The 269,611-nt window shown below is 37.6% G+C and overlaps 49 protein-coding genes, 3 long non-coding RNA genes and 1 other non-coding gene across 78 annotated transcripts in view; 27 read left to right on the forward strand and 26 right to left on the reverse strand.

Annotated features, from left to right (window-relative positions):
* LOC103320849 (Maf-like protein) overlaps window positions 1-335 on the forward strand; it is a 3,193-nt gene extending 2,858 nt beyond the window's left edge. For all 3 annotated transcript variants that reach the window (XM_089045077.1, XM_089045078.1, XM_089045079.1), the window contains one exon: window positions 155-335. In XM_089045077.1, the coding sequence (XP_088901203.1) occupies window positions 155-226 (72 nt within the window). In that variant the 3' untranslated portion in view covers window positions 227-335. The remainder of the gene's footprint in view (window positions 1-154) is intronic.
* A 1,170-nt stretch (window positions 336-1,505) lies between these two features.
* Window positions 1,506-3,919, forward strand: KCS4 (3-ketoacyl-CoA synthase 4). 2 transcript variants are annotated; one of them, XM_089045076.1, is made up of 2 exons: window positions 1,545-2,086; window positions 2,181-3,919. In XM_089045076.1, exon 2 carries the CDS (start codon window positions 2,181-2,183, stop codon window positions 3,519-3,521), a length of 1,341 nt encoding a protein of 446 aa, XP_088901202.1. In that variant the 5' UTR covers window positions 1,545-2,086; the 3' UTR covers window positions 3,522-3,919. The 2 variants fall into 2 exon arrangements, with proteins under 2 accessions (XP_088901201.1, XP_088901202.1); XM_089045075.1 differs by having other exon boundaries at window positions 1,506-3,919.
* Window positions 3,920-14,515: 10,596 nt separating this feature from the next.
* On the reverse strand, window positions 14,516-19,314 carry LOC103320852 (sugar transporter ERD6-like 6). The gene is made up of 18 exons (XM_089044352.1): window positions 19,002-19,314; window positions 18,750-18,812; window positions 18,567-18,656; window positions 18,411-18,470; window positions 18,247-18,312; window positions 18,089-18,154; window positions 17,911-17,986; window positions 17,363-17,427; window positions 17,177-17,269; window positions 16,991-17,071; window positions 16,801-16,885; window positions 16,515-16,561; window positions 16,365-16,427; window positions 16,204-16,263; window positions 16,048-16,113; window positions 15,883-15,942; window positions 15,093-15,207; window positions 14,516-14,912 (listed from the first exon to the last, which is right to left on the reverse strand). Exons 1-18 carry the CDS (start codon window positions 19,191-19,193, stop codon window positions 14,800-14,802), a joined length of 1,461 nt encoding a protein of 486 aa, XP_088900478.1. The 5' UTR covers window positions 19,194-19,314; the 3' UTR covers window positions 14,516-14,799.
* Window positions 19,315-20,967: 1,653 nt separating this feature from the next.
* LOC103320853 (alkylbase DNA glycosidase-like protein mag2) lies at window positions 20,968-25,577 on the forward strand. 3 transcript variants are annotated; one of them, XM_008222588.3, is made up of 2 exons: window positions 20,968-22,442; window positions 24,409-24,661. In XM_008222588.3, the coding sequence occupies exons 1-2, from the start codon at window positions 21,328-21,330 to the stop codon at window positions 24,497-24,499; spliced, it is 1,206 nt and encodes a 401-aa protein (XP_008220810.1). In that variant the 5' UTR covers window positions 20,968-21,327; the 3' UTR covers window positions 24,500-24,661. The 3 variants fall into 3 exon arrangements, with proteins under 3 accessions (XP_008220810.1, XP_088900479.1, XP_008220811.1); XM_089044353.1 differs by lacking the exon at window positions 24,409-24,661 and adding an exon at window positions 25,433-25,577 and having other exon boundaries at window positions 20,978-22,442; XM_008222589.3 differs by having other exon boundaries at window positions 20,978-22,442; window positions 24,462-24,661.
* On the forward strand, window positions 24,701-25,084 carry LOC148919689 (uncharacterized). The gene is made up of 2 exons (XR_016123511.1): window positions 24,701-24,838; window positions 24,950-25,084. It is a non-coding gene; the product is annotated as an uncharacterized LOC148919689 (long non-coding RNA).
* Window positions 25,578-31,403: 5,826 nt separating the features above from the next.
* On the forward strand, window positions 31,404-33,423 carry HB33 (homeobox protein 33). Of its 2 annotated transcripts, none has more exons than XM_008222593.2 (2): window positions 31,404-31,661; window positions 31,817-33,423. In XM_008222593.2, exon 2 carries the CDS (start codon window positions 32,145-32,147, stop codon window positions 33,198-33,200), a length of 1,056 nt encoding a protein of 351 aa, XP_008220815.2. In that variant the 5' UTR covers window positions 31,404-31,661; window positions 31,817-32,144; the 3' UTR covers window positions 33,201-33,423. The 2 variants fall into 2 exon arrangements, with proteins under 2 accessions (XP_008220815.2, XP_008220812.2); XM_008222590.2 differs by having other exon boundaries at window positions 31,410-31,661; window positions 32,136-33,423.
* A 696-nt stretch (window positions 33,424-34,119) lies between these two features.
* Window positions 34,120-35,066, forward strand: LOC103320855 (peroxiredoxin-2E-1, chloroplastic-like). The gene has a single exon (XM_008222595.3). It carries the CDS (start codon window positions 34,243-34,245, stop codon window positions 34,978-34,980), a length of 738 nt encoding a protein of 245 aa, XP_008220817.2. The 5' UTR covers window positions 34,120-34,242; the 3' UTR covers window positions 34,981-35,066.
* Window positions 35,067-35,163: 97 nt separating this feature from the next.
* Window positions 35,164-35,860, reverse strand: LOC148919690 (uncharacterized). The gene is made up of 2 exons (XR_016123664.1): window positions 35,548-35,860; window positions 35,164-35,463 (listed from the first exon to the last, which is right to left on the reverse strand). It is a non-coding gene; the product is annotated as an uncharacterized LOC148919690 (long non-coding RNA).
* Window positions 35,861-36,292: 432 nt separating this feature from the next.
* TRNAA-AGC (transfer RNA alanine (anticodon AGC)) lies at window positions 36,293-36,365 on the forward strand. Its single transcript has one exon. It is a non-coding gene; the product is annotated as a tRNA-Ala (tRNA).
* Window positions 36,366-36,432: 67 nt separating this feature from the next.
* On the forward strand, window positions 36,433-44,889 carry LOC148919691 (uncharacterized). Of its 5 annotated transcripts, XR_016123515.1 has the most exons (7): window positions 36,435-36,829; window positions 38,329-38,437; window positions 38,609-39,236; window positions 40,922-41,044; window positions 42,959-43,099; window positions 43,315-43,435; window positions 43,544-44,889. It is a non-coding gene; the product is annotated as an uncharacterized LOC148919691 (long non-coding RNA). The 5 variants fall into 5 exon arrangements; XR_016123513.1 differs by lacking the exon at window positions 38,329-38,437 and having other exon boundaries at window positions 36,438-36,829; window positions 42,947-43,099; XR_016123512.1 differs by lacking the exon at window positions 38,329-38,437 and having other exon boundaries at window positions 36,439-36,829.
* Window positions 37,126-38,744, reverse strand: LOC103320856 (protein RADIALIS-like 6). Its single transcript, XM_008222596.3, has 2 exons — window positions 38,476-38,744; window positions 37,126-37,329 (listed from the first exon to the last, which is right to left on the reverse strand). Exons 1-2 carry the CDS (start codon window positions 38,742-38,744, stop codon window positions 37,305-37,307), a joined length of 294 nt encoding a protein of 97 aa, XP_008220818.1. The 3' UTR covers window positions 37,126-37,304.
* On the reverse strand, window positions 42,130-43,430 carry LOC103320857 (Cystathionine beta-synthase (CBS) family protein). Its single transcript, XM_008222597.2, has 6 exons — window positions 43,317-43,430; window positions 42,970-43,232; window positions 42,800-42,881; window positions 42,623-42,696; window positions 42,463-42,523; window positions 42,130-42,374 (listed from the first exon to the last, which is right to left on the reverse strand). Exons 2-6 carry the CDS (start codon window positions 43,222-43,224, stop codon window positions 42,232-42,234), a joined length of 615 nt encoding a protein of 204 aa, XP_008220819.1. The 5' UTR covers window positions 43,225-43,232; window positions 43,317-43,430; the 3' UTR covers window positions 42,130-42,231.
* An 869-nt stretch (window positions 44,890-45,758) lies between the features above and the next one.
* On the forward strand, window positions 45,759-47,530 carry LOC103320858 (oxidoreductases, acting on NADH or NADPH). The gene is given in 2 exon segments (XM_008222598.3): window positions 45,759-47,378; window positions 47,380-47,530. Coding segments are annotated over 2 exon segments (1,509 nt in total). The 5' UTR covers window positions 45,759-45,903; the 3' UTR covers window positions 47,414-47,530.
* TLP6 (tubby like protein 6) lies at window positions 47,482-50,319 on the reverse strand. 2 transcript variants are annotated; one of them, XM_089044354.1, is made up of 6 exons: window positions 49,884-50,319; window positions 49,482-49,569; window positions 48,989-49,359; window positions 48,803-48,890; window positions 48,494-48,626; window positions 47,482-48,363 (listed from the first exon to the last, which is right to left on the reverse strand). In XM_089044354.1, the coding sequence occupies exons 3-6, from the start codon at window positions 49,346-49,348 to the stop codon at window positions 47,697-47,699; spliced, it is 1,248 nt and encodes a 415-aa protein (XP_088900480.1). In that variant the 5' UTR covers window positions 49,349-49,359; window positions 49,482-49,569; window positions 49,884-50,319; the 3' UTR covers window positions 47,482-47,696. The 2 variants fall into 2 exon arrangements, with proteins under 2 accessions (XP_088900480.1, XP_088900481.1); XM_089044355.1 differs by lacking the exon at window positions 49,884-50,319 and having other exon boundaries at window positions 49,482-49,836.
* Window positions 50,320-53,312: 2,993 nt separating this feature from the next.
* Window positions 53,313-54,727, forward strand: LOC103320940 (putative pectinesterase 11). The gene is made up of 4 exons (XM_008222679.2): window positions 53,313-53,663; window positions 53,793-53,981; window positions 54,061-54,299; window positions 54,403-54,727. Exons 1-4 carry the CDS (start codon window positions 53,313-53,315, stop codon window positions 54,725-54,727), a joined length of 1,104 nt encoding a protein of 367 aa, XP_008220901.2.
* Window positions 54,728-55,383: 656 nt separating this feature from the next.
* Window positions 55,384-56,943, forward strand: LOC103320941 (putative pectinesterase 11). Its single transcript, XM_008222680.3, has 4 exons — window positions 55,384-55,844; window positions 55,966-56,154; window positions 56,248-56,486; window positions 56,597-56,943. The coding sequence occupies exons 1-4, from the start codon at window positions 55,455-55,457 to the stop codon at window positions 56,784-56,786; spliced, it is 1,008 nt and encodes a 335-aa protein (XP_008220902.3). The 5' UTR covers window positions 55,384-55,454; the 3' UTR covers window positions 56,787-56,943.
* A 591-nt stretch (window positions 56,944-57,534) lies between these two features.
* Window positions 57,535-58,647, forward strand: LOC103320861 (DNA polymerase epsilon catalytic subunit A). The gene is made up of 4 exons (XM_008222600.2): window positions 57,535-57,717; window positions 57,828-57,919; window positions 58,028-58,152; window positions 58,255-58,647. The coding sequence occupies exons 1-4, from the start codon at window positions 57,666-57,668 to the stop codon at window positions 58,385-58,387; spliced, it is 402 nt and encodes a 133-aa protein (XP_008220822.1). The 5' UTR covers window positions 57,535-57,665; the 3' UTR covers window positions 58,388-58,647.
* Window positions 58,648-59,225: 578 nt separating this feature from the next.
* LOC103320862 (phenylcoumaran benzylic ether reductase Betv6) lies at window positions 59,226-61,061 on the forward strand. Its single transcript, XM_008222601.2, has 5 exons — window positions 59,226-59,658; window positions 59,774-59,908; window positions 60,061-60,298; window positions 60,391-60,594; window positions 60,681-61,061. The coding sequence occupies exons 1-5, from the start codon at window positions 59,476-59,478 to the stop codon at window positions 60,845-60,847; spliced, it is 927 nt and encodes a 308-aa protein (XP_008220823.2). The 5' UTR covers window positions 59,226-59,475; the 3' UTR covers window positions 60,848-61,061.
* A 6,200-nt stretch (window positions 61,062-67,261) lies between these two features.
* On the reverse strand, window positions 67,262-69,339 carry LOC103320864 (protein RER1B-like). The gene is made up of 4 exons (XM_008222604.3): window positions 69,095-69,339; window positions 68,350-68,720; window positions 67,675-67,855; window positions 67,262-67,502 (listed from the first exon to the last, which is right to left on the reverse strand). Exons 2-4 carry the CDS (start codon window positions 68,697-68,699, stop codon window positions 67,455-67,457), a joined length of 579 nt encoding a protein of 192 aa, XP_008220826.1. The 5' UTR covers window positions 68,700-68,720; window positions 69,095-69,339; the 3' UTR covers window positions 67,262-67,454.
* Window positions 69,340-69,509: 170 nt separating this feature from the next.
* LOC103320865 (gamma carbonic anhydrase 1) lies at window positions 69,510-72,764 on the forward strand. Its single transcript, XM_008222605.3, is given in 6 exon segments — window positions 69,510-69,725; window positions 70,278-70,421; window positions 71,116-71,241; window positions 71,343-71,407; window positions 71,409-71,495; window positions 72,202-72,764. Coding segments are annotated over 6 exon segments (819 nt in total). The 5' UTR covers window positions 69,510-69,610; the 3' UTR covers window positions 72,484-72,764.
* Window positions 72,765-75,124: 2,360 nt separating this feature from the next.
* Window positions 75,125-78,175, forward strand: LOC103320866 (pfkB-like carbohydrate kinase family protein). 2 transcript variants are annotated; one of them, XM_008222606.3, is made up of 8 exons: window positions 75,125-75,436; window positions 75,685-75,948; window positions 76,044-76,121; window positions 76,270-76,308; window positions 76,504-76,611; window positions 77,176-77,273; window positions 77,473-77,593; window positions 77,684-78,175. In XM_008222606.3, exons 1-8 carry the CDS (start codon window positions 75,269-75,271, stop codon window positions 77,930-77,932), a joined length of 1,125 nt encoding a protein of 374 aa, XP_008220828.2. In that variant the 5' UTR covers window positions 75,125-75,268; the 3' UTR covers window positions 77,933-78,175. The 2 variants fall into 2 exon arrangements, with proteins under 2 accessions (XP_008220828.2, XP_088902599.1); XM_089046473.1 differs by having other exon boundaries at window positions 75,171-75,436; window positions 76,255-76,308.
* A 2,039-nt stretch (window positions 78,176-80,214) lies between these two features.
* LOC103320867 (proteasome subunit alpha type-1-B) lies at window positions 80,215-83,143 on the reverse strand. The gene is made up of 2 exons (XM_008222607.2): window positions 82,632-83,143; window positions 80,215-80,982 (listed from the first exon to the last, which is right to left on the reverse strand). The coding sequence occupies exons 1-2, from the start codon at window positions 82,980-82,982 to the stop codon at window positions 80,476-80,478; spliced, it is 858 nt and encodes a 285-aa protein (XP_008220829.2). The 5' UTR covers window positions 82,983-83,143; the 3' UTR covers window positions 80,215-80,475.
* Window positions 83,144-86,788: 3,645 nt separating this feature from the next.
* On the forward strand, window positions 86,789-93,429 carry AUL1 (auxin-like 1 protein). 2 transcript variants are annotated; one of them, XM_089044918.1, is made up of 8 exons: window positions 86,789-87,390; window positions 87,854-91,574; window positions 91,669-91,735; window positions 91,856-91,953; window positions 92,040-92,105; window positions 92,187-92,276; window positions 92,723-92,899; window positions 93,077-93,429. In XM_089044918.1, exons 1-8 carry the CDS (start codon window positions 87,056-87,058, stop codon window positions 93,110-93,112), a joined length of 4,590 nt encoding a protein of 1,529 aa, XP_088901044.1. In that variant the 5' UTR covers window positions 86,789-87,055; the 3' UTR covers window positions 93,113-93,429. The 2 variants fall into 2 exon arrangements, with proteins under 2 accessions (XP_088901044.1, XP_088901045.1); XM_089044919.1 differs by having other exon boundaries at window positions 87,857-91,574.
* Window positions 93,430-93,547: 118 nt separating this feature from the next.
* On the reverse strand, window positions 93,548-96,327 carry OTC (ornithine carbamoyltransferase). Its single transcript, XM_008222608.2, is given in 6 exon segments — window positions 93,548-93,847; window positions 94,472-94,488; window positions 94,491-94,746; window positions 94,836-94,967; window positions 95,175-95,509; window positions 96,024-96,327. Coding segments are annotated over 6 exon segments (1,137 nt in total). The 5' UTR covers window positions 96,238-96,327; the 3' UTR covers window positions 93,548-93,664.
* A 6,349-nt stretch (window positions 96,328-102,676) lies between these two features.
* Window positions 102,677-104,961, reverse strand: DFR (dihydroflavonol 4-reductase). The gene is made up of 6 exons (XM_089044357.1): window positions 104,725-104,961; window positions 104,460-104,629; window positions 103,830-104,024; window positions 103,557-103,716; window positions 103,279-103,471; window positions 102,677-103,172 (listed from the first exon to the last, which is right to left on the reverse strand). Exons 1-6 carry the CDS (start codon window positions 104,840-104,842, stop codon window positions 102,968-102,970), a joined length of 1,041 nt encoding a protein of 346 aa, XP_088900483.1. The 5' UTR covers window positions 104,843-104,961; the 3' UTR covers window positions 102,677-102,967.
* A 13,366-nt stretch (window positions 104,962-118,327) lies between these two features.
* On the forward strand, window positions 118,328-121,121 carry LOC103320872 (mannan endo-1,4-beta-mannosidase 7-like). The gene is made up of 5 exons (XM_008222612.3): window positions 118,328-118,800; window positions 118,929-119,123; window positions 119,499-119,621; window positions 120,114-120,310; window positions 120,400-121,121. Exons 1-5 carry the CDS (start codon window positions 118,477-118,479, stop codon window positions 120,854-120,856), a joined length of 1,296 nt encoding a protein of 431 aa, XP_008220834.2. The 5' UTR covers window positions 118,328-118,476; the 3' UTR covers window positions 120,857-121,121.
* On the reverse strand, window positions 120,910-125,550 carry LOC103320871 (glucose-1-phosphate adenylyltransferase large subunit, chloroplastic/amyloplastic). Its single transcript, XM_008222610.2, has 14 exons — window positions 124,754-125,550; window positions 124,528-124,650; window positions 124,118-124,291; window positions 123,857-123,949; window positions 123,695-123,778; window positions 123,538-123,593; window positions 123,182-123,275; window positions 122,854-123,039; window positions 122,602-122,682; window positions 122,125-122,211; window positions 121,946-122,050; window positions 121,459-121,565; window positions 121,308-121,368; window positions 120,910-121,200 (listed from the first exon to the last, which is right to left on the reverse strand). The coding sequence occupies exons 1-14, from the start codon at window positions 124,982-124,984 to the stop codon at window positions 121,099-121,101; spliced, it is 1,584 nt and encodes a 527-aa protein (XP_008220832.1). The 5' UTR covers window positions 124,985-125,550; the 3' UTR covers window positions 120,910-121,098.
* A 2,403-nt stretch (window positions 125,551-127,953) lies between these two features.
* On the forward strand, window positions 127,954-128,666 carry EMB2184 (Ribosomal protein L31). The gene is made up of 2 exons (XM_008222614.2): window positions 127,954-128,112; window positions 128,192-128,666. The coding sequence occupies exons 1-2, from the start codon at window positions 128,044-128,046 to the stop codon at window positions 128,534-128,536; spliced, it is 414 nt and encodes a 137-aa protein (XP_008220836.2). The 5' UTR covers window positions 127,954-128,043; the 3' UTR covers window positions 128,537-128,666.
* Window positions 128,667-129,500: 834 nt separating this feature from the next.
* PDF1.4 (defensin-like protein) lies at window positions 129,501-129,902 on the reverse strand. Its single transcript, XM_016791752.2, has 2 exons — window positions 129,827-129,902; window positions 129,501-129,673 (listed from the first exon to the last, which is right to left on the reverse strand). Exons 1-2 carry the CDS (start codon window positions 129,900-129,902, stop codon window positions 129,501-129,503), a joined length of 249 nt encoding a protein of 82 aa, XP_016647238.2.
* A 3,435-nt stretch (window positions 129,903-133,337) lies between these two features.
* Window positions 133,338-134,951, forward strand: LOC148919692 (uncharacterized). Its single transcript, XM_089046568.1, has one exon. It carries the CDS (start codon window positions 133,544-133,546, stop codon window positions 134,717-134,719), a length of 1,176 nt encoding a protein of 391 aa, XP_088902694.1. The 5' UTR covers window positions 133,338-133,543; the 3' UTR covers window positions 134,720-134,951.
* Window positions 134,952-138,975: 4,024 nt separating this feature from the next.
* Window positions 138,976-141,945, reverse strand: CYP722A1 (cytochrome P450, family 722, subfamily A, polypeptide 1). 2 transcript variants are annotated; one of them, XM_089046958.1, is made up of 8 exons: window positions 141,601-141,945; window positions 141,157-141,478; window positions 140,810-140,959; window positions 140,454-140,708; window positions 140,161-140,326; window positions 139,959-140,065; window positions 139,730-139,851; window positions 138,976-139,369 (listed from the first exon to the last, which is right to left on the reverse strand). In XM_089046958.1, the coding sequence occupies exons 1-8, from the start codon at window positions 141,924-141,926 to the stop codon at window positions 139,258-139,260; spliced, it is 1,560 nt and encodes a 519-aa protein (XP_088903084.1). In that variant the 5' UTR covers window positions 141,927-141,945; the 3' UTR covers window positions 138,976-139,257. The 2 variants fall into 2 exon arrangements, with proteins under 2 accessions (XP_088903084.1, XP_008220838.2); XM_008222616.3 differs by having other exon boundaries at window positions 140,436-140,708; window positions 141,601-141,943.
* A 277-nt stretch (window positions 141,946-142,222) lies between these two features.
* Window positions 142,223-145,141, reverse strand: LOC103320944 (putative jasmonic acid carboxyl methyltransferase 2). Its single transcript, XM_008222683.3, is given in 4 exon segments — window positions 142,223-142,365; window positions 142,368-142,644; window positions 142,731-143,435; window positions 143,559-145,141. Coding segments are annotated over 4 exon segments (1,128 nt in total). The 5' UTR covers window positions 143,634-145,141; the 3' UTR covers window positions 142,223-142,294.
* A 4,510-nt stretch (window positions 145,142-149,651) lies between these two features.
* Window positions 149,652-152,542, reverse strand: LOC103320875 (putative jasmonic acid carboxyl methyltransferase 2). The gene is made up of 3 exons (XM_008222617.3): window positions 152,388-152,542; window positions 151,573-152,265; window positions 149,652-150,187 (listed from the first exon to the last, which is right to left on the reverse strand). Exons 1-3 carry the CDS (start codon window positions 152,460-152,462, stop codon window positions 149,825-149,827), a joined length of 1,131 nt encoding a protein of 376 aa, XP_008220839.2. The 5' UTR covers window positions 152,463-152,542; the 3' UTR covers window positions 149,652-149,824.
* A 3,503-nt stretch (window positions 152,543-156,045) lies between these two features.
* Window positions 156,046-160,399, forward strand: LOC103320876 (inositol-pentakisphosphate 2-kinase). Its single transcript, XM_008222619.3, has 9 exons — window positions 156,046-156,370; window positions 156,454-156,592; window positions 156,756-156,959; window positions 157,307-157,454; window positions 157,878-157,918; window positions 158,057-158,167; window positions 158,377-158,976; window positions 159,228-159,427; window positions 160,139-160,399. Exons 2-8 carry the CDS (start codon window positions 156,491-156,493, stop codon window positions 159,381-159,383), a joined length of 1,362 nt encoding a protein of 453 aa, XP_008220841.2. The 5' UTR covers window positions 156,046-156,370; window positions 156,454-156,490; the 3' UTR covers window positions 159,384-159,427; window positions 160,139-160,399.
* A 104-nt stretch (window positions 160,400-160,503) lies between these two features.
* Window positions 160,504-162,256, forward strand: LOC148919693 (heavy metal-associated isoprenylated plant protein 39-like). Of its 2 annotated transcripts, none has more exons than XM_089046901.1 (2): window positions 160,504-161,078; window positions 161,796-162,256. In XM_089046901.1, the coding sequence occupies exons 1-2, from the start codon at window positions 161,034-161,036 to the stop codon at window positions 162,132-162,134; spliced, it is 384 nt and encodes a 127-aa protein (XP_088903027.1). In that variant the 5' UTR covers window positions 160,504-161,033; the 3' UTR covers window positions 162,135-162,256. The 2 variants fall into 2 exon arrangements, with proteins under 2 accessions (XP_088903027.1, XP_088903028.1); XM_089046902.1 differs by lacking the exon at window positions 160,504-161,078 and adding an exon at window positions 161,087-161,624.
* A 12,442-nt stretch (window positions 162,257-174,698) lies between these two features.
* LOC103320879 (AAA-ATPase At3g50940-like) lies at window positions 174,699-176,476 on the forward strand. The gene is made up of 2 exons (XM_008222621.3): window positions 174,699-175,843; window positions 175,952-176,476. The coding sequence occupies exons 1-2, from the start codon at window positions 174,881-174,883 to the stop codon at window positions 176,342-176,344; spliced, it is 1,356 nt and encodes a 451-aa protein (XP_008220843.2). The 5' UTR covers window positions 174,699-174,880; the 3' UTR covers window positions 176,345-176,476.
* Window positions 176,477-176,605: 129 nt separating this feature from the next.
* Window positions 176,606-181,248, reverse strand: LOC103320880 (phosphatidylinositol/phosphatidylcholine transfer protein SFH8). Of its 2 annotated transcripts, XM_008222622.2 has the most exons (14): window positions 180,922-181,248; window positions 180,245-180,542; window positions 179,999-180,098; window positions 179,598-179,864; window positions 179,406-179,483; window positions 179,179-179,280; window positions 179,033-179,082; window positions 178,843-178,942; window positions 178,652-178,750; window positions 178,426-178,539; window positions 178,041-178,173; window positions 177,463-177,866; window positions 177,002-177,076; window positions 176,606-176,887 (listed from the first exon to the last, which is right to left on the reverse strand). In XM_008222622.2, the coding sequence occupies exons 1-14, from the start codon at window positions 180,953-180,955 to the stop codon at window positions 176,867-176,869; spliced, it is 1,875 nt and encodes a 624-aa protein (XP_008220844.2). In that variant the 5' UTR covers window positions 180,956-181,248; the 3' UTR covers window positions 176,606-176,866. The 2 variants fall into 2 exon arrangements, with proteins under 2 accessions (XP_008220844.2, XP_088901603.1); XM_089045477.1 differs by lacking the exon at window positions 179,179-179,280 and having other exon boundaries at window positions 180,922-181,247.
* Window positions 181,249-182,275: 1,027 nt separating this feature from the next.
* LOC103320881 (bifunctional nuclease 1) lies at window positions 182,276-186,955 on the reverse strand. 2 transcript variants are annotated; one of them, XM_008222623.2, is made up of 12 exons: window positions 186,828-186,955; window positions 186,500-186,641; window positions 185,810-186,127; window positions 185,390-185,560; window positions 185,224-185,273; window positions 185,006-185,062; window positions 184,837-184,902; window positions 184,587-184,661; window positions 184,269-184,387; window positions 182,983-183,074; window positions 182,678-182,733; window positions 182,276-182,500 (listed from the first exon to the last, which is right to left on the reverse strand). In XM_008222623.2, the coding sequence occupies exons 3-11, from the start codon at window positions 186,108-186,110 to the stop codon at window positions 182,681-182,683; spliced, it is 984 nt and encodes a 327-aa protein (XP_008220845.2). In that variant the 5' UTR covers window positions 186,111-186,127; window positions 186,500-186,641; window positions 186,828-186,955; the 3' UTR covers window positions 182,276-182,500; window positions 182,678-182,680. The 2 variants fall into 2 exon arrangements, with proteins under 2 accessions (XP_008220845.2, XP_088901604.1); XM_089045478.1 differs by lacking the exon at window positions 186,828-186,955 and having other exon boundaries at window positions 186,500-186,811.
* A 2,159-nt stretch (window positions 186,956-189,114) lies between these two features.
* On the reverse strand, window positions 189,115-193,161 carry LOC103320882 (basic helix-loop-helix (bHLH) DNA-binding superfamily protein). Of its 2 annotated transcripts, XM_008222626.3 has the most exons (8): window positions 193,019-193,161; window positions 192,741-192,900; window positions 191,416-192,184; window positions 190,779-190,907; window positions 190,631-190,696; window positions 190,484-190,549; window positions 189,761-189,820; window positions 189,115-189,551 (listed from the first exon to the last, which is right to left on the reverse strand). In XM_008222626.3, the coding sequence occupies exons 2-8, from the start codon at window positions 192,869-192,871 to the stop codon at window positions 189,396-189,398; spliced, it is 1,377 nt and encodes a 458-aa protein (XP_008220848.1). In that variant the 5' UTR covers window positions 192,872-192,900; window positions 193,019-193,161; the 3' UTR covers window positions 189,115-189,395. The 2 variants fall into 2 exon arrangements, with proteins under 2 accessions (XP_008220848.1, XP_008220849.1); XM_008222627.3 differs by having other exon boundaries at window positions 190,490-190,549; window positions 192,741-193,058.
* A 5,330-nt stretch (window positions 193,162-198,491) lies between these two features.
* CYCT1;3 (cyclin T 1;3) lies at window positions 198,492-201,364 on the reverse strand. Its single transcript, XM_089047437.1, is given in 8 exon segments — window positions 198,492-199,023; window positions 199,344-199,495; window positions 199,612-199,741; window positions 199,744-199,783; window positions 199,863-199,997; window positions 200,157-200,238; window positions 200,468-200,799; window positions 201,131-201,364. Coding segments are annotated over 7 exon segments (1,155 nt in total). The 5' UTR covers window positions 200,704-200,799; window positions 201,131-201,364; the 3' UTR covers window positions 198,492-198,643.
* Window positions 201,365-208,007: 6,643 nt separating this feature from the next.
* On the reverse strand, window positions 208,008-211,183 carry LOC103320884 (HXXXD-type acyl-transferase family protein). The gene is given in 3 exon segments (XM_008222630.3): window positions 208,008-208,881; window positions 208,884-208,995; window positions 210,549-211,183. Coding segments are annotated over 3 exon segments (1,407 nt in total). The 5' UTR covers window positions 210,981-211,183; the 3' UTR covers window positions 208,008-208,018.
* Window positions 211,184-215,000: 3,817 nt separating this feature from the next.
* LOC103320885 (AP-4 complex subunit mu-like) lies at window positions 215,001-218,600 on the reverse strand. 4 transcript variants are annotated; one of them, XR_016123849.1, is made up of 13 exons: window positions 218,407-218,600; window positions 218,192-218,286; window positions 217,890-218,093; window positions 217,692-217,799; window positions 217,469-217,591; window positions 217,222-217,348; window positions 216,913-217,016; window positions 216,690-216,794; window positions 216,514-216,608; window positions 216,045-216,132; window positions 215,810-215,863; window positions 215,619-215,692; window positions 215,001-215,241 (listed from the first exon to the last, which is right to left on the reverse strand). XR_016123849.1 is itself a non-coding variant. In XM_016791734.2 (13 exons), exons 1-13 carry the CDS (start codon window positions 218,462-218,464, stop codon window positions 215,143-215,145), a joined length of 1,323 nt encoding a protein of 440 aa, XP_016647220.2. In that variant the 5' UTR covers window positions 218,465-218,597; the 3' UTR covers window positions 215,001-215,142. The 4 variants fall into 4 exon arrangements, 3 of the variants coding, with proteins under 3 accessions (XP_016647220.2, XP_008220853.2, XP_088901369.1); XM_016791734.2 differs by having other exon boundaries at window positions 215,810-215,870; window positions 217,692-217,781; window positions 218,407-218,597; XM_008222631.3 differs by having other exon boundaries at window positions 215,810-215,870; window positions 218,407-218,596.
* Window positions 218,601-218,836: 236 nt separating this feature from the next.
* LOC103320886 (mitogen-activated protein kinase homolog NTF3) lies at window positions 218,837-221,671 on the forward strand. The gene is made up of 3 exons (XM_008222632.3): window positions 218,837-219,258; window positions 219,356-219,816; window positions 220,618-221,671. Exons 2-3 carry the CDS (start codon window positions 219,394-219,396, stop codon window positions 221,311-221,313), a joined length of 1,119 nt encoding a protein of 372 aa, XP_008220854.1. The 5' UTR covers window positions 218,837-219,258; window positions 219,356-219,393; the 3' UTR covers window positions 221,314-221,671.
* Window positions 221,672-228,740: 7,069 nt separating this feature from the next.
* On the forward strand, window positions 228,741-230,236 carry LOC103321334 (bZIP transcription factor 44). Its single transcript, XM_008223135.3, has one exon. It carries the CDS (start codon window positions 229,396-229,398, stop codon window positions 229,894-229,896), a length of 501 nt encoding a protein of 166 aa, XP_008221357.1. The 5' UTR covers window positions 228,741-229,395; the 3' UTR covers window positions 229,897-230,236.
* A 6,588-nt stretch (window positions 230,237-236,824) lies between these two features.
* LOC103321332 (NAD(P)-binding Rossmann-fold superfamily protein) lies at window positions 236,825-239,302 on the reverse strand. The gene is made up of 8 exons (XM_008223133.3): window positions 239,054-239,302; window positions 238,875-238,970; window positions 238,711-238,792; window positions 238,542-238,620; window positions 238,314-238,353; window positions 238,076-238,210; window positions 237,531-237,668; window positions 236,825-237,354 (listed from the first exon to the last, which is right to left on the reverse strand). Exons 1-8 carry the CDS (start codon window positions 239,224-239,226, stop codon window positions 237,078-237,080), a joined length of 1,020 nt encoding a protein of 339 aa, XP_008221355.2. The 5' UTR covers window positions 239,227-239,302; the 3' UTR covers window positions 236,825-237,077.
* Window positions 239,303-240,410: 1,108 nt separating this feature from the next.
* LOC103321330 (uncharacterized) lies at window positions 240,411-241,769 on the forward strand. Its single transcript, XM_008223131.3, is given in 6 exon segments — window positions 240,411-240,778; window positions 240,891-241,031; window positions 241,116-241,137; window positions 241,140-241,234; window positions 241,330-241,425; window positions 241,511-241,769. Coding segments are annotated over 6 exon segments (699 nt in total). The 5' UTR covers window positions 240,411-240,559; the 3' UTR covers window positions 241,637-241,769.
* A 35-nt stretch (window positions 241,770-241,804) lies between these two features.
* On the reverse strand, window positions 241,805-245,686 carry LOC103321331 (uncharacterized). The gene is made up of 7 exons (XM_008223132.2): window positions 245,229-245,686; window positions 244,876-245,018; window positions 243,717-243,988; window positions 243,444-243,598; window positions 242,624-242,886; window positions 242,464-242,526; window positions 241,805-242,290 (listed from the first exon to the last, which is right to left on the reverse strand). Exons 1-7 carry the CDS (start codon window positions 245,503-245,505, stop codon window positions 242,033-242,035), a joined length of 1,431 nt encoding a protein of 476 aa, XP_008221354.2. The 5' UTR covers window positions 245,506-245,686; the 3' UTR covers window positions 241,805-242,032.
* A 717-nt stretch (window positions 245,687-246,403) lies between these two features.
* LOC103321329 (Peroxidase superfamily protein) lies at window positions 246,404-248,040 on the reverse strand. Its single transcript, XM_008223130.2, has 4 exons — window positions 247,642-248,040; window positions 247,314-247,505; window positions 247,056-247,221; window positions 246,404-246,970 (listed from the first exon to the last, which is right to left on the reverse strand). Exons 1-4 carry the CDS (start codon window positions 247,945-247,947, stop codon window positions 246,540-246,542), a joined length of 1,095 nt encoding a protein of 364 aa, XP_008221352.2. The 5' UTR covers window positions 247,948-248,040; the 3' UTR covers window positions 246,404-246,539.
* An 800-nt stretch (window positions 248,041-248,840) lies between these two features.
* On the reverse strand, window positions 248,841-253,177 carry LOC103321401 (GTP-binding protein, HflX). Its single transcript, XM_089044687.1, has 13 exons — window positions 252,698-253,177; window positions 252,329-252,474; window positions 252,094-252,210; window positions 251,521-251,635; window positions 251,195-251,332; window positions 250,893-250,988; window positions 250,686-250,799; window positions 250,200-250,268; window positions 249,925-249,995; window positions 249,749-249,842; window positions 249,404-249,532; window positions 249,219-249,308; window positions 248,841-249,105 (listed from the first exon to the last, which is right to left on the reverse strand). Exons 1-13 carry the CDS (start codon window positions 253,082-253,084, stop codon window positions 249,013-249,015), a joined length of 1,659 nt encoding a protein of 552 aa, XP_088900813.1. The 5' UTR covers window positions 253,085-253,177; the 3' UTR covers window positions 248,841-249,012.
* A 109-nt stretch (window positions 253,178-253,286) lies between these two features.
* Window positions 253,287-256,480, forward strand: LOC103321328 (uncharacterized). 3 transcript variants are annotated; one of them, XM_008223127.3, is made up of 10 exons: window positions 253,289-253,761; window positions 253,859-254,017; window positions 254,414-254,494; window positions 254,717-254,812; window positions 255,110-255,202; window positions 255,279-255,422; window positions 255,567-255,674; window positions 255,823-255,874; window positions 255,974-256,038; window positions 256,114-256,480. In XM_008223127.3, exons 1-9 carry the CDS (start codon window positions 253,408-253,410, stop codon window positions 256,003-256,005), a joined length of 1,119 nt encoding a protein of 372 aa, XP_008221349.2. In that variant the 5' UTR covers window positions 253,289-253,407; the 3' UTR covers window positions 256,006-256,038; window positions 256,114-256,480. The 3 variants fall into 3 exon arrangements, with proteins under 3 accessions (XP_088900815.1, XP_008221350.2, XP_008221349.2); XM_089044689.1 differs by lacking the exon at window positions 254,717-254,812 and having other exon boundaries at window positions 253,287-253,761; XM_008223128.3 differs by having other exon boundaries at window positions 253,288-253,761; window positions 255,974-256,480.
* An 85-nt stretch (window positions 256,481-256,565) lies between these two features.
* BLH11 (BEL1-like homeodomain 11) lies at window positions 256,566-259,515 on the reverse strand. Of its 2 annotated transcripts, none has more exons than XM_008223126.2 (5): window positions 259,347-259,515; window positions 257,718-258,836; window positions 257,268-257,647; window positions 257,106-257,166; window positions 256,566-257,003 (listed from the first exon to the last, which is right to left on the reverse strand). In XM_008223126.2, exons 2-5 carry the CDS (start codon window positions 258,516-258,518, stop codon window positions 256,848-256,850), a joined length of 1,398 nt encoding a protein of 465 aa, XP_008221348.2. In that variant the 5' UTR covers window positions 258,519-258,836; window positions 259,347-259,515; the 3' UTR covers window positions 256,566-256,847. The 2 variants fall into 2 exon arrangements, with proteins under 2 accessions (XP_008221348.2, XP_088900814.1); XM_089044688.1 differs by lacking the exon at window positions 259,347-259,515 and adding an exon at window positions 258,991-259,325.
* A 1,039-nt stretch (window positions 259,516-260,554) lies between these two features.
* LOC103321325 (BEL1-like homeodomain protein 3) lies at window positions 260,555-263,877 on the reverse strand. Of its 2 annotated transcripts, none has more exons than XM_008223124.3 (5): window positions 263,546-263,877; window positions 262,237-263,251; window positions 261,767-262,143; window positions 261,602-261,662; window positions 260,555-261,441 (listed from the first exon to the last, which is right to left on the reverse strand). In XM_008223124.3, the coding sequence occupies exons 2-5, from the start codon at window positions 263,131-263,133 to the stop codon at window positions 260,959-260,961; spliced, it is 1,818 nt and encodes a 605-aa protein (XP_008221346.2). In that variant the 5' UTR covers window positions 263,134-263,251; window positions 263,546-263,877; the 3' UTR covers window positions 260,555-260,958. The 2 variants fall into 2 exon arrangements, with proteins under 2 accessions (XP_008221346.2, XP_008221347.2); XM_008223125.3 differs by having other exon boundaries at window positions 262,237-263,183; window positions 263,546-263,808.
* A 3,370-nt stretch (window positions 263,878-267,247) lies between these two features.
* Window positions 267,248-269,611, forward strand: part of LOC103321324 (putative ubiquitin-conjugating enzyme E2 18) — a 2,590-nt gene continuing 226 nt past the window's right edge. The window contains exons 1-5 of the mRNA XM_008223123.3: window positions 267,248-267,428; window positions 267,541-267,644; window positions 267,739-267,841; window positions 268,068-268,131; window positions 269,448-269,536. Of these exons, the coding sequence (XP_008221345.1) occupies window positions 267,399-267,428; window positions 267,541-267,644; window positions 267,739-267,841; window positions 268,068-268,131; window positions 269,448-269,536 (390 nt within the window). The 5' untranslated portion in view covers window positions 267,248-267,398. The remainder of the gene's footprint in view (window positions 267,429-267,540; window positions 267,645-267,738; window positions 267,842-268,067; window positions 268,132-269,447; window positions 269,537-269,611) is intronic.

Below are 269,611 nucleotides of genomic sequence, written 5' to 3' on the forward strand. Positions count from 1 at the left end.
TGTTTAATGAATCCTGCAAGCTTGTCCCTTCATGGTTCGGTTGGTGGGCAATTATATGATCCGTTTACTAGGAATGGGGCCCTTTACTCTCTACTGGGTAATCAGCCGTATGTCTCTTGATGGGTCGTATTTGAATTGGTGGTGCTTCTTGCAGGTAGGGACAACTGATAGCGTGATGGGACTTCCCAAAGATCTCACTAGGAGGCTGCTAAAAGAGGCCATCTAGATGCAGTGGAGCTTAACGATTTGGTTGTTCGACTTCTGATCAGCTCCTGTTCGTATCTATTGTGAACTATGGTTGTTTCTTTGATTTTCAGTGATGAGATTATTAATTATCTTTTCGGCTTTCCAAAGCCTAGGATAGGACTAATTATATATTATAAAGCAAAATTGCATCGTTACCCCAAACCCAGCAGAGGAATTGCATTTTAGGAGGCACCGAGCAAAGCGATTATGGTGCGAGAGGAAGAGCCAGCCATATAGGATAACTATTAGAGGAGAGCGTGGTAAAAGGACAATGTACAAGGTCAATCTGTTAGAGAGGGCCCTAGTGCGAATAAAAGCACATGGATCTGTCTTTTCAAAATTGCATTTTAAAATGTTAGGCGGATTCTTTAATTTTGGGCTGCACAAGTCGCGGGCCTCCCTATATTGGGCGAGTTGGCAGCACACGCCCTTTATGCATACTTGTGTTATGCAGGACCCAATCTGTACGGTACTGGAAGCTCAAATTCAAACTAGAAGCTCCTCCTCCATCCATGCCAACTCAAAAGAGGAAAAAAAAAAGAAAAGCAGGGGGATTCACTATTATACCCAATATAAACACTCAAATTATAAAAAAAAAAATTATATTAAATGGACTTTAAAAACACACTTCAAGTTCATTTACAATTTCACAAAGAGATTTTTAACTTCTTATAAATTACAAAATTGTCATCGATTTCTTAAAACAAATTCAACTAAAACCTCATAAAATAACCCAAAACACTCAATAGGGCATCAAAGTAATTTAATAATTAAAATTAAATTAAATAAGGCCAATTTTGGGGTTTGTTTATAGACATTAAATAATACATGGTTTATTTATATCATTAGTGTTAAGGGGTATATGACTAAATATCTTTAAAAAACACACACACACACCCTGATCCTTCATGAGACGCGAACCAAAATAAGAAAGCTTTAATATGATAAATTCAAGTGTTTATTATAAACCACTACTAGTTTTTATTTGGTTTGGCCGGCTCTAGGAAACAAGGAACGTTGTTGGCAGTAGGGTTAGGTAAAGCCTCCTCTTTGGGTTTGCGTAGTTTGATGTTCTGCTTTCTTCTCTAAAGCATCTTTTGCATGATGATAGATTAAGTCGGGCTTTGCCTCAAATGTTCTTTTCAAGTTTCTTTTTCTCCTGGGGTGTGCCCCGCCATGTAACGAAAAAATAAAAATAAATCAAAATTTCAATTTTTCGTGTACTTATTTAGGTACCTTGTCTAGCAAATCTTTAGCCTCTTTTTATTTAATAAATTTTTTAAAAAAATTTAGTCAAGGCTGGGCAAGGGCATCAACTGGGCACCAGCTACTCGTATATTCCAGTTTTCCCACGTAACAGTTATTTAACCGTCAAAATCAAGCACTCCATTTCTCAACTCCATCATTGAGCTGCTGAGTCTCTCTCTCTCTCTCTCTCTCTCTCATTCATGATCTAATCATCATCATCCCTCACCACACCACACCACACCACACAAAACTTTCACTCCCTCCCCCTCCTCTCCTTTTCGGAGCCTGGAAAAGTCCAACCCCTCCGGCCTCCCTCATTATTATATTATTTTCCCAATTTGACAATTCCCACATTTATATACACTATAAAATACACACTTCAAAACGCTATCTTCGCTCCTCTCTTCTCCTCTCCAATCACAACGAAAGCCACAGCCCTCTTTCCACAGAGACAAAGCCACGCCACGGCCATGGACCCAGGCGGCGCAACCCATGTCGCCACCGCCCGCAGTGGCTCGACCGCCGGTCAGGTCGGCGTTCAGATCCACCAGACCCGACGCCTCCCAGATTTCCTCCAGAGCGTCAATCTCAAGTACGTCAAATTAGGGTACCATTACCTTATCTCCAATCTCTTAACCCTCTGCTTCATCCCCTTGATTATCGTAACCCTAATCGAAGCCTCCCAGATGGACCTTTACGACATTCAGCAGCTCTGGCTTCACCTCCAGTACAATCTCGTCAGCGTCATCATCTGCTCCGCCGTCCTCGTCTTCGGTTTGACCGTTTACATCATGACCCGACCCAGACCCGTTTATTTGGTCGATTACGCTTGCTATCGCCCTCCCGATCACCTCAAGGCTCCCTACCACCGTTTCATGGAGCACTCCAGGCTCACCCAGGACTTTGACGATTCCTCCCTCGAGTTCCAGCGCAAGATTCTCGAGCGTTCAGGCCTCGGCGAAGAGACCTACGTCCCCGAAGCGATGCATTACATCCCTCCCAGGCCCTCCATGGCCGCCGCCAGAGAAGAGGCGGAGCAGGTCATGTACGGTGCTTTGGATAATCTGTTTGCCAATACCCATGTCAAGCCTAAGGACATTGGCATTCTTGTTGTGAATTGCAGCTTGTTTAATCCGACGCCGTCTCTATCCGCTATGATTGTTAATAAGTACAAATTGAGGGGTAATATTAGGAGTTTCAATTTGGGGGGAATGGGTTGTAGTGCTGGGGTCATAGCCGCTGATCTTGCTAAGGACTTGTTGCAAATTCATAGGAATACTTATGCTATTGTTGTCAGTACTGAGAACATTACTCAGAATTGGTATTTTGGGAATAAGAAATCTATGTTGATACCCAATTGCTTGTTTCGAGTTGGGTGCTCTGCAGTTTTGCTCTCTAATAAGTCTGCGGATTGGAGGCGGGCTAAGTACAAGCTTGTTCATGTTGTGAGGACCCATCGTGGTGCAGATGATAAGGCTTTTCGTTGCGTTTACCAGGAACAGGATGATAAGGGGAAGACTGGTGTTTCTTTGTCCAAAGATTTGATGGCAATTGCTGGTGGGGCGCTTAAAACCAACATCACCACTTTGGGTCCTATTGTGCTTCCAATAAGTGAGCAGCTTCTTTTCTTTTCGTCACTTGTGGTTAAGAAGCTGTTCAATGCGAATGTCAAACCTTATATCCCGGATTTCAAGCTGGCATTTGATCATTTTTGCATACACGCCGGAGGAAGGGCTGTGATTGATGAGCTGGAGAAGAACCTGCAGTTGCTACCTATACATGTGGAGGCTTCTCGAATGACTCTACACCGGTTTGGGAATACTTCATCGAGCTCCATTTGGTATGAATTGGCCTACATGGAGGCCAAGGGGAGGATCCGCAAGGGCAACCGTGTCTGGCAGATAGCCTTTGGTAGTGGCTTTAAGTGTAACAGTGCGGTCTGGGAGGCACTTCGGAATGTGAAGCCATCTCGTAATGGTCCTTGGGAAGACTGCATTGACAAGTATCCTGTGAAACTAGTTTCCTAGCTCGAGTAACATTCTTCTGGTTAGACTCTCTCCATTCCGGGTATCCATCAGTACTAGCCTAACCACTCTATCTTGCATTTGTCACTTCTTGATTTGTACTTTATTTGGTTTTGTTGTATTTGATACTTGATGTCAAATTGTGGGTTCTCTCTACTTGATGATTCTCGCATATGTTTCAGTGGTTTGTCCAAGGGGTGTTACAGTATGTAGCGTTGCTGCTCCTGTATTGAGATCAATGCTTCAGAATTACCATGTTGGATGATCCTGTATCTCTAATTTTTTTTTTTGTTAACATTTAGAGTTTAGTTTAGTTTTTTTTATTTTTAAAATTCAGTTATTCAACTTGTATCAGAAGCCTCTTGTATTCAATATCAATAAAATCAATTCATTCAGATGAACATTGTGCGGATGGTATTAGAGTTTTATATTATTGGGCCTTTCTGATCTTGTTCCCTCGTTATACAAACTCTGCTGGTCTTGAACTCTTTGGCTGTTAGGCTCAGGGTGAGAAGCAACCTTAGAAATACACACACACACACACACACACACACTTACAGTAACAGACACATGATTATAATCTCTGAAGAGTAAGAGCTGCACCTTGTATTGATTACTTGAAGTTTTATAGTTAGGGCCTGCCTACTCTTGTCTGCTTCGCATAGTTTACTGCCATTGCTAGTGGAAGAGAGTTTATGTACAAGAAATTGACTGCTTGGGAAGGATTTTGCAAGTTTCTTGCCATCCGGATTCTGAAGCTGTTCAATGTTCATTTATTTCTCTTTCTCCAATTAAGTTTCAAATAGAAGTTGTTTGGAACCTGATAAACTGTGTTGCCTGGAATAGCAATTGAGATTGTGAACCTTGTCAAGAGGAGGATGGCATTGGCATTTTGTTGGCATTAGCTGTTTTTTTACATATTTGTGTGGTACAAATTACAATACAAGTAGGTTTGGTCGCATTTTTTGACTAATTTGAGCTTTATGGTGTTTATCCTGAAAAGAGTGCAATTGTTGCACATGCTCGCTCAACCTGCTTCAAGAGGGGGCCCAGGAACATAATTGAGGAAAGCCAGAGTATGAATTTGAAACTCTTTTTTTCTTCTTTTTCAAAATATAGAGAAAGGAGACGTGTTTTTGTTTCTCGAATGGGAAAGGTGTATGGCAGGCTGCGCATGCCCTGTCCATATAGACTCTAGATTCTTCTGCTGTAGCCTGTAATGTTGTCACAAGAACTGCTTTATTTTATCAGGGTCCTCCCTGGTAGTGTATGTTTGACTGAAGCAGGATTTACTCATCTGGTTTACAAAAAGAGTGGGAATCGCGCTACGAAGAAGTTCATGTCAAAGTATTGGTCGTCGACGGGGTTTCAATTTGATTTATAAGAAGATTTTGTTTTGTCTGCGATTTCAATTGCAAAACTTCACATTCAACTTTTTTGTTTTTGATATAAGTGATATTGGAGAGTGGGAATTGAACTTAGGACCTTATGGAATAGAGATAAATGCTCTTAACCATTTGAGCAGAACTTAGGATCTTATGAAATAGAAATAAATGCTCTTAACCACTTAAGTTATAAGTTCTTTGCTTCACATTCAATCTCTAAACATACAATTGGTACCTATTTATTTCGATCCAATTCCCAGTCATTCCATCGCAACCCAAATGAAAGCAAGCATTGCACTGCTGATATATCAAATATGTGGCTGTTTACCTATGTGTGTTGGCCCCAAATGAAAGCAAGCATTGTAGTGCTGACATATGAAATATTAATTGAACATGTAGCTGTTTATCTGTGTGTGTTGGGTTGTTTTCTTTGTTTCTCTCGTCTTCATCGAAATGAATGGTCCATAGTGATGTAGAACATATGCAAAAGAAATCAAAGAGGAGCTGGAGAGACATGCATGCAAGGGTAAATTGGGCAAACTGCATATTTGGGCTCCGATCTCAAAATCGAGCCCATGATCCGTCAATTCGAAGAGAACGGAATCACGAGTAAAACTTATGGCATAGCCATGAAGTATAAGATTTTTCGGGCATCCAAGATAGCAGCCTGAAATTCAATTTTAAAGTTTTTATAGTTTTTGGAAACTTTGTAATTTTCCTATTTTAATTCATTGTTTATTCCTAGGGTTTATCGGAGTATTTAAACAAATTTTACCATGTGGTTCCAATTTATCAATAAACCTTGAGGTTTCCTCATATCTTCCTAGTGGATTTCAGAGTTACATGTTTTAGGCTAAAGTTTAGCCAATAAATTGTCATGCTGCGTCAGTTGGCATTAGAGCATGTATGGTCGGCTTGGTGAACAACCCAGATAGAGATGATAGGACCCATAGCACATGGGAAGTTGTTACTCATGCCAAGTTTGAGACCCTGTATGAGGCAGTGGAAGAGGTTTGGCATTTATTGTTAGACATGGGAAACCAAAGCTCTCCATAACCTAATGGAGGTGCCTGCATGCAACGCCCCGTTGTTGAGAGACATCCTCTTTTTGAGAGTGACGATGAGTCTGAAGAATAGCTCCGTGAACAACCCGTAATTGCACCTAATCAGAATAATTGTAACTAATGCATGGACGATTTTTGAATTAAGGCTAATATTCCATATTGTAATGGCCTACAGATTGAAGACGTTCTTGATCGGTTGGTAGAGGTGGAGCGTTTCTTCAAGATTATGGAGGTTTCATAGATGAAGATGGTGAAGATTGTTGCTTTTCGTTTGATAGGTAATGTAGTTGTATGGTGGGACCAACTTCAACAATCGCGTCACAACAGGGTAAACAAGCAGTGAGGACCCTGATAATAATTTGGAGGAAACACATGGTCACAAGGTATATCACAAGGCTGAAAAGTTCTCTGCATGAGAAAATTGGGCTTCAGACTTTATGAACAATTCATGAGGCACATAATATGACATTGAAGCCTGAATTACTAGAAAAAGAAAAGCGTAGTTATGAATCATCTGCTCCATCTATGGAGAAAAATAAGGGTGTGTAACAGGTTCCTAGGAGAGTGATGAGTAGAGGAATTTTACCCCATGCAACGAAGGTAGTAGCAAAAATTAGGGAAAAGATCGTAAACAGAGGAACAATCCTTATGTTAGGCCGACGAATCTATTACAGGTGTTCCAAACCAGGCCATCACTTCAATGAGTGCCCAACCCTTAACAAACAAGTCAATCTAGCTAAGGCGACTGAAGACGAAGATGAGAAGGATAATATTGATGATGATTACGAATGAGTAGAATTTGCGGTGATGAAATGGTAAATTTAGTGCTACAAAGAGTCCTCATATCCCCAAAACAGGAGGCGGGGCAACGCAACAAGATTTTCCGTTCACTTTACACCATTGAAAATAGAGTGTGCAATGTGATTGTTGATAGTGGTAGTTGCGAGAATCAACTATCCAAGAAATTGGTTGATTATTTACAGCTCCTAACACAGAAACATGAGGCTCCGTATGCATTGATGATAGGACCTGCCCCGAATTTCCTTGGAAACAGGGACGAACCTCAATTACAGACATCACCCGATGCGGGCCCACTTACTAAAGACCGAGACTTTCTACCAAAAATTTGGCAGAGTATCGTGGAAATTGAACATTCCCAAACTTCAACTGCTCAAAATTTACAGTTAATAAACCCAACCAGAACATGCTTTACAAGCGTTAAAAAGTTTACAATAAAGGCCTCCGGCCTCACAATTCAAACCCTAAGCGGCGATACAGAGCATATCTAAGAAATTCAAATACAACAGAAACAGAATTCCACTGGAAAAGAAAGATGAAGGAGTTCATACAAAGACTCAAGGTTTGGAAGCACTCGATCCGCTTGATCATGAGCTCACCTACTTGGGTCAAAATAGAAAATTGTGAGTGGACCAAAATAAAGTTCAGTTCAAATAAATCAACGTAATATAACCCTACCGTTAGAAAATCATGCAAGAATTCCAAATGCATCTTAAGATCGTCATAAACAAGTATATAAACATTTACTAAAATAACACCGGATACCAAGTCCGAAATCCGTGAACAACATTTCACAAACCCACCATTCAAAACTTAAAAGTCCCGAAAGAACTCTCGAAAACGTACCCATGCACGACCGCGAGGAAGTATCCTTACCGAGAAACAAGAACGAATGAATATTCATATATATATATATAATAATATATAATATAATAATAATAATAAATATATATAATTATAACCAACATTTAGTTGTACCGGGGAAACAATCCAATCAGGGGATTGTTTGACTAGTCAACATGGCAGAGCCATTCCTGAATTCACCATGTGACCAGGGAACGAGCCGTCCAACTAGGGGACTAACTCTCAACCAGCACGTACAGCCGAGATACTCAAAGCTTGTACACCTGAAAAACCAGTCCTATGCGCACAGACTACCCCAAATCCAGGGTCTCACAGAACATCCTATCAAGGATGTCCCGGGTTCCAACAATTCCAAGTATCTCAAGTATCAATAACCAAGTTCCAAATCCGGGGAGGTACATAGGGTAGTACTTTAAGCACTCCAAACAAATATTTCAATACTCAACGCTTTCCACAAACTCATTTCAAATATATCAAAACCCAAAATGCCAATACTTCATAAAAATATCAATTTCCACCATTGAAGAAATAATATATCCAAATATACCAATAAACATTATGCATAAATTTTCCCATCATAAACCATGCATATTGATTAAAAACAAAGTTCCACTCACAAGTAGTCCCACGCTGCTTGACCCTGAGAGGGCCCTGCTGCGTATGTGTGGTCGAAGTACCTATTTCAAAAAAACGAACACGTGATTAACATCAAGCGCTTCAAAACAGAATTTTGAATTAAAAACCTAGTTCCCGGGTTTCTAGTGAGTGTATGTGGAAAGAGACATTCTAAGGTCCAACTACCCAAACCGGACGATGGAAAAGCCTCGGGAGACATTCGGTCAATCGGGCAGTCAAACTTCTCAAATCGGGTCAACCGGGCCCATGACCTCTGTTTTTCAATCCGGGAGTTCCTAAAGGTTTTACAAGGTCTAAGATGAACGTCCTGTAAGTTTGGTCCGAAACGGACGGTTAGATTGCTTATAATCACACGATCGGACGGTTATCGTATAACGTAAACTTTAAGTTATTGAATCGAACATCCGGGGCTCCGATTCACGATCCAAGAATTCCTACATGATCCTAGGAAGGTCTAAAGCAACATACTTCAATTTGGAAACGATCCAACGGTCGGAACCTATCGAACTCGGATAACGCACAATATGCGAAAATCCGTTCGATAGTCAAACGACCTCCGAATCGAGATCTGCGAAATCTACGCGCTCGTGACATCCTAAGAATCTCATCATGATAAAATTCAGCTCCACCACTCTTGCCCATGCGCCGCCACACGCGCGTGGGTGGCTTGATCAATATCCGGCGGCCATAAAAACTTCAAATCGCAGGCCCAAACTCCTGTCCTAGGTAAAACACTATATTTGGAGTCACTTTTGTTCTTGAGCCTACCCCAAAAAGTGGCCAAAAATGGCTGGAATTTCGAATTGAAAATCGGCCAAAAACCTAGGTTTTCAAATCGGACTTATGCTACGAATTGATCCAATCCTATGCAACAGTCAGGTAGAACTCAGAAAATGGATGAGAAACCTCACCTCACCCGTCGAAAATGGTGGCCGGAGGAGAGAGATCGAGAGCTTGAAAATTCGTACAAAAATCGGCCTGAAATTCATATTTTTCGCGGCTTGGTGGCGGTGATAGCGGGAGGTGGACTGGGAACGTCGGCAAGGTCTGCCGGACATTTTGGGCATGGTCTCGAAGCTGGCCGTGGCTGTGACGGTGGCTGCGTAGTTGCAGTGGGGAGGAAGGGAGCTCGGTAGAGAGAGAGAGGGAAAAGATGCACGGAGGAGAGAGAGAGTGTGGGGTAAGAATGAAAAATCTGGTTTTTACCAAACTTTTGAAATAATTATGTTTCCGCCACCGAACTTATTTTGATCGCCACAACTTCGTTATAACTCCGATTCAAGCTGCCGCCTTTGTCTACGAAGTCATCTCGGAACCACCTACGCAACCAAACCACCCGCGGTCCCAAAATCATTTCGGATGAGAAAATGACCAAATTACCCTCACCTTAAGGGTAATTTCGTAAATTCACTTAATTAAATTAAAATATGGAATAATTTGGAGTCGGGGTGTTACAGTTGAGATGAGTGAAGAAATGACCAGTAGTTCAGGTGACAGGACCGTGTAGGGTTCTTATCTTCATTGGCAAGCATTACAAACAAAAAAATTTGTGTGACGTGATTGATATGAATGCTAGCCATGTGTTACTAGGGCATCATTGGCAGTATGATACAGATGCTACACATAAATGACGTGATAATGTGTACTTGTTCAATTAGGGTTCCCATAAAATCGCTATGGCTCCTATCAATGATTCTGGAAAATTGAAAAAGCCAAAAAAAAAAAAAAAAACTTGAGTTTTTTGGTGATGTCGAACAACAAGCAAGGGTTTGAGTAATATATTAAAGAAGCTAATGTCGTATACCTTATGTATGTTAAAGGGTTGTTAGCTGCCTTGTCAGAGGGTGTGTCTTGTCCTGGAGAGGTAAAGAAAATTTTAAATGATTTTCATGATATAATTTCAGATGATTTACCTAATGAGCTACCACCCATGAGAGACATATAATATCAAATTGATTTGGTGTCAGGAGCTAGTCTTCCCTAACGAGAATGAGATTCTCATAGAGAAGATAGAAGATTTGCTGCAAAAAGGGTTTATTCAAGAGAGTATGAGTCAGTGTGCAGTCTCTGGATTGTTGGTACCAAAGAATGACAGTACATGGAGCATGTGTATTAATAGCCATGCAATCAACAAAATCACCATCAAGAAGAGATTCCAATTCCATGCTTAGAGGACATGCTGGATGTTTTGAAGGGCTCTAAAGTGTTTTCCAAAATTGATTTGAGGAGTGGTTACCACCATATTCAGATCAAACTTGAAGATGAGTGGAAAAGAGCTTTTAAGAGCAAGGATCTATTGTTTGAATGGTTGGTGGTGCCATTTGGATTATCAAACGCACCGAGCACATTTATGAGGCTTATGAATAAGGTTCTGCATCCCTTTATTGGTTCATTTGTTGTAGTTTATTTTGATGATATTCTGATTTACAGCAAAACCAAGGAGGAGCATTTGATACATTTGAAGGAGGTTTTGAAGGTTATGTAAGAGAACAACCTGTATATTAACCTTTAAAAGTGTACTTTCATTACAAACAAGTTACTTTTCATGGGTTATGTCGTTAGTGTAGATGGTATCCACGTGGATGAAGATAAGGTGGGAGCCATTCGAGAGTGACCTACCCCTAAAACAACCAGTGATGTGAAGAGTTTCCATGGCCTTGTAACCTTTTAAAGGTGTTTTGTAAGACATTTCAATACCCTGATCGCACCAATTACTGAATGCCTAAAGCTTGAAAAATGTAATTAAGATGAAAAGCAAAAGCAAAGCCTTGCCCCCATTAAAGAAAAGTTAAGCACAACACCGGTTCTACCCATTCCTAACTTTGAGAAGATATTCGAGGGAAGTGGGTGTAAAAGCTGTTTTATCTCAAGAGTAGAGACCGGTTGCAATTTTCTTAGAAAAACTCAGTGAAGCACTTCAAAAATAGAGCACTTATGACAAGGAGTTTTATGGAGTGGTTTGAGCCCTTAAACAATAGGAACATTATCTAGTGTAGCGAGAGTTTGTGCTTTACACTAACTACCAAATCGTTAAATTTATCAACAGCCAGAAGAGTGTGAACAAGATGCATGTCAGGTGAGCTACTAAACTGCAGAAATTTCCTTTTGTTATTAAACATAAGTCTAGGGTTCTTAACCGTGTAGCAAATTCGATGAGCAACCTTGCTTGTTATTTTGGCTCAAGAAGTTGTGGATTTTGAATGTCTGAAGAAACTTTATGAGACTAATGAGGATTTTTAGGAAATTTAGGCTAAGTGTGTTTGCAACAAGTTGATGACAGATTATCATGTTAATTAGGGGTATTTATTTAAGGGCAATTCGGTTGTGCACCCCTATTTCTTCTTTAAGGGAGAAACTAATTCAAGACTTGCATGAAGGTGGATTGAGTGGCTATCTGGATTGTGATAAAACCATTGCTAGTATGGAAGAGCATTATTTTTTGCCACACTTGAAGCGAGATGTCAACACGATTGTGCGGAAGTACTATAATTGTCAGGTATCTAAAGACCAATCCTAATATACTAGCCTTTATATGCCTCTCCCTGTCTCTGATGATATTTGGCAAGACTTGTCTATGGATTTTGTTCTAAGACTCCCTCATACACAATGAGGAGTCGATTATGTTTTTATTGTGGTGGACAGGTTTCCAAGATGGCATACTTTATTGCTTGCAAGAAGACTGTAGACGCTTCTAACATAGCCAAATTATTTTTCATGGAGGTTGTACAGTTGCATCGTGTTCCCAAATCTATTACGTCAGGCCGTGACATCAAATTCATTAGCCACTTTTGGATCACTTTGTGGAGGATGTTTGGTACAGACTTGAATCGTAGTAACATCGCTTATCCCCAAACATATGGTCAAATTGAGGTTACCAATAGAACCCTCTGTAACATGATTAGGAGCATTTGCGAAGATAGGTCGAAGCAATGGGACTTTGTATTGCCACATGTGGAGTTCTCCTACAACAATGTTGTCCATTCTTCCACAGGAAAATCACCTTTTGTCGTGTTTACAATTTGGTGCCTAGGCATGTGGTTGACCTGATTAAACTTCCAAGAGCCTATAATACTAGTGTAGCTGTTGAAAATATGGCAATAGGTTAGACTGTGAGGAAGAAGTGAAGGAAAAACTAGAGAGGACCAATACCAAATTTAAAACCGCCGATGACAAGTGCCACAGAGTGAAGTTGTTCCAAGAATGAGACTTTGTGATGGTTTACCTAAGGAGAGAACGTTTTCCTGGTACATATAGCAAACTAAAGCCTCGGAAGTATGACCCCTACAAAGTTCTGAAAAAGATAAATGACAATGCCTATGTCTTGGATCTTCCTCCTTCCATGGGTATATCAAGCACTTTCAATGTTGTGGATCTACATGAGTTCCATAATTATGAGTCAATTTATCCTGATGATAAGGGTTTAGTACTTCAGAAGTGGAAAATACTGATGTAGAACATATGGCGAAAGCAATCAAACAAGAGCTGGAGGACGCGCACTCATGGGTAAATAGAGTAAGCTACATATTTAGGCTCCAAGCTCAGAATCGGGCCCATGACCCGTTGATTCGAAGATAACGGTATCACAAGTAAAACTCATGGCTTTTCCATGATGTATGGGATTTTTCGGGCATCCGGGATTGTTTAGACAAAATCCAATTGTAAAGTTTTCAGAGTAAACCTTGTTATTTTCTTATTTTAATTCTTGGTTTATTCCTAGGGCTTCTATGAGTATTTAAACAAATTTTACCCATGACTAGGATTATGTTTTGTTATTCCAATTTATCAATAAACATTGAGGTTTCTTCATATCTTCCTGATGGGTTTCAAAATTGCATGTTTTAAACTAAGATTTAGCCAATCAATTATCACATTGCATCACAGACTCCATTCCTAAGTGGTGGGAGACGGTCTTCATCGAAATGAATAATTGAACATGTATCAAAAAGTGACCCATTTTGATAATTTGATATATGGTTCTTCCTCCTTTTTTTTTCCAGAAGATTACCTGTTGACAAGTCGAGGGCAAGGCCTAAGGGATATAACTAGGGGTGGCATTTTAAACCCAAAAATCTAAAAACCGCAAAAACCAACCGACAATTTATCGCAATAAAATCGCAATCACGGTAAACCGAACCGCATTTTGCGGTATTAAGAACCGAACCACATTTGCGGTTGCAGTTGCGGTTGCGGTATTTGATTTTCAAAATTTGCGGTTATTGTAAACCGCAAACTGCAAAGTATAGTCGCACGGATGATGATGTTGAATTCTACAAGAAAATGGAACATATGACAACTTGTAAGTAATTAGTTTATTTATGCTAATGTTATTTATGCTTCTTCTTATAATAAAATGTATTAAACTATGTTGTTTTATTTGTAGATAACATTAGTGCTCAAACAACACAACGGGGTTCTTTAAATCCACTTACCACCAACACTTGAGTTTGTAACTTTAGTTTGTAACATTGATGCATTGCATTTTCCTTTTAGTTTGTAACTTTAATTCACTTTGAATTGGATTTTTCTTTTTGATTGTAACTTTAATTCATTTTGCTTTGCATTTTCTTTTTAGTTTGTAACTTTAAAGGATTTGGAATTGAAATGCTTGATAAGTTTAACTTTAATTGGAATGTTTGGAATTGTAACTTTAATTTTCTTAGGTTGCGAATGCTTGAGAAGTTGAGGAGATTGTGAATTTATATATGCTTGAGAAATTGAGGTTGTGTATTTATTTATTTAGGTTGTGAATTTATATTTTTGTGAATGCTTGAGAACTTGCAGTTTTAAACCGCAAAACGCGGTTGGTTTGCGGTTTCAAAAATCACTAAACCGCAAATAATAGATCGGTTTGCGGTTTGAGTAAAAATTCGCGATTACCGAACCGCAACCACCCCTAAATATAACCCACTAAAGGTCATTAGATGTATATGTAGGATTAGTAATTCATATCCACCGTTGACCAGCAAAAACAAAGGGTAATTCATATCCACCAGTCATTTGAAGGCACAGCTTCCTTTCCCCTTCACTTACAGGTTGTAAGATTGATGGATTGACTGTTTGGATGGTCCCTAACTTGTTATGAGGACCTCGTTTTCACAAATCATCCCGCCAACCCCCACACCAATCACCTGCCTGAGAAGATAAACCGTCTACTCAGGTGATGGGTATACTTGTTGGGTTTGATAAAAACTCATCGAGTTCTTACATACATAATAATATCATAGGATAAGAGGGCAAAATAGAAATCTGCTAGGTCGGAAAATTAATTTAATGAATTTAATAAACTATAAGACAATTGTTGTGAGTTTACAGCTACCTCTAGAAGATAGTGACGAGCAATGAATGTAGCAATAGAACACCAACGGCTGGCTGAAGAAGAAGAAGAAGCCTGTTCTTATGTCACGAAAAGATTACAAAACGTGCACGTTTCACGTTGCACAATTTCTCTGGGATTATCTCAAAACGGTAACTCTTGGTTTTTTCTTCTAACAGAAGGAAGAAAGCAAGTAATATGCAAGAAGGGGAAAGAAAACCTCATCTGAAGGAGAACTGAATCTCTTCCAGAGTTCTCCCTTTCGTCTCGGGAACCCAAATGGTTACAAATACGACAGTGAAAGCACTCACAAGCATGTAAATGGTGAAGGTTCCTGTTGAAAGTGGAAGCTGCCCATTAGCCCCAAATAATAACAAGAGAAAGAAAAAAACCACTAAATAATACAACCAAGGATAAAACAACATCATTCAATAAGTGGTTGCTCGACCCAATTATAAGGCAAAGTTTCTAATGTGTGTGTGTATGAGAGAGAGAGACAGAGAGAGAGGCACACCTCCGCTGCTCCATTCCAACAGCAAGTTTGCAGTCATCGTGACCACCCAGGATACGAACCAGTTGGCAAGTGTTGCTATGCTTCCGGCAAGGCCTTTAATATTAATTGGAAGAATCTGCATTACCAAATTCACATTTTATTGGATGATCCAAAAAAGATATATATATATATATATATATCTGCAGCAAGTTATTAGAACAAAATTTTGTACTCAATGCAAGACACTAAACACTACGCCTGACAAGAAATTCTAAAATCAAATGTTTTTTGGGATGGTCAGCAGCCAAAGAATAAGGCATGCACAGATGCATGATGACAAACTTAGTGAAAGTCTTATCCTTTCTTTTTTCTTTCTTGGTTAAATTCAAAATTGCAAAGCTACTTAAAAGAGTAGTTGGCGAAGGAATTTTGTATTGGCCAGAATATTATGCTAAAGTTCATGATGCCAAGTTTTCAAGCACATAGAGGTAACCAGGCAGAAGCTTCGATTGCAGAAAATTCATCTTCAGTAATATAATGAATATTTGCAATGGAGAAATCTTGGCATACAACGGATTCATCTGCTTCTCCAAGTAGAGTTTGGAGACAAAACTTGAAATATAGGAAACCAGACATGCACTAGTACACACGTCGTACTGGTATGAACAAAGGGCATGTTGCAAACATTGCAGGTGAAAGAACTTGCAGGTATTGAAATTTGAAAACATAAGGGTTATATTGCATATGAGTCTCTAGCAGACCTGCCAAGGGCAAGCAATTACCGTATCAAAAGACTATATTATTGACATACCTCGGACATTATAATCCATGGAATAGCTCCTACACCCAGAGAGAAGAAAAGTACCATGGCCTGAAAGAATAGTGTAAGACAAAGGAATTATCAGTAGAAAAGGCCAAAAATGAATATGAGAGAACCAATGTTCTTTGAATTGTAATATTAAGAACATTAACATACCACAACTCCAACCACTGTTATGATGCCCAATATGCTAAAAATATTTGAATCAGTTGCTACCAAATCCTGCGATCAGTGGAATTTCTTTTTTGAGAATATACACAAAACAAGCAAATACCCATAATATTTTTCTAGAAAACATTAAAGCTTTAATACCTTTAGAAAGAATGCTACTGCAACGACTAGGAGGCTAACTGTCATTCCAGCAGAAGAGATCTACGAGGAATTGTATAAAATTTATTCATTTCTTCTAGTCCAAAAGAATAATAAATTAATGACTCAACAGTGACAAAAAAATAATAATAATTCAATCTCACAATAAGCAGAAGTCGACGGCCTGCTTTGTCCACCAACCAAGTAGTCACCCCGGTGGCTATGACCTAAATGCATACAGATACTTGTTATGTTTACAACTTGAGAATATTGGGTGAGAGAAGAAACCAATTTTGAAGATTTTATTGATGTACCTGAACAGCACCAAGGCCACATGTGGCTACATTACTTGATGAAATCCCTATTCAAAAACTAAAACTAATAAGAGTCATTTCAAATGAACAGAAAACCGACTTAAGTCTGTTTTCCTCTATAACATACATGTAATGCCTATCTGTGTCCTACATGTAAAATAAAAAGGAAGTACATTCACACACTTCTTGGCGGTCAAAGGAAACAGGGAGCAAAGAATATGACACTGTTCCTATGTTCTGTGCAGCATCCCAACTCAATTCTTTCAGATAAGATGGGAAACCTTACCGGCAGTTGCGAAAATGGTACTGGAATAGAATAGAACGCCGTTAATTCCACTTAGCTGTTGAAGAACAAGTAAACCAATTCCAATCTGCAACACAAAAGTTAGTGAAATCAGTCAGGTTTTGACATATGCATCTTTGAGATGAAAACATAGCCAATTAGAGAACCAACTCTTCTGGACTATAATTAATACCATTAAAGGAAGCCAATATCTTTTTTGTTTGAGTTGTGCAAACCGAATTGTTGTTCTTCTGGTTGTTGATGCTACAGATCTCTGCCCAATATATATCAAGGAAATTATTTACATAGGTGAATTTCCAAGAGTGAAATGGTAATAACATAATTTAAAGGTCTTTAGCAGGAAACTGTGGCTTTGTACCTTGATCTCATTCACTTCAACCGAAATATCAGTATCAAATCCCCGGAGAACTTGCAAAGAGGCTTCGAAATCCTCGGTCATACCCATTTTTGCCTGTTGGATGTTGAAACCAAAAATGAAAAAACTGTGATATCATATCTAGCACTCTAACTGTGATTGAGAGGAAAACCTACTTTGGTGACTTACCAGCCATCGAGGAGATTCTGGAATGAAAAAGAGCCCGGGTATCAATATCGTACAAGGCAATATTCCTGAAAAGTAATAATTTGAACCATCAATATAAAAATGTTCACCAGAAATGAAATCTGCTGCTATTACAAATAATAGTACGACTTGTCTTTTCTCCTGAGTATATAGAAGCTTTTTAGAATTAAAACCAATAACACGAACTGCTCCATGAATACCAAACATTTGCCATGACAGTACTGCAAAAATTTACTGTTTGGGTTGACAATGTAAGAAGCAATGAAACCAAGTGTAAAGTGTTCTCTCAAAGATGATATAAGACTTCATTTATGTAATAAAATTTCTAATTACCATTAGCAAGAAAGCAAATTTGTAATTTGTAATTCTTTCAAGTAAATCGAGTTTAGGAAAATCCTACATCCATGACAGAAACAACTTCTATAGATATAAGATAGAAACGTGTCATCAATCTAATAGGGAGAAATATAATAGCCAGAATATTTTCCAACAAGTGATGTGGACACCACAATGAATTTTAAGAAGATTACCCAGAACTGCAAGTATCCTCCATTGAACTAAAAGTCCAAGCAGATAAGCCAGCATTATCCCAATGGTTACAGAGAGCTACAGAACAAGGATTAAAGTTTAAATCATCTGATTACAGATATATGTTAGTAACTACTAACACAAACTCATGGTAAAAATAAGCTACTAAACAAGACCAACCTGATTGATTGAACCCAAAGCACCTCTTAAGTTTTGAGGTGCTATCTCAGCTATATATACAGGCACCTAGCAATGATCAACCAAGTCAGTACTCTCACAGTTACTCACCCCACATAATTCCAACATAGAAAGACATCACTGAAACAACTCAACACTACCGTGTACGAGATTATTCCCACGCCAAATCCTTCCAACAGTCTTCCCATGTAGAGAAAAGAAGAATCCTACAAAAAGAATTAAAGTTGATGTAAGACAGCATATTCCTGACTGCATTCTGTTCATGTCTAGATTCCTATAAACCGGTACAGTCATGAAAACTCACTTTGGCAAATGATATAGCAAGCCAGCCGATAACATTAGGAATGGCAGCAATCATTAAAGACTGCAATTAATAAAACCCAGTCTTAGAATTAAACAAAAGAACGTTAGTCAAAGATGCTACGCTTAATAAGGAATAGAATTAGTGATCAAATCCTACCCCTTTGCGACCAATATACTCAGCAATCTGACCGCTGGCTATAGCTCCTACCATGGCACCCACATTCGATAAAGAACCAAAAAGAGAATACTGACCCAGATGATAATAGTTAGAAACTAAAACCAATCAAACAAACAAACCCAGTATACAAATACACATTAAAAAAAAAACTGAGATTCAAACCTCTGACACTGTGAGTCCAAGATCCTTGATGATTGCTGCTTGGGTCGGAGAAGAATATCCAGACTGCAGGAACGAAAAATGTGATTCGTAAACAGATATGAATAGAGGAAAAGTATAATCAAGCTCAATCTTCTCATTTCTTGAGCTCTCCGCAATCAAAAAGCTCAACTTGTCCAAAACTCAATCAGCTCAGGCTCTCTAATTGCGAAAAAAACAATTTGAAGAAGAAGAAGAAGAGCGAGCTATGCTTACGGTGAAGCCGAATTGGATAGGACCCAAAGCGACAATCAAAACACAAGCCACCACAGAAATGGAGCTATCTCGAATGACCTGGGACGAGCCCATCATACTGGATTGCCTGGAACCCATGCGGTACCAGCTCCCAGTGTGCAGGAAGGGCTTCCTGAGATCTCTTCCCTCTTCATTGTCGTCCCTGAAACTCATTGTGGCCTCTGCGATCAGAGAAACAGAGAAACAGACAAAGTTCACTGCGTGCAAAACGACCCACAGAGAAGAGAAGCCGTAATATAAATGGAGCCTATAGGCTTACGCTATGATTATTGTCTCCAATCGTCCGTTTATCGTGCTGGCCTGTAAGTCCAGCTCCGCACCTTGCCGTTACCAACAGATTCGTGCTGTGACTGTGCAACCGAGCTCATCTTCTGCCACGTCGGCAACACATATTATAATACGTGTTTATAGTTTATGCGCGGTCTTATCTTATGATTGTCTATCTGTAACTTTCTTTTTTAAATGAAGTCTATCTGCAACTTTCACCAATGAGTTTCATTGTCTTTTTGGTTTTTTTCAATACAAGCGGTAGTTTAAATTTTAAGTTAAATTTAGAGAACATATATATTGTTCTGATCAATTAACTTAATTTAAATATATATTTTTAATTGTTTTAAGTAGGCGTCAATTATATAGTCTTATGCTATTTAAGAAGGATTATGATTTTTATGTGCAAAGATTAGGTTTTTATATGCTAATTAAATGAATATGTTGTAAGTTACTAGTTGTGTGTGGTTGTAGGTAGGCTCGTGGGTCTCGTTAGCCACTATCACCATCCGTCCTCTGAGTTTGGACAACTTGTACATGGTGGTAGAATGATAACAAGTGATAAGTAGTACCGTCCTCCTCTTTCAAAAAAAAAAAAAAACTTACCTATAATGAGAATAACTATTTAGGCTCTTGCTTGTACCAGCTTTCAGTTCTTCTTCAATAATTATTTAGGCTCTTGTTTGTACCAGCCTTCAGTTCCTTTTGCATTATTGACCACCTACCCACCAATTAGTCCAATTCAATCAAAACGGAACAAAACAAAACCCACGTGATTTTGCACGGTTTTAGATTATCTACTAATTTCAACCTAATAGTTGTTTGTTTTTATCAGAAATCTCAACCTAATTCATTCACACATCCAACTTTTAACTTATTAACAAATAATACATCTACTATAATAAGATGCCTGCTATCCTTAATAAAAAAAAGAAAAAAAAAAGCAGTTGTATAGATATCAGTCTACCTAACAGTCCTTAATCAGTTTTAGACGCAAACACCATTTGTTCATAATCGCAATCACAAGTCCTGTTGAAAACTTTGAACTATGTCTCCTTGTCCACCGAGATCAATCAGTCGGTATCTTTTCTTTATTTTTTTATTTTTTTATTTTTTATGAATAAAAGGTATAATCACATCTGAATTAGTATTAGTGTAATCATTCATTATATGTTGCAATTTATTTATTTAGTTGGGCTTCCAATATGAAAATTAAAACCATTAAAAAGACAAATTTGGGTTAGGCGATTTGGTTTAAGCATGATGAATTGAACCCATCTTGGGTTGGGTAAGCGATGATCTAACAATTGGGAGAGGCCCAGACCGATACATATATCTGATAGAAATACAAGTTCAAATTCATCAGGCAAACTTTGGGTTTATACCGGGCTTTACAAGACCCAATCAATAACTCTATTGCTTCATGTTTTGTTCTGCCAAACACGCTATAACGGGCCTCAGCCCAAAAAAACAAAATAGAAGAAGAAGAAGAAAATAATCATAATTAATGTTGTACTGCAACTGGAGGAAGAAAACAAGGATAAGTCACGCGCTAAAATGGAGCGTGAAGCAGAAAAATCCCTAATTGGATTTCATTTATTTGTTTTTTATTCCATGAGAGGAGGATGATGAACTTTTTGGTTATCGGAGGAGGAGAAAACGGAAGCCACCTGTTACTTTATTAAAGGACTCTCGCACTCGCAGTGAGAGAGAAAGAGAGAAAAATAAAATTTATTTATTAAAAAAAAAAAAAAAACATACTAGGGATATTGAAATTAAGAATGGAGAGTGTCAATAAAACTTTTGTTTCCCAGTCAATTTCGTAAAGGAACTTCAAACTACAGTCCCTTCTTCTTCCTTCTGCACACAAACACTCCCAATTTCCGATGGCTTCAATTCAATACTTCTCGTAAACCACCTCCGCCACCGCCACCGCCACCGGCCATCCCCACAACCACCCATATTTCCACTCAAGCCACCCATTGAATTTGAAATTGATACACACTCCTCCACTCCACATATGGGCGAGCAAACCCAGGTCCAGACCCAAACCCAAACCCAAACCCAGCCCCAGACTCCGACTCCGACCCAACCGCCTCACCATGACTCCATCGACGACACCACAATCGCCGAAGTGAGCCCCACACCCACCCAACTCACCAATGCTCCCTCCCAAACCTCATCGCCCCCTTCCAAAATCCCCTTCCGCCCCCGAAAGATCCGCAAGTTATCGCCCGACACCTCCGACCCCAATTCCTCCCAACAAATCGTCGCCTTACCCGACAACCCCAAACCCCTTCCCGCCGCCGCCAAGTCCGCCAAGTCCAAGGCCGTCCAGCAACGCGCCCTTTCGGCCCCGAAAATCGCAGCGCGGCCGCTTTCCTGCGAAGGTGAGGTCGAGGCGGCAATCCGCCATCTCCGAAACGCCGATCCGCTCCTTGCTCCGTTGATCGACCTCCACCAGCGGCCGACCTTTGACACCTTCCAGACCCCCTTCCTTGCCCTAACCCGTAGCATTCTCTACCAGCAACTCGCATACAAGGCCGGCAATTCGATCTACACGCGCTTCGTCAGCCTGTGCGGCGGCGAGGCCTGTGTCGTCCCCGAGACGGTCCTCGCCCAAACGCCTCAGCAGCTCCGCCAAATCGGGGTTTCGGGCCGAAAAGCCAGCTACCTCCACGACTTGGCCAGAAAGTACCAGAACGGGATTCTATCGGACGCGGCGATTGTAAATATGGACGACAAGTCGCTGTTCACAATGCTGACGATGGTCAATGGGATCGGCTCTTGGTCTGTGCACATGTTCATGATTTTCTCGCTTCACAGGCCCGACGTGCTTCCGATCAACGACCTCAGCATGCGCAAAGGCGTTCAGCTTCTCTACAATCTTGACGAGTTGCCTCGGCCGTCTCAGATGGAGCATTTGTGTGAGAAGTGGCGGCCGTACCGGTCCGTCGCGGCTTGTTATATGTGGAGATTTAGTGAATCCAAGGGAGCTCCTTCGAGTGCGGCGGCCGTGGCGGCTGGTGCGACTCTACCGCCACAGCAGCAGCAGGAGGAGCAGCAACAACAGCATCCTCAGCACCCTCAGCAACAGCAGCTTATGGATTCACTCAGCAGTCTTATTAATATTGGGTATAAATTTCAATCCTTTTCACTTAAATTCAATTATTGGTTTTGGGCAATTCCATTGAGTATCCGTTTGTAGTTTAATTGCAAATGCCGCTACAAGATGATAGCTTTGTGAATATTTCTTTTGTTTATTTGAATTTTGGTTTTGCTATATTAGAAGCAGTCTATCTGTGCCTGAATGTTTAAACCCTTGTAGTTTGCTTAGTTCCTTTCTTTTTTTGGTCGTTTATGTATACACTCTTGTTAAGTGTTTAGAATGGCATTTCAAATGCCCTCTGACTGTTATTCTTCTTATTGAAAGCTGGGTTTGTTTGCTTGAGATGCTGTTCTTACTGAAATTGATATCCCCTTTGTTGACATTTGTGCTTCCTTTCTCTGATGTGTGTCGTCCTGTGTGGAAGGATGCTCTGTGCATGTTTTTTCCTTAACGTGTTTTTATACTTGCATGTTATTCTTTCTAACTTTGTGCTGAATCACAGAGTTAAAGGAAAATTTCTTCCATTGAAATAGAAGATAAACATGCCCTGTTACATCATGATAAATATAAGAAGAAACTAAACACTCTTAAACCTTTTCCTATCAAGGCCCTGAACCTTTTCCTCCACCATTAGTCTCTTAATATGTTGTCTCTTCTTCGTCATCTTAGAACACCCAGAGAGCACACATGGGTTGTTTCCCAATCTGTCCATGTCTGCTTAGTTGCTCAGTATTCTTCCCAAGCTATGTAATTATGAAATATGTTTGTAATTTCCAATCAGAGCTTTAGTCATCCAAAGCAGTAAGTGTATAGGAGTAGTAGGCTAGGTGGTGTTCCATGACACTTCCAGTTTTCTTCTGTACTATTGGTTTGTTTCTGAAGAAATTTTTGAGACCCCAAAGAGTTTTTTGTGTTCTTTTAATCTCCTTACCATTAAAGGCCACACGGTGAACACGAAAGTTGCTCTAGCATAGGTTTAGGTAATGGTGAGGAAGCTGGATGATACCAGCCTCCAGGCACAATAGAAAACACTATGTTTACCATTGGTGGAGAGTGTGGACCACCTCCTCCTTCATTGCCCTTTCTCTCTAAAGTTGTGGGAGACGTTACTGAAGGAAGTTAACACTGTGTGGGTAATACCGAAAGGCTGTTTCGAACTTTTTTCCATCAAATTTGATACTTTGGGAAGGGGAAAGAAAGCTAAAAACCTTTGGGGCAGTCTGATGCAGGCAGTGATCTGGAACCTTTGGCTGGAACGTAACAGGAGAATCTTCGAGGATTATAAGGGAGTGGGAGTGGTAGAGTTATGGGATAGAGTGAAGTTTTGGGCTGCCCTTTGGGCATCAATTTCCCTTGCTTTTAAGGATACATCCTATCCTACAATTATGCGCAATCTGCTGACTGTAGTATCTTAAGGGGTTGTCTTTTGATTGGCTGTTTTGTTTTCTGTGTTGAGTGGCCTTGTGTTTGTTTCACTGGCTAGTGCTTCTTTCTTTTTGTCTGTGTTCTAAATGCCTCCCTTTTTGATCCTTTCAAATTTTGAATAAAAAATGTTTCTATTTAAATAAAATAAAATAAAAAAGGTTTACCATTGATTGTTGGGGTCTTGTTTTATTCAAATTTATGTCTAAGCAAAAAAATTTTGTTTATCCCCTTATCAGCGGTAGATTTATCTTGAATCAGTATTTCATAATACACCATATATTTGCAGTTTTTCACTGGGTATGAAGAGATGAGCTTTTTTGTTGCTTACTGGATATTTGATTGTACTGACCATCAATTTCTGTCATTGTTGGAGTTATGGAATATGTTATTTTGAGTATGAGCTTTGGGTTAGTTTAGTAGTAGATCCGGGCGAGAACTAAATAATTAATTTGTGGTCTTATTTCAGCAAATCTTGGGAGCTCATATATCATAAATTAATAGTATTTAACTTTTTAATAAAATGAATGTTATATGTAAGAGTTTAATGGTTTTGGCTTTTTATGGAAGGAATGGTGCCTGCATTCATGGTGAACTATCCTTTTCCATGTCATGTGATACAGGGCCTGTACCTGGGGACCTTGATCGGGAATGGAATTGAGAAGTTAGTCCTTCAGTCATGTTTATTCGACTTAGCTTGAGCAAGTTCAAGAATGGTTCATGTGTGGAAATCTTGCTGCTAAAAGCTCTGGCATGCAAGCTTTCAAGGATGAGACTGTATTGAACCCTATTCAGTAATTATTATGCTTTGGGATTAAATAAACACTGTCTATGCAATGCTCTAGTTTTATTGTCTTCAATTTAGAAAACATCAATAAGTTGGCGACGAGATTTCTTATAGGACTTGAGAGAATGCAATGCTTCAATGCCTTTACCCGTAGATTGAGCAACCGTAGAGTAGAGGGAAGCCCTTCACCGTCGGATGTGGTTAGCACTCTTGGTGAGTGTGATTCTAATATTTGAAACCATATTTAGCTGATTTAGATTGCCCTAGTACCAGACATTATGTACAATTAAATTTCAAATCATAAGCTTAAAGGGGGTTTTGCAGGCTGCTTCTTTGTTTCATATGATCTTCAGTTAGGAGTCTTTTTGGCCAGTTTCAAAATTGGAGGATGATCTCAATGAGCATTTTGACCGGTTTTTTTATTTTTATTTATTCGATTTTTGATGATATCTTTGGTTATTTTCCTTAAACTGCCACTGTGCCCAACTGTCAGCACTCAGCAGCAGGGACCTAATCGCTAAATCAGCCAAGTTTAAATGGTGATGAAATCCCGGACTAGATATAGGAAGTTTATTTGGGCCACCCTTCTCAGAAAAAGGTTCTTGTTGTAAGGGTTGCTGGGCTTACACTGCGATTTTTTTATAATTTCTACTCAACATCTCCCATAATCCCTCTTCTTTTTTTTTTCTATATATAAAAATTAATTAATTTTTTTAAAACCTAATATAAAATGTCCGTTACCTTGTCTCTACTTCTTTTTCATTTTTCGAATGTGAAGATCCTCGAGGGTTTTTTTTTAATCTGCAGATAACGTGGAAGTACTTTCTGTATTTACGTTGGGATTTTAGAAGCTGAGGTACATTGGAGCAAGAAGAGGCCGTCCGTCGAGAGTATTATTGTAAGGGAAAAATACGTATGTATTGTTGCTAAAAATAAAAATACACATGTATCATATTGTGGTGTTATTAGATTAGTGATTGATCCGCATGTAAAGTATAAAGTGGAAGCTATTGTACATTACGTGAAAATTTGAGGCATATTTGCCAAATTTCATTCAATAATACTTCCGAGTATCAGCCTGCTATAATCATCATCACAGCAAATGACAAATCTAGCCTTTTCAATTTTATTTGTCAACAATAAATGATTTCCTCGTCTTTATGACATGATCAATGGATAAAGCCAGAATCTTTGCAATCATCGGCAACCAACCAGCAGTGTCTTGTAGCCGCAACATATATATACACATGGGAAACAAAATATCTGTCACTCTCATGCATGCATGGCTTTTTTTTGCTTTTTTCTTTCTAATCCTTTTAGGAATTTATTATATCATGGATCAAGCCAGGCATCAAAACGTTAATCCAAATGTATATTCCTCCTCCGATGGGATATTCATTTAGGCCGGCAGATTATATGCTTGTTTAATTCAGAAACCACAGTTCACAGACAGCACCATGAAATACAAAACAAAAACATGAACTTCCACATCAACTATGGGATCGGCGAGCCTTTTCTTATTACAGTTGTAGCTCCAGAATGTGGGATATCCTAACGAATATCTCTTATTCTCTATTTAATTTCGTCGTTTTATGCACCACGCCCAACATCAAATGTCTTATCTCTAAACCATTATACCAACTTTGTCAACTATAAAATGGTCTCAAAATGCAGACACTTGGTAAGACAACACAAACCCAAAACCGGAAACACACCACCATGATGAACTACGAGAACTATGATCCTTCCTATCCCGACCAGCCTGTGGTGGACCTCTACCTACAAGTCTGGGCTAATCTCCCGGCCTTCCGATCCAAGCCAGCCTTCGTTTGGGTCGAAGACGGCTCCGCCATTGATGCTAAGTCAACCCTCACGTATGCTCAGCTCAATGACTCGGTGCAGTGCATTGCTTCTCAATTGCTCATCCCACTTCAACGAGGTGACACTGTCGTTATCCTATGCTCACCGGGGCTCGAACTAGTCGAGACCATTTTCGGGTGCCAAAGGGCTGGCCTTTTGAGCGTGCCCATTTCCCCCCCCGACCCTTCTTTCACTAATCAAAACTTCCACCACCTTATAAGAGCCCTCTCCCAAACAAAGCCTAAAGCTGCCATAGCTCACCCCACCTACATCACAAGCATTAACCACTACATATCCTCCTCATCCTCCAGCAAAAAGCTTGTTCATATGTTGCAAAGTCTCCACTGGATTTCCACTGTTGACATTAAAGCTAAAGATAGAAAGTTACAACATTCCCAATTGGGTCCTAAATTTTCACCATACAAAGGCTGCAGAGCAGAGGATGTGTATCTGGTTCAGTACACTTCAGGAGCAACTGGGATCCCAAAGCCAGTGCTTGTCACAGCAGGTTCAGCTGCTCACAATGTTAGGACAGCCAGGAAGGCCTACGATCTTCACCCGAATAGCGTGATTGTTTCGTGGTTGCCTCAGTACCATGATTGTGGCCTCATGTTTCTGCTGTTAACAATTGTGTCTGGTGCAACAAGCGTCTTGACATCACCAACTGCGTTTGTTAACAGGCCAAGGCTGTGGCTCGAGCTAATAACACAGTTCAGAGCTACTTGCACTCCTGTTCCATCGTTCGCGCTGCCGCTAGTTGTCAAGCGAGGTGGGATTGACAAAGGCACCTCGCCTATACATCTATGGAGTTTACAGAATCTCGTTATTATAAACGAGCCGATTTACAGGGACGCGGTTGAGCAGTTTGTAAATGTGTTTAGGACTTTTGGGTTGAACCCATCGTCCATTTCTCCTTCTTATGGCTTGGCAGAGAACTGCACGTTTGTTTCAACAGCTTGGAGAGCATGCAGCAATGACGTTCCCAACATGCCATCATACAACAAGCTCTTGCCAAGTGCAAGGCTCGGCGAAAACGACGACGAACTGGTGGACATGGATATCATTGTCGTGAACGAAGAGACGCATGAAGCAGTTGAGGATGGGATTGAAGGAGAGATTTGGGTTTCGTCTCCCAGCAATGCCTCTGGTTACTTAGCCCACCCTACAATGACTCGTGAGGTGTATTACGCAAGGCTTAAGAACAAGGTGAGTCGGTGCTTTTTACGGACAGGTGATAGGGGTGTTGTGAAAGGAGACGAAAGGTATCTTTTTGTGATGGGTCGATGTGCAGACGTGATCAAACGTAAAAACCATGAAGAAATCCATCCACATTATATAGAAACAGCTGCTCATAATAGCAGTCCGGGGTTTCTGAGAGCGGGGTGTTCGGCTGCGTTTGAGATTTCAAACACAGTTGTGGTGGTTGTGGAGATGCAGAGGAGTGAGAAAGAGATTGGGGTTTTGAGGAAGATATGTGAAGGAGTGAGAAAAGGTGTGGCTGAGGAGGAGAGAGTTGAAGTTGGGATGGTGGTCCTGGTTAGAAGTGGGAGTGTGCCTAAAACTACTTCGGGTAAAATACAAAGATGGGCAGCTAAAGACAAGCTCATTGGAGGCAAAATGAGCGTTTTGATGGAGATGCGGTTTGGTGATTATGGTGACTCTTTTTCAAGTTTTGGGACAATAATTGGTGAAAGTGAGGGGAAAGTTGATTACGGGGGAGGAAGAGGAGGGAAGACAAAAGTGGGGGTAGGTGAGGAGAGAGAGGACATCTTGCTCTCATTCTCATCAAACGGTCCACTTCGTCCCTCGTTGCTCTCTTTTTTGTGAGAAAGTGAAAGCCATTTGCATCCGAATGATAAAGTTTGATGAACCAACTAGCTCTTGATTTAAACTTAACGTTTGAAGAGATTCAAAGTTTGATGAACCAACTAAGAGGTTGATGATGAGTTTGAATAAGTTCAAAGTAGTATATATATAATTACAACAATTGTAACGTATTTATCTTGTATAATTATATATACACCATGTCAATATGCTACTTAAGTGTCATAAATAAATTTCTCTTTCCAAATGAGAGTAAAAGGTCAGTAATCCTAATATTAGCAGTGCGTCTGTAACTCAAATGGTTAGTAAAATTTACTCATAAATTTATATTTTGTGTTTTTCTTATATATAAAACATTCTCATATTATTTTCTCACATATATATATATATATATCACTTGGAATCTTGAGTGTGATGTGATTAAGGAAGCCCTTTTTAAAAATACATCATTATCAAATGGAAAGGCTGTAGCCTATAACGAGGAGTTTATAGAGTGAGGATCTTATTTGAAGGGTTCAATCCGACCGTTAACAAATGTGAAGAAATCAAAGGACTTAAACATTTTAAATGGTTTGATAGTGGGATTGAACTCCTCGTGCCTTGTTTGGTGCGTTGAACTAGATGAGATATCTCCAATTAAAATAAACATGGATCCTAACCATTGTTTGGTGAGTTTAAATGTGTCTTATACTGGATATGATACTTGGATTCAAGTCCCAAATAACTAGGGCTTCGAAATCCAACCCCAGACGTGGGTTAAGAATGAAGGCTATTATGTCGTCACTTTCAGCCACCTTCCCATTCCATCCCATCTGGTTTGACTTTGACCTGAGATTAATTTATTTATTTTCCCTGTTTTTAAAATCTTAATATGAGTTTGATTTTGGGTTTAATGTTGTTTGATGTTATGAGTTCTCTTCTCCATTTGATTTTGTGAGTTTATGAGTTCTCTTCTCACTGAGAGAGGACGCTACAATTTTGCAACAATGGTGGCTCTTTTTATTATTGTTCGTTGTTTGGTGCAAAAATAAACGGGACTGGACTCAAAATCTAGTCAGTTCAAGCCAACTCAACTCAATACTTCAAAGCCCATCTTATTCAGTTCAAGCCAACCCACCAAACGAGACCTCATTGGGCTTAGTTGATGTTGTATTCCCAGGTTGATGGGATGGGTATTTATAAAAGGAGTGGGCCACATTTACCATTTTTAAATATACAAATTTATAAATAAACCCAATCTTAGACATGTATTTAAAAAAAAATCTAAGCACTATTTAAACATAGAAACACACCCAAAATAACCCCAAAGTCAACATTTTGGGTGTGTTTATATATGAGTTTTGAGTGTGTGTAATGATAAGTTTTGGGTGTGTTTATATGTTTAAATAGTGTTTGAGTTTTTTTATAATTTCAACCCTCATTTTGAGTGTTTTAGTGAAACTCCCTTTTAAATATCGCTGGCCACAGTTGTAGGACCCCTACCCTACCCATTCAGTGTCAAAACTACGAGGCCCAAAAACGTTCGTATTGCGCAACTCCCATTTGAACTTGAAGACGTAGCTGACCTGTAATGTAACCTACATATATTTATTCTCACAATTCTCGTTTCTGACCCAACCGGAACCACCAAATAAATTGATGGAGTTATATATTCACGGACTCTCGTGCTTGCAACTTGCAAGTACGCTATTATTAGGGTTTTTTTTTCATGTCCTTCTTTTTTGGTATTTAAATAATCACAATTCTGACATGCCTAGCATAATTGGATAAGCTTCTCTTATCTTAATTTTTTTTTATAAAAACATTGACTTCTGGTTCTGGACACCTGGAGGTAACCCACTGATAAAAGAGTGAGACAAAAAAAAAAAAACCCTTAGAATTAATATAGTCATGCAAATGTTTCAAAAATGTTGAATTTCGGAAATAAATGTGACACTCATATAGCAGATTATTTTTGGGGGGATTGAATTAATATAGTTCTGAAAATTTAAAATGCCATGTGCTAGAATGTTATTGGCTATACGAAGTTATTCATTTATTCCGGAGCAGGTGCATACATGCAGGATTAATTTTATTGAAGAGTAAGTTATTACCGTTTTTATTATTAATTACTTGTTACTTACCCTCCTTTATTTCTGTACGTTTGGGTAAAAATGAAATGAAAATAAGCAGAAATTGGTTGAAGGTGGAATATAATTGGTGGAAAGAAGCTGTAGACTGTACAAAGAAAGTGATGAAGAAGAAAAGTGTTTATAGAGTCAAGGCAAGAGAGAGAGAGAGAAAGGCCATCGATTGCATGACACAGAAAGGTACCAAGCAAGCAAAGACTCTTTGATTTGGTTGGGGCAAGCAAGCAAAGCAAGCAAGCAAGCGTGATTTGTCTCAGAGGGTGTGCAGAACCCGCACGTTAGCCCTTTCCTTTCCTTTCGTTTCTTTTCCCTCTGATGCAGCAGCAGCATCAGCACAGCAGCATCATATATATGAAATTAAATCAATGAATTAGATGAGATGAGAGACACAGACAGAAGAAAAAAAGAAGTAAAAAAAAAGAAGCAACACGACAAGGCCACTACTGTGGACCATCAACTTTTCACTTTTACCCATCTTTGTTTAGTCATTTTTGCATGGATTCGAATTAAGAATAGTAAACTTAAATTACCCTTAATTAATTAATTAATTAAATTGCGTGAATCTCCTCACTTGGAGATTACGGGTACGTAAGTTTAGTTTGTTGGTATATGCGTAGGATTAAGGAAGCAAAAGCGCTATAGCTAGCTAGCTACGTCGCATCAAAGGAGTAGCAGTACTGAAAATGGGGTATGTATGTATGTGTTGGGTGGTTTATGGGGAGAAGGGTGTTGAGATAAGAAATGGAAAGGGGCAATAATGAAGGGTGAGGGGGATGGGACCCACTTGGCAGGGCGTGGGAGAGGTCTGAACATGACGTTGTCGGTTGTTTTGTAATCTGCAAACTTGCAATTGCATAGAAAAGCAGATAGAGAGAGAGAGAGAGAGAGAGAGAGAGAGAGAGTTAATAGTGTGTGTGCAGTGTAGTGTACTGCGAACCCACCCTCTTCCTAATTAACCCCTCTCTCTCTCTCTCTCTCTCTCTCTCTCTCTGCACTACTTACTTACTTGGTTGGACTCTTATCCTTCCCGCTGGCCTCACCACAAGCAACCAACCTGTCTCTTGTTGGAAGCACAGAGGCACAGAAAGCACCAATATCCCAAAGGACCCAACCCAACTCATTTCTCTCTCTCTCTCTCTCTCTCTCTCTCTCTCTCTGCTTATTATGCTTTTGATTTTACCTGTCTGGAGGCCATTAGAGACGTTCAGGCAGTGATGTTTAAGGTGCTCTTTCAGCTGCTTTAGTCTTTCTCTCTCTGTCTCTTTCTTACAACTGTGAGTTAATTGGTTTCATTGTAGTTTTAATCTGTCCTTTGTTTTGTATTTTGAGACTCATATGCAATTTCGTCTCTCTCTCTCTCTCTCTCTCTCTCTCATAGCTTGGGTTTTTAACAGCAACTGTTGAAGATTACGATATGGGGTTTTGGTGGGATTAGCACCCTAATATATGTATATGTTCGAATCAGATATTTGAAACTGGTTGGGGACAATACTAGGAATACGATATTAAAAGTTTAGCTCTACCTTCTTTTGTCATCTATATTATTTAAACATTTTATTTCCTTTTTTTTTTTGGGAAATTAATTTGAGGAGAGCTTAGCTAGAGAGAAGCCTCAGAACCCCAAGAAAGTACAAGACTGGGTTGAGATAAATGAGATGCTTTTTGCCAGCTTTCCATATTAAATAACATTTTTGTAGGCATCAGTTATGGATTTTAGAGCACAACCCCAAGATAACGAAATGAGGACGTCAGGCTCTTTGAGCTACGCCTCTTCTGCTCATCATTTAAGTACCAAAGAATCATCACCCGCAGCAGCAGCAGCAGCAGCAGCAGCAGATCATCAAAAGAGAAGGGTCGGGATTCACAATGGCAACAACACTTACGCTACCAGCCCCCATCAAACCCTAGACCACCACATTCAACACCCACACCCACCTTTGCAACCCCTCATCCGAGACCCAGATCCAGATCGAGCCCTAGCCGGAACCCCAGTTCCGCCAACTGTACTTGCCAGTGGTGGGCCCAAGTCGACTTCAAAGATCATCCGCTACAGAGAGTGCCTCAAGAACCATGCGGCCAACATAGGCGGCAATGTGTTTGATGGGTGCGGCGAGTTCATGCCGAGCGGTGAGGAAGGAACACTGGAAGCTCTGAAATGCGCCGCATGTGATTGCCACCGCAACTTCCACCGAAAGGAGGTGGACGGGGAAACGACGGCGTTCAGCCCCGGGTCCAGACGCTCAAGCATAATGCTGAGCCCTCTCCAACTCCCCCCGCCACTGCCGTCTCCTTCGTCTGCTCTCCACCATCACCACCACCACCATCAGAAATTTTCAATGGCTCCTATTATCCAGCCGATGAATGTGGCGTTCGGGAGCGGTGGAGGAGGGACGGAGTCTTCGAGCGAGGATCTGAACGTGTTCCAGTCGAACAATGCGGAGGGGGGATTGCCAATGCCGCCGTTTGCGATGTCGAAGAAGCGGTTTCGGACAAAGTTCACGCAGGAGCAGAAGGAGAGGATGACGGAGTTTGCAGAGAAGGTGGGGTGGAGGATTCAGAAGCAAGATGAGGAGGAGGTGGAGAGGTTCTGCTCGGAGGTGGGCGTGAAGAGGCAGGTGCTGAGGGTTTGGATGCATAACAACAAGAACAGTGCCAAGAAGCAGAGTGATATTCTGACCACCCCCGCAACAACAAGTCTGTCTTTTGAGAATGTTGAAGCTGAAGAAGAAGGAGGAGGGGAGGGAGGGAGGGACAACAGCTGAAGATACAGATCAATGGATGATTTGATGATAAATTAATGGTTTGATTGGCACTTAATTGGTAGGGGATGAAGAGTAAGTGAGATTTTGTATAAATTAAATGAAGAGGCCTAGCTTAGCTAGATCAGATCAGATATTTGCATGATGATTATTATTATTATTCTTCAGTGAAGAAGAGACACCTTCAGTTATTGTTTTGAATATCCAGCTTTATTTTCTTCTTTAACAGGAATGTCCTGTGCTAGTTTTCCCATGCCATGGAATTGTGTTGAAACCTTGAAATGGTGATTATGAGTGTGCATTGCCAGAAGCTTGGTAGGGCCCAGTCTTCTGAGTTTTTTGTAATACCTGGCGTGTTGGCGTTAGACCTGGTTTTATTGGTCCCTTCATTGAATGTTGCAGGTCCAATATGAGTTTAGAGATACATGACCGAATCAGGCCCGGCCTTCTTTTATTTGTTGGGCTATTTCCTCCTCCTCTGCATAGTATTTGTTACATTTCCAACTTTGCCCTCTACACTTAAACACTGAAACAAGATTAGATTTGGGGGGGGGGGAAACTAAACATCCGTTAATATTTTTCTTGTAAATACCTTGAGGTGTCTACACACCCAAATAGTGGAATTAATCCCTATTCTGAATTCAGTTTAATTCTGATCACAAAATGCTTCTAACGAGTTATTCATTAATATTTTTCTCTATGTAGCATCATACTTAAATAACTAATTTAAGTGGATTAAACTAGTTGGTCAGAAAGACTGAATCTGTGTCCCTTCACACCTAAGGTCGAATCGAATCCCCATTATCTGATTTACTGTTCTCTGTGGCATTTTTTTTAGTTTTTAAATATCATTTGATTGCTGCCCAAGGAAAATGTGGAAAATGTTAAACGGATGGGAAAACCAAGAAAAGGGAAAAAGGTAATGTCATTTTCTAGATTTTTCCTTTCTCAACCAAACCATCCTTAAGTTAAACCCAACAAATCCCATTTTCGCCTTGTGAACCCATCATCTATCCACCACTACCATCGCAGCCGCTCAATCTTTATGTCTCTTTTCATGGCTGCCTCTGTTAACAACATTGCAGCTACATTTGCTACAGTACCAAAAACATCCTCTCCGAGTTCATCGTCTTCTTCTTCAAATCCTCACCAAACAAAGTTCTCTCTTTCACTATCCCACAAATCCATCTCAACCTCTTGGAACCTACACAAAACCATCCCTAGGTCCCAAAGATCCTCTCTTCTCAACCTCTATGGCCCACCGGGCCCACCCCCGAATGGCTCCATCTCCATCGTCCATCCTCGCCCCCTGATGATCCCCCCAAAACGAAGCAAACCCTTATCAGTTTGCATAGGCGTTAAGCTCCCAAACATAACCCTCTCTTACCTCGACCCAAACGACGGGGCCAAGCTCATCTCTCTCTCAACCCTCTGCAAAGGCAAGAGAGTCGTTTTGGTGGGTGTTTCGGCGCCGTTCTCTCCGCGTTGCACTCGGTTCGTGAAACGGGTTGCATCGGCGAGAGGTAAGAGCTCGGACTTGATCGCCTGCGTCGCGGCCAGCGACGTGTTTGTGATGAGGGCGTGGGGTGAGAATCTGGCCGTTGGGGATAGGGTCATGATGTTATCCGACGGACGTGGAGAGTTGGGCAATGCACTTGGCGTCTCCCTCGATCTCAACACGGCCACTAACGCTTGTTTGGTTACCTTTAACGGTGTGATCAAAAGCGTTGAGTTTGACAAAGAAGAAGGTAGTCTCGTTGCTATCAAATCCATTGCCCACTGAGAGCTTGTGGGCCTGAGCCCAAAAAGGCAAAATTTTGTGGCAGCGTTAATCTTTGGGTCCGTTGCGCCACGTTTTTCGGGGATTCAGCAATTGTTATTGTCTAGATTTTAATTTTGACGCATTAATCCGAATTGCGGAGAGAAAAAACTTGAATTATTGGACAGCAAATTTAGAACCTCGTGATTCGTGAATTGCATATGTGCATTCTTTGATTACAAAATTATTCAATCTTTTATTTTACAGAGAATAATACATGGAATCCACTTTCTCTAGCCTCAACCCATCTCATGTGAGGCCCATTTAAATTTAATATTTCACCCCGTGTCAAGCAACGTTAAACGAGGTTTATATTGGTCCAAATTTAAAAAGAAAAAGAAAAAAAAAGTAGTAATTACAGGTTAAAAAATATTTGTAGATTATTCTGATTCGGGTGCGTTTGCGTCATCTGTGTCGTCTGAATCATCATCCTTGATACCCATATCCCTAAAACGACAAGCACCGGCAATTAGTACCCATTAAATGCTTTGTATAAATAAATAAATAATAAAAAAGACGCCAGAATCTTACTTGAGTTTGCCGTTAAACCATTCAGTCCATGTTGATGTGGTCTCCCTAGCTTCCTTGAAGGCATCAGAAGTAGATTCTGATAAGCCTTCTGCTGCGCCCTTTGCCGCTGAAGCAGCATCGGTGATACGATCCTTGGCATTTTCCACGAAGTTGTCATCACCCAACACCGTATGGATTGACAGAAGCACCACCAATGCAAAAATCAACACAAACGCGGTCTTCTTTCCCATGTTTTTCTGTTTTCTTTTTGTTTTCTGTTTTTTGATTCTTTTTTGGGTTTTTTTTACTAGTTCCTCCAAACAAAAAGTTGTATGAAGATTAGGGTAGAAATGATTCTTTTTTTATAGACTCTAAGGTGACGGATCCTGAGGCTTATCTTCAGTCAATGTTTACGGAGAAAGTGATCAGAAATGCTGAATTTAGACTGGCACCAAACGGAAAAGCTCCCATTTTAGAAGTGAATTGTATGAAAACCGATAAACTCTAGTGTGGTGTGGTTGGAGAAAACTTACCTATACTAAAGATACTACTATGTGATATCCCAAGACAATTACGGTATTTTAATTTTCCGACATGACAACGAGATACACTTGGTATGGCATCACGTATTTTTTTGCTCTGGGTTACGTTAAACAAGCATTGGTGGGCCTGGTCGACCTAGCCCAAAATGATGTGGTAAGGATGGCCCATTAACTTTTTTTGCTTTTGTATTTTTAGAACTTTGTTTTCACACTATTCAGCATCTGGGGATGTAGCTCAGATGGTAGAGCGCTCGCTTAGCATGCGAGAGGTACGGGGATCGATACCCCGCATCTCCATTTTTCCTTTTTAATGAATAAAAGCGAAGTAGAACGACAGTAGTAATGCTGTCCCTTTTTTTTAATTTATGAATCCCTCAACTCCCTTTTCTTGAATTTCATCGTTTCAAAATTTCAAGCCAAAATAGACGGCCTCGATCGCTGTATTTAATAAGCAACAATTAAATCGATGGTTCGTATTTCAGACATCGTAGTGCCAGATTTTTTAATATCCAAACCCAAAACGAATTGTTTTCCCGCCTTTCCTTTGAACCAATCTGATCGTACATCTCTTAAAAGGAAACCGGATCGAGCTGGCGATTCAAACCTAATTGCTCTCTTTCTGGCCGTTCCTCTCCGAAATTTCAAAATTATTTTGCTTTCCTCTCCAGATCGCCGATTATCTCAGTCACCACTTCTTACATGCGATTGGAAGAATTGGACTTTCTTGATAGCATGCGGTGCAGTCTTCCAAAGGACTAGAGGTCAGTGGACGAAGCTCCCAATTTGATATTATTGCCGATTATGCATTTGATTATGATACATTGCAGCTAATCTTATCTTATTATTTGCTTCATCATATTTAATCCATTAGTTAAATCGAATTTTTTAAATTTCCTACAATGAGTACACAATCTTATCGAGGAATTGCTTGACCGATGCATTGTCTGCGGATGTGTTAATTAATAATTTGTTGCTTTACTTCTCTCTCTCTCTCTCTCTCTCTCTCTCTCTCTGTGGTCAGATTGTTGTTTTTAGAGACAGGAAATCAAGCATAGCATACCAAACAAAATACATAATATATATATATATATATTTTTTTCTTGCAGAAAATCATTACAATAAGTAGACGACATTTGAAGTAGGAGCAGAGAAACACATCCAAACTTGGTATAGGTAGGAAGGCGGAATGACAGGGCAATCCGTTTTGTCTTTTTACAAGTCTTCTGGGCCGTCGCATCAGATCTTTAGGTTTTTCATAAGCCTGAATGGGTTACAAGGAATTAGCATTAGAAATTTAGAAAATTCCCAATTACCAAGTGAGCATAGAAAATCGTAGTTGCTTTTGCAACAATTAGCATCTTTTAAGTTTGAACTGGTCAATTAGATTATCCCAAGACACCATTATCTTGCTAATCTCACCCATTTAGACATAATTAGCCTCTTTATGGTGGGGAGCTTCGTTTTGAAGGAAGATGCCCTATTTTTGAAATTATCTGCCGACGTAATACATTGGTTACTGCAGTGTGTAATTGTGTGTGATATAAAATTATAAATATATGATGAACTACAAAAGCTGCCAAGAGGTTTAGCTAGATCCAACTGTCACTGTCGACTGCGAGCAAGCCCTTGGGATTAATGTAAGAATGTGATAAGTAATTAAAAACGAGAGTTCGGCGTCACACAATGATCCTCATCTACATTTAGGAAGAACCGGGTGACTATAATCAATTACTTTAATCATAGGTCCATGTGCATATGAGATCCAAAACAAGTAAGGATTAGATTCCATGTGGGCTTTTTCTTAGGAATTGAAGTTGAATATGGTATGGGATAGTGGATAGATATACAAAAGAATTAGAGAAAACATATAAAATTTCTTGGGGAGGAGACTCAAGTCACTGTCTTTATTTAGAACTGTCGATCCCAAAAGAGGAAAAGCTGGTTAATGATATTATGGAAAGGATACGGTGGGACTTGTTACCAGCCGTTTAGGTATTTCAGCTAATAGTGCTAGAATTTGACTTAATATTCTGCTCTTCTTTGGCTTTTTAGCAGCTCCTATCAGTACCATTGGTTTTAAGCTTTTCATGCATTGCCATTTTTTGCCATTTTTGCCATTTCCATCACTACATGCAATTGTACCTGTCTCTAATATTCATATAAGTTTGTAAAACAGATTCATACTTGGACATCTCTTCTGGGTTCCTAATTTATTTATTTATTTATAAGTCTTGGACCTTACTGATTGATAACTTGGTAGATGACAATGTGACCGTGAAGAGTCCCCCAACACATTTTCTAAACTAGGATGTCCTAGATACCACTGAAGGAAGAATAGACAGCATGGATTAACTTCGAATGCTTAGAAAGTAAGGATAATTGCTAAACATGAAAGCATTGTTCTTACCTCTGCTCATCACCAATTCCTCTGCTGCCGCTGCTTCCAGTGCCCTTATAATTGGGTATTGGGACTTGGCCAGATTCTATATGCATGAGATCCTGCACCAGAATCTCATAGTGCCTCTTTACTTCCTCTACAGATTTTCCACCCACAGCCTTGGCCACATTATGCCAGCGGTCTTGTGTGTCCTTGTCATACACAGCCAGAGCCTTCTCAAATAATTTGTTCTGCTTTGGTGTCCAGGAGGAGTTCCTTGAGGAAGAGAGAGATGCCATTATTCAATCTACTCTTAGGTGAAGATATGAACCAAAATTTTGAACTGGTAAGGTCACTGAGCCGCTCTCAGAGGAGCTAAGTCAGAAGATGAAGAGGAAAAAGTATGGTGAGAGTGGATAACGTGTATGGCGTTTGGAGTCAAGTTAGAAGACTGAAGTCAAGGCGATGATGGTATGGGCAAGAGGTTGCCATGCTCCTTATAAGCAGGAGGAGAGACTCGTGGGGCTGTGCAAGTTGGCGAATATTATAGGGACAAAACAGGATGTGATTCGCTTCCTTGATCAACGCTAAGAAGGACAATAAGCGAAAGGAGCTTATATATTTTACAAGGTCTGTGTCTACTCATTATAATATCTCATCATCAGAAAGTGGAATTATTTGAGAATTTACAGCCTGGTGGGGATTAGATCCCAATTCTAAGTCTACCCATTAACGTAGATGCGCTTACAATCTGAACCTCCACCTTTCGTTTGAAACCCGCAACAAAACAGGTACGTAAGAAGATACTCTGTCTTCTCTTGGACTTAGTTAATATAGTGATATTATTATTTATTTGCTAGAAATAAATAGACATGGAAAGATGGTATGTAGGCATGGCATCTAGAAATGTGCTGCGAGTTTAGCTTTCATCTCATAAGAAGTAGACAACAAAGATGACGAATATGATTTGAATGAAAACAAGAAGAAGAACATCATCGTCATGTGCATGAAGGAAATTGTTGAATTTTTTTTCTTTGTCAATTGCTTGTTACATTTACTCTTCCATATCCTTTAACATGTCAGAATCGAAGGACAAGTTTCAAAAAAGCAGTAGTGCCTCGCGGGAGGTGGGGCCTCCTATTAGGTAACGTAGAAAATAAAGGAGAGTGAGATTTGTACGTAATTGAATATTGGAACTTGGAAAATGTTGTTTCAAAACACCTTCTTAGCAACATTCCAAAATTTTATTTTGCGGGATGGACAGCTGAGAATCACCACCAGGGTCAACCAAGTGTTGCTCTTTAGATCCTGTGTCAGTTTTGTGTAGGAGGGGCAGTTTACTTCCTGCAATAGTCAATGTCAATGATCCATGCAATCTTTAATTTTTTTCCCTGGACAAGTTTTCTTGCCTTTACTATACGCATTTAATAGTAGGGGTCTTAGAAACAAGTGGTCTGGTGTGGTCCACATTTATCTCTCATTGTTGAAGGAAGTCAAAACTAATTGGTAATGGAAGAGTAGTCTAACTCTTTATAAATTCAGGTTAGTTTTCTTAACTTTTTAATGTGAGACAAATACTTTTAACATGATCATGCATGTGTGGTGAACTTTGAAGCTTAACACATGGACAACACATATTAAGCGGCGTGGGAGCATGTATAGCCGTTGAGCCCAACACGTGAAGTCTTGCTCTGATATCATGAAAGAAGTTGAGGTTTCATCCTGAAACCAATTGGCAGTGGGAAGAGTAACTCAACTCTTTACAAACTCAGATTAAGTCCCTTAATTTTTCAATGTGGGACAAATACTCTCAACAATTGCCGCATCTCATATATCAAATACCCAATCCACCCTCAAGTGTTAGCAAAACAAAATATAGAAAAGGGTACTTTTCTTCTCAGCCAACACCAAAACAGCATCTCCTCTAAATTTCTCAGCCTTTTTCTAACAATTTTATGTGTTAATTAATAATTAGTTACAATTATTGATGTAACTAATACACTTTAAAAGTCACACATTCCAATGAAAAATGTGATTCCTCTGACATTACTTATTTTCAATTACTTCTTCAACTTCTTCACCTACTTTCTCCTAACTCCTTGCATAAACACCAATCTAATGTAAGTTATAATTGAGATTTTAGTTATTCCTACTTCACTTTCTTTTGATTTTAGCACCTAATGTTGTGTTTGTCAAAAAGAGGTAGACATCCAATCACCACCGATCTAAATTCAACGTGCGTGCGCTTTTTGGGGTTCAAACTCTTCAACATGAGGGAGTTTTGTTTTTTTTTCTTTTCTTAGCCGCATAAACATAGTGGACTCTAATCAATGTTAGGCACAGGCCCGTAATCATTGTTGGAGTTGGAAAAGTTGCAACAAATCAATCCAATGACATGCATGTTTTTCTGCTAATGGTTATGGGGCTTCTGTATTTTGTGTTTGACTTGGTTTGCATTATGAACATTGTGCAACAGGTTATTAATCAGCAGCAGGAGTCTAATGGGGTTTCTTCCATTTAGACAACTTGCTCGGATTATTGGCTTGAGATGCTGCAAGCATTAAGGCGGGGCCCGGCCAAGGGATAACAACATATTCAGGTAAATGTGCTTGAAATCTTTATAGTAAAAAAACCACCAAATCTTGATACTTTGAATTTTTATTATCTCAAGTCCACTTCAGCGAAAGTTGTGATTCTTCTTAATTCTTGTGGAATCTCTATTCTTAGTTTTCTCCCCACCTCACCAAATTGTTTGACTAATACAGTAGGGTCTCCCCCCTAGCTCCAAGAAATGTGCAAAAATAGATAGTTGCTTTTTCACTCTCTAATTTTTTATGTTACACTTCAAAATCAATATATTATCATGTTAAAGAACTCACAAAAAGGATGAAGGATTAAAAATTACACTTGAATTGTCATCTTACACTTCAAAATCATATAATTCGCGGAAAGAATGAAAGATGACAAAGTGAGAGTGGGAATAGCATTCGCTATAAATATAGAGAAAGCAGATGTTCCTTTCACAGTCCATGACTTTTGAGGACCAAACTTTTGACATCTTAATGTCTTTAGCCATAGAAATAGGGTATTTTGTCTGAGGACTAGGACTAGCCGAACAAGAACCAATGACTTTTCAGGAATTGGAGCCCAGCTTCCCCACACAAGGTCCAATCATCTACCACCCAAAAGCTTTGAGCATGGAGGACCACTCTAAGAGGGGAATTTTTGAATAAAATCGAGAGGTCTTTTGATTGCTGAATCTACTTGGAGAAAGAATCCCGTTGTTGATAGAAAGTTCGAAAAGATAAGGAGTGGACGCTAGGTTCATTTGCCAGCCAATAGGAATTGTGCAATCTTGTGATTGATAGAGAGGTGATGATATATGCTTTATGGCATGCCGAACATAATCAGTCTGACCCTAAGGAATTGAAATTGAATCTACAACTTATCTATGGTTTTATACCAGATAGAGTATATAATGAAATGTTGCTTTCGAAATTGGAGGCAAATGGGATCATGAATATTTGTATTTGTGCACTTATATTCACTGTTTTTATTCCGTGGCCCGACTTCTTGTCGAAGACCATGTTGTGGCACTTCTTGTTTTTGGTCTGCTGGCCTAGTGACTGCGACTTACTAGCAGGTTCTTCAAAACCATTGGGCTCATTGATATTGAACTTGGGCTTCGCTTTGAAGTCTGGCCACTGGCCAGTGATTTTTCAAATTTGTATTGATGTTGTGTTACAATAATTTGATGAACATAAAAACTTAGATGGATCATAGGTTCTAATAGTATTTTCCTCTTATGTACTCGTTCAGTTGCTTTAATTCCCCACTTTGCTGCTCCACTACTGCTCGAACTACATCTTTGATTGAAATCATGCCAACTATCTTCCCATCTATAACTGGAACATGCCTTATTTGATTCTCTGTGACATAAAAAGTCATCATTTATTTTCACTTTAATTTCTATTGGTAGTTCTTACAGAATAGAAATTGCGGCCTTGGCTGCTTTACCTGTCATAAGTTGCATTGCTTGAAGAATGTTTGTGTCAGATGTCACTGTTATTAATTTGTTCTGTTAAAAGGTAAACAGTTTGGTTGAATTTAGAATGAAAATGGTTGGTCAAGGCGTCCAAGTAGAGTAATTAGTCTGTAAGTTAAACTTAAAACTGACCTCATTAGTCATAATTTCGCCAACTCTAGTGTGGTTGGGCGACCTTTCCTGTGCAATTATCTTCCTCAAATAGTCTGCTTGGTTATGCCACCATCAATAGAATAGAAGAATCAGATTTAACTTTTATTTTATTGTTGAATCAGAGAATTTGATCCAAGTTTTTGTAAATAATTTTACCTCTTTCTGTGATGATCCCCGCAATGTATTGTTGCTCTCCTGGCTTCAGTACCACTAATGACCCGACATTGTTTTTAGCCATCTGCAATTTCACTCTCATATTTAGTTTACTTTAAAATGAGTATTAGTATGAAATTCATATTACAGATACATTGTCAGGGAGGGCGTACATTTTTGACGGCATCAATTACAATGTCGTTTGTGTGGCACCAGAGCCAAGGTCCAGTTTGTTCACCTTTTGTCATCAGAACATCTGCCACAGTCACATTCTCTAATCCTTTCTGCTGTGCAGGTGGAGAGGTAACCCATTTTAAACTTGAAACTATCTTTTCAATTCCAGCAATTTCTCTCCCCTGCGCATGCTGTAAAATTGCAGCCTTGAGTATTTCCTGGCATGATCGAACGGCCCTGGAAATTCCTTGCATTATAATTCCTGTTTAAGGAAAATTTATACTTTAAAAAGAATAATAATTTCATGAAAACTTCTAAGTATATGCGGAAAATTATTGATACAGACCTTGGTGGGCAGATGAGAAAGCTAGCTCAGAATTGATTGGAAGCTCTGCTTATGATGGAGCAAAGGGAATGGAGCTGCCTCATGTATAGGAATTCACTGTAGCAGCAGAAGATGTTGATGTACGTAATCTCTTCCTTGAAAATGTGTTTTCATCGTATTCTTTTCTTGAATGGCCGCATGAAGGAAACTTTGTTTTATTTTTTAAAATGATTTTACTTCATTTTCAGGTTACTTGTCCAGGTTATTTGGAAAGCCAGCTCCCTCAGCAATGCCTATAGTAAGAATTCTTCATCTCAATTTTATCAAGGCACCGATAGTTTTTTGTGTTTTGTTTTTACATTCCAACTTGAGTTTAAAAAGACGAACTCACTGCCTTTGCTGACTGGTCTAACTCACATTTGCTAGTTATGATTCAATTAAAAGAAGAAAAAAAACCGGGGAAATATTCAAAGAGTAGCAGCTCTTTTTAAGTATCACGTGGACTGCGACTTTGCTCTTTAAAACGGCAAGTATATATACTTTGCATTCCCTTTTGGGGAGATCTGCCCAAAAGTGGAGTGAGATTCCAGTCCTACTAGAGGAGGAAAATCTGTCTAGGGAAATTGCATATAGGAATGTTAGCAACTTTCTTTCTAATTTTTTCTTTTGGATTTTCTCATTTCTTCTCATGACAAGTGTCAATTTCTTTACACTTAAAACAATGTCATTAATGTATTACACAAACTAATTTTTGTTTTCCAAGTTTATCCTTATTGAACATATTAACTCTTTATAATAACAAGCTAGTTTTTCATCCCAAAAAAAATTAAAATTAACAAGCTAGTTTTTTTTACAACTTTCTTACTACCTTGTTAAAAAATTAAATAAGAAAATAAAAACTGAAGTTTTTTTATTTTTTATTATCCAAAGAGGACATATGTTTTGTTAAACACAAAATATTGATGATATTACTTTCATGATAACAATGTCATGAAAGAAACTTTATTATTATTTTTTTAAAATGATGTTTTTTCTTATTTAATTTTTAACAATGTGCTAAGAGCATTTATAATCATACTTTCTATTTTTTAGTAAAAATTTAGCTAAAAACACACAAGTTATTTTAGGAGCTTTTTATAAAATTTCAACTTCAATCATACTCTCTAGTTTAGGGAGTCATAAATGCTAGAATTATATTTTAATTCAACATAAATGATCAATCTCTATGAAAAAATAATATAAAAATAGACAATATTGATTAAGGGTTTTAAAATATTCATTAAATATGGTAGCATTAGAATATAGGGAGCCATTAAGAGTTCATTATTTCTCCTCAGATTTAGGAGCTCCTAGAGGTCTCTCTATTTTAGGAGCTGGATAGGGAGCATGGTTGGAGGTGGGTTTTCTTACTTCCTCCCTAAATTTTATCTAGGTGATTTAGGGAGTCTATTGTGGATTATCTAAGAGCATCCACAATGACGCTCTCTATTTCTTAGCTAAAATTTGGCTAAGAATATAAGAGCATCCACAATGGGCTCCCTAAACCACCTCAGACAAATTTTAGGGAGGAATTGTAAAAATGCAACTCCAACCACGCTCCTATCACCTCCTAAAATAGGGAGTCCTCTAGAGCTTCTAAATCGAGGAGAGAGAAATGCTCCCTATAATTTAATGCTGCTTTATTTAATGAATATTTCAAACCTTTATTTAATGCTAACTATTTTTTATTTTATTTTTTAATAGAGATGGATCAATCAAAAAAGAGTTATAGCATTTATGACTCTCCAAATTAGGGAGTATGGTTGGAGTTGAAATTTTTTAGAGAGCTCCTAAAATAGCTTTCTTATATTCTTAGCCAAATTTTAGCTAAGAAATAGAGAGCATCATTGTGGATACTCTAAGAAAGCTATTTTAGAGTTCTCTACAAAATTTCAACTCCAACCATACTCCCTAATTTGGAGAGTCATAAATGCTATAACTCTTTTTTGATTGGTCCATCTCTATTAAAAAATAAAATAAAAAATGGTTATCATTAAATAAAGGTTTGAAATACTCATTAAATAAAGCAGTATTAAATTATATAGAGCCACTAGGAGTTATTTTTCTCTCCTCAGATTTAGGAGCTCCTGGAGGACTCCCTATTTTAGGAAGTGGATAGAGAGCGTGATTGGAGTTGCATTTTTATCATTTCTCCCTAAAATTTGTCTAAGGAGGTGGTTTAGGAGCCTATTGTGAATGCTCTAAAGAAGTTGTAACAAAATTTAAGGATATATAAAAGCTAATACATTTAATAAGGATAAACTTGTAAAACAAAAACTAACTTGTGTGAGGCATTAATGATATTGTTTTAAGTGTAAGGAAAGTGACACTTGTCATGAGGAGAATGGAGAATGTCCAAAAGAGAAGGTTGCTAGCATTCCTATTTTCCAATAAATCATAACTAAATATTTGTGAGAGGTAAGGTAAAGCAGCAGAAAATTGGAGAAGGCATAAACCAAAATTAAACAAGTCCCAGAAAGTTTCCAAGGTATCAGATACAATTTCAATATATACCAGTCCCTGCCTTCATCTTCTTCAACAAAGCCAATCCTCTCCTTCCAAACCATACATGGCAGACAAAAGCAAACCGTTTCGCTTTAGGTTCTCTTGGCGTAAGCGTGGTTCTCAGCGTGGTTCTCAAGTAGAACCAGAGCCACGTCCAGTGGCTAAAGCCCAAAACCCTGCCCAGACAACCACCAATGGCCCTGTTGAGCGACCGCCATTTCGGCCTGCAGGAATTGCCCCTGTGAAGCCCTCTCCTTCCCAAGCTCAGGCACCATCAAGAACTGAGCATCCTCCACCATCACCATCTCCATCTCGTGCAAATGAGTCCCGAAAACCATCTGGTTCAACAACTGAAACTCAAATTGACGTTGAATCTTCTCCACCATCACCATCTCGTGTAGCTTCTCAACCCTCCCAAGCAGCATCACAGGTATCATCCCCTCAAACTCAACCACAGCCCACCGTTCCAGAGAGCTCTTGGCTTCCTTCCTTTTCTGCTCAACCCCCATCACCTGCCTCTCAACCAGAACCAAAGGAAGCAATACCTCAACCAAATGCAGAAATCGTTACGTCTGAAACTATTTCCAATGCTCCAAGAGAAATCACCGTTCAAACTCATCCAGCTTTGGCAGAAGCAGAAACAATTCCTTCACCTAAGAAGGTTGATCCTGATACCATTGGTGGAGATCAAAAGCAGCTTCCAGAACCAGAGACAGAAAAGACCAACGATCCAGGTTATGGAGAACCAATGCAAGAAACAGTCATTCAACTTCATGCTGCAGTAACAGGCTCAGATGAGCACACTCAAGGGCCAGTTGGAGTTGCATCGCAAGCAGAGGAACAGCACGAGAAGCAAGAAACTTCAGACAGAACGGAGACTTTTACCACCACCAGCTCCAGTTCGAAACCGATCAAAACTCCAAAAGACAGAAGCACCTCAAGGATGTCTTTTCAAAATATAGTTTCGTCAACTGCAGAACAAGCTCCCCCACATAAACAAATCAGAGAAGATGCTCGCAAACCTCATAAGCAGGCCACTGGGAACCAAATGCTTGAAAATTTAGTTAGCGTCATCACCCTAACTGGTGAAAACAGAGGAGCATCAATGCACTCAAGCTCAGAACCAGCAAAAGAAGAAGAATCCGTTCACATACACCGCAGATATAAGAGCAATCCAGATGACAGCCTTGAATCCACTACTGATGAAGAGGTAAACAACAAGGATAGAAGTTTCGAGGACGGGACGAGTCAAGATGATCAACAAACGAGTGCATATATCAACAGCAATGTACAGAGCATCAATAACGCTATTGTGTTCAATAGTTTTGTCACAGAAGGGAACTCTGGTGTTGAGGCGGTTTTTCCTCAAAACCCTGCAGGATCCATCAAGTCCAATGGTAAATCAGAGCCCCTTAAAACACACAATGCTCAATTCACCATCAGACGGCGATGCCTTAGAGGGCTCTTCTTGGAACCGAGTGACTCAGACCCAGATAACCCTGAAAAGCCTCGACGTCATGGCTGCCGCTATAGTTGCGGGGGAAAGAGAACAGACTGAGATTGGGATTCTCTAACCATGTAATATCACCTTTATAAGATCTATATTTTAAGATGAGAGTGATGTTTACATACTTGGAGAAAGTTGCAAAAAAGTGCTTTTGTGCATATAAATAAATTGGCAACTTACATTATGCTTTATGGGTTACTGCCATTACACAAACTAGTGCGACTTCAATGAAGGCACTTTCTGATGGACCAAAAGGCACAACCTGAAGTGCTTTGTTTCACGAAGTGTATTTACAGTTAAATCTAAGGGAAGACGAACATGATAATCACATGATTTGAATAGACAGTAAATCATTCACAGGCTGGTTTCGTGTCAAAGCTGCTCAAGCAAATTGCGAAGGCTTGGAAAGCAGAGAGAGGGTAGCGATAATCCATAGTGAAAATGTCTTTACCGATCTTCCCGAATTGCAGGATTACTTTCTCTTGTTCAGCCAATGAAACATTATGGCAAGGCTCTGCAGAAGCCACCAGCTGGAAATTCTTCACGGATGCCACTGTAACACGACCCTTAAAGTTTAGACACCAACACTGCAGCTGTTCATGCCATCGAGGGGATTTATTTTTCAAAATGAGTGGATCCTTCATGCCATGTTCCAAATCCAGTGTGGGACTACTAGAGCCCAAGTTAGCAAGTGGCTTCTTCCCTTGCGAAATGGACAATGGAGAGCATTTCTGGTTTAAGCAAGTTGATAACTCTGTTGGAGTTGGAGCAAAGCCCCCTTCTTGAACTGCTGTTATGGGGATTGATTGCATGGTGCATTGCATTCTCCTTGGGCCCCTTGTTCGGAGGATATTGAGTTCATAAGATACAGAAGCAACACTAAAACAGCTGGCAGGTACCCTTGGGGATACCTGCTTTGAATTGATTCTGCGATGTGACCTACAATTTGTTTGGATTGCTGGGTTTTGTGGAGGCTGACTGTCATAAATGGTAAACTTGGACCCCAGAAAATTAGACCTGTTCAGCATTTGCCAATAAATTGAATGAAGAAAGAATGAGCCATGGCTGTAACAACCAAGACCGAAAAAAAAAGGAAGAAAAAGAATGAATCATGGCAATGATAAAGATCCATTTAGGTAAAGCTTGCCTTAGTTTTCCAACATAGGTATTGCTTGCTCGAGAAAATTCATCTGCAACCAAGGATATCACAAAACCTGTACTAGTTGCCCGTCTGATCTTTCTCGCTGCCAGCAATAGCTTACTCATATCCCCAGACAGAGCTGTAGATTCATAAGAGATCATTAGTAACCGGTCTACAAAATTCAAGGATACCCTCATGGTGGAATTAGTATAACTGAACTATTAAAATCATAGTTCAGGAACCAAATTCATTTAGAAAGAATTTGAACACTAATTTCTAACACACAACTAAGGGGAGAAGCATCCAAACATTTACCAGGGCTTAGACCAAGATACAGTCTATATGTCGAGGTTTCTCTTTCCCTCTTAATAAAGCACTGGATCGGAGCATCTCTTGGACCCGGCTAGTAGATATATGCAAGTAATGCGGAAAGTAAATCATCTTCAGTCAGTTCGTGATAGAATGTAAGAACCTGAAAATCTAGTTTTATGAGAAAAATACCTGCTTCAGTGAGATGGGGAAGGTAAGCCAGCCACATTGCTCTGGAGTCTTGACTATCTCTTTTGTAATCTCCCTCCATGACCTGCAAACCGAAGCACAGGCAACGACATCTCTCCGAGCAGGCCAGGAGGTCTCGCTCGCTTCCAAGCGTTGAATTATGTCAAGAAGCAACTCGGGGGGCAAGTTTGCCCATTGGCTCTGTGGAACCAATTCAGGTGATGGCAATGAAGATAATGACTGTTCAGGGGCAATGTGTGATTTTGCTCGGCGACGCGTATGCTTTTTCTCTGCCCTTCTTGATTTTTTCCCCATGTCATCTCTGAGCTCCAGTAGCTCGTGAAATATTTTTTTGAGCGACATCACTGACCGGACTAATAGTAACACCACAAGGAAAAATTTGGTTTGAAAAATGTCACTACAATTATGACCAGAATTCAAATGTTGAAGCTGATATATTGTTTGTAAGTTTGGCAGATCTAAGTATAGAAATTACCTGGAAGATCGGCTTCAAAGTTTAATATGTAGTGGAACGTTGTCTTCTTCAAAAATCACAATGGAAGCACTGTAAGTTTGAAACTTTACTGTTGCAGCACAACAATCACTCGTTTAGAAGGGGGGGGAAAAAGGAATTTGATCGATGGCAATGCTAGCAATTAAAGTCGACATGTTCTAAGCGTGAGGAATGCAAACACTGCACATCAGAAACCCAATGAAAATCAATGGCGACAGCGCCAGTAGCAAATGTTTCACAATCCTAGCCTCAAATCACAAGAAGAATGCTGGTAAAAACACCGAAACTGCGAACATTCGAGATCCGAAAAAGCACGAAAAATCCCTTGATCTCAACAAAACTCAAAATGAGAGAGAGAGAGAGAGAGAGAGAGATGGTACGTACCAAAAGTGGGGGCAAATGCGCGTGGAATTTTTGGAGGCTTCTAGGAAATCACCAATGTCTCGGACAAAAAACAAACACCGAGAGAGAGAGAGAGAGAGAGAGAGAGAGAGAGAGAGAGCATATGCTATATACTAAATGGCCATATGGGCAAGGCCAAAGAAGCACAATGCTAAAGAAGCTGATTGTGATTTAGGAATTTTATATTGATTAAATCCAAGGAAAAGAAACGAAACGAAAGCCTCTCTTTTTAATTGCATTGAATTGAATTGTGGTGGATTTGGCGATCGGAAACAGAGTTGGTTGCAGCAGCAAGCGCGCCCTTGCCACTACAACCATCACCACCTGAGCCACCGCTGTCCGGCCACTCCACTCGCCCCTGCCTCTCCAACGCAACAACAACAAAAGCTCTCTTTTCCTCTTACTTGGATTAGGAGGCCTTCCTCGTCTTTAAAACGCCTCTTTTTTTCTGTTTTCTTTTTTCTTTTCTTTTTTCTTTTGCCGCTTAAACTACTGGGCCCATTTCCGTGGATGCGCTCCAAAAAAGATTATTTGGAGAGCATAATGTATTCTCTATTTTTTTCGACCAAAAAAAAAATGTATTCTCTATTATATATATATATATATATATATATATATTTTAAGACATTTCTTATTGAAAGTGATAATAATATATTAAATTTAGAATTTCTGAATGTTAATTTTTTTTATTGAAAACCAATGTGAGTTTCTCTAATCTTAAAAACAAGAAATTGAGTTTTTTTTCCCTTTAGAAAAAAAGAGAGTGAAGTTAAGATATCCTAAATCATTTTTAAGACATGAAGTGAAAGTAAACCTTACGTCGAGAATAAATAAACTGTTCACTATCAATTCAGGTTGTTAAATTGTCATAAGCAAAAGTGATTATGTTTTTTCTTTTTTGATGGAAGCAAAAGTGATTATGTTAAAGTCAGGATAAGAACCGCAAGCAAACCTTATTATTATTTCATTTATCTTTTTTAAAGAAGAAGAAGAATAGTACTCAATTGAAATAGCCAAGAAGAAGAACCGGGCCTCAAAGGTTGCGACAGAGAGCCGAAAGTACACCTGTCCCCCACACGTGTGAGCAGTGCCCGTGGTGAAGTGAGGACCAGGAAGACCATGTCATCTTAGATTTATAGTCATAACAATAAAAAATAAAAGATAGATCTTAGGCTTATTTTTTAAATTTTTTTTCTTTGTGCCTATTTAGCATTACTTATTTGGAGTGACAAATGATTTTTAAAAAATTTTGGGAAGTCTAACCTGTTTGGTAGATTATGAGAAAATCACTTATTGATGAAAATTGTTGTGAAAGAAAGTTAAACGGGAAAACAAATAGTAAGATGTTTTTATTTTCTGATTATGCTAGAATCAGTTTCGAAGATGCGCTAGGTCTAATAATTATACGGGAATTAGCACTAACAACACTTTTAACAAAAAGTTTATCAAATGTCAAATTGTTTTCTATCACAAAATCGACAGCGATTATATTCAGCACAACAATATCAAACTGGCCCTTAGTTAAATAAGATGAGTTTGAAGCACAAGCTTTATGTGGTCTTGATAGTACTCAATTTAAATTTTTGCTCCACGAGAATAACTTGTATTGTGTATTATAGGATATCACTGTTTTTGTTATTCTCGCTGATTATATTCCGTCATACGTAATAATTTTTCGATATAATAAAACATGATTGGATAAAAATAATACTATGCTATACCCGTGACATGAAACTCGTCCTCATCCGCCCAACCCCAAGTGTGAGTTTGACGGAGACTAATCAATAGCAAGCAACAAGCAGCAATACTGGGAATTTGTGAAATTTGTGAAGCGAGCGGGAAACCCAGAAATTGTTGAGAGGCGAGTCGGTGTCAGGCTGTCAGCAAGTCACACTTGCACGTGCTTATGCCTGAATCTCTTCGCCTTTTTTCCTTGATTCTAGACTTTCATTTCATGCCTCAATTTTCTAAATACACTTAATGCTTCACATCAAACCGACTCACTAAGCTTTCAACTTCGAGTAGGCAAATTAAATAAAAAAAAAAAAATAATTAATTACTTAAAGAGCAACAGGTCTTGTCTTTCACTTTCAGATAAGATAGTCCTAATAGAATGTTAATGAGATCTAATCTAATCTAATCTAACCTCTTGTTTTGCTTGCTGGTGGAACGCATAATTGGGCATTGAGCATGGTCCACTCACCTAACTAATTTATTAATTTCAGTTTAAGCAGTGCAATTATGATAACATGTATTATTAAGCTTGTTAATCAAACATTTGTAATTAGTAAAGTAGAAATGAGTCTTTCCGGATCTCAAAGTGGAAAACAAGGAGATATGACCAAAACGTTTTTGAGTCGTACCTAAAAGGCCTCCAACTATATGACCAAATTTGTTTTGATTAACGTGAAATAAGATCAGACCAGTGACCACAATTATATACGATCACATGGATTTGAAATGTGTGGAGCCCTTATGCATGCCTATATGTTCATTATTTTTTAATGCTAGCCATGATTGTTGGACTTTGACAAGCCCAAGCTGGTTCATATCTGGACCCATTTTAAATGAATTGATTGGCATCTTTCGACATGGATAAGGTTTGGCCATGCACCGATGCCCCCCCTCCCCTTCCCTGTGTTCCATTACATCTAGTACCACATTTGAAACATCAAGGAGCAATGCCAGCTAAATGTGTTGTAAAGTTTTTTCGTTTCTCTTTGGACACGAGTGATATTAGAAGAGGGAGAATCCAAATCATGTGCATGAATAATTGTTTTTAATAACTTGAGTTACAAGCCACTCGAGTTCATCTAAATAATAAATTGAACTCAGCTTTTGTGTTCTTAGTCCAGATGATGAATTAGACATGGTCATCGTCTCAAATATTTGTTTCTTCATACTCCTAGCTTTGTTATGGCCCAAAAGACAAGAAGAAGCGAGGTCGACCTAATATAAATATAGTCAGAAAACGGCTCACCTGACCTGAGCACCAATATTTAAGCGCCTCTAAGCGACAAAGTTATTGGAGCCATCAGATTGATCCAATGGGTGAGAATCTTAATAATAGATTCTAACCCATAAGACCCGTTTTAGTAATCTTCAATTCTTTTCAGACCAAAAAAACAAAATAAAAGCAAATAGGCTTTGAGCCAATTCTTTCCTTGCAGCAGAAGGCACAAATCGATGAGTGAGAAGTCAAAGCAAACAGGTGCTCATTGGTCTTCAAAAAAGGAAAGTTTCCATGGAGAGGCTGAATCCCAATTAAATGGGGGAAAACATAATGTTTTAACTTTTCCTAAATCCAGAAAGTTTTAGCTACTCGAACTCCTAGCTCCGCATGGATAGCAACCCTATATATACCTTAACTATTACATGCAAAATTCAACGAAATCTTATTATTGGACATATATGGCCATGCTCTTCTTCTATGCTTTCATGGCGGTGGGTGTGCTCTCTCAAGCACACCGAACCCCACCAATTTCTTTCACCGTCGATCAGTCCGGCAAAGGCGACTATACTAAAATACAAGACGCTATTGACGCCGTGCCATCTAACAACGTCGCGCCTGTGTCGATTTGGGTTAGACATGGTGTCTACCGAGAAAAAGTTTTTGTGCCCGTAGACAAACCCTTTATAACAATGAGTGGCACAAACGCAGAGCAGACCATAGTAACATGGAACCAAGCAGGATGGATAAATCAAACTGCAGTCTTTGCTGTGTGGGCTTCTGATTTTACAGGACGCCAACTCACAATTCAGGTATATATACATTACGCTTCTATTGAGGAAACCAAACCTTATTGTTTTTAAGTTTATGCATAATTTTCATATAGAAGATGAATTATATATATTATTTTAACATTACTTAATTTGAATTGGTGAGTGCAGAATGCATATGGAACCGGTGACAAAACAGTGGCACTAAGAGTATCAGGAGACAGAGCAGCATTCTATGGGTGCAAAATTTTGTCCCATCAAGATGCCTTATTTGACGAGATTGGCAAGCACTACTACAAAGACTGCTACATTCAAGGAGACACTGATTTTATATTTGGAAGTGCTGATTCTTTATATGAGGTATATATCTACGTAACAGTTACTTAATTAAATATTAATTAGTATATATATATAGAATAACTAGCTTATTAATTTGCAGAATTGTCACTTGCATACACTTTCGGATCAAAACGGAGCTATAACGGCCCAACGACGAACTTCTCCTTCAGAGGAATCTGGGTTCACCTTTTTGTGGTGCAACATCACCGGCGTCAAAACGGCACTCCTGGGAAGGCCATGGGGGCCATATGCCAGAGTCGTATTTGCCTACACTCAAATGTCAAATGTGATTCTGCCACAAGGTTGGGACAGTTGGGGGCTATCACCCTACAACTTAAGGTATATATTTTTGAGTACTTAATTTTTCAATTACTCTATTTTATTTTAATTTTTGATATGTTTTGTAATTTGGTTTTAATTAAATGTGTACATGCGCATGCAGTAACGTTTTCTATGGGGAATACAACTGTTTTGGACCGGGAGCCGTGACAACACAAAGAGTTAATTGGGCACACAAGCTTACCATCAGACAATTTGTACCCTTCATGGCTCAGGCTAGAGCCCTTCGGCGTACGATTATTGGTAGCGACGGAGGAGGAGGGCAACGTGGAGCTTCACTCCCAGTGGAGAAGAAGGAAACAAAGCCAAGGAGAATGAGAGAAATAGACAAGGTGCTCCAACTGCAGGGCTCACCATTGAGTAGGGGTTCTCGAGTGGGTGCGGCGCCTATAGGTCTTCTGGGACCTTTTCTTTTCTTCTTTTTATAGTTTTACGAAGATTCTTATATTCTAGATTATTTGTACGAACTTTTTTTGTAAAGCCTTTTTTTTTTTTAATAAACTCAACAGGTTTAGGAACTGACTTGGTCAAGTTTCATTCGTTGCGATTATGAGAATTATGAATTGGACCAGTTCCATATAGCTCTAATATTTTTCGACGGCGGCAGCCATGGTCAAACCCCAAATACAAGCAACTGAGCCGCCTGCTCGCTCAATAACGTAATGTGCCATTAACAATACAATTTCACACAAATGACCTACTTAATCTACTTCTTAAGCTACCTCGAGACTTGTGTAACATCAATAATTCAATACGCCGCCCTTATAAGATTTTCTTATTACTGTTTATATATATATAATATCTGATCAGCTTCACCACCTCACTCCTTTTCGTTTTCAAACATTTGTTTCTTCAGTCTCAAGTAAAAATCTCCTGCTGCCGGCTTACTTCTTCTATCACTGGAGGTGGAAATTCCTTGTAATTATCTACCTCCTCCTGGCCTCCACTCGTTCCTTGTAAAAGTGGTTCTAATTCATCAGACTTAATTGCCAAGAAAACGGCCCCACCTTCCTTGGCATTCACCTATATAATCAGGAGCACCCATATTCTTCAATTCATCCATTCATCCATTTATTCTATAATTAATTATCGACCTACCTACGCAGAGATAATTAATTTTCATACACCTTTTGATCAAAGCAGATATAGTCTCTAATGGCGACCACGATGATGATCAAGTGCTTCTTTGCCATGGCCATAATATTGCATGCTTTTCTGGCCTTTTCTCAAGCGGAAGCAGACACAACGCAGGGGTCAACAGCCGTTCTCATCACGGTTGACCAGTCGGGCAAAGGGGATTACAAGAAAATACAAGATGCCATTGATGCGGTGCCGTCTAATAACGTGGATCTTGTGTTTATTAGGGTTAGGCCTGGAGTGTACGAAGAAAAAATTAGTGTGCCCGCTGACAAACCCTTCATTACAATAAGTGGCACAAAGGCAAACGACACCATAATAACATGGAACGACGGTGGGGAGATATTTGAATCTCCAACTTTCTCTGTTTTGGCTTCTGATTTTATAGGCCGGTATCTCACAATTCAGGTATATTTAAAACGCATGAAATTATATCAGATAGTCTGTTTTTTTCCTTGGTAACATCGACGAAACGAAGGAATTTTTTATATTTAATCTAATAATGTTTAATTGTTCAATATTCATTCAGAACACTTATGGAGCGGGTGGCAAAGCAGTGGCGCTAAGGGTGTCGGGAGATAGAGCAGCATTTTATGGGTGCAGAATATTGTCTTATCAGGACACCCTACTTGATGACACCGGCAGGCACTACTACAACAACTGTTATATTGAAGGAGCTACTGATTTTATATGTGGAAATGCTGCTTCTTTTTTTGAGGTAATTAACAAAATATATATATATATATATATATTTTTTTGAGTTAATTTGGTAAAGGATTAGTATATAATTGGGTTTTAATTAAATTTGCAGAGGTGTCATTTGCATTCAATTTCGGGAGGAGCAGGAGCCATAACAGCTCAACGAAGGATGTCACCTTCAGAGGACACAGGGTTCACCTTCTTCAGCTGCAAAATCAGTGGCGTCAAAACAGCAATGTTAGGAAGACCGTGGGGTGGCTATTCAAGAGTCGTCTTTGCCTTCACTTACATGTCCAGTGCCATACTTCCACAAGGTTGGGACGACTGGGGAAACTCACCCGACCAATTAAGGTATTTTTGTTTTTGTTTTTAGTTACGGTTTTAATTAATCCTTAATTTCTTACTCAAACGAACGAACTCTTCCTAATTTGGTTTTAATTTGATGATGTGTACATACATAGTACTGTTTACTATGGGCAATATAGATGTTCTGGAGCCGGAGCTGCAACATCAAAAAGAGTTGAATGGGCACGTAACCTTACGAGTGAAGAAGCTGCACCCTTCTTAACCAAGGACTCCATCAATGGCAAAGCTTGGATAAGATCAGCCCCAACCAGCTTCAAGAAGAAAGCATTTTCTACTAAGACTTAATTCAATTCTCAATACTCAATTGTGTGGAAATGTGTGTTTAGTTTTATAAACAAATTATTTATTTGTAAAGTTATCTTATTATATCATGTATGTATATTGAAATTCATTCATTCATTTGTTGACTCAACACGTTATAGTGAAAATTCGTTAATTATATGGGGACACTGGAGGCATCTCTACTTCCTGCAAATTACATCTTGACATATATATGAAAATAATTCATCTACACACGTATCAAACTGTGGTTAACAAAAAAAATAGGAATTCCTACTTCCAAGAAAGGAGGAAAGGAGGAAAATATTTTATTTTCATAGATGTCTTGCTTGTTTTATTGAAAGAAATAAAAAATTGCCAACTTTTCTTTTTTCTTTTTCTGTTTTTTTTCCTTGGATTGGATTGGATTGGAATGGAATTTGAATGGATATACATGCTGTTCCATCCAAACTCGGAAATTAGAAATGACCATACCGACATATACCGAAAAGAAAGAAAGGGAAATAGGATTAATCTTGCTCAAGCTTCCAAAAAAAGTGACGGGACGCCTTTATTTTATTATATGCAAACCTGTGGGCTGATGCTTGTATATTAATTGGCGTGTAGCTAGGCTGATACCAAAATATTCATTTTCTTGGGGATAAGAACAAAGTAAAGGATATGCATGGTCCCAGCCATGAGCCAGCCAGCCAGCTCCAAAGTCTCAAGTCACACACACAATTGTTCCTGTGTATATAAAGACTAATTTGTGAATAAATTAATTTACAGCAAGTGAGGAAGTGTAGATTATTCACAGGATCAGGAAGAAGAGTAGAAAGTCATTTGTGTTCAGTTTCAAAGCAATCGGAGGAAATACATATATATATATATATATATATATCATACATGGGTTCACTCATGGCAGGATGGGACTCACCCGTTCTAAATTCCAAACCAGGTAAGGTAATCTCAATTTCTAATTAACTTAATTTTGAATTAATCCGTGGTATATGTATTGTGTTTGTCAATTCATTCACTCAAGCTTTATTTCTATTTCTATTTCTTCAGATGTTTGCAAGAGGAATCAATCACTCACCAAGGACGAGATTGAAGCTTACTGGAGAGCCAACAATGAATCTCATCATACCACCACTACTCAGGTTTGTGAAAATCCTTGTCAAGTTTCGCTTCTTTTTTCCTTTTCTTTTTTGTGGTAAAATGAAAAGAAAAAGAAAAGAAAAAGTTGGGTGCTTACTTATGCATGACAGGAAATCAAAGCTGATGATGAATCGGGAAGAAAATTACAGAAATCAAGCTCTTTTCCTGTAGCCAAAACTAAGGAGACAGATATTGATAAAACAAACGCTCACAAAATCAGAAACAACAAGGGCTGGTAAGCTCATCAACTTCTTAACCCACCCAATTAATTAATTAATTAAAGAACAATTAGTAATTTTATGCCTCCTTCCTTCCTTCCATGGCGATGGTGGTACAGGTGGACTTTAAGCAATTGGGCATTTCTGAATGAACCCCCTCTGTGGGAAGGCGCTTCCAACACGTACGCATCACAGTTCCACGTACCCAACTGGGCCCCCAAATCAGACACTCCTGACCAAATTACTACTTGATCTGTTCCTACCAGGCCCAAATCTGCAAGCCCATATTATTCATGGGCTCCTATGCCACTCACCTTTTTCCTTTTTCTTTTTTCGTATATGAGTTATGAGTTTGTTTGTTGTCAACTTGTCACGGTTGGTCGGTTGAGTGTTTCTCTGACTTGTACAAATTATGAGATGATACTTTCATGTAAGCTGTGTTTTCTTTAGTGCTTTATTGTTGTGTTTTTCTGTTAAAAATTTCATATTTATGCAAGGTGTTATTAGAGCTCCGTGTTCGAATCTCTCTCTCGTTATATTTATTATGCTGAATTGCAGTGTTGGAAATGATTTTGAGGACTAATAGACATTTTGTCTGAACTAGGCTGCTGGTTGAAAATGCTCTTACAATATTTGGTTGGAGTGAGTGAGCTTGAAGGTCGTTTTGAGTGAGCTTGAAGGTCGTTTTTTTATCGAAGAAATGATTCTTTTGTAAGTAGTTGAATGCAAACAAACATGATCATCAAGGCATTCTTAGCCTTCACACTATAATCATGTTGCCTTTTCTAAATCCGTATTATTTGCAAGTGGTATGATAAAAATTGTGATCTTTATTGAATAAAAATATCACTCCAAAAAAGGAGCTGGGCCCTATTTTACACAATGATAATTTAATTCAATCCCTATTAATAAAAAATTATGAACGTCTACCATGTTACCGGCACTGCAGGATTCATTCTAGAATGATAAAATGGACAGAGTCCAGATCTTGCCCCTTCACCAACCTCCCCTTTTAGAACATATAAGAGGGTAATGATGACTTTTCATGCAGCATTGTTGGCTTTTAAATGAAGCAAAATTATAGAGGACATGGATATCTCAACCAAAGTTAGTTGATGGTGGTGGGGGAGGATAATATTCTCCCAAAGTCGAATTAAAAAAGGTGGTGAACAGTCACAGCCACCATACGACTTCCACCTAGAAAGCATGATAGGTTATTATATAATTTCCTCCATAAATTCTGCTCATGCGCAACCTCTCTGTTTATTTCATAACTTGAAAACACAAAATTTTATAAAAGAAGAAGAAGAAGAAGAAGAATTTGATCATTCTAATTTGCAATGGCTGAGAGGAGCAAGGTTTTGATCATTGGAGGCACAGGCTACATTGGCAAGTTCATTGTTGAAGCCAGCGCAAAGGCTGGCCATCCAACCTTTGCTCTTGTCAGAGAGGCCACGGCCAACGACCCTGCCAAGTCCACCCTCATTCGCAATTTCAACAACTTGGGTGTCACTCTGCTCTACGTACGTTTATATTATTTAATACATCACTCTATGTTTGTGCTTAATTATGTTTACTCACTTAATTATACATGGTAGTTAATTTCATAGCCGAGTTTGTTGTGCAATGTTTGTGCAGGGGGATCTTTATGACCATGAGAGCTTGGTGAAGGCGATCAAACAGGTGGACGTGGTGATATCAACTGTAGGTCACTTGGTACTTGCTGACCAGACCAAGATCATTGCTGCCATTAAAGAAGCTGGAAATGTCAAGGTTGGTTGGTGCCTGCCTCTAAATTCTAATTGCAACTACTCAAACTCTCGTATATGCGTTGCACTAGTTAGTCAACACAGTGAGTCCGTCCATTTGCATTTAATTTAATTAATTAGTATTTAATTGATGAATATATACGTTTTTTTATGCAGAGATTTTTTCCGTCGGAGTTTGGAAACGATGTGGATCGTGTGCATGCAGTGGAGCCAGCTAAGTCTGCATTCGCAATCAAAGTCCAAATCCGGCGCGCCATAGAGGCGGAGGGCATCCCCTACACTTACGTGTCCAGCAACTGCTTTGCTGGCTATTTTCTGCCCACTTTGGCACAGCCCGGCGTCAGTTCTCCACCCAGAGACAAAGTCATTATCTTAGGGGATGGAAATCCAAAGGGTGATTATCTCAGATTCCAATTGCATTCACAAATTTTGGCACTCTTTTCTCTCTTCTTTTTTTCTTTCTAATTTTTGTTTTTGTTGCTGCAGCTGTCTTCAACAAGGAAGAGGACATTGGAACTTATACCATCAGGGCCGTTGATGACCCAAGAACATTGAACAAGATTGTCTACATCAAGCCACCCGGAAACATTTACTCATTCAATGAGCTTGTTGCCTTGTGGGAGAAGAAGATTGGCAAAGTCCTTGAAAAGGTCTATGTTCCAGAGGACAAGCTTCTCCAGGACATTCAAGGTCAGTAATTTAAGGCAATGTTTGAAAACAATGAAAAGTTTGCTTGCCATTGGTGTTAGTTAATCTGTGACTAAATATTGTTGCAGAGGCCCCAATTCCAATCAATGTGATATTAGCAATCAACCACTCAGTGTTCGTGAAGGGAGATCATACCAACTTCGAGATCGAGCCATCGTTCGGAGTGGAGGCTTCTGAGCTGTACCCTGATGTCAAGTACACCCCCGTGGAAGACTACCTCGACCAATTTGTTTAGAAACTACTAAGACACTGCTGCTAAGCTGTTTACTGAATTATCTCAGAACAAAAATAATTTAATTTTAAGTACGTAATTGTTGTTTGAGCGAAATGGAAAGTGTTTGTGCAGTACGAGTTTCCTGTCTTCTTAATATCAACACGAACCTGGATGGAGTTTGTTTGTGATGAAACATAAATCTACTTCTACATCAACAAAGTGTTTTATGCATTTACATTTGTGGTTGGTTCTGGTTTTTTGAGAGATGCCAAGCACTGTCGTCGCAATTTTTAGATGAAACCGTGACACCGTCACTTGGACACAGAACAGAACACCCATCACAAGCACAGAGATGGTTGTGGCATGGGTGGTCACATTTTTATTACTGCACTATCCCTTATATTAGAAGCCTATTTACATTTGGTGGTTCGAATTGCAGCAAATTATGATACCAAAGTATCAACACAATTAATTGAGCCTTTTGTCTTGCTTAGGAGACAGCCCCAGTGTCAGCAACTCCCAACTTAGACAATGACAAAAACATCCATTATTCAATGTCTTTGCTCACATCACCAATGTTGTTTGGTCAGCTAAATTATGCTTTAATTTTCCTTGTACAACCTAACATCCCAGTAAACGAAATAAACAACAGTATACTTGAAAAACCAGTGCACTTGTTTTCCTTGCATTGACATGTCACATTTACATTGTTTCTCCGGGAGATAACCGGAGAGCCTCAAACCGAAAAGTCATGAGCTCTGTCTCGGAAGTAGCTTTCATGCATCAAGAAAAATCTAAACTAAAAATACTCTGGTCTTGAATTTTGTATAGTTTGGACATTTAGTCTGATGCACTCACGTTAACTTGAACTTGGTATTTTTGATCATCAATCTCAAAGATTCTAACAAGCCCTTTCCAATATTGGTTTCTCTAGCCTCCAGAATCTGGTTTCAGGTCTGAAGTTGGAGTTGGTGCAGGTGCTTCTGTGGTTGCTCTGCTTCTTTGATATCTCATGATTTCTATCATTCTTCTAGCCTTGATTCCTTCAATTTTCTCACCTGCCAAACATGAAGCAGAAGAGAAAGAGGTTACAAAAATCATTTCAAAGTGTCAAGATTTCAGAGCACAACTACAACAGTAAAACAAAATTTTCCATATCTCTCACTATTTCTTACCATTTGAATCCAAGTAGGGTTTTGAAGTCTCTGAGAGGAGAATGAGTGTGGGCGTGATGAGAGTGAGGGCAGCCCAGAAGAAGAATATCACGACGTAGGTTCTCCCACTCATTTGTTGCCCGTTTGGGGTGGAGGAAAAGCTGGTGGTTTAGTGGGAGGAAAATATTATGTTTTGAGGGTTTTAATGGAATGATCGGAAGTCAGAAAGAGGAAGAGAGAGGGAGAGAGAGAGAGAGAGGAGGAGAGAAGACTGAAATCATTAGCTGGCCATGCCCAAATAATTTTGAGATTATAAAATACAAAACTTATTTTCACATGAATTGTTTGATAAAACAAAGTCAAGTAATAACAAATTAACAACTACTTTGCACTTGTGATTTCGTTGTTCAGTTGTTGGAGGGTTGTTATACCAATTAGGTGTATGAATTGGACATCTATCTGGCATCTCAAAGCCTAAGTAGTCAGAATCTCCCACAACCCACCTGGAAATGATTTTCCTAATCACAAGCACAACCCCCTTGCTTACGACCTCCATTTAATACCATGATAATAATAATATAATGCTCAGAATCGCCATTCACTATAGCTCATGTAAATTTCTCAATTGCAAACATTTTTCTGTAATAAAAAGAGGGGTCTGCTAGAATAGGTCACCCGAATTTTATTTCGTCAGCAAGCAAAGCAGAAGAAGAATGAAAATACAGGAAAATATTACACAACACATTAAATCCTAATAGTAAGCAAAATTCAACATGTCAACGAACTTTGCTGAGTGTTAACTGTTAGTATGAAATTGTGTTCGTATTTCCTAAAACTTAGTATAGGTTTGAAAGTGTCATTTAGTTAGATGGTTGAAGCAAAATTGCTGTATCTGATTTTCCAAAAACTGTAGGATTGAAACAGCTCAGCAATTCCTGAATTCTAGAATTGTGACTTAACACGTATGAGACATTTGATATGAAGGGTAAAACACATCATTTTTTATGCACTAACGTATTTTGGAATCTAATATGATTTTATTTCCCTGATATTTCTTGATTTTAATCAATTATAATCTATTTAGGAGTGCATCTCATTTAGGCATATTTTGCAATATCTTTTATTTATTATTTCTTTCTTTCATGAATAAATCATTACTTATATTTTAAGTAAAATCATGTTTTTAATCATATCGCATTATTAAAGGTGGTGTTATATTCTTGGTAACATGGAAAGTGTTCATAAAAACTAAAAACATTTGAACACTGCACTTTTCCTAAAATCTGGTACCGCCTAGTTTCAGTCTCTGTCATCACCACTTGTAAGTTGCAGCAGGCTTCTTCCGTGTACACGTACAAGCGCACTTTAGTTCATATACGCATCTGCACACTGCACAACAAACAATGTGTTTGTGACTGACTATTCTCAAATCAACAAAGAACCATCTTCACTACTCAAGTTATTTTCCATTCAGCTCTATCAAGAGCCAGTTAGTTACCCCATTATCCACCATGCGGCCATGCCTTTCCCCACACAGTATATTTGGTCACTCTGTTCCTACTTTAGATCATACCCAATGAATAAAAAACGGAGAGCAGAAAAGGAAGTAAAACAATTCCTATATAATATACGACTAGCTTTGCCAAAAGACGATCAAACATTTTGCTAATCACAAAAGACGATTTTTGTTATGGAAAATAAAACAGATTACAATGGTGGTTTCATATCTAAATTCTAAGCGGATCTGTGCAAATTTCTAAACTTATTTACTAGTTGAGGTCGAAGTGATTTGTTCGTGTGTTATCTGTTTCTGAATCCCAATTAAAAGAGGATAAATATTTATTGTTTAAACTCTTGGCTCTGTGTGGAAACTTTTCCTAAATCCGTAAGGGAGTTGAAAGGAGTAACCTGGCCAAAGCTTTAGCTACTTGAACTCCTAGCTCTGCATGGATAGCAACTCTATATATTCCTTACCTAGGACGTGCAAAATCCTACGTATTGTTATATTATTCGACATACATGACTAGTGGTATCAAGCTCTCTTTTGCCATGCTCTTCTTCTTGTTCTATGCTTTTATGGTGACGGGTGTGCTCTCTCAAGCACCCCCAACCCCACCAATTTCTCTAACCGTCGATCAGTCCGGCAATGGTGACTACACTAAAATACAAGACGCCATTGATGCCGTGCCGTCTAACAACGCCGCGCGTGTGTCTATTTTGGTTCGACCTGGTGTCTACCAAGAAAAAATTTATGTGCCTATAGACAAACCCTTTATAACAATGAGTGGCACAAACACAGAGCATACCATAATAACATGGAACCAAGCAGGATGGATAAATCAAACCTCAGTCTTCACTGTGTGGGCTTCTGATTTTATAGGGCGCCAACTCACAATTCAGGTATATATAGTCTTGTTTTTCTAGACTACGAATTGAGAAATTTTTATATGTTCACCACGTGGTGGTGTCATCCAATAAATATAGGGACATGTGAGTTATTATCTAACTTACTGCATTTCTTTTATAACATGTGACGCATTACAAATATTTCATATGTCTTAGTTTATTGGATGGTACACGTGGTGTAAAAACCCAAAAATTACTCGTACGAATTATATATATATATATATTGTTTGAACACATATTTAATTTTACTTAATTTGAATGGGTGAGTGTAGAATACATATGGAACCGGTGACAAAACAGTGGCACTAAGAGTATCAGGAGACAGAGCAGCATTCTATGGGTGCAGAATTTTGTCTCATCAAGATGCCTTATTTGACGAGATTGGCAAGCACTACTACAAAGACTGCTACATTCAAGGAGACACTGATTTTATATTTGGAAGCGCTGATTCTTTATATGAGGTATACATCTACGTACCATTTAATTACTTCATTGTTAATTAAATATTAATTAGTATATACTGGAGATTAACTAAGTGATTAATTTGCAGAATTGTCACTTGCATACACTTTCGGGTCAAAACGGCGCTATAACGGCCCAACGGAGGACTTCTCCTTTAGAGGAATCTGGGTTCACCTTTTTGTGGTGCAACATAACCGGCGTCAAAACGGCACTCCTGGGAAGGCCATGGGGGCCATATGCCAGAGTCATATTTGCCTACACTCAAATGTCAAATGTAATTCTGCCACAAGGCTGGGACAGTTGGAGGCTATCACCCTACAACTTGAAGGTATATATTTTTGAGTGCTTAATTTTTTAATTACTCTATTTTATTTTAATCTTTGATCGGTTTTGTACTTTGGTTTTAATTTGATGTGTACGTGCTCATGCAGTAAGGTTTTCTATGGGGAATACAACTGTTTTGGACCGGGAGCCGTGACAACACGAAGAGTTAATTGGGCACACAAGCTTACCACCAGAGAATTTGTACCCTTCATGGCTCAGGCTAGTGCCCTTCGGCGTACGATAATTGGTCTTGACGGAGGAAGAGGGCAACATGTAGCTCCAACTATGGTTCGTCCCGGCAGCGGAGGAGGAGGTGGAGGAGAGCAACATGGAGCTTCCACTCCCATTGGAAGAGAAGGAAACAAAGGGAAGGAGAATGAGAGAAATAGACAAGGCGCTCCACCTCGAGCTCTCACTGCCACGCCCGCTCCCATTGGAGGAGAAGCCGCTCCACCTCGAGCTCTCACTGCCCCGCCCCCTCCCATTGGAGTAGAAGGCACTCCACCTCTAGTTCTCACTGCCCCACCCCCTCTCATTGGAGGAGAAGGCACTCCACCTCCATCTCTCACTGCCACGCCTCCACCTCGAGCTCTCACTGCCCCGCCCCCTCCCATTGGAGGAGAAGGCACTCCACCTCTAGTTCTCACTGCCCCACCCCCTCTCATTGGAGGAGAAGGCACTCCACCTCCACTCTCTCATTGGAGGAGAAGGCACTGCCACGCCTCCACCTCGAACTCTCACTGCCCTGCCCCCTCCCATTGGAGGAGAAGGCACTCCACCTCTAGTTCTCACTGCCCCACCCCCTTTCATTGGAGGAGAAGGCACTCCACCTCTAGTTCTCACTGCCCCACCCCCTCTCATTGGAGGAGAAGGCACCCCACCTCCATCTCTCACTGCCACGCCTCCACCTCGAGCTCTCACTGCCCCGCCCCCTCCCATTGGAGGAGAAGGCACTCCACCTCCATGCCCCACCCCCTCTCATTGGAGGAGAAGGCTGCCACGCCCCCTCCCATTGGAGAAGGAGAAGGAGAGGGAAACAAAGAGAAGGAGAATGGGAGAAATAGCCCAGAGCAGGCTCCCGCTTCCGCTGCATGGCTCATCATTGAGGGGTCGAATAATGATGTGGAACGGAGTAGTGGTTCTCCTCGAGTGGGTGCAGCCCCTCTAGGTCTTCTGGGGTCTTTTCTCTTTATATTTTTATAAGATTCTAATATTCTAGATTTGTACAAACTTGTTTGTAAAGCCTTTTTTTAATAAACTCGACAGGTTTAGAAATTGAGTTTTTTTTTTTTTTTTTCAGTTTTCTCTTCCATTGACCGAAGAAAAATCTTGTAATTTCTTGGACCACTTTGTGTTTTATATGGTGCCTGTGTGTTGTTCATACTAGTAGTTTCATTCGTTGTGATGATTTCTATCGTTCTTCTAGCCTTGATTCCTTCAGTTTTCTCACCTGCCAAACATAGCAGCAAAGAAGAGGTTACAATAATTTCAAAGTGTCAAGAAATCACAGTACAACTACACGGTGAAACAAAAATTTCATATCTCGCTATTTTCTTACCATTTGAATCCAAGTAGGGTTTTGAAGTCTCTGAGAGGAAAATGAGTGTTGGGGTGATGACAGTGAGGACAGTCAGAAGAAGAATATCTCCCACTCATTTGTTGCCCGTTTGGTGGGAGGCAAATATTATGTTTTGAGGGTTTTAATGGAATGATTGAAAGACAGAAAGAGGAAGAGAGAGAGAGAGAGGAGGGGAGAAGACCTGAACTCATTAGCTGGCCATGCCCAAATAATTTTGAGATTATAAAATACAAAACTTATTTTCACATAAATTGTTCTCATTGTTTTCATAAAACAAAGTCAAGTAATAACAACTTAGCAACTACACTTGCACTTGTGATTTCGTTGTTCAGTTGTTGGAGGGTTGTTCTACCAATTAGGTGTATGATTTGGACATCTAGACTATCTGGCATCTCAAAGTCTAAGTCAGAATCTCCCACATCCCAACTGGAAATTTTTTATTAAGTGGTTTCGTCAGCAAGTAAAGCAGAAGAAGAACGAAAATACAGGAAAATATCACGAAAACACAGATTCATGAAGAGTGAGAATATATATTTATGCAAGATAAGTTGCCACTGCACATTAAATCCTAATTGTATGCAAAATTCAACATATCTACGGATTTTCCAGAGTGTTAACATAGAAAGTGTTCAGAAAAACTAGAAACACTTGAACACTGCACTTCTCTCGTTCACTTTTCCTAAAAGCTGGTACCACCAAAGTTTCAGTCTGAACCACCACTACTTGTAGCTGGCTTCTTCCCTGTATACCTCTGTAAGAACCACCAAACGGAACAAGTAAATATGTTGCACTTACAGAAACTCTCAAATAAAAAATAAAAATTTCGACCACAAATTTCGTTTCAAAAGGCGTCAGTGGAGGGGAGGAGATGGTTTAAGAGATCAAAGGGTAATGGTGGCTGTTCAACATTCTAGAGCTCTCACCTGCTTCCCAATGCTGAATGGTATATATTTGTACTTAATCATGTGCAGAATTTGGCGCTTCATTGTAAGAACAAAAAGAACAATCCAATAACAGAGGAGAATGGGCCAGAAAACAGGGACATCAAATATGGAAAAGAAGGTCATCAGAAATGCCACACAGAAAGCCTTTGTAATGGAATACCTGAAACCACATAATCAAAAGAATAAATCATCGATTCTCAATTAGTAGTCGTAAAAGCCCACCAAACACATACCAACAAACACATACACGCACGCTTTAGTTGCATACATGTATGAGCCCACTGCACAGCAAACAATGTGTTTGTACAATGACTATCCTCAAATCAACAAAGAACCATCTTCACTACTTAAGTCATTCCATGCCTTAACCCACAAAATATATTTGGTCATTCTGTTGTTCCTGAGGTGCAATCAGCTGAATGTAAATGATAAACGATCACGTTGACTTATCAGGCTTCCTACTAAGTTCACACTTCTTCCATTCTATATAAGTAAACACCTTTTAAATACGTACACATAAGTAACCAAACATTTTAAATTAGCTATAAACCTAAAGTTCATACAACCGAAAAAAAAAAAAACCAGTGCAAAAAAGGAAGTAAAACAATTCCTATATAATATGACTAGATTTGACAAGGGAAGTTCTTCAATTACCAGAACTTGAACTCGGGTAGCCGGCGGATGAATGGCTTAAACTCATCTGAACCTCTTGTTGGCAGTGAAGCCCCATCCAAGGCTTCAAGCTCTGGATCAACCTTTGGTGAGAGAAACCCAATCAATAGATTCAAGATATAGATTCCCAGACCATACGACACAATATAAAACCCTTGAACATAGTAAACTCGGAGCACATAAATGGCTGCTACAGCAAGAGTCCCCAGCCACCTATAGACAGGGTTAGGGGTCGAACGGTCCAAATAGTACTGAAATGTTCTTGAAAACTCGTCTCTCCACTTGGCAAACGGCGCCACAGCAGAGCCAGCATCAGCCCCCACTCCTTCCATGAGATATTACCCCCTAATTTCCTGAGAATCCAAACGAAGCAATAGTTTAATTTAAAAGATTACACTTGGTCTGGTTTCCAAAAATCATTTAAGTATGCAAAAACCAGATTGAATGCATGGCCAAACAGTTCAACTCACGCATATATTAATGGAAAATCTCACCTAGCTCCCAAGTAAATAAATAATTTCTGGAACATAATTAATTCGGAAAACAAAACCCTAACTAATCTCTCAAACCCATTCTGTGTTCAAACGTTTTTCTAATCACAAAAGACGATTTCTTCCTAGAAAATAAAAGAGATTACAAAGGTAGGTTTGATTATTATGCCAACAAATCCAACAATTTAGTCTAATTTAGAAAAATCGAGGGAGGGAGAGATAGAAGACAGCTTTACCTCGAATAAAAGCGAAGTACCAGATGAGAGAATCTATTTTTATATCTAAATTCTAAGCGGATCTGTGTAAATTTCTAAACTTATTTACTAGTTGAGGACGAAGCGATTTGTTCGTGTTTATCTGTTTCTGTTTTTCCAGAAACGGAGGAAAACCAGGAAGGGGAAGAACCTCGCACGCAGTCTCCAATTGCGCCCGCGCGGTTAAAGGCGCCGAAACGCACCGCATAGTGCCCGACTCATTAACTGCTTCGTGCCTGACTCATTAACCGCGTCTTTGAAAGGCCATTTGGTTTAGCGGCTAATTAAATGGAAACGAGGGGATGTTTTAGTAATTTCAAAACCGGGAGTATGAAAATCCTATTCTACCCTCCCAATGCTTCGGGATATTCTACCCTACCCCTTCCAATTTGGGCCATTTCCTTGTTTCTCCGGTCTGCTTCACATCAGACATACACAGAGACTCAGAGGAAGTGGCAGTGAGTGGAGCTGTTGGTAGCTGGTGGAAGTGACAAGAAGATGGGGACTTTAGGAAGAGTAATATACACCGTCGGATTCTGGATTAGGGAGACAGGTCAGGCAGTTGATCGCCTCGGCAGCCGCCTCCAAGGCAGCTACTACTTCAAAGAGCAGCGTACTTCTCGCCTTTTCCTAACCCTAGATCCATCTTTATATTAACCTTTGAATTTCGGATTGAATTTTTCTTTACTAATTTATGGTCTGTTTGGTTCTCTTTTCGGGTTGATTTAAACATCGCAGCTGTAGAATTAGTATAAAGTCTATGGCTTTGCTTTCAGTTTTACCTGATTGTTTTACATTGCCAATTTCCTTCTAGTTCCTGGACTATTGTTGGTCGGTTACGGATATTGTCTTAAATGTAAGAATGTGTATCACTGCCCACTAGTGGATTACTATCAAGCTAGTATTAATTTAAAAATTAGTTAATGGGCATTCGTGGAATCGTGAAATATTTATCATTTTTGTAAAATCAAGAAAGAGGAGGAACTAAAAGAATGAAAATGGACAAATTTATAATCTGCATCCGTAGTTTAGCTCACCTATTTTGAAAAGCTAATATGTTGTAGCATAACATGTCCTTCGTTTGTTTACATGTAAGATTCAGGGTTCTCTGGTTTTGCTTTCTTTTTTCCATGCAAGAGGGTAGTTATTATGTTCTTTCCTGTAGTGTCTCGGCATCGGACTCTGATGAACATATTCGATAAAGCTCCTGTGGTTGACAAGGATGTATTTGTGGCCCCAAGTGCCTCTGTCATTGGCGATGTTCAAGTGGGAAGAGGGTCTTCTATTTGGTATGGATGTGTTTTGAGAGGTAAGAACTCCTTTTGAGGCACAGTAATAAACGACATATACATGATTTTCTAATTACTGTGGGACTTTTGGAAAACGAAAGTACATTCTCCCTATGCTGCTTCTTTTTTGTCGATGAGCTGATGATCTGGGCATCATATGTAGAACCTCTTTATTCTTTTTCATTTGTTAGGTTATACATACATATGTTGCTGATAACCTCTTTGCATGTTCGTTTAAATTGTTACTGATGCACTTTGCATAATCCGTAGAGTTTTATATCAAATGATCTTCAGGCAAGACAATCAATTTGGAGATGAAACTAGAAATAGGCTTCAGCTTATTACTTACCTTTTATTGGGGGAATATGCAGTGTCGGCTGTTCTTGTTTGTCTTTCTCGTAGTTTAAACTTTGTACATTTGTGTCCTGTTTCTCATTTTATATGGAGGTTAGCAATGATAAGAGTAGTGCCTGCCTTTGAAATTGTCTACTTAAAGTTATTGAACTAGTTTACCATGTAGTTTGGTAGTTTTATAGTGTGGTAACTGGTTAGATATAGGACTTCACCAACATGTAGTCCATTTATTGTCCGTGGAAAATTCTGGTTTGTTGTCCATTTAGGTATATGGATATAAGTTGTTTTGGTCTATGGAAAATTTTGGGGAATATTTATAGTGGATTTTGGTGGTAATTTGTAAAATTTATTTGCACGCAGGTGATGTGAACAACATCGTTGTTGGATCTGGAACTAACATACAGGACAACTCCCTAGTCCATGTGGCTAAGTCTAATTTAAGTGGGAAGGTGTTACCAACCATTATTGGGGACAATGTTACTGTAGGTGAGTTATTATGCTGTCAGAGATATGTTTTATGTGAATTAGCTTGATGGTAGTCTGATTAATTTTCTATAAATTGTGAAACAAAAATTTGCATTGAGCAGGCCACAGTGCTGTTATACATGGCTGTACTGTTGAGGATGAGGCCTTTGTTGGTATGGGAGCCACACTTGCTTGATGGTGTTGTTGTTGAGAAACATGCCATGGTCGCTGCTGGAGCCCTGGTGAGACAGAATACAAGGATCCCCAGTGGAGAGGTATGTTTAAAATCCCTTCTACTGACCCTCTTTATCTATGTATTTGCAAAGAATATTGGAAGTAGTAGCTGAGAATTTGGATCTATTGCTGTTATCACTATCCAGATCACTGACCCTTAACGTGTTTTGCTTTGTTTTCAAAAGAATAAACAAAAAAATGTGAAATTCTATGAGTTATGATTGTGCCTGGACAAAGTTAAGAATTCCATACGGCCTTACTTCTATCAAAACGGCCTTGTTATATTCTAACATCTAGTTAAGAACTCTATTGAATGCACAAGCTTAACCCAATTATACCATGTTCAAGGAGGGTGACATAAAGTGACACAGGGATGAATGGTGTGGGAGTCTATGTTCTTTTTTTAACCATTCTCATGACCTGCCGCCAGTGATCAAAATTTCAAAATTTACAGATTCTGGTTAAAGAAGTTGAGTTATACTAGCAAAATTTTGTTCTTTGATGTCCATTTTAGAAATAAATGGGGAGGTATATAAATTATTTTGAAATCTGGCGGTTGAGCAATCCTGTTACAATTAAAACATTGGTACTGTGTAAAAACAAAACCCTTATTAATGTTTTTACCGAGCTGGAAATGGTATGTTACGATTTCAGATTCAGCTTTATCCAGCCAGGCTAAAGTTGGGGCTTTCCTTTCTGGCAGCTAATAGAAAGCAATAAAATACATTTGTGAAATATATATTGCAGGTATGGGGAGGTAATCCAGCAAAATTCTTGAGGAAGCTCACAGATGAGGAAAAAGCCTTCATCTCCCAGTCAGCCACCAATTATACCAACCTTGCACAAGTCCATGCAGCTGAGAATGGGAAGTCCTTTGATGAAATCGAGTTTGAGAAGGTCCTCCGCAAGAAGTTTGCTCGACAGGATGAGGAGTATGACTCAATGCTGGGTGTTGTTCGTGAAATTCCCCCAGAACTTATTCTTCCAGATAATGTATTACCAGATAAAGCACCAAAGGACCAAAAATGATTTCGTTAGTTGTTTTGTTTTTCCTCTTTCAACTCAAATCTTGAGAGATTTGGCGTCAAGGAATATTTGTTGTTAGGTGCAAATACACGGAAAAGGTATCATTTCCTTTCCCAATAATACCCGACATGTTTTAGGGGCAGAACTATGAGTCTTTTCTAGCCATTGGATCTACTCTTTTCGCGTTTTTTTGTTCGGAAACAATATTTTCTGCTTTGGCAGTTTGTATGTTGATGATGTTTTTTACTTCTTTCTTGTATCCAAGGTACCTAGGTTCTCGATGACTTGGTTGATTTGCACATCCATCTATCTAGTAATGACTCATATTAAGGCATAACATGACACATCTCTTCCTGCAAGCGAACGTTTGGCACTGCTATTTTGTTTCTTGGTCATTCTAATGTCCCCTCGCATGAAATGAAAGATTATACTCAAATAGACGACACGTGAGAAGATGAAATAACAGAGTTGTGGTTGAGCCTCTTGTAAAAGCAAGTTATTCCATACAACAGTAACCTCTCAGATGCATAAGCTGACCAGCTAAAACCCTAATCCCAAGCCTACTAGCCTAGGCACTAAGGCAGCCACACACATGCATGATTATATTATTTTTTTTGGGTTCTTGCAGGAAGGAATGGTGTCGAAGCAAAACTTCCGCCATTAATTTTGCATAAAAATTTACGGATAAAGACATGTAGATGACACGGTAATAATGCAGATTGCAGATAAAGTTCTGGGTATATTGTATTGTTTATGCTCCATTGTCGAATCTTTTTGGAAACAATTATTGGCTGATCGGATCTTAGAAAGCTGAAATCCGTGATTTCAGTTCAAAGTGAAAGAAAAAGCTGTCTCAGCAATCATTCAATTGAATTAAGGGCGCCCGAGATGAAGGAGGAATTCGTCCAAACTGCTGTTTGTTTCTTCGTTTTCATTTTGGAAGAAGAAAATTTCCATTGGATCTGGCCATTTGCTTCAAGCCTCACCATTAGCTAATTTAGCTTATACCTCCTAGCTAGCCTCCTGTGCCCACGGGTTGAAAGTTTGTTTGCGTGTACGCACAAACACACAAATTCAAACCATACACCTTTTCTCCTTAAAACACGGAGAAATGTGTATAAAACATGTTGCATGGAAATTTTATCCACCTCGGACGCTAAACCGGATTTATGATGTGATGGAACATCTGTCATTTGGATGGGTGGTGGTGTAGGGAAGCCCCGCGCCTATTAAAACAAAACAACACAACCAGTACATGTGATTTGATTCTTCACTATTTTTAGTTTCGTTCTGGATTCTTTTTGAATGATACGTTGCTATTCTAGTCTAGTATTAGAGAAACCCAGTTCTTTCTGAAAATGTGGTACATCTCTTTTCAACTCTAGTTCATGAATTATGAACATTATTACCATATACAGAGTAGAAACTTGGAATATATAATGCTTTTGGCTTCCAGACTTTCATTACAGGAACATCATTATCAGAAGGACTTCAAATCTTTTAGTTAAGAACAATATAATACAGAATCTCTGCCATAATGATAGACCCTACCCTCCGTATAAAAAAACAGATAGACCCTATCCTACTCTTTCCGTCCAGGGAATAATAAAGGGCCCACTTTGTATAGAAATAAAATCTAATAATATTTTAGAATTAAAAAAAAAATAGGGTAGTTATATTTCATAAAAATAGGATTCATTATCTGATTTTTATTTTTTTAATATAAAAATTATGAATTTACAATATTATCCTCATTTAATTAATAATTTTAATTCTTAATGTTTGTATTAACTAAGAGTATTTTCTAGTATTTTGAATGTTTTACTATTCTTAGCTTTTTGCTTTATATATATATATATATATGAAAAATTAGGATATGTTAATGAAAAATTAGCATGCGTTGTAATAAAAGAGAGTTAAACAACTTTAATTTTATAGATCTCTGTTATAATTAAGGAGTGCTGCTATTTCCACCTATCTGTCTTATTTTCCTATTCGTTTTATTTTCAAATTTTTAATTTACCCTTTTTATAAAATGACTTATAAGGACTTCAACCCAACCCCTCCCTCCCTCGCACTTTTCTGCATTCATGGCGCCACTTGAGGACGGGGTATATGTAAATTATAGCTTCTGAAGTATCTCTACTATTGGAACATCGTGTTAAAAGATGATCATTCTAAATTCTAATATGACGTCGGTTTCTTTTAGGTGTATCTCTCAGGTGGTCATTTGGAAACTAAAAGTGATGGAGGGAACATCATTTTATCGTAAAGGTACAAATTGCATTGGATTATTTCTATTTATTATCAGGAAGTGGAATTCCTGGATGAAAGAAATAATGTTACTTGGGTTTAATTTTTTGCTTTAATTTTTAGTTTTGTTTGAATTAATAATTAAATAGTATTTTAGGAATAATATAGTGTTGAAATATAAAATTATATTTTTTCAAATTTACATAATGAATGGAAATAACAGCACTGTAATTAAAAAAGATAACAACAAAATATGAAAAACAAAAATTCGTCAATATATATAAATTTGTAAAAATAATAAAAGAAGTCCTGAATTTGAGGGCAATTTAGGGAGTTAACAAAAAAAACAAGAACAAGAATAAGGGTGTAGGCCCCGCTCAGGCTTTGGACTGGACCTGTAACCTTACAATTTGCAAACGGCGCCTCCCCTGCTTTGGTTGCAGAGTCTATAAATGCATGACATCGACAAACTTAGTGTGAAGAGAGAGCGAGAGCAAAGTCCCAATTCCCAAAGACCAGAGCCAGAGGGCCGAAAATGGGAGCAGAAGCCTTGCCCGTCACCGCCAACCTCAACAATAACTGCAGCGGAGGCGAGGCTCCTCTGGTATTGGGACTACAGGCATCCGCCCTCGTCGACCATGTGGCCCGCGTCGATTGGTCCTTGCTCGATCAACTCACAGGCGAGCGCGGTGGCTCCATTCCTGTAACCCCTTTATGACTTTATAGCTTCTGCCTTCTTTTTTCTTGTTTTTAGCTACTTGGGTTTTGCCAATTTTGGATGGTTTATTGCTTTTATGCCCAATTTGGAATTCACGGGTTTGTTAGTTAGCTAGTACATAGCATTCATTGATATCAAATGAGTTTGGTTGTGGGTATTTAATGTTGCTCTGTATTCTCTGTGCAAGCAAAAAGTTAAAGACTTTAGCTTTTGTCACATACTGTATGGTGTAGGTTGCAATTGAAGAGCTTGAGCACATACTGGGTGAGGTGAAGACCCATATTATCTCATCCCCTGATGATTCCTTGCCCATGAAAACAATAGCCGGGGGCAGTGTAGCCAATACTATCAGAGGGCTGAGTGCTGGGTTTGGAATCTCCTGTGGAATAATTGGTGCCTGTGGGGATGATGAGCAAGGCCAGTTATTTGTCAGTAACATGAGCTCTCATGCTGTGAGCCTCTCAAGATTGAGGATGAAGAAGGGACCCACAGCTCAGGTTTAGCTAAATATCGTTTTTTTTTTTTGGGCATTTGAACATTTAGCTTATAGATGTTAGGTGCTGAAGCATTGTAAGTAATTGATGTCATACAGTGCGTTTGCTTGGTTGATGCCTTGGGCAATCGTACAATGCGTCCCTGTCTCTCAAGTGCTGTGAAACTTCACCCTCAGGTGCATGACTCTTTCTATGTCCATATATGCATGCATATCTGCATGTCTGTGTGCATGCTTGTGTGTGTGCGTGTGTGGTGTGTGCCTGAGCTCTTTGACAATTTCTTCGAATGAGCTTACAAAGAATTATTAGAATTATGTTATTCAGGCAGATGACTTGACAAGAGCGGATTTTAAGGGGTGTAAGGTTAGTTTCTTCTCTACTTGCTAAAATTTAAGTTTTACTCCAACAAAGTGTAATACCATAATGCGCTTTAGACACACAATCATGTATGAAACTTTGACCTCGGATTCAGTAATAGAGTTCATGCCATAAACTTGAAATGTTTGGAAAATTTGTAGCCCCGTAGATACAACTGTTGATATCTCTTTTTTCTTGCAGTGGCTGTTGTTGAGGTATGGTATTATCAATTTGGAAGTGATTCAAGCTGCTATACGGATTGCCAAACAAGAGGGTCTTTTCGTGTCCATGGACTTGGCCAGCTTTGAGGTACGAGTTTTTCTTTTCTTTGGTTGAGATTCTTTCATTTGGAACAATGGACTTCTCCAAATTTGCTTTTGAAACTAGTTAAGTTTGAGAATGAATAATTTAAACTTGTATGATAAGAGTATATTTTCATGCTACATTCTTTTTTTTCTTTTTTGGGATAAAGCCCAATCAACCAACAAACAAGAGACTAACGGAGAATACCAGTCTAGAAAACCCTATATAAATGGGGCTATCTAAGATAGTACAGCCAAGATCGAAGTCCATTCCAGAGCTAGCTAAAGCATCTGCTATGATAGTTATCTCCCTGTAAATATACTTAAGGCCACACGACCAATCCCTTTAAAGAAACTCCTGCTACATTTGATGTGATATCAAACTTGTTTCTTAAATCTCAATCCTGCTGCAACCGCATTGATGTAGAATCTTGTGTTTGCTAGCAAAGTGAAAACGCACTTTTCTGTTTGGCCTTTAACCTTTCTTTCTTTTTTTTTCCTTCTTGCGGCTGTTTAATATCAAATTTTAGGTCTCTGTCTATTATCTTATATAGTCTTTAACATTACCCAGATGGTTCGCAACTTTAGATCACCTCTTCTGCAGTTGCTGGAGTCAGGGGGCATAGACCTCTGCTTTGCTAATGAGGATGAAGCAACAGAGTTGCTAAGGTGGCTTTCATTTGGTTGGAATTGTAACATGTTGAACTGTTCACCCAGTTTTGATGAAATAAAGTTGACTCTACTAATACTTGAGGAAAAATGTTTTACTTTTCTTCTACCATTAGGCACCAATTTGGCAGATGTTCTCTTTTCTATTTTTCTCTTTTGGGAGCCGAAGTTGTAATATGGTGTTTAATTTCTCTTATAGATGCACTGAGGGTGAACAAAAAGCTGATCCTGAGGCTGCACTTGAATTTCTGGCAAAACATTGCCGGTGGGCAGTGGTGACGTTAGGCCCCAATGGATGCATTGCAAAGCAGGGAAAAGAGGTCAGTAACTTAGTAACAATTTTCTCAGTGTTATATTTATAAAGTTGATTAACAAGGGTATGTTATAAAAATTTTGGTTTAATATGTCAGATTGTGAGAGTTCCAGCCATAGGGAAAGCCAATGCAGTGGATGCCACAGGAGCAGGAGACCTGTTTGCAAGTGGATTTTTGTATGGATTGGTGAAGGGATTATCTCTGGAGGAATGCTGCAAAGTGGGATCATGCAGTGGCGGATCTGTTATTCGCTCACTCGGGGGCGAGGTCACCCCTGAGAATTGGCAATGGATGTACAAGCAGATGCAGACCAAGGGCCTCACTCTTCCTGATATCCCCAAATGATTTTTAAAAATTTTGTTATTTTATCAGAGAAGTGATTATTTTGATTTCCATGGCTACTAGCCCTCTATATATCTTTTAAAAACAAGGGGCAGCTATGGTTGCGTTCTGAGGCTGACTGGACTACCGCATACAATAGAGAATATGAGGAGTGGATCCTGAATAGTTCGAGGCTTTATGCGCTTGAATGGTTTGTGTCGGTTTGCTATGTTTAGTGATTTTGCAAATTTTTAACCGTTATCATAATGTTGCCTTCTCTTTCATCTTTTTTCTGTTTTTCTCTCCCCGGGGTTGAACAAGTGCCGAACGACCATTTAAAATTTCAATAATGGAATTTGAAATTGTTGAGGCCTCGGTCCAATGCAATGCCTTATTAAGAAAAAGACCCGATTCGAAGCATGCAGAATTCGTCATGCACGCTTTCACGAGCCACGACCACGTACCATGCCAAATAAATATGCAATTTATCACGTTAAGAATTAAAATGAGCCTATAAAAGGCATTGGCTCTACAAACTCATGCTAATTATTTCGTCAAGCATTATGTCTCTTTTCAAAGACTATAAAATTCAAGCACACCAATTGACATGTCATGCCAAGCAGAAAATCATTATTTCACACATAGCCACGCTACAAGCTTAAGTGGGCCCAAGCCACGCAAATGCCCGGACTTGCTTGAGTGGGTTGTGGTATGAACGAGCTTTCATGGGCCCGTTGATAAGCCAAGAAATGGAAGTTTTGGGCTGCTTAGCCCCAAAACTCAAGCTCATTTCTTGAACCCAAACATATGGGTTAACATGAGATAGGGGAGAAAATGATCCAATGCCTTATGAGGATATCTTATAGTCTGCCATAGCACTTAGACAAAGCCAACATCAATAGAATGCCTAAAATCAACAAAGCCTTTTCCAGCAGTTTGACGAAAACCCATCGCACACTGGAAATAATAGGCCAACGACCCAATATTGCACACGAGCCCAACCTAGCGACTTGTAGAAAAGCTGGCGCCGTACTCCATCCTTGTTAGGACTCCAAGATGGTCAAATATGAAGCCATGACAGAGACCAATAGAAATCTATGAGTGTAGGAAGAAGACCCAGTGGACAAAAGCTCCACCTATCTCCTTTTCCGTTGCAAGCTCTGTTTTGCACTCTACCCCTACAGAGAAAAACCAGCTGTGCCAAAACCTTGGAACCACAAAGAACTCCTTACATATGCGCCTTGGATGAGAGAATTTTACCAAATAGAATTGAGTGGAAAGAAGCAACGAAAAAGGGAGGAAAATGTTAGATGAAATTAGGGTTCTTCAAGCCTATAAAATGGAGCTTCTTCTACTCAGCAAAATCAACCATTCAGAGCCTGACCAAGCTTTGTCAAGCATCTGAGAATTTACTCAAGCCACCCAATCTTCTTCTTCGTTTGTTTTCTTCTTCCCTTAAGGTAGAAATCGTTCTAATCTTCCTCTGCCCACTGCAAACCTTTGTTCTTTGTAAGAAATTCATGCTTCTATCTCTCTCTAAAATTGCTAAACTTGTGAAAGCTTAGCTCCCATGCCACAAGCTCCTCATGCTAAACATTAATCAATCTATCATGTTTATTTGACTATTGATGAAAAGAACCTGAGAGTGTTTTTTCTAGAGTCGCATCAAGCTCTTCAAAAACTCTTTTGGGAGCCTGGTTTCTGAACTCAGACACTTGGGGAATCTTGGTTCATTTTCCTCTTACGGCAACCCAAGCCATTCGTCAGGCTGCTGGAACAAAAAGACCCCCAAAGAAATCAATTGTAATAGCATTATAATTAATTGGTTAAATTTAAAATTGAAAGTAAAGCAAAGAGCGTTTACCTCTACACCGGACTTTATATGTTTGACTCTCTCACCCTATACTGCTTGTATAAAAAATAAAAATAAAAATTATTGAAAAAAAGAAATTGAAAAGTGATGGCAATGCCACATTTCTTAAGCAAACCACATTTTTCCTCTTAAAATCTGTCACAAATAATGCTAACGAGTAAACTACCACTACTTGGTGAAGCGAGAAGCAGTTACTTGAGAACGGAACTTCACTAGTGTGACCAATGCTTCGTAGATCGAGTCAAATGTTTTTGTGTAGCTCGAAAACCTTGTGGATGCACGAAAGATAAATTGTTTGCGGATGATCTTAAGTTGCAGAGCTCGCAAGATTTTTATCTGTTATAACATTAAGATACCCCAGGCATCAGTTTTACGTTTGCCCATACACGGGTGCATCCAGAAATAAACCATTCCATAACAATGTATAACAAGGTTGGGCATAATCAATAAGTTCAATATATCTCAACGGTAGCTATTGAATGTAAAGTTCATCTAACCAGAGGCCACCGTCAAAATGTTCTTGCTAATGAGGCAGGTAACTTGCATAACCTTGTAAAGTTGTAAGAGAAAAGAAAAAGAAAGGGCAAAGGTTCAACAATAAATTGTTATCTTATACAATACCATCCATACTCTTAAGAAACACATGCTAGAAAACCTCAATGAAAAGGTGGAAAGACAACTGATTCTAGCATCCTCAAATATCCATTGGAGCTACATCTGGTTCAGCAACAGCACCCTGGCCGGCACCATCACCATCACCAGCACCAGCTCCCTCTTCTGCAGCTGCTCCAGGCTCAGTAGCAACATCGGGTTCAGCAGCAGGAGGCTCGTCCTGCCCCACGATCTCAAATGCATCAATCAACTTCTGAACAGTATCCTGATCCAATATATGGAAAGGCTCCTCGACTCCTACCACAGCAATTGTGCATATGGAACTTCTCAGTTTTTCTCCCTGCAAGGTTTCCCTCGTCGCAATGAGGGCATCCTTGATCAGATCCTCCCGTGAAGAGTTCGTGAAGTTCTCAAACCTGCGTTCCAAGTATGTCTTAGCAGCTTGTGAGCGAGATCCTATTGCAAAAGCCTGGTATTCAAAGTAGTTTCCACTCGGGCAGTTATAATATAGGTGTGCTCCAGACTCATCCAAACCACCTACTAGTAGTCCAACACCGTATGGCCGTTTCCATGAGCGTTGAGTACAGACCTGAGATGAAGAAACATCTCTAAATGGACATACAAATAAACAGTGGTATAGATGTAGAAGATAATTGATTAGAAAGACCAAACGTAAATATTGAAGAGACATCAACCAAACATTAAGATTGAAGAGACATAACCAAATGATAAAATTGAAGAGACATCAAAAAGATTGGTTGCTCTTTTTGTGGCGGTTCTGCACAGTTTTGTTTCAAATCAGTAGGATTAAAGGGACAAATAGATTCAGCGTATAATAATACCAAAAGACCAATCCTCAAGCTAACATGACTGATTTCAAAACACAGCAAAATTAAAATTTGTCAATTCCTGAAGAATCTCAGGGTTCAACTTCAACTTATTAAGAGGTCACTGAAATGCAAATTGTGATGAACTTGACATTCTATTATCATTTAATAAGCAAAATATGCCAACTAATATGATCTTACCACCATTCTACTGAATTCATCAATTTGTACTCTTGTGGACCATCCACATTAGAATGCCACAAAGTTAAAGCTTAGGGGATTTGAGCTGAAGTCACGTATTGTATGTTTCATAAAGCTGTGTGATGAAGGCAGAAAATCTAACTACAAAATTCAAAAATTGTAATATAGAAGATACATGTGCCCACGTGAGTATATGCACCACAGACAGAGAAAGAGAGAGTGTGAGATAGAGAGAGAGTTCTTGTCTCAGTATACAGTGTGCAACGCAAATAAAATACACCTTTTTGATAAGTCGTATTAATGCACAATACACAGAAATAAAACTTCAAAAGTTCACCAAGTCTACTAACCTACAAACAATAGCTATATCTCTAAAAAAACAAGCCTACTTATTAATTATTGGCGAAATGGGATCCAGAAACAAATAAGACAATATGGAACCCTTAATGTATATTAACTATTCAATCCAAACTCTTCCACACATACATGTCCCAGGCAAGTCCATTCTACACCTTTCCAGTAAATCCTCAATTTCATTTTCCTTTCTCGCTCAAGTTAATTTACTTTGCTTGGGTAATTTACTGACAGAACCAACTAGTGTGTGTCAATTATTTCCTAAAGGTTCTGAAATACCAGCACTCAATGAAAGAAAAGAAAACAATTTGAAGTCACATTAACAACACAATCTAAACCCCAAAACCCTTATCCTATCCACCCCTCCTCCAAAAAAAACCTTACTTCAACATATGCTACTCAAAGAAATTTGATCTTTAACTTCGCATGATTGATACCCAAGGAGACCTATGACACAAGGGAACCGTAAGTAGCTAACTATATTGTTAAAACCCTAGCCCAACCACTCATTTCCTTTGTTAGCAATCCTAGGGTTCTAAATCTTTGGTTTCCCAGTAAACCGATCCCTCAACTTGGACTAAGGCGCCATACTTGATTGAGTTGAAAGGAAGTCTACAATTCTACTGGAAAAAAATGAAACACCAAATTCATATACCAATTTTCCTTCTTTGAGTCTCAATTTCCCAGAAACCCTGAGAAAAGGAATAAATTTCCCACAGCCCCACCTCCAGCAAAGCCCTAACCCCCAATTTCCCAATCCAACAACCCACACAAAACCCACTCAAACAAAACCATAAATTTACAGAAATGAGCAACAGAAACAGATTCAAAATTAGGGCTTGAGTACGCAACACACCTGAGCCTTATCGGCAAGCTGAACGACCAGTCGTCCGACAGGGAGCGGAGATTCATAAGTGTAGTTGTAGTTTATGCACTCCGATCGCATATATCGAGAGAGAACACGACCGTCGGCGGTGAGGCCGGCAATGGCGACGCCGATGTGGTCGTCGACCTTGAAAATCTTCTTCTGATGAGAAGAAAGCTCGGAGTTGGCCTTGTTGACGCAGGCAAGCACCACGTGGGACTTGGATCGGAGCCCAATGGCCGCCGAGCCTTGCTTCACGGCCTCCATCGCGTACTCCACCTGGAAAAGCCGCCCGGCTGGGCTCCATGTCGTCACATCTGTGTCGTACTGGTTTCTGAACATCTTTACGGCGTCGTTTCTTCTCTCTTGGCACAAAAACAGAGACTGCCCTTAACTTGCTGAAAACCTCTGGGTTTTTTATCGAGCTTTTCTTTTTGTTCAAGGCAAGTGAGACTGTGACTCTCCTCTGGTTGGGCAAAAGCGAACGAGGGGTTTTTGTGTTTTCTTTTCTCTTGCTCGTACTTGGTTAAAACATAATAAATAATAATGAAAATGAAATATGAAAACAATAATGTCTAGTCCAGTTAAGCCCAAAGTGTAAAGTAAGTCCATGGGCTACCAGTCCCGTTAGGCCTTGTTTGGTGGCCCATCTTGAATTTGATTGGAATTGAGTCCAAGCTATTCTTTATGTGTCTCAAAGAATTCAATAGTAAGAGCCTTATATATGGCTCTTAAGTGAGATCCTATTTCTTAATCGTTTGATCAAGTTAGTTAGCTTAATCCAACAGTCAAGAGATATGATCTTACCTAAGAGCCATATATAAGGCCCTCACTATAGAATGATTCGTTGAGTTTCACCTCTTTGTGTAGGACTTGTAAAAACAATATGTTAGATTTTTTTTTTTTTTTTTTTTTGAAAGGGGAACAGCTGGTGGCAAGCCACGCCATCCACCCCTTCCGGGACCCGGAGAGGCTACAGGGAATTTCACCCCGTCCCTAGCATACCAAATAACGGCCACATTTTTGTTATATTTTAATTGAAATAGTACAGTCTCATTCACCAAACATGACTTTAATGAATTAGGAGGGCATGGTTTTGGTTTCATTACATTTCCTCCAGGATAGGGGATTTTGTTTTTGATTTGTGAAATTCCATCAACAAAGCCTGCTGTACTGAGTTGGGGGTCACTAAGCTAAAAGCAAAAGCGAAAGGGTAAAAGGCACAAAATATCTAAGCTAATACTGATGGAGAGCCTTATGATAATCACATGCTTTATGCTTTTGTGTGTCCGGCTGCATTATTCAAGTTATGACTGATCTAAGATTTTCATAAGATTCTTCCCCAAAAACTTGTCTCCTCAGTCCAAAGCGGGCAATTGCATATAATACATGGTTGTTTACTAGTTGTCAGCAAGATATTGCTTGAAACTTTTGCACATGGACGTGCATGTTGGGCATATATGATGCGCTTTTATACAAAGTAAAAGGTGAGTAGAATCGTTAAATGTAGGGTTTTAAGTAATTGAAAATTTTAATCAATTTACGTTTTCATCTGCGTAAATTAAGATAATTATTCATAGGCGTAATCATTCACAAACTTAACACATATTTGTGAAAAACGATTCACATCATGGAATTACTCAAAGTAAATGGTACAACTCAATTTTTTAAGCCAACAAAGGAGAGAATGAATTTGTGGATCACGCACTTAACATCCCCCATTAACATCCCCCATTGGCATTGCTTGGCTTGTAGACATGACCGTTAGATTCCAGTCATATTCAAATGATTGCTTGTACTACTGGTACGCAAATAACCGTTGGATTTTATAATCACATTCAAATGAATAATGAAAACCAATTAGAAGGAAAATGTGCTTTTGTATCCATCATTTCATTCGTGTTTATAAATCAACAAAAAAGTCCGAGTTTCATTGATTACTGAATTATAAGGCATCCTACAGCTATTCACTTTTAGAATAACTAGTGTGGTATTCTCTGCCTGCAACAATGACTTCTTTCTTTATGGGATATGCTTAGTTGTTGATAACTTGTGGACCTAAAATGCTAAAAAGTTATTTAAATATTTGAATTATTGGGAGTTTCTTTGCCCTTTTTCATTCTTTTCCCTTGATATTATTGGTTTTGGGAGATGCATCGAATGTTCTACATGGATCATCCAACTCCCCAAGTTGCCTCTTAATTTAATAAGTCACAATTGAATGTTTACACAATATATATTTCTTAGTGTGGGCATCTTCTAATTTCATTATCAAAACGAGGTCAGCCTTCAATTGAAATATTATTTTATTTTTTCCTTTTGTTTTCTCCCTTTAAAAAAAGGAAAATATTAGGAAATCATCTTTAAAGGGATCTCGAGTCTCTGCATTTAGAAAGTACACATTTACCCTTATTTCATAAAATCTCAAACATTCAAATCATCTAACGACTTAAAACAAGCCAAATCAGCTAAATGTGTTTTTGCCTTTATTAATGATAACGGTATTCGTTACTCCTTGTCTTATCCTCAAAACCAACTTCATCGCCACTCTCAATCTTTTCCATTTCTTTTTTTGATGAATAATCAGAAATTCCCAACCCGATCTTGTGAAACACCAACCCATTTCAAATTACCAAGCCTGCTTCTCAACCGACTCTGTAATTTACACAAACAGAAGGCCACTTCCACAATACCAAATTTATAATAATCTTCCCATATCTCAAATTGGAAGTTCTGTTATGGAATAAGGTGAGGGGATCTACCATCATTATTTTTAAAAAAATATATGAGTGAAATTAAAAATAAATAAATCGTTTATAATGAAATAAAATTGAGGATATGGAGGAGGATAGAAATATAAGGTGGTGGCTCTGGAAGCTAATGACAAGCAGTCATGAGGAGGATGAACAGGAATAGGAATTAAATAGCTTGAAATGAGGAAATCTGATAAGTGTTGGAAGATGGATGCGTAGTCCTTAATGGAGTTATAGTAATGATGAGGATTATGGATACTATAGTTGAGAGACGGAGGGATTGTTACCGTCAATTTTTAAAGAAAATTACAAATCTATCCTCTAGCTGATGCGGCTTGCTTTAAGTCGTTAGATGATTTGAATGATTGAGATTTTATGAAATATGGATAAATGCGTATTCTCTAAATGCAAATACTCGAGATACCAACTGGTGTACCATTTTTCTAATAGAGGTATGAACCATTGTATTGATGGGCACCACCTTTATTAGAGAGATGATACACAAATTGGTCTCTATAGATACAGAAAAACTTATATGAAACGGGGATAACATTGTTTTGCTATCCACGTCCAATCACAGAATGTCACGTGGAAAAGTTATCACAAGTGATATACTGTAATTGGCCAAGATAGCGAAATAATGATATCCCCGTTTCATATAAGTGTTTCTCTTAAAGATGATCTCCCTAGCATGAGAAATTATAGAATACTACGATAGTATGGAGAAACACTTATATAAAACGGGGATATCACTATTTTGTTATCCCAGTCAATTATGGTATGCCATGCGTGATAATTTGTTCTCATGACAAATCAGTGATTGATGGAATAGCACTGTTGCTATCCCCTTTCATACAAGTTTTTATGGATAGTATGACTATATAGTACATTTTGTACACGTGTTATAATATATGTGGACAACATGGTTTATTTTCTCATTTTTAAAAAATAATATCAATAAATATCCACTTATATTATACGTGTATAAGATGTAATACATAACTATACTACTGTAGTATTCTATAATTACTCTCCAAACATGAAGCTTTAAAAAAACCATATACAAGTAAAATTCAGTGTATTTTTCGCTGGGAATGTTTCTTCGTGTTAAAGAGGCTTATCTGCTTAATTTTGTGTGCACATACATGTTCCCTTAAATTTTTGATAAGCTACTAAACGGACCCTGCCATGATGCCATCAAAGATTATCACACATTTGTTCGACCGATCTTCCAAAAACACCCCCAATTTCTGTTATAATACCAAATATAACCCCCGTGTCGGTGTCGAAGATTTCGTAGTGACGCGTTGGACTGGAAACAGCTTTCTCCCACGCAACAGTAAAGAGAGCCAATCAGTTTTTCGACATTAGGGAGTCTTAAAGCTCACTGTTTTCATCACACTAACCGGCTACGCCGGTCACCTAGCCGATCTTTTTATCTAAATCGCCGATTAATTTGAGTTCCGTACTCTGACAGTTAGACCGCATATTTTACCTCATTTTCCCGGAAAATTCACTCATTTCATTTCTCTCATCCAGTATTCTCTCTTCTTCTCCGTGCTCGTGCTCGACTCTTTAGATTTTGCTCTGCAGAGAAAGAACACAGAGAGGAGAGGAGGAAGAAGAAAACACGGTGCGTGCTTCTCACCTGCCAGTCAATCAATGGAGTACCAAGCTTCGTCCGTGGCTCTCTCTCAGAAGCTCTCCAACGGTCACTCCATGTACGACGGCGTTTTCTCTTCCCCTGCATCTAAGTTTAAAGTCTCGGCTTTCTCGTCCCGAGTCGAAGACTACACCGAGATTTTCGGCGGTTCTGGTGCTTCGCGAGGTTCGTCGATCCCAGTTCTTGAAGTTCCGGAACTCCATGAACGAAAGGCTTCAGTCGATGTTCGGAGCTCGAAGCTCAATTACTCAAATGTTTTCAGTGGCTTCGGAGATTCGGATTTCGGAGTGCCTTATGAAGAACTCTTTGCGGAGCCAAAGAAAAGGGGAACAAGGTACATTTACTCTCACTAAGTTGGATTTGAGTCTGCAAGCTCGTTTCTTCTTTTATTCAATATTTTATCCGGCATGGAAATGAGTGATTTTTTTTTTTACAATTAAGAGGGCTCGTTCTTTGAATTTTGATTCTTTTTTAGTATTTATGTTGCTGTCATTTAGGAATGCCTTGCATTTAAATGTGGAGGAGGATTCAACAAGAAGGTTGCAGTTGAAATTGAACAATTAAGAATTTCATGCTCTATTTAGTTTAGGAGTAATTGTCCAGAAAATAGTCCAGAGCAAGAATCAAGAGCTGTTCTTTTAGATATTGCGCTGTTTAATCAACTTTATTCCCCCTCCCCGTATTGATATCGATTATTACATCCACTGGAAATAACCAGCAGATCTCATCAAAAAATAAAAACAACTTTTACAGCTGCAAAAATTCACCTTTCTGGTGTGTTTCTTCCTTTATTTTAGCAGGACACCAGCTGAAAGAAGGGCCCCTTCAGAAGTGACAAATCCTTCTAGTTGCGAGGGGAATGGTGTTTTATCTCATGAAGCATCTTATCCATCATTTGATGGTGCCAAGAAGTTCAACATGTCATACCATAAAAGCAACCATAGAAGCAAAAGTTTTACAGGTGGAACAATGCTCCATGCTGTTCCAGCATATACGTGTTTAGTTGATGAAGTCACTCCTGTACGTGTGACTGAAGCTGATAAACCAGTACCCAACAAAGAAAATGTTGCTTGCACTGACAATAGTTTAGGTGAGAGAATAATGGACGGCAACCATTCCATGAAGGCCACGAGAGACCACCTAGCTGGTGATGCTAGCAAACAAACTTCTTGGGGAGGTGCCAAGGTGCAAAACAATTATGATCAGGAAAGATCCAGTTCAAACGATGAGGTATTTAATGCATGTGAAATTGGGGAAGGACGAACTTGTCTTTCAAACAGATCACCAATTTCAAGTTTGGTGTCTGAGGACAAGGTTAAATTTGAGAAACCAATGGCTTCTACCTTTGGGATTTCTAAAAGTGATTATTTTGAAGGTTCTGACAGTGTTCATTCACCACCGTACTTCGATGAGGAAGTAGACACAAATTCTATTGCTGCTGCCTCTGCAGCTGCTTTGACAAAGGCAATACAGGAGGCTCAAGCGAGGATTAAAATGGCGAAAAATTTGAAGGAAAGAAACAAGGCTGGTCTGCAAAATCATGTCAAACTGCGGTTTAACAATGATACAAAACTTGAGGTGAGAAAGGGTGATAAATTTGTAGACAAAGCAAGCATACCCAAAGAGAGGAAGACTCAGGCGTTACATGAAGAAGTGGCTGTTCCTGTCCATGTTTCTACTGGGCCAGAACAATTAACTGCAGCATTTGAAGATGTGGATAAGATTTCTGGTGCTAAGGAAGCTGGAGAGGAAACACAAGAGAAGGAATCTAAATTAAGTCAATCAGGTCAGAGGCAGGAAGAAGCTGATGTATCAGAAGCAACAGAACAGTTTTATGAATTTGATGATGCAGCTGAACCTGATGTCTCAGAAGCAGCAGAACAGTTCTATGAATTTGCTGACACAGGTGAACCTGATTTATCAGAAGCAGTAGAACAGTTTTATGAATTCTCTGACTCAAGTGAAACCCAGGCTATGACATTAGAGCATGAAGAAGCGAACACTGCAATAAAAATGATGCAATTTGTGGATAAAGATGAACAGGAGAAGAAGAAAACAACCATGGAAGCTTTTGAAACCCCACAACTAGGTGGTGAGAGTTCACAAGCAGCTGAAGAAGAAGAAAACAGAGAAGTAGAAAAAATATTTGATGCAGATGGAGGGCAATCTAAGTATGAAGAACATTGCAGTGAATTTGCAACAGCTCAAAAGGCTTTTGATGAGGAAGAAAATGAGAAGATACAGGAAGCTGCCATAGATCATGAAGAGTTAGGGAAGCTTAAAGCTTCCCATGTAATGGAAGAATATAAAGAGAAACCAGGAGAGCTTGAGAAACAAAAAGGAGACAACAAAAGGCTTGAAACTCAGGAGTTACAGGATACTAGACATGTGAAAAGGAAATTGATGGCTCAGGAGCAGGTTGAATTTGAGAAGATGGGCAAGGAGGCTTGCAAGCAGGAAGAACATGAGAGGGAACAAAGAGATGTCCACGGGGAAGAAGACACTGAGAGGAGCTTCAACAAAGATAGTGGCCAAGAAATCATTAAGGAGACACCTAATGACTTTAAGGATGAGGAAGATTTTGAGAATGAGAGGAAGTCTGAAGGAAATGAGAAGGTTCAAGACACCAGAGAAAATGAGAAGATACTTGAAGGGGCTCCTTGTCAGAAGAAAGAGGATTTAAAGAACCAAGATTGCAAGTTTGAGACAATTAAGATCCTATGTGAGCAGGGTGAAAGTGAGGACCTAAACAAAAAAGAGGGGCCCATCAGTCATGTAGAATACGATAGAGAGGTAGAAGCAACTCCGAAGGTACCTGCACATGAAAATGATGGAGGTAGAATAGAAGTTACTGAAACTTTAATTGAACTCAAAGAGAATGGGAGCCAGTCAGAATTGGTTGAAGAGGATAACGGCGTGGTAGAGAAAGAGATACATGAAACAGAGGGATTGGCTCCAGGTGTTAAACTTCCTGAGATCCTAAAGCAAATGGAAGATGCAACAGAGATCCATTCTTCTGACAGAAATGGAATATCTGCAAAGAGAAATGACATGGGATTTGGCGAAAATCAAGATTACCAGTTTGCCAGAGAGCCCGAAATAGTATTGAATTTAGGAAAGCATGTTGAAGAATCTGGAGATTTGGATAAGGATATGATGGAAGCTGAAGTTTCTGCGAATCATGAAAAGAACAAGATTAATTCCAAGTCTTCACATAGGAAAAGATGGTCTGATATAATAGACGTTTCTGAAACTCTGATTAAACTCAAGGAGAATGGAAACCTATCAGAGTCAGTTGAAGAGGAGAATGCCGTGGAGGAGAAAGAGATATGTGAAACAGATGGCTTGGCCCTGGGTGTCAAACTTGCTGAGATACTTAAGGAAATGGAAGATTCAATAGAGACCCATCCTTCTGATGAGAATGATATAAATATAAATAGAAATGCCATGAACTATTGGCAAAAGCAAAATGACCAGCTTGCCAGAGAGCCTGTAGTATTGTACAATTTAGAAGAGCATGTTGAAGATTCGGAAGAAATCAATAAAGATACGATGGAAGCGGAAGTTGCTGTGAATCAGGAAGAGAGCAAGAATAATTCCAGGTCTTCTCAGAGGAAAAGGTGGTTTGGTGATGGGAAAAATACAGAAGTAGCTCAGCTTTCTCACATGTTCAGAAGAAAAGGGGGAAATGTGCTACTGGACCATGAAATGCGGGCAAGCCTATGTACAAAGGGAAATAAGGAGAAGCATGAAAAACTGGGGACAAACCAAAGGTTAGAAGAAAATGAGGAGAATCAACAAGCAACCCTGACAAAAGAGAGTGAAACCATTGATACTTCACTGAAAGAAGTTGAACAAGAAAAAAGTGAGAATTGTCAGACAACCTTCACTGCGGAAGAGAGCGAAACCGAGCATAGTTCACAGAAAGATGTGAGAGAAGGAAAAAACGAGAATCAAGTGACCCTAACAACACAAGAGAGTGAAAACAATTACACTTCGCAGAAAGAAGTGGAACGAGAAAGAAAGGAGAATCAACAAGAAACCCTGACTGCAGAAGAGTGTGAAACTAGTGACTGTTTGCAAAAGGAAGTGGAAATAGAGAAAGAGCACCAGATACAAAAAGCAAATGCAAAAGGGAGGGAAAGGGAAAGAGTAAAGGAGAGGAAAGCTGTTGAAAGAGTAATCCGTGAAGCTCGTGAAAGGGCATTTGCTGAAGCCCGAGAAAGAGCTGCTGAAACTCGTCAAAGGGTAATGGCTGAGGCCCAAGAAAAGTTAGGGAAGACTTCTGGACAGGTTAATGATATTTCCTTAGCTGAGAAGGCTTCAAAGGAAGCCAAACTGAAAGCTGAACGTGCTGCTGTGGAAAGAGCAACTGTAGAGGCTCGAGAGCGTGCCTTAGAAAAAGCATTATCCGGGAAGGCTGCCTGCGAGGCAGGAAAGCAGACTAAAAGGTCTTTGTCTGAGAAATTTTCTGGTGCTTCTAGAGATGATGGACTGAAGCCTGGTGTTTCTCCCTTTGTGAGTATTTGTTCTATTATGCTGTATTCTTACCAGGTATCAAGAAGCTTGTCCTGTGGCATCACAAATTAATGGATATTAAAAATTCTTGCAGGATCCAGAGTCTAAAGGTTCATTCCCTTCAAGCACGTCAAGAAACCCAAATTCTTCAAATCACAGTGGTATGTGATATCGCACAGTGCTGTCATAGATTTCAATTATATTCCTTGATTTCATAGTTATAGATATTTTACTACGTAATTCTCTGCAACTTCTGAAAAATTATGTTTTCCTTAATGAAGATCCTTACTCTGCTGAGAGGTCTGGTGGAACTAATGGTGAATCAGCTCAAAGGAGTAAAGCTAGGTTGGAGAGGAATCAAAGGACGGCAGAACGTGCGGTATGCTTCCTGGTCTTGCTCGGGTTTTGAATATACATTGCTGACCTGTAATGAGCTTGCTTAATGTTTTTTCCAATCTCCTTCAGGCTAAAGCTCTTGCGGAGAAGAATATGCGTGATCTTCTTGTACAGAAAGAGCAAGCAGAGAGAAATGTAACTTTTTTTGTTTATATGTAATTTTTTTGCTAACACACGAAGTGCTTTCTCACTCTTGTGAATACAATTTTATGTCAGAGATTAGCAGAAGCGCTTGATGCTGATGTCAAAAGGTGGTCAAGTGGGAAGGAGAGGAATTTGCGGGCACTGCTTTCAACACTACAATATGTATGTGCCAGCCTTTTTTCTATTCATGTTTGGTATTAATACCTCCTGCTTCTACAACTTTAGATTGTTTTGGGATATATATTAAATAGCATTTGGATTGTATGTAAAAGTCCTTTCCTCTGCGGAAATTTCGAGTTTTATATTAGCCCTCTCCTAATTTGATTATCTTGTGGAGCATGCTAGTAAAAGCATGAAGGTATCACTCTCTGCCTACTCACCACTTTAGTTTTGTCTAATTTGGAAAGTGCTATGATAACCACGTAGGGAAAACTCAAGGATGTTCAAATGATGCTATGTTATATGGTTGAATGACATTATTATTTGATTTCTCATGATGAGAAGTTGAATGTCATTGGCATTGCTTTTAGGTTCTTTTGAGTTCATCTACATTGAAGATTCAGTTGTATCATTAGCTGGTTTTAACTTGATGTTTATATAACTGGCAGATCCTCGGCCCGGATAGTGGTTGGCAGCCAATTCCCCTGACAGATGTCGTTACAGCTGTGGCTGTAAAGAAAGCTTACCGTAAAGCTGCTCTCTTCGTTCACCCAGACAAGTTACAGCAACGGGGTGCAAGCATCCAGCAGAAGTACACTTGTGAGAAGGTGTTTGATCTTCTAAAGGTGCGTTGCTGATCTTATTCTGTCCTTGAATGTGAATATGTATGAAATTTAAGGAAACATGCGTTCAAGCTGAGCGATGAGACTTGAAGCTGGATTTAATACATGTAGTAAATCTTTCTCTTCTCCTTTGAAATGATATTCTTATGTTCTTTATGGTTTGTGTTGTCTTGTTTCCAGGAGGCGTGGAATAGATTCAATGTGGAAGAGCGGTAGGCTGCTGCGGTCGTTTCATCTCGGAATAAATAACATTATTAGGAAACCCATTGTAGGCTGCAACTCAATCAAACAGTTGCGCTCCGCAGGGCTCTTTCGAGATTACAAGCTGCCGGCCGGAGTCAAGCTTATCTTAATTCTCAAAAGAAAATAAAGATATATCCTCTTTTGGGCTTGTCTTTTCTTTTGTGGGTCAGTAAGTATTTGCTTTGTCTTATACGAAGGAGAGAAGGAAATAAGCAAATATCTGACCAACTCTTGCAAGAACAAAATGGCATTCATAATCGTTCCTTCCAAGTACTTAAAACTAAACACAATGCGTTTAAGTTTGCATCCGACTGGTTCCGACCACGCCACAGAGAAAACAACAGACGAACAACAGTGTACAAACCCGAATGAACAAAACTCTGCACCTATTTAAGCTAAAAGTATCTCTAAACTTAAAACCTCCTTATATTGTTTAAAAAAAGTTAAGGAACCTTCTTATATTGTTGTGAATACAACTGGTACACAAGGCACTTTCTGACTTCCATTACTGGGGCTCATATGCAATTAAACCCCAAGAAGATGAAGCATGACAGCATTCTGTGCATGCATGCGATTCTCAGCTTGTGGAAACACAATTGAATTTGGGGCCTCAACCACTCCGTCAGTCACTTCCACTCCTCTTTCTGCTGGTAGACAATGCATGAAATAGGCTTTTGGCCCTGCTATCTTCATAAGATTTTCATCCACCTGTAGTAACAGCACCAAATATAAGTCACATACATAATCAAAATTGGCTACCGACTGAACGAATATGATAAAACCTATTCCATGACACATCCCCTCAGAAACATATAGGTCATGCAAAAACAATCAGTGCCATTTTATTATTATTATTATTTCTGCCAAACGTTAAGTAGAATGATGCATCACTACGCAAGTTTTTATTTGTAGATCAAACCAATCCAAACTGAGATCTCAAGACGGCCCCAAACTCAGGCCAAAGCACTGCATGTGCGAGCTCAACAACAAAGGACTCCTGACATGGTAGATTTGAACTATATAACTTCAAGTGTCAGTGACAGACTTTCTGTTTACATCAGCTACAGATTTCACTTTCTCCTAATACAAGATAGTTTTCCCTTATTTTGGATTTAAGGATCTGACCTCAAATCTGAAGTATAGAGTTTGAATTGTTTATCAAACTTGATTCTAACCAAATTAGAATCTCTGCTATTCTTCCTCATTCTACTACTTCAAACATACAAACCCCTTTATATGGAAGCATGCATTTTCTTGCGATGATAACAGATTCATACAAAGTTCACTATGTTGGCATACAATCCATTGAAAAGGTTTTGAAAAGCAATATACCTGAAATCCTTGGAAACTTGATGGCGATATGCAGCCTCCTCCTTTTGCCCCATGCTGGCCCACACATCTGAGTACACAACATCAGCTCCTTTGACTGCTTCCTTTGGATCATTTGTGATCTCAATCTTGCTGATGCCTGCCTGTTGCGCCTTCTCAACTGTTTTCTTATCTGGTTCAAAACCTTTGGGGCAGGCACAAACAAAGTGGAAAGGAATAACCGAAGCCATCAACAACCAAGAGTGAACAATGTTGTTTCCATCTCCAACATAGACAACCTGAATTTGTATAGAATTTTCAATCAGAAACTATAGAATTCTAGGATAACAAATAAAACAGTATTTAGCAAGCACAACAGTGGACCGACCTTAGTTCCTTCTAACTGACCAACGTGTTCGATGATAGTGAGGACATCAGCCATAATTTGGCAGGGATGATTGTAGTCTGTCAAGCCATTGACAACAGGTACAGTTGCATATTTAGCCAAGTCAAGGATATCCTGCAACAAACAGGTAACATAAAAGCCTCTTTTATGTACATTAATATCAAGGGGAAACATTCACAAGTTTCCATGATAAAACTTGAACACATGGACACAACATTCGCCATAAAAAATACTCTAACCTGTCCGAAACAGAACTCTAACTAATTTACGTAATATTATAACCTTTTAACAAATTACAAACATAAAAACTCACCACAATACCTGATGAGCAAAGACACGTGCCATAATAATGTCATTATAGCGAGACAAAACACGTGCCACATCCCGAGTTTCCTCCCGCTTACCCATCTGAATATCATTAGGTCCTAAGTATATTGCATGACCTCCTAGCAAGAAAAACCCAGTCTCAAATGAAACACGTGTTCTCATAGATGGCTTTGCAAAGATCATAGCCATAGTCTTCCCCTTAAACGGGAGATATGTCCTCTCTCCTGATTTTAGAAGTGCCTTGACCTCCACAGCTCGATCTAAGATCTTTAAAATGGTAGATTTGTCAAAATCACTTATGTGCAGAAAATCCTTCAGTTCTGCTTTTGCTGGAAAATAAATAAACAGGGAAAGGGGGAGTCAGAAGACAACTGATATTACTGAGCCATATGATCATGCTATAATTTGTTTTGAAGTATCATTCTGGCACCAAGTCACCGCAGTCATCCCTTCATCTCAAATGTGGCTCTTATTAATACAAATGTGGCTACACAATCTCTCACATAATATTGGAAAATTTCTTATCAGCCACGCAGTTCCAGTTGCCTCATGTCTAATTTTCAACCAAAAACCCTAATTTCTAACCAATTTGATATTCACTCACCGGGTACACTTAAATGCCTACATTATCCAAGAACACCACCATTTCATTATCTTCGAGTATGAATAAATCCCAAATCATAATTCAATCACTGTACTATTGCTATTTGTATCACATTTTTACAAATTTGTTTCAACACAGTGTCTAAACCCTTAATTTAAGTGTATCAAGCGAAAGCACAGCGATTATCTTTTACTTAAGCTAGTAAACAGTCAAATTAAGAACCAGAGACGAGCAATGACCTGTTCCATTGTCTAGGGACGAAGGTGGAGAAGTAGCAGAGGAGGTCTGGCACGAAATTTTTGGGAGTGTCGCCGGAGAAGATACGGAAATGCTGGTGAACTCGCCGGAAAATCGAGGCGATCGCCGGAGATTTTGCCCAGAGAAAGAAGAAAACGGAGAGGAAAGAGAGAGTTTGTCTGATCGGACCAAAAGGTGCGAAGAAATCGCCGCCATTTGCTTTTGGTGGGAACAATCGAGCTTAGCGTATGTGCTTTTTTTCAATTTCAGGGATTTTTCTTATAACCACCACGGCAAGAGACCCAAAACAATCACGGGGCTTTATACCAAAATACTTTTTAAACTGAAATTACATATACACCCTCCAAACAAACAAAATTCTCACCATAAGAAAGATCCACAGTGTGTAAATTCGGGGGTGTAAACCACTTTTACATCTCCTTTACATCTCCGGGGGTGTAAATACTTTTTTTGCTCCAATGGAAAAGATGTAAATTTAATATGTATAATTGTTTTGTTTGTCTTAATTAGTTTTTGTGTTAAATTTGTATTTTATGTTTACTTTATAATTTTATTTTATTTTTTTTTGTATTAGGTTAATTTTAATTTTTCAAACAAATAGACCTAAAAATATTTAAATTCGGAGAAGATATGATTTCATCCAAAAACATTTGGGGGAGCATGAAAACCACAAATGAGCAAACAACATGTGATTTTTTTCCAGTAATTACTGTGTGGTCTCACCTTTTATGTTGACTTTTCTTCATTTTTCTTCTATTTTCTAGGGTGGCCCCGCCTACAAAAGATGTAAAAATAGATGTAAATGTACATTTTATTTTACATCTACATGGTGGTGATATATATTTACAACCCTTTACATCTCCCCATTGGAGACGATTTTGGTGACAAAGGATATATATTTAACATACACCCTCCCATTGTAGATGCTCTAACCATAACCAGCACCATCAACATGATATTATCATAGCATTTCCATCTATTTGCCATGGCAAAAGGCAAGAAGATGCAAGGGTTGTTATTACAGTGTCTGCCCTAAGCAATTTTGTTTGTTTGTTTTCCACCCATTGTCATGGCAACTCAAAGACAACCATTATTCACATGAGATATGAGGAGAAGAATTTGGATAGTGTTTGGGTGTGGAAAGTAAAGAATATAGCTAGGTATTTATAAATAATAAAATATCTGAAAATTTTGCTATTTTTTCAAAAAAAAATTATTTAACTAAAAAATTCGTTGTTAACGTCACAGCCCTCAGGACAACACTTGTTTTTGCCTCGTGGAACCCACACCTTGCATGGGCTGTTTTGTACCACTAGAAACGGCTTGAAGGGCTTAGGCCCCCTCTTGCTAGGGTGAGGGGTGCAGTGAAAATGCTCTCATGCCACATCCTATGTGACTAACAAAGTATTTAAGAGCAATGATTTTGCAATCTAAAATCACCTCTAAATTACCTTACCTTGTGCACTTCTTGCTTATTTGTTAATTGAAAATCAACAAAACTTAATTGACCTTATGAATCTAATCACTTCGACAACATATGATTCCCTTATAATTTATAGCTTAATTTTTCATTCTTCCTCATCCCAAAAGAAAGGATAGTCTCATAATTATAGTGTCATTTTGCAAAATTCTTAGACTCGTTTGGTTCGTGGATTGAATTTTTTGGGAATAAATTTCCTATGTCTAATCCCACAGGATGATAATGAATATTCATTCCCATATTTGGGAACACTTGGAAATGAGGACCAGAAAATATCATTTTCTCTCATTACCATGTTAGGTTAGTACAGTATTAGAAATGAAAAGTGGTTCAATTTTTCCAACAATACTTTTGTTTTATTATTATTAAGTTATTAATATGAAGAGTTTTGTAATGCTCAAAAATGGTATTTAAAAATAATAACATGGGCGAGTGAGTCCAAAAAAATTGCATTAAATGTCTTTCTAAGTGGGGGGAAAAAGTTTCCCAAAGTGAGCCAAAATTCCCTATATATTGGTTGTTCATGGTCCATGAGTTTAGGATTGCATTCCTAAGAGTGCACTAACCAAACATCGAAATGCAATTTGAAATATATTCTCAAGCTCCTAAACCTTGAATCAAACGGGCATAAATTTAGAGGTTGATATAGGGCTGTGCATCTAAAACCAAAATACCGAAACCACACACTAACCATATCGTACCAAACTGGTTTCATACCGTTTCAATTGGGATGATGAGATATTAGATACGATACCGTAGCGTATCAAGGGAGTATGGTACGGTAGCGGTACCAGGTATTTGGTACCGGTCAGATCTGCACCGTACCAAAGTTGTATAATTTTTTCATTCTTTCGCCTCAAATGCCAAACCTCAATCTCTCATAAACAGAAACGCTCTCTCACTCTCAGACACTCAGCTCCGTTCGAACTCTCTTCCATACCCAGCTCTCTGTCTCTCTCTCAATCTCACTTGATTCAAGCTCTCTCCAAGCCAAATCCTTCTCTTCTCATCTCATCTCTATCTCTCGCTCGATTCAAGCTCTCTCTGTCTCTCACTCTCTCGAACTCAATCTCTGTCTCACTTTCACTCTCTGGATTTCTCTATCTCACTCTCTTAATCTTTCGATTTCTCCATCTTTCTGATCTGTCCCAGGCTCCTAGCCCTAGTTCCAACCCATCCCTCTCTCAGCTTTCTGGAATAACGAGCAGCCCCAAATCGACAAATGGACAAATGGTAAGTTTGTTGTGATTTTTGTTAATTTGTTTAGGGTTAATTAAATACGAATGAAGTTGAGGGAATTCCTTGTCTAGAAAGTTGATAGTGTGCGAGGAATGTTGATATAGTTAGAGGCTAGTTCATATTAAGTACTTGAAATTCTGAAATTATATCCTCATTTTCTGAAATTATGTATAAAATTAAACATAACCAATTTCAACTAAATTTCTTTATTAGATGTCAACAATTCTAACTGAGGCATAATAAGATCAACACACACAACACAAGCATTAGTTTCCTCTCCGTCAACTTCTTTTTTGGATTGTGCACAAATCACCATCATCAAAACCACATTTGTTTCAAAGATAACCAACTATATCAAACCTGCAGCATATCAAATTTTCTGGCAAACATGAAAATGAGGCCTAAAAAAAGTTCTTTTTGTTTTTCCTTCCCCCTCACCCCTCCCCGCATTTCCCCCTTAGGTTTCATAATAAAAAGAAGACAATTTTAGAACTAAAAACCATTAAAACTTGACTCAGCTTTGTTATTGGGTATGGAGCTACATAGCAAGAAAATTCTCATTCACATACAAAATCTACATTTCTTTTTGTTAATTACATCATGAATTGGTGCCTGATGTTTTTATTGATTGATGCTCTGTTTTTATCCATCCCAATGGCCACCTGAGCTAAATTGGTTGCTACTCTATTTTTATTTTTATAAATTGGTGCATGATGTTTTTATTTATTTTTATAAATTGTTGTGGTATATGCTGGTGAAGCAGAAACTTTATCTTGGGGTTTATTCTGATTTTTGTTAATTTAGGGTTTAGGGTTAATTGTTGTCTACATTTGGTTTGAGAATGAGAGATTGACAAAGTTATGTTGGGGTTTATTCTTGTCATGCAGTCTTGATCAAGGAAGCATCAAGGGCATAGTGGGCTTGCTTTTTCTTTAACGGCAACATCACCAGCACTACCACAGTGTCTGTGCAACCGAAAGCCCAACCTTCTGAAGCTTATGTGCCCGAGCCAATGCAAGCCCAAGCTGTTGAGAGTAAAGATACAAAAATGGTTAGTGAACTGAACTCATATAACAAAGGTAGAGATAATAAGAGAAGTTGGGCTTGGGATCATTTTACACCATATGATGATTAAAAAAAATTGTCAAATGAAAGGATGAGGCCACAAGGAAGATGGTAAATGTATAAGTTGTGAATAAAAGAGCTAAATACAGATATTGTCCTAAATCTAAAGTTGGTCTTGGAGATTATGCATGTGATAGTGGGAAAAATGGGACTTTGGAAATGATAAGCCACATTAGAAAATACTACAAATACTACCCACCTAACCAAGATAAAACATAAAAGATCATTACTAGTGATAAGGGTCAGAGTAACAAATTGGTTGGTAAGGGGTTTATGCAGAGTGATGTTATGGATGCATGTGTTGAAATGATTGTGATTGATGAGTTGTCATTTTCTTTTGTAGAAAAAGAAAGGTTTTAGGAGGTTTTGTAGTGTTGTTTACTCAATGTTTGAAGTGCTTAGTAGGAGAAAAACAGTGAGGCGGTTTCTTAAAATGTATGATGCACAAAAAGAATAGCTGAAGAAAGATTTGAGTGGACATAGGATCAATCTCACGACTGACACTTGGACAAGTGTCCAAAACACCAATTACATGGTGCTCACTACACACTTTATATATTTTGATTGGAAGATGCACAAAAGGGTTTTAAACTTTTGTGTTATTCCTAATCACCAAGGCAACACCATATGAGACCACATTGAGAGTTGTTTGTTACAGTGGGGTATATAGAAGGTTTTAACCATCACTATGGACAATGCCTTTGCAAATAAAGTGGCAATTGATTGGGTGAGATATAAAATGAACAAATGGAATAATTCACAGGTTGTTTTGGGTGGGAAGTACTTAAATATGAGATGATGTGTTCACATTACTAATTTAATTGTGTATAGTGGGTTAAGGAAGCTGCAAAAATCTATTTTGGCAATTAGGAATGCTGTGAGGTATGTTCGGTCATCTCCACAGAGATTGGATTGTTTTAAAACCTCTATTGAGAAGGAGAAACTGACCTGCAATGGTCTTGTATGCATGGATGTCCCCACAAGATGAAATTCAACATACATGATGTTGGATGCAGCCTTGAAATTGAAAAAGGTTTTTATTAGAATGGTAGAGGATTTGAACAGCCCATTCATGACTTATTTCCAAAGAGCCAAATAAGCTAGTTGATGAGGATGGTGTAGTTCAGACTAATAATAGGCAATGTCGGGTTGGACCACTAACTGATGCTGATTGGGACAATGCAATAGTGTTTGTGAGGTTTTTGAAGGTGTTTTATGAGGTGACCTTAAAGGTAAGTGCATTTTTGCGCCCCCACAATTCATAAAACATTTCACGCAGTTATTGTCATGAAAAAGAAGATTGACAAGTTGTTTGTGGCACCTAAATTTGCCACTGGTTTAGATGCAAAGAAAGTGTTGACTGACATGGCTGAAATTGTGAGAACCAAATACAATAAGTATTTTGTCAAATATTAGGATTTGAACATGTTGGTGTTGATTGCACTTATTTTGGATCCAAGGTTCAAGTTGAGGCATATCACCCATCGCTTTAAAAAGGAAAAATTTGATAAGGATGATGTGCAAATAAAGACAAGAGAAGTGAAACATGTGTTAATGACCCTCTATGATGAGTTTGTACCAAATGTAGATGGTGGAATTCACATGAGACAGAATTCTACCACATAAAATGTAGGATCTGCAAGTGGTAGTAATAATATAGTTGAAGAAAGTGTTGCTAGTGATGATTTTTTAGATAATTGGATTAAGGAGGTGGAAGAGAGAGATGAGGTTGTGGTGTCACATGAAGTTGATTCTTACTTGACAGATCCTTTCGCTTTTGTTTCCAAAAATTCATTTTTTGACATATTGATGTGGTGGAAATTCAATAGGCCAAAGTATCATGTCTTAGCAGCAATTGCGAAGGATATCCTTTCAATTCAAACTTCCACAGTGGCATATGAGAGTTGTTTTAGCACTAGTGGCAAAGTCACAAATGCATTTAGGAGTTCATTAACTCCTAGATCAGTGGAGGCTTTGATATGCATGCAAAATTGGTTGAGAAGGGATGAAATTTCAAGCTTGGAAATACATATTCGTTGAAGAATTTGAATTTTATGAAACCATTGAATCAGGTAAATTATTTTAAATACTGTTTGTAATTTGTATTAGTTTGCATTGAATTCTTTCTAATAGTTGTTTGGGTAATTTGCAGAATATGCAAATGATGGGGGCTACTTGAATTCAAATTGTGAGCTGCAAATGAAGCTCGGATTGTGTTTGTAACTTTGTAAGCCATAAGACATAATTTTAACCATTTTAATTTGTAAGCCATAATGCATGAGTTTTAACCATTTTGATTTGATGAATATGTTCAATCTGTGTTGATGGATATTAATTTGATTGATTTGAATTTGGTTGATTTGGATATTGAATATGTTGATGAATATTGATTTGATTGATTTGGATTTTGTTGATTTGGATATTGAATCTGTTGAATCTATTATAAGGCATCACTTATTTGGTGAACGAATTTGTTGAATATTTAATTGGTTGATTTTTGAGTTGTGTAATTTTGGTACCGAAATGGTATTGTTTCACACCGATACCGATTTGGTAAAATATGGTACGATACCAACTTTAACAAACAATAATCTCATACCGTACCATACGAGGGGGGCCAGCATTTATAGCAATTTTACTTTTGCCCCGGGTGTTATATAGCAATAGACGTTCGTTTGGCTCGTACATTTACACAAAGTACCTTTGGTCCCACAAATCAAATCAAATCATACACATATTTGGTTACCAAAAAAGCAAGGCAAACATTTCACACTCGTTCAACCAAGCAACTGAATACAAAATATCCTCAATATCATTTCATTCTGGATAATGAGTAGCATACTTTTTAATCAATATATAGCCAGATTGGATCATAGTTAATTGCAGATTAACTTTTCTACATAGCCACATTCTCATACACAACCCCAACAGAATTTTATTTGAAGCCTTTTAACAGCAGACATCAAGTCCAACCAGAAAAAGGCCACCAACCCTAAAAACGCCACCAACAAAAAAAGAACCCAACAGACACTAGTCCATGACACAAAATGTAAACCTCAACTATGGATCAATATTTTTTCCTTAACCGGAGACTTTGACATCGACGACGGTGTTGTCGTCAGCCTCATGTTTCTCAGCAGGAATTGGGATCAAACCCTTTGCTCTGCAGGTATCAACAGCCCCTACGAACATGTTCTCCAAGCTGTATTTGAACTCAAACCCTTGGTCCGTCAACTTCTTTGAAGAAAAATGGATGTTCGTCAAGTTCTCTTCAATGTTATCGAACCTGCACGTGCAAACCAATTGGTCCAACTCTCAATTTAGTCAAATTCAATTATATATGTAATTAACAATAATTAAATCAATTGATGTTGAAGGGTTTAGTTAATTACTTTGTGGGAATATTGTACTCGGGGTATTTTTCTCTCAGCAAATTTGCAATGTCGTAAATTGTAGCATCATGGGAAGAACAAATGTAGCGGCCCTCTGCTTTAGGGTGCTCGTACAAGTATATGTGAGAGAGGCAGAGGTCGTCCAAGTGAACAAACTGCCCCCGCTTTATAATTGAATAATGAGATGTATTTCCTGTAATAATTAAGCAATATTTGATTAGTTTTGAACACTGATAATTAAAAAAATTGCAAAATATATATATATATATTTTGGGTACCAGTGAGTGGGGAAAGTCCAGTGATGAGGCTTGGTGGCATGGATGGCATGAGAAATGGACCAATCACAAGAGTTGGGATAATGGTAATGAAATCAATGTTGTTTTCTTTGGCAAACTTCCATGCAGCTTGCTCAGCTAGAGTCTTGGAGACGAAGTACATCTGAGGAGAAGACCACCATTACATCAAATCCAGAATTAACAATTTGATTAACATGTTTTTGAAGTTAAACAGAGTACATGGATGTAATTATATTCACGTGTTTAATTGCTTACCCAACCAGTCATTTTGACAGAGCGGCAAAATTCAACATCGCTCCAGTTGGTTTCGTCGTAGAATGACTTCTGGTGCTCTTCGATATTCACGGTTCCTGCTGAGGATGTAAACACCAGCCTTCGAACTGTTTTTGCCTTGAGGCATGCCTTGAGGATGTCTAGCACCCCATTTATTGTTGGCTTGATCACTTCGTTCTGCCAAAACACAACATGTTTTAACTTGGTTTAATTTTCTCTTCATTTTAGTACACGGGTAAAAAGCCCAAAAGAAACAAAAAAAATCTACTGGTGCTCTGCTCAACCAAAGCACCAAACTTGTCCTAATGGATTTTCTAATCGGCATTCTTGTTTGGGAAAATGACCCATAATTGTTTTTTAATGTGTATGATGTGCTCTTTCAAACAATGGGGTACCATTACTCTGTCATCTATGGCCATCAAGCGCAAAATAGTAAATTTAAATTATATAATATAACCATGGGGTACCACTGACTTGTCCTGTCTGAAACAAATGAAAGAAAAATGCTAAGAAAAGACTTGGTCTGCTGCCTAATTGCATTATTTAATTGAAATTATGATGAGACATAAGAAATAAGGCTAATGTAAATATAATGGTAAGGCTACTGCATACCTCGGGGTCTTTGGACTCAAAATCCATAGGAGTGGCGACATGGAACACTCCGGTGCAGCCTTGAATGGCTTCATCAAAGCTTCCCTCGTCGGCCAGGTCAGCCTTCCACAGCGTCAAGTGCGTCTCGGCCTTTGGCAAGTCCAGCAGATGCTTCACCTTCTTCTGATTCGCTGTTACGAAAAATATTAACCACGAATCATTAAGTCGAAAGTAATATTAATAATAAACTGAAGAAATAATGACTTGTGGGGAAAGGAAGACGGACCAGGATCCCTCACGGTGGCTCGAACAGTGTAACCGCGCTCTAAGAGTCTCATGATGAGCCATGAGCCGATGAAACCCGAAGCGCCCGTCACACAAACAGATTCGGACTCTGGTCCCATATTTGAATCAAATCAAGTATGTACTGCTTGCTTGTTCAATTTATATATGACAAAAGGAACAAAAGTGGATGCTCAACATTCCCAAACGTTTACCTTATAAATACTGACTAATGGGGGTACTGACTAGTTGGAGTTTCCTACGACCCCAGCTAACAATTCGCAGCCTAACACCCCCTCACACCCGCTTTTTCTGTTTCAGCTCAGCTTCCGGGCCATCACGTGGTTTCCTGGTAGGTGCACGTGCGTGGTAGTTGATTAATTTCTCGTTTTGTTTTAGCTAATCACCCCTAGTGCCTGCGTGGAATGGTGCAAGTGGCGCCATGAAATTTTTTACTTTATATTATCTATTAACATTATAAAAGTGTATTTGGTGGCACATCACTTGGTACAAGGCCCAAGTTCGAATCTTAGTGATGTCATTCTATTTATATTTTTCTTCGTTTTTCATTATAACAACAAAATTTAAAATAGTTTTAAAAAAATATATAAGCACGTGAAAAGGGAAAAAAAGGGGGGGGAGGGGGGGGGAGATCCACCTAAACTAACAACATTCTATATCACACCCAAAAGCTTTCTCCTTTAAAATTTAAAAAAAAGTACTTTCTTCCATTCAAAACAAAACCAAAACAAAAATTCATGTCATTCTCCTTTCTCTTGAACTCTTATTTTTCATCGTACATACTAATATTTAACTTTATCATATGAAAATATTAAAAAAATTATGAATCAGATTTGTGATTGTTATTACATGCTAATTAATGAATTTTAGTTATAAATTTTATTTTATTTTTAATGATATTAAGTTATGGCAAATTTGTTTTTTAGTATTTTCATATTAGACTATGTGAGGGCTTTAGTTTAAATTTCGCACATGACCCTCAAAATCTCAGGACTGGCCTTGCTCAACTCTCCTCCCTGTCACACTCTTACTGGTATTCGATTGACTCACATTTTATGTGAACTAAACAAGGATTAAAATCCCTTTATTTTTAAATCACTTATATGCATAAAAATAAAAGTACACCTAGATTTATATGCTACCAAAATCAAGAAACATAAGAGCAAGTGCAGCGCAGCCCCTCAGCCATTGCAACAGGCCCCCCCAGGCCCATTTTGGACCTCCAATGGGCAAAAGGCAGCCTGGGCAAGGAATGGGACCCACCAGTTCGGGCAAGCCCATGAGCAATTCTGGATTGGGCCATTGCCCAAAACGTCAGTGCTGACATTAGCGGCTATTTTTCAATTATTTTTTTGTTGTTTGTGCGTGGAATCCAACGACTGTCCAATTTTGCTGTTTCAAATCTTGCCTAATCCAACAGTTGTCCAATTTTTGGCTTAAAAAAATATCAAAAAATTCTAGAAATTTTTCTATAAATACCTACCAATATTATTCACTTTCCACACCAAATCTTCATACAAATTCATACCATTCCAATATTTTTTACTTTCCACACCAAATTTTCTACTACAAAATTTCATTTGTGCAAAAATACAAATGACCTCTTCCATCGAAGCCTGAGAGTCGTGGATAAACATTTGAATAGGTCAAAATTTTGGAGACGAGGTAAAAAAAAAAAAAGTCGTTTTATTCAATTTAATGTCTTTATATATATATATATATATATATTTCTTGCATTTTCAATTTCATTTTTTAAAATAGATTATTCAACGCAAAACAAAAAAGAGGAAAACCATTACATATGGCTCCTCAAGTGAACAATGCCGGCAGTCGGTCCCAATGGTGCGTTCCGTGTCCAAAATAATGGCACTATTACTTCCTCCAAAAGAAAATACTTCCTCACGTTGTGATCCGGTGGAACCGCCTCCGCCAATGATTGAGTCGACTTTGTACTTGATTGTGTCAGACTATGAGGACCGGAAGTATTTCAATTGTATGATGAGTGAGATGTGAATTTTTAATAAATATGGACATGTGGCAATCGAAAATCTTATCTGAAAATTTAATTTGAAAATTTTATCCGGAAATGTTATCTGAATGTTTAAGTGAGAATTTTATAATAAATATTGACATGTGACAACCAAAAATCTTATCTAAAAAACTTATCAAAATTAATGGTTTAAGTATAAAAAATAGAAAAATAAATTAAAGTGAATAGTAATTGTCATTGCCCTTGCCTTTTGGGGTGGAACAAAAAAAGGTAAGGTTGCCACTATTCACATGAACAGTGACAAACCTTGCCTTGCCCTTGCCCTTTGGGGTGGAGGTGCTCCAATCCCATAATTTATGGACAAAACTATATCAAGAAATAAAAATACACTAATTTTAATATGCTTTGTATTTGTGTTATAAAACTGTCACACTTATAAATGGAAACTGTTATTTATACTGTAAAAATAAATCAACATACACTTTGCATAGTATAGTTTTTATATAATTCTGTATAAGTTCAATTCTTATGATAGAATTTGGGTGCAATCCACACAACGTATTGTTAGTAATTCAAGTCCTCTGACTTCAATGCCACATAAGATTACATTCCTTTTCTAATTTTATGATGTAATCATATATATTTTTTCTTTTTAAATTTATTTTCATGTACCAATTATGCCCTTATGATTTAAATTGGGAAAGACTGATTTATATCATAATAATTAGCTAATTAATACAACTATTGATTATGATTGCAATTCATAAACGGGTAAGAATTTAATTTTAGGCCAATAATTACTATATTTGACCTTTTAGTTAATTTTGATTTGAATTTATAAAATATTTTCTTGTCTATCTATTTTAATTTTGAAAATCCCATAAACATGCTCTAATACAAAAAATAAAATAATAAATTTCCTATAATCTTTCTTCTTCATCTTGTTCATCTTCTTCTTTCTTCTTCCTTCTTTTTCTTCTTACAATCCTATGGAGGAGGTATAATTATCTATGGACTAGGAATATACATGAATATTAATTAGGTATGGATAGGTAAATTACCTATGGAGGAGGTATACATATGAATGCTATTTATCTATGGAGGAGGTATACATATGAATGTTAATTACCTATGAATGATGTATACATAAACCTGCAATGCAGGTAAATCAAACTACCCAAGACATATATACTTCACCATAAGGTATTCACTAGTTGAAAGCGTTTGATAAATTGAGATTAAGTGTAGAAATGTGATATTAATTTATTGATTGCAGTAATTAATAAAATTTAGAAAATTGACTGTACAATGGCAATATGTGTAAATGTGTTAAAAACAGTGGCCAAGGCTTTGCATACTTGGCTAGCCTATTGAGTAGCCAGACTCAATTTTATGTCAAAAGAGAGGTGAACTGCATTCATAGTGCAAACTCACCACACTGTATTATATATATATATATATATATATGAAAAAATGCAAGAAAAGAAGGGAAAAAAAAAGAAAAAGAAAAAGAAAAAGGAACTAAACAGACGCTCAATATTAAGTCATACGTTGGAAACCAAAACCAATTATCCTCATTTCCAATAAAAAATCAAGTGAACAGAATAATAATTTAAGAATTGATAACCTGTTGGGCAAAATCAAAGTTAGGGGTGGGCACTCAAACCGCGACTGGAAATTCAAACCGAACTGCGTATCGAATTAAACCGTAAAAAACCAAGTTGATCCGGTTTTATCTCCTTTAAAACTGTAATGAACCGAACCAGACCGAATTAAATATATATAATTATTTAATTTTATATATATATATATATATATACTTGAGCCATCTCCAAGCCCAACGTCAGCTAACTCTAGCCCAACTTTTGTTATTTACTTTATACCATTAAAAACACAAAACAAATATTATTTATTTATTGTCCAAAAACTAACGACAAGAACACATGCTTTCATCTTTTCAATGTTTACTTTTTCTTCTCCCTGTCAGATTCATCTTTTCAATGTTTACTTTTTCTTCTCCTGTCTCATCTTTTCAATGCTCACTGTCAGATTCATCTTTTCAATCTTCCTTTTCTCTTTTTTTCCCTCTCTTCGTCTCTTCTTCCTTTTTTTATCTTCTATTTTTCCTCTCTCTTTCTTTTTGTCCCTCTTTCTCCGTCTCTTTCTTCCTCTTTTTTTTTTTTTTTTTTTTTTCTCCCTCTCTCTCTCCCCTTCTCTTCTTCCTTTTTTTTCTTCTCTTTTCTGGTGCGATTTTCTTCTCTTTCTCTGGTGCGATTTTCTTCTCCTTCTCTCTCTCTCTCTCTCTCTCTCTCTTCTTGTAGATCTAAAATTAGATATGTGGGCATTTGTTTGTTGAATATGTTTAGCAGTTTAGATCTGTTATTGTTGAATATATTTTTAGCTTGGTTTATTTGCATTCATTTGTTTATATTTGAGATTATTCTTATATCGTTTGGGTTGCAGAGAAATTTATTAGATATGAGGAAAAAACAAGACCAACTTGAGACCGGGAACCGGAAGAACTGAACTGGTCTTTAGAGGTCCGGATTGGTTCGGTTTTACCATTCATTTTAGTTGAAAACCGGTTCAAATCGGACCGGATGAATAGTACGGTTTCGTTCAAACCGGACCGTGTCTAGACCTAACCAAAGTGATTAATTCATCAATCTGTGGGTTTTAACCAGCAGTCAAAGCCAAAGTAAAAAAGTACTTTTAAAAAGGAACTGGTGTGTCTTCTATCTTTTCTTTGGTCGAAATGGTATTTTCTTATGTGGGTCTTTGGCCATCTTGAAGAGAGCATAATTGAATGAAGAGGTATCAAAACTTTCGTTTGTTTTTTTTCCTCATTCTTTTCCTTTTGAGTTGGTTTGGTTTGTTTTTGACTCAGCAATTTTATTCACTCACTATCTTCTTCATATTAATCAATTAACCACCATGTTCTGTCAATATGTTTTGTTAGTTTTCTTTCTTAACTTTTTTATATTTTAAGTTGATTTGATTTTTTTTATTTATTAAATTTTATACGAGCATTGAATGTTTAGAAGAATGTTTAGTTTAGTTTTATGTGATTATATTTGAAGGGAAAAAAATGCTTAAAACCCAGATGTTATATTGTTCTCTATTTATTAGTTAAATTATTAGAGTTGAACATTTCATGCTTGAGTGTGATTGATCATATTTTTAGTTTCTTTATTGCTATTGCCTCTAACTTGTTTAGATTTTTATTGTCATTTCTTCTGCTTAATATAAAATTTAAACTCTGGAAATCTTAAAAAGAAAAAAAAAGAAAAAAAAGACATAGCTCAAAGTCTAAAAAAGATCTTTTGAAAAATATTTTCTTAAAAAAATCAATGCTTAGTTTATTAAAAAAAAAAAAACTATAGTTTAAGTTATTAATGCGTGTGCATGAGCACACTTTAAATTTTTGCCTAGGTAGCTCAGAACCGGCTCTGGTGGTGACAGAGAGTGGTTGTTGTGGTCAATATTCTTTTTGGGTCAGTGGTAGTACACGCGAACCAATCAATCTCATAGTCATACTCATTATCACTCCTATCCTACCATCGAAATCAAAGTCAAGGCCATCTGTTCAACAACCAGTTTGGGCAGTTTTCCCCTAACATGCCAAGCCAAAGCAGATAAATAGTAATAAATTATGATATCACTCTCATGACTTATGGTTGTGGTTGTGGAGGAAAGGATAATAGCAATAATAAGATGATTATTTACTCCTAAAATTGAAAATTATGTGGCCCATGGCCCATGAAATTGGTCGTTGGGCTTGGACTGTGCACTCGATAGCTGAACGCGGGGTGACTTCCGATTTGTGCAGTCTGATTTTGAAGTTTGACAAGAAAAATTCCTGCAAAAGTCTATATTATAGTGGGTTTTAAATTTGTGTAAACTAAAACATATAAATTCACAAGAGGTTTGTAACTTAAGTAATCCTGGACCCAAGGTCATGAGTTCGACTCTTCTATCACACAATATTACATGTATTAAAGGAAAAGCCAAAACAGGAGGGTTTATTGTTTTGTTTGTGATTTAGATGGCTGGGCCCAAACAAAGCTAAACTAATAAAACAAAACTGGGCCTAGCAAGGCACATAGGTTTTATCTAGAGGGCTGACTCTCAGTCCATAGAGTTAGAATTGGCCCAAAAATTGTGTCCAGTGGACAATCAATAGTCATAGCAAAAGAAGCTTTTTTTCTTTTTTCTTTTTTCTTTTAAAAAAAATTTATGGCTAACATCAAAAGACCCCTTTTAGGTTTGGTGTCATTTTCAATATGGACCTTGGGGTATTAATTTCATCAATTTACACTCTAATATTTTCAAACTTGTCCAATTTTATCCTTCCTTCAAGTGTTTTTGACTTAAAAAATCATTTAAAATATTATAAATTAATTTTACAACATAACCAAAAAAACATAAAATAAACCCTACCTAACCTCCACTTTCCCCAGCCACACCAACCCTTACTTACTTTCAGTGGCGGACTTATTAAGGCGTAAGAAGGTGCAATTGCACCTCATTTAGTCGGAAAAACCATTGTAGGTGCTTCAAATTACCCATTTGCTCAGCTGTGGTGATGCTCCAAGTGTAAAGATTACCTTATTTCCATTTTCAGCATTAAGTAAATGTCTTAGTCCTTTTACATTCATTTATTTGTATATTATTCCATTTACTTAAGTTTACAATGTAAATAAGGAAGTATCTCCCATTTGGATTCAAATAAATTACTAGAAAATCAATATCCCATCAAATCAAAATATGAAAAATCGATTTTAGTGCAAAATACGATTTAGGCTAAAAATAATGGCTCATTAAGTCAATATATACTTAATAATAAAATTCCATAAAATCAAGTTTTCTTATTTGATGTGTAAGGAATAAAAGCCGCAAAAAATTATCTTGAGAAAATGATTATTCCAAAAAACCATTTTTCATACTTAGTCAATATTTTTACATAAAACAATTTTTCATGTATGATATAAATGCATGAAGGGACTTAAGGTCAATCTAGGTAAAAAGCCTTAGATGTTCAATCCACAAAGAGTTTTTAGCTTTTCAAAATTGCACATCCGCTAAAAATTTATGGGTCAGCCAGTGCTCACTGCCACTCCATACCCAGCCCAACCCACCCCTACAAGCCACCTTCCATCCCTACCCGCAACCCACACCCCCGCCCAGGACCTAGCCCCCACAATCCACTCTCTCTGTCTCTGTTTCTCTCTCACTTTGTGTCACACAAATTTTATTCAAGGTAGAAAATTCTTAAAGCATAACTTAATTGATTTAGAAAACCCTAGAAGAATCATTGCATGAAGTCAATCCCAAAATCAAATTTCAAAGGGATTTTCAAAGTAAAAGATAGATACCCAAGAAGGGAAAGCAGTGCAACTTTTCTAATTAAGCAAACAATGGTAGAGAAGAGAACCATAAAAAATTCAACATAACAACATAACATTGGCAAAGGCGTGAAGGAAAGAAAAGAAAGGGAAAAGTGGCAATTGTGGGGGTGGCTGGGTACAAAAAGAGGGCTACCATATTTTGAGGTGGAAAAGAGCTTTTAGATATCTATGGCATTAAGGTCTCGCCCAATGCCTTCAATTGCATAGCTATAGCCCATAGTCATAGCAAGGTTGTGGCTCGAACCGCCACAATTTCAATCGTGTCCTAAAAATCACCAAACCTTTTAGCTTTTCGTCTTAAATGCTCTAATTCATAAAAGTCTTCAACTTTTCTGCCACATCCCGGAATCGCTCCGCCGTAGCATAATATTGTCTGTTTTGGGCATCTTCCATCTCTACCTCACGATTTTGTTTCTGGGAGCTCACGAGCAACTTCCTAGTGAGTCACCCATCCTGGGATTGCTCTAGCCCCAACTCGCTTAACTTCGAGTTCCTATGACCGAAGCGTGAGCTCCTAAAAGGCCTCATGCTAAATGGAGGCAAGCATGTACATATAAGGTACATCACCCCCTATCCGTTGGTCGATGTGAGATGTTATAATCCACCCCTTAGGGGCTCGACGTCCTCGTTGGCACACTCGCACCACATGGCAAAATGACTCGATACCAAATTGTCACATTCGGGATCGGCTCCATCGTAGCATGATATTGTCCGCTTTGGACCTCCCCTTTCTGCCATCACGGTTTTGTTTCTAGGAGCTCAAGAGCAACTTCTAGTGGGTCACCCATCCCGGGATTGCTCTAACCCCAACTCGCTTAACTCGAATTCCCATGACTCGAAGCCGTGAGCTCCCAAAAGACCTCGTGCTAGATGGAGGTGGGTATGTACATATAAGATACATTACCCCCTCTCCGTTGGTTGATGTGGGATGTTACATTTTCAACTTCAATCCCTTCAGCAATCAAACTCTTAAACACTTCAGCTTTGATGCCTAGGATCATTATTATTAAACGACTTTTCTTTCTTCACCTTTTGATGCTAGGCTGGCTAGGTGGTTACAATCGAGGGAGATGAGAACGGAGCAATGAGCTGGGCTAGGAGGGAGGGAAGGATGGTGTTGCCGCTACTCGATGAGAAGATTGCGACTATTGTTGGTGTTGGGGGAGGCTGTGGTTAGAATGGGTGGCAGTGGGTATGGAGGTTGGTAAGGTTGGTGAAGCTGGGGAAAGTAGGGCAAGGTTTGTTTTTATTTTATTTTATTCAATTTTACGTTTTTTTTTTGTTAGGTTGTATAATTAATTTCTAAACTTTTAAATTATTTTTTAAGTAAAAAAAAAACTTAAATTGTTGGGTCTCACAGTGGCCACGTTAATAGTTAACGATTGACCACATAGTCAACTTAACAGAATGATAAAATTGAACAAGTTTGAAAATATTGGGGGTGTTGTAAATTGATGAAATTGACACCCCAAGGCTCGTATTGAGAATGACTCCAAATCTAAAAGGGGTGTTTTGATGTTAGTTCAAAAATTTAATAGGTGGTCCCATTGGCGTTTCCAGCTATGGGTTGGCTGGGCTCATGCCCGCCCAAAATTTTGACCAAAAAAAAAAAGTAAGTAACTAGCCCAACTCTCAGCAAAACAGCCAAAAATTAGAAAGCAACTAGCCCACTTAAAAATATATGCAGTGCAGTAGCTAAAATTAAAAGGGATATCATGCAGCCTTCAGCCACCATCAAAACAGAAACTTCACTCTCTCTGTGCAAAATATCAACACTTCCAACTTCTCTCCGTCTCAACCTTCAGCCATCATCAATTCAACTCTCAACTTCTTTGCAGGAGCAACTTCTCTTCTTGGCAACAAGTACTCTTCTCTCATTCTCTCATTTTTAATTATCTCATGCTCTTTAATTTGAATAGAAAATATTCTAGGGTTTAATTAGGAATGAATTCTAATTGGGAGATTTTGTTGAAATTAATTAGGGCTTTGATTTTAGGAATTTTGTTGATATATTTAATTTGTTGTTGGTATTGTTGAGATGTTTAATTTGTTGTTGGTATATTTGATTGAGATGACATCAAGTTATCTTTTATTATATCAATTATCTTGAACATCATCTAATACGATCCAGCACTTCTTTATCTACTCTAATTTGATTACAAAATCTTCCCCGAGTCTCCCATCTAATATCAAAGAGTTAATGCAAATATTCGGATCCAGGATGAATATGCAAATATTCGAACAAGATAATGTGCGAAGAGCATATATTCTTTTAGGGCCATGTCAACCCGAGTTAGAAGATTATCCAAGCCACTTAGAAGGGAAAATCTTACGTCAATTTAATAAAAAGTGGTTTGGCCAATTCTCTTGGCTTGAGTATTTAGTTGCTAAGAACAAGGAATTTTGTTTTCCTTGTTTCCTGTTTGATAAAACTCAATCATTTTCAGCCTTTACTGTTGATGGGTTTCAAAATTGGAAGAGAATTGGTGGGAATAATTGTGCGTTTCAACATCATGTAGGCAAACTAAATTCACCACGTCATCTTTCTATGCAAAAGTGGATTAGCTTAAAAAAAATCCTTATGTTCATATTGAAGAAGTGGTAGAAAAGTAATCAAATCAACAAGTGATGGACAATCGGTTACGACTTACAACCACAATAGAGGGTATTAGGTATCCAGCAAATCAAGCATTGACTTTTCGAGGTCATGATGATCCATTGGCTCATCTAATCGAGGCAATTTCATTGAAACCATAAAGTGTTTTGCAAGAATGAATATGGAAGTTGAGAAAGTTGTCCTAGATAAGGCTCCTCAAAATGCTCAGTATATTTCCAATGACATACAAAAACAAATCTTGCATATTTTTGCTACCAAGGTGATGTAGATAATTTGTAGAGAACTTGGGATGAACAAATTTTATATTCTTGTTGATGAATCATTTGATGAATCGAGTAAAGAATAAATTGCTATTATTCTAAGATTTGTTGATGGTCAAGGATTTATTCGTGAGCGTTTTTTCGACATTGTGAGTGTTGCAGAAACTAATGCCTTGACTCTTAAAAAAGAGATATGCAAGTGCTTGGTAATAATGACATTCTAGTGGAAAACATGTGTGATCAAGGGTATGATGGTGTTAGTAATATGCGTAGTTCATGGAATGGATTACAAGCATTGCTTCTTGAAGATTGTCCATATGTATATTATGTGCATTGTTTTGCTCATCGTTTACAATTAACATTAAATGACGCAGCTAAAGATGTGAAAGTTGTATGGAGATTTTTTTTAATGCTGACTAACATTGTGAATTTTGTTAGTGCTTCTGTAAGCGCCGTAATGAATTAAACTTAATTCGAAAAATTGAACTTATGGAGTTGTTGCATTCTGGGGAACTTGAGATAGGTAAAGGACTTAATCAAACTCGTACTTTGAAACGAGTTGGAGCAACTTGTTGGGGATCTCATTTTGCCTATATTACAAGTTTGATGAGTTTATTTAAAGAGATTAAATTACTTCTTTTGGAAATCAGTGATCATGGACCTAACCAACAGTTTTGTAGCGATGCAGAGAGTAACTATATTGCTATGATGTCTTTTGAGTTTGTGTTTTCATTGGTTTTGATGGAAAAAATTATGGGATTGACCAATTTTATTTGTCAAGCATTTCAGACGAAAACTCAAGACATTGTAAGTGCTTTAAATTTTGTTGAGAACACAAAAATGCAACTTGAAGATATGAGGGAAAATGGTTGGGTTGATTTTTTCATGGGTGTGGTATCATTTTGTGAACTACATTGTGTTGATATTCATGATATGGGTGGTCGTTATATGACGGGCACACGTCGTTTTTGTCAACAAAAAGATTTTATTACAATTAAGCATGCCAGCGCATTGATGTATTTAATGATGTTATAGATTGCATGATGAGGGAGTTAAATGATAGATTTCTAGAGCAAGAGTTGAACTTCTTACTCTTAGCTCAGAATTGGATCCGCGTAATTCTTTCATGTCATTCAATATTGAGCATCTATGTAAACTTGCTGAGAAATTATATCCTGCTGATTTCCTTCCTCATGAGTTGAAAGTTTTAGAAGTAGAGCTCAAGTATTTTCAGAATGATATAAAACGCCTTCCATGCTTTAAGGAAATCACTACTCTTCCTCAATTATGTTAACAATTGGTGGAAACAACTTTGGGGGAAAACTACTATTTGATTGATAGGTTGGTTCAGTTGGTGTTGACTCTTCCTATTTCTACAATAACAACGGAACGAGCTTTCTCATGTATGAGAATTATTAAAATCGACTTCGAAGCACCATAAGTGATGAATTTCTTACTGATTGTATGATCCTCCACATTGAAAGAGAGTTTGCTAATACTATTGACAATGCATCCATAATTGAGGAATTTAAGAGTTCTAAGCCTGATGGGGTTAAATTTTAGATTTAAATAATGTTGTTTTGTATTGCATTGCATTGTATTTACTTTCTGTTTTTATTTTAGTTTTTGTATTTGTAGATCTAGATGCTTTTAAGGGTAAGGCTCATTACGTCCCCCCTCACTAGGTGTATCTTTTTTGTTTATTAATGAAATTCACTCGTACCTTCGAGTTTATTATATAAATTTTGCCCGGTCGACTTTCGAATCCTAGAACCGCCATTGGGTGGCCCAGTTTGTATTGACTTGAAAGGATATCTCTGGTGGCGTACATAAAATTGGGTTGTTGGTTGGGGTACATGATATTGCAGGATAGATAGCCTGTTCTTCACCTTCACCTGAGTTGCAGAATCCCAAAATCAGAAATGGGTCCTTAAAATCTGAGGCAGGCACCACGTGTGAGTGCCTGTTTTGTTTTTCTCTCTCTAAATGTTTCGAAGCAAGCATGCATGCATGCATGAGTAATAGTATCTATGTAAAGGGCGCATGTTATTTGTCTATGGATCTCGCATCGCATTCGCCCATAAATGAAGCCACCCAGCGTTTCGGCCATTTATAATTTTATCAAACCATACTGTTTTTATTATCGCAAAAGAATAAAACAAAAAAAGTTAAAAGGGATAAAAACACAGTAATCTGTCTGTCTAATCTCTAATTAAGGTTCACATGCGTTGCTTTGCTGCTAACAAAATGGATGGGTATGTTTCAACACTCTTACCGACGTAACGCTGCAGCTTTGTCAGTTCCTATCCTATGCAAACTGCAAACTGATTTTTTTATAAATAAAAAATATTTTTTATTTTTTATTTTTTATTTGGTAATATTATTTTGTACATGATTTGGTAATATTAGTGCATGCTGCATGCAGATATCATCACATAAGATGTAACGGTTGTCCGCTGAATAGTAAGATCCTAGCAAAAGGGAAAGCAAGCAAGCAAGCAACGGACCAAATTTCCTTTTTTTATATTCTTTGCTTTGCATGCAATGAAATCAAATTAAAACTCACTCAGATATCAAAACAACAAAAATATGTGATCTGATTAGAAGCTTCATCGTATGGGGACCCTCAGTCCTTGTGGCATATTAGTATCCGTTAGATCATTTTCACGCGTCATTTGTCGTCATATCCATCCTCCTTGAGCCACGGTACTAACCCGCCGTGATGTCTGCTAACTGATTTTCGCTTTTACTTTCGGCAGGGCACCTTTGGTCCTCCTTCGCCCATCAATTCTGAGGTTTACTAAAGTCTTTATCTTTGTTTTTATCTACCTCGTCATCTGCCAATCGAATCACATCATGCAATGTATCACGGTCCGACTTTGCAGTGCAGCTGAATTTAAACAGTGCTCTAAAGTCGGATCGTGACACAATGAATGCATCATTATTAAACAGAAAAGTGCTGGCATCACTATAAGAGCAACATGTCAGTGTGTCTCAAGTTTTACCAAAGTTGGGTTTGTTTACAAATCTACTTCTGCTTGTTTTAGAACATTCACAGCAACTTCAAATAATCATGAACCTATTGGTTTTTATAATGTCGGGGACTGGACGTACTTATTCCACTCGGAACTGGAAATCCAGTCCAATCACACCAGTCAGACGTTACTGCCCTTTATCGTTTTAACTTTTACTAGATAGATTACGACACAAAGAAAGGGCATGATCGGGTTTTCACTTTTTTTGTTGTTGTTGCTGCAACAGCAAATGAAGAGAGGAATTAACTGCAGCAGCAAATAATAATCCAACTGGGAAACTTTTAGCAAAATACAGCTACACCACAGTGCACTTACCTTTCTAAACCGCCACGAGTTTATTATAAATTTCCTTCTTTTCATTTTCTTGTTTTCTGAATTTATTAGAGACAGAGCAAACAGAGGAAGCGAAACAGGAAGAAAGAAAAATGAAGCGTTGGGGTGTGGTTTTCTTTGTTCTTCTGCTTATCCAAAATCAGGGAATTTTGAAACCAGTAGAAGCAGAAGATGGGTTTGTGAAAACCAGAGGACTTCAACTTGTCTTGAATGGAATCCCTTACTATGCGAATGGGTTCAATGCCTACTGGTTGATGTACGTGGCCACTGACCCATCCCAGAGAGACAAAATTTCATCAGCCTTTCAAGAGGCTACACAACATGGCCTCTCCATAGCAAGAACTTGGGCTTTCAGCGATGGCGGTTACAGGCCTTTACAGTCTTCTCCCGGCTCCTACAATGAGCAAACTTTCCAGGTTAATTAGCCATGAATTCAATTCTCCTTGCATTTTGTTTTATAATTTGTTTGGTTTCATTATTAAAAATCAAGTCTTTTTATTTTGTTTCAATTTGGGTCTGAAAGCTTTCCGTTTTTGGCTCACAGGGTTTGGATTTTGCGATATCTGAGGCGAAGAAGCATGGGATTAAGCTGATATTGAGTTTGGTGAATAACTATGAGAACTTTGGAGGCAGAAAACAGTATGTGGAATGGGCTAGAAGCCAAGGGCAGTCCATAAAATCAGAGGACGATTTCTATACCAATTCTGTAGTGAAGGATTTTTACAGAAATCATATCAAGGTGAATCATAATCAGATTCTCTCTCTCACTCATGATCATGAATATATTTTTTGATTTATTTGTTTTAGTTTTTTCATTACTATTAGTATTTGCTTTTGGGAAAGCAGTGGTTGGGTTGAATATAAAATTGAATGGAAATAAAGATTAATAATTTATTTGGCAGTTGTAGATGAAATGTTCTCATGTTCTCAGTTTTAGTTGGTTGGTTTTCCTCTTCTAGTATAATTAATTTGATAATGAGAAATAATTTATATTAATTGATTACCAATTTGGCAAAGAGTAGGTGTGAAAGGTTGAAAATCGTGGTAGTAGTTTCAGATTGATCATCTCAGACTAATTTTTACTAACATGGCGTTTTCTGATCCTGTGTAATAGACTGTACTTACGAGGACAAACAGTCTGACTGGAGTTGCTTACAAAGATGAACCAACCATAATGGCTTGGGAGCTGATGAATGAGCCAAGATGCACTTCAGACTCATCAGGAAAAACCATTCAGGTCTGGTCCGGGAAACCATCTCTTTCTTTCAATTTTTGTTTTATAAATTTTGTTCCTTTCATTTAATCTCATCAGTTAATACTTGATTATGTTCCACAAGTCTTGAAAAGCGATGTTAGGCGTTTTCTTGTCCAAGAATTTGTATCATGGTCATTGGTGCGCCTCACTATTATTTATTTATTTTTTTTTAATGCAAGCGACATTAGGGAATAGGGTATTCGGACACAGGACATCGAGGGTGCCCCACCTTTATTTCTTGAGTTGGTTGCTTACCCATCCCGCTAAGCAGGCCCAACTTTTGGCTAAATTGAAGAGAAGCCTAGTGCGTACTGCTCCTCATGCTTGCATAGGCATGAGTTCACCAATTTGACAAGCTTAACATACCACAAGGAATTGTACCTAAATCTTACACTGGAAATTTATAGAAACAAATAAATTAATTAAAAGAAGAAAAAAGGAAATGTTTGAGCTTTGCGTTTGTTTGTTTGACAGGCTTGGATAACCGAGATGGCATCTTACTTGAAATCTATAGACGGAAATCACTTGCTAGAAGTTGGTCTTGAAGGGTTTTATGGAGCATCAAAGCAGCAAACTAATCCAAAATACTTTCAAGTGGGAACAGATTTTATTGCAAATAATCAGATCCCCGGCATTGACTTTGCTACTGTTCACTCATATCCTGACCAATGGTAAACGTTTCATGGAGTAAGTTTCCTTTACAACTTAATTTAAAAAGATAACGAGTTTTCTGAATTGGGTTCTTTTAAATGATGCGCAGGTTATCTGGGTCAAGTTATGAAGACCAAGTCTCTTTCTTGAACAATTGGGTGAATGATCATATCCAAGATGCACAAAACATACTCAAGAAGCCAATTCTCTTTGCTGAGTTTGGAAGGTCTTTGAAAGAGTCAGGTTACACCACTAACCAACGGGACCAAATTTTCACCACAGTCTACTCAGCCATCTACTCGTCGGCTAGGGGTGGAGGTGCAGCTGTTGGTGGCTTATTCTGGCAACTTCTGGCTGAAGGAATGGATTCTTTCCAAGACGGGTACGGCATTGTGTTGAGTGAGAGCTCCTCAACAGTTAGTTTGATTTCTGAGCAGTCTCAGAGGCTTATTAAGATTCGGAAGATGCATGCCAGGCTGAGAAATATTGAGAAGTGGAAGCGAGCAAGGGAGATTAGAAGGGCTCAATGGTGGTCTGGAAACAAGGTCAATGATACAGGAAACTGAGAAAGGAGAATTGTATTTAAGCAACAATCCCAAAATGTATTTCACTAGATATATAGATGAAAGATACAACTTTATTGATATTATTAAGTAACATGCAGGTTTAGTTACACACATCAAAGCAAGTTGTTAATTTACATAAATAAGTGTTCTGGCTACATTAAGTTAAAGCCACGAGCGAGCTTCATCAAGGTACTGTCACCGTGGCTCAATCTGAACAATTACCCTCTGTAAAATTTATGGATTTAAACGACAGTTCCATCTTTAATGGTTGCATTCTTCAGTACGACTGTGATTCCAGACCGAATGTAAAATCCTTCCTCTGCCCTGTCTGCTTCTTCAACTCCCTGGCAAGTCAAAGCAGCCAGCAATGTTTTAAGTAAGAAATAATTCAGGGTTCTTTTTAAGTTTCATGAAATTTGAAGTCTTAACTTTCAAAAAAAGGAGCACTTACATCAGCATTTGTGATCATTACGTTTCTTCCTATCTTAGCATTCTTGTCGATTATGCAATTCCTTCAAGACAGATGACATGCAAAATCAGCATAAAGAGCAAGAATTCTTTTCAGAACTTAATAGGCATATCTATAGCTGATAGTATCTCACCAGATTTTGGTATTTGATCCAACACCAACTGGAACCTTTCCTAGAGCTACAAGAGATGCGATCTCAGATTCAGTTTGGTAGTAGTCCGCACCCATCATCATAGTATCCTGAAAATCGATTTTTCATAACCAAATATAATCAGTGCTTCAAACCGTTATTTGCCCACTAAAAGTTGGTAAAACTTGTGCAATTGTGCACAAAGCAAGGGGTGAAATTGCAATCCCTTGGAAGTAGTTTTAGAAAGCAGTCATTTGCCTAATACGTTCGAAGGCAGGTATGGGGATCATTAAAAACCATTTTCACATGAATTTGCATCATAGAAACACCAATATGCTTTTGTCGCCAGCGAATTCCCCAGGGTACAATATTATCCAATAAAATCAATGAATCTAACTGTCACTTGAAATATAACATAAAAAATGACTTCAAAATTGACATATTGGCATCTAGAAGCATGTTACCAAAGCATGTCTAGAAGGTAGCTCACCTTAAGTTCTACACCAGACTCTAAACGTGAGCGCACACCCACAATAGAGTGTTGAACACTACATTCTCGCAAGAAGCAACCATGGGAAACTATTGCATCAATAATCTGCACAATTCAATTTGCCCTGAGATACAAAAGTACAGCCTAAGCAACAAAGTAATTTAAGCTTACAATCATACCCTGCATTTTTCAACTTTTGTAGGTGGCAAGAATCTAGGAGATGTGTAGAAAGGTGTCTTTGGATCATTGAATTCAAACTTTGGAGGCTGCATGAAAGAAACTATGTAATCAGTTTGCCAAACCATTTACTCATTTTCAAGTAATAAAAGAAAAAAAAATCCCATGGAGTTTTAACATACTCCTAAATACATTTATAGTTACCAAAAGCAACTTCAGTCCAAATTATATGACAATATTTCCTGAATGAAGAGAGAGTTCTAACTCCTATTGCGAACAATGTCAATTCATCCCTACTCATATACATTCTTAATTCTTCCTTTTTCCTACAAATTATCACAATAGCTAACCAAAATAAATTGTTAGCTCTGGCTTCCTTCAGTTTGCACATATAACTCCAAATGGCTCAGGGGATGACAGGTGCCTTAAGGATTGAAATAATCATACAGTAAAATCGATTGAGTAGAGGTATTACCAACCTGTTCTGTGAGGGCCAAGTTTGCATCAAAAAAAGACTTCACAGTTCCAATATCCTCCCAGTAGTCATTGAATAGATATGCCTGATCATGTAAGAGCATGTAACTTAGTGACTCAATTGCCAAATTAGTGGCCAATAAAATTAACATATCAAAACCAGACTCTGAGAAAATATTTCCATATTAATATTGGACGAGAAAAACTAAAAGGAAAAATAAAGATGAAAAAAACTATAGTCTGAAGGGCTATCTCACCTGGACATTGTGTTCCCTCACAGCTGATGGAATAATCTCAGAGCCAAAATCATTACAAGAAGGGTAGCTCCATCTTAATAACTTTAGTAGGACATCAGTTCTAAACACATAAACACCCATTGATGCAATATAAGGAGATTTCATAGCCTCCAGCTCAGAAAGCCCTAGAATACTGGTGTCAACTTGCTGCAGTGTGTAAAAAACAATATTTAGGGGAACGCTGTGGTAAATAAGCTGGAATGAAAATAGATATTAAGTCCTTTGATAACATAAATCTGGGAAAGGGAGGAAAACACTGAATACGAACAAAATAAGCATTTTTAATTACCATTGCTTCTAGGTCAGGGCCTTTTGGTTTCTCAGCAAATTGGATTATACGTCCTGATTGGTCAATTTTCATGAGTCCGTAATCTGATGCCCGGCTGCATGACAAGATCAATCCACAACAAAGACAAGCATCTGTCAGTGATTTTTCCAACGTGGAACTAAAGAAGCAGAGTTTATTTGTAGTGTTATACAAGTGAAAAACATGCAAGAAGTTAAAAGGTCAGGAATCTGGTGCCAAATGCAAACATAAAATAGGTCATAATAGGAGGTAGGTAGTCAGCACATTACATATTGAGCATGTACCAATGCTCAAGAGACCCTTGAAACAGTAGCATACGAATATGGAAAGATGTGTACCTTTCATCCATGGGAATGCATGAAACTGTGATGTCAGCATTTGTATCAATATGCTTCTGTAAGAATGATGGCCATCAGTTAGATGGATTTTAGAGAGTTGTAAACTGTAGTATAAAATTAAAAAAAATTATTCCACCATTAAGTATCAAACAAGCACCTGCACAAAATCCAGATAGTCCATCCGATAAAGATGATCACCAGATAAGATCAGTATATGCTCAACATTTTTGTTCTTTGCATCCTGCATGGATCATCCAAAAGCCACTTTAGTTATTTCCATCCCATTCTTGAAAAATAGTTGTAAAATCAAAGCACCCACCTCAAAGACCCATATAAATTGTCTCACAGCATCAGCTGTTCCTTGAAACCATTTCTTCCCAGCTTCTCCTGGCGTTTGAGTTGCAGCCAATACCTATTGCTTCCATATATTAGTCTTTGAATTATTAAACTTTTTCATTGTTAGTTGCAACAAGAAAGCAATATGGTTCAATGTACAAATCGTGAACTACACAAGAACATAACCAATCATATGTACAGTACGCTGGTCTAACATAATTTGTGTATACAGAAATAATCTTACCTCCACAAATCCATCTCCGAAATTCATACCATCTCCAAAATTATAAGTACGAGCAAGGTGACGATTGAGGGAAAAAGAGTTAAATTGTGTTAAGATGAATATCTTTTTTATGCCACTGTTAATGCAATTGCTCATCGGGATATCAATCAGCCTGTAACACCCTCCAATTGGAACCTACAAATCAGAAAACATCACTGTCAAATTCAACTCCAAATCTTATGCAGTTCCTTATATTTGTGCCTTAATATTGGATAGCCTGATTCTGTTGTAATCATAAACTTTCTTAGGCACAAGTTGTAATTATAAATCCAACTCAACCAAATGCATAAATTTTCCATTTTTCTTTTCCAAGGAACCATTTTGCAATGTGAATAACTTTGATGAAACAGGAACCAACGGTGATCTCTTACCGCTGGCTTGGCCCTTTGGCTGGTGAGAGGAAACAGGCGAGTTCCAGCACCTCCACCCAAAATGATAGAAGCCACATTCTTGGGGTCTGCTTTTGGAGTCTCAAAAAGTGGTGACTGAAATGTCTGAAATCAAAGCGCAAATGCAAGAGTGTTACTCAATACCAACATCAAACTCCCAAGGTTTTGGGTACTCAAATATGAACAATTGCACACCGGATCAACTTACCACACTGTCTTGGTTGATATCTGTAAGAATAGAGTGAGCCACACCAGGCTTAAGCTTTCTAGCTCCGCTTTCAAATTTAGAGCTTTTCAACAACTGAGCACTCAAATCTCTGCTCTTGAGACCCACCCTGACACTCTCACCCCAGAACCCACTACCTTGGTTCCTAAGACCCCCTTTTCCGACTTTAAGCTGTTGGGTATTGGCCCTCATGGTCGCACAGCAAGAATCCATAGTTAAAAAAAACACACTGCTTTCCAGAGATTCTATATCCTCTAATGCAAAAATGAGGAATCTTATATGAAAATGGTTTCCCTTATGCCTTTATGTAACAGAAAAGCAAAGCAAAGCACTTTCACAAAAAGCCCACCCAAACATTCAGCGTCACAAAAACAAAGAGGCACCCACCAGATCAGAGGCAAAATCAGCAATTCCCGGATCAGAAAATTGTATAAATAGAAAGAACCAGAAGTACCCCAGATGCCCAAAAGATGAAAACTTTAATACAACCCTGGTCTAACGTTTGGTTTATGACCACCAAGACCTGAAATGGGAGGTGATCAAAAGTGCTTGTGGTGGAGCCAAAAATGGCAAGTGGAAGAGAGTGAATGCCGGATTAAGGAGGGTGACTAATGATGGAGGTGGTGATTTTGGTGAATGAATGCGTGAGCGGTCACGGAAAAAAAAAATCTTAATATTTATGACATATATAATAGTGTGCACTTCTTGTTGCCAACTAGTAATTCTCTCTTCTCAGTAAATGCCACTGTGATCGAGTGTTTAGGCTTTCCAGCTCGATCGGGTTTTCGGAAGAGTCCTTCCTTAAGCAAAGGTCTTTCCATTTCAAACCCATTTGCGTTTATTTCATTTTTCTAAATTACATTTTGGGTTGTCTAAAATCTTATTTAGTATGTCAACGGTCTAACTCAATAAAAAAGAGCGTTAATTTGCAAACCAATGACTTATATATAATAGTGTCTGAAGAATTCCTTCCCCTTCATAGACTATCGCTTATATTCCAAAATAATAATAAAATTCTTATTTAGTATTCAAAGCCTACATCATTTATATGTCAAGGTGGCTTTTATTATTTGATACAGAATTGCATTTCTTTAATTTAATTGTACTGTTTTCTATGTAGGAAAAAAATTTAAACTTTAAATCATTATAAAAAATAGAATGCGGCATTTTTCGTTTTTCACCAGGAAAAAAAAAAATACCCCAGTTTGCTGGATGACAATTTATTTAGTAGTAGCACCATTGTTAATCATTTTGAACAATACGTTTGGCCATTCTCTTTCTCATCATCTTCTAAAAATATATGTTGCCAGGTTTTGTCTGTCCCGCCACGTTTTTCCTAATAAGAGGGAAAAAAAAACAGAAATTAGTATATAGGTACTGTACTATTGTTTATACTTTATAGGAGGGATATGTCAAATGTTAAATGTAAAATATGAATTCGATGACTTATGTGGCAATTTGATACTTTGAAAAAAATTTAAAAATTTAACTTCGCCCTAAATGCAAAATATTATTTTATTTTATTTTATTTTTTAAAAATAAATGGAGTCCATATAATGCATAGAATTTTGAAAGAAAGTAAATAACAGTGAGGTCTATGACTAACAAAATACTAAAATAATATTTGATATCAAACTTTTAAATATGTTATTTTTAACATATCGCTTCTAGTCTTCAAATATATATGAGCAATTTTAAACTTTAATTTTTGTCGTTGAAAGGGACGGTACATATTACATATGGGGGATTGTGTACCACGGAGAGATACACGGCTCTTGTTTTGTGTGACGAGGACCCAACTAGCATATGACTACATGTGCATGTCATTTTTACACAGTATCTCCTTCTTGTCACTTAGGCCCCTCTCACCGAATCCAACGGTGGATATGCTGTGATATATCTCATAATAATATTATATTATAAGATCAAATATCTTTCTTTTGTCAGTCAAATCAAATATATGAAACCAAAAGTGAACATGATCATGCGTACCTTTGAATGGAAAAAGACATAACGTAAATTACTTTATTATTATTATTTTTTTAGTCACAAAAACAGTATAAATTACGTAGGAATTCGAACCTAAAATCTTATTGCTTTCTAAGGAGACATAAGTACTTAATTTTTGTCATTAACACACACTCAACTCAATTATGTTTTATCTTAAATTTTAATTATTTACAAAGAAGAGGAAGGGTAAGCTCTTTTTCTAGAAAAGTTCCCTATGGGCAAGTATAACGTAAAGTTGGTATAGAACTGCGTGGGGTAATGAAATCGAGACACCTGCCTTTGCCTGCTTACGCTGGCCATGACGTTATTGCCTCACGAGGCATTTTCAGGCATTTGTTTTGGATTTCAAGTTTGTCAGTCAATTCAATTGTGAACACGCCTTCTAATCGAAGCCTTTAATCAGACGGTGGCACGTAATATCATTAGATAAGCGCTCATTCACTACCAAGTAGCTTTTAGCTACTGGCAAATTGACATCAAATAAATATCAATTAATGAGGTCTTAACTCACTGGTAGAGTGGTTGGTATGCATGATAGTAGGTTGCGGTTTGACTACGACATTGTGTGTGTCTTCTTCATTTCTAAATGTGACAAAAACGACATTAATTTGCAAACTAATAGCCTTAAATTCGAGACTGCATAACATCGTACTCGTGTTGTGTTTGTGAAAAACCTCATTTCATCTATATTTTAGACATACTAAAAAAAATCAATTAAAGGCTGCAATGCACAACAAACATTCAATTTCCCGTAAGGAATCATTCATCACTGAATATTGGAAACAAGTGCGCGACAAATTTCGCATGAGATGGGACTGCTTGTTGTCTTATCATGTCCACAAAGCATTTGATTGAAAGTTGAATTAAAGAGTGTAGAGCAGACCCAACCCACCAACATAAACATATATAAATCTCTCCTATTGGGTTTGACGGCCCAATTCTAATCAAGTTCCCCTCCAATGACGAGTTAAAGTGAGAGGTTATTTAAGGAGACCGAATCCCAAAACATTTAAAATATTTAAATCTTTTCTTTACATTTGTTGACCTCCAAAGGCCCAATCCTTACTTCCCCTCTATAAACCAGAAAATGACAAGCCTATAATGATGTTGGCCCAAGCCCAATACATTATCCACCCGAAAATTGTAGGGGTAATTCAGTAACTTAATTGGGTGGAACCACATAAACCTCATCTTCAATTCATCAGTCATCACACTGCATCATCCGCTCCGTCGTTTCTCTTCTCTTCCAAAAACGCACAGAAATGGCGCTCAATCTAACCAACACATTCCTCCAAGGAAGACCCTGCCCCCCAGTCCTTCCTCCCAAGAAGGTAAAATTACCCAATTACCCAGATTGAATTCATTTCATTCAGCAACCTCGGCTTTACGAATTTAATTTTGTATTTCCAGGTTTGTGGTGGTGGTGGGCTGGGGAATTGCCGGCCTGTGGTGACGTGCAGGAAGAAGGAGATACACCCGCAGTTCTACGAGGACGCGAAGGTGTACTGCAAAGGTGAGCTGGTGATGACGACTGGTGGGACCCAGAAGGAGTACGTGGTGGACGTGTGGTCGGGCAACCACCCCTTCTACCTCGGAAACCGGTCGGGCATGCTCGTCGACGACGACCAGGTAGAGAAGTTCAGGAAGAAGTACGGAGAGCTCACTCAGATCATGGATATCCCCGTGCTCAAGGGAGAGATTATTCTGCCCTCTAGGCGCAAAGCCGCAGCTGGTAAAGGGGGCAAGAAGAAGTAGAAAGAAGCTATGCTTTGATTGCTTCTTCCATGTAAGCTTGTAGGTAAATTTTACAAATTGAAGCTTGAAAGCGTGTGTTTTTATGAAAATGGAGTAAAATTCAATTCCTATTCTGTGCTTGTTATGTTAATATCCGTCTTATTTTACTAATAACTTGCATTGTGGAGTAGTGTATTGATGAGAATATAATTCATTGTTTTGGGGTCTCACGCACCATTTCCAAGTTGAAAGCTAAACTAAGCTTGAATCTGTGTAAAGAATGCTAGTTTCCCCTGTGTGTAGTGTATGTATGACTTAAGTTCAGAAAAGGAAAATATTTAGCAAGGTCTTTTTAATCAGAGTATACAGTATAGATATAACTGGTACATTGATGGGACTTTGAGATGGTGCTGAGGTTAAGCTTAGAATACATTAGGGCCCTTGATGAATATCAGAATATTTGATTCCAGGGCTGTTTTAGTGACGTCTGTTGATGGTTTTTTTTGGTTCAACGGGGAAGAGAAATCTTGTACCCGTGAATTTTGTTAAGAAGATGATGATATTGGCCTCTTAATTAAAACTGGGAACCCGATTTCTTCGATTCGGGAGCTCATGTTGTACTGGAGATCTCACAGCAGTGCTGTTTTTTCTTCTCCTTTTCATGTCATTGTTGGATTCAAAGCATTGATGTTTTTTTGTTCCCCCTTTCTTTTCCGCCATGAATTCCTTTACGTTACAGGTTATCTACAATTAAAGCAGGGAACCAAACAGAAGAAGAAGTAGCAGCAGCAGTGCTGTGCGTATTTTTTTAACATAGTGCGGCAAAAAGTTACATTGAGGATGTTGTTTTCAGCTGACCAGTGTCGTGGCTGACTTATTTAGTGGATACTAGGCTCACTCTAGCGTTTCTTTGTATATATAACCGGATATATAAGAAAGCTTGAGGTTCGAGATGCTGCTGACTGCTGCTGTGGTTGATCACGAATCAACATCTAAAGTAGCAGAAGCATGCAAACCCTGGGAATTGAGCGTGACAAGCTCCACGCAAAGCACCTTCCCAGTTCCTGCATTGACGGTTGCAGTTTCTAGTGTTCCCACAAAACCCTGACCATGTTTTACTACGCCTTTGACAGATTCTTGCTTCCACCATTGCTACTTCTGCATCTCACGAGTCATGAACAAATGCCAACATAGTAAGAATTTGAGCATGAATCATATCACACAACCCCCCCAAAACAGACACAAGTTTACGAAAGAAAGGAATAATATATCCACGGAGAATTTTTTTGGAATAAGATGATTATGGCATACCGGTTGATGCAAGAAAGATAAAGAGGAAGAGAAAGAGGATGGGATAAAACAGTAGATGACTGAGTAGCTTAGCCATTTTTGCCTATCCTATTCTGAAAGTGAAAGATGGGGTTTGGGTTGCTGGTGAGCTGATTTGATGTTATTTATAGGCTGACAGGTGGATCAATTCCTTTAAGCCCTGTTTGGTGGGCTGGCTTGGATTGGTTAGGATGGACTTTGAAGCATTGGATTGGACTGGCTTGGACTGGCTAGGCTTTGAGTCCAGTCATATTCATTTTTGCACCAAACAATAGACTAAAATTAACTTTTTTTTTTAATAAATCAATATTTTATTTTATTTTTATTAACAATAAAATGCAAAATTCCAACTTTTTGCATGAATGCCGTACTTGTTTTTTTTCTTCAAAATCTTTCTTCCTCTTCTTTCAGTATCTTTTTTTTTCCTAGTCTAAAATTCCTCTTTATCTGATAAACTTCAACTTTTCTTTTTGGCGAGGAAAAAGGTAAACCCCAACAACAGATCATCCTCCAGCATAAAGGAATCAAACCACACTGGAGCAATATCAAAATAGTAAACCACCCAAAATTCATATTTTAAAAAAAGATATAAAGAACAAACAGAGAAATCAGTTTTTAAAAAAGAAAAATCAAAAGAGAGAAGAGATGAGAGATGAGAGATGAGAGAGGAGAGGGGGGAGAGAGTAGAGACGACCAGAAGTGGCTGAGGGAGACGACATTGAGGAGAGGACGCTGGAGACGACACGGAGGAGATGAAGCGAATGAAGAAGACGACGAGAGGTAGTTTTCGAAACCCATGTCTCTACGTGGGTTTTGATATCCAGCGTATGCTGGATTCATATCCTAAACAAAAATCCTTTTAAGTCCAAGCCAGTGTGTGATGCAATTAAGCTCACCAAACAACAGACTAGACCTATGTCCATTTTAATTGAAAAAGTCTTATCCAGTCCAGGCTACCAAACAGGGCCTTAGGTTATAGTAATGTGATGTGAACTAGAATCATAGATTTACACTAGATCAGCTTGAACATGTCATAGAAGTCCATATGCAATCTGATAGGCATGAACAGGCATGCGTGACAAATTCGGCTGTAATACTGTTCGTCATTGTTTTTGCGATGTATCTAATCCAAGGGACTTGCCTTGATTTTTGACAACTTAGCCACTCCAGACTTCGAATAATCACGACATGATATGTGAAAGAGTACCAGCAGCATTGTGATATAAAATGGCAACTAAAAGATTTTAGTTAGTCGAGGAATGGCAACATAACAACCCCAACTATAGGCTTGGTGGGTGTATTGCCCTCTGTTTAGGGTTTTGAGAGTTCATCATTGGGAAAGATATGAGCCTTAGGCGATCTTAAGTAGTGGGCTAAACTCACATATTTTGTCATTTGATATCCAAAAGTTATCTTCATTAAGTGGGCTAAACCTGACATGTCACTGAGTCAAACCTAGTCAGCAAGTTGAAGAGACCAAATGCTAAGCCAAACTTAACATAATTCATGGGTAGGCTATTTTCGGCATGCTGACATCAACTAGCCGTTATTATTAATTATTTTCAAAAACATCAAAATTTTAAATTTTTTTTAAAAATTCTACCTCAATTCTACATAATTTCCCACATTCTTTTCATCCTCCCTTCTACATACTATCTTTACTCTTTTTATCATTCTACATAATTTCCCACAATTTTTTCATCCTTTGCATATTATCATTCCCTTCTTTTATGCAAAAATTGTCCTCCTCATCTAAAATGTAATTTAAATAGGGTCTAAGTAGTAGTTTAATTAAATTAACCAATATATTTAAAGAATACATTTAAAAAAATTAATAAAATATTGAAGGGATTATGATATAGCCATGCACTACTAGATACGGTAAAAATATAGCCCATCATTATTCTTTAAAAATCTATAAATAGTGGGTTAAATTTTATGAATGGGATATGTTTAGCCGTCCTCGGCTGGGGATGTCCTTTTACCCACTCTGTCGCTTATCTTGAGACCCATTACAAACTTACAGCCGAATTCACTATACTTGGAATTTTTTTTTGGGTCGACAAATACGTGTATTTAAAAAAAGGCCACTGACCAAAGCAACAAAAAGAAGACACATCACCCATGAATGAAGAGACATATGAGTCCCAACCGGAAAAAGAAAAAGATCAAGAGAAATTGCTTCCCACTTCTCGAGTGCCTCTTTTTATCCAGGCCTTTTTTGTGAAAGTTCATGTGCCAATATTTAATCACGGAAAATTTCATAAAGCATAGCAACCATTTTGCCAAGGAGTGTTGCGTCCCGTGGAATTTGGTTAAAGTGCGCTAATTCAACCAAGTCTTCAACCAACCAACCAACTGAATTGCACATTATTCATGATAGTCTAAACTAAAGTGATGGTATAAATTAATTAACTAATTAGACCAACCATCATGTGATTTCTAAGTTCTCCTTTCTAATTTTCTAGGGTACAGGAAAGATGACCATGCATCAGATAATGATCGGTGGCTTAGGTTACTGGGACACAGGGGAGGTCGGAATTTCGATATCAAATTGGAGAGTTATATATAGCCAATGGGTCTATACCTTAATCCCTTACCTAATTTACAGAAAGATGAATTTGAACTTGAATGCAAAAGAGTACGCAATTTGACGTAACCCATAAACGTAAAAAAGGGAATTAGAATCATGGGAGAGGGTCACGTGAAATGGCTACAATTACTTGGGCTAAAGTTAACTCTGGTCTGGAGTCCGGAGTAGTTGTTCTTTTATTTGTATCCGTCAATGTTTCATGGGCTTCTTACCAAAAACAAAATTAAAAACTCTTTCATGAGTTTCTTCGTCTCCCCCCACCTACCCTACCGGTTTGTCTTGTCCCCCAACTTTGTTTACTCTTTTTGGTTGTGGATGGTGAATGAATGAATAAAAATATTCTGTTATTATTCTCAAAAACTAAAGACAAGTAAATGTTCGTACAAGTTCATAATGTATATTTTTCCAAGTCGGTAGTTGTTTTTTATTTTATTTTATTATTTATAACATAACATTATAGTTACTTCTTTTTATCAAGTTAGACTACTATATTAATTAATTAATATTAGCGAGGGAACACAAGACGTATTGACCAATGCATCGTCGTTCTTTTTGGAAAAAAATGCTACGTGGGAAGCTCCACTGGGCCATGGGCCATGAATGCTTCCGCTGGGTCCCAGTCGTGGTTGGGTTGGGTTGGGTCTCTACGAGTCTACTTACCCCTTACTCTTCACATAAAGCAGGCTAGGCTAGAAAATACTACGTTGGGTCCGCAGTACTTAATTATTCTTATTCTATACACAAAACAGTATTAACTTAACTTGCTCTCCCTGTTTTTATATCCACAAAAGCAGAGTTTGGGAATTTTTGAACCCAAAATAAAATAGGAAAAAGCGTATGAAATGATTATAATTAAGAGGAGGAGCTTTATAAAAACGGCAACATATCAGCCTCAATGTCTAAGTTTCCCTCTCACAATTTTTACACAGTCCAATAGAAAAACACAAGCACACATCATGCAGAATATTTGATTCTCTGACACTCCAATTCTTTCTTCTTCTTGCTCTGATTTCCCGGAAAATCTTCCATTCTCTCCGTCCCTTAATTCCTTGCCTGAATTATTTCTCAACCCACCCCCGAAACTCCCCTATAAATACAACATCTCTATGCGATTTATTTTCGTCGCATCCGTTCACAAAACACCCACAAACTCCACACTCCAATTTCCTTTCTCGTCTGGAAGCCAAGCCATGGATTCACACCACCAAACTTTTTACGACGTGACGGCGGAGAAAGCCATTGCCTTGAAGAAGTACCGCCGCCACCAAAACGTCAAGTCGGTTCTGACGGCGTGCGTCGCTCTTGCGCCTCTCTTCTTCACCCTATCCCGCTCCTCCGTGCTGCTTCCGGCCGCCGCACATTTATTCGGCGGCGTTTCCCGCGAACTCCATGTGGTCTTCTATAACCGCTTCTATGTTTTATCGTTCGTCTTGGTGCTACTTGTCGCAATTTCATCTTTGTACCGCCGAAACGACGCCGACGATGACGACGACTATGCTCGATCACTCGATTTCTACAACGAGTTCGGCGTCAACAGCGTGTATTGCCAGAGTATCGTCCTCGGTGAGGGAGTGTATCCGGAAACAGAGACGGAGAATTGCCGGAGCACCTTCGTCGGTGAAGGAGTTCATCCGGAAACAGAGACGAAGGCGACTTGCCGGAGCATCGTCGTTGACTCAGGGGAGTGTCCAGAAACAGAGACGACGGTGGAGGAGGTGTTGTTGGAGGTTGAGAAACAAATGGCATCGTCTGATGAGAATGCTGTAGCGCTATCTCCTTCAGTTGATAGCCAGGAACCGGTTACTGAAAGGAAAAGCAGTTGTGTCCCTCCGGTTGCTGCAATTACTTTGGTGGAGAAGGAGAAGCGGTACCGGAGGACTCAATCGGGGAGTTTCGAGAAGAAGAGAATGTGCGGGTCTGAGAGTAGTAAAAGAGTTATGCAGCGATCGGAGACAGAGATTCACCGGAAAACGATGAGTTGCAGGGAAGAGTCGGCAAGGCGATGGAGCTCTGTGGAGGTGTTGAACGACGAGGAATTCAACCTTAGAATACAGAAGTTCATTGATGAAAACAAGAGAAATCAGCGCGAGGAAGAGATGGAGAGCGAAAAGCGTAGGAAAGAAGAAGAAGAAGAACGAAGAAAAACAGAGTATATCAATAGTTTATCAGAAGAATTCATTAATAACATGAAGAAGAGTCAGATGGAAGAGAGCAGGAGAGAGGCAGAAGAACGAAGAAGAAGAAGAGAGGGCAAAATCAACATGGCTGTTTTATCTGGTTAAATTATTCATCATCAGTAATTAATTAACTGATGCTCCTTTGTTAAGTAGGATGAGGTGATTTGAGTACGAATTAGTATTTCACTACTCTGCACATTATTATTATTGTCTCCAATCTCAACGATTTACAAGTAAATAAAATCTGATCGAGTTTGGCTTTTTGACATACAAACACTCATGTGCAGTTCTGTATTCATTTGCAATTTCAGAATTTATCTTTTTGTTTTCTTTTCCATTATATAATTACAGTATGAATGAATTATTCCATAAAGAATTTGTAGTTCAAGTGATTAAAAAATATCTATTTATCAATGCACTCGTGCTCCTAAGTTTGCTCCCCTTTTTCGATATCGATTGTATCAACAACAAAATATGAATGAATAGTTCCAAACACCTTTTTGCCAAAGGATGCTTTGAATATGTGTTGATACCTATTTGCGTTTTCTTCTATTTCAGATTCTAACTTTTGTAGGACAAAGAATTGGTAATCCAGGTTTTGCTATATGTGCGCTACATGGGTCAAATTTGGTCAGTTTTGATTAGCCAAGTTGACACACAGATTTGTTTTGATCAGAAACAGAGCACCTAATAATATTATTAAGAAACAAAAATGGGGCACTTGGAGATCCCTTTGGATTGGGTGGTGTGATGATCTACTTGTGTTGTGTTGGTATTTGGCATTTGCTTGATGTGCATGGTCGGGTGTCGAAGTTATGCTAAAAGCTAGCAATTATCCTGAGGGAGGTTTTGTCATTTATTCCCGCATGCTTGGAATGTACGATTGGTATTTGCTTCACCAAAACTAAGGGAACAGTCGACTCTTCTGCATGCCTTGTGGCTTCTTGTCCACAATCTTTGTCTTACGTTTTTTTTTTAAAGTTATATATATATATATATATATATATATGTATTTTGACAAAGCAATCTAATCACTCTATCTAGGGGAGGAAGTGTAAGGAGGCAGACACATTATCTTTAGCAGCACGTCTAATTAAAAAAACACCAAAACGATTGTATTTGCTTACCAATTAATGGCAATGATTTAAGGGAAACACTGTGCATAATTGGTTTAACGATCATACATACATGGTTGAAGTCCCAATTCCACGGCTTTTCCAAGAGCATGATGGCATCAATCAATCAATAATCAGCCAATAATAGAGAAGATGATTTACCATTCAATTCTTAAGGGGACCTCAAATTCGAAAGGATGAGATCTTCTTCTGGAAGAAAAAGCCGCTTTTCGTGTCTACTTTTATGCTTTGTGTAGAATTAAACTATTGATGGGTAATTGCCCCATGTCTTCCATTTGGGTCTCTCATGGAAGAAAATAAGAAAAGGGAGGAGGAGGACTTTGTTATTTAGTGGTGGTTTGGTTGCACAAAATGATTAAACTTGGATGTGGAGTTGTGTGCGTACAAGTTCTCGTATTTGTTAGGACTTGGGAGGAGGCCTTCTTTACAATGAAGCAGGTTGCTCTCATCCACTCGATACTTGCATTCTGGCCAACAACAAAAAAGCCAAAAGCTATGCTATGAACACCTTTTCTTGTTTATTAGCACACATATACTACCAATTTTACTTCTCTTTTGAGACTTTCTTTTAACTACTTCTTGTTTATTATTCGTTGGGCACTAGCAGTCTAGCCTCTACCACCACCCCCTACACTCGTGGTGCTATACCCTTTGTTTTTCTCTCTCTCTCTCTCTCTCTCTCTCTAAATAAAAACATTTCAATTATTTTGTTTGGCCAACCCAACCCACTCCATCCGTACAGATGTTGGCATCAGGCCTTGTGAGCCTATCTATCCATGAACTAAATTCGACAAGAAGAAATCCGTGAAATCAAGACCATAGGATTGCACACAGGGCACGTCCACGTATGATTGCACACAGGGTTCATCTTCAACACTCTCAACACGCTTACACATGTGGTCGTTGGGTCAAACATGTGAAGCCTTACTCTCATACCGTGAAGGAAATTGAAATTTCACTCAAAAACCAATTGGCAATGAGAGGAGAAGTCCAACTCCATATAAACCCAAGCTAAGTCCCTTAACTTTTCAATGTGGGACAAACACTCTCAACAATAAATAGTTAGTCTCCCAAAAAAATTGAGGGCTTTAATTAGAAGAAGAGCACAACACTAGATTGCGTTAAGTTGGTGACAACTGACAATTGAAGGTTGCTTTATTCTTTAAACAAATGGAGAGGTAGAGCCGCAGAGGCATTGGATTGGCCTTTAAGTCAACATCATAAACACTGGAATGCGTCCTAAAGAAAGAAATATAATCCATGTTGCAACCTGAAAATGCAACAATTCATACTTAAAACAACGAATTTTGCCCCACCTAATTAACAATTGGGTTTTTTGGAAAAATAAAATAAAATATAACAATTAGGTTTAAGAAATATACCCGAATGCCAAGTTGTGTCAATGTTACAGATCATCAATATAAATTGTTTTTATTAGCTTATGCTTAGTTTAATGACAAATAATTAGTTTAATGACTTTCAATGTCATTGTCTGAAATTTAAATAAATTTGTATTCTTTTATTAAAGCTGAGCAAGGAGAAAAGGAATAAGATGTAACATATAATCCATGAAGAGGTATACTCCCACCATTCATGGCGGGCCCCATTTAATCACCCAACCCTAGGGCAGGGGAAGGAGAGAGGGAACAACAATATAATAATTTTCTTTTCTTTTTTCCTTTTGCCCTTGTTATTATTTGACCAATACGTACACCTGAAACTAGAGCTGGGCATATGGGACTGAAAACCGGCCAAACCGGTCGAATCAAACCGATCGGTCCTGTTTGGTTTGGCTTTTTTCCTTCTCTTTTTGGTCAACGGTGCATGAATCGGACCGAACCGGTGGTCATGATTCGGCGCTCGATTTCTAATTTTAAAAATCCATTGGTTAACCGAACCAAACCGAATATGTTAAATTATATGTAATTAAATAATTATAATACATGTGAATGGTGAATGATGCATATAGTTTACTTTGAAACTTTGGATGAATGTGAATGATGAATGATGCATATGTTTTAGTTTGAAAGGATTGATTGAATGAATGAATTTGAATATGTTGTGATGTGAATGGTGAATGAATTTCAAGTAGGTTTTGAATGAATGTTTAGTTTGAATGAATTTTAGAGTCTACATGTTTTCAAGCAGGTTTTGAACCAAACTAAACCAAACCAAACCGAGTAACCGGTTAACCGAGATGATTAGTTTCCCACCTCATTGGTTCGGCGCACGGTTTGGATTTTCTCCAAACCGAGGTTCACGGTTCGGCGCACAGTTTAGCCTCATAACCGAACCAAACCAAACCGAGCCCACCCCTATATGAAACTATTGAAAACTACTTGGAGAGAGAGAGAGAGAGAGAGAGAGAGAGAGAGAGAGAGAGAGAGATAACTGAGAAGAAAGTTGATTTGTTAGTGGGAAGTGGATTGTCTCTATCCAAGGATTTTAAAACTAAAATAATACGTAATAATTAAACTGTTTCTATAACTTTTCCATTGTGTTTGAAATGACCTACAATTCATGTTATTTTATTTTATAGAATAATATTTTTTAAAATCTCATGAGGGAAAGGAACAATAAAAAATTTCTGAAAGGGCAATGAGTGAAATAGAAAGAAAGAGAAAATATACAACAAAAGGTATATGGTATACCAAAATATCATGCCTTTATAGCCCACAAAATGATTTTTGTTATAAGGCACATTGGCTTTTACTATTGGAACAAAATGAAAATGGGATGTACAATATCAGAAGGGGCCTCAGGGCTTTCAAGACTCAGAGTTTCGCTACCATGTGTAGTGTTTTAATTTTATTTTTAGTTTAAGCGATAGTTTAAATTACAAGAGAGAGAGAGAGAGAGAGAGAGAGAGATTTCTCTTACGCACACACAATTATGATGTTGTAGGGATTCAAACCTAAGACCTATGATCTGCAAACTAAGACCCTTTTTCATTGAGTTAAACGTTGACATGTACTTGTAGTCTTTTAGTTGAATGATATCAACCATGGCCAGTTTGTTTTTATCAAAAAAATCCCAAAATGGAAGACAGATAAGAGATTCTACCAATAGTCAATTTTTTGGGTACAAGTTCTAGAGTCAAATTTGGTGGTCCTTGTCCTTTGCCCTATATTAGAGGGTTTTCCTTCTGTCCAATTCGAAAGGGTGTGAGCTTTTGTTCCATGAATTAAGTTGAAAAATAAGATATATTGAAACTTTGCCTTCATCTGATCCAAAACCAGAGTTTATTTAGTCTGTTTCTTTCAATAAACAAAACATTTGGTCTTAGATTATTTGAAATTTTTCCCAGAGATCATGGGACTAGCAGACAAGGTGGATGTTACATTACATCTATATCATTTGGCAATTACACTTTTATGAACCTAATTGCGACTGCCCTTATCATCACTACTTCTATTACCCAATATTTAACTAAGGAGAAATTCTGTAACTTGTATGCTGAGTATATTGTTTGAATATTGATAACAGATACTAAACAATAGCATCATATTAAGGGATAACATTCTCGGTAATACACGTTACGGTCACTGGACAACCACTTCTTAGTTTTGAGAAAAGTCCCCATTTTTCAATGCTGACATCTGGGTTAATCACCTTCCACCTGAATGATTTCAAATTTCGTCAATCAACAACTATCAATTATTCGTTTGTATGAAAGAACAAGCCAATTTAGATAAATCTTTTGCTAGATATGCATTTTGGCATGCCACATTCGTTAGTAGTACTGATGATTACTAGCCTTAAATCACTATCATTTAAAAAAAAAAAAAAAAAAAAAAACGCTTTCTAGACCAAATCTCTCCCAACCAATGAATTTTTTTTGGACGACCTTTCCGACGAATTTCGTGTTTGACTCTCCCGACGAATTTTGTTCTGTGCGACAAATGTTTTTGCCGCAAAAGACATATTTTTCTTAGTGTAATTCAATGAGACAGAAGAGAAGAAAATGAGATCATGTGACCTGTAAGTAGTGATGAGACGGTGGAGAAAGACTAGCATCATGGCCTTGGCCATATTCATCCCCAGGCATGTCCTCCCTCCCATCCCAAAAGCCAAGAAGCTGTATGGAACTTTCGATTCGTCCTGCAGTTTGTGACAGACAAAGTCGAATTATGCAACTTCTCTTTAGACATGTACTTTTAACAAGAATTGAGGTGAATGAATTTGAGGCCAGCTGCATTCATGCTCACGTCAAATCTTGACGGATTGAACTTGTTGGGATCATTGTAAACCGTAGGATCAAGGTGTACTGATTTGGCATCAACGTTCACATTCCACCCTCTCTTGATCTTAAATCCTTTGCAGCAACAGAAACACAAACCAATCATCAAGTTTAATTTTGTGAGCTATAGAATAATTGAAACGCATAAACTATGTTTCAATGAATCGAACCTTCCATCTCGCAATCCTCGAGAGCTAGTCTTGGAAACCATGGCACGATGGATGCCAACCTTAGGGATTCTTTTACCACCTTAGAAGCATACGGCATGTCGTTAATACTTTCCAGTGTCAGAAATGACTTGGACGAAACTTTTCTAGCCAAGTCAAGTTGTTCTCTCTGTTACAATAAACAAGCATACAAGATTACCAGTCTACAAGCGTTTTCAAACCAAAAGAATTAAAAGAAGAAAATACAGAACAAAAAACTTCCATGCTTTTTCCCTTACTAGAAGAGTGTCAAGGACCTCTGGGTTTTCATCTAAGAATTTGACCATCCATGTCATTGCACTGGCTGTTGTATCCTGACCTGCAATAATCATGGTTAATATATTATCTTGGATCTCCTCATCTGTTAGCCCACCGCCATTAGTGGTTGCTCCGTTGCATGCTTTATCATCCTCATCCACAAGCCGTTGTAGAAAATCTTCACCATTTGCGTGTAACCCTCTTCTCCTTTCATTCATTGCCTTCCCAACTATGGCCATGATTTTCTTTCTGGCCTGAATGAAATGATCATACTTGACAAAGGTTACTTCTTGACAATTTGAGTCTACAATCCCATCTATGAGCTCTTGTGCTTTAATTTTGAAGAGTTATTTACCTGAAGGCCTTTGTAAAACCGAGTCCCGGGTAACCTCAGAGGTAATGCAAGCATTGCTTCACAAACATGAGCCACCTCCTTCTCTAACACCTCTAATTCATATCCGCTTTCCACGCTTATCAACATCTTGCACATAGCTTTGCAAGTTATCTGCTCAAAATGAAATTTACATCAAACACCTTATTAAATAAGATTCACAAACAGAACAAATTTTGAATGTTTGCTTTGGCTCAATAATCTTACTGAGCCCATGATATAGTTATAAAAGCTGATTGCTGGGTGATTTTTACAATTAATTAAAGTTTTGGGCTTCTATCCAGAACTTGCAGTCCTGAATGTTTGTTTACCTTAAGTGCTTCATCTTGTATAACCACAGTGCTTCTGTGTTCCCAGCCTCTGAGAGCATCAACAATGAGTTGATCAAACTGTTTGATGAAAACTGATAAAGAGCTCGTGGAGAACAAATTGGATAGTTGGCTACGAATTAGTTTGTGGTGTTGGTGAGAAGCACAGAGCAGGCTTTGATTTCCCACTAGCTCACCAATTGACCTTATGTATCTTTTACTGAATTTCCCCGAGTCATTGTTTAAGATGGCCTTGGCTGACTCTGTGCTCGAAACAAAGACGTCTGTCTCTCCAAATATGTTGGTCCGGAAGCAATTTCCGTGCCTGTTTTCACAGCAAACAGAGTAACAAACTAGCCGTGTTACATTGAGGAGACTTTACTCAAGGGTTTATGGGTAGGTCATGAACAGAGAGAGGAGAGAGAGAGAGAGAGAGAAAGGTGTTACCGGAGACGGCGAAGTCGGACAAACTCATAAAACCCTTTGCCACTGTTGATGGCAGCCATGAACTGTAGGGTCTCTCCAATCAACGGCAATCCTTGACTGCCTGGAGGAATATCAGCCGTTGATTCTTGATTATTAGACTTGATAATATGATAAATCAGACATGACAAGGCTCCTAATACTATTATTACAGCGTAACAACCAAAACTATAAGCTTCGTGATAACGCAACATGGAAGGCATATTTTTCCTGCAGCTACAATTTTGCTCTGCAGCTTGGGTTGGTAGTAGAATGATATGAAAATTTTGTTGTGCAATTTTAAAGAACATTGAAAGAGAGACGTCTACGGTGGAGGAAAATTGGGTTGGTGTTTTGGCCGACCAGCCTTTATGGCTATCTTTGTAATTATTAATTTTTGAAAAGCTTTTGAGTTGAGCTTCAATGCTCCATTCATTGAAATTGAACTAAGAAGCCTTGGCCATCATTACCATCACTTTGGCACTAAAACGTTATCATGGTGTGGTGCGCTGCCATAGAAAGCGCCCGAGTAGTTGATGCTGACAAAAGTAACCCCACCATGCCTTGGATGGAAGGGCACAAAATGTCTCTAGAGACTTGCCAAGGGTAACGCAAAATGACCGTGAACTGAATAAAAAGAAAATTAAACTTCCCATTATCTTATATTACATGAATAAGATCATTGCTTTCTGATGACTGAAATGACCAAACTGGTATAATTGGTTCTAAACTTTGACAAGTGATCCCCAGGAGCTCTGCGTACTTTCGAAACAGATGATCCATTATGTCTTTTCCGAAATGATATTCTAGCATTGACTCCGCCACGACTCTTATGCTCTTGGCCATTCGCTGCCCACTAGCCACCATGTCATCAGATTCACCACCACCAGCATCCCGATCAATTTCAAACGCCTCCACACGGTCCATTACGAACGACCCTTCTTTCTGTACCTCCAATTTCAATTCCTCTGCACATGGGGCATAATAGGGAATGTTGAAGGCATCAACCTTTCCCTCTTCAATAAGACCCTGCACCCATATGCATATAAATATATAACATATTATGTTAATCAAGTAAAATAGCCATGATGAAACTAAATTATTAAGATATATACCTCAGTAACCAGGGTCATTAATGCATGGGCTAAGAGCTCCCACTGGTCGCAACTCTCTCGAGTTGTGGGATCAGAGGAAGGCCTGCCAATGAGTGACAACACCATTCGTCCTCCGCCAACTACTTCTTCAGCGCGGGACTTAAGAAACGATGAAAAGTCTTCGTGAAACTGAAGTGAATATGCGTCCAAAACGCATTGAGGGCTGGTCTTAGAAATGTAGATCTTTCCCTTGTTCAAGGCCGAGCCAGCTGCCTCCGCCGGGGTGTTGCTGAGGGCAGGGGGGACCCGAGAGAGCCAGTGGATACTACAAGAAGAGTGCACAAAATGCAAAGTCTTGGCCGGAAACAACCTACCGTGAAACGAACCGGGCACGGCAGAAACAAAGACCGACCCAAATTCAGGACCTTTCTCTTGTTTCAAGTTGTTGTAGAATGCAGGGAGTGACATAAAAATCGCGTTGAAGTCGTTGCTGAAGAGGTCATTGAGGTACACTCTGAACTCTGTTGTTGATGATGGGGACAGCTGGAGGCCGAGGCTGCTGCGCTTCGCATGTATGGCATCCATGATGTAGGAGATGGGCAGTAAGGTGTTGGGTCCAGATGAGCAACCCAAATCGGCAATCCCCATGCTCTCTATATTATATGAGCTCAATATTTCTAGCACGGCTTCGTGAATGATTGGCTTTGCAACCGATAATATTTTGCCCTACAAAAATAAAATTTAATTATGAATGAAATGATCATAATAATATGGATTGAGGAGCTAAGAAGTTAATGAATTAAAGATGGAAAGCCAATAATATAATAATTCTGTTTAATTAATTTGTACCTGCACTTGGGAGTTTTGAGAATAACTAGTCTTGCCATCTCCTTTGTTCATGTGAAGTATTTGGTTCAACTCCATCTCTCTCTCTTCTCTCTATCCTCACCAGTACCCACCTTCTCATCAGTAATTAAAACCTTCACGTCTGCTGCTGCTGCTGCTTATTTATATAAGCAACTCGTCCATGTTGTCGGTTGTCATGTGTTTCATTTTCAAAACCAATGGCTTAACAATGGGAAATGTAACCAATTGCATGTAGCGCCTGTGTGTGTGTTTATACACGCACATCAGTAGCACTATGTACCTGGGCGCTTCTCCGTTGCGAAGTTCAACAATGCAGATTTGTTATGGAGTTGAATTTTTAACCATATGTTCAACAATGAGAATCGTAAGGTCAAAAATTCAGTTACGTAACAAATTCGTATTGTTGGACTTCGCAAAGAAAAAGCGAGGAGATTTGCAGATCTGGAGTTGGTTTTGGATTGGGGGCGCGAAGAAGAGTCAGAGAAGAAACGAGAGGAGCTTATATAAGAAAATAAGAGTCGTTCATGCATTTCCAACCATGCATTTACCATCTACTATACTAGTACTGACGCAGAATTCCAACCTTCAATTATTGAAGCCCATTGTGCATTGTGCACCTTTTATTTGATGAAAGAAAAGGCTCTTTCTCAGTCAGTTTTGCAAAGTTTCAACTATGTCCGTATCTATCTCTTCTTACATGAAATAATAGTACAACAATAATTAACAACTAATTTAAGAAAACAAAAATCAAATTGAATTCACCCAATATACTATCTTTTCCTTCTTCTTTTTCTCCTCCTATTTCTCCATGTTATAGATTTCAAAGTTGACAAATATAGGTAGAATATTTCATATATATTATATTAAACCATAGGAAAGTTTATTATAAGCGAATAGAAAGGTTTATATCTTTAGCCAAGACATCAAAGAGCCACTCTGCCCATAAAAGGCCCCAAAAGTAGGTACCCCTAACTCGACTCACAAAAGCTGCAACCAAGTGAGCAGCTTCATTACATTTCCGAAGTATAAAAGCAAAGCTCACCGACCCAAACTGTGAGACAAGTTTTTGATGTCAATGTTAAAAAGTAATGCACATTGTAATTTGAATAATAAAGAAAAATTGAGTGAAAGAGATAAGTCATCTTTGAGCTCTACACTAGAAACATCCTATTAATTATATAATGTATTGTAATAACCGACTTCACTAGATATTTGGCATCCTTTGAGTCAGTTCAGCTACTCTCTATATATATAGCTATAGCAGCCCAATTATGTATCCAAGTTAGGAAGAGCTGAAAAACTACAGCTGTTTAAACTCCCATCACCTAACTCTTGTATCCAACCAACTCTAAAGCCCTTGTACTCTTGTTATAACAATCAATAAAATAAAATTATCTTGTTACTCTTTCAAACGTTTTCTATTCATCACTAAGCTATTATCCTAAGCCTCTCTTCTCCCTAGAACTAACAGTCAAAAATAACTCCTACTATCTTGACATCAACAAACCCACTTCTTGTTTATGCCCATAATCAAAATTCTACCAACACTATGAACTATTTTGAGAGAAGAGGAAGATATCTGTATTAACATTAATAATGAGTAGAGAGCACCTTCTTCAAAGAGAAAGATAGATGTAGATTTCATCTAATCTTCCACATAGTAACAAACAAATTTTTAAAGAATCTGTAATTGTAAACCTAGATGGATAAATGTTAAAATGCAATATGCATGATTGATATGTGATTCAATCCTTGTACTACAAAGCAAAAATCAAAACACAACAAATTGAGAAAATAAACGAAGACAAAGTATTTGTATGAAATCTCGCACGAGGAAAAAACCCTTCACACAGAGAGAAAAACCTCAAGGCACACAGCTAATTTCACTAAAAACTTAAGGACATATACAAGACTCAATTGATACTTTCTTACACCACAAAAGAAGATTGATCAAATACTCTTGTCTTGTACGAACACGTCCTCTTCACTTTTTCTTGGATGAACACCAATTCACGCAGGTTGATCTTCCTCACAAGCAAAGCTTCCACAACATTCCATGATGAATGAATGATATGTTATGCTCTCAGACTATCACGTAGATAAATCTAAGAACCTAACAGCCTTTTATCTATCTCCCTTGATTTTATAAAACAATATCACGATTTTGATTAGAGTGCAAAAAGGAGGTATGAGAAGAAAGACTTCTAGCCCAACCCTTTATATACTAGGTTAACTCTTTTACCTAATAAACAAAGAGATTGGCCTTATTTAAACATCTTCCTTATTTAAGACTCTATGCAAATTTGTATAGACTTTACACTTCTTCCTTATTTAAACCTCTTCCTTATCTAGGAATAACCAACTTACAGACTCTTTACATTTGCTAGGAAATAGCCAACTAAAAATACACTTTCAGAATCACTACACTTTTATGGAAGAATTCTCAAACCTTTCTTTCTGAGAATCGACCTCAAGAAGCTTTAAAAATGGAGATGGAGGAGGCATGAACTATAGGGGAGTGGAAATTGTGGCAAAAACATGTAATTTTTTAAAAACATATGAGGGTAGTATATGGATTATGAAAGTTTCATTAAAAGCTCCGCATGCATAAAAAAGAAGCATATTTTAAAAGCACTCGCCACCCGCTTCTCAAATATGCTTCCATTGACCCGTGATTTTGAAGAAAAAAAAAGGGCTTTCATTTGTTTTACCAAACACCTAAAGTCGAAAATTTTAAAAATAAGCTGCTTTTTTTAAAAGCACAGCAACCCCAAACTAAGCTTGAATTTGATCACTGGAGAGTAATTTTGAAGCTAGAAAGCCTTTTGCCATGGCAAGTCCAATGAGTGTAAATTCTCTAATAATAAGAGTACTTCCACCCATTTGCCATGACAAAGGGCAAGGGATGGCAAAGACTATTACTATTTATGTTAATAGTGGCAGCCCTTGCAAAAGGTTTGTGGTGTTTCCACCTATTGCCATGTCAACTATTATTCACATGAGATATGATGAGAGAAATTTGTATAGAGTTTTGGTGTGGAAAATGAAAAATATAACTAAATATTTATTTTAAAAAAATTCTAAATTTTTTAGTATTTATTTAAAATATATATATATTTAAAAATTTGGTTGTTGACGTGAACAAATCCAGACTAAAGTAAGGGCTGGTTTTGCTTGAGGGCCAAGCCACCAACAGCCCTGGCAGCATTTGTCCGCTGGAAGCCCTTTTTGGGCCTAGGCCCCCCCTTACTAGGGGCCACTGGCATCACTCTGATAGTGGCTGCTTCAAACATGCTGCACCATGCTCTCTAAAAAAGCCATTGACAGTGCATGACAAGGCACCTATCACTTCGTAACATAAAAAAACGACATCACGGTGCTGCCATTGCCATCAAAAGCTCGCGTGCAATGCAAGTGATGGATGTTTGTTTTAATATGATTAGATAACAAACAAAAGTATATTCCGCATGTCTTTGTACAACTTTGTTTATTTTTGCAAACATAATAGGAAGACTATTTGTTGGGGATATTTTTGGGATAAAAAAATCTATTTAAGCAGAAGATAATTACTTATAAATTTTTTTAAAGGATATCTATAATCAAGATTTTTTCTTATGGATTTTAAAGATTTCTATTACAAGATTTATAAGATTTGAAGATAACATAAATTTCTTTCGGGGTCGACATAAGATTTTTTAGAAAAAATAGACCCTTAAAAATGAAACTAATCCGATTTTTCTATCTTTCATCATCCCGGACAAAAAGCCAAGCGTTCATTTTGACCACACACTCAGATCGGACACCAGGGACATAAGGGTCAATTGACCCCTTGGGATGCCGGCATTTAGCTGTCGAGGTCTCAGGCGAGCAGCCCTTGAGACCAGCAGCTTGTTGACCTTAGGTGCACTGAATGTGCTTGATGAAAGTCCCAAAGAGAGAGAGAGAGAGAGAGAGAGAGAGGTTGGATTTTAATTTTGGATAGAGATTGAGAAAAGGAAAGATCGTGGGTGGGTTACATCGATGGTAATGGGTGGGTGAGTTTTAATTTTGTACAGAGATTGAGGGAAAGGTAATGGGTGGGCCCAACCTTGCCCTGGCAGCATTGTGTTGCAGAGATGAGAAACAGCAAGAGCCTGCTTGCAGATGGAAATGCTCTGATAGTGGCTGCTTCAAACATGCTGCACCATGGTCTCTAAAAGTTTTAAGCCATTTTGACAGAGCATGACAAGGCACCAGATCAAAGGGAATTCGTGTTGTAAACATTGATAAAAAACGACATCACGGTGCTGGACCATAGCCATCAAAAGCTGCGTGCAATGCAAGTGATGGATGTTTGTTTTAGGAAATATGTTGCATTAAATGGTAGTTAAAACAAAAGTATATTAGATATTAAAAGCCTTAAGTGGCAATGTCTTGGAAGAGGAATACGTAGTGACTGCCAAGTCCATGTTAATTATATGTAGTATTTTTTTATTTTTAAAAAGAAGGTATCGGAGAGAGTTTAGACTATGTGGGGATAAAAGACTATTTTGGGATAAAAAAATGCGGAGGTTTGTTTTTGTTTTTTTTTTTAATTTTCTTTTTCAAAGATAGGGGTTACTTGTTTCATATAATTTTTTTAAAGGATAAGTCTCTATAATCAAGATTTTATTACTTATGGATTTTAAAAAAATGATTTCTATTACAAGATTTATAAGATTTGAAGGGATTAACATAAAGGGGTCGCCTAAAAGATTATTAAAAAAATAAATGATTTATGAAGCTACAATAAAAAAGAAAATTCATCGACAACGTAATATTTTTCTGTTTCTATGTTATTTTCTTCATCATCCCGACACCCACAAAGCCAACCTTCATTCTCGGCAGCCCACCCTCCCACAGCCACCACACACACTCTCTCATTTGTGTATTGTGGTCTATGGAGTGCATTCCACTTTTGTATGGATTTTGCAAGTAAACTATTTATCAGTACATCACATCGATCAATGCCAACAATTTCAATGCTTTTGGTTCTCACCTCTTTCAAAATCATTTATTTGTATCAAAATCTATTTTTGTTGTTGATAAAAGATGAAATTTCATTGAAACTCAAATAGGGGTACAATCTTGAAACAAAATATCATGAATCAAAGCATGGGGTTCCTCGAACCAAACATAATCTTGACCACAGGTCAAAGCATATCTTGCAAGTATGTGGGCTACTTCATTATAGCTCCTTGACACATGGTCAATTGAGGCCTTCTGAAAACCAAAAAGGAGCTCTCCACAATCCTCATAAAGCCTGCCCAAGACAGCTCCATTTGAGTCACTTTGGTTAACAACAAGTACAATTGTGAGAGAGTCACTTTTATTAATGATTTTCTAGTAACTAATCTTAAACTAAAGCTGCGCCATTTGGGGGCTTGTGTCGAACAGATGGTGAGCAATTTTTGCCCAGCCATCCAGCTTTGTCAAATAGATGTGTGGAGGTCCACATGTTAGAAGCTTATACCCCAACAGCATATAGCTCTAGTTTTAAAGGTGGTTTGGTCTTCATGTGAGGAAAGGTGAGGAAATAACATTACTTATACCCAGTAGTCGTTAATGGTGGTTTGGTCGCCATGGTTTGTACCCAGTGCACAACTGCTTGGGCGGAGGTCAAGGTGAGGAAAGAATTTTAAAAAAAATCTCGTGAAAAGTTTGATGGGTTAGGATGGGATTTGAGATAGGGGTTAATATTTATACTACCTACTAAAAAATCTCACACAATCTCACATTTTAAAAAAATCCTTTGAAATTAGCAAGGTTATGAATATCATAAGACTTTTTGTTACTTATTTAATGTCTTGATTGAATACTACAAGATTTCGGCACCCTCATTTAAAAATCCTAATAGTTTTAATGAAATACCACTAGACGGTTTAGATTATTTAAAATTCTTAATTGAATATCACATGACTTATTTATCCCAAAATAATATTTTAAAATCCCAATTGAAATACACCCCCATAATTTTCAATCAATAATGCCTTGGATATAATGGAAATTTCTTATTTGCTTTGAATTGACAAAATTCGCAGAAAACAAATGAAATACTGTTACAAACATAAACATCTCTAATATCACTCATTTTAATACATTATATATATAATTTGTCAAATAAACACAACTAGAAGTATTGGTTACAACCAAAATAATTCAACCAACCTGAAAAAAAAAAAGATGGGGAGACATAAAGGAAATTATTCAATCTTTTTTTTTTTTTGGAATCAATTCTTTTTAATGATCACAAGGACCAAATTGATGTATTTAGTTCTAGATTTTGATAAGTGATTACTGACGAGCCCTGCGTAGCATTGAAACAGATGATCCATTATATCTTTTCCAAAATGAGATTCGAGCATTGACTCAACCACGGCTCTTACTGTCTTGGCCACTTTCTGGCCACTACCTACCACGTCAAATGTGTGATGCAATTCTTGATACCCATCGCCATCCCAATCAATTTCAAACGCCTCCAGGCTGTCCATTAAGAATGACCCTTCTTTTTTAAGCGCCAAGCTCAATTCCTCTTCACATGGGGCATAGTAGGGAGCGTTGAAGGAATCAACCTTTTCCTCTGCAATAAGACCCTGCACACATAGAACAAGTTAGTAACTAAACTAATGCATTAATGGGATAATGCAATGGAAAAAAGAAGAAGAATGGGTGTTGCTATTTAATATATGTGGTTCTCACATACAGCGCATCTCTATTAGAGAGGTGGTCAACAAATTTAATGACCATCTTAAGGGAGATGTTTTTTTTTCCTACTCTTCTGGCAACATTAAAAGCTTAAATTGCCATTCTTCATTACATACTTGTATCTGGTTTGATATTTTTCATTGAAATTTAATATGTTTGGTTTACATATCCCTCAAGGATCTTTTCCTTGTAATATTTATTCGGGCTTATCCAATATAGGTCTCTACATTTTCTATTTCTTAGACATATACTCATCACTCTATAAATCTATGTGTAAAATCTAATTTCAAATTTAAATGACCAGTAGGATATAAGAGGTCATAGTATTCCTATGTTTTTATATCGTTGCCACCATACTTCATTTTTTTTTATTTCAAGCATTTCATTAACTGTCATAATTGTAATTAATACTCCTTATTAATAGCATATCAATTAATCACCCCATTTCATTTGATTGCCATTCCCTCTAACATATCTCCCCTAAAATTGCAAACCAAAAAAAATAAAAATAAAAAAATAAATATGTAAATTACATAATGTACCTATGAAAAATATAAATATATATGTATAAAAATATAGGTATATTATTTACCAAAAACATAGGTAGACAATAAGCTATAGAAAATATAGATACAAAATAATTTATTTAAAAAAAGGTAGATTATTACAGAAAAATAGGTACAAAATAATTTATAGAAAATATAGATACACAATAATTTATATATATATATATATATATATATATATAATAGGTAGATTATTATCCATGAAAAAACTGGGTACAATAAATGAAATCCAAGTTCTAAAATAGGTAAATTATTATTCGGGAAAGATGAAACAAAATTTCAAAAAGGTAATAAGGAAGACTGCCTTTTTCGGCCAACACATTGTTGACTGTATTAATGAATTTTAATAATAAAAGGGATAATTAATTGCGGACAAAATTTTTAGAGGGAATCACCACAATAAATTGGGGAACCAAAAATTAAAACACCACCCCATTACACTTTGAAATATAAATAGGGGTATTTTGGCAATAAAAAAATTAGAATAAATCAGATATTGAGCTTAATAAGGTAAGTTGATGAGTTGGATCCTAGTCATGAGTTTTTACTTATAAAAATTGGGTATTATTTATAGAAACAAAAAGTGAAGGGTTGCAAGTAAAGTATGTTGAATTTGAAAGGTGTAAGCCAAATTTACTATATTTCTTTTGTTTCAAAACAAAAACAAAAAAGCTTAAATTGCTATATATGCTAAATATTGTAGATACCTCTGAAACCAAGGTCATCAATGCGTGGGCTAAAAGCTCCCACTGGTAGCAACTGGCTGGAGTTGTGGGGTCATAGGATGGCCTGCCCATGAGCGACAACACCATTCGTCCTCCAGCAACCATTTCTTCAGCGCGGGACTTGAGAAACAATGAAAAATCGTTATGAAACTGAAGCGCATATGCGTCCAAAACGCATTGTGGGCTGGTCTTGGATATGTAGATCTTTCCTTTGTTCAAAGCTTCGCCAGCTGCCTTGCTGTCGAGACCAGGAGGGACCTGAGACAGCCAGTGAAGGCTAGAAGAAGCGTGCACAAAATGTAAACTCCTGGCCGGAAACAACCGCCCATAAAACGAACCAGGCGTGGCAGAAATGAATAAAGATCCAAGCTCAGGACCCTTCTCTTGTTTGAGTTTGTTGTAGAATGCAGGAAGTGACATAAAAATGGTGTTGAAGTCATTGCTGAAGAGGTCATTGAGGAACACTCTGAGCTCTGTTGTTGCTGACAGGTGGAGGCCGAGGCTGCAGCTTTTGGCGCGTATGATGACATCTATGATCTCGGAGATGAGCAATAAGGTGTTGGGTCCAGATGAGCAGCCCAAATCTGCTATTCCCATGCTCTCTATATTATTTGAGCGCAAGATTTCTTGTACGGCGTCATGAATAATTGGCTTTGCAGTGGAAATTATTTTGTGCTACAAAATAATAAAAATATTATATATATATATATATATGTATACATGAAATTAATTAACATGTTGAATTAGAATATAATTATTAATTGAAGAAAATCATGATGAATAATATTAATTTGGACCTGAACTTTGGAGTTTTGAGCATAACTAGTCTCGCCAACCCCTTTGTTCATGTGAAGCATTTGCATCACCTCCATGTCTGTCTGTCTGTCTGTCTGTCTGATACAAAATCTTGGGGTAATTGTGCTCTATATATAGACCCCACTCTGCCATTCATTGCCAGTCATTCCTTGGAGATACATATAAATGGAACCGTGCACCACAACCACACGTTATAGTAACTACGTACTGTGTTCTGTCGTGCGTGGGGAGGATCAGATCCACATATCTAAGTCAAACGGTAACCTAGGCCAAAATAAAACAGACAAAAACCTTCCTGCATCTCTTTTCATTTCAAACCACAAAAGAGTGAATGGTCGGTCTATCTATGCCTATATGTAGCATGAATAGCTAGCTTGTCCTTATACAATCCATATACGTTTGAAAACCAATTAAATAAGGCTGCATTTAGATGGAGCTAGTTAAAATATTAAAAAGAAAACTATTAAAAATAAAATAAAATTAGATTGATATATGCAATCAATGATTTGGAATCCATTTATTTCCCTCATTTCAAACCCATTTTCCTTTAGTTTTGGCATACATGGATTATAATGTCAATCATTTCATCCAAATGGTCCGAAGAGCAATTCTGACAAGCATTATAAAAAGCAACAAATCGATACTTAATTAGAATACATATATGAAGATCTTAATGAGAGTGATCAAACTAATATCAAATTGATTTTTTTTTTTCCTTTCTTTTGAAAGCAATGTCAAATTGATTTCGAAATGAGTGGAGGTTTTGGAAAAAGAATCGCACCATATGTACCATGCACATGATATTTTATACCTAATTAATTCCCCCGGTTTGGTTTGTTTGCAAATAATACATTAGATTAGAAGCACATGGTACATGTGATATTCAGTCGTTTTGCAATTTGTATGTGACTCATTTATTCTCAAACGTGTTATTCTTCTACTGTGCAAGAAAGTACCCACTATACATATATAACGACGTTCATGGAAGTTTTGAAATATCACGCAACCAATGCCGGAGAGCCACTCCTAGGCCTAGAGTGGTCCTGGCCTTCTTTAGATTTTTATCTCTCTTATATTATATTACATATAACATATAAAATTTGTAATAATCATAATCATCTTATAATTTAAGTAAAAATTTCATCTAAAATAAATTAGACATGACTCAATTAGAAATATTTAGCTCTAAACATATAATTATTGAATACTGAAGTGTTTTATATACTTGTATTTTCTACTTTGGCCCTCCCAACTTTACAATTCTAACTCCGCACGCAACAACAATATATTCACCATTTGTTGAAAAAAAAAGGGTGGCACCGGCCAGGCCAGTACTTAGTCGGGCCGTATTATTTATATACATGATTATGATTTGAGAGTTTTGATTAATTTATCATAGGGATTCATATGGACTTATTGAATTCCGAAACAACTTAACCTCTTTTATTTGAAATATAGAAGAGTCATAATCTGTGAGATGTCGGCAAGAATGTAGTTACAACTTAGATGTAATGTACCATGTTTCATGTTTCACATAAAGGGGACCATGATGGTTGTACGCGTAGTCTTTAAAAAATAAGAAAATAAGAGTTGTTCATGCATTTCCAACCATGCATTTGCCATCCACTAGCATACAGACGCAGAACTCCAACCTTTAATTATTGAAGCCCATTGTGCATTGTGCACCTTTTATTTGATGAAAGAAAAGGCTCTTTCTCAGTCAGTTTTGCAAAGTTTCAACTATGTCCGTATCTATCTCTTCTTACATGAAATAATAGTACAACAATAATTAACAACTAATTTAAGAAAACAAAAATCAAATTGAATTCACCCATGTTTTTTCACCCAATATACTATCTTTTCCTTCTTCTTTTTCTCCTCCTATTTCTCCATGTTATAGATTTCAAAGTTGACAAATATAGGTAGAATATTTCATATATATTATATTAAACCATAGGAAAGTTTATTATAAGCGAATAGAAAGGTTTATATCTTTAGCCAAGACATCAAAGAGCCACTCTGCCCATAAAAGGCCCCAAACGTAGATACCCCTAACTCGACTCACAAAAGCTGCAACCAAGTGAGCAGCTTCATTACATTTCCGAAGTATAAAAGCAAAGCTCACCGACCCAAACTGTGAGACAAGGTTTTGATGTAAAAAATAATTCCTTCTATCTTAACATCAACAGGAATAACTCCTTGAAGCATTTATATTAGTTGCTGTGAATCGGATTCCACAATAGCTTGATCAAAATCCGCATTCAAGGCATATGTCCAAGCATCACGAGTAGCTTCGGCTTCCATCATAAGAGTTGACTGACAAAACAGACTTCCAATACCTCCTGTCTTGAGCATCCACCCTACTCTACCTCGAATTGCCCAACCTATACCTCCTTTCATGGTTTGTCGTAACCATGCCCCATCACAATTCAATTTCACATACCCATTAGACGTGTTTATATCATATCTGATCAAGTAATTAGAAATAAATCTAAGCAAGGCAAAAGTCCTATACTGAAATATGACAAGATGTATAAACGACTCCTCACCTATAAAAGAGACCACTCTTCTCTTAAGAAAGGAATCACTAGGTTAGACTTGATCTTTAGTCTTTGGCTTCTCCCTTCTTCTATTTATATGTGGGCCAAACTCCTTGTACAAATGTAAATGCATATTATTATAAGAATGAGAATGGAGTTCTCTATAGACGTAGCTTATTCGTTAAGTGTGAACTACATATATCTTGTATTCTATATATTTATCACTTATCCAAATCTTCACATACATGCTGAAGGTCCACCACACCTTCACTCATCATTCATCATACTTCATCACTAAGTTGGACTCAATATTGGTCATCAATTTTGAGCATCAACAAGGTGCATAAAACCTTACATGTAACGAGGATAACATTGTTTTGCTATCCCCAACTAATAACACAATGACACGTAAAAAAGTTATCTCACATGTTATTATATTATTAGCCAAGAATAGCAAAACGTTGCATGAAAGTCTTTCTCCATCTTGTGGCTTTTTCCAAGCTGGAATGGAAATGTTGCCTTGACTTAATAGGCCAGGTAGCTCGCTGTCAACATTTCCTTTGTAATCTGGGCTTCAATAAATTCAGAAACCTGTGATTGCATCAGCAACATGGTCTCATATACTTTCTTTACTCGCTCAAAGAAAAAAGTAGAGACTGATTTGATAACCATTGCGTGACCAAAAATTAGAACAAAATAATAAAGCTAAATAGAGCATATAAGAATCTCAACTAAACCCAACAATTCAATGAACATTCATCTCCAATTTGTCCATGATATCTCAACTTCAAATCGGAATCGGTTCATCATTTAAATTTAAAGAATACGGGCTCCGGTATAATCTTTGTATGGGTGAAATTTAAGAAACAAAAGGTAATTAAAGTCAGTAGGCCTTCTGGGTGCCTGCCCAATGGGCCAAGAACCATTAATTAAATCGGATGACAAGTGGATCGAACTGCAATTTCTTATGTGTGTAACCCGAACGACCCAATATCTTGTCGCCATCGACCTGTTCTTATGAACTTTAATTATTATTATTATTTATAAAAATTAAAAAAATTAGTTTTAATTTTGTTAATTTCCCGGAGTGGGTTTTGGGTTTAGGTTGCTTGTCTCATGCTTGTGCTAGAATTGTGGTATAATTAATAAGATTACGCAGAAAGGAATTAGCATCCAGAAAGTGAAGCTGCAAAGGTAAAGGGTAAAGGTGAAGCCACTGACAGAGTGATAAGCCATTAAAAATTGTTCGAGCCCAAACAAAGATTCCCACTAGGAACGACTTTCTTTGGTCTGCGTTCTCAGCCTCAGGTCTTTTCTATAAAATTATCATCTTTCTGCGACTTCGGTATTTGGTGTGTCACCTGATTCTTGCAATGTGTTTGTTTGATCAAGCTGATTCTTGCAAATCTTATCTCCTCAATTGGGTACTTGCAAATTTCGATCTTGCTTTGAGAATTTTTGTTTTTGGATAGAAGAAAAAAAAAACTGAAAATGTTCATTTGTGCAGTAACTGTGAGGAGCTGAATCTCAATCAACACCAAGACATGGAAGTCATTTTAGAGAAAAAAGACGCTGGTGATTGGATTTACAGAGGCGAAGGCGCTGCCAATCTTGTTCTCGGTTACAACGGATCCACCCCCGCTTTTGTATGTTTCATACTTTGTTTGATTGTTTCCAAAACACACACACACCACCTGAGCTTCAATTATGCACTTATCTAAAAGAATGTGTTAGTAGTTCACGAGGTGTGGTCCTTATTATGATCGGTCATGTTTGAAGCTTATAATGATTGTACCTTGCTCTCTGTAGATTGGGAAAGTAATGCGTCTACAGAAAGCTCCAGTTAATGGGTCAAAGTCCATGAACAGTCCCACTGCATTAACCGTGCATGAACGTCTTCTGTGGAAGGACACGGAGGACATTGTAGCTACCTCTAACAAAGAACTCGCTTGTCAACTGTTTGTGAAGCACATCATGAGCCCTCTATTGGGTTCCACATACGTTGATTCCGGGGTATGTAGCTATCCACACTTGTACTAATGCATGATGCTTGCTGAATGGAACCATGTCCACGTTGTATGTATCATTTTAAAATAGTTACGGTGGGCTTTAAGGCATTTTTTTAGTTGAGCTGTATTTGTGTATCTATGTCTGGAACCAAGACAGTGATTATGGATTTCATATGCCGAGTCACACGGTAAGCTTTCTCTTATTAGGGAAAGCTACAATAGTGTTGATTGAAAGATCCTCATACTCAGCAATATAGTGTATGCATTCGGTTTTCCCGTGAAGTCATGCATGCATGTGGTAAGATGTACAAAATGGTTTAGTTCTTTAACCTTCAGTTTGAATTTTGGCAGATGCGTGTCCCTGCTTCCAAGGAATTCTTGGAGTCGGTTGAGAAGAACATAATTTCTCAGCGTCCTGCTTCTCGAGTTGACGCCGCTAAAGTTGACACACAATGTGATTCTGTCCTTCTTATGTCTGATCATTCTCTTTTTCCTCGTGGTAATTAGTGTCTCTCTGTTAGTTACAATTTTAATTAGTGCTGCACTTAAAGACTTAGAACTGTCTTTTCTGCACTTGTAGTTCGAAAGTCAGATGGCTTATTTAATCTAGCCTATGATCCCGGTTTCTTTTTTTGCATGCCTTTTACTTTTCTAGTAAAAGATATGAGGTAATATCCACACACCTACATAAAAACTCAGAGGAGCAGGGAGAGAAACCTGGACTTAGCAGCATTCTGCTTAGAATCATAGGAACTTTGCATCTTATTAAATTTAGGTGCACCTATTTCTCTAAATATTGTCTTGTGATAGATATGATCAGAAGTATTATTTTTTGTTTTGTTCTGTTTTGTTTTTGAGACCTTAGGAAAAAGCTCTGATAAATTTCAAAGAGTGATGGTTTATTCTTCTTTATTCATTTCAGGTACTCATGAAGTTGAACCCTGTATATCTGTGGAGATAAAGGTGCTTTTCCATGTTTGTGTTCTTCGTTTCTATTTTATGCTTGTCATGTAAACTTTTTTCTTGTTGTCTTCACATGAGTAATACCCTTGAAATATATTTAGTTATTCCTTTTTTCTTTTCAATTGTTTCCAAAAATAGCCAAAATGTGGATTTCTGCCATCTTCAAAGTTCATTGATGAAGGAAATGCCATTAAACGGAGCATTACTCGTTTTCAGATGCATCAAGCTCTGAAGTTGCATCAAGGAGAGGTGTGCTTTTACTATGTTCTTCTCTTGGTCAAATTATTTACTACCCGGAAATCAGGCAAATGAGTTCCATATGTTCAATGGGAATTCCATCTCATCTAATTCTTCTTAGAACTTCTGCGCACAAATTTCAGCAAAGAGAGTCCTATTTTGTAGTAATACTAAATGTCAATGTTAAATCTGGCTTGGATTTGTCTAAACCTGTGTTACAGGTATCAGAATATAGTGAATATAATCCACTTGATATGTTCTCTGGATCCAAGGACAGAATACATAAAGCTATCAGGGATCTCTTCTCAACCCCGCAGAATAACTTCCGTGTGTTCTTGAATGGTTCTCAAATATTTGGGGGTTTAGGTGGTGGTGCAGACAGTACCAATTTTGTGACTCGAGGAAAATTTGAAGATGCACTCAAGTGTGTCATTCAGGGAGGTGATGGCTTGCGCACAATGAGTTTTCTACAGCTTGTTGCTGAAACAGTTCATAATTCTGGAGTGTTGGATCGGCTCCTTGAGGTCCAGAAACTTGATAACCTTGACATTGATGGGGCTATCCATGCGTATTATGACATTGTTTCAGAGCCTTGCATGGTATGCAGAGCATTCGGTAAAGAAAAAATGTCACAGAGATATCTTTCATTGCATTCCATCTCTTTGGATGAAAGCTTGAAGATTGTGAAGGACTTTTTGATAGCTGCTACTGCGAAGGACTGCAGTTTGATGATTAGTTTTAGACCAAGGAAAGATGGGAATACAGGATCTCCATATAATAATTTGTATCTAGAATCAAGCAACCAATTTTTTGATTACAAGGTACAGATCTCCTTATCATTTCATTCTGACTGATACCATAGCATCTTTCAATCACAGCATTTGGATGCTCAATTCCCTTAAGTGTTTATATTTTCATTCTTTACAGATTTTCTTCTCGTAATCTAATACCATTTCTTAACAGCTGGAGCATGAATATATCTTATTTGAGTTGCATTTTCCTAGGTGAAATTCCCTGTGGGGGAAATCCTTCCTTATGACATTAATATCTTATTTGAGTTGCATTTTCCTAGGTGAATTTCATTGACCTGGATTTGAAACAATTGAAGAAAATGGAAGAATATTATGAGTTGGACAAAAAAATAGTAACCTACTACAATCGAATGGTGGAAACTGAGGAAAGACAAAAGAAAAATACAAGCACAATGGCTCTTAAAACTGCAAATTGAGATTTGTTACAGTGCCATGGGGGATACTTTACTTCAAATTATGAGTAAGTGCAAGTGGGTTGATATATAGTATTTTCTGTAAATTGTTGTTGTTAATAGCTGTATTTGTTTGTATACTTCTTGGCTTTTAGCTATTATTTCTTTGTTTCCTTTGTTTCTATGAAGTTTTTGATTTGTAAGGTTAGTAACATAAGCAAGTTATTCCCATCCCTCTTCCCCTTCTCTTCTTTGTGCCTATGATTTATCATATATAAGCTTTATCTTAGTGTATGCATGTGGTGTTTGGTTCTTCGTTTGTTTTGAAGAATGATGAAATTCTTTTCTTTGTTATTTTTTTCTTTTTTAATAACTGTTTTGAAATATATCCTGGACTGCCGCTGCATGCATCATCAGTCCATGAAAATTTTCTTTTGTAGAATAGATTAAGCTATGGTAATTTTTATTCTGTAAGTCTGCAAATGTTCGTGGGCATCTCATAATTTTGTATGAATTTACCCATTCATTAGGAGGCAAATTTAGATTGAGTTATGCATATTTACTGCCACTTTCTAATTGTATTAGCATAAACACGGCATGCTGCTTTAGTCCTTACATAGTTTTGTAGAGGCACGTAAATCAGTGTTTCATGTTGTTAATAAAGTTAATGAAGACTAACGAGGGAAGTAGGGAGTGCGACAAAACTCCTCCTTATAAGTTTGAGAAGTTTAATTGGAAATGAGGAGAAACTGATGAAACATAATTTCTGGGCTCTGCAGGGAAAGTGATGTATCAACTAACTTCAGTGTGATTCCATCAAAGCCCACATGGCCTATTAATTCAGACAGTTGGATTTTCACATTGTGGTATTAGTACTACTATAGAAAAGAAGAAAAAAAGACCAGGGCATCCTTGGTATTTTCTAATTGAAAATGCGTCTGCTTTAGCAACGGTATTTTAGGGAAGCAATGAATTATCTTAGTTTGAAGAAACGATTTCTTGCATAGGCATTAATCTAAATTTCAGTTTTCTCATCAAAATTCTTTTTGCGCTTACTTTATGCTTCCTTATGGTTCTTCATATTTTTCAAGTTTTCCATTATTGGTGCAGATTTATATTTTGATATCCTTTAATAAATTGTCAGGTAAACATAAGGTTCTTACAGTTTTGAACAATGGAACCAAACACATTTAGTTTTGAGCAGTAACTTATGACATTTTCCACTTCTGTCTGATGTACAAAGTGTGATTTGGAGTTCTTTTTTGAAACTACATTGCTAAACCACGAACATTCAAAAGAAATGATTTGGAAGAATCAATGAGCCTGATGCTGAAACATGTTTCTAGACCAGCGGTAAGACTAATATGGAAGGCTCTGTGAACTCTGGTAGTTCAGCTTTGGTATTTTGATCAGCTTTATATGTGGAATATAAAGGCCGTGGGTTGGCTACATCATGTGCTGAACAATGACCTCCTGAGCTCTCTCTCTCTCTCTCTCTCTCTCTCTCTCTGTGTTTGTGTGTGTGGATCTAATCCTGTTAAAGTTGATGATTCAAGTACGGAGAAGAAAGAATTAATACGTTCCAGAAGTGGGTCAATTTTGCCCATTCAACTGACCCCGCTAGAGCTGCATTGATAAAGTGATTGCCATTACTATATCCCAACACATTGCGTAATGTTATTTTCTTGGAGACATGCTGAGCTAAAACCTCATTTGTTGGTTTGTTCAAAATCCTTGTTTTATTCAGTCAATCAGCATATTTACTCCTAGTAAAATTTGCTATAAGCTGACACGCCTGTGTGTACAAACAGGCGAATGGGCAAGCTTGTTAGATTGTTCTCTGTTTTTTTTCTTTTTCCAAAAAATTGTAGTACATTCAGAATCAGGCAGGCCAGCATCATTTTAACTTTGCTATAAACGGTTTCATTTCTTTCAAGATAAAGAGGATGTAGAAAGGTGTGTTTTAGCCTAGTATGGGATGCGTGTGTGCCCGCACATGGTAAATTCTGCATTTATTGCATATCGGAGGGCATAGGTGACCCAATTAAAAACCCTTCCGACTGGCATTTACTTCTAGCCAACTACTGACACTGTCATTTTGTACTCAACCAGCTTCTTTGCCAAGAAAGTTCTGTGCTGAAAACATAATCAAACTAAATAGAGAGAGAGAGAGCATTTTATATATAGCATCTTTGGATCCATTCTTTCTTTTTTATTAGCTTGTTCCAGTTTGCTTTCTATCATTATTGCTTTATTATGTCTAAGGTTCCATCTCTCTCTGTTTTATTTTTCCTGCTATGTAATTAGTTATTGACATACCATTTTCTCTGGAGTCTTTCACTGACACGCACTGCAATACTTCAGATGGAATTTATTATTTTTCTGAGCGCACAAGTACGGACAAAATCTGACCTTTGCTTTTGTCTTGTGTTGCAGAGAACTGTAGTGTCAGTGGAACTGCTGTGTTCAAAGTGCAGGAAGAAGGTGATGAAGTTAATAGCAACGGTAGAAGGGATAACTTCCATTGTCCTGGACCCGTCAAAAAATACGGTGACAGTAACTGGGGATGCCGATCCAGTACAGGTTATCAAGAAGGTAAGAAAATACAGAAGATCTGCTTCCGTTGTGAGTATAGGTCCTCCAAAGTGTGAGAAGAAGGATGAGAAGGGGGATGAGAAGAAAGACCTTGTCCCTTACCCACCAAAGACATGTCAGAGATGCGATGTCTGGTATGTGATTGCTGAAGATCGTTACAATTATTGTTCCATAATGTAATTACTGTTCCATAATGTATCATCCTGAAACTTGTATGAATAATACCCAGTTGTATTTCATGTTAAACTCACTCATTTCTGAGTTAATAATAGAGAAAAAGAGGCTTTGGTTGTCAATGAAAACCTGTCTTTCAGCTGATGGTGTTATGGTGAATTTTCCAGTCGTATATATTCTGCAGTATTTGGTCAGATTGCGATAGTTGTTGGTTTATTTAGTGAGTTGGACAACAGATCTTCAGGCATATGAAAAGCCATGGCTGGTAATTTTGTTCTGTGTTTAGATGGATTAACAAAAGCGACCATATTTCTGCAGCATTTTGCTGCATACAGTAAATTACAATAGCAAGTACTAAATATTCATTGTAGTAGCCACCGTTACAGCTGAAACATGGAATTAATTGGATGTGTTCAGATGTTTCGTTGAAAAGTATTTTTGTTTTTGTATTTTTTTTTAAAGAGAAACAGATAATATATTTCTCTCGTGTAATACAAATTAAAAACCAAGGAGTTTTAATTAATATTTCAACAAACAAAGACACTTTTTTTTTCTCTCTCTCTATCTAGGCTTACGAGCATTAGGGTTGTGAATGGTCAACAACTAAGTCTTTGTCAAGTGATGGATGAATTAAACTGACGTTAACTCAGCAAAACACATATTTGTGTGAAGATTTCCGACAAAATGATGATTGGTGTTTTGGTATATGGACTGCTGGGCACTTGATTTGATGTATACAAATGAAGTATGGGGGTATACCTCAAAATAATAATCAAAGGTAAGCATCCGTCTTGTTCACAAAATCAATGCCAAGCTCTTCCCTTCCAATTCCAGGGGTTGTTTTCGTTTTGGAGGAAAATGACTATGGAACATTACGTTCTAGATTTTGTTCACTTTCAGACAGCTAATAAAAACCTTTTACATTGAAATAAATCAATTTCCTTTATTCACAAATTTAAATTCCATATACATCCCTCGTAATTGACATAATTCCAATAAATAAATAAAAACTCGACAACGCATTCATGGGCCCTAAGATCCAACTGCCAGGCTTGAAGCCCAACATCATTTTCCTCCATCAACTACAAAAGTGCAAACCGTGCATTTTGCAGAGCCAACCACATTTCTTATTCTCCGTCCACGGAAAACAAAATAAAGCGCCAAAGCCAACCACATTTCTTATTTATTTCTTAATTTTAAGCAACTCATCATTCTCCGAATCTCTAACCCTAGAAAATGTCTGATGATCAGATCCAACCAGATCGTTGTGTATGGCCATTCTTTCGTAAAAGAGATTGTCGTCTCTCCAACCTTATCACCAATGCCAAGAGAGAAAGAAACCAGTATTTGCTTCGATTCGCAGTCACAGGAACTATATCAAATTGCCGATCAACAATCACTAATTTCTTCGGTTCGTGGGGCGATAACCAACTCGCCCTCGACAACCTAATTAGGGTTTCCAAATTTGGTGAAGGTCGCGATGGACTCGCTGCGGTCCAGTGGCGGAGCCACAGTAGGGTTAGTGGGGTTGCACGACCTCTTAGAAGCCAAGTAAAAAGCTTAGAGCTTCCTTAGAGCTGCTGGTGCTACCTCTTGGAGCCGAACACCAAGTGCTCGACTAAAGAAGAAGGTCACGACCTGAAGAAGAAGGTTGTGTGTGCGAGTCTTTTTTTTATTTTTTATTTTATAAACAACTTGGGCAAAACAACGTCGTTTTGGGCCAGGTCTAAAATTAAAAAAAAAAAATTAAAAATGCCCAGCATATCCTTTCTCTCCAGCAGCACCATTACCTTCATTCTAAAACCCCCACATTTTTTTGTTTTCTCCACCAACCCTAAGTTCCCAACTCAGTCCCCCTTCCCCTAAACCCTCAACTCCAACTCCAACTTCATCTACGAAGATAAGGTTATGATGGTACTAGCAATATGAGAGGTGAGTTGAATGACCTTAAAATAAAGATATTGTTATAAAGATATTGAGAAAACAACTTTGTGCATATTATGTTTATTGCTTTGCTCATCAACTTCAACTAGCTATTGTTGCTGTGACAAGGAAAAATGTAGACATTGCTTCTCTTTTTTGCAACGGCTAATAGTATGGTTAATCATGTTGGAGCATCTTATAAGCGACGTGATTTACTTAAAGGGCAACTCCAAGAAGAGCTTGTGATAGCTTTTATAAATGATTGATGATTGTCTTATAACGAGGCGAAGCTTAAATCAAGAAACAAGTGTCAAATGCGTCGGTGACACACGATGAAACTCACACTATGACACATTGATTAGCATCACTTCTATGTTTTCATCCGTGGTTCATGTGCTTCAAATGGTTATTAATGATAATCCTAATGACAGTGCGGGTGAAGCAAATAATTTAATGAGAGAAATACATACTTTTGAGTTTGTGTTTCATGTCACAAGCATTGCAAAGGAAAGATAAATAAATTCTGAATACAATGGCTTTAGTGAAATCATGCAAGGAAAAAGCTACATTGGATGAGGAATAATGGGTTCGATGCATTGGTTAATGAAGTATCTTCTTTTTATGAGAAACATCATATTGATGTTCCTAACATAGAAGAGGCATTTATACTTCCAGGGAAGTCAAGGCATAATGCTCCAATAAAGACAAATCGTCATCATTAGCGTGTGAAGCTCTTTATTTATGTCATTGATGAGCAAATTACAGAGTTAGATAATCGCTTTAATGAGGTAAATACCTAGTTGCTTATTTGTTTGGCATGTTTGAGTCTGAAAGATTCATTTATAGCTTTTGATAAACTAAAGCTACTTCGTCTTGCTCAATTTTATCCTCAAGACTTTTCGGATGAAGATCGTTTAGCACTTGAAGATCAACTTGAGATTTATATTCATTACGTGCGTTCGAGTAGTGATTTCTCTCAATTGGAAGGGATTAGTGATCTTGCAAAGAAAATGGTGGAGATAAGGATGCATCAAGTATTCAATTATGTGCATTTGTTTATTACATTGTCTTTAGTTTTACCGGTTGCAACTGCTTCAATGGAAATGACATTTTCCGTCATAAATATTATTAAGGGACCACTTCGGAACAAAACGGGAGATCAATAGTTGAGTGATAACTTGATTGTTTATATTGAGAGAGATATTTTTTCTTGTATTGAAAATGAAGCTACAAAGTTACGTTTTCAAAATACGAAACCTCGTCGTGGACAATTGTAGCTTGTAATGCTGTTTCCGATATGAATTATGAATGAAAGTACTATGATTTCAGTTTCAATTTTTTTCCATCCTAAATTTTTATTGGGACTTTTACACTAAGACCCCTTGTGGTAAGATTCCTGGCTCCCCCACTGCTGCGGTCGCTTGTTTCAGGAGTTTTCTTCCAATAGAGTGAGGTGACTGACGGGGTTTAAGTTAGGGTTTCGATCTCGACTTCATCTTGAAGAAGCGAAACGTGTTGATGTCGAAGTCAGTGATTTTTCCGGTAGAGTTTCAGACGAGGACCACGGCATTTCTGAGTGCATATGCAGTCATGCCGGTGGCCTAGGGATGGGGCATTGTCAAGGGCACATATTATCATGTAGGTTTTAATTATTGAACTGGCCTTTATTATCATGTAGGTTTCACTTGGTACTGTTGCCTGCTTATTTGACATTTCTTACTTTCACTATGACTGTGATCTGCTTTTTTATATGAGAAGCTTTCCTTGGGCCTAAATTTTTTAGAGTTCAAATTTGTTAAGCATTAGCCATTTTTCAATAGAGTTCTTAATAGGAGAAGTGAACGATAAAAATTGTCATATGTTAGGACTGATGAATATGCATTAGAAATTTGACTGTGATGCAGTATTTGTCTTGATTTCATCAATTGCAAGAGAATTGTTGATGCTTGCTTTACAAACATCTCTGTTATTTTAATTTTTATGGTGATGCGTATCTGAAGCAAACATTGGCAACAGCGAAGCCATTACTTGTTCAAACTTTTTTAAAAATCCATTAGTGTTATTGGACTTTACTTGATTAATTATATAGAACATACTATGCATTTTGTAAAGAATAGTGTGCTGGATAGCAGAATCCTTTAACTAGAGATTCATTAGTGTTTCGGACCAAAAAAGAATTGAATCGAACAGTGGTGATTGAATCGAATGAACACCTTGATTCACCAATTTAAAGGTATATCTTATGAATGATCTGTCTCATTCCCCTTCCCCCATGTCACAAGCATAATTATTTTCAGCCGTTCAAGATAATGGAACTGCTGTGGAACATCTTTTCTGTCCCTTGTTCCCTTTATGATCGTTATTTATAAACGTGCCTACATTGACCTTCTCAAATAGCCTCTTCATTTTAAACTTCTCATTATAGCATCTCATATTAACTAGGGTCAGCATACAGTGTGGCCCATTAGAGATAAACTCAGCTCGTCTATTAATAACAAAATTGGTCCATTGAATGGTCAAAATCGATCCATAATGGGCCCCTAAAGGCCCATAGATGACAAAATAGGGCCACTAAAGCCCCAAGAATGACAAAATAAGCCCATGGCCTAGAAACCACAAAATAGTCTATCACAGGCCCGTAAACGACAAAATAGGCCCGCTGAAGGGACAGTAAACGACAAAATATGACAAATGAAGAGTTCATAAACGACAAAATAGATCCATAAAGGCTTCATAAACTACAAAATAGGCCCAATCAATGGTTCAAAACGACAAAATAGGCCACTTAAGGGCTCATAAATTACAAAATAAATCCACTAGTGATCCAAAAATGACAAAATATACCCAATTAAGGGTTCATAAAAGACAAAAAAGCCCAATCTGAACCAGTAAACGATATAAGCCCAAAGAAATTTCCATAGAAGAAAATAAGCCCAATATAGGCTATAAACGACAAAATAGGCCCAACATAAGGCCATAAACGACAAAATAAGTCCACAAAAGAGTCCAAAAAAGACAAAGTGGGCCCACGTAGGAGCAATAAGCGACACAATTGGCCCATTTAAAGGCGCATGAGTACATCCAAATGGAATTTGTAAATAAATTGTGGCGTCCAATTATTAACTTTTTCGAATTCATGGATGGTCTAAACTAGTCGCAATTTTTTTTTATATATTACGAGTTGATAAAAATGGGTTTAAGCAACTAAAATATAAGAAAATTCATATTTATTCTTCTGGCAAGCATTTCATTGATCTGCTAGAAAAATCTAATCACATTTAATTACCTAACGTTCTTGCTTCTTATACTATACAAGTCCTGTAATATGTATTACGGGTGCTTGGAACTAACCGAACATCACGGGTGCTTCAGCCTATTTAAAGGCTTCACCTCTTCATTGCTAGACAGTGAGAAGTGATAACACACTGAGCTGAGAGAGGAAAAGAGAGTGAGAAATCTGAGAGTTAGTGAATTCTAACTGAGAGAAAATTCTGTCAGTGCAAACACCACAAGAGTAAATACAATTCTCCTCACAATATTCAGTGGTACTTTTCATACTCCGATTATTTTTATAACCCACTTGGGGGTTTCCAAATGAATAATAATATTATTGTTTTCATGCAATTATTGAAGCTATCAATCTGGTATATGGTGATTTATGAATATCAAAACAAAGCAATTAGCCATGTGGAGTTCAAATATCTCAAACCGCATGTGTATAATCATAAGAATAATACCCAATTTCCTTTATGCGCCAGTAAAGTACAACATAAAACCATTGAAAACTCCACAACATCCAATTCCATTAAATCACATTTCAAACTCAACCAAAACATAGTTATGCACGCACTTGACAATACGAAAATAATGTACATATGAAAACAAAGTACACTCACAACTAATCCGAAGCAAACTCAACCCTTTAAGGGTCCTTCCGACTGAGTACCTATTAAAAGAATACAATCATAATATTAACATATGAATCAAATCGAAACTTAACTTCTCGGAATTCAAAGTGCGTGCAAAAACATAGGGCAACGTCCCTAATATTGTTGCAAATGACAAAATTGAATTAGGGAAATGATCCTACAACCTGAACCTATCGAACCCAGATATCACATAATAGGCGTAATATCCGTTCAATAGTCAAACAGTAATCAATTTCAAATATGAGTATGCAGTCGTGCTCGGGACAATGGGAGAAATAGTTTAGGACTAAAATGGGCCATCACGATGGGTCCTCGTGGTGGGTAGCTTGAGTAATTTTCGACGACCAAAAATCTCAACAATAACAGGCAATACTTATACCAAAACATTCAGACTAACAATGGGACTAACTTCAGAACCGATCTATACCACTTACATAAACAGATACAACACGGAAAAAGGATGAAAACCCATACATCACGCGACGAAAACGACGACTAGAGTAGCAGGAAAAAGCACAAACACTACAAGAAAAACGTAAGTTCTTCTCGTTGTCGAATCCAGCTCATCAGAAGCGAATCCGATCAAGCCTTGGCTAGGTTTTGTAAAGGACGACGAAAGGAAGAGTTTTCATGAAGGTTACGACGGCAATAGAGGTCAAACTACTCCAAAATTTGAATGGTAAGCAGTGGGGTTACTATTTACGCGTGGGGAGAAAGAGACGAGAAAAAAATTGCGAGGAGGGAGAGAAATTTCAGAAAAAGAATCTGATCTGCTAGTTTTTTTGGGTCAAGCTGCTACTTAAATTGTGACCTCGCAAAAATTACGGTTATGCCATTACACATCCGTAAATTGTAACTTCTTTTTTTAATCAAAATTGAGCATGTCGCCTGCTTACGAACTCGTATCAATGAGCTCTACGCAATGGTGCTACTCAATTTCCCATATTCATTTCCGAACAAAAAGTTACTAAAGTATCCTTACTCTCGAGGGCAAAAACATAATTTCACAAATAAATAAGTAAATGAATTATTTGGGACCATTGGGGGTAAGGGCACTTTAGTCACTTTTTTGTTCCGAAAGGATTTTGGAGAATTAAATAGCTCAATTATGTAGAGCTTATTGATATAAGTTCATAGACAGGCGGCATGCTCAATTCTGATTTAAAACAATGAAGTTATGATCTACATAAATGCAATTGCACAACCGTAATTTTTGCTAAGTCCCAATTTAGTACCAGATCATTTTTTTTTCCTGGTGGTTTCTCATTTCCTCACCAATTCTCACTCTCTTTCTTCACGCGTGAACAATGGCACTGCCACTTCCAACGCAATTTCCAGCACCATCCGACCTCGGTTGAGTCAGAAAGATGCTTCACATAAGTGCTTTTGTGATCATCCGGCCATGCCTTGTCCCACGCTACTGATAATGCATCAAGTTGTTGCGAGTGAAGAATAAATAACTGGCAAGAGATCAAAAGAACAAAACAACACCAATAAGAACACCAAGATTTATACTGGTTCGGCAATGCCTACATCCAGTTTGAAGACGACAGAGTATTCCATTATAATCAATGAGAACATACAATAGTGTTTATCACTCAATTTTCCAAAGACCCAAATAGCCCAAGCTCACACACTCATAATAGGAAGAGAAAACCAAAAATACAAAGCAAAGAACAATTTAAGAATTTTCTTCTCTCTACCGAATGGCTTCTTGCTCTTTTTCTCTCACACTTTTGGTGCAACAACTTCTTTTCTCCATCTCTTTCAACTACTGTCATGCTTCTCCTTTCATAGAGAAGCCAACGGGTGAAGGCCAACTACTTCTGTTTTGAGGCCAGCTATGAAGTCAAAACAGCCAACCATATTTGCATGGATTTGTCTCCTACATGCAGCTGGCCAATTAATGCATTCTCATTGCAATTTGTTTGCCGATCAACCAACTACTAATTTAAGTAGTCAACAGCAACTCTGCACATGGGTGCAATCTTGAGTCAAATAGTCAACAAGTGGTATCAGAGCACCAGTTTTTTGACTGGGATTTTGTATGAGTGAAAAATTCACTGGAGCTACAGTGGCGTGAATAATGTTGTGCAACAATTCGCTATGAAGAGATTTTATCTCCCCATCCATAGATTTCTTCCACTTCACGCTCTCTGAACTTCTAACAACTTCTTTGTAGGTATCATTTTCAATAACGGGAAGTGCATATACCATAATATCGTAAACCGAGCAGGCTTTCGAATTTCCCTTCTTGATCTTCTGGTTGCAATAGAATCTTGTTGCTATGAAGGCTCTTGGGTGGATGCCTCATCTTCATGATCCTCGTTGTCATCATTAGAATCAACTATAGGAGTAGTGTATGTAACATCAGACCTTACTGGAACAATTGGAGTCTTTAGTACTTTCATCTGCTTTGAACTACTCATGGTTTTGGTCGCTTCAGTTTCACCTCCATGCTTGTTTTGATTTACCATAGTAGCCTCATCAAAAGTCACATCTCTGCTTACAACAAATTTCTTCTCATCTAGACACCAGAGTCGGTATCCCCTTCACGCCAGTGTTAAATCCCATAAATAAAGCTTTCTTTGCTCTTGGATCCAACTTACTTTCCCTGACATGATAGTAAGCAGGATAACCAAATATGTGTAAATTCTTGTAATCAGTCCAAGGTTTACCAGACCATACCTCCATGGGCATTTTGCCCTCATTCACAGCAGCATGTAATCAATTAATGAGATGACTTACATAAGTAATCGCCTCATCCCAAAACGCCTTACCTAAACCAACATTAGACAACATACACTAGACAAAGTACAGTTCATGCGCTCCGCCACCCCCTTCTATTGCGGTGTCTCCCTAACCGTGAAGTGCCTCACAATACCCTCATCTTGCCAAATTTTCATGAAAGGATCAGACTTATATTCACCACCATTGTCTGATCTGAGAGTCTTGATTTTTCAACCTCTTTGCATTTCAATCATCCTTTTCCACTTCAAGAATATCTTTAAGACTTCATCTTTATGCTTCATGGTGTACACCCATATTCTTCTAGAGAAGTCATCAACAAAGGTGACAAAATAATGGCTACCTCCCCAAGATGCATTCTTAGAAGATCCCCAAATATCAGTGTGAACATAATCTAAAATGCCTTTAGTGTGGTGAATACTAGTGCCAAATTTCACTCTAGTTTGCTTACCCAGCACACAGTGTTCACAGAATTCCAATTTGCATGCCTTTGCACATTTCAATAAGCCTTGTTTCACCAATCCTTGCAACGCTTTTTCACCAGCATGCCCAAGACGCATATGTCATAACCTTATGGTGTCTGTTATATGCATCAGCAGCTTCCGTGACAGCGGCTCCACCGATAATTGTACTCCCCGGCAAAAAATACAAGTTATTTTGCATTGTACCTTTTATCACCACCAGTGTCTCGTACACAACTTTAAGAACTCCACCCTCCATGGTGATCTTGAGACCCTTGGATTCCAAAAGGCCCAATGAGATGAGATTCTTCTTCATATCCGGTACGTACTAACATCACTCAATTCTCTTACTGTTCCATCATGCATCTTCAAATGGATTTTGCTTATCCCTTGTGTTTTGCATGCATTATTATTGCCCATCAAAACAACTCTACCATCCAGCTCCTGGAAGCTAGAAAACCATTCCCGAATGGGACACATATGATAGGTGCAATCTGAATCCTAAATCCACTTATTGGAGTGATCATCAACAAATGAACTAGCCAAAGCAAACTCAAAATCATCATCCTCATATTTTACAATATTTGCTTCAGAACCCGCTTTCTCTCTCTCTCTCTTTGTTCTTCAATTTGGGATAGTCTTTCTTCCAATGACCTTTCTGGCGATAAAAGGCACATTCGTCTTTAGCAAGAAACTTCCTTCGTGACTTTGAACGAGATTTTCCCCGCTTCCCAGATTTTCTTTCCTCTGTTCGACCTCTTGCATCGAGTGCCTCAATTTGTGAATTTGAGTCTTCTGTTCCTTCTTGCGACACTCATGATTCACCAATGCCGTAGACACCTCATCAAGTTTCACCTCGGATTTTCCATACAGCAAAGTAGTTGTCAAATGATCATAATCATCAGGCAATGAATTTAACAAACATAGTGCCTTATCCTCATCAGGAATTTCCACATCAATGTTTGCTAAATCAGCAAGTATTTTATTATAATAATGGAGGTGTTAGTGCATAAAAATACTTGAACGATACTGAAAATCAGAAGAGTATTTCAACTCTATAACAATGATTTTCTGCTCTCTTGGTCATATACTTATCCTCCAATTTCATCCATAACTTCTTAGCATAAATTTCCTTCATATATGAGTATTTCAACTCTTTAATAATGAACGATTGAATAGAGGCACAAGCATGAAGATTAATTCGTGTCCACTGCTTGTCATCAATATCTTCGAGTTTATCCTCCAAAATCATATCCAGCTCTTGTTGATACAACATCCATAACTTCACATTACTACATACAAAAATTATTAGAGCCACTGAATTTATCAACTTCTAACCTTGTAGTAGCAATTGGATGTCTACTAGGTGCCGACAAAGACGATGCCGACTCCTTCTCCTTCACATATTCATCTTTATCTCCAGCCATCAAATTCACTTGACACTATTCACGGCTACTGTAGCACAACTATTATTCACAGTGATTGTAGCAGTTCACTGTTCACGGGGAACTGTAACGCCGACACTAGTCATGAACTGTAGCACAATACTATTCATGCCACTGTAGCTCCAGTGAATTTGTCACTCATATGAAACCCCAATCGAAAAACTAATGCTCTGATACCATTTGTTGACTATTTGACTCAAGATTGCACTTACGTGCAAAGTTGCTGTCGCCTACTTAAATTAGTAGTTGGTTGATTGGCAAACAAATTGCAATGGAAATGCATTAATTGGCCAGCTGCATGTGGGAGACAAAGCCATGCAAATATGGTTGGCTGTTTTGACTTCATAGCTAGCCTCATAACTGAAGTAGTTGGCCTTCATCCGTTGGCTTCTCTATAAAAGGAGAAGCATGGCAACAACTGAAAGAGATTGAGAAGAGAAGTTGCTGCACCAAAAGTGAGGGGGAGAAAAATAGCAAGAAGCCATTCGACAAAGAAGAAAATTCTCAAATTGTTCTTTGCTTTGTATTTTTGGTTTTCTCTTCCTATTGTGAATGTGTGAGCTTGGGCTATTTGAGTCTTTGAGAAATTGAGTAACAAACACTATTGTATGTTCTCATTGATTATAGTGGAATACTCCGTCGTCTCCAAACTAGATGTAGGCATTGTTGAACCAGTATAAATCTTAATATTCTTGTTAGTGTTATTTTGTTGTTTTTATCTCTTGCTAGTTGTTTATTTTTCACTCACCGTTGGTTGACGCTTCCGCACAACACAAGCGTCACATAAGCAATTATGTGAAGCATCTGGCCACTTCTCCCACACTACTGATAATGAATCAAGCATGCCTATTCCCATGAAATAAGATCGAATGGGTCATGCCAACTATGGATTACAAGGTACATAAAATAAAAAAATAAAAAATTGTCCACACATATTTAGTCAGAAAAGATAAATGTCCAGAAATTTTACCAATGTGCACTGCACCCTGCCAATTGTCTCGATCCGCCGCAGTCAACTGAGGAATTGCACACGAACAAAACCACATCGCCAACCTAGCAAATGATAGATAACCTTTTGAGTCGCAGTAAGAAGTTGAAATAACAAAGGAAGAGAAAGCCAATCAATTCAAAAGCCTCAAATTCAGACTTTCACCTGTAGATATTCGGATTCCCTGGCAGCTACGTAATGAATAAGCATGTGCTTCTCATCATGCGAAGGTCGTTCTCTGAGCACGACTTTTCATCTCCCAAGTCTTCGTTGTCTTCTTTCTTGCATCCAAGAACGAATTAACGACTAAAAGCATAAAGGTTATTCTGAACTCCGTTTTAGATTGGTGAGTTAGGGTTAGGATTGGAGATTTTCTAGAGGTTGAAGAACTCACAAAATTTCAATAAATAGGAATCGATCCTGTGGCTGTTCGGCGACGAAATTGAAACCCTAGCGAGAAGAGTAGAGGATAGTGCGAGGACGACGAACGAACTGGAGACCAAACGCATCAATGATGTAGAGGACTGAACTCCAAGTCAGATTGGTGGCTTAGGGCTAGGGTTCGTATTTGAGATTTTCTTCAGGTTGAAGAGAGTAATCGAGTCGGGTTTTGTTTTGGAAATGGGAGCTGCGGTCGAATCTGAGAAATATACCAAGCGGGATCTAATTGTTTTTGGGGGGTTTCTAACTTTCTATACTCGTCTATCCTTGTATATACTAATCTCAGCCGTCCATTTCTTTAAAAAAAAAATATTTGATGGTTAAAAGTAGGCCACGTCATTTTTTTTTTCTTAAGCATGGTATGGCTTTTGTTTTGTTCTTCGTGTTGTTAATAGATTTTGAGCGAGGATGGCAAAAGCAAAAAAATAGATTTCGAGCGAGATTTCTAAACTTAATTTCAAAAGATAATTTAAATTGTTTAAAATTAATTTCTTAAATGACAAATGTCTACCAGCAACCAAAGTTGTTAAACTAATTACAATTTGGATTAAGTTGGATTGGATTGAATTTCGTAGAAGATAATTTCACTTAAAAAACCAGGTGTCAATAGAGAAAAGAAAAAAGTAATAAAATAAAGTCGCAAGACATTCGTGGAGAAACGACCGACCTAAACTTGAATCTTTCCTCAAGTAGTTGCATCAAAACTTTCTTGTTATCGATTGTCTTTCTCACCAAGCAAACCCGAAGATAAAACCCTACAAAAACCATCGCATCATCGTTATCAGCCGCATCTCAATATCATCACTAAATTAGAAGAATGTGGTATTCACAGGAAAATCTACCCTCCCCGAAAACCATTCTATCAGCGGCGGCATCACTCGCCGCATCGGCTATTCTATTCCGAACGATTGCAAACGACCTCATCCCCGATGTCGTCCAAAATTCCTTCTACTCGCGCCTCCAAAAGCTGTCGTCCCAAATCACCGTCGTCGTGGAAGAGCTGGACGGCCTGACGCCGAACGAAATGTTCGAGGCGGCCAACCTCTATCTGGGCACCCTGCTCTCTACCTCTACGCGACGAATCAAAGTCAACAAGCCCGAAAAGGAGAAGCAGTTGCTGGTCACTATAGACAAGAACCAAGGGCTCGTTGATTGTTTCAAAGGCGTCAACTTCAAGTGGGTTTTGGTCAGCAGCCAAAAACCAGCCTCCAATGGCAAACGTGAGGATCATTCACAGTCCGAGGTTCGACAGTTGGAGCTCAGCTTCCATAAGAAGCACAGGGACATGGTGCTCTGCTCTTACTTGCCCTACATTCTGAACAAGTCCAAAGAAATCAAAGAGGAGAGAAAAGTGGTGAAGCTCCACACAGTCGACTATAACGGCACTGACTATTGGGGTTCCATAAACCTCGATCATCCGGCGACTTTCGATACCATGGCGATGGACCCGGAGATTAAGAAGGCGTTGATTGAGGACCTTGATCGGTTCAGAGAGAGGAAGGAGTATTATAGGAGAGTAGGCAAGGCTTGGAAACGCGGGTACTTGCTGTTTGGACCGCCCGGCACTGGTAAATCAAGCTTGGTTGCAGCCATGGCTAATTATCTGAAATTTGATATTTTTGACTTGGATTTGAAGGAAGTTCAATGCAATTCTGATTTGAGAAGGTTGTTGATTGGCACCAAGAGCCGATCCATATTGGTCATCGAGGATATAGATTGTTCAGTTGAGTTGCAAAACAGGGATGCTGAGAATGAACCCAAAACTGTTGAAGACGACAAGGTAATATAAGCTCACTACTCCCCTGTTTCACCCCCTCCCCTAACATTGCCTGTATAGAAAATATATATCATATAATTCACCTTAATGTCTTTCTTTCTTAATTTACAGATTACCCTCTCTGGTCTATTGAACTTCATTGACGGATTGTGGTCAACCTGTGGAGAGGAGAGAATCATTGTGTTCACCACAAATCGCAAGGACCGACTTGATCCAGCGTTGCTGCGACCTGGTCGGATGGACCTGCACATCCACATGTCCTACTGCACCTTCAGTGGTTTCAAGACAATGGCATACAATTACTTGCGGATTCAAGAGCACTCACTTTTTGGAGATATTGAGAAGTTGCTGGATTATTACAAGGCGCAAGCAACACCTGCTGAAGTTGCTGGAGAGCTGCTGAAGAGTGATGATGCTCAAGTTTCCCTTCAAGGTCTTATCACATTCCTCCAAAGCAAGAACAAGATGGAAACTGCGTGGCAGGATATTACGGTAGGCAAATGAATATGGACGAAGTAGTATCTGAATGCTCTTTACCTTTTTCAATTGATACGATGAGTTCCCTAGAGATAGAATTGTTTTCTAAAACATTCAATTTATATGAAATCGTGTTCACTAACCATGAAAATAATTTAATTACCGAGCCTGCATTTTAGTATAATCACTCCTGTTATATCCAAACGAGGTGAGTAGAGTATATCAATGTTGCAGATGACGAGAGCCTTACCCTATAAGAGATGTTATAAACATTAAGGTTCTAACATATTTCGTGGTGAATTTCTCCATATTATAACTACAGTATCAAAATAAATTAGAGAGTCATTGCGCATGCGCAGGCAGAAGACCTTGAGGAGTGTTGTACAATACTCTTCATTATTTACAACATTATAACGCGTACAAGGAAGCTTATAAACAGAAACAGCAGCACCTCTGGAAGACAAACTTGGTATATCGAAAATATATTTTAAACATAACAAGCAAAGATAGCCACCATATCACCACGCAAGTCCTCTTGAAACAGACTCTTCACCAGCAACACCCTTTTTTCTGTTTCATACCAACGGAGACGGGCAAAATTTCAGTTTCATTCGCAAAATATAGAAAAGCCTGCATTGATTAAATCTTTCAACTACAGTTGAAGGAGCAAAATCTTTAACTAACCCGAAGCTTGGCCTGTTCTTGCCTGTCTATATATGCAAGAAGTTCTTCCTGCTTCATTAGAGCTTCATGCAGAGCCTAGTCAGGAAGAAGCATGAAATCACAATTAAATCATCAAAATGATCGAAAAATGCAAGAAATAACAAAGATGAATATATAAACTGACCAAAATATGCAAATATCAAAAGATAGGCATATATAACCCTTGTTAACATATAATGCCAAATGTATACTTGACAAAAAATCTAGATTGATTCATAAGAAAAAAAAAAGGATTCAGGAAATGGAGAGAACTAGTGAAATCATATTTAGACCTGTAGTTGTAACTAGTGAATATTGTATATCTACATTTCAGTCAACCATGTTGGTACACCAGTTATTTTCAGAGGTAAAAACAAGCAATGAATCACAACTGTTGATAAATCGGCACAAACAAACGATTATCAAATGAGAGACAAAATTACCTTTTTTGTGGCAATCAACTCTGCTTCTAACGCATCTACACGACAAACAGCAGCATTCAATAGCTCCACTTTCTCATAAGGCATCTCAAAAGGCTTTGCTTGCAGCATGCCTACCTTCTCCTCAAGTTCATCAAGCTTCTGCAAAGCAGATGAGAGAAGGTTTGCCTTGCTAAACCCTGGAGCAGGTGATGGAGGCCGGAGTTCCTCCATGGGAACTGTGTCAGCAGTCAGGTCAGGAATGTTGTGGGCAGAATCCAAAACAGAGTTTGGAAGTTTCTTAGTCGCCCGTAATGCAACAGATCGGATTAGCATAACAAGGGCTACAAAGAATGCCACAAGCATAGTCCAGACATGAGCCAAGATTCCATCTGGTTTTTTTCCCACAGATCTTGGTGAAGATGCCCCTGCAATGTATTCCAATGTGAGAGAGAGAGAGAGAGAGAGATTATTGCCAATAAAGAGCATAACTCTTATAGTAGCAGGGTGTTTGTAAATATAAGAAGTGTTTTAAATTACTGGCAAGAAAGAAATAACGCTATATTACAGGGTACAGTGAAAGCATAACTAAGATTCCAAACCTCTAGAAGTAAGTGGATTTTGTTGCAAGACTGGTTTCTTCCATCCAATATCCACAGCCTTGTCAACCATGGGAACGTATTCATCGTACTCCGACAAACCAGCAGAGCTACTTGCTTTACCAACAACCCTAGCCTAAACAAGCATTGAAGCATACCATCAATGAGCTCAAAATTCAGATGACATGATATGAACATTTACAGCAGAAGATTCCTGTGTTTAGCAAAGCCAAACACACGTGTAATTGCTAATAAAGCACGTGATGCTAAAACCTTTCATGACATTTATTAGATTGGTTCTACATGTTTTTCCTGCTAAGGATTCTCAAATGACGTATGTTCCTGAACATTCTCAAATGACAGATATTGTTTGAATAGAGACACTTACTTCTTCACAAACAGGAGTCAACTTAGGTTGTATGTAGCTCCTAGTTGCTTTAGGTGAAGCAATTTCTTCCACTTCAGATCCCGACTCTGCCGTAGATGTATCACTACTTCTTATCTGAATTAACAATATAAACATAGCATCAGAAGGAAGAATTTTTTTGGATCAATTCTAAAATAATACATGTAGATCCATTATAGACAGAGTAGGATGGTCTAATAATCTGTACCATTGGAATACGTGGCTTATCAGAAGCAATTATCCTTCCCTCACTGTTAGAAACTGTAACTATTTGTCTGAAACATTGTGCTTCGCCACTAAGTACCATCTGCAAGCAAAAATCATTACATGTAAGCCATACAAAGCACAGTTTCAAGAAGAAAAAAAGTGACACAAATATAATAATTCATCTAACAGAACCTTTAATATGTTTGGGTCATTCCATGGCCCCTTATCAGACCTCATACAACTTCCCTGATTGGAACAGGTACAGCTACCACCCAGAAATTCTGGCAACTCACTAAAAAGAGCCAAAATATTTCAACATCTAATAGTTAAGACAACTGAACAATAAATAACCCGCATACCCACAAAGAAAAGCATCAATCACCTTGCATCGATTATTTCAAGTAATTTGCTCTGGTACTTGTTACCCAGAACCTGAAAAAAAGAAGAATGAAAAAAAATATCAGCTGACCCTGTTGAGAACTTCAGTCCATAGAAACATCTAATGGTCTGATGTATCATCAACCATACATGAATTTTTGCAGTTGTTCTAGCATCAAGAAATGCTTTAACTGTAGGCCAGAGCATCCTAAAACCAGGACCAGCATTAATTATAAACATTCGGCAAAGTGTCTGCAAATACGGAATTGATAAATTAGAAGATATGCTTCATTGGATTTAATAAAAATTACCACATATATTGAAAAAGGCATCAATTATTGAAAGCTAAAATGGCATTAGTTATCAAGTCTGCATACCTCAGGATAGTTGTCACTATCAATCTTCTGCAGCCGTACCATGAGATCTCGGGCAGACTTGGTAAAGTTTTTCCAACCCTGAAAAGTACACAATTTGAGGGAGCAAACCAAAACGTTAATGTAGTCTATTATGCCAACATTGAAAATTCCAAGCACAATTCAAAATAAATATCATGTCAATTGAAAGCATACCACGCCTTGAACATCTAAAATTGTTGTGCTCGAATCTATATGCCTCTTCGCAGCAATAGAACAGGCAGGAAACTTAATGGCAAAACTCCTTTCAAACTCCTGCACATGGTATCTCACATACCGTTCCAAAGAACTCACTTGCATGAGCTTACTGGGATCAACTTTCCCCAATCTTTCGATATAAACAGGTCTTCCCTCTTTGTCAACACCATGATAACATTGAGGGTAGTACTTTAGAACTTCATTCAGCTCACTGAACTCAAAATCCTAGAAGAAAAAGTAAGAATGTGAGTACTATTTCTGCTGACGGGTGGCATACCAACGTCATTAAAGAAACAAAGAGTCAAGTATGCACTGCAGAGCAAGAAAATCTAAGTTACATGAAACTGTTGAAAATTTACCTCCAAAATTGTGTCAGTGCCAAATTCTTTCCTCCATTGAATCATGCTGGCCCACATATGCTTTGCTTTCTCGATATCAAACTTTCTTGCTACCAAAAATCTGCAACAGAATAACTCCTCAGGAAGAACCCACACAAGGAAACAGAAAAACCGAACTTCCCATATTGAATATTTTTTTGCAGGAAAAAACTTCTGTTTCTTTTTCGTTACTCTTATGTTTTTGAAGAAAAAAGGGAAAATGAATACCTCAACAACATATGATAGTCATCAAGTCTTGGAGGTAGCAATTCTTCCAAGATAAGTGCCTGCCGAAATGCATCAACAGCCCGTAGCTCCTCAACGTCCCGTACATCCTCAATTGAAACAGAAGTGAGCCGACTGCTACTTTTCCTCCTTTTCTTCTTGAGAGAATGTCTGAATTTACTAGACGCATCGATTGCTTTCTTCTTCAGGTTCCCAATTCTAGTCCTCCTATCGTCCTCTGAATTCTCATAATCTGACTTCCTTTCTTTTCTCTCGTCATGGCTAGAGAACCCCTCAAAACCTAAAGAGCGTTAACAAAGTTACCATCATCAAGTCCTAATGCTACCATCAACATCGTTTATCTTAGCATAAATCTTGTTACCAAGCAATGTAACAATCCAATTCTAGTCGAAGATATAAAAAAATTTAAGTATCTCTCCCAAAGCATGTAAGAACAAACGAGGGCCACACCCAAAACCCTAGAGACTAGTACGCAAAATTCAAAACACCGCCCCCCCCCCCCCAAAAAAACACAATTCAAAACCCTAGAACTCGCAAAAGAGATCCCGGATGACTAAACCACACGGAAAATTTCATAAAAGTCTTAAGAATAGAAAGCGAGAATTGAAAACAATTAACGAACAGAAAATATAGGAATGGGTCAAAGAAAGTGAACTCACAAGGCCTGGCAAATCGATCGAGTGGTCCGGACATGGTGGTGACGTTCTGAGAGCTGAGACGCAAAAGCAAGAGTTCCTATTTCTAAATTTCTAATTCTAAGCGATAAAACAAGACCAGAATTGGGGATTTGACGTCGAAGACAGTCAGAGACTCTTCATGTTGTTCGGGGCCTCAGGATTCTGAGCTCGACAAAGTTCAGACTGAGACAGAAAAATTTGTAGCCACAGAAAGCCAATTTATGATGAAATTGCTAGTATCACGTAACCAACGTACGATTTAAATCGAATTTAATTGATAATGGCCAAAGCCGAAGCCAAAAGGGTGTAACACGGGAAATGACGGTGACGTATTATATCCCGTTTATATATGCGCCACATGCCCTTGCTTTGCGTCAGACTTGGCGGGAATTTCACAACGGCGTTACGGCGGTTGGTCTCTTCTTTTTCCTTCTTTTCAAGAGATCAATAGAATTTATGAAATTAATTAAGGGGCCCATTAATTAATTATGTTAACGTCTGATGTCTGCTCATCAACGGAAGCTATTATTAGTGCTAAAATTTATGTTGCGAGGAGCCTTAATAATTTTATTAGCGGACGGCATAATTATAATTTGAGAGATTGCGTTATGATGAAACCTATAAGCACTCTGATTAATTATCTCAGAACAGCAAAATCATGACGCGTGTAGCTAAATAAAGAGCAGCGTGAATTATCCCCTTTTTCCTTCTTTTTCACGTTTCTTCTTTTTATCATAACGTTGGTACGTTAGGGCACTGAACGCCAAAAATGCCATGGTTGGTTGGTGACAGTGCGATATGATATCCCCACCCCATGTATTAATTATTTGATAAATCCAAAAATATCCTGTGGATGAGGAGAAGAACTTGCATTGCATGTCAAGAATACAGAATTGTTTTGCCATCCTCACCCAAATACATTTTGCAATGTGATGCAAATTCTTATTATGCATGATATTGCAATGTGAAATTCTTATTATGCATGACGGAGACGGAGCATTATTAGTTGCAAAATAATGTCATCTCTGTCATATACAAATTTTTTTGGCGGAGGGATTGATTTCCTCAGTGAGCCATCTGTTAACTTAAAATCCAAACTTCTACATATGGAGCCTTTGTGAGATTTGCATACATTGAAAGAAACAATGGAGAGACTTTTGGCACTGTAGAACCAGCCATTGCCATTTGCAGGACGTCAATACATCACATCAGTTTGAACTTGAATGAAAACATTATGCTTGCGAAAAAATTAAAGCATCCGATCCAGCAATCATGCTATAACTTGGTTGGCATGGATCGCCCATGCCATGCCATGCAATAAATCAGACGACAACAATTCAATTAAGTAACCGGATAATTAGCTGAAAACTGACAAGTGCCATTACATTTCCAATAAAGTTTATCAATACTATACATATATATATCATATTATATTCACAGACTTTTTACATTATACATAAGGAGCAGAGCAGGGATGCACGGTGAGTGACTGCTGTAGGCGAGCTTATCAACTTTCGAAGAATGGTGTCTATGTACAATTTTTAAACCTCTAGAACAGAAGCTGAAAAAGGAATAAAACATAACAGTATTTTCTTCAGAAAAATTGAAAATAATAAACTGATAATCCACAATGAATATTTTTTTTCTTCTCTCACTAGTCACTAGGGAGGGTAGAGAGTCTTGCAGTTATGTTTCAAAGTTTTAACTAATAATTTGGTAATGATAGCGAGCTTCTTACCCGTTACGCCAAGTTCCTTCTAGCACGAAGTTGGAGGAGTTTGTCCCTCCACTGAGCTGCAAGTGAAGATGAAAAACAAATGAGATTGAAAAGCTCCAACAACTTTGGCACAAATACACAAACAAACAACTAACGACTTGCAACAATAATGAGCACCCAACCATACTGACACAGAAAAATGGTGACTTTAACTGGCTAAGGGCTACCTAATAGTCCCATGACTAGCAGGCAACAAAATAAAGTAACATCACAGAACATTTCCCCTCACAAAAGATATTTACCCTCGATAGGTAAAACATACTTACCAGCATCTCTATAGCGTTCCTCAACTGCAGCAATTAGCATGTTGCGCACAAGATTAAACTCCTTTGTTTCAACACATGGTTGACCACTCGGCCTGAAACCATATAAAGTTTCAATTAGCATCCTCTATTTCATTGAAAGATGAATTTAGAGGACAGTTCTATCTTGCTCAGATTATAATGCAATGCAGACACTAATCTTAACCATCAATCAACCTCTTCTAGCAAATTGGAATATGCATAGATTTCAAACACCTTTCTACGTGAATTTCAAAAAGACTGAACAAGCATTTAAGTATACCATAGGCAACTGTTACATCATCTGATCACAGTCAGATTGCATTCCCTTAACAGCTCATTCAAGCCCAAATAAATGCACTTTATAAAGTCAAATGAACCTTGGGATCCAAACCACATTCCAAGACGGAGAATGCTAGCAACCTTCTCTCTAACCTTCTCTTTTGCACCTTCTTCCTTCTTGTCATAACATGTCACCTTATTTACACTTAAAATTATGTCATTAATAATCAAATAAGCTAGTTTTTATTTTCCAAATTTACCCTTATTAAATGAAATAGTTAATTTAAATATATTGACTTCCCTAATTTCTTCAATTTAAAATATATTCTCTCTCAATCACACTCTCAATCCTTTCTCTATCCTTTGCAGCGCCCAACAACCCTTCTTCTACCTCCCCACTTCTCCCCAAAACAAACACTATACCCAGCAATGACCCATGACCAGTACCCAAACAAGCACATGAAAGAAACCCACTTCCTCTCCCCGTCATTACCACCAAACAACATCTCCCTCATCCTTAACCAACAGCCCCCCACAGTCCAAAGATTCCCCCCACCTTCCCACCACCTCTTTCCCAGTTGTTTGTAATTGAACAATTTTTATTTTATTTCTCAAATCTCACCATCAAAGCAATATTTTCTATTTTTATTTGGCTTTGTTTATTTAAAAAAAAAAAGTGTTTGAACTTTCATGATTTTGGAAGCAAAGGGTCTGTTCGGGCTGTGAAAACTCAAAGGATTTTTGACTTTTTAGTTTCTGTCAAGGGTATATATGGAAATACAATTTAACGTTTTTTTAAAATTGAAAATATTGTTTTGAGTGAGAGAGAAGTGTCACATGTCATTAGGAAAAAAGAGAATGCCCAAAGGAAAATGTTAGAGAGAAAGTTGTTAGCATTCCCCTTCCAAGACAAGCTTCACAAATTCAACTCCAGAATAATCCCTTCGAGATAGAAAAAAAGATACATATCTAGGACATTCAAAACTCACCGATCCAGCTCAGTAAATAATAAACCATCTGAAGCAGGGGCATGACTTGAGACCTTTCCAGATTCGATAACTCTCATTCCATCACTATATGCCAGGTACTTGTTGACTTGTATGGGAACCTGCACAGAATGTGAAAAGGATACTGTTTATCACTAAACTGTTACCAACTATTTGGGGCCTTAATACACTTGTAAATTACTACATTCCCAGATTTCTGAACATTCTAAAGGTTCAAAGAAATTAGTAGGTAATTTATTATAAGCAAGCTCACATCTAAGATTCAGAAAGTAGATATCTTAAGCAGCACAATCAGTGTACCTTGCATCTTACAGCAATGTTGATCGCATCTGAAGGCCGAAGGTCGAAGCTGACACACTCTGTCTCACTACCAGCCTGTAATCACTTCTAACAGAGTGTCACCATACCACTAACCACTTAAAATTTGATGCTCCAGAAGTAATGCAGCCCCCCCCCCCCAAACAAAAAAAATGATGACAATAATATAATAGGAATATTAATAATAAACTATGACAATAAAAAATAATCCAAATGAAGAGTAGGTATATGCCTTTCTGAGGTATAACTGAGCAAAATACGCCTCATGTACTCTCTTGGTGACTCTGACAAGTCGGACCTGCAGATATGGAAAACACAAAATTACAATACAAGATCATGAAGAATGCATGTGTAACAGACAAGACTTATTATATTGTAACAGAAGAAAATATCGCACATACCTCATAACCCATCTTGTCAATCATCTCCCTGACCACTTGATACATTGTTGGCCTAGCCTGGAAACCAAATACCAAGAATTATAGATTTTTAGAATTCCTCTCGTATGCAAATCCAATATGCTGACGAAATCTAATTTTGCCAGCTCAACAAACCCAGAAAGAAAAACAAAAACAAAATCTTAATTCAAATGGAAGGACGAGAGGAAGAGCAACCATACAATTGGAACATTGCGCACTGCTGCCATGAGCAACACACTGGGCATCTCCACTGCAATCAAAGGTAAACCCAACTTCAAATTGACATAAAGTTACAGAGATTTTGGGTGTAAATTCCAAAATACAAAATTCGTAATATTAGAGAGTAGTCGTTCACTATTAACATACAAACAATTATTGGGAGAAGAAGACCAGTCCCATCTTCCATCTTCAATACAATTGCAGGATGTGGAGCATAATCAGGAAGATGGCCCCCCTGAGGGTTGTTATGGACACACCTCATGTGCCTACCATCCCTCATTTTGATCATGAATCCATCAATTCCACTCTTCACCTCAACTACACCAAAAACGAAAGGCAAAACACTTATCATTCAACGGTTCATAGGAAATAACAGTACACAAAATCAGGAAACAAAATTATAGTAATATCACGACCACTGTTGCCACCATATTTATGCCACAAGAAACAGACTGCTAAGAATTTTTTATGTTATGGCATTAAGCGCTAAATTCTAACGATTCATGATTACAATTCTAAGCTGGAATTAGCGGTTACAAAAAATGAGGTGCCGATGGCATAGCGTACCGGCTTCAAGTACACTGGAGTTGACATAATCTTCATCATTTTCATTGAAATTCTCGGCCATACTTCCATTACCATTTGATGAAGAACTGAAAGTGCAATGCACTCTTGTGCATTTTCGTGCATTTTGAGGGCGAGAAACAAAACCCGCCTTTGTCATGCAACCGCTGACCCCTCTGAATCTACATAATTCACTTCTAAGAAGCCTAGCCTTCACCAAAGGGCCTACCACTGGCACAGTGTCATACCCCGATTGCTTAGCGCGAACAGTGGGGCAAATTACTGGCCCTTGCAAAGAAACCATCGTACCTTCTCCAAAATCTACCACAAAATAAATAAAATAAAGATGAAGTGCTGTTTGGTTACCGAGAAAATATATGAAATTGAAAGAGTGATTCTCTTTTCAGCATATTTCGATAAATTCCCCATGTTTGATTACCATGAAACGAGGATATGTTAGCTATTGATATGTTAATCTATGATTTGATAATTAAATCATGATTTAGTGTAGTTAAAATGATACAATTAACAATAAAAATTAAAATCCACTCTCACTCACTCACTCTCTCTCTCTCTCTCTCTTTTAAGTTTCAATCACCAAATAGTCAGCTGGAAGTGTTAGAGAGCATCAATCACAGATATGAAACCAGATCAGAACCAAAATCAGACCTTAAGGCCTTGAAAAGCCTCTACCTTTCAAAAAAAAGATCGATGGTCAGAAGTCTTTAATCACCGATCAAAGCTTTCTCACCCTTCCGTTTTCCGGAGCTTTTGTCTCACCGATGCTGCATAAATTTTCACGGATTCCGGAATCCGATTCCGATAAATTAATTTCCTGAAGGAAAGCGATTGACGATGAGTATGAAATTAACGCAAAATCCTCAAAGATCTGAATCGAATAAAGCTTGCGATCGAATGATCGGAAGAAAAAAAAAATAAGGAAAAAAAAGGGGAAGTGAGAGAAAGCTTATAGATGAAGCAATTGAAGCTTGTTTGGATTGAAGAAAATTGGAGAAATTACCGACAAGGAGGATCACATATAAGAGACTGAGAGATGGGGGAGAAGATAAGAGATTCTTCCTTCGTATAATTGTATTGTACAAAGATAAATATAAATTTAAAATGCTTGAAGTGCAACATGATGAATCAACTACGTTTTCAAAATTACGGTTCTATCCCCTTCGGAAAAGAAGCTGATTGGTCAAATGAAGGAGGGTATTTGTGACCTTTGACCGAAGTGGATAATACCGGTCTGAGTGAAAGTAGCGGCTGCGAGCGTAGAATGACAGGTGCAACAGTGCCGGCGGTCGACGAGATCAATATTACTCACCTGACTGCCACGTGTGTTCCTGCTCCAGGAGGGATCTGGATAAGGCTCCTCTCTCTCTCTCAAAAATATCAAAATTCTGTTTTCTTCCTCAAAATATCAGTGTGTGGATTTCACTCGGAACCCTTTGTTTTTACTCCTCTTTTTTCCTTTTGTTTACACTCGGGCCGCAATATGATTTTTCCTTTGTGAATCGTGATTGCAGTTCGATTCTCTTCTTTTTGGGCTATACAAATGGCAGCTTCGCCAGTAAAAAGTAACTTGTTGGAGCCCAAAGCCAGACAAACATCATGTGTATTTGTGGGGTAAGAAAAAAGTGGCAGTTAGATTCTTATGTGGGATTCCGACCAAAAAATATTCTTATGTGGGATGTATTGATTAGATTCGTGTTTTTTGCTACTCTTGATTTATTGAAATTTACTAAATAATTTATTACGAGTAATTTTTCATTTTAAAATTTTAGGGAAAAAAAAACACTGAGAATAGTCAAAAAGCAGCTGGCAATTTGTTTTGACGTGGCTTGAGATGGTGATCTGGCAATTACCATTCAATTACAGTGTGCTGATTCAAAACACGAAGACAATGGCTCTTCTTGTCACATACTACATGAAAATCATGTCCGTGTCAATGGCTTCCAGCTTCAAAACAAAGCGACCTACAATAAATCCCATTATAATATTTGCATAATGCCAGAATCAGCCACTATTTACAGCTATATATGAAGATCCTGTTCCAATAGATTATCATTCTGTAACTGTTCACGCTGATCAAGTGAGTGGCTGAAACGTGGAAACGTCACCGAGTTGTTTTTTAGACGTTGTTGTAACTATTGTTAGTTTCAAAAAGTAAACGATTAATTAAGAGACAACTCACAATAATATAATTAATCTGCTACATAAATGAATGAAAGCAACTTGCCCCTAATTTATGCGAACTTTTACTTGGGGTTAGCCTACCAAATGACGTTACCCGAAACATATGATAGACGTTTCATCTTAAAATTATGTGACTTTATTACCAATATATATTTTAATATAAGTTATAGTCTAAACTAGAATAGAGATGAGAGTTGGTGATTCTACATGTAGCCTTAAGTGTGGGATATTCTTACTAATATTCCATTATGTCATCAGAGGTAGTCTAACACTTAATTAAAATTTCAAATATAAGACATTTTTGTTAATGCTTTAATTTATAATTAAATTTTTGAATAAAATGTAGGATAAAGAGATGATTCTACTGGAGATATAAAGGTTAAGGGTAAATTTCATACTCATTAAAGCCCAAGGCATCCTTCTCTCCACCCTCAAAATAGAGGCAAACACAAAACGCAAAAGAAAATAGATCAAAGATGGTCCCCAGAAGCCAATATTGTCATCTTCCTGAGTAAACCATGATAGAAGTTAGAACCTTTGACAAAAATATGGAGGTAGAGAGTAGTTGGAATTGTATGCAGGGAGGCCTTCCACAAGTCGACAAACTATTGGCCTCTCATTGGAAAGTAGATATGCAACTTCTTCACGTTCAAACAAGGCATGGCACCTATGGTCCCTAGTCCTACCGGACTCTTTACTCTCAATCTATTTTTTATCAACCTCAAAATACGTTTTGTTATTATTAATTTTGAAAAATACAAAAAATTTCAACGGCGGTGACAAAACACCAAACAGTGGAAGGCATCTAAAACGAAAAAGACATGGTCCCGCCGGACGTCTTTGAGGGGCAAAATTGGGCCTGAAACCTAAATGGAGCTCTGGGTGTAAGTTGACTTTATCAAATAGACCTTTCCCCCACAGGGCCAGGCGGGTTGGAGCATATCATGTACAATTACATTATAACAAGAATTCTATAACAAGGGACTGGGACATGTGCAAAATAGTGTCCAAATTTTTGCCCGGCTTTCTTTGCATCGTCATCTGTTCCTGAAGGGGTTTGCAATGAATTGAAACTTCGAAAAGAAAAAAAAAAAGTGTCCAAAATCAATCGAAATGCTTAGTTAAACTTTTATTGATCGAAAAATTGAGTACATAAATTACGTGAAAGAAGATCCCCTAAATGCCAGAATATCTATAAATGATACACATGAATTGTTAATGGATCAAACTTGGTCCATTCTGGAATTGTTGGCAGGATGACCAAATTTGCTCCATTAAACTTTGGAGGGGACGAAGATTTCACTAGCATGGACTTAGAAGAATAAGCCAATATTTAATTTGCCCAATACTCTTAACTTATATGATCAAGTAAAATATAACATTAATGTTAAGTCCCTCCCCCAAAGTTAGGCGCTGGCCAAATGCTTCCACCCTCACCAATGTCACTTGTCACATAAGACATGCACGACAAAGGGACGAGGCACAATCCTCTACTTCTGAGATCTCGTTTTGTTTCGTCATTTCCATTGATCTCTGTCACACCCTGAAATCATGGTTAGCAATGCGTCATTTAAACTAATTAAGAAAATCAATTTAGCCATGAAATACAACAACATTTTTCACAAGCAAGACGTATGTAGGGTGAACAAAACAAAATACTATTTTGCAACAATATTCAGGCATGTAAATCATATGATTAGACTGATGAAATCACGACATTATTGTTGGTACGGATATCTCAATAATTCTTACCCCTTGCATTGTTTTACAGGATTTGTTGCGTGATGACTTCATATATGGGACGCTTAGGGTCTGCACACAAAACGTGTAAAATGAATATAAAAAAACTATATCCTTATAAAGCACAAGCAGAAAATTGAATTTGCTTCAATAATTGAAAGTAGTCTTCCCCTTTCTATCAAGCATCCTATCATAGTATCAATCGAGCGGGAGATGTTCTTGTTGAAATAGTGATTTAGATCCCAAGTTCAAATTAAGATAAGACCAGAGGCCAGACAAGAATGAATGTCGTGAGTGACGAAAGTTGTTTCCTTTTTGTTCCTTTAGGAGATTGATGAGACTAATTTATCTTCTTCTTCATCTCTCGTTATTTATCTTCCTAGTTCAATCCAAACGAGCCACATGGGCATGACAAGACCAGACCAGAGACATGATCATTTGTATATGCTTCAGTACGTCCCGGACTATATATAAGATACGTCTTGGGAAAGTTCACTTCAAGAAATTGATAGTGGAGATAAGGTCAAAACTTGAAAAGCATGCCAAAGGAAAACCCTAGCGGCTAGCGCCATACACATGTTGATCAACGTACGTACGAAATGCTTCAAAGTAGGACAGTTGGGTTTCTATTGTAGAAAGCATCTCCGTACCTTAATTCGTCACGTGTGGTGTGGTCTCGACATTATTATTTGATCTCTAAATTAAAGCATGATTAAGATTAAAACACGGAAATACCTCGACCTGGTTTTGAAGGAATTTGATGTATCCGATAGCCTCCATCAGAACGGATGCTGTGTCTGTCTGCAATATAAAATTAGTAATTAAATTGAACTGAAACACATTAAAAAGAGAAAATGCAAGTGTTCTTTTTTCAATATTTACCTTTCCAAAGGGTGCCACCAATTGCTGAAGAGCTGCGATTCTATCTCCCAATTTCTCCTTCCTAACCTGCACAAATGCCAAAAACTGTTACGGTACACATCAAAGAAATTAATTTTCAGCTTAATTTATCACAAGGTTAATTTGGCACCTTAAAGGGTGGGCATGCAGTGCGCGACTCCAATCGCGATTTCTTTGGTGCAGTTGCTTGATTTACCTTTGGCTCGATCGAACTGCCGGGTCGCTTCACCTCTGTTATTTCATTGTCGAAAGATGATATCTTTGAATTCCAAAAGACCAAAATTCAGTACTTGAAAGAAAGAAAGAAAAGAAAAGAAAAGCCTTCTGAAAAAAGGAGATGCACACAACACACATTGTATAAAGTTGAAGCTACCCCCAATGTTGCAAAAAGGGAAGGCTCTACATTTTCTTTTGATGCTATATAAGCAAATAAAGATTTTAGAATAAAGTGTATTAACTTTTGAATTTTGGATTTATTTTTCCTAAACCTAAATAGAAAAGTAACTTCTGATTATTAATAATTTTGTTTAGCAAATTGCCACAATGATATATGCTTTATTAATAATTTAGCAATTGCATAAGACTCTCGCATATCCATTTCAATTAAGCTATTTTACATGATTATTAGGGTTCAAATTTATATGTATACCATGAATTATTAACTACACATAATTAATTAGTGGAATGTGCAGAGTAAAAACTATTATTTAAAATAAAATGTATGCAGCTGGTTTGACTAGCTAGGTTAAGAAGAGAGGAAAACATACCTTATTATTATTGCCGCACGATAGCCTCTGAGGGTCAGTTGATTGATGCATCTGTTGAAGAGTAGCAAACGAATCATGCGTTTCCTTGTATAAGCCAAGGGTATCATGTGAATTAGGCTGAGTGCTAAAACTACTACTAGTCCCGGTACTAAATCTTGCAGAAGCGCCTAAGAGATCCATGGCCTGCAAGTTCATGTCCAAGCTAGAGCTTGAGATTGACGACGAAGACAACGACCGGTTCAAGTTGGAAACATTTATGCTTGGATAAATTTGGCTGAAGTGGCCTCCTGATCTGCTAGGCATCCCCGGCGGCACGCCTCCAATTAGATTAGAATTGTGGAGTAGATGATGATGATGATCATTTGAGTAAAACTCTCCAGCTGATGAAATTTGGTGGTGATGAGGATTGATAATACTGTTGATTTGACAGCCAGAAGACAAAGTCTTGAGCAAGAGCTTCTCACTGAGGTCATTCATGATCAATTGGTCTTTTTCCTCGTTCTTCATAAATTGGTAATACTGATCGTGATCTATACTAGTCGACGCGGGGGCGCTGGTCAGCATTTCTGTTAATTTTGGGAAGGAATTATGATGATGGTGATGATGATCTGAGGAGGATGATGAAGTGAGCTCTTCCTTAATTTTAGCAAGGTCATGGGGAGACTGATGCTCACTAGTAATATTGGTGAGCCAGTGAAAGCCCAAGTCAGGTACCATGGAACTGTTGAGGGGATCCAAGCCTGAATTTGATGAGTTACCACTACTGCTCCTGCACAATTTAAATGTAATGAACACTATTCATGAGAAAATAAAAATACATAAATATTAATTCCAAATTAAAAGGGGGGTCAGCTACTAGTGCCCCCTTTTCTCATTAATTTTTTTTTGTTTCATTCAATTCAACAACAAAATTGTTGATAAATATTTAAGTTTTTATTCTTCATTAATTATTTATGGCGTGCATGAAGTTTATATTATATATATATATATATATATATATACACACACTGGTGCAAGTATATATTTGTACATTTCATCGTGAACTTTAATGATTTAAATTCCAAAGCAATATTCCAACTGGAAACAGCTTGAACCTATTTGAAACATTTTCATAATTAACAAGAAGCTAACAGAGAAGCAAATTTCTGGTTGTCATCTCAGCATGCAGTTCCTGACTGATATGAACATCAAATCAAAATAGAAAAAAGATTAAAGAAACAATAAAAAAAAATTCCAAATTTTCTAAAGCACTGCATTTATGAACAGCCAAATGTTCATTAATTATTGAATGCTCAGAGAGAGAGAGAGAGAGGAGTGAGACTTACAGAGTGGCAGAAGGGGTCCAAGCATGCTTGGTTCCAACTGCATAGCAAGATGGGGTAGCTGCTAAAGAAGAAGACCCAACAAGATTCTCTTGGAGCTGGTGATGTTGGTGATGGAGATTTGCAGACTCCATATACAATGATATAAATGTTTTCGAAAAAGCTTGAAAATCCCAAGATAAGCAATAAATTAAGATTAATTAAGTAAGTAACTAGCTTTGCTCCAGGAATCTCTCACACAATTCAAAGAAAACCCAGTTCAGGTTGTGACACCCGCATACCTTTGGTGGTTGCTTTTAGCTAAGCCAGCCACTTTTCTCAGTTTCCTCTTTACTCTTTCAAGCTTACAAATCCTTATGTATTGATTAAAGTAGCCTTGAAAAGAAAGAAAGAAAGAAAGAGAGAGCGTGAGTACTTATTATTCATCTCCATACCTCTCTCTCTCTGACTTTAATTTGTTTTTTATTTTCTTTTCAGGCTTTCTCTCTTTCTTTTTCTCTCCTCTACCTAGCTATATATATATATATATATATATATATATATATATATTTCTTTTTGCACTCTCTCTGCAATTACAGGCGGATGATTATATACTTCCTCTACGCATGATTAAAATCCCTGCCTTCAATCCCAAGGCTGTCAACCAGGTCTCAGAAGAGAAATGATGGTAACCACACGCTTTACCCTCTCTCTCTCTCTCAACCCCACATGTCCAAGGATGTTTATGTATATATCCCATTTGCAATGGTGGGGTATAAGTAGCAAACAGGAGATTTCTCTCATTTGGAATGGTGGGTATAAGTAGCAAATAGAACTTCTCTGCAGTGAACTACTCTCCAGTTCTATCGAGTGAATGCGATCAATCCAATTCTATCCAATGAAATGCTAATTAAGCTCAAGTTTTGTATCATAAAATAAATATATAGAAAATTATTAATTATTAGGACACCACTATGGATGGTTTAGTTCTATAAAAAGAGATTAAATATGATTAAACATTAATTAACAAACATATTCCAGACCGGTATGCTTAACTTTTTCACCTAGGCACGTTGATTAACAAGCATATTCCAGACCACTATGGATGGTTTAGTTCTGAAAATGCATTCAATATTAATGCAAATTTGCTAAGAAAATCTGTATGCGAGTGGATGATGTACTCTTCTCTAAATCGCTTATGAGTTTGTGTATGCTGTCAGTATTGTCGTGGCAATCAGTATTGCTTATCATGAATTATTTGCTTTTTGGTAAAATCTCTCCTTGGGTTTTCGGTGGTGAACATCACTTCCGTCCATTAATTAAAGTGCACGTACATGTTGGGCATGGTAATCTTCAAGAGGGACAATAGAGGACGATGATTGCAACCCTTTCTTTTCGGTGTTTCAGATGCACACGCAGACACAAATTAAGCATTTGATGTGAACCCTTGTGCCATCAGCAAGCATATCTACGTTGAACGCAGACTTCTATCATTCATCACAAATAGAAATAGTACTCCTAGCTACCAAAAGCCACAAACATATCTAGCCAAGCTTTACTTGTGTGAATTTTTGAATGAAGCAGGCTATCTTTTTATCTTGACAATATCTATATATAGTAATGCATGTGCGCTTGTGGCCCTTGTGTTCATACCCGAACGACATCAAATTAATCTCCTTGGAGGAATTAGGAGTAGTTCAAGTAATCAAAGATCGGTCATCAGAATAACCGAGAAATAATAATAATAATAATAATAATTTAATTATACTTTACTGAGTGAGGAATGGCTGGTCCCAAAAAGAGATGGGGAGATTTTCATTTATGTGTAGGTTCAACGACAGTACAGTTGCTTGTTATAGTTGGTTGGTCAATATGACTGGTCTCTACTTTTTAGCTTTTGGTTTTAGATTTTTTAAAGCAACTTTGCGAGACATGGAATTGGAAGCTGAGTAGGTTATACGAAAATTGAAGATCACATCATTCGAAATCAAAGACTCGCTGTTATATCTGTACACAAGACTGATAACAAAGTTTGCATGCTTACTTAGCTGCATCATCTATCTTCGTAGGCCTACCTCCTTCCTTCCTTGATGATGACCATCAACACGCACGTCGGTCGGTCTTCTTTAGTAGGATCCACTTATTTTATATATGTGACAGAGTTAGAGGATTAAATAAACAAGAAAATTAGTTGAATTCAAGATCATCGCACTCAAAAACCTTATATTAAATAACCTCACGTACGTACGACAGACATTCTGGATGGCATAATATAAGTAGTATTGTTGCCATGCCCCGGCCCGGATCTTGAGGTGAGGAAGCAAAAATGAGAGAACCAGGGGCGGCAGGCATTCATTCCTTATTCAAGGGTAGAATAATATGACGGTTGGTTGCGATGAGGATTTATAAATAAATAAATCTGAGATCTTGATTATTGTTCAATCATATCTCCTAGCCAGTGGCAAACAATTACTCTTGCCCAGACAAAATATAATTTTTATTTATTTATGAACACCCTGTAATTACATGACTTATTGTCTGCTACTTCTAAAGATATTTTGTGAATTTGCAAGTGCATCATTGTGCATGTATGTGCAATGGGGAGAGAGACTGGCTCGAGAGCTAATTCAACTGCAAAATGGGAGCTAATTGCGTTAGATTAGATTAGCCTCACTAATTAATCATAATTATAAGTCTAGGAAATAATATATTTTTTTTTTGTGAATTTGGACTCTCCATTCAAATTATTTGTGTGAGAGAGAGAGAGAGAGAGAGAGAGAGCGCGCTTAAGATTAAGAATGAAATAAAAATAAAATTATGATTAAGTTGTCATTCTCCATCAAAGAAGGGGTTATAATTAATAATTTGATTAGCCCCACAAAAGTTCACATCAGACGAAAAAAGGGGAATGTGAGATCAGATGATCAGAGCATGGGCAAAGCTCCACTTTTCTTTTAGCATACCCACCCATCTTACAAACTACATTAATTTATTTCTTCCAACTATTTTTTTCTTTAAAGCTTTTCTTCTTTATCGAGAGCTTTTTCTTTCTCTCCTTCTTTCCCTTTGCTTGTCACCTTTTCCATATTTCCTAGTCTCACTATCTTCCAAGATTCATTTCATTAAAGCTGCTTCTACATCTGGTTTACAAAAGAAATTTCAATTATTATTTTCACTTTCATGATTCTTCAAAGATTCGTACATCTTAAGAATTCTTTTCCTTTTCTATATTTTTTTTTAAATTTCAAAAGCCTTGAATTAATGTGTAATTAATCAATCCCCATTTTATATGTTTATGATATTAGGATTGATTTGCAATACACTTAAGGCGGATCTAGCCAGTTTTTGGCTAGGTGGCCGCCCAGTCCAGAATTTTCAACAAAAACAAGGCAGATATATGTTCTCCCAACCAAAAAAAGAAAAATAAAGGATACCATATCTTTAGCTGCTAAGCCAACCATCAACATATTCTCTTCTCTGTTGGCTTCAACCAAAAAAAAATATCTTATAGACTTTTTTGTTTTGTTAATAGGTTAGTTGTCAATGATTTTATTTATCAAGTTGTTAATAGGTCTTTTAGTGTGTTAATGAGTTGTACTTAACATGCGTGAAAGTTTTACTGCAAAATTCTTTGTTTTAAAGCAAATATTTGTTTATTAATTAAATTCACTTGTATTGTCGAATTTAGTATGTAAATTTCGCCAAGCCAGCTTTCAAATCCTCAACAACTTTTTGGTGAGAGAATGTATAAAATATATAGACATACATAAAATTGTTTGTTTAGCGATTTAATAATTTTGTTTTGTAATCATTTTCTCATCAACCTTCGAATCATTCTCCAATATATCACGAAGATAATGACACGTGGGAAAAGAAAGCCCATCACGAGCTCTAGTAAAACAAATTAACCAAACTAGTGATCTTCGGTTGAAAGGTCAATTCTCTACCTTCTTTAATGCATGTGCAAAGGAGAGAAGCTAATTATAACTTGGTCTGAAAATGACCAAGACGAAGAAGAAGAAGAAGAAGAAGAAGAAGAAGAAGAAGAAGAAGAAGAAGAAGAAGAAGAAGAAGAGAAATGTTGTGAGTGGGTAAGGATGTGGACTTCAATTTGAAACCAATTAACAAGCATCTCCTTACAAGTCACATATATGGATGGATGATGGATCCGTACATTATACATCCATATAATAATTCTAATAAACCATGAGCATTAATTATTAATTTAATCTTAATTTTCTTACAAAAAAAAGGTCCCATAACCCACTATAAAGCAAGTTGTTATCATTAATGACTTTAGGGTCCATCACCATCATTAAACTAAATAGAAATAACAGGTCTTTTTGTAGTCTTTGCCAGTCAACGCCATGGTCATCTGTGGCACTTACAGGTTACAAATTGCAATATAATATAATATAGACTTTATTGTAAACTTTTTCAAACATATGAATAATGTTTTTGTCTAATTACTTTAGTATAATTGTTACGTACATAACATAATGTTGAATTAGTTTCATTGTCTTGTAATTGATGTTTAAGAAGCGCATTAGAACCTTCGTAATTCACATCCTAATCACTTACCAAGGCCGTCAGCTTTACGTTTAGTGAAACTAATGCCAAACCCAAAAAGCTTCGATCTGCAATCTCTTCGAGTATCTTAGTCTAGTTGATCAGTAGCTGGTGGAGAGATTCCAATCCAAGGTCATATATATATATATGTGTGTGTGTGTGTGTGTGTAAGGTCTAGCTAATCATACTTAGAAGATGCTAACACAACTTTAGTCGCTGCAAATAAGAGCACATTATCTTTGGCAAGTAAAGTTTGTCTTGACGTTGAGGTAAACATCAAAATTTATATGTTGATATTATTTATACAGATAAAAAAAGAGAGCACTAGTTCTCTTTTCCAGTCATAAAAGAAGAAGATTATTATTTACAATTATACAACTCTCGTGTTAAACACTTTATAGCTAGGTACTAATTAAGAAGTTGTTAATTAAGATACTATTTAATTTCCTTCAATTGTTTAACATGGATCATTATTTTGGTGATGCTTTCCTCCACTTGAGTATAAGATGAACTTTTAGGTCAAATACATGGCAAAACCCTTAAAAGGAGGTCTTAAAGTTGCAGGATTTAAAGGTTGTCTCGAGAAGAAGACAAATCACAGGAACAGGAGAATATATGCTTGTCAAGCTTAGGGGCTTGAAATCCAACACCAAGGGGCCATACACTTTTTTTATGTTTCATTGCTTTCTATGCCCACTGAACCATGGATAATAATAATTCCTTATTCTGTGCGATTCCTTCATCTTCCTAGCTAGCTATTTTAATCAGTCATCGATGTGAGTTTTTGGTTTTCAGCCACAAATCTATTGGTATGGTATCAGAGCACACTAGCACTATAAAATATTTCCTCTTTTGCACCCACTAAACCTCGCGACGTTCAAAATGGTTTTAACTTCATTTGGGGCATGGTAGCGACATGTTTCTGCATTTTCTACATTCAATTTCCTTCTAAGACCATACCACAAATTCATCAGTGTGCCCCCAATACTTTTCCAAAGGCTTCAAAGAAATCAAGAAAACTCTGTCGCACGTGTATACTTGAATCTTAACATATGTATATGCAAGAGAAGATGCTGTTGTAATATGAGAGAGAGAGAGAGAGAGTGATCACTAAGATGATGAACTTGAATTTCATACAGCAGATGAAGCAGAAATACATAGAACCTACCAATGCAGATACGAGCATCAAATTTTGCTATATTTAGATTTATACGCAGGATAGTAATGATATTTATTTAAAAATTAATTAAAAGAATATACATTCTATTTGAATACTTACAAAATTAGGGGAACCAATTGCCAACTTAAGTACTCTCTGAAAATACACAAAGGAGGGTGCCTGTAATGGCATGAAAAACTCACAACCTTTGTTTCTTCTTTGCGGATGTATCTTCTAGCTCTACTCCATTTTCGAGCTCACTTTCTATCCAGGCTTCAGTATCTATCTCATCATCTGTGGCGTGCACCACCTTCTTATTAACACTTCTTTCACATCTTTTCCTCTTTATAGCATCTCTAATCCGGTTAATATCAATCTTAACACAGTTATTATGAACAGAATCAGTCTTGCATCTTGAGTTCCGATCATCCAATTCTCCTTTGATTTGTTTAATCTGAGCACTACCATCCTCATCAATACCACTTTGCTTTCTCGGTATAGTTTCAGATTCAATGACTCTCCCATTTTCAGGTGCTAGAGATTGTTTTCTGTCTGGCCTCATCATCCGCTGAATGACCTCTGAAAGAAATTACACAGAAGTTATAGACAATTTCCATAAAGCAAACAATCCAAGTGCGATTGTATAAATAGAAAGGAGACACTGACAAGGGAATCTGTTCAGAATAAACTCATCCAAATCTGACACTATACTCCAACCAATAGGACCAATAGGTATACTAGTTGAGGAATACAATAAAACTCATCACTCCAAATATGAACCATACGCAAAGCATACTAAGTGAGGAAAAATACATTAAGACAACACCAACCATGCTTCTTATCACAGATCATGATTTATAAATCATGAAGCAGAAATAAAGAAAGGACTTCAAATCAACCATTTAACTGCTTCGGCGAAACATCAAACTCAAGCCACCAAACTTTTCCCTGCTGTGTAGGTAATTTCACTTTCTGAATTTTGGCAGCAAGAGCCACTGAACCAGCTGCAATATAATGGGGCTTGTACTGCAAGCACAGTGATGTTCGGACACTGCACATTCATTCATATGAAAGACCAGTTATGGAAAAGACAAGCGTGAGATCAAATTTTACATCACCACTAGGATACATACAGAAAGCTCTGATAAGTAATAGTACAATCCTCACCAATCATTAACAAAATTCAACGCCATCTGAGCAAGGTCAGGAAGAATATTTAAACTCTTTAAAGCTGCAACAAGTGATGCGTATGGAAGCTGGATGTCAAGATCAAAACCAATTGTGGACAAAAGAAGTCCTCCCCAACTATAATCAATTCCTTTTGCTTATTGAAAACTTCCTACATCCAGAAGGTGGAAGATAAGCAACCATCATTAGAAGGATACATGTAATGCCATAAAATGGGTGTGTCTACATACTCTTTGTCTGATGCTTTGTAAGGCAGAAGGATCCAATTTGTGCACCATCTCATATGCCACAACAACAACATCCTTCAGAAAGCATGGTGTGTCTCGTACTTTGCAGGCAAGAAAGAAGCTTGCAGTTGCAATTACCTGTGAAATGTTTAAAACCATATTTGTTTAGATGAAAAAGGCATATCCTACTAGAGCTAAATATATGCAAGCTAGCCGGGAATCTCTATGCTTCTAAGCGCTCACCTTAGGTATGTCAAGAAAAGTTTCATTCATTATTATTCACACACAAAATTTTACCTGCCAACCATTCTTAGCATGAGACTGACGCATGTAAAACCGGTGGCACAACATCATTGCACATGCTATAGTCGTTTGAGATCTGAAAGATATGTAATAGCAATCACTTTAACTAGAGTAGCTCAAGCTAGCACACATCTTTAACAAAGATATACCAGTCGGTATAAAAAACTGAAAAGAGATGCAGAGAATAGATGACTATTCTATAGGACGGAACCAGCCAAAACATGCCATACAGTAAGAGAAACATCACATCTTCAGCACTACTAAACATCTGATACCATCAAAACACACGAATCACTTGGACTTACACTTTAAGCTTCATCCCAATGGCTTGAAGAAATGAGCAATAGGAATCCCGCAATTGTGACTCTTTCTTCAGGCTGATGCCATCCTTCCGAGATGGAGAATGATCTTCTATTTCCTGTCTCGTAAAATACCACTTACGCATAGAGGACTGAGGTTCTTCTGGTTCCGGAATGCACATGCTAGTTGAAGCCTCAGCAATCCCTTGCTCAGAAGGATTCTCGGGCACCCCTCTAGCCATTGTCACCTTTTCATCATAAATTCATAATGGTATAGAAGAGATGAAATTAGACTCGCATTGATTGTTAGTATCTCTTTCTCAAGATTAATCAACAACCTATAAAATAACAGTAAGGCGAATTTTACGTTATCATTCAATCTTTACCTAATTATAAAATAAATTAGTTTTTAAGAGCATGTACAAGTAATCATAATACTTTCCAGCGGAAAAGGTTAAAATTATTCCACAACCTAGACAAGCACAAAATTCAAAAGTAAACCAACATGCAATTCCAATGTTTTGGTTCACCTAAAAAACAAATCAAAATTGAAGATTCTCATGCCCTAAACGGTGATTATAGCAAGTCCAAGATTACAATTAAAAGGAACAAAATCTTCAGAAACAATGCGAATTCAAAATATCGAGAATTTGTAAGAGCAACACTCACCTCAAAACCACGATTCAAATGAAAAATTACAAAATTCGAGAGACCAGAGTGCAGAGATAGGCAAATTCGTAGCCCGCAGTTACGGAATTCCCAGGCTTTTTAGGAAACCTGAACAGTAAGTGGAAAGATTTGGAAGACGGCTGAAAGCTCACTGTAAAATATTGGTGTGTTCCCCAGCCCAGGACGAAATCGGAAACAAACCCAACCCTAGCCTAGCCTCGCTACCGTCAGCTAATTCGGTCCACGTTGACTCTCTTTCTTCGCAAGCACGCATGGCGCGTACTTCCCACGCGCTAAACTGCCACGTGGTCAGAACATCAAGTGTTCGGCTGAACAAAAGCAATCCGCATCATGTCTCGTGTGAACAAAACAACAAAGCTGTCCCTCGTTTCCTCAAACGACATGTCGATTGTAGGGTTCTATCCAATGGATCAGCCCACTGTTTGAAAGACCTACTCCTCCAGTCCAGGCCCAAAAAAAAAGGCACGTTAAGTGTCCAGTTTTGTGAATAATTAAGTCTGATTATGAATTAATTATGGTGGGTGACATAGTTTTTTTTATTATAAAGAAAAGCGATAATTGTATTCATAAATTAAGCACAAAAATCATTAATTACAAGGGCAAATACAAATGCACACAAAGGGGTAATACAAATATGAAATATAAAAACCACATAGGGTTAATCCATATACATGCCACAAAATGCCAGATAAATTTCAGATAAAAGCGCATGCCTTAACAAACCAGATATGAATCACAGTGCCCAAATCTACCAATACGACTACAACTTTTAACTCTCACCGGTACAAAATATAAGTAGAGACTAAAAAACAATCAAACACTCAACTCACAAGAAGTTGATACAATTATTACAAAATAAGAAAACTACAAACGAACAACCAAAAACCAACACATCAACTATTGTTGTTGTTGCCATCGCAAACACATACGTTGTAGCCGTCTTTGAAAACAAAGAACACCATTGAAATTACAGCCACCAACTAACAAAACCACAAATTCAAGCAGATCTATACAAAAGTAGCCTCCCCACAATTAAAACCCCAAATCCAATAAATGAGGAAGGAAAAAAATAAGTGGCGGTGAGGTAAGGAAAAGATAGTGAGGGAGGAGGCTCCTCCCCGCTCCCCAGACAGAGCAAAAGAGGTTTTGGTAGGTGACATAGTTTTGTTGAGTATGAATTATCAAATTTGTAAAAATGAACTGACCAGCACCTTAATTAATATGGAATTTTGTGGTGTTGTTGTTATTATTATATTATATGTCACTTCACAACTAACATTGCCTACTCATTACTCCCACTCACACTCACCTCCACTTATGTCTGAAAAGTTTTGAATTAAGACTTGAAATTTTTGGTTTACCAAACATGTTGACAGTTATCAAACTTTATAACTTTTTATAGATCCATCCATTCCCAGCTTTATGCATAATTGGGTCATAAGTTAACTCTTTAATTACAACAAACGAAAGTGCACCTAATAACTCTCTCTCTCTCTCTCTCTCTCTCTCTCATGCAAGCAAGTTGAAGTGACGCTCAGTGACCGATTGTCAATGACTCAATGAGCTAACTAAGGAAAGAAAATGACTTCTTCACCCACAGGAGTCGGGAAATATTGCCTTTCGTCGTCATCTAGCTCAATATTGCCCTAATAAATATTCTCATTTTTATTTTATGAACTTGTCAACTCGCATGCACAAACACAGTTACACATGGTCACATACATGTAAGAAATTGGAAAATATGCAAATGATCATGTAAATTGTGTTACTTTGGAATATCTCTCTAAACATCAATAGGCTTGTTGTAGGCAAGCAAACAAATCTATTTATACACGTCATCACGCTTAACACACAATCCCTAATTAACACCAATGCATAAAATCCATTTGCCATAATTGTTTAGTTTAGTGCAGCATCGATCGATGTCATCAATATTCAAGTGGAAATAGTTTATTGTTAATTATTCTATTAATTGTAGTACTCCTTGATAAGCCTATAATAATATTGACTTGTTGTACAAGGTTTTTTTTTTTTTTTCCAAGTTGTACAAGGTCTTAAATATCGATAGTTTCGGAAATATCGGTAGTTCAAAAACACGAAAATATCGAATGGAAATATCGGGAAAATATCGATATCGATACAAATTGGATAAAAACCACGAAATTGTGATAAATACATAGAAATTTTTAATGAAACTTTAGAAGAAGTTTATTTAGTCAATCATCTATTATTTTGACACAAAAAATTGGAAGGAAATGCATTGCATAGTGGGTTTGAGTGATTTAAGTTGATTATATTGCGAGCTAACAAACTCTGTGACTTAGAAAATATGGAGTAATTAATAAAGAGAATTAAACACCCCACAGTAATTTATTTATCAATTTTTAGTACAATATTTTATACTTTATAAATTGCATGGTAAGATACATGTGTAATCTTATTTCACATTATTCATTGGACATGGTACACGTTCTTATATTTATTATTTATCAAAAATTGAAAAATAATTAAACCAACTTGACTTTTCATGAAAATTAGGCACTTCACCATACTTAAAAAATAATAGTGAAGATTGAAAATTAACTAAGAACATAAATTAATTTATCAAAGGAATAATTAAGTAGTAAACAAAGAAAATAATTATAGAGATTTAAGTAATTAAGCAACAATTTGAAGGGGAATTTAGTAATATAAGTACTTATAATGAATAATAAAATAATCAATAACATTAAATGGATTAAATAGAAAAGAAATAAATTATATTAAGTAATTAAGTAACTGATCAACAATATAAAACAATAAGTAATTATGTTAATTTCTATTTTGAGAAACAGCTTGCATATATTATAAATACATATTCTATAGCTTATTATCACAAAGTGAATGCCAGCGTGGTAGTTAAAGTGGCTACAGGTTTCGGAATTGAGAGGCGTTTGAATCCCCTTAGGGGTGTAAGTTGGATTTGGAAAATCCGATTCGACCGGATAGTTGGATTGTAAACTTTTAATCCATTATGTTATTTTTAAAATTTCCATCATGTACACAACTCAACCTCCCATTCATATTTCCACCACTTTAGATATGTGTTATATGTACACCCTCTTGTAAGACTTCATTTGGATGAAGAGATTCTAAATCCATGTATGTCAAAATTAGCACAATAATGAAAAAAATTAAATAAAAAGAATTCAAAAGTCCGACTTAAGCTTCCTTGCACACATTCTCTGTCTTTTATATATATGATATATTAAAATTAAAAACCTTTTGTTTATCAGAAATTAAAAAACAAAAGTAAAAAGCTAAATAAATAAAATTAAAAGTAAAAAAAACAAAACGTTCCATCTCCCACTTATCTATCCCTCTTTCTTTTCTTTATTTAATTTCTCAACTTCCCACTTACTCTCATTCATTTCATTTGTTTATTTTCCCCCTCTCTCTTCCAATACTCACGTTCTTAACCCTAAGTAACACATCTTCTTTCTTCTTCTTTTTTCCATTGCAGCCGCCGCACCCTTTTTTTTTTTTCTTTCTTCCCTTTCTCTCTTCCATGTCTCCTCTATCTCTTCTTCTTCCTCCTCTCTCCTTATTCTTGTTTGGGTTAGATTGGTTGGTCGAGTGATTGGGTTTAATTGTGTTATGTTTGACAATGATACTTGTGCTCTGTCTTTGGAGATGTTGAATTCATGTTGTGTGAAAATGCTGAGTTATTAGGTGGAGGGATGGTGGATGGAGGGTGTAGTGGGTTTGACTGTGGTGGAGGCTATGGCGTTGGCGTCGGAGTGGGTCTCACAGAAGAAGGCAAAAAGAGAAAGGAAGAAGCAGCGGGGTGTTCCATTTTTGGGTCTGGGTTTGAGAAAGTTCATATCGCGATAATATCGATAATATCGCGATATATTGACCATTTGCACTACCAATTGAACGAAAATATCGTAACCGAAATATCGGCGAAATTATCGATAAATTGACGATATATATATGGAAAGGTGCTAAAATATCGCTGTCCCAAAAAAACGATATTTTCACCCAAATATCGGTGAAAATATCAATTTTTCATACTGTAGTTGTACCATTAAAATAACGGAACCCAACAGTTGACAATACCAATTGGGTTTATTTATAAATTTGTATTAAAATAACCAAAGCAAACCAACCATACAACATGCCTCAAATTGACAACATATATGCACGCTTTTAAAGTGTGAACCAACAGAGTGTCACATTCGGATCCTAGATTGGTTTTCATGTGGGTCTATAAAGCAACTTTGCTAGCTAGCTAGTAGTGCCCTAGTGGCCTCCATATATATATATATATCACTCATAAGCATATATATCAGTCTCGTTCATCTGGTCATCATGGATCATAGAACATATACAAATTATTTTTTAAACTCTTCAATTAGGCCTTTAATTTCCTTATTCTCTCTTCCTTTAATCACTTCATTGAAGAGTTCACAATATTTGAAGTATGAGGTTTTTATTCTTGGTTACGGCCGAGCCTCTCTCTCTGTCCTCAATTTCTAGTTTTGTAGAGAGAGAAACAAAAAGAGGGAAAAAAAAACGTCAATTATCAATTTGCTTTTAGGATTGCCCTTGGCTAATTTGGTTTTTATCAATTATCTAACTTTTTTCGACCAACAAAAGAATTATCAAACAGTAGTTGACCAAGGTAGTCCTTGGGATCGTGGACCAGAAACGGGACTGATATAACAGGACTGATATATATATATATATATATATATATAAGTTTTTGGTGGACAATATGTTATCTTCCAAGAGTGCACTTGAAAACGTGGAATTGTAATCTTAAATCATATATATAAATTATAATGTCTCCAAATAAGGCGAAGTATACACTTGAGATTCCTCCAAAGATCACACCGACCTCACCTCAACCTCACCTCACTCATGATGTAGATCGATCGTCCGAGCACTCAGACAAAAGATTACGATCACAGCACCATCATTTACTTTATGAATAAATTTTGGGAAATGTTGTTTTCTTGTTTGGAATCGAAATTATTATTTTGATTTTTCAAATCTTTAGCTAATTTCATTTATAAAGTCACACTACTGCTGTGAAGCTTTTTATTTCCTTCAAAACCCACTGGCTCGATCGTTTGTGAAAAGAATAATGGAGGGAACCCACTGGCTCGATCATAGGTCTTTTCAGAGAGAGAGATATATATATATATATATATATGTACACGTTTGGCATACCAATTTCTATTTGGTTTTGATGGAGCAAGTCATGAAGCGAACCAGGTTCTTTGCCTACATTATATTTAGAAGAAAGTCAAAATGCATAATTTCTTCAAGGGGGATGCCTAAAACAAACATTTTTCATCGCTTTAATTTGGAATAAAGTCGATGCAATGAAGGGGCAAATCATATGAGTTGGACGGCTTGGATTCTTATTTTAGCAGATATACCTAATTATATGATATCCTACTTTATTAATAACACTGCTTCTCAATGTTATATAATATATTAACTTATCTCTAGACCACGCATGATAAAGACTAATAAGGAGGATCTATGATAAAGACTAATAAGGAGGATCTATATATGCTTGCTATATAATATAATAGTAAGGGATTTTTGTAGATATGTCACCTCAACTTATACTTCAGTTTTAATTTATCGTCTTAAAGAAAAATTTAAGAGAAATGTCACCTTAATTTTTCAAAGTCCATGATTTGTCATTTGACTTTAACACCATCCAATTTCCATTCATTTTTAAGAGTATTTTCAATGGTATTTTAAAAATAGAAACTGAGATATAAGTTCATGTGACATTTAAACAATTATCACTAATAGTAATTACTAAACCCCGTCACGAATTAATCGATGAGAAAGAAAGGATATTGGAGAGAATGGGCCAGAAAGCTACTGGAGGAGAGAGGAGAGAGAGATGATTAAATTCTCAACGTCCTTTTAACCCAAATTTGTGATCGGAACATAATGACATGACTTATGTGGATCTAATTATGACTTTCCCAAAATGCACAAGCATAGTCTTGTATGCTTTAGCTTCTTTAAGAGCGATAATATTGTATTGATAAAATAAACAAAAACAAGTACAAACACAATTAACGTGCGAATATAGATATAACTTCTCTAATAACCAGAAATATATGTACTCAAATATGCAATAAAGATTTGTCACGCAATGACAGAAAATACAAATTCGTAAATATCCAAAGCCAAAAGGAAATAAAATATCATAAACATAAAACAAACCACATCAAACTACTCTACATCCTCTCAAGCAACTGAAGATAGCTATAGCACCATATCAACTAAACTCATCCTATCGCACCAACTAAATCCAAATGCAACACAACCCGACATTATCCCCGTTTTATAGCTCCAAATATGTATGGAATCCTGTTATCAAATGATAAGACTTTTTATTTATTTATTATCAAATCAAATGATAAGACTTTGATTTGCCTTTACACATTGTCTCACATGGAATTTTGAAATGGCCATTATTACCTTTCCACTACCCAATTAATATCTTATTGTTGACTTTAATGTTCGACTTAAGATACGTAAAGGAAATAAATAGTAGGTTAACAGCGTTTGGGATGTTTCATGTGTGTGTGTGTGTGTGTTGCGGGGGGATAGCCCACGTTTGGGACAAAAACACACTTAACTGTATTCTATTTTCTTAGCTTAAAAGGCTAATTTGAAATCTAAGGCTTTGCATATACAACTTTTTAGTCAGTCAGATTACAATTAAAATTATAAATACTCATGTTACAGTGAGCTGCTCCCTCTCCCGTTATGAAACTTACACACATGATGCAGTGGCTGAGAGTGAAAGACTTAAAAACCAAAAAACCGAAGCTCATTGATAAAATATTAATTTTCTATATTTCCATTGTGATCTTCCACATGATATCCATAACCATTACCATTAGCATGATGATGATCTCCATTATTGTTTTCTTCTACACTCAAAAACTCTGTCATGTAATATTCAAACTTGTCAGCCATGCTTTCGGGCACCGACACGAGCACTCTCACAGCATCCAAATCGCCAACGACTGGTAAAAACAAGCAGTAAACGTCGCTTGTTAGAGGACCCATATGCAATGCCTTCCCTTCTCCAAAATCCAAGTCCTCTAACCCTAACTTAGCCCATTGCGATATAACCAAACTCCTACTCAAATCTGTCTTCAGCGTTTTGTCCTCCAATAAGTCAACCATTGACCTCACATAATCATCATTATTAACATCGGATTTAGCCTGTCGGACCAACTTAACCCCGTGGCGCAGGTTAGCACCAACCAAGTCCTTCACAGTGGTCTCGGCGCATCCTAGCACGAACCCGTTGCCGTAATAACCCTGTGGGATTTGTGGGTTCAATCTCGTCCGTACGCTCACGGAGAAAAGCAGCTTCACGCTGAGCAAGGGCGACAGATCCAATGATCTAACCCAGGAGCGCCACGTGTGAGCTGCCAGGGCTTCGAAGGTGGTGCATTTTAGTGACGGTACGCACTGTCTCTTGAGGTGAAGGGTATGAGACTGGGTGAAGGTTAAGGAAGTGGGGACGAGCGGCTGAGATTGAAGCAGTCTCAAGATGTCCACGCGCGTGCTGTTGTCCTCGGCGTTGTTGTTGCTTGTTATGGTAAATTGAGGATGAGGGAAGGTTACTTGTGGAGGACACCGGGATTTTAACACGTGGCGGACGTGTACGGGTGAGATTGGTGGATCGAGGTCCGCTTGGCTGTTATGTGGGCCCACGCATGTAAGAACTGAGATGTGCCGATCCCGTCGCATAAACAATGATTGATTGCTGTACACATGATCATGCCACCACAGCGGAGACTTGTAACCTGCAAAGTGGAAAAAAAATTTAGGTTTTAGCTAAAAAAAAATTATCACTTTTGAAAAAAGCTAAATTTTTTTTTTAAAAAGACAAAAAAATCTCTCAACTTTCAAATCAAAGACATGCAAATGTAAAAGATTCCTTATGAAATCTAAAAATAAATAAGGGTAATTTTGTCCATTTTGGCTTATTTTACAAAATTTCTCTTTCCTTTGTGTTTTTCCAAAATCTCCATATTTTTTTATATTTAATTTTCTTTTCTTTAGGAAACTACAGCTAATTTGAGTCCCAAAGAGAAGGACACATTAGTCATTACAATTCTATTTACAGGAAGCATTTTGCTCATCACACCCATAAAAATTTGTACCCATAATTTAATTATTTTAAATTAATATAATTTACGAGCTACGGGTTATAAGGAAATTCAAATTTGAGTGAAAGGGGGTGAGCTCAATTATCCCGCCAATTAATATAGATCACGTTTAAAAAATTTAAAAGAAAGAAAAAAAGGAGTGAGGATGAAAAATAGAACGTTATGAATATGCTTTAAAAAGAGGTGGTGATGATGATGAATATGAATATGAATTGGATGATATGGATGCAAATGAATAAAAGCACTCTCAAAAGATAAAGAGAGATACGATGAGAGATGAGGAGTAGGGGTAGGCGTCAGTTGGCACTTGGGGTCATTTTCTTGGAGCAACATGGATGAAGGATATAGGCTCTCTCTCACTCACACCTTTTTAACGTTTGCCTAATAACAAAAGGACCAAGGCTATTGGCTACAATTGCTACCCCAATTTATTTCACTTTAATTTAATTCCTAAAGATTCTTTAATATTATTTAGAAATTACAATAAGAAACAAGAAAATTGAAGTAGCTAGCTAGGTACTACAATAAATGATACAAAAGATATATATATATATATAGAGTTTGAAAATTTGAAAAAGGTTTGGCGTCACCTTAACTGAAAAGACAAAAGTAGCCATGTGTTTTGGTGGACCAAGGGTAGATGTTGTCCACATTTCTTTTTCCCATATTTTTGTTAGTTGGGTTGGGTGAAGATGTCCTGCGGACTGTGTTGAGCTAATGCAGTGAAAATTGGTTTTATCTTGTCCCTCAGATAAAATGATTGAAAAGGAAAGTGCATGTAGAACAGAAGAACTTGGAAGTGTATAATATGTATGAATAATATTTTACCTATAATTGGTAATGTCAGAAGATATCGAAGCATCATCATCATCAAGTTAATTGAGAAAATGCCAAATTTCCCTATATTCAAATCGATAATAAATCTTTGAAGGAAACAGGTGAGAGAAACTTTCAAGTTTATTTATTTGTATAAATCGCATTACCCTATGACTAACTGTAGATGATGTTGAGGAAAGAAATATATGAACTCTCTCTCTCTCTCTCTTCCTCTGCCTCTGGGTTTAAAACAAAACTTCAAACCTTTTTTCTGTTTTTTTGTATCAGAAAATATATTTGTTTCATGGGAAAGTTTATAATTAAGAAAAGAAAGAAAGGAGCAAAATTGTTGCATCTGAAATGGAACTGACCTGAACAACAAGAGGAGGAATATCCAAGAAACTCTGAGCTTCCACCCTGTACAGGAGTTTCCTCCAAGACCTGTTTGGTTTCCGGGAAAGCTCAAGAAACTCCTCAGCAGTTATATCCATGAAGGCCTCAGCAAAGAGAGCACCTTCTCCATTGCAGTCAACCTCAAGCTTTTGATCCTGGTCAGCACTGGTCCTCAACCTCCCAGCCAATGGGTAGTAGTCAACAAGGACTTTAGAGAGGGCATATTTGAGGCCATCTAAGTTGACAGATTTTTTGAAAAGGTAGAGATATTTGATGGAGAATCTGAGAAACTTCTGGTCATCAAGATTGGAGAGGGAGAGGCAATGCTTGGGGGTTGGTGTGTTTGGGTGGATTAGTACTGGTTGAGTTGGATAAAAGCAATCTGGTAGTTGTTCTTGAGATTTTAACATCTTTTGCTAATTTTTGTAGTAATTTATTGTGTATACTTGCTGATGGTTGATGGCTGAGGGTGGTGTTAAAAAGGCTTGAAGCAGACACAGAGAGAGAGGGAGAGAGAGAGAGAGAGAGATGCAGAATTGATTGAAAGACAAGGTAATTAAGTGAGGGGGGAGGTGGCTAGCTAAGTAGAGTGGAGAAAACAATCTCTACGGTTGGATATGAGGGACGGTACGATGAGATTCCTTCAGGGGTGAAGCTAGGAAGAGAGCATGTGCATTAGGCTTACTATATGCCCACACTTCTCAGTTACTCCTCCTAATTAATTAGTCATTAGCACACCTGTAATTTGCAAATTAGTGCCTAAACTTCGAAAAGTTGTAACTTTAAAAAACAGGGTACCAGTTTTCTTCCCTCTCTTTATTATTGTTATTTGAAACTCATAATTAAGTAAACTCAGTGAGTGTTTAGCCAACATGTTAGCGCAGTTCAAATGATTGAGGTCATAAATATCATCTTCACATACATGTTTATCATTTCTCCTCCTCCTTTTTTCCTGATAAAAATAAATAAATTTGGCATTAAAAACTGGTAACTTGCATCCAGCATTTCTTTGCTGCAACAACACTCACCGACGCCGGTAAAATCACGGAGAAAATCACAAGCTTGTGCAGCAGCAATATGGTCCAACAATTAAGTTGGACTCTGTAGGCACAACAACAAAACGACATGATAAAAGTCATAAATAGATATGAAACAGAATATATACTTGCAATTTTTATCTTCTTCTTGTTTTTATTTTATTTTATTTATTAATAGAAGCGATACTTATGGGATGGGGGATTTGAACATAGGACCTCGAGTATAGGGATAACTTGTTACAACAGCTTAAGCTACAAACACTTTGCCTTTTATTTAATTTACAATTAATAGTAAGCCAAAGCTTAGAATATTTGATGTTTAGCGTTGGATTGATGGCCGTGAGAAAAAGGAAAAGGGAGGAAAAGAGAGATGACACATCTATTCCATTTGTCCCAAAGCCAAGACTCTCTCAACCCAAGGAAGAAGAGAAGCCGCTATTTAAATGTCTGGCTATTATTAGGCTATAAGCTAATGCATGCATGCATGCATGATGGTGATGATGAGGTAAAACGACATTTTCCAGTTCAGTGAACTGACCAGAAAGCATATACACAATACACGAATGAATTTGTATGCGAAGAGATTAAACAAATCTTTAGTATTACTTGGGTTTGGGAAATAGACAAGCTGCACATTGTGCTTCCTGTTTGGAGGTTGGGGCGCTACATCATCATCAGTTACAGTTGCCGGGTGGAGTCACATGTCAATCACTTGCATACCCCACGTGTTTCAGAGAATCAAAAGATTCCCATCACCTACACTTTTCTTCTTCTTCTTCTTCTTCTTGTTAAATAAATAAATAAATAAATAAATAAATCTTAATTTTTACTTGTATTACTTGTACCTTGAGTACGGATCTCTTTTAATTTGACGATAAACAATTTTTGCTCCAATTCCACACTTATCTTTAAGAAAGAAAAAAGAAATTTCGATTGAGAGTGGGAGTCTCAGACTGAGCGAGGTGTTTAATTGTTCTATCAGAAATTTCTATTTTCGTAAGAAGAAGGAAAACCTACGTGTAAAAGTGGTAGGTAGTAGGTAGGTACAAACTGGAGCTCATTTTGCCGCCAATGGTTGCAGTTGGCAGTTGCAGATGAGGTCAAATCCACAAGAAGATAAAACGCAAAAGTCTACGGGCATGAGCAGTCCTCTTATACCTGGTGGCATGGCAGAGAATTCTGACTATGACGGAATCCCAACAGGAATCATGTCTAAACTATTTTGTAAATTTTTCCAAATCCGTTCTCATATACTCGATTTTTGTTTTTCATACCCAACTCATTAGCCCCTAATTTGCAGGGAAAATTACCATCTTTTACATTAAATTATCTTCTTTTTTTCATTAATCAAAATTTGAACTCCTTTTCATTTTCATTTTATTTTAAAATTGTGATATTTCTTGATTATGGCAATAACGGTGGCGAAATTGCCATTCTAAAAATGTATAAAATTACAAAAAATAAAATATACAACGAGTTTGAGTTCATTCGGTGAATTAAAGAACTAAACACCTATATAAGTCTGCCAGTACGAGTACAAGTACATTCCAGTAACATGAAGCAAGTCCTTCACAAAAAAAAAAAGAGATAAAATTTAGTTCATATTTGAATGGAAATGGAACTCTGAAAGTCCCGGAATGAAATTTAAATGATGTGGCAGGAGAAGAAGTCAAGATATAATGGCAGTGAAAATCCAAGTAGAGGATTTGGATCCATTCGAGTAACGTGAGGCTATCAAAGCTGTGCCATTCAGATGTACTTTCTTCAAAATCATCACCAATTTAACGAAGGATCAATGGGATAAGATTTGCCACTGCCTACAACCGGCAGCAGGCACGGGCTAGAATACAAATTCACGGGGTTAATTTATTTCAAGCTATTCTCATTGAAGATGACTTGGAAAATGTTGATGATGGGCAGGCATGCAGGAGGTTAGAATTTCACAAATTTCATTTGCTATTTATTCCACGACAAGATATAATGCAAAGGTCTACCGGCATGAGCAGTCCGTATACCTGGCTGGGCTGGCAGGGAATTCTGCATATGACAGAATCCCAGCGAAGATGGTTGCACCAAATATTCTTTTTTATAATAAATAAATACATTGCACACGATTCTCTAAAGTAACACTCATTTGGATGGGAATTATTCTTATACAAATTTATAAATAAATCCAATTCTAGACATGTATTTATAAAAAAAACTCAAGAACTATTTAAATATAGAAACACACCCAAAATCAACTCCAAAGTCAACTTTTTATGTGTGTTTATAAATGAATTTTGAGTGTGTGTAATAATGGGTTTTGGGTGTGTTTATATGTTTAAATAGTGCTTGAGTTTTTTTATAATTTCAACTCCTATTTTGGGTGTTTTAGTGAAACTCCCTTCTTCTTAATCTTTTCATCAATCAATATTGAATAATCATAAGTATCTCTTTCTCCACTTCCCGTTTTACGAACATATATGGTTTTTCTTTTGGCTTTTGGCCAAAGCTTTATCTGATTTTACAGTCATAATCATATATAATCACACTCATAAAAATAGAAAATAAAATTTTAAGCTAGACCACCTGTATGCTCAAAAATATTGTCGGCATGGATTTAATAAAATTACGTCTGCTTGCTGCGTTGAACTAACTAAAGTATCAACCAGCTTTTTATGCTACCAACTAAAGGAAAGGCTTCATATTTTATGCTAAAGATGAGTTTGATTTTTCCAGTTCCTTCGCTAACCTTCCGTGATGGAAATGATTAGACATGATTCCTGTCGTTGATAACAACTAGTCAATCACTAGGGAAAGGGAAAAAAGGCGAGTTTGGACAACAAAAGTAATGGAAATGGTATCGAATTCCTAAAGCAATATTAGTAGAAAATTGCCCATGCCAAAGATAATCAACAATTTGAAAATCAAGGGAGCTAAAAACTTTTCTTTTGGGTGTCTTTAGGTCTAGATTGGATGAATCTATGTATGGCATCTGGTGACTTTCTTTAAGATTGGCCATTTGGAATTAGCACTTGATCTTAAGGGCATTTGGATATCGGCTATTCCAAGGATAATCTAAAGATAAGACCATCCAGTTCTTTTCACCACTTCTATTCAGAATTTCAGAGATGATGAAATGGAATCAAGTTCCCCTGAAAGCCATCAATTGGCACTATATAATATATACCCTAATCTCCAGCAGACAAACTATAAAAAGAATTTAACTCCGAGTTATATCGTCAATCCGAACTTTCCCTAAAAGAACAGGTAACAATAATAACCAGCTGTCAAACACAAAGAACTCCAGTCAGTTTTACTAGTCTGGTATTCTCTCAAGCATCATGGGCAAGTCTGTGTTCCCCTTTAGTGAGTCATCATGATGGTACACAGGACAAAGATAAAATCTGATTTAGTAATAAGAAACTAACTCCATTTTTTTTAACTGCATTCATTCTGGGTAAAGGTAAAAAAGAAGCAAGAAACACGCATAGAGGGGGAGAGAGAGAGAGAGAGAAGGAAAAACGGAAAAACAAAATAAGGTGATGAGGTATTACAACCGGGCAACATAGGAATTTGAGTGTGTGACATATCTCACCCATCGATATGGATTGTAGCTCTTCGACTTCTTTGTTATATGCAAGTATTTCACCTGCATCAAAACAAATGGAGAAAATAGCATCTTAAAATCACTGAAAACACATGATTATAAATGTATGTAAAACAGAAACAGGAAAAAAAAAAAAAAAAAAAAAAAAAGGAAGGAAGAAGAAGGAAGTATTCTCAAACAAAGGTTAACTAACTCAACTACGATGCTAATTTGGCAGAATTTGCACAGCACATTCACTAGTAGGACTCCAGTTACTTTTTATTAGGTGGCAGCAATTTGATGGGATCTAAAGGCAAGGGAATTCGGGGCCTACACAATCTCATAGCATTGAAGAGAACTTGGAGCTCTGAGTTTGTACCATAGGTCCACAGAAATTGGCTGAATTTAGGTCCTTACAAGGTCAAAGATAAAATCTTTACCTGAAGTCTTGAAGCGTTAAACATGGGTATTGTGAAGGTCATGCTAACAGGTCCAGCTTCCTTGGTAATATTTCCTGCATTAATACAAGTGCATAACAAAGTAGCATTCACACACCAGTTTCTTTATTTTTCTTCTGACAGGGAAACGACATTATAAACAAAGAAAAAAGAAAAACAGAACAGTATATTACCATGTGATTCCTGTGAAAATGTCAGCTTTGCATGTAATGTATGTTCAGATCCACCTACAATCTACAACGTAAGGCACCTGTTACTAATTTTGGACATTGAAGAAACTCCTATTGAAAGTAATATGCAAACAAGGGGAGAACGCTTGCTACAAATTAGATAGATCAATATACTAAATCCTCAAGGTAGAAATAGAGAATGAGAAGGAATATTATAGAGAGGAGAAGAAATCCTTGCCTTCTTTAAACCCCACTCCATTCTCTTGTTTGCTTCAGTAAAATTGGTTGTGTTTCCAACTGTTCCAGGTTCCAACTCAAAACTAACTCTGAAATTATTTCAGAGCAAATAAGGTAACCAGTAACGCAGATATGGATGCGTAGTATGAAAAGAAAAGTTTATTTTTTCCTTTCCCTCCCATATGTGCTTACAAAAAGAATTCTTGCTGAGTAAAATAACACAACAAATACCTAAAACCTAGCTACTTTATCAAAAGTTCATCTAAATTTTTTCGAAGCTTTCACCAAGTACAAATTGAAATATAATAAATAGCGAGTAATATATGATACAATGAATAAAGGGAGAGAAGGAGGAAAAAATAAAAATTCAGGAAAATGATTGATCTGCCCATCTAGAATTTTGTCTGCAAATGCACCATATCTTGCTTATTCACAAACAGAAGGAAGTGAGAAGGCAAAATTCACATTACCTAGTTGTATACGTTGGCAGCGGAATCTGCACAAGAATTTTATCTGCAATAATGCTCGAGGGGAAATCAGCACGCACTTTAATAGTAACTTCGGCCTAATAGAACATAACATTCTTTAGATGGAATCAGATTTTACTATATTTAAGATAGGAAGAAATTTTTAACTTTTTATTCACCTTAAATGGTCCTGCTTCTTCAATTAACGCATTAATACAAAAGGGAGGCTTGAATTCCTGAGTGATGCGGTAATTCATGACAGGAAAGTCACCATCTGTTGGCACCTATTAAACAGTACTGTGATCTATTAACTTCGACACTAACAGAAAAATAGTTATAGCGTCTCCACTCTAAGAAAGTGCTAAATGTGATTATATAGTAAAATGTCTCAACCACACTCACCAATGTCAGTGTTCTGTCAACATCGAAACTATCAAGATGAACAGATTCATGGAAATTACAATCGTCCAGTATAACAGCTCCTGATCCAAGTGAACTACCATAATCTATTGGAAAAGGCAGCATGGTCAGATTAAGTGGAAAATGCTACTAAAAGTACATTATGTAAAAAGAAAGAAGAAAGAAATCGAAAGGTAAGGATCAGCACCAAAGGCGCAGATCACACTCAACAATACCAGCAGACCATACAAGAAGGACAGTTAAAGAAGACTACTGACATCCGAAAAGCATTTTCTATGGTGTAAAGATTACCATAGATTGATTCTCCACCTCTTCCAATACCCACTTCCTCATTAAGAGCAAGTCGAATTTCTGGGTTGCCTGTAAGATAACTTTTCAATTGGATGGTACCATCAATCTCAGAAGTAAGTATATATCCCTGCAAAAACAACACAATAGTAATCAAAACTGCTCAAAACTGATTACCATCTGAGAGCTCTGTGACCCAAGAAGAAAAAAAGAAATTAAAAATGTTGAGCCAAACACTAGCGGTACTTACACTGGAACTGAATGTAACACTCATTTTCTCGATTACGTCAACAAAAATTTCCTCTCTTTTCCTTCCCCCACGCTCATTTGCTACAACAGATTTTGTGATTGTTGTCACTGGCATTCTTTTGGCCTGATGTAGACATGCAAGTTTAAGAAGTCAATCAAATCACAAAGTTAACGTGAACAACAAAAGGCTACCACTAAACTCAAATCTATCATATAAAGAATACCATAAATATTCCAGCAGGGCCCAACTGTGAAGAATCAACCACAACAGGCTCATTGAACACATATGACTTCAAAACCTCAGTCGAAGTTGTCTGCACATAACCAAAGTCCTGGAATTTATAGATAACGGGTTAGCCAGAGATTAGATACACACAAAAGTCTCATACTTGAGAATGCTGCTACATTCTTAGGACACTTACAATAATTTGGTCGAGCAACTCATACACAAGCACAAAGTTTTTTCGCAATGCATCTTCACTAAGAACCCCAAGGTAATCTTTAACGACTCTTGCAATCCTTCGCAGAAGTTCCAAAACAAGAGAAGGTGACACATTCACTCTTGTTGTCGCAACAAATAGCAACCCAGCATCCTTCACGTGAAAGTAGTTTACACCATCCGCATTCTAAAACGAATTAAGGACAATTAGCCATGCCAATTGATTAATACTATGCCATTAATACGTTAATCTCATTATTCGAATAAAGAAAGAAAATACCCTACAAAGACAGGTGGCGCATCCCCTTCCCCATCGTCCTTCCAAAATTTCACTTTGCGGAAGAAAATCTCAGCGCTCCCCTTCGGTACTTCACCGCGATCTGAAACCATTTGCAAAATTCACAATTTGAACCCTAAAAACCTATATATAAAAAAATCACAGATTTTCAAATTCGGAATCAGATGAAATACGACCGAGCGAGAGAGATAGAGAAACTAACAGTCGCGGAAGACGATGCTGTCGCCTCTCTGCGATAGAATGAAGAACTGAGAGATCATCGCTCCTCAGCTCAAAACCTCTTCCCGTTTTCCAACTCGTGAGTTTTGATCGTTTCGATCAGACGATTTCAGATTGTTCCTTCTCAGAGTCCTTCAGTGCCCTTTGCGTCTGTCTCTGGCCCCATCTCCGCGTGGAAAACGGGAACCAACATTTGGCGGTACGGCGACCGAATTTGCGCCACGTTTTGAAAGTCACGAGTCAAGCACGTGAATGGACTTTTTATTGTTTATGTCGTTTTGGTCGTTGCAAGTCTCGTAATCTGACTAAACGACGATGTAAGCAAAGTCGTTGAAGACTGCCCTGCCCCGCGTCCAAAATGGGTGGGTCCCTCTGATTAAAAATATCCGTTGGTGCTCGCTAGCGTTACAAGAGCGAAAACCGGTGAGAGATGCTGCGATCCATCATCCATTCCATTAGACAGAAACAAGAAAAATAAAGATAAAATAATAAATCCACATAATTGTCAGTAGCTTCCTTCTGGTCTGATCGCGATGAGATAACGAATCTTGCTCTGCTCGTCAAACACCCTATTTTTCACGACACAGATCGGAATTCGAAATCCAATTTCAGAGCCTTCCATGACTTGATTCGTTAGCACCGCGGCAAATTCTGGCGCGAAATTGAGGCCATAAATGGTTTGGAGTTGAAACTAGGGCTTGCGTCTGTGAATTCGGCGAGGAACGATCTTCGGAGGTTCTGAAGCTTTGTTTATGGAGAATTGCAAAAATTTCGCATTTTTCCGGTGTATTAGATGAGAATTTGGATTGGTTTGACAAACACAGAAGTTAAAGAGGTAAGCTTTGTGGTTATGTGATTTGAAAGCATGGTACTTTGCTGTAATAGTTGTGTTTCTTTTCTGAATCTTTGATGATTTTGATGACATTTTGCAGAGAAAGAAAATATATGAATAGAATTTAATGTGAAGGAAATGGCGACTCAAGTTGAGCCTCCAAATGGGATTAGATCGCAAGGAAAGCATTACTATTCCATGTGGCAGACCCTGTTCGAGATCGATACCAAATACGTGCCGATCAAACCGATCGGTCGAGGAGCGTACGGCATCGTTTGCTCTTCCGTGAACCGGGAAACGAACGAGAAAGTTGCGATTAAGAAGATCAACAATGCGTTTGAGAACAGAATTGATGCACTGAGGACGCTGCGGGAACTGAAGCTGCTGCAGCATCTTCGGCATGAAAATGTGATTGCTTTGAAGGATGTGATGGTGCCAGTTCAAAGGAAGAGCTTCAAGGATGTCTACTTGGTGTATGAGCTCATGGATACGGATCTGCACCAGATTATTAAGTCCTCCCAACCACTTTCTAACGATCACTGTCAGTATTTCCTCTTCCAGGTACTCAACTCATCATGACCATGCCCTGTTGTGTTTCTATAATTGTGGAAAATGCATTTTCTGAGTTGACATAAATTAAATACTTGTCAGATTATTTTAACTTTGTTTTGCTAGTGAAACTGTTCAATTCTGGTAATTTAGTCCAGCATATGCTCTTTTGTACTATATTGTTGATTCAGTTCACTTTCTTAGCTACTTTTCGTTACTTGGAAAATGAAACATCATACATTTTAGAATGACTTATAAATTTTATTACCTTTGAGAGAGGGCATATGAAGTTTCATAAAAACTGGTAATGCATAATTTTGTTTACAACTTTATGGAACTTATGAGGCTAGGCCTCTGTGCTAACGTTTTTATATGCGAACACCAGACTAATGCATGGACCTTCCCCTTGGAAGTTTCAAATAATGGTTCTGCTGTAGAATAACATAACCAGACTACGGTAGTGAAATAGGTGCAATCGTCTAGTATCCTTGAACCGTCCTAATGAACAAACGTGTGCTCATTCATCTGTATGAATTTCGACTTTCGATTGGTTTGGACTAAGGTTTTTAAGAGCAGAATGGGATAGATGGATTGCATCACTGCGTCTGCATTTACTGTGCTACCCTATGCCTTTCCTTCTTTTTTCTTTTTCGGGAAAGATTCTTTTGTGTTCGCTCTTATTAATTTTTTTTTTCCTTCTATAGAATTAAAATTGTCTTCCACTGTTTTGATTTTAAAAGCCCTAAAAGATACATAACTGTTGTCTTTGCTTTAATCTTTTATCACTTGTACTAAAGAGAATGTTTGATGCAGCTGCTTCGAGGCCTAAAGTATCTCCATTCTGCAAACATTCTCCATCGTGACTTGAAGCCTGGCAACCTTCTTATCAATGCGAACTGTGAGTTGAAGATATGTGATTTTGGACTAGCACGTACTAGCACAGGAAAAGGCCAGTTCATGACTGAGTATGTTGTCACTCGTTGGTACCGTGCCCCTGAGCTCCTCCTCTGCTGTGACAACTATGGAACATCCATTGATGTGTGGTCCGTTGGATGCATCTTTGCTGAGCTTCTTGGCCGGAAACCTATCTTCCCTGGCACAGAGTGTCTAAACCAGCTCAAACTCATAATCAACATCCTTGGCAGCCAGAGGGAGGAGGATCTCCAATTTATAGACAACCATAAGGCGAAGAAGTACATAAGATCACTGCCATATTCTCTTGGGACACCCTTCTCCCGTCTCTATCCTGATGCCCATCCTTTGGCAATCGATCTACTGCAAAAGATGCTTGTTTTCGACCCATCAAAGAGGATAAGTGTCCTTGAAGCACTCCAACACCCTTACATGTCCGCGTTATATGATCCCAGTAATAACCCTCCAGCTGAGGTACCAATTGATCTTGACATAGACGAGGATTTAGGAGAAGAGACGATAAGGGAGATGATGTGGAAGGAAATGCTTCATTACCACCCTGAAGCTGCTGCAGGCAATGCGGAACTGTTTTCCTGATCATCTTCTTTGTAGCTCTGGCATATAGGCCTTTGAAATGTGTTTTTGGTGTGAATAGAGACTAGGAAGGTTCTCTTTGTTATGGTGCCAGCCTAGCTTTTTATTTATCTCTCCCCTCTTCCACTCCAATAATCTTGAAGCAGCAGCATGCATCAGCGGGTTTCGCCTTCAATAGCTTGCTTATGAGTTATGAGCTATGAGGGGCTGCTGAGACCTGCATATGATAGGCGGCGTCTTTGAGTTTGTATATACGTGTGTTTGTAAGTCTCTGGAACTTGTTTCCGTTTGTAATTAAAGAAGGACGAAGTTCCTATTTTATGTCTACAAGATTTTGTATGATATGATGGAACTTTTACCATTGAGGTGAAGTGTGCTATGCTATCAATCAAACAAAAAGCAAACTTGATTTTGTCTGTAAAATAAAATTCTGTAAAATAAAATTAACACTATTGCTGCAGCCTGCAGGCAGGCAGGGCATATGGCATTTGCTATTATTCTCTGTTTCTATCAGCCATTACGCCTGATTTTATCACAACTAATCAGGCGGCGGATAATGGAGCTGGGTTCAAGGTTGGACTGAGCCTTATCTGAACAAGGCCTATTAGTTCAACATGATCTCCCTCTGAGAGTGATTAGGGTTTCAGGCGACGCTGCACAGCTAAAAGCCCAATAGGAGGATCAGTTAATAACTCTGTTAGAAGCTTGTTGGGCTCTCGTTAAACGCAGCGTAGCCCCCAAAACGTGGAAACGTGCGTATTAAAACGGATGGTCTACAACATCCCTCCCTCAGATTAATGAAGACCAGCAAAGTCGTCATGGTCGTTCACGTGGTGATGTTCCCACGAAGCCACCAAGAAAATATAAATACCCTGTGTGTGCAGGGAAGAAAAAGCAAAAATATTACGAGATCTTTCTTCTTCTTTTTCTTTTTTTTCTTTTTGGTGGATGGAACTCTTCTTTTCCTTTTCTCTTTTCAGGGAACTGAGAGTTTAATGATCTGTTAAAAAGTGTAGTTTGATGAGATGGGCAATGGGCATGCATACACGTACATGTATAATTGGATGAGAGTCGTCCTTTTTCAAGTCTCATAACACCAGTGCAATTTGCAAATGCAAATTAAATTAGGCAGCACCGACATATTTAACCCTAATTATCTGGCTCGCTCCAACAACAAAAATTTGCGCCACTGCTTTTCGGCTTGACGCCCAACCAACTAATTTGTTGGCACCTTTCAAGTTTCAACCATGGAAATAACCTTAGCTAGCTAATCTAGTGCATGAAATATTTTTGTTCACCACTTTAATTTAAGGTATATCTTACTAACCTTCTCAACACTTGATACGTGTTCATTGACACAACCATAGTTAACTCTTTACTTTAATATATTTATGGAACTATGGTTAGAAGTGCAATGAGAATACACTTTAGGTTAAAGTGGTGAGCAAAAATGCTCTATCTAGCATGCCCTTTCTTTCATTATATTAAATTTAAAGCTTATATATAATAAGAGCAACCAGCAAACATATATATATATATATATGCTTTGAATGAATATATACTAATACTACTTATAATTAACATCTAAAGTAGTCATGAGTTTCGATCCTTATATAGATATCTTTATCCAGACCAGACATTCAAATTTAATGGAAGAACCCCACTTGTTATGGGCTGTGATGTGCGTGCGCATATAAGAAGAAGAGAATAGGATAATGATATTGGCAGCAGACTTTGGAAGAATGGGAATGTTCTTGCGCATTACATTCATGCGTGTGTGTATATATACAGATTAAAGTAGCGAAAGTTCAATGGATGCTTTTGTCAATCTGTGGAGCTTTTATAGTTTTTGTTTCCACGTGCCCCTATCTCTTCTTATTAATTTAGGTCTGGCCTTAAAGTGACATCCGTTGACCGCTTTGATCGACTCACTGCACGTAATGGGGTGAATGTACGAACCCTTCATTACTGTTTGCAGAACCAGAATATTAATCTTAATCTAAATATACATATACATATATGTACATGATTGCTTGCAAGCAAAAGCATATACTACACTACATACATATGATGAATTGCCTTCACAACGAAGGCAGATATTGCAAGAATATTTTAAAGGACAAGTAACTGAGTAAGTAACCCTCGTTTAAGAGGATTGAGAAAGGTGAGACGACAGCACTATATTATACAGGTTATCTTACCTTTTACTGTTCTTCCATCCCATGCTTGATCACATCGTTTTGTATATGTGGGGAAAACTAGCACGTGGCTTCTCAGATACAAGGAAACAGCCTTAATTAAAGTTGTCACTTTTTGTTGTTGTTGGAACTCGGAGCTCGGAACTCGGAACACACATCTGTTTAATCCAAAAATAATTATTGTTACTAAATATATATTTCCTCGGAAGATTATGTGCCAGATTTAATTTGACATCTGGTTGGGGGAGGAGGGATTGGGGTAGTACAACAAAATTGACCATAAACTTAACCCTAGAAAAGAACTCATCATACCATTTCAAGAGATATATATTTATTATAAGCAAGCTATCGCATTTAATAAGTCTTGAGAGTAGGCGTCGCAAATGAAATGGAGAGAAAAAAGAAAAGGATGTGTCAGATGGTTGAGTGTTTGATCTGTCCAACGAAAAAAGCACCAACTACCTCAAATGCAAGGAAATAGGAAGATGGACGAACCAAAAGTTTTGCCATGTTTTATTTTAATTTCTAATTTTTTGAAAAGAGCAAAAGCAACAAAAGAAAAGGCAAGAATGTGAAAATCATGGCAACTATAACGATGATAAAGAAAACGAAATAAAATTTATTTTTGGGGACCCCTTGGCAAAAAGCTGACCTTCTGTCCCTACGAACCAACTACCACTTTCTCTGTCTCTCAAGATCTCTCTCGATATCTCTTTTGTTTTTTGTTTTGGATATTCTCTCTCGATCACGATTCACGACGAACAGGGTACGTACAAGAATTAAAGAGGTATGGCTAGACCGGTTGTATGTATATACTTATACTTGTGGTTTTTTTTAGGTGATTGAAATCATAACAAATTGAAACAAAACAAAAAAAGTAGAATCATTGCAGTTGGAGTGTAATGTTGTTGTTTTGAAGCAAAGTCTTGGGGAATCACGGATCAAATGATGCTGATTGAGCATTTAGTTTTCTATTGGCATATCTCCAAAGCCTTTTCCCTACTGTAGTACTGTGCTCCATCCTACTGTTGTTTTAGGGTAAACGACAGTTCTATTATTATTGTTTTTTTCTTGTTAGTCGTAATTGTTATTGTTTTAATTTTGGCAATGGAAACCCATATTTAGATCCACTCAAACCCAAAGTAGTAGATGACACAGGAAAAAGATGAAACACACAAGGCAATTTTGCTGGAGTTTTTTGCTTTATCTTGATTATATATCTACAAGTTTGGAATATTTAAGAGGTATGTGGCGCGAAACTATTTGTACAGACAACGGTAATGTTTCTTTTCAAATTTCTATGTACAAAACTAGAAATTATACAGAAGGCTGCCTTCATCATTCATTTTATTTAAATAAAAAAATTAACATTATGCATGTATATACGCATGAATTACTGACTGCATATGTATATAATGCCGTGAAACCATGACATTGACATACGTATATACAGAGGAATATACTTTTGTGGGCACCGCAAGATTCCAGAGATGTGTCTAGAAAATAAGTAATTGACAACAGAGGGCCCCCTTGAGAGATCGAGAGAGAATTGAATTGAATCTTCTGGAATTAAGACCATGAAAATTAAGTTTCTTTCTGCGGCATGAAAATAATCCACGTGATCAAATGTGTCATAAGGAAGGATGCATAATTAATAACATTCTTTCTTGATCATCGGTTGCTAGTCATCATCAGAATCTGTTTAATTAGTATCTCAATCTCATTGCAGACTTGCAGTTGAGTGAGAATAACCAATTAAGAAGGGTAATTATTTCCCCACTCTAATTTTATCCACTTACACTTTTTTTTAAATTATAAAATAGAGTGTAAGTAGATAAAATTAGAGTGGAAAAATCACCACTTATTAAGAAAAGTAACTGCTACCAAAAGAATCGAAGAAGATAGATGGACAGAAAAAAAAGTATATTTCGTGATCATAATGCATAAGAAAACAGACAAGTAGCTGGGTACGATTTGCAACATTGAACCAGGCACCAAATGGTTCTGGTTCTTGTGTTGTCCCCGCCACGGCCCACGTGTCATGTCCCGTGCCTCCTCAGCTATTAACAAAACCTCTTTAACGCACACCTACCTCGGCGCCTCAAGTACACCTACCCTATTTTGCTCTATTTCCAATTACCAATTGTGTATCTTGTCTGTCTGCCTCTAAAATATTTTCATTTTTTTGTCTTCACCAATTCTTTTTTAAGGGAGTTTTACTATTATGTCCAATATATGAGTCCAAATTATATAAAAACCTACATGAAATAGATTTTAAAAACACATCCAAAGTCCATTTACAACATAACAAAAAAGTTTCGAACTTTTTATAAATTTCTTAAAACAAATCTAGCCCCAAAACCTAAATAAATAAATAAATACAAAAAACTCAAAACACTCAACAGGGTATTAAAGTAATTTAATAAACAAAATTAAATTCAATAGCTGACCTTTTTTGGGTTTGTTTATTAAATTGAAATGATGTAGGATTTATCTATATCAATAATGCTAAAAATGGGTTTATTTTTGAACGGTAGGAGCTTTCTCATAGAGACCACCTGTCATTTCAAAATAACAATGAACATTACAGAAACTAGTAGTAACACACTCACAGAACTTTACACTCCAACAACAATAATTGAGGTCAAGTATGATATTTATGGTAAATTTATTTTCATCCACAAGACCTTTTGAATATGAATTGCATTCACTTAAACCGGTGCGTACAAGTGGGATCTTCACATCACTTTCATATCAAATTGGGGCCTTCTTCTATATATATATATATATGGTCACTGTCAGGAAATACACAAGTTGCTAGCCTTATAATTAGTGTACATCACAAAAGAGGGATCATTGTAAGATCAGAAGAAGAAAATTGCCATGATCTTATTCATATTGGATGTCTCTCTCACCCAATGGGAGCTCTCTCTCTGTGACTTGGTGTACATATAATATTATTACCCTGGCAATTTTGTTATGTTGCAATGCAACTTGCAATGCAAGTGAAGAAGAGGAAAGAAATATATCCAATAAGTTAAAAAGTTAGGTCCTCACTCTGTTTCAGAAAAAGCATGAAGGTCGACGTCAACATAAGCCAATAAGATTATTTGGTGCTCTCTTTGCCCCCAAAGGCCATTCCCATTAGTACCACGTTAACTTTTTCCCAGAAACCATCTATATATCTGGCTCTGGTGCACCGTGGATCCCCACCCAACCCAACCCATCCCAAGTTGTTCTTTTCCTTTTCCATGTCTCAAAAACTTACACTAGCTCCTCTACCAGTCTACCGCTGCACAATTATTTTTACTGTTATTAGGTGCCCACCGTAAAATAGTACATCATTATTGCTCATTTGCCCTGCAATCTCAACCTCACTCACTCACCCTTTCTTTGTAATTATTATTATTATTATTATTTTATATCTGTTGTTTCTGATGTTTGGAACCTGATCACAAGTAATTGGTTATAATTCATATCATTAACCTCATTGGACTCACATGTATTGGATTGGCAAATGGAAACATGAATATCTGTCATTCCATCCAATCCAATCCAATCCAAGGGTCTGATATGTAATTACCACTTTAAAAAGTTTTACCACGCATGATCGATAATGGTGTTTGGTTTGGTCCATAGCTACAAGTAGAGTGGATCCAGTTGAAGTCCACATATGGCCGTCTGGGATTTAAACAAAGTCAAAGGGAATATTTTGATTATTGTACAGAAAGCATTGAGGTTACTGTATATCATCTGTAGATCTGTATCTTCATATGCAGCACAATCTCGATTTAATATATGACCTCTGCAGAAAGCAGTAGAAGTATCTACGAATATAAACATTGAACCGACTTTTCTTTTATAATTAAAACGGGCGGCTTCAATGTAGAAATTATTGGCCTCGTGATCTAGTAAAATTGTAAAAAATTCAAACTGCATGCCTTCTTTACCGGAGACTTCCATTAACAATGAATTAGTGAAGGATCTACTCCTAACTGCCCGCGTAAAGTAATAAGCTATGATCTATTAATTAAGCAATTAGCTAGCCCCTACCACTCCATTGGCTGGGAAATGAAGTAAAGCAGGCGCTGTCCAAGGCTGGTTATCATTTCAGACTCTGGGATTAACTGAAGCTTCCAAACTCTGTAACCAAGTCATACAAAAAATGCATGCATGCGGCATGCCCGACTTATTGGAAAGATTTTGTAGCCAAAACAATATCCATTCAATCTTGGACCTCCAATTACTTTTTGCCTGTCTACTTTTTTATTTATTTTAATTTTTGCTACATTCCATTCCATGGCAGTCCCCTCTTAAAATAATTAAGGTGATTTGGTTTCTTTACAAACTATAATATTCACTTATCAGATAATTTCATGTCCACATTTGATTAATTATAATTAAATATCGAACACGCGGAAAATATTTAATTTTTTTTTGGTATTCATGTGAATAGAACTTTGGGTTTCCTCTAAGCAAGTGAAGACAATTACCCTTAAATCAAAGACTAGTTAATGGTCTAATTTGTTTTCTATGTTGAACAAACTTGAATTTACATTTGTAATTTTACTTTCCTCCTTTTTTTATTTTATAATTTATATTTGGGTTAACCTACTTTTTGCGCTTGTAAATATACAAAAGCAGATGGGTTGGTACGTGCCCAAAAAAAAAAAGAGCGATGGGCTGAGAATTTCCGATTGGCACCCGAACAGAAAACATACCGTAATGACAGAATTGTCCTCGCTTTAGTACTTTTATACCACCTCTATCCCTGAGATTCCTTCTGCTACATTCAGGTGCCACTTGTGTCTTCGCTTTATCATTAAAAGAGGCACAACATATCAGACTGAATAACTGTACCAAAACGGTTAAATCTGGTAATTGGCGGTGAAAGAGAGGTAAAAAGAGTAGAAAAAAAAGAAACGGAAAGACCGGTAATTAAAATTTTATAAATGTTATGGTGTTTGCTCACCAGCTGGCATTGGACGGTTGTGGAAATTTCGTCTACCCCTCACATGACTAATCAACGTCTCCCCCAACAAACTCCCCTTCTTTGAGAAATTGAGAGAGAGAGAGAGAGAGAGAGAGATTGGAGGAGATTCCAAAGCTCTTTACTTTTAACCTTTTTTTCATTTTTAAACAATTTTTTAATTTCTCGCATTTTCTTTAATTTTCTTGTTTAGCACTTTTTCCTTCTATAAAATGGGCCCTCTACACCATCAAAAACCTCTTCCTCTTCTCTTCTCTTCCCCTTGTATAGTTTACAGGTCTTATTAGGCTCTCTTGCTCTTCTTGCTCTTGTTGGTCTTCTTGATTTGAGGGCTGAGGCTCTGTTTGTTTGGTTTTCTCTTTTTAGCTCAAGGGCTCTGCTGCTGTTGGGTTGGTTTCAGGAAATTCAGGCTGATTTTTGGCTGCTGGTTTTTCTGATACTCTTGTTGGGTTAGGTTCCTCTTTGGGGCTTTCATTTCTGGGTATTTTGTTTTCTGTTCAAGAATTTTGGGTAGTTGGATTCTGTACCAAAAACCCATATCATGTTCAATTAATTCTTTGAAATTGAAGCCAAATTTAGTTTTGTCTTTGATGCGGTTTTAGAAAAACCTCAAAAAATTGATCTTGATGCTGAACATTTTGTTCTTAATGTTTGACATTCATGTCTCCAGTTCTTAGTGAAATCCTCCGTTCCGGGTTTATGGTCGATTCCTCCCTCAGGCGCAGGACCCATTTAGTTCAATCCTTCTCTGTTGTCTTCCTCTACTGGTTTTATGTGTTTTCATAAATCAGCTCCCATCACTCCCTCATATATATGATATATCTATCTAATATAATATAATATTATATATATAAAGTTTCTGTTAATCTTAATAGTTTGGTCCTCTGTTTCTCTGTTATGGCTTCCTCTAGTGGGAATTCCTCTGGTTCCACTCAGCTTCAGAACTCTGGTTCTGAAGGGGACTTGCAGCATCTGATGGATCAGAGAAAAAGGAAAAGAATGCAATCAAACCGCGAATCGGCGAGGCGGTCCCGGATGCGAAAGCAGCAGCACTTGGATGATCTGATGGGCCAAGTGACGCAGCTGAGGAAGGAAAACAACCAAATCTTGACCAGCATAAACATCACGACCCAGCACTTGATGAATGTTGAGGCTGAAAATTCAGTCTTGAAGGCTCAGATGGAAGAGCTCAGCCAAAGACTGGAGTCTCTGACTGAGATCCTCAACTACATCAACAGCAGCAATGGGGTCTTTGAAACCCATGAACCCAACAACACCCTTCTTCATCATCATCAGGCCTCTGCTTCTGCTGATCACAACAGTTTCATCAACCCATGGAATTTGCTTTATGTGAACCAACCCATCATGGCCACTGCAGACATGCTCCATCAATACTAATGAATCAATTAAACAATTCAATCATCATCATCAAAGTCTGTGATTGGGGTGTTTCTTGTTGTCATGTTCTTGGATTGGTGGTGTTTGTGTCATGGTATTTCAATGAGTGGAGGAGAGGAAAAGAACAGGGTGTTCTTTTTTTATTTTTGTCTGTTATCAGTTTGCGATGATCAGATGTAATATGTTATTAGTTTTATCAGGTGTATTAGGTTTAGGTTGTAGGTGAAGAAATATGATCACTAAAGGTGCCAATTGAGTGGGACCCACATGATTTGTAATGAGTACAGTGTGAAAGGGCTCTTATATGTATATTTTCTATCTATGTAGCTCATTTTCATCACTTTGCCACTTGTCTTGTGTTTGCTTTGCGTAGTATTTTTCTCCTCCTCTTCCTCTTTTTTCTTCTGCTTTTTCATATGTTGTTTTAGAACTTATACTTTTGACTTCATTATCGACTAAATGTTTCTATGACCACTCTTTTAAGGTTTGACCCTATCTAAATGGAAAATATCACAGCCGAAGGTTTTGGATGCTTTGGATATGCTTTCTATTTTTTAGTTAAATTTTAGCTAAAAATGTATAAAAATTATTTTAAGAGTTCTTTATAAAATTTAAACTTCAATCATACTCTCTAGTTTACGGAGTCATAATTGCTATAACTTTTTTTAATTGATCCATCTCTATTAAAAAATAATTAGCATTAATTAAAGGTTTGAAATACTCATTAAATAAATAAACAGGAAATTATATGGAGCTATTAAGAGTCTTTTCTCTCTCCTCATATTTAGGTTCTCCTAAGAGCACTTCCACCCATTTGTCATGGCAAAAGACAAGGACAAGGCAAGGGCTATTACTATTCATATGAATAGTGGCAGCCATTACAAAAAGTTGTGGTGTTTGCACCTATTGTCATGACAACTACTATTCATATAAGATATTATGAGAGGAATTTGTATAGAGTTTTGGTGCAGGAAGTGAAGAATATGACTAAGTGTTTATTAAAAAATATTCTAAAATTCTTAGTATTTTTTTTTAAAATATTTGGTTCCTGACGTCATCACTGATGTCAATAAACCCAAGTTAGAAGTCATGTTGCTTTGGCCTGCTGGCTGGTCCAGTCTCGTGGGACCCACGGCTTGCTAGGGAAAGTTTGGCTCGTTAGAAGGACTAGCCTAGGCTTGGGCTCTGTCCTGCCCAGGCTGGAGTCTATTGCTAGAGTTGCTCTAAGGTCTCCTTATTTTAGAAGGTGGATATGGAGTATGGTTAGAATTGTATTTTTGGGAGTTTCACTAAAACACCCAAAATGGGGGTTGAAATTATAAAAAAACTCAAGCACTATTTAAACATATAAACACACCCAAAACCCATCATTACACACACTCAAAACCCATTTATAAACACACCCAAAAGTTGACTTTGTGGTTGATTTTGGGTGTGTTTCTATGTTTAAATAGTGCTTGGGTTTTTTTATAAATACATGTCTAGGATTGGGTTTATTTATAAATTTGTATTTTTCTAATTCCTCTCTAAAATTTGTCTAAGGAGCCTATTATGAATGCTCTTAGTTATTACCAACTTTTTTTTTTCTTCTTAATACACGCTATTGGTTTCCGCAATTACCAATCTTATTTTAGTTGATATTTATATAATAGTTTGATTGTGAAGCATTTTTAAACAGTGTGATAATCAAGTTCAAGTTGGGAAAGCTACGAAGTCAATGCTATAGATAACCAAAGGTTCTCTTTGACAAGACAACGCATTAAAAACATATGAAATCGATGTTCCATAATTTATTAGTTCCCCTACCTTATTGATGTAAAAAAAAACGTCCTATAGCTAATCATTGTATTTATATTGTTTCTTGTGGCTGATAATTTTTGTGCTTGAATTATAAATGCCATCTATCCTCTTTATTTATATATATATATAAAAAGTCCTACAGTAGTAAAATTGATGAGGTTTTGTTTTTTCATATTAAAGCTAAACTAATCAAATTATGTAAATAAAACTCCAAAGGCTTCTTTTCTCTTGAGTCCTAAGAAAAAAAATCGAGAAAAGGGAACAAAAATTCCTGACCTTCTGGTCCCTGCCTGCCTGCCCCCACGCCACCATGTTCTCTTCCTCAACGCAACAAGAAAGAGATGCTTACTGCTTGCTTCAGGTTAAATGAAATTGCTAAGTCAAGTTATTAATTTGTTTGCCCCTCATTCATTGGTACCATATGTATATATTAATGAGTTTTCTAAACCATCAAATTCACTGGACATTAAAATACCCTGCGGTGGAGGAGATTGTATCGTGTGTATACAAATAAAGAGTTTCCTTTTGGCCGGCTGGGATTATTTTATTATTAGGTCGAGGGTTCTGTGATGTGATGTGAATGTAATCAGAAAACATGTATGAGTTTAAATAATTTTCCATGCAGGAGACACAGATAATATTATTTAGATGTTCCTTCTTCCGTCTATATCTCTTCTTTTCCATATTTTTAGGTTGTTGCGCCAAATGATTTTGCCTTATTAGTTCAATGTATATATGTATTGTGCTAATAAAACATCTCCACCATTGCATTTGCATGTGAATATTGCAACCATCCGATACCCCCAAAAAAAATAATCATAATAAAAAAGAGAGGGTGCAGAGTTTAATTAGAAAAATATAAAAGAGTGATTAATTTAATTACCAATTACCATGTGGGTTAGGCAGTCATATCCCCTTCAGATGGATAGGTGATCTCATGATGCACCTACAACCTCTAACCAAAGCTTTGATTGATTGGTTCTTAAGATTTTGTTTATTTCAATTATGTTAATCTCTCACTCTCAATCGATCTACATTTTTTTAGCTTAATTCTTGTTTGTTTCAAATTAAAGTTTTAATAGGAACTTACTGTTGTAAGAAAAAGAAAAAAAAAAAGGAGGAATGGGAATGGTATATCTGTACACCCGTGGAAAAATGAAATGAAGCTCATGGTCATGGTGTGCTGTCAAAAACTCAAAATCACGTCAGGCTTTGAAGAACCACGAAGTCGCTGATTTTATTTTCTTCTCTTAAAAATAAAAAATAAAATCCCCCGCACAGCTTTGTTTCTGATATTAATTAGAGACGATCAAGTATAAGTTATGATGTACTTGGTTGACTCTTTTGCTCCATTAACATGGGTTGACATGGAATATTCCCCCTTTTTTTTTTGTTTTTTAAAATTTATTTCAAACTTACTCATGAAAAATCAACCCCACCAAAATCAAGAAGAAGAATGAACCTTTACTGGAAAAGAAGGAAAGTGGAAAATACTTCTTTCGTTATCATGTAAGTAGGAGCTTATACATTCATACTAATAGCATTGTAACATTTGTGCATATATTTTCTTTTTTGAGTTTTTGACAAATTATTTTTACATATGTGTCAAATTATGATTTATAAAAAATAGTATATTCTTATAAAGAAGGAGGCAAGCAATATTTAAAAAAAGCATGTATAAACAGCATATGGGAATGGGATGATTGCCTACAACAACTTGGTCCTTTCCGGAATTATACAAGTAAATAACAAGAGAAGTAAAGACAACATGAGGGAAGGGTTTTCTCTTTCTTTTCTTTTTTTTTTCTTTTTTGGGTGAATAAAAGTTTAGGGAGATTACTCTCACCACCAAATGGACTCAGAAATTTTTAGCAGAGGTGCAATATTGACTAAGTATGAAAAATGGTTTTTCGGAATAATCATTTTCTCAAGATAATTTTTGGCGGCTTTTATTCCTTACACATCAAATAAGAAAACTTGATTTTATGAGATTTTAGTATGAAGTATATATTGACTTAATGAGCCATCATTTTTAGCCTAAATCATATTTTGCACTAAAATCGAATTTTCATATTTTGATTTGGTGGGAATTTAATTTTTTAGTATTTTTATTTGAATCCAAATGGGGAGTACTTCCTTATTTACATTGTAAACTTAAGTAAATAGAGTAATATAAAAATAAATAAAAGTAAGATGAAAATAAGGTAATCTGTACAACAGTTAAGCAAATGGGCAATTTGAAGCATTTACAATGGTTTTTCCGGGTAAGGAAGGTGCAGTTGCACCTCCTTGCGCTTTACTAGATCCGCCACCAGAGTTAGGGCAGACTCACAACTTCTAGCCGAATGGACTTATGTGTGACAGTGATTGCCACCGCATCAACAAAGATTACTAGAACGAGACTCGAACACTAACAGGGACCTTACCAACTAAACCAACCTTCGTTGACAAGGGTTTCCTCGTTTCAATTTAACCAAAGATAACCTAAATTTAAGTTCTAAAGGCTGCAATTTTGTAGGCATATGTCAAGAAAAGAAAAACATTAATTAAAAAAAATGGATGTATCATGTCATATATATATATATATACAGTCTCATTCTATTGAGGGATCCCTCAAATAATTTTATTTAAGGGAAGCCCTTTAGTGTACCATACAATTATTTTTTTTCCAATGATCCAAACCATCTATTTTTTAGGTCTTCATTCATAGATCATTCTTACAAAAAATTAGACAAATTAGAAGCCGTTTCGACATCCAATTATGTCATACAAAATCAATGAACACGGTGCTTCAAGAAAATACTAAAATTTCAATAACTCAATTGAATGGTCAAATGATATTGGATTCAAGTGATTTTTTGTAGAGATGATTTTTGAATGAGTATCTACAAAATAGACTGTTTGGATTAGTGAAATACAATCCGGAGTGGGTCCTACAAGAAGTGTCCTTGAAATAAACTTATTTGAGGGATCCCTCAATGGAAATTTTATATATATATATATATATATTATTTTTTAAATCCCATGAAAATGAATGGGGGAAGGTGGGTTAATTAGGTAGGCAGTATCTTTAATAATGGTATTTGAATATCTAAAAGAGGAAGGTGAGGATGCTGAAATCATTTGTCACGCCTTTTTATTAATATATGCTGTAAAAGTTGAGATTAAACAATGAATTATAAGGAGATGATGAAAGAAGGCATCTTCTGAGCCATTAGTAAAAAGCCAGGCAGTGAGTTGAGAAAATATTGTCATTTTCTCCATCTTAGACTTTTGGTGTAGTGGGGAGCTACTAATTTTTAGGATATAATAATGGCTTTATGTTTCCAGCAAAGGTTGCGGTGAACTAGTGATGATGATCTTACACTTGCAAGAAAGGCTTTTGGGTCGTTGTTCCCTTTTTTTTTTTAAAAAAAAAAAAAAAAGAAGAAAGTTAATTACAATAAAGCAGACTATAATTAATTCTCAGTTTAATTAAATTGTGTGGTGGTGCTGGAGTTTTCATGGTATGCATGCAATTAAAATATTAAGCATCATTAGAGAGAGAGAGAGAGAGAGAGAGAGGACTGAGGAAGGGAGTAAGGAGGCGCCTCATATCCTTAAAAAAAAAAAAAAAAATTCCTGAAGAATTGGATGGGGAAGGAAGGCACCATTGGAGTTGCATAAATTTCCTTTAGGAAACTTTTGTGGGGTATTTAAAATAACATATTATTCACGTCACGAGATGAGTAAATGTGAATTTTTGTTAACATAAAAATTAAGGGAGATATACTATTATACCCAATATAGGGGCTCAAATAAATAAATAAAATCCTATATGAAATGGACTTTAGAAACACACCAAAGTCCATTTACAACATAACAAAAAGACTTTTAAAATTAAATGGTGTAGAATTTATCTATATCATTAGTACTAAGAATATGTATATTAATAAATATCTCAAAAATTAATGATGCATGCTAAGACCCCTGGCAATGGCGGCCATAATCCATTTCAAACATTCATAATCAGATTCTTTTGATAATGTGCAGAGTGATTGAACTATTAGAATGCCGCAGTTAAAATTAAAAGATGTAACAGTTACTTTTTCACTGAACCTTTTAGGCCAATAAATTATGCTAATAACAAAGACGTGGGACCACCTCAATGGACGTAAGATGACCAAACACTTGATTAGATTGGTTTGTTGTGAGTTTATATATGATATGCTTTTGAAATGGATTGCAGCTTGAAAGGCAACACAAGAAGAGAGTATGATGTGAGACTAAAAATGACATGCCCACCTAACCAAGTTGGATGAAAATAAAAGTCTAAAAGAGAAAGCAAGCATCTTATGTTATACTGTTTAAGTAGGTTGTGTTTACATCATTCAAGTAGTCATGGACGTTTCCTCCACTTGTAGATGGTGCTTTCCTTCCTTCCTAGCAAGAAACTTTGTTTAGGTTGGAACATCATCCCACATCATTCATATCAATAATGGTTTTTCCAATCTCGTGCACGATATTATTGTTTGTTCTTTGTTGGGGAAGAGGACGACACATTAGACAGACACTTTAGCATCCAATAGCAAAGGCCACAAAGGCCAGGCCTCACAAGAGAAAATGGCTTAGGTATGAATTTGATCTCTGCCATGACACCTGTTGACGTAGAAAAATGGTTCGGCACTTTCTTGCGCAACTAAGTGATATTGGGCCTTCGGTATGCACTGGACCTCGGTAGGGCGTTCGATCGCAAGATAATCGGTAAGACCTTTAAGATTGAACTATAGATCAATAGGCAGTATGACGTAAGTTCTAGTTGATTACCTCCTAGTTGGGATAGTTGTCCTCTTTTATAGGCCTTGGGAGGTGTGTAAGTTGTTTAGAATTTCAATGTGGGACTGTGGACTCCAATTGTGGGACTGCCACGTGCCCCTCGGGGTGGAGTTGCCCTAATCGTGCGATCGGTAGGAACGGAACTGTAGCTAGGTGCCGAAGGCTTCCATAGCTCCAATTTGGTCCACGTGTCCAATGCTTATTGGCTGTTCATTTTGGTATAAACAACACCCATTCACAACTAACTTGGAAAAGCCACCTACAACACAACACAAACCCAACTGATCCCTATTAAAACATTTACACAAGCCTATTTTCGAAGATAACTATTTCCGCTAACGAGTTTCACCAAAATACAACAAAAATCCAAACAGATTACATGGGATGGGATGGGAAGGCAAACAAACTCTTCTTTCTTTCCCTTAATCACAGGGAATTTGATTATACGCAGCATCACAGACGAAGGGGATATCAGCATGCATGCCTCCAAGAGCACAACAGGCCTTCATAATTATCTCACATTACTTGACTTGACTTGTGGGAACCCAAGCTAGAAGTTTCCAGTATTACTCTGCTAAAAAGGGTTTATCCATTTGGTCAACAATGCTTTGCAATCCTGACCTATAACTTGGATGAAGAAGCCTCACACCTAGCTCTTTCTTCATACGAGCATTTGAGACTCTCTTCTCACCTGATAAACCCTCCTTAACAATAACCGAAGACTCTTTTTCCTCAGAAGAATGTTTGATCCAGCCAGGCCACTTTTTCTCAACCAAGTCCCTTGCATACTCAAATACTTCTTCCCTTGGGGCTGGCTCATCATCAACAATATTATAAACTCGCCTGAAAAATGAAAAACAAGCCGATGAATAAGAAAGAAAGCAAAAAAAACAAGAGAGAGCTCTGAAGATTCTGGGGTTTTCTCCTCAGTTATCAGTTTTGGATCTACCACTTAGGTGTAGCTCACTATATTTCACAACTAGGATAAATAATTTACAAAACTGAAAGTCGAGACCTACCTGGAGGAAGATGTGCATATACTGGCCTTCAGGGCTTGACAAATGTCCTGAACATTAACTCTTGATGTGAACCGCCTATATCCTCTCATTCTCTGACTTTCCGATAAAGCTCCTTGCTTGATTATTGTATCAACAGCACTGTAGTATAGTGGAAAATAGTTTATAACTAACCAAACTTTTTGCATGAGAAAGAAGCGAAAATATTCTCTATAGAGCAGATAGTTCAAAATGATGTTTCAAATAGTATGCACTTTTATTGACTTGGAAACTGAAAAAATTTGTTACACAGTTTGAAATAACCTTTTATTACTGATTTTCTACAAGAAATGATGTTTCAAATAGTTGATTTGCTACAAGAAATGTTTCAAATAGTTGATTCTCTACTGGCAGATACTAATTCTTATAAAAACGAATGCATGAAAGTTTCAAACAAGAATGTATGCAATTGTATTGATTTCAACCAGAAAATGGGAAACGTTTCCTATTAATTAAAGATTGAAAAGAAAATATAGCATTTTATGAACATGCTTAGAATTCATCACAACCTTCTACCAGGACCATAGATGCCTCCAAGCCGAAAAACTTTTGTTGAGATGCCCATACTCTGGCCCAAATTTAACCATCCCTCCTCAGCAGCTAACCTTAATCTACCCACATCACTTGTGGGGTTAGGGGGATAACTGACACATGATAGATAAAGTATTTTAGAGACAATTAATATCAAAATATAATGAAGAAGCAGGTTGCACATCGAAATCGTTAAATTTAGATGCACTCACTTACTCCTCATCCACCCACGCACCGCCTGAGTCTCCATATACACCTAGCAGAAGCAATTCCACCATAGTCAAAACTAACATAGAAGAGCATTAGAAAAATGAAATGACACACAATAATTTCAACCAAAGGAAGAGTGTGGATGCATGCATATATCAGGTTCTGAGAAAACATAAAATGTGAAGGAAGGATATGAAAGCTTGGCCACCACCAGTAGACATTAGACATACATACTAGTTGATGACAAATAACAAATGCATTGAAGACTTCCACCCATAAGTGCTCTCCTCAGACGAAGTTCATTATGCAGTATCTACAAAACAAGCGTCAACGTTAATATTTTCAGACAATCGTCAGCTTTTTCAAATAACAGAGCAAAAGTAGGTTTCTTTAAGAATCATACCGGGTCACCGATACCAGGAACTGGAGGGATGGAGACAAGCAGGTGGGTATGGTCCTTGATAATTTCTAGGGTGCTGGTCACGCTGAACAATCAACAATATTGGCTGCCCAAAATAAGCAAAAAGAAAATGCCCAATATCTATTTAAAGATGGAGCATTACTTACTCTGGCTGGTTTGCATCAAAAAGGTAGATATCAAAGCCCCTTTCTTCCTCAAGCTTCTTCTTCTTGACACTGCTCGTACAAGTCCCAGAGACAGCCCTAACAATGGAGGAAATAAGCTTGAGTTTCTGCAGATGAAATTAAATGTTATGACTCGGAGGATCCAAAGCATTAAGATTTACCATCCTTGGTTCTTGAGGTCTTGCGCCAACACCTGGCCGACGAAACCCATCCCCGCAATAAACATCCGGTTCCGAGAATTGAACTCCGGTGTACCGGTCATTCGAATGACGGCATGTCTCGGGGCATGACCGAATTTGAAGGCGATGGAACCCGATATTTGAAGCAACTCCATCACGAAATATCGGAACTTTGAACCGCAGAAAGTTAACAGAGATTCAGTTACAGGACACCACTCGGAATCTGCCTGACTTTTCCAGTTGCTAAAAGCTCACTGGCACTGAGGGCTGCTTGCATAGGGAAGCCCACAGTTGTTATTTCAATGGGCTGGCGGGTTCAGTTAAGCCCACAAGTACCTGACGGATCATCAAACTTATAAACCCTAAAGCCCAACCTACCCAAATCCGAATGTGTAGGTTTTTCTTTATTTTTAAATACAAACGATAGTCTAAATTATTTTAAATTAATATAATTTCTTAAGTCAAAGTCGGCAAACTCACTGCTCAGACCAACTAACCTAACCCGACTCTGAGCACTTTTTTATTTTTTGTTTTCGAGGTCAAATGAAAAATCCCAAAAAGAGAGAATAGAATGTCATATACTCAAATGTGTTTCGATTAAATTAAGTTGATGCCTTTGTAGAATAAGAACAAAAGAGGAAAAGCCATTTATTCGAAGGAATTCTTAAAATATAGATTAGAGACTAACCACCAGACCATCATTCTTTTCCTTATTTCCTTGAGCAAGAACAAAGAAGAAAAATTAAACTCCCCCCAAAGGTAAGAGTATATATTGTGCACTTCTGAAAACACAAGCATCCTCCACCTCACACACATGCATTGCATTATTGATGTAATGATATTGATAAAGAGAGTAGTTAGCTGATTAGATTAGTCTGTCATTAGTTACTCTTGTAAATAATTAGTTAGAGCTGTTGTAACAGCTTGTACTTGTACATGTGGCTTTATCTATTGTATAGAGTAGACATGTGTTAAATATTCTTCTGCAATCTTTTCTCAATTAATTAATGAGAATCACAATTTCCTTTAATTGAATCATCAACTAGCAATTAATTATTTAAGATGTGGCTACAAACAAATGGTTGACAATAACTTAATGTTTTTAGTGTAAGCAAATTTGCATGGTTCAAAATAAATTTCCTACTTATTTTGGTCTGCGGCTGATGATGATGCTACAACTTTTATCAGCAACCTACTTTCGTTCCATCACCGATCCATATATGTACGTACCCAACCCAACTACTAAAATAAATGAGGTTCAACAAAAATAAATGAATTGATGCTCAAAGCGTTTGAGAATCACTTTCATTTGACATTTTCTGCAGGCTGCAACAGCTAGCTAGCATACATGACCTGTCTTTTCATTTTGAATCTCCTTATTACTTCCCTTCTCCTCTCTGATTTGAAAGAAAACAATTAGATCACTGCCTTGGCTTCTGAACAACTTGGAAGAAAAACCCAAAGAACACAAAGAAGGAAGGGAAAAGAATGGAAGAGCATATTGCGAGTCTTGTACTGTTGGGGGTAATTTCATGGACAACAGCCTTTCTGTTCATAAGAAAGATGTTTCCAAAGCGGTCCTTTGACTTCTGCAACCGCCTTGTTTCTACAATTCATGCAACTGTAGCTGTAACTTTAGCTTCCTTGTCCGTTGAAGATTGGAAGTGCCCAGTTTGTCCTCAGGCTTCAACGTCGTCTCCTCAGCAGGTCTACTTTTTTCATCTTCTCCTCTGCATTTTCTTAGCTTTTATTTGATTTCTTCTTCTTAAAACATATTCTAATTCTATGGTGATTTTCATTTTGAATGGTGAGTGAGCAGATGAAAGCACTCGCCGTGAGCCTTTCGTATCTCATCTATGATCTGGTGTGTTGCCTCTTTGACAAGAAATTCAATCTTGACAACTGCGTCCACCATTTGGTCAGCATTGTTGGGATTGGAGCAGGCCTTGCCTACCAAAAGGTAAACAAAACAAATTAGTCAATCTATCTAGATGACATTTCCTTGTTTAGCTCTGAAAAAGATTTCTTGGTTTGGTTTGGGCAGTGTGGGTCAGAGATGATAGCAGCATGTGGATAACAGAGTTGTCTAGCCCTTTCCTCCACTTAAGGGAGCTTCTCAAAGAGCTTGGTTACAGGGACACCGACCTCAACTTAGCAGCCGATGTAAGAAGTTACAAGACTTCAAATTGTGGAACAAAGATAATGGTAGGGGTCAAATTTACTCATTTTGAATCTGATGCCCTTCTCTTCTTGTATAGATTTCATTTGCAGCTATATTCACGGTTGCAAGGATGGTTGGGGGGCCTTATCTCAGTTACGTGACTCTATCTGCTAACAATCCTTTCATCATCAAGGTACTTGTTTACATAGCCCTTTTTTTTTTTTTTTCACTTATATCTTCCATAACCATATTGAAATTGAATTGTCCATGTTCTTCAGGCCATGGCACTAGGATTGCAGCTGGTCAGCACTTTCTGGTTCTACAAGATTGCAAAGATGGTCAAATACAAAGTGATCAAGAGGACTGGGCCTAAACAAGTTGACGCAACCCAACGTAGAGACTAGGGAGAGACAGATGCAACTATAATGGGATTTGGGAAATGCAATCTTTTTCCTCTTCGTTTGTTGCTTTTCCCCTGTTTTCATCCGGTTTGCTTTCTAGTGTTGCTTTTTAGCATTTCTAAATTTCTTTTGAAAATCCACCTTTTTCTTTGTCAATTTTCTGAACATTCCTTAAAAAATCCACTTCCCTCACATTGCATGCCAAAACGAATTTACAATTTTTTTTACATTATACAAAACTGTACGTATACCATTGATGAATTCCCAACTCTCTTCTCTAGACTTTCCCAGTTGACCTAATCTCCTGCCACATATGCTACAAATGACTTACATCCTCGCTTGAGAATGAAGAATTGGAGGCCGCGAATATATTTTACTTAAATAGTCTCTTCCTACAAGTTAAGAATTGGTGCGGCTCTTTGCTTTCTGCAACACCTCCCTTAAAACCAAAGCAATCCTTTGTGCCATGTGCGGTTCCAAAAATCTTTCCTTCACTCTCTCATATCCTTTCTTGCCCATTGTCAACCTCCTTTCTATATGTGTGGCTAATTTTACAATGTTATTCGTCAGCGATGTTGTACCTTCTTTACCAACAGGATGCAGGAGTCCTGTTGTGCCATTCACCAGAATCTCCATGGTACCCCCAGCTGCCGTGCCCTGGAATGACTCAAAAGAAAACAAAAAAAATAGTTAATTGGAAACTAACAAACATAATACCGACTGGAAAACAATTTTTCAAAAAAGATATGAATAAATTGCAATCTGGATGAACCACGTCTGGTAAATGATGCACCGGAAAATAAAGTACTACTCTGAAGTAAAGGACATACCAGTACAGGCAGCTGAAAGGCCATTGCTTCAATAGTTATCCTTCCAAAGCACTCTCCTCGGGCCTACAATGATTACAAAGTTAATCTTCATATGTAAGAAAACAATGCAGCAAGATTTGAATTCTCTTGCACAAGTTAGCATGAATTAAGTGCAATCTACCTGAGAATTCTGGACAAGAACATCAATTGCAGCCAGATACGGAGCTACAGTCAGGGTTTTATTCACAAAGTGAACACGATCCTGAATTTTTTTCTCTATCACAAAGTTGCGCAGCTCTGTTTCAAATTTTGTCTGCTTACTCATATCACTTCCTACTACAACTGCATGCAAAGATGGCACCTGCAATTTCTTCTCCTTGATAATTTGCAGACTTTCGTGAAACGAACGGAGAAATAGATCCTGACCTTTTCCACGTGATACACCTGAAATTATATCACACATAGTCCTTTGAATATAAAAGTCGAATAAAGAAATGCATATGAACTAGAGTAGTGCAAAGATAAACAGATAACTAAACTGGCAATGTATTGCAAACGTTATGATAACTTATGGATACAAAACAAAGAGGCAGTAGATCCCATTCTTGCAATTCAGGATCTGGTATAACGACAACATCTCAAAGAAAGTACTTGTAAAGTGAAGGACTCAAACCCAACCAAACTACTACAAAATCAGGCCACAAAAGCAATCTTTCCTCAAATAAAAGTGAAAACAATGGAAGTTGAGAAATGATGCATTTTGTATGTTTATCTCTACCCCAAAAAACTTTAGGTGTTAGGATATGAGCTTGTTGTCACCACTAATGAGCCAAACACGCGAAATTCAACACAAATTGGGGGGTTTTTTTAGTTGCAGGAATTCAAAATTGCAATCTCTACTCTGATACCCATTTTAAATTTAATTTTAATTATTTCGAGTCTAATGAGAACAGTAAAGTACATAAACATAGAAACTTAAAGTAATAACAAAGAAAGCATACTATTTATGATGGCAAAGAGTAGATCTTCATTTCGCACTCCAAGAGACTCTCGGACATGCTCACGAAGAACCCTCCTGGATACACTATCTTCAGCAACTTCCATTAGCTCCTTGCTATTTCCAAGGTGCACAACATAGGTATCTGGCATTTTGATCCTACAAAGCACAAACAAAATATGCATAATCTACAAATGATAACATAAAATTTCCACAAGAAGAATGATAGAACATGCTATGGTGCATGTAATTTTATGTATCATATCATTCTTCTTACCCTAAACGCTCCCGAGTCCTGTTCTTCCAATATTCTGCTGTTGTATGCGAGTCTATCATGGCACCTGCAACAAAAGGGAGATGCTTAACATACTCCACTTTGAAATAATGCCCTCGCATTTCATGAATCCACCACAACAACTTTGGAAGAACATGAGGAACATTTTCCTTGAGAACAGCATCGAGCCATTTTCCAGCAACAGCAGTATTTAAAACAACCAAATCAGCCTTCAGAGCTGTATCTATTGCTTTTTGGCCCTTTGCAGGGAAGACCTAACAAGTGTGAAAAATTCATAATTAGAAGGCCAACGAGTATAGGGACAACCAAAAGAAAAAGAACACTATGCTCAAAATAATATACTCATACTAATATAACAGAAAAAATTGAGATCTCAGTTACTTATAAAACACAGTTGTTTCTCCCCAAATAAAAAACTAAAATAAGAATCAGAGAATAAATCAGGAAACAAGACATTGCAAGGCCGCAATGGCCTGCCTGTCCTTGGTTACTGTCAATGCCTAGGCTTTATGATTACCTATATGCTTGTAGATTATCAAATTTCAAATGTAAGAATAACTAATGATACAGCCAATACCATAAAGACCATGAGGAATGGGCAGTTATATTCCGAAACGATGGATACTCAATTAGCCCACTTTAAGTCCAAACATTCAACTACAGCTGGAGGCATCAATTTTCTTTTAATAGAGACACCAGCTCAATTGTAAATTAGGGAGGAAAGAACGGTGAAATTTATGCAACTTGATCCATTAGCAAAAGTTATACATCTGATGGTTCAATTTTCCAGTTATGTTTAATGATAAATTGAAAAACTTACGTCTTAGTTACAGAGCAGAACTACACAGTTCCACAACCCACTATACAGAACTTGTAGTCATTCATTTATCTGGTTATTTTATGGAAGAATAAATAAATTGGTTATTTCAGACGTCCATAGCATAGTGTAACATATATTCTTAATTTCGAAAAAGTAAAAGCCAATGAAACCAGAAACATCTTTTCATATATGATTCTGGAGACATGTTTTAGCAATGAAGCAATGTCAGAGACTGAGAGCTGTAAAGCTTAAGAGAGCATCTTGCAGTGATGCTGCTGCTTAGAAAAATTGAATTTGGAAATGAAGTAAAAGAAATGACACCTGTACTCCTCGGTCCAGCATTTTATTCTCCAAACTGTAAATCACCTCATCAGCCTCCTCTGGTTTCTGGTTTGTTATCCAAACAACCTCAGCTCCCACTCCTCTTAACAAGAACGCTAGCTCCATCAATAATAAAGGACCCCCTGTTTGTTTTTTGGTCAAGAAGAAAAAAAGACGAGACAGTTAAAAGAAAGAGGGAAAAAAAGAGGAACACACAACTTTAAGCACTTTCTTTACTTTTTTCTTCTATAATTTTTTTTAAATTTTTTTTAAATTTACTTTTATTCTTCCTTTCCAATTCCGAGAAACACACGAAAAGAAGAAAAAAAAAAGTGAAGAAAAATGAGATTTACCAGAAAGAGAGAGCTCATGGGAAACTAAGAGAACCAGCTTGGACTTCATGAAATCCAGAGGGCTCGGCCCGCCGCTCCCGGCTCGACCTGCTGAGTGAACCACCTCACTGGCTCTATCTCTTCCTTCCTCGAAACTACTGCTGGTGTTTGCGTTGCATGAATCAAACGCAGTTCTCATGAAGAAAACCATGGCAGTGGAGAGAGAAAACAGCGCCAGAACCATCAAAGACCATTTCTTCTTCTGCATTCCCATCCACGCATTCGCCGGCTTCCCCATGAATCTCTTAAGCTTTTCCCGATTTCATAAATTTCATATCATTTGAAAACTCCGATCTGCAACGGCAAGCACGATGTGTAAGATCAAATCTGAGATTTTTTTTCCTTCAGAATATTTAACTTGATAGAACTTCAGCGTCGTAGACTCGTAGTTGAAACTTGTGGTGTGGGCTCGACAACTGAATCCCAGAGGGCTTTTGGACTCGCATTTTTATACAATCATTTTTGGACTTAAAAGTTACGCACGCTTCCTTAAGCTTCTTTTGGGCTAAGCTTTTCTTGGGCTTCTAGTTGACGCTCAGGTTTTTATTCAAGACTTCTATAGCGAGGGCTTTATTTTTAGATGAGGTTCTTTCTCTTAACTGTTAAATCAAATTGATTAGTTTGATCTAACAGTTAAAAGATGGGGCCTCTAAGGCCTTATCCTCACTATAAAATGACTCGTTTTTTATTATCTGGGATGTAAATTTACATTAATTTGTGTTACGGTTAACGTTATACTTCAGGTATAAGAATAGAAAAAAGATAAGGGGAAAAAATAAGAATAAAAAGTGGAAGCAAAGGTAAGCGAAAAAGAAGTTTGGGAAGAGTAAACATGTGAAAAGTTGGGCATTATGAATGGAGAAAGAATTGATACATACTTGGGTTTGGTACAAGAATATGTATGTTCCTGGAAAGGCATCAACCACCAAGAAAGAAAAGGACCTTCATTAAGATATTATTAAGATATGTTTTACTTTCTGTGTTTTTGTGTCCATGTCATTAAGAAAAGCCGAAAGTGGAAAAGAGCTAATTGCGTTATCTGGAGGAACCTTGGATTAAAGTTTAAAAAGCCCCCTTAAGAAAGGGAAAAAAGGGTTAATTAAGAAATGGGGGGATCAATCAACAAAGTCACAAAGTTACTAAAAAATTCTCCTTCATTCATTCATATTTCATAGGTTTGGTTATTGGTTTGGTTTACAAGAATTGAAGGTTACGTACCATAAACCAAACAAACAGTCTTTGGATTAAGCATATAGAAATTAAAGCAGTTTATTAATTAAGTCGGCGACAATTGTTTCTAACTTCACCCTTGGATCCAGTGAGAGGCCTGATGTTGCCCATATTAACCATTGACTTGGCAAACTGCTGAAAGAAGAGGCTCTCATCATCTGCATAGGTTTTGACCAGCTCCACGGTCTTCCCTGCATTGCCAATGCCATTGCCATTGCCAGTGAGAAGCACTTGGTCCGAAGTAAGAAGGCCTTTGCCAAAGAGAATGAGCTTGAAGTAGGCGTTGTCAAATTTGGCAGGGGAGGCAAAGTCCATGGGGCTAATGTTGTTGTCACCACCTGATCTCGGGCAAACTGATTTCAAACCAAAGTAGTAGCTTCTCTCTAGAGTCTCGTCTGGTTGGTTGTTGCCCTTTTGGTTGTACAGCCTCTGCTTGAACGTCACGCACCTCGCAACCCCAATGGTATGCCCTCCTGCATTCATCAAAATCATGTCATTAAGTGTGTTTGCAGAAATAATCAAAAGATAATAACGATGAATTATATATAATTGAAGTACCTGAGAGTGCAACTAGGTCTACTTCGTCGAGGCCTTGACGCTTGAAGAAGGTTAAGAGGGTTGACAGAGTTGAGTTTGGTGCGGGGATGTTGCTGTTTGAGCCACTCAGGCTAGCAGTTCTTGAGTCTCTCCTTCCTAGTGGTAAATCCCAATTAGGCCCACCGCTCTGTTCCATATTCCACCAACTTCACTTGTTAGTAGTAGTAATTAAATAGTTGAGGCTTAATTATACTAATCAACTATAATTTGTTTTCTTACTAGAACAATGGACCCCCTTGCAGCCAGAGCAAGAATGTCAGCACAGGAAACAGTTTGGGGACATGCTTCTTCCAACTTGGCCTTGATCTCATCTATCACTTCAAATCCTCTCAGCGAATTCCTGTTTGGACCTGACCTCTTTTCGCTGGCTATCGTCGTGCTGTCGTCCAATAGCACCGACGCATCACAGCCCTGCAGCCAATCATCATATCATAATAACATTAAGCCATGCACGTATATAAATATGACTTTATATATATGCAATCAACTAGTGGCGGCAATAAATATTCTTCGTAAATAGCGAAAGGCCTTTGAATTTGAAAATTACCTGAACAAAGCAGTCATGGAAGTGAAGCCTAAGCAAAGAGGCAGCCACCCTGGGCTCCCTTGCAATTGCCTGCTGTAACACAGAGATGACAATGTCATTAGCTTGAGGGCATGAGAACTGATAGAATTGCGGAAAAAGACCAAAAGACCCGCCAGCTGGTGCACCATGACCCCTACTAGGTTCACTGCCCCATCCGGATCCCCACCCGAAGTTGAAACCGGCGGGGTGAGCTAGGGACAGAGTACTGGCTGAGAACAATGCCATCACCACCACAAGACCTAAGAAACTCACTTTGAAGACTGCCATGGTTATTGATAATTCAGACCAACTCTTTAAGACTTATTTTTCAAGTCCATAGATTTCAGTGTCTGGCTTACTTGCTTGATTGCTGCATGGCACCTTCTTAATTTATAGAGCAAATTAACCACTCTCCTACCAAATCCTCACTGAATCACCTACTCTGTCTGGATAAGGAGCTAGCTATGAGTCTATGACAGACGACAAATTGACAATGTCAACTTGATATTACGTATATTTAGTTGCTTTCCTTTCTGTGAAAGAGAGTTGCGTTTCCGGGGTTTCTGGTATCACCTGCTCCGAGATCACTTTTTATTCTCTCTCTCCTTTTGGCTACAGTTTGCATCACTTTAATCAATCAATAGAGTTGGGTTTCCGGTGTTTCTGGTATCACCTGCTCCGAGATCACTTTTTATTCTCTCTCTCCTTTTGGCTACAGTTTGCATCACTTTAATCAATCAATATATCACATTGTCTCAAAAGAGAGTGCGTCTCTTTTGCTTCTGCAATATCCCAACGCGGTTTGAGTATTAGGTAGGCTAAGGCTAGGGCCTATTTCATCTCAATATTAGCTATGAAGCCTCAGTTTTGCAGAACATGGACAAGTTGAGAAAGCAACAATTTGAAATACCCTTAAGAGGTTTCTGACGCATTTTAAGTTTCAAACTTCTGATTTCAGATAAGTGCGACTGTTTCAATTTCGATGATTAGTTGAGACTTTGCTATATACAGAAACCTCAAGTTGGACCAGTGTCATCGGCCATCATGGGATTTTCAAGTACATCCAACTACCCACACGCTAACTTTGTGTTGTGTGAATTTAAGAACTTTGTTACAAGGCCCAGCGCGGTACAATAATTTTGTGCAAGGCAACTGAAAAAATTCATAATAATACACTAAGATGGAGAAAGGCTGAGTTTAAGATGTAAGAAATTTATCTGACAAGAAATGCAGTTGGTTACATCTGTGGTCTGTATCTAGTTTCTAATAAGCACCTTACACCCAACAGAAAAATGATACATATACAACAGAATAATTACACATATTTCTCTGTGTCATTGAAGAAAATTGAGATCATGATATGCACAGTTGCCTCAATGGTGTTAGCAGCCTTGCATACCGTAGTGGGACGTGTGCCTTGATCAGTGTCCCTTTGTCTGTATGTTCCTATGAATTAAGTATACAAAATGTTGAGAACAACTATGCAACTGAGACACATACCCAAAGAAAAAGAAAAACAAGATAGTAGAATTAAAAATCAACATTCACGGGATACTTACCGTTCTCTCCACCATTCCAACCTTGTGTATGGTGCTGAGAAGCTCCCCTTTTTCAAACGGGATCAAGGCTTCCACCCATACCATAGAGTCCTGTTAAACAAAATATAACGTTATCTTTCAATTTATAGAAGCACGAACTCCACTATTGAGTATCAAAAAATAAACAGTGAAACAAGCACACGTACCTTCAATTTTTCCTGGACTGCATTGCAGAATTCATTTACGCCCTCACCGCTCAGAGCAGATATGCAAACAACATCATCTCTCTTTTCTGCTTCCAACTTGATGCTTTCAGGATTGCTAACCTTATCAACCTGGAAAAAGGTAGCTGCGTATCATCAATCTCGTGTATAGATTACAAGGGAGAACAAACACCACAGAAGTGAAAAAGAAATTCCCTAAGGTGACGATAAAAAAAGGGTAACTACACAATACACAGATATTTGGTAACTACACAATACACAGATATGATGATAAAATAGAGTGCCACATTGGATGGACAACAGAGCCACCAAGAAGATTCACTGTACCTTGTTCCACACCATCAAACTTGGAATTGAGGACACATCTAGTTCTGACAAAACTTTGTCCACAGCATCTATCTGTTGCTCAGCTAGCGGATGACTGAAGTGGATATCAACATCAATAAGATAACAATGTCCATCATCATGAGTGGATCATTTGAATATGTTTTCCCAACTTGTACCTGATATCCACCACATGCACTAATAATGATGACTCTGATATCTCCTCCAGTGTTGCTCTGAAGGCAGCAACCTGAAAGATGCAGTTGGTGGAAAAACGTTAAAGATATCATCAGCTTGACTCTGAAATTGGATTGACATTCATCAAAACCTTTTTCTTGCAGCTAAGTTGATAATGAACAGGGGAGAGAGAGAGAGAGAGAGAGAGAGAGAGAGAGATGAAATTAAACTGCAGAAGTGGCGGCAGATTCATCAATAAATTGGGCTAGTAACTCACCACTGTAGTTGGTAACTTCTGAATGAAACCAACAGTATCTGTGAGAAGAAACTCTTTCCCATTCTTCGTCTGGAAGGAATGAAACAAGCATATATATTACCACCAAGTGGAAGTAAAATAGCACAAACTTATTAGACAAAATATTAAATTTTCACCAGAAGACTGGCATATCAACAAGAGAAATACTTAAAATCATGCTACATAGACTCAATGTAAAAGTCCCGTTGTTTCAACTGGAACAGATGCATAAATAAGTTAACTGATTCCATAAACTCCAAATTCTGGATTATAGGCCTTAAAGTAGCTCATTGTCGGTGGAAGAATCAAAGATGGTATAGCGTGTTGATCAAACTTTCATGCAACCAGAAGCCTGTTTGGTGCTACATCAAAATCTATGTTTACATCTTTGACTCTTCAGTTGTTTATCCAGTAGTTAACTCATAATCAATGATGTAATAAGAAATTCCCTGAGGATGATCAAACTACCTGAACCCTTCTTGTGGTTGGATCTAGGGTTGCAAATAATCGATCCTCAGCCAGCACATTTGCTCCAGTCAATTGATTTAAAAGAGTACTCTTTCCAGCATTGGTGTACCCAACCTAGTTTCCCAAAGCATTACATGCACAACATCAACAACAGGAGAAACAACCATCCATATAATTTTGAATTTCACAAGCTCTACGTATACTTACCAAAGATACTACAGGAACAGGTACTGAAAGCCGCTGATTCCGGTACTGCTTTCTATGCTTTCGAACAGATTCTAGCTCCTTCTTGAGAACACCAATCTAGCATTACAGACATTTGTATATGAAAATCAATTTCCAGAGTCAAATCTTAATTCACCAAAAAGAAGAAGGAAACAAAAATCTCTAATGGAAACTGTAGTTTGTAATCTACAATTTCTATGGAAAGGAGCAGCATTATGATAAACTCGCATCTCTATGATGCAATGAATTACTGGAATACTGATCATTCAATTAACAGGGCTTACTTGAGTACGTAGGATACGTTTATCCACTTCAATTTGTTTCTCACCCATTCCCTTCACCTTGCCTCCTGCTTGACGCTCAAGATGCGTCCACATTTTTGTTAGCCGAGGTAACTGGTATTCCATTTGTGCCAATGCAACCTAGAAACATCACAATTGTCAGCATGAAAATTCTGGAAATTGTTATTTTGTTTGTTAAGTTATTACTACAAACAAGAACTTGAATCCAAAAGTGAGATTGTACTTCCAACTATACCAAGTATGACGTTGGCATATTTTCAAGTAGCACGAAACACATTATTACTACTAAAAGGGCAATGATAATTTGCCTGTAAAGCTGCTTCATGTGTTGCTGCCCGCTGGTTAAAAATATCCAGAATGAGGGCAGTGCGATCACAAACTCTAACTTCCCCACCAAAAGCCTTTTCCAAATTGCGCAATTGCCTAGAATAGTAACAGTTGAATAAAAGGAAAAAATTAATTAACTCAAAATGTGCACCATTAAGTCTCGTTCTACACCAAGACTAATGTCATAAAAATTTAAATGAAGCTGGTGAAAAAAAAGGCTCATGCAGTTTTCCAGAATAAGACAGTGCTGACAGTGAGTGGAGAAATGTATACAATAAATATATTTGTGCTGGTAAGGTTTTATTGAGGAATTGAGGTTTAAGCAGGTAAAATCTCCACGTCTCAAATTAAAGCTAAAGAGAAGACAGCTCAATTCTGGTCCAAACTTTCTAATATTGATAAGTAGAGTTCCAACAGGCACAGCAAATTGATAGATGCAGGGGAAATGAAGCCAGTATTGGCAAAATAAAACCGTGTAACTCATATAAATCAGTCTCTATAGGAAGCATAAACATGCACGAAATAACAATAAAGTCACTCATAATGTTTCATACCCTGCTGAGAGCTCATCATCAAATATGACAGTCTCAACACCCAATGCGTTAATTGCACCCTTGATTTCTGCAACCTTGCCAGATCCAATGTATGTCCTTGAGTTTGGAGAAACGAGTCTGCATCACATATAGCGTTAGAAATTGATGCTAGGTGAACAACAGGAAACAATTTGTAAATAAAATATTCCGAAAACAGAAATAGTCTTCTGGAAGTAAGCATTAAAAAGCTACTTACTTTTGATATGTGGAGCCAACAACCATAAGTCCAGCAGTATCAGCTAGCTGGGTCAATTCCTTGAGTGATTCCTCTACACCAAATAAAACCTCAGTATTACTACGTTTGTGCTCAACACCCACAACGTAAGCTTTTTCTTCAAAAATCTGGGAGAAAAGAGTGGGTCATCCTTAAGAAAACCAATCGAAACGAGGAAACTTATCACAATTTCTCACACCTCACTTTTCCCCCAGTTGAACTTTCCCCAAAAATATGATTATTCTCAAAACAAAACCAGCATAAACACGAACGCAAATTTATTTTTGGATTTTCTCAGTAACCAAAGATGATCTCAAAATAAGACAGTAAAAAGAAGAAAAAGAGACCAACCTCCCTTCCGTTCCTTAACTTGAACCTACTCTCGGAGCTGTCTTCAACCTCCTTCTTCTTCTTAAATCTAGTGGACGGAGTTAGGGCTTTATCCTCTGATTTGGTGTCCGCGACTCCATCAATGACTCCGTGAACCTCTTCATTTACTTTCTCTATGGTATCAACATCAATCAACGGAGGGTCCTGCAGCAGCGACACGTCGTCTGGTGAAACAACACCTAGGCCTTGTTCGACAGCTCTTACGACGGTTCTTGGAGACGCATTGGAATATTTTCTGAGCCTGAGAGAGCTAATTGGCCGAACTAATTTTGCGAGCGGCCATGAAAGGTAAGGGTCCTGAATAAGAGGTGAGGAACGAATCAGAGAGCAAGAAAAGCATGCGCTCATGATAGAATTTTGATCTGAATTTGTGATCTTTGTGTCTCCGAGCAATGCTACCCTGTAAAGCTTTCAACTTCCAACTTCTAAGCGTATCAGTTTATCGTCGCGCGTTCTTTTCTTTTGGCTCAGATGACATGTCGTTATTTCTAACTTCCGAGCACATATGATGTCGTATTGTCGTGTGATGGGTACCGTATAAGGCACTGGCCCAAATATTTGACTCGGATTTTGCCGGAAATTCCACCCAAAAGCCCAAATCATTTTCGTTCTCAACGATGTGAAGAGTGAAGACCTCTGCATTTTCGCCGCCGTTTCAGAAACGCAGTGTAATGAACTGCTTGTCGCATTTTTCGTCATACACAGCGGCCATTTTCAGAACGACAGGTCGGTCCCCCGGGACGAGTGCTCTGTGCGGACCTTCTTCGTGGAAGAGAAGATTTGACCTTTGTACTAATAGTAAGTTAATCAACTTAGAATCAGTGCTGACGAGGTTACATATTCAGCTCTATTCGTCTCGAAGCAAAGGCAGCAGCAGCAAAACGACGTCGCCCCGATCGCGGAAGAAGTCGAATCCCGAACCGGCTATGGAACCGGACAAAGACTCCTTCTATGTAGTGCGCAAAGGAGACGTCATCGGTGTTTATAAGAGTTTCAGTGATTGTCAGGCTCAGCTCGGTTCTTCGGTAAAGTTTACTTATTTTTCTCCGTTTGTCATTTTAATGGGGTTTTGAATGTATTCGAATTGAAATGTATAAACTCTTGTTCTTTGAATTCTGTTAGATATGTGATCCTCCTGTTAGCGTGTACAAAGGGGAGTCTATGCCCAAGAATACTGAAGAATATCTTGTTTCTCGTGGACTTAAGAATGCCATTTACACTATAAGAGCTGAAGATGTGAAAGATGATCTTTTTGGCAAGCTTGTGCAGTGCCCAGTTGAAGTAAGATTTCACTTGTTAGCTTCTGCAAAGAAATTTCTTTGGAAACTGTGGGATCTTTTTTTTTAACGTGACTGATAATTTCAAAAGAGAAAACTGTGGCCCTGCTGAGGTTTATGGCATAGCAGTTGTTTGCTCTTTCGTTTGTAGCTTATTCATAGGCTGGATACGTTAGTAAGATAACATAATTATAATTTATACGCGAGGCAGAGGCACTTTTATTTTTAAGGTTGAAGAATGTAATAGAGTACGACCCCAAACTTCTCTGGGTAGCTTTCTCCTAATTAATTTGTTTCTCCTTCCTTCTGATTGTAAGGTTGTTGTCTTTTCTGATCAAGTTTTTACTTAGGTGGGTTTATAGTGGTTTGGGAATATGATGTTTTTTCTTTCACATATCAGGACCCGTGTTCAAAGGGTGAAACATCTGTTAACGATGCATCCAAAAAGAGACTCCGTCAACTGTGTGGAACAGAAACTGAGGTAGATTTGGAATCATAACAACCTTTGAGCTTGAATACTCTCGCTCAAGAATATAAAGAACCATGTTTATCTTTGGAATTCTATCAGTACTTATTTCTGACTTTCTAGCTGAAGATTTCGTTTTATTCTTTATCATTATTATTTCTTTAGCTCTACCCTGTGGTAAAGATGAGGTTCTGTGTCAGATGAACTTAGCTTGTACATTTTTCCAATGCTTTATAGGAAGAATTTGGTTCAACTTTCATATCAGACGATCTGTCGAGAAAGCATGCCAAGATAGATCATTCTGCTGTGCTCGAATCACCCCCCTTGAACCATGTAAGTTGAAGTCTTGGTGATATCTAGTGGTTGGGAAGAATGTACTTCCATAGGATCATTGTATCACATTATGAAGTGGATAGAGCAAAATACGGCAAAGGCCTGAATTCAATTTACTTTCTTGTTAATTAATGACCATCGACCGGAATTTGTCTTATATTTTATTATATAGTCAGGGGTTGGGGAATTCTCAGTCACTTTTTCAGGATCTGGAGTTCTCAATTGTTATAATGTTTCAAAAATGTGTTGTATCACCCACCCAGAAAAAAGAAAGAATGATGTAAGCTATATTTGTAGGGTTCCTGTATTCTTATGTTTGATGGTGCATCAAAAGGAAACCCTGGACTAGCTGGTGCCGGAGCTGTGTTGCGAGCAGATGATGGAAGCTTGGTATACATTTTACCTATGGGGTTATTTTTTGTTTAGTTCTTTGCCTCTCTAAGACTAACCATTCTTTTCCATATAGATCTGTAAAGTACGTGAAGGTCTGGGCATTGCAACCAATAATGTTGCCGAGTACCGCGCTGTCATTTTAGGATTAAAATGTGCTCTTAGAAAAGGTTTTAATAAGATTGTTGTTCAAGGTGACTCCAAACTCGTCTGTATGCAGGTTTGTGAATATTGTTTTTATCTTCTTCTGCTTAAGGTGTTTTATTTATCTCTGATTGTTTGATACTTAAGAAGTTCTTTTTTCCATTTTCGATTTTGTTTTCTTTGTTCTGCATTTGTATAACTGAGAAGGTAATTTGAACAGGTTCAGGGATTATGGAAGGTGAAAAACCAGAACATGTCTGATTTGTATGAAGAGGTGAAGAAATTGAAGGATAAATTTCTCTCCTTCAAGATCAGTCATGTCCTCAGGGTGAGAGAAGCTGATTCCGTTTATCTTTCGTGCCATGTGATATGTCTTGTATAATAATTCACCCACCCCCCACTAAGCCCACCTGAACTTATATCGCCTCAGTGAGGCTGCTTATACCTTTCTGACATGTTCTCGTAAACCTTCAAAGGGACGAAACTCTGAGGCAGATGCTCAAGCAAACTTGGCAATCACTCTTGCTGGTCAGACTTCAAATCTGATTTTGTATTATGCACTTAGTATAGATTCTGCATATGGTCAATTGAGCTAATCTATGTCCATGGGACATGTTCACGATGCAGATGGTCAAGTCCAGGAGGTGTCTGGAAAGTAGTTTAAATGATAGTCCACCGCTGGTTATGTTGGGGTTTGTATCAGAAAATTAGTAAGGCATCACAAGATTTCTGTTTACACTTTGGCCTAAAGTTTGATGTTGATGCAGGTGACCTATTTTTTGAAGATTAGACCCTGATGAGTAGTGTGGCTTTGAGGTTTGCCACAATGTGGTTCGTTGGGCATACATTAACATCATAAACCATGATTTCATCCGCAAAACTGAAGCTTCTGCTGGTTTGCACTTTTGGAGACCGATTATTTATGCAAGTCAATCCTTGAATCAAATCACCCGCCATACAAGGGAGATTCAGTTTGACAAACACAAGCTGAAAGAAAAAGGAACACAGGATTTGCTTACGAAGGAATGCGAGCATGTGTGAAAAATTCATACTAGCATTAATAATAATTGTTTCAACATACTTTTGGAGCTTATGTTGAATATCCAATTTTCTGAACCCAAATTCAAAAATAAATCACTTTTCGCCATACTAGCATGTTCTATTTTGAGCTTATGTTGAATATCCGAACAAATTCTGTGTTCTAAATACCGCAACTGTGACAACACACAATCGATTGTTGATTAAGTTGATGAAAATTGGAAAGGAAAACAAACAATAGTTATAAGAATGCTATAAGAGATAACATAACAGTGGAGCAAGGACTGAAGGCCCAGATCTTGAATAACACTCTTAGCACTAAAATCAACATTGCAAATGGTAGACTTGAAATCCTTTACAACATTGCATAAAATCTAAACTTCCACTGGTGATTTTCAACATTAACCTCAAGATGTGAAATGCATTACTGCAAGCCATATCCAGTTGAACATCTTTTCCCCCATCAATCCTCTGTGTGATCTGTGTTACCTTCACCGGTCATGGAGCCACCGGCTAAAGAGTTCGAATCCTCCGAAGACTCCCCAAACTCTTCTTTGTACATTTCTTCTATCATAGGTTTCCAGAGCCGAACTCGCGCATTTATGAACCAATTTGAAACCTGAAGCAGACACAATATTGGCATCACATGGTTAGACCAAGTTATAAATGAGATGCTCAATTTGAAATCAATTGGGACATGGATAAAACTGTTGGGGATTACTTGGTTCTTTGACAAGCCTGTTTGTGATGCCAACAGAAGCTTCTCAGAGTCATTTGGATAACTGTATGATCAGAACCACAAGTAAATAGGCAACGTTCAGAGCCACATTTAATTAATTTGGATTAATCACAATCAAGGGCTAATTGGTTTTGGATTGCTTACGGGTGGAGGAAGTGTTCAAAAAGCCAAGTGCGAAGAATTGCCACAGAGGTCTCTGGCAGGCCTCGAATTGGTCTGAAAGCTTGGCGTTGGCTCTGGAAAATGCCAAGCTGTTGAAGAGACATTCTTTTGTGTCTGCACTCTCTGTCAAACAAGTTAAGTTGTGATAGTCCCGAACTGATTTTCGGTACGTCTTGCAACAGCTTTCGTTTTTCGGCATAGATATGGGAAACTATAGCATCTCTTAAGCTGCAAAAATGCCTGGACATGGCCTTGAGTGCCAGAGCTGTGTAAGACTTGGCTGCTCCTTCACCTACTACCATCTCAAATGATGACATCACTTCTTCCATTTGATGGTAGTACTTCTCACATCTGTCCTCAACCTGAAAACAGCAAAGAAAGTATTAAACCAATAGTCCCAAGATTAAAAGTAAACATCAAGATTGTATATACCTGTTCCAACAAGGTGATAAGGTTTGCAAGTCTAGCTTGCAATTCATGCTTGTCAGCGGACATGAGCCCATTGCAGCACAACTCTGCTTTCAGTTCAGAAGAAAGCCCCATAGCACCTCTCCGGCCTTCACCATATAACTTTCCAGCATGTTTTTCATTGCTGATGTCAACTTGTTTTCCACCAACATTAACAATCTCATCTAAGAGGGACTGAGCTGGTTTTAGATATCTTGAATTCCCAATAACATCCGCTAAAGATTCTGTTCCATATGAAGTGGAACAAGATCGACTTAGCGAGTTTGAAGACGAAGCAAGCGCACTGCCTGTGAAACAATACTCATCGCTTACATGTTCAACTCCTGGATTGCAAGCTTCCCCTGATTCTTCTCCAATGATAAAGTGATTGTGGCTCATGAGGTCTGAATTCATAGACCTCTGCCTATATTGGACAGATGGAACAAGCATGTGGGAACCAAGGGACAGTGAGAGCCTCTGTGCTTGGTTCTCAATTGCTGCTCTAGGAAGATCCATCAGATGCCTTGTGTGGTTGTTCATATCTGAGTCCTCTGCACCTGTGCGAGCTTGAACAAGGTGCACTGATCTGGACATTCTCTCCCCAAGAGAATGAAGGCTGGGCAGGACACCAAGAGACTGAGGGAATGTGTTACTATTCCGAAAAGAAGACTCATAAGCATCAAGGTGTTGGCTTTCCAAATGGTTTTGGGCAGCAATGGAGTCTGAGATAATGAATTGGTGAAAGATACTTGAAGCTGGATTTGGGGGTGAGTCTTGTGAAACCATTATAAAGTTAAAAATGATGACAATGGCAAAATGCCTATGTCAAGTGATGAGGTAATATAAGTATAACTGATCAGGAAATCTATGACACTGAGAATCTGATAATAGCAATTTCGAAAGCAGAAAATCAATATGAAGTAGTAAAGCATACAGTGCCAAAACAATGAATCACAATGCCATATTTAGTGGCTTTTCAAAGCCATGAATGAACATGATATCTGAGAAGCTAGAGTTGGGGTTTGCTGCATGTGTGGTAAATGCTTGACCAGCCTAGATAAAAGTAGTTGTGTCATAAAGTAGAAGGCCATCTCAAGATGAAACCTGCAGCATTGAAGAAGAAATCTTTAGTTAAAGGGACTGAAATCATTAAGACTTAAAACAAAAATCCTATATTATTAGGCATGAGTTGGATGGGTACATCATCAATGAATTAAACACTTGAAAGAATCACATTTGACAGAAAGAATCTCCTTACATGGGACAGAAGAAAATCCAACTTGGTGCAAGTAAATCTGAGTATTTAAGCTGTACGTGCTAATCTACGATGACCCATTATAAATTCAATTGATGATCAACACGAGAGAGAGAGAGAGAGAGAGAGAGAGAGAGAGAGTGATTTTCAATTGCCAAAAGCATAAACAAGGTGGAAGCCTAAAGTAGGGACCAGAAGAGATGAAAACAATTAAACTTTACCACTAATTCCAACCTCTGATTGGCAGAGATGAAGAATTAACAGAGTTCAAGAGAGTGGGAGAAAAACCTAGCAAGGTTAAAATGAGTCTTCAATGAAGAAGCGAAGAGCAAGCACCATTCAGTGATTTCAAAGCATACCTTTAAATTTAATGCAGAAATGATTCTCTCTCTCTCTCTCTCTCTCTCTCTCTCTCTGTGTTAACAGGCCTAAATCTAAGCAGCAGAAAGCTATAAGCCTAAAACATAGACTTCTGCTAGTTCCTTAAAGAAGCCCAGTTAATTGGCCAAGTAAAAACGAGAAAATGACAAGAGAAGATGGTCCCAATTTCCCTGGCTATAATACAACAACCAAAAGCATCAAAGCCTCCAGCTTTAGTGTCTGCAGTCACATTTCTTTGGGAGACTCAAAAGTACTTTCAGCTCTCACTAAACAGTGTATGTCTCTCTCTCTCTCTCTCTCTCTCTCTGTGGTTTGGCTTTGGCTTTGGCTTTGGCAGCACAACAGCCCTCAGCATGTTAAATTGTTCTGTTCACTGCTGGGTTGGGTTGCTCTCTTAGTCTGTAAAAAGGAGGAGAAAAAGTGGGCTGTCTTTTACACACTCCCAGTTCTAGGATTGTCAGCTTGTGAGCCTCAAAGCATATGGAAATATCTAACTTTTTCCTGTTATGTGTCGTGATCATACACAGAGATGTTGAAAGGACACTGATTTCACAATCTTTCAACCACAGCACCAAAAAAATGAATAGAAAATAAAGATGGGTTCTTTTCTTTCTGGTGCTTAAGGTTAAGAGAGACAGAGAGAGATTAAAAAAAAAGATATGGTATGATGTTTTGGTCATTATTATTAATTGAGGGGGGGTTGAGGGTGAGGTTTGGTTTGGTGTGCTGATGAGACTAATTCTTGTTTTCTGGGTGTATCTTACTATTTTGGGCTGGTCCGATCGGATGCTTTAAGTAATGATTGCTATCTTTGTTCCTTTGGCCTCCTCCAGTTGTCACTCTCTGATTCTTCTTTGTTTCTTTGTTAATGTAATAGGGACCCTTTAGGTTTAGGCCCCACCACCCCATAGATTAAAGGTGTCTCTCTCTCTGCCTGTATCTGCAAACTCTGAACCCATCCCAGCAAATTTCAAATCGAAATTTTCCGCCACAATTCTCCCCGTGATTATATTGCTTTGGGATAACCACCACCCTCCATTCCAATTCCAAAATTAAAGACTAAAAAGAAAAAGGAAAAACCAGTTTTGATTTGAGCACATAAAAAGTCCATCAGAAAATTCGAATGCTTGGATGATGGATCACTTTATGGACTTTTTTTTTTCTAAATGAAGAGGAAAAGGTCATGTTAGGAAAAATCAGGTAATTCTTGTATCACACTTATTTCCAAATGAGAGATTATACATTTGATGCTGTTCAAGTTCCTTATTCAATGAATGCACATGATATTGCTTCATCGTATCTTTACAAAGCTGCTTTACAAATATGCCTAAGGCTCTTCCACCAACCAATCTCTGTTATTTTACAAGTTGGTATTATACACGCATCTACATCTACAATCCCCCATGCTAGCAGCAGTTTCCATCTCTTTCAACTATCAGCAAACGAATTGGGCACAGCTAAAGCAACAAAACAAGCATTCTGTTTTTCCTCTTTTTTTTTTTTTTTTTTCCTTCAACGACCCTTGTCTTGAAAGAGACCACTTACCACCCAAAAAGTAGTTGGAGGCACCAATTCTCTCGGACTGCAAAATCATGTAACAGGTGGGTATTGCCAAACCTGGATTAACTGTTGCTGCTCTGGATCCTCATAATGACAATCCAAAGAAGCTGCCGCGTCGTCATGAACTCTTACATGGGATCCAGTAGATGAAGGAAATCCATCATGTTCTTCGCAATGCCGCAAATTCAATGCAAGTGACAACTCATTGCTGCCGACTGCAAATTGATCCAACCCCGATATGTCATATGTGACAACAGCATTATGGTTAAGACTGTGACCAGACTTCTGCACTTGCCCTGGTTCATTACTATCAGCAGTTGCAGATATCATGCTTTCCTGCAACTCCTCTTTCCTGTCCTCAGATGCTGAGAATTCAGCTCTTGCTTCTTCCTTTAGCACATTTTCTGGTGAAGATTTCGAATCCATGTCCAAATCACCGAATTCTTCTTTGTACATCTCCTCAATCATGGGCTTCCAAAGACGTACCCTTGCATTGATAAACCAGTTGGCAACCTGATAATGAACAATATTAGTAATGACACTATGCAAAAAAACACAAGGATCCAAATGGCCTCAGACATTTGGTGATGAAATATTTTGAATTAAGCTAAGAACTTCAAATGATTAAGAGAAATTACAAGAATGAGTATAAGAATTTGATGAGTCATCTTACCTGGTTTCTGGTTAACCCTGTCTGCCTTGCTAGCATAATTTTTTCTGAATCCTTTGGGTAACTGGAGGGACACCAAAAACCACGAAAGAATCAGTGAACTGAAGTTCTTAAGAAACTGACAAGTATGATTTTCAATCAAAGGGGAAATGGTGTTCAGGTACAAACGGAAGAAGGAAATGCTCAAACAGCCAAGCACGAAGGATAGCAACAGAGCTTTCCGGAAGTCCTCTTTGAGGCCTCCAAGCATGCTGCATTCCGCCAAGCTGCTGAAATGCCCTCTGCTGTCTGAGCTGCTGGTCCACGTAGCGCAGGCGGGGTATTACTCCTCCTTGACCATCTGATGAAGAATCTTGCTCTCCCAGTCTTTTCCGTGTCACTTGAATTTGGCCTTTGATTGCATCACGCAAACTGCGGAAGTGACGGGAAATTGCTTGGAGAGCAAGTGCAGTGTATGGTCCAGCAGCCCCATTCCCAGCCACCTTGTCAAAATATGACACCACAACTTGCATTTGCTGGTAATATTGTTTATATCTTCTATCTACCTACAAGAAAAGAAAAAAAAGTCATATCAATTGATGAAATAAGAACAAAGAAAAAGTATTTAACAAAATTGTTTTGGAATTGGGATTATTTACCTCATCCAACATGGACAAAAGTTTGGTCTTCTTGTTCTGCAAATCCTGTCGTTCTGCTGGTGATAGCTCCAGAGTAGAGATGGTACTTGATTCACTAGGATCCGATGACCTTGTTAAATGTTGATCATTCCCATCAGTCTCTTTGGAACCATCAAATCCAATCCGCTTAGAGTTTTGATGCTTGTTCAGTCGAGACTGCTTCAGCGCCTTTCGGACATTTACTGCTTCATCAAGCAACTGTTGTGCCGCCTTGAGGTGCTTGGAGCTTAACATAGTGCTTGCGGAACCTAATGAGTCATACAAGTATGCTTCGGAATGCATTTCTTTGGATCCCACTGAGCACATAGGATTGTACAAACTCTGCGTTTTGACAGTCTCATGGCCACCACCTCCATAGAAGCCAGATGTCAAGCTTTCAAAGTTCTTAAACTCCTCACTTTGATTGTACTCATCACCTTTACGGTAAATTTCCCCCTTCCCTAACATTGGAGAGGTGCTCAAAACCGAAGAGAGACTTGGATTTGGATACTGGTACTGAAATGAAGGCAGGGAAACAGCAGGTGGAATTTGTGTGGAGGCAAGGCTAAGAGATAACCCATGATCCTGAATATTACGTTTACTAATCAAAGAATCCCCAGTTACACAATCTCGGGCTTGATCACTTGTAGGTGGAATAAACATCATTTCATTCCTGACACCATCAGAATCAGCATATTTGTGAGGAGAGAAAGAGCCGCCGGACAAGACTTCAGAGTAGGATCCAGCAGCATATGAAGATTGATTCAGATACATCATGATGTTGGCGGGGGGTTCAGGATAAGAAGCAAGTTTTTCATCCCCTGCATAGGAGGGGTTCAATAAGTTTTGGTTGCTTAAATTTTGGAAATATGTAGCCATAGCTTGGTTGGTTGGTTCCTCTGTCTCCAAAGCCAAAGCTTTGAGTTAACCTGCGACGAAATCCAAATTACCAGTCTTGCTCAGAAACAAATTACCATTGTAGATCAATCACAGATTCCTACCATAGAAAATAAGAAACTCATCAAAAAGAAAGCCTAACCAAAATTACCAAAAGCAAAACCAGCAAAATGAAAAGGAACCACAGAGTGATCAAACTAGAACAGAAGCCAAATTTAACCCAAATATCAAAATCTTCTTCTTGTTTTTTTGGGGATCATCAGAAGTATGTAGTGAACATGTTAACACAGGAAATTAATATCAAGCACTCAAATTCCATTCCATTCCATCACAAAGAAGAATAGTAACATAATTAATTAAAATGAAAGCAGCAGGGGAGCTTCGTGAAGTGTACCTGAAAGGTGTGGTCTGGGAATGAATTGTGAAGCAAAAACAAATGGGGAAGCTTTAGATGGATAGAAGAGAAGAGAAACTGAGGCAAAGTCCTCCACCTCCTCGTCCTCCCTCCCGAACTGGAGACAAACACCAATCCCGAGAGATTGAGATATAATAATTCCCAAACAAGACCAACCTCCTTATCATTGGAACAGCGGCACCTACTTCTTCAGGAGAATATTATTATATTATGATTATTCATAATTGAATAATGGAAAGAATGGGGAATATCAACACCAACTTGAATATTTTATTCTCCCATTAAAATATTATGAGTTTTTAATTGTACATAAAAAAAATGGGGAAATTAGTTTGGCCATATGTATACGCTAACAACCCAGACAGAAGAGAAAGTTCCTGGCGTGGTAGACTTGGACTGTGACTAGAAGAGGTGACGGGCGTGGGTTGTGGTGGTGGGTGTTTGCTTAAGACGGTTCAAATCAAACGTTATTACGCTAACGGCTAACCAGTAACCACCAGTGGGTGAGTTAAGTGAGTCGTTTCAATTGTTGTTTGTTGTTGTTGTATTTTAATTTCTTTTTTCTTTTTAATTTCTTTTTTCCTTTTTAATTTAATTATTTTATTGTTTGGATAATTAAGGGGTTGGGGATTTGGGCTTTGGGATTTGGGCTTTGGGGAATGTATTCTATTATTGGTATGTTATTTATTAGCTGTACTAGTACGTACTTATTTAGTAGGCTGAAGTTGTGGAAAACGTGGAAGTTGCAAACTCGCGTGTTTAGTTTATTTGAAGCCTCGTAGAGTCGTAGTACATAGCTTAGTTGTCTCGTCGGAAGATGGATTTACAGTCCGTTAACTCTAACGACGGGTTAGACTTAAAAGATTACACCGTAATTTCACCGTTACGGGCTTATGAAATTACTCTTTGCTTCTTTTTCTTTTCTGGTAAATAATAGAGTTGGGCACGATTTCAACATATATATTCTACATATGCAAAAATGAAAATAAAAACTCACATTGTTAGAAATTAGTGCGATAAACATCTCTAATACTTCACTTACGAAAACACATAAACTTGAGACATCATTTTAATTGAGATCACATAGAAAAGGGAGGGAGGAGAGAGAGATTATGTAGTTACCCTAAATTCCTTAATTAAACTGCTGCCTAAGTTTTAATTTTAAAAAAATTAGAATGGCATGCATTCTTTGTTATTTGAAGAATGCTTTGTGATGGTCCAGAGGCCAATAGATAGCAATTTGCCATTTTGCTTTGACTTCAATTATAGTGTCTCAACGGATCCAGAATTTTTTAGATTCTCTACATATCAAATAAGAAAACTTGATTTTATGGGATTTTAGTATGAAGATATATTGACTTAATGAGCCATCATTTTTAGCCTAAATCATATTTACTAAAACCAATTTTCATATTTTGATTTGGTGAGAATTTGATTTTCTAGTATTTTTATTTGAATCCAAATAGTACTTATTTACATTGTAAACTTAAGTAAATGGAGTAATATAAAATAAATAAAAGTAAAGGACAAAGACATTTACTTAAATGAAAAAAATAAACAATAACAAAAGAAAATTGGGAGAAAATTGGGGTTTTGGAATGGAGGAATCGGATTTGTGGACAAGGAGAGGTGGAGGATACGAAAAAGCGACGAGAAAAATAGGAAGAAGAGAGAAAGACAAACAAACAAGAATGGGTTATAGTTCATCGAAAAGAAAAATAAGTTAGGCTAGAATTGGGTATAAATTGGAACCAGTGGTGAATCCATAATTGTGACTCCATAGAGTCAAAGTGTAAAAAATCATAATTTTTTTTAGTGCCTAAGCTGTTAGGTGTTGTGTTGATCAAAACATCAAATTGATGGTATGGTGCTATATATTTCTACTTATATAACAAATGCTTGAAGTCATCATTTTCATCTTGCTTTGTTTGTGTTGGTTTTATCAGTTTGTGCATTCTTTTCATTCCTATTCTATACGATTTGATATTAAGTATTTTGTGATTTTTGTGTAATTCATTCTAAGTGGTAAATTGAATTTGAACCTCTAGTATACTTGTTCCCTGACTAAATCATAATGTGGAGATTGGCAAAGTTTGTGTGCTAGAGGAGATGGGGGATGAGGGTTTGAGGTGAGATTGGGGTTAGGGTTGAGGAAAGAATAAGAAAATTAGGGTTTGGAGGGGTGGATTTTGGGTGATGCTTTAGCATTTTATTTTTATTTTTAATTTTAAGTATTGGCCCAAAACAGTGTGGTTTTGTCCAGACTATTTTGAAAAAAAAATAATAATAATAATAAAGAGACAAGATGCGTTGCGCGTCTCCTTCTTCTTCTCATGACTTCCATTGAGTAGCTAGTGGGTAACTCCATGGGAGTCACACTCCCATCAAACAAAGACCTTCAAGGATACTTCAATGGCTGTCATGGGGTCGTTTGACCCATATTGGCTTGGATACTGATTGGAATTAAGGTATTTGGATATTCATTGGAGTTACTAATGTATTTTGAATATTAATTAGGCTTACTGATTTTTGATATATATGAATAAGTAAACTTAACATAACTAGTTTGGTTCGGTTTAGATCGGTTTTTCCAATGCAAGAATCAGGACGAGAATCGATCCAAAGCAGTACGGTTCGTTTTATTAAGCATGTGTTGACCTTTTTTGTCAACACAATTTTTTTCGACTTGGTTCAACTCGATTCATCGGTTCAAATGCCCACCCTAGCAAATAATTGTCTTTTATTGCAAAATGATCCACCAATAGGCAATATCTTTCTTCTTTTTTGGGTATGAAGATCCAAAAATAACAGAAAGTATGGGATTTTATTTTGAATTGAGTTAATTGAAATGAAGCCCTTTCCATAAACCAAAATACACATCGGCAGACAGGTAGAGGTTTGGTTGTAGCTATAATCAATTGTATTATTGATCCTCTTGTTGCAACTATGGTTTCGTTGAATTGAAATTATATTTATTTCCATTATAAAAAAATTAAACTCATCGTATTAGAATTCCTACAACTCATCACTTTGAATATGCAATGTTCAAATCATTTTGGTATAGAGGATGTCAAATGAAATAAGAGGATCAAACTTCGATATTGAACCGTAGACCAAAGTTTCCACCATAATGCCATATTACTACACCAAATCTACCAATCTATTCTATCAACAACAAAAAATCACCAAACTATTATTTAGTTTAAGACTCAACATATTTCTAAGACTTCATTACCCAACGTTAATGATTATATTCCTTAACAAATAAACTAGATATTATAAAGTTTATTATTTGATCATGAGTTATTATAGGATTAGACAACTCGGTGTCCAAAAATATATTTTTGGACTGCAGAGAATTTGAGATATCAAAAATTTAGGAATTTCTTAGATAATATATTTAGTTAAGGGAAGAAACTATAAAATAATTAAAAACGACCGCAACGACTTGCACTTAAAAAACAAGAGCCTTGACCCAAAAAAAAAAAACAAGAGCAACGGCCACGCGGATCACGAAATCAGATACGTGCGTGGCAAATAGGAAAGCCCCAAAAGCTTCTAGTGCAGTGGGTCCCAGAGAGAGAGTTTTTGATGAGATTGCCGATGCTCGCGCGCGTGATTAATTGTGTACTTTTTCTAAGTATAGTCTAGACGATTCCGAGGGACGGACAACTAAAAACACGATTAATTCTTACCCCTAAGTTGATTAATCATATACTTGTATAAGTATTTTTCCTGAACATTTCGAGGGACTTGAGAGAGCAAAGCAAAGCAAAGTATTTCCGACGCTGCCGTCGACCTCTCTCTTTCGCGCTCGCTTGCTTAGGAAGCCATGACCAGCTCCTCTGCCGCTTCACGCAAGGTTCTTCTACTTCTCTCTCGTATTTTACAGTTGAAATATATTTATGGTTGTACATGTAGCCCCAATTTGTTTTCTTTTGCTTTCTTTTTTAAAATAAATTTTTGGTGCTTAGGCTTTAAGCAAGATCGCCTGCAATCGGCTCCAGAAAGAGCTTGTGGAGTGGCAGGTCAATCCCCCGGCCGGTTTTAAACACAAAGTCACTGATAATCTTCAGAGGTTCCACTTTCAATTACATTAGTGTAGTTTTAATTAATTTTTCGTACGATTAATTTTCTGATGTTTGTTATTTCCTTTGAATTTTTGTGTGAAGATGGGTCATCGAAGTCAGCGGAGCCCCAGGAACTCTTTACGCCAATGAAACATATCAGCTCCAAGTTGATTTTCCCGAGCATTATCCTATGGAAGCACCACAGGTCCAAAATTATTTAAATCTTCTGTCTTGATTGTTGTAGAGTTGTAGATGTGTTAGTGTTTCAAACAATTGAAGAAAACAGAACCATACGCAAATGTAGATGCTTAGTATAAACATTCCCCGAGTATTCTCTGCAACCAAGCAATCACAGGAGGACATTTATATTTGAATTATTATCTTAATTGATTGTGATTTATAGGTTTGATATTATCGTTTTGGTATTCCAGGTGATTTTTATCCCTCCAGCTCCTCTGCATCCCCACATTTATAGCAATGGCCATATCTGTCTAGGTACTGTTTTTGTCTTTGAACTCTGTTTTTACTATTTCCCATACTATCTTTAGTTTTCAATAAATGCACCTGTATGGAACTAATGTATTGGTGTTAATTCTTATTTTCTTTTTTCTTGCTGAAGATGGAAAATTAGATTTCTATGCCATTCAAGTCTTGCTTTTGACTTACGTGATTGGTAGTTTAATGCTATCAATATGATGACTAGTTGTTAAGTTGTTTGGCTGTTACATCGTAATGTTTACTTACAAATTAGGAAACTTATACAATAAGTTTAATTGGAGTCTATTGAATTTGCAGACCATGCAAGTTTGGCCTTGGAGAGTATCCTTCTCTGTTCACCTAAGCTTGAGGCAAACTAATTGTGTCTGCATTTATTTTGATCCTAGCACTGTTTAGAATGTTCCATTAACTTTTGGAGAAGACAAGCCAATGAAGGTCAGCCATCATCTGAAGGAATATATCTGGATTAAAATTTGAGAAGCCGGGTAATATTGTTTTGTTGGCTCACACGCCCAATCGTCTGGTGCCTACTGTAGTGAATACACCAGATATTGGGGCATTCATCTTAGGTTGGAGATTGTCAAATTCAGAATGGGCCTGGTCAGAAACTTGACGGAAAAAATGAACTAGAAGTCATGTCTAGTAGTGAGCTAGAAGGCATATAACTTTTATTATTGAACCACTGCAAGTATTATAACCATACCATACTGTGAATTTAAGAACAAAGGACCGGGAATTCTTAAGAAATTTTGACGAGTAAATTATAATTTGTAGTGGAACCTCAATTTTAAGAAACCACTCCTTTTTTGGTTACTTTATGAGGCAACAGTAGTGAGTCCAATGGCATGATTACTCACAGTTAAAGTTTTTAGGCTGTGGTTATTGGATAGAATCCTCTAAGGCATTGTGAGTCACTCTGCATCGCTCATTTTCGCATCTAACCTTATTATTGCAGTTATGAGCTTTTACAGTTCAGGCTACTATTGTTCCCTCTAGGTGTAAAGTTTGGTCTTTCAGACGCTATACCTTTTCTTTGTTTTGTTGCTCGAAAAGATGAGATAAGAAAAAAGGGGATTATCTTGTGCTTTTTGCAATCCTTGGTTCCCTTTGGAATGTGAGGCTAAGGTGAACATAGTTCCCTTGCCTTCGCAAGCAATGACAACTTCTTGTTTCAAATTTATTGTTGTCTTTTACATGTTTCTGCAATGCGATACTTAATTTTCCGGTATTTGGTGGTTATCATGCTCTACTGCGAGTTAGGGTGAGCAGCTTCGCTAGATTTGTCGGTTAATGGTTTTTGTTTTCATTTGCAGATATTCTATATGATTCATGGTCTCCAGCCATGACTGCTAGTTCCATCTGTATCAGCATTCTCTCTATGTTATCGAGTTCCACTGTGAAGGTTTGTTTCAATATGTTGAATTCAAGCTTTTGATGATTATTGGGTAGAATGAAACTCATGACCATCATTCGTGCA

The sequence above is a fragment of the Prunus mume genome, linkage group LG2, assembly GCF_029339155.1.
Source record: "Prunus mume cultivar Tortuosa linkage group LG2, ASM2933915v1, whole genome shotgun sequence".
NCBI lineage: Eukaryota > Viridiplantae > Streptophyta > Magnoliopsida > Rosales > Rosaceae > Prunus > Prunus mume.

What these genes read in the sequence shown, in the direction of transcription:
- LOC103320875 (XM_008222617.3), bottom strand. Translation starts at nt 152,462, where the DNA reads ATGGAGGTGATGCAAATGCTTCACATGAACAAAGGGGTTGGCGAGACT. An exon ending in CTCAAAACTCCAAAGTTCAG is followed by an intron (nt 152,266 to 152,387) that starts GTCCAAATTAAT and finishes ATTATTTTGTAG; the next exon opens with CACAAAATAATTTCCACTGC. An exon ending in TGATGACCTTGGTTTCAGAG is followed by an intron (nt 150,188 to 151,572) that starts GTATCTACAATA and finishes CTATGTGTGCAG; the next exon opens with GGTCTTATTGCAGAGGAAAA.
- LOC103321401 (XM_089044687.1), bottom strand. Translation starts at nt 253,084, where the DNA reads ATGAGCGCATGCTTTTCTTGCTCTCTGATTCGTTCCTCACCTCTTATT. An exon ending in GTTTGATGGTGTGGAACAAG is followed by an intron (nt 249,533 to 249,748) that starts GTACAGTGAATC and finishes ACCTTTTTCCAG; the next exon opens with GTTGATAAGGTTAGCAATCC. An exon ending in CAGTCCAGGAAAAATTGAAG is followed by an intron (nt 249,309 to 249,403) that starts GTACGTGTGCTT and finishes TTTGTTTAACAG; the next exon opens with GACTCTATGGTATGGGTGGA.
- LOC103320880 (XM_008222622.2), bottom strand. Translation starts at nt 180,955, where the DNA reads ATGTCCGGACCACTCGATCGATTTGCCAGGCCTT. An exon ending in CGATCGATTTGCCAGGCCTT is followed by an intron (nt 180,543 to 180,921) that starts GTGAGTTCACTT and finishes AACGCTCTTTAG; the next exon opens with GTTTTGAGGGGTTCTCTAGC. An exon ending in TTTTAGATGTTCAAGGCGTG is followed by an intron (nt 179,484 to 179,597) that starts GTATGCTTTCAA and finishes TGTACTTTTCAG; the next exon opens with GGTTGGAAAAACTTTACCAA.
- LOC103321332 (XM_008223133.3), bottom strand. Translation starts at nt 239,226, where the DNA reads ATGGAGTTGCTTCAAATATCGGGTTCCATCGCCTTCAAATTCGGTCAT. An exon ending in TTGTTATTTGTCATCAACTA is followed by an intron (nt 238,354 to 238,541) that starts GTATGTATGTCT and finishes TGCTTCTGCTAG; the next exon opens with GTGTATATGGAGACTCAGGC. An exon ending in ATCTATGGTCCTGGTAGAAG is followed by an intron (nt 237,669 to 238,075) that starts GTTGTGATGAAT and finishes ACTATACTACAG; the next exon opens with TGCTGTTGATACAATAATCA.
- LOC103320864 (XM_008222604.3), bottom strand. Translation starts at nt 68,699, where the DNA reads ATGGAAGGAGTGGGGGCTGATGCTGGCTCTGCTGTGGCGCCGTTTGCC. An exon ending in CTACCCGAGTTCAAGTTCTG is followed by an intron (nt 67,856 to 68,349) that starts GTAATTGAAGAA and finishes ATGTGGTTTCAG; the next exon opens with GTATTCCATTACAAAGGCTT. An exon ending in CATTCAGCATTGGGAAGCAG is followed by an intron (nt 67,503 to 67,674) that starts GTGAGAGCTCTA and finishes TGGTTCTTACAG; the next exon opens with AGGTATACAGGGAAGAAGCC.
- LOC103320882 (XM_008222626.3), bottom strand. Translation starts at nt 192,871, where the DNA reads ATGGAGTCTGCAAATCTCCATCACCAACATCACCAGCTCCAAGAGAAT. An exon ending in CTGCATGCCCACCCTTTAAG is followed by an intron (nt 190,697 to 190,778) that starts GTGCCAAATTAA and finishes GCATTTGTGCAG; the next exon opens with GTTAGGAAGGAGAAATTGGG. An exon ending in CCTGTAAAACAATGCAAGGG is followed by an intron (nt 189,552 to 189,760) that starts GTAAGAATTATT and finishes CCATGATTTCAG; the next exon opens with GGTGTGACAGAGATCAATGG.
- LOC103320861 (XM_008222600.2), top strand. Translation starts at nt 57,666, where the DNA reads ATGGGTTCACTCATGGCAGGATGGGACTCACCCGTTCTAAATTCCAAA. An exon ending in ATCATACCACCACTACTCAG is followed by an intron (nt 57,920 to 58,027) that starts GTTTGTGAAAAT and finishes TATGCATGACAG; the next exon opens with GAAATCAAAGCTGATGATGA. An exon ending in ATCAGAAACAACAAGGGCTG is followed by an intron (nt 58,153 to 58,254) that starts GTAAGCTCATCA and finishes ATGGTGGTACAG; the next exon opens with GTGGACTTTAAGCAATTGGG.
- TLP6 (XM_089044354.1), bottom strand. Translation starts at nt 49,348, where the DNA reads ATGTCGCTCAAAAAAATATTTCACGAGCTACTGGAGCTCAGAGATGAC. An exon ending in TCCCCATCTCACTGAAGCAG is followed by an intron (nt 48,891 to 48,988) that starts GTATTTTTCTCA and finishes TATATCTACTAG; the next exon opens with CCGGGTCCAAGAGATGCTCC. An exon ending in GTATCTTGGTCTAAGCCCTG is followed by an intron (nt 48,627 to 48,802) that starts GTAAATGTTTGG and finishes ATGAATCTACAG; the next exon opens with CTCTGTCTGGGGATATGAGT.
- LOC103320885 (XM_008222631.3), bottom strand. Translation starts at nt 218,464, where the DNA reads ATGATCTCTCAGTTCTTCATTCTATCGCAGAGAGGCGACAGCATCGTC. An exon ending in AGTTGCTCGACCAAATTATT is followed by an intron (nt 217,800 to 217,889) that starts GTAAGTGTCCTA and finishes TATAAATTCCAG; the next exon opens with GACTTTGGTTATGTGCAGAC. An exon ending in TTAACGCTTCAAGACTTCAG is followed by an intron (nt 215,242 to 215,618) that starts GTAAAGATTTTA and finishes GTTTTGATGCAG; the next exon opens with GTGAAATACTTGCATATAAC.
- KCS4 (XM_089045075.1), top strand. Translation starts at nt 1,965, where the DNA reads ATGGACCCAGGCGGCGCAACCCATGTCGCCACCGCCCGCAGTGGCTCG.
- LOC103320855 (XM_008222595.3), top strand. Translation starts at nt 34,243, where the DNA reads ATGTCTCTTTTCATGGCTGCCTCTGTTAACAACATTGCAGCTACATTT.
- LOC103321328 (XM_008223128.3), top strand. Translation starts at nt 253,408, where the DNA reads ATGAACTGCTTGTCGCATTTTTCGTCATACACAGCGGCCATTTTCAGA. An exon ending in AATCACCCCCCTTGAACCAT is followed by an intron (nt 254,813 to 255,109) that starts GTAAGTTGAAGT and finishes CTATATTTGTAG; the next exon opens with GGTTCCTGTATTCTTATGTT. An exon ending in AGATCAGTCATGTCCTCAGG is followed by an intron (nt 255,675 to 255,822) that starts GTGAGAGAAGCT and finishes AAACCTTCAAAG; the next exon opens with GGACGAAACTCTGAGGCAGA.
- LOC103320940 (XM_008222679.2), top strand. Translation starts at nt 53,313, where the DNA reads ATGGCCATGCTCTTCTTCTATGCTTTCATGGCGGTGGGTGTGCTCTCT. An exon ending in GACGCCAACTCACAATTCAG is followed by an intron (nt 53,664 to 53,792) that starts GTATATATACAT and finishes TGGTGAGTGCAG; the next exon opens with AATGCATATGGAACCGGTGA. An exon ending in CTATCACCCTACAACTTAAG is followed by an intron (nt 54,300 to 54,402) that starts GTATATATTTTT and finishes ATGCGCATGCAG; the next exon opens with TAACGTTTTCTATGGGGAAT.
- LOC103320856 (XM_008222596.3), bottom strand. Translation starts at nt 38,744, where the DNA reads ATGGCATCTCTCTCTTCCTCAAGGAACTCCTCCTGGACACCAAAGCAG. An exon ending in GGAATTGGTGATGAGCAGAG is followed by an intron (nt 37,330 to 38,475) that starts GTAAGAACAATG and finishes TAACCCATTCAG; the next exon opens with GCTTATGAAAAACCTAAAGA.
- LOC103320867 (XM_008222607.2), bottom strand. Translation starts at nt 82,982, where the DNA reads ATGTTCAGAAACCAGTACGACACAGATGTGACGACATGGAGCCCAGCC. An exon ending in AGCTTGCCGATAAGGCTCAG is followed by an intron (nt 80,983 to 82,631) that starts GTGTGTTGCGTA and finishes TCTTCATCTCAG; the next exon opens with GTCTGTACTCAACGCTCATG.
- LOC148919692 (XM_089046568.1), top strand. Translation starts at nt 133,544, where the DNA reads ATGCGATTTATTTTCGTCGCATCCGTTCACAAAACACCCACAAACTCC.
- CYP722A1 (XM_008222616.3), bottom strand. Translation starts at nt 141,926, where the DNA reads ATGTTCTTTAAAATTGCACAACAAAATTTTCATATCATTCTACTACCA. An exon ending in CGAGGATTGCGAGATGGAAG is followed by an intron (nt 140,066 to 140,160) that starts GTTCGATTCATT and finishes GTTGCTGCAAAG; the next exon opens with GATTTAAGATCAAGAGAGGG. An exon ending in CGTCTCATCACTACTTACAG is followed by an intron (nt 139,370 to 139,729) that starts GTCACATGATCT and finishes GAAATCATTCAG; the next exon opens with GTGGAAGGTGATTAACCCAG.
- LOC103321325 (XM_008223124.3), bottom strand. Translation starts at nt 263,133, where the DNA reads ATGGCTACATATTTCCAAAATTTAAGCAACCAAAACTTATTGAACCCC. An exon ending in TTTTGTCCATGTTGGATGAG is followed by an intron (nt 262,144 to 262,236) that starts GTAAATAATCCC and finishes CTTTTCTTGTAG; the next exon opens with GTAGATAGAAGATATAAACA. An exon ending in TTTGAGCATTTCCTTCTTCC is followed by an intron (nt 261,663 to 261,766) that starts GTTTGTACCTGA and finishes GTGTCCCTCCAG; the next exon opens with TTACCCAAAGGATTCAGAAA.
- LOC103320876 (XM_008222619.3), top strand. Translation starts at nt 156,491, where the DNA reads ATGGAAGTCATTTTAGAGAAAAAAGACGCTGGTGATTGGATTTACAGA. An exon ending in TCATTCTCTTTTTCCTCGTG is followed by an intron (nt 157,455 to 157,877) that starts GTAATTAGTGTC and finishes TATTCATTTCAG; the next exon opens with GTACTCATGAAGTTGAACCC. An exon ending in GTATATCTGTGGAGATAAAG is followed by an intron (nt 157,919 to 158,056) that starts GTGCTTTTCCAT and finishes TTCCAAAAATAG; the next exon opens with CCAAAATGTGGATTTCTGCC.
- LOC103320881 (XM_008222623.2), bottom strand. Translation starts at nt 186,110, where the DNA reads ATGGTTTCTTTGCAAGGGCCAGTAATTTGCCCCACTGTTCGCGCTAAG. An exon ending in CAGTGCGCAATGTTCCAATT is followed by an intron (nt 185,063 to 185,223) that starts GTATGGTTGCTC and finishes TTTGGTTTCCAG; the next exon opens with GCTAGGCCAACAATGTATCA. An exon ending in GGAACGCTATAGAGATGCTG is followed by an intron (nt 182,734 to 182,982) that starts GTAAGTATGTTT and finishes CTTCACTTGCAG; the next exon opens with CTCAGTGGAGGGACAAACTC.
- LOC103320852 (XM_089044352.1), bottom strand. Translation starts at nt 19,193, where the DNA reads ATGAGTTTCAGGGACGACAATGAAGAGGGAAGAGATCTCAGGAAGCCC. An exon ending in TTGGACTCACAGTGTCAGAG is followed by an intron (nt 18,657 to 18,749) that starts GTTTGAATCTCA and finishes CATCTGGGTCAG; the next exon opens with TATTCTCTTTTTGGTTCTTT. An exon ending in GTGGCCTTGGTGCTGTTCAG is followed by an intron (nt 16,428 to 16,514) that starts GTACATCAATAA and finishes GTATGCATTTAG; the next exon opens with GTCATAGCCACCGGGGTGAC.
- LOC103320866 (XM_089046473.1), top strand. Translation starts at nt 75,269, where the DNA reads ATGGGAGCAGAAGCCTTGCCCGTCACCGCCAACCTCAACAATAACTGC. An exon ending in CTGTGAAACTTCACCCTCAG is followed by an intron (nt 76,122 to 76,254) that starts GTGCATGACTCT and finishes AAGAATTATTAG; the next exon opens with AATTATGTTATTCAGGCAGA. An exon ending in GAAGCAACAGAGTTGCTAAG is followed by an intron (nt 77,274 to 77,472) that starts GTGGCTTTCATT and finishes TTTCTCTTATAG; the next exon opens with ATGCACTGAGGGTGAACAAA.
- LOC103320862 (XM_008222601.2), top strand. Translation starts at nt 59,476, where the DNA reads ATGGCTGAGAGGAGCAAGGTTTTGATCATTGGAGGCACAGGCTACATT. An exon ending in AAGAAGCTGGAAATGTCAAG is followed by an intron (nt 59,909 to 60,060) that starts GTTGGTTGGTGC and finishes TTTTTTATGCAG; the next exon opens with AGATTTTTTCCGTCGGAGTT. An exon ending in AGGGGATGGAAATCCAAAGG is followed by an intron (nt 60,299 to 60,390) that starts GTGATTATCTCA and finishes TTGTTGCTGCAG; the next exon opens with CTGTCTTCAACAAGGAAGAG.
- AUL1 (XM_089044918.1), top strand. Translation starts at nt 87,056, where the DNA reads ATGGAGTACCAAGCTTCGTCCGTGGCTCTCTCTCAGAAGCTCTCCAAC. An exon ending in AGCCTGGTGTTTCTCCCTTT is followed by an intron (nt 91,575 to 91,668) that starts GTGAGTATTTGT and finishes AAATTCTTGCAG; the next exon opens with GATCCAGAGTCTAAAGGTTC. An exon ending in TGCTTTCAACACTACAATAT is followed by an intron (nt 92,277 to 92,722) that starts GTATGTGCCAGC and finishes TATAACTGGCAG; the next exon opens with ATCCTCGGCCCGGATAGTGG.
- LOC103320879 (XM_008222621.3), top strand. Translation starts at nt 174,881, where the DNA reads ATGTGGTATTCACAGGAAAATCTACCCTCCCCGAAAACCATTCTATCA. An exon ending in AAACTGTTGAAGACGACAAG is followed by an intron (nt 175,844 to 175,951) that starts GTAATATAAGCT and finishes CTTAATTTACAG; the next exon opens with ATTACCCTCTCTGGTCTATT.
- LOC103321329 (XM_008223130.2), bottom strand. Translation starts at nt 247,947, where the DNA reads ATGGCAGTCTTCAAAGTGAGTTTCTTAGGTCTTGTGGTGGTGATGGCA. An exon ending in TCCATGACTGCTTTGTTCAG is followed by an intron (nt 247,506 to 247,641) that starts GTAATTTTCAAA and finishes GATTGGCTGCAG; the next exon opens with GGCTGTGATGCGTCGGTGCT. An exon ending in CAAGGGGGTCCATTGTTCTA is followed by an intron (nt 247,222 to 247,313) that starts GTAAGAAAACAA and finishes AATATGGAACAG; the next exon opens with AGCGGTGGGCCTAATTGGGA.
- EMB2184 (XM_008222614.2), top strand. Translation starts at nt 128,044, where the DNA reads ATGGCGCTCAATCTAACCAACACATTCCTCCAAGGAAGACCCTGCCCC. An exon ending in CAGTCCTTCCTCCCAAGAAG is followed by an intron (nt 128,113 to 128,191) that starts GTAAAATTACCC and finishes TTGTATTTCCAG; the next exon opens with GTTTGTGGTGGTGGTGGGCT.
- LOC103321334 (XM_008223135.3), top strand. Translation starts at nt 229,396, where the DNA reads ATGGCTTCCTCTAGTGGGAATTCCTCTGGTTCCACTCAGCTTCAGAAC.
- LOC103320886 (XM_008222632.3), top strand. Translation starts at nt 219,394, where the DNA reads ATGGCGACTCAAGTTGAGCCTCCAAATGGGATTAGATCGCAAGGAAAG. An exon ending in GTCAGTATTTCCTCTTCCAG is followed by an intron (nt 219,817 to 220,617) that starts GTACTCAACTCA and finishes TGTTTGATGCAG; the next exon opens with CTGCTTCGAGGCCTAAAGTA.
- LOC103320853 (XM_008222588.3), top strand. Translation starts at nt 21,328, where the DNA reads ATGGGCGAGCAAACCCAGGTCCAGACCCAAACCCAAACCCAAACCCAG. An exon ending in AGCAGTCTTATTAATATTGG is followed by an intron (nt 22,443 to 24,408) that starts GTATAAATTTCA and finishes TTTTTATGGAAG; the next exon opens with GAATGGTGCCTGCATTCATG.
- LOC103320857 (XM_008222597.2), bottom strand. Translation starts at nt 43,224, where the DNA reads ATGCAAGGAATTTCCAGGGCCGTTCGATCATGCCAGGAAATACTCAAG. An exon ending in TAATTGATGCCGTCAAAAAT is followed by an intron (nt 42,882 to 42,969) that starts GTACGCCCTCCC and finishes GTGAAATTGCAG; the next exon opens with ATGGCTAAAAACAATGTCGG. An exon ending in GCGAAATTATGACTAATGAG is followed by an intron (nt 42,524 to 42,622) that starts GTCAGTTTTAAG and finishes ACCTTTTAACAG; the next exon opens with AACAAATTAATAACAGTGAC.
- LOC148919693 (XM_089046901.1), top strand. Translation starts at nt 161,034, where the DNA reads ATGTTATTTTCTTGGAGACATGCTGAGCTAAAACCTCATTTGTTG. An exon ending in AGCTAAAACCTCATTTGTTG is followed by an intron (nt 161,079 to 161,795) that starts GTTTGTTCAAAA and finishes CTTGTGTTGCAG; the next exon opens with AGAACTGTAGTGTCAGTGGA.
- LOC103320871 (XM_008222610.2), bottom strand. Translation starts at nt 124,984, where the DNA reads ATGGATTCTTGCTGTGCGACCATGAGGGCCAATACCCAACAGCTTAAA. An exon ending in AATTTATATGGGTCTTTGAG is followed by an intron (nt 123,779 to 123,856) that starts GTGGGTGCTTTG and finishes TGATCCATGCAG; the next exon opens with GATGCAAAGAACAAAAATGT. An exon ending in CAAAAGTTGAAAAATGCAGG is followed by an intron (nt 122,051 to 122,124) that starts GTATGATTGTAA and finishes TGAATTGTGCAG; the next exon opens with ATTATTGATGCAATAGTTTC.
- LOC103321331 (XM_008223132.2), bottom strand. Translation starts at nt 245,505, where the DNA reads ATGGGGAAGCCGGCGAATGCGTGGATGGGAATGCAGAAGAAGAAATGG. An exon ending in AGGACTCGGGAGCGTTTAGG is followed by an intron (nt 243,599 to 243,716) that starts GTAAGAAGAATG and finishes TGTGCTTTGTAG; the next exon opens with GATCAAAATGCCAGATACCT. An exon ending in CCTTTCAGCTGCCTGTACTG is followed by an intron (nt 242,291 to 242,463) that starts GTATGTCCTTTA and finishes GAGTCATTCCAG; the next exon opens with GGCACGGCAGCTGGGGGTAC.
- LOC103320872 (XM_008222612.3), top strand. Translation starts at nt 118,477, where the DNA reads ATGAAGCGTTGGGGTGTGGTTTTCTTTGTTCTTCTGCTTATCCAAAAT. An exon ending in ACAATGAGCAAACTTTCCAG is followed by an intron (nt 118,801 to 118,928) that starts GTTAATTAGCCA and finishes TTTGGCTCACAG; the next exon opens with GGTTTGGATTTTGCGATATC. An exon ending in CATCAGGAAAAACCATTCAG is followed by an intron (nt 119,622 to 120,113) that starts GTCTGGTCCGGG and finishes TTTGTTTGACAG; the next exon opens with GCTTGGATAACCGAGATGGC.
- PDF1.4 (XM_016791752.2), bottom strand. Translation starts at nt 129,902, where the DNA reads ATGGCTAAGCTACTCAGTCATCTACTGTTTTATCCCATCCTCTTTCTC. An exon ending in TATCTTTCTTGCATCAACCG is followed by an intron (nt 129,674 to 129,826) that starts GTATGCCATAAT and finishes CGTGAGATGCAG; the next exon opens with AAGTAGCAATGGTGGAAGCA.
- DFR (XM_089044357.1), bottom strand. Translation starts at nt 104,842, where the DNA reads ATGGGACCAGAGTCCGAATCTGTTTGTGTGACGGGCGCTTCGGGTTTC. An exon ending in TTGAGTCCAAAGACCCCGAG is followed by an intron (nt 104,025 to 104,459) that starts GTATGCAGTAGC and finishes GTGTTTTGGCAG; the next exon opens with AACGAAGTGATCAAGCCAAC. An exon ending in GAGTACAATATTCCCACAAA is followed by an intron (nt 103,173 to 103,278) that starts GTAATTAACTAA and finishes TTGCACGTGCAG; the next exon opens with GTTCGATAACATTGAAGAGA.
- BLH11 (XM_008223126.2), bottom strand. Translation starts at nt 258,518, where the DNA reads ATGGTTTCACAAGACTCACCCCCAAATCCAGCTTCAAGTATCTTTCAC. An exon ending in TTTGAACACTTCCTCCACCC is followed by an intron (nt 257,167 to 257,267) that starts GTAAGCAATCCA and finishes CTGATCATACAG; the next exon opens with TTATCCAAATGACTCTGAGA. An exon ending in CAGGCTTGTCAAAGAACCAA is followed by an intron (nt 257,004 to 257,105) that starts GTAATCCCCAAC and finishes TGTCTGCTTCAG; the next exon opens with GTTTCAAATTGGTTCATAAA.
- LOC103320941 (XM_008222680.3), top strand. Translation starts at nt 55,455, where the DNA reads ATGGCGACCACGATGATGATCAAGTGCTTCTTTGCCATGGCCATAATA. An exon ending in GCCGGTATCTCACAATTCAG is followed by an intron (nt 55,845 to 55,965) that starts GTATATTTAAAA and finishes ATATTCATTCAG; the next exon opens with AACACTTATGGAGCGGGTGG. An exon ending in ATGCTGCTTCTTTTTTTGAG is followed by an intron (nt 56,155 to 56,247) that starts GTAATTAACAAA and finishes TTAAATTTGCAG; the next exon opens with AGGTGTCATTTGCATTCAAT.